We start from the raw sequence: 288,358 nt of genomic DNA on the forward strand, positions 1-288,358 counted from the left end.
ACCATGCATATCATCTACATAATAATACCACAGCAAATAATAAAAGCAAGATAAAATACGTAGTGTTATACATAAAAAAACCTTTAGTACATCTTCAGGTAAAAAACTATGGACGACTCTGTTTGTCAAAATCCACTACATTTAAGACTTAAGTAAACAACTTATAACTCAACCTTGGATGTGACATCTTTGGTATCTTTCCTTTCAAGTTTGCAAACATGAACTCCACTCGGAAGTGACTACTACTAGTCTCCTCTTGTCTAGCCCTCAGCTCCTTGATGCTCCAATCACAATTGGTTAGTTGGTAGGGAATAACCAATGCACTAATGTAGTGTTTGGTTAACTAGAAATAGTACGGAATGAAGGTTGGAATCTGTGAAGTATGAGTATTTCGATAAATATGTAATATCTGTGCTGAGTATTGGTACTTCGTATGATACTTTTACATACATATCAAGTATACAAAACGCATACCCAAAATTTTCTTCTTATTTTTTGCCGCACTATAGACATACATAATATATACCCAAGCTGTACCTCAGTCAAAATAGTATTCTTTTCTAATATATAGGTAAAATTAGTTTCATTGCAGTTTTTATTATTTATTATTATTATACTTAGCATGATTTTAAAATTAAGCATATGGTTTGTAACTATTTAATATAATGACATTTAATTTTGATTTATATCTTTACTTTTAACATTAAAGGTAAATTGCACGTTGTATTATAACAAACTAAATTATTTTGCATTACTCTAAATTTAAAATAAATATTTTTTACAAACGTACTTACCCGTACCCCTTCTTGAAGTTTTTTTTAGATCCTATTATATCGATATACTTGTATTGTATTAGTACCAGTACCTGTACACGTGTTTCATAGGCTGGAATGGAATGATCATTTTGTCAGAATACCTATTCCTATGTTTGGTTAGGTAAAAGGGAAAGAAATATACATTATAAATGGAATCACCATTCACCAATTTAGGAGAATGTTAATTCCATTGGGAGTTTATGGAATAACTATTCCATTATTGCCAAAATCATTCTTGTGAACCAAATGCTACCTAAGAGTGATCCAAGTATTGTGAAGCTTATGTGGTTTTTCAATACATTTAGAGAAGTTTTTCTCATACCAGTTTCAATTTAAGCAAACCATGTCTTCTTCTTTCTAAAAGAATAAGGTTTTTTTAGGTTCTCAAGGATCTAGGGTGGCAAGGGCTTCTTATTGAATTACCCTCTTCTTGTGTTTAGATCTTAGGTTTGTGCAAGAATTTGTAGAGAAAAAGGAAAAAGAGAGGGAAATGTGAATGAAACATAAGATATTTTGTTTTATTTTATTCATTGTTCCACAAATTCAAGATCCAAACACAGTTTCAGTGTCTTAGGTTGAAAAACAAAGTCTCAATTTATAGTTTGTCAAAAACCAAGTTAAGTTCGGATTCAGAATTCCGTCAGCTTGATGAAGCGCACTTTGGGTGGGTTTTTGAGTGCGAGATTTTGGATTTTTTGTTAGCACAAAAAATCCACTACTTGAGCGCACTTTGAGTGCTTGAGTAGATCAAGACCCCACTTTAGTCAGTTCGAGCTGAGCACACTTGACTTGCCCAATTACCCCTATTTTGGATTGTTTTAAATTTCAGTATAATTTATAGTTTTCCATTTGCTAGCCAACTACAAAATTGCTAAATGATTTTTGCTAGTCACAATTGCATTGTTGTTTTCTCTGCACTATTTTGGCATAATTGTTTGTAGAAATTTATGGATCCATATCTTTCATAATTGAACAATTGAATGGTTACAGATATTTATATGACGAGATGGTTCAAACTAAGTCTCTAACTATCTAACAAACTCTCATACTAACCACCACAACTCATACTATTATAACAAACAGGTTTTCTAATTATACATGCTTGTGATTCATATGGAGTCACAGTCAAACACTGAGCCTACGCTTGTGAATTGAACTGTTGTGCCTTATGCTGTTGAGACTTGCACCGTAGCTCAGGTTGCAACTCAGACTGTGGCTTGTATGTTTGAACATGTAGCCTATCCTCCTCTTGCAAGCTGATTGGGCAAGGAAGCACAAACAACTTGTCCTTGAGATAAGAAACCACGATGTGGGGAGGAACAAAGAGGAGGATCAATAGAAGAGGAGCTAGGAGATATGGTAGAAGAGAAAGAACTATGAGAAACAAATGAAGTAAAAAGCATAGTAGGAGGAGACGAAATAGAAGAGGAAGTATGCCAGAAAAATGAATGAAGATGTGACAAAGAAGGTAAAGAGGAAGAAGAAATAAAGGAAGAAGAAGTAGTAAAAGGAAAACAAGTCTCATTGACCAAGACATGCCTAGAGATATAGATTCCACCATTAAGAGGATTGAGACACCTATAACCTTTAATAGTAGAATGATAGCCTAGAAAAACACAAGACAAAGACCTGGGTTGAAGTTTATGAGATGTGTAAGGCTTAAGCCAAGGAAAACACTAACACCCAAAGACTTTGAGAATTGAAAAATCTGGATGGGAGTGAAACAAGACTGCAAATGGAGACTTATGAGAAAAAACACTACTAGGCATTCGATTGATAAGATAAACGGTAGTGGCAACAGCATCAAACCAATATTGTAAGGGAAGAGAGGATTGATGAAGAAGAACAATGGCTGTTTCAATAACATGTCTATGCTTCTTCTCAACTATATCATTTTGAGCTTGAGTGTAAAGACAACTAGTTTGATGAATAATGCCATTGGCAGTTAAAAGTGAAGCAACTTTCTTATTGACAAATTCAGTGCCTCCATCAGTTCAAAGGATTTGAAGATGGGTGTGAAATTGAGTTTCAGCATATGATTTGAATTCAAGTAATTTGTCATAAACTTCACTTTTGTAGTGTAAAGGATATATCCAAGTAAAATGACTACAATCATCAACAAATAATACAAAAAATCGAAAAAGGAGCATTAGAAACAGAAAAAGGCCTCCAGACATCAGCATGCACAAGTGAAAAAGGACACTCAATAGAAGTACTAGATAGTTTGAAAGAAAGTCTATGCCTTTTGGAAACATTACAATCAATACAGGACAAATGTTTATTTATGCTAGGCTGATTAGGCAATTAAGTAGCCAAATGTTGAAATTTGAGAGAGGATGAATGGCCTAGCCTTTGATGCCAAAGGAGATTAGAAGCTGGTATGGTTGTAGTGGACCGAAGAGCTTGATAAGAAAATGAAGAAGATGATGGTGTGAACTGGTAAAGACCATGAACATTAGATCACCTATGCAGGACACTGCTTGTGAGTTTGTCTTGAATGACAAATGAGTCAGGATCAAAGATTACAAGACAATTATGATCTTTGGTTAACTAATGAACATATAAAAGATTGGAGGAAATATAAGGAACATGCAAGAGTTTATGAAGATGAAAAGAAAAACCAGGAGTAGGTAACAGACCTTTACCTATGTGATGAATTGGTAAAGCAGATCCATTCCCTACCTGAATCTGCTTTGGGCCTTGATAAGGTTGATACTGATGAAGATTGAACAGAGCATTGATTAAGTGATTTGTAGTTGCTGAGTCTATGTACCAAGGAGGTACAGAAGAGTCTAAAAATTGAGGCACAGTGGCAGCATAAGCTCGAGAAGAGAACTGAGAAGATTGCTGATGAGATGTAGATGAAGAAGGCTGAAAAGTAGTATCCAATCTATACCAACAGTCCAAAGCATTGTGGCCTGATTTACCATAAATCTGACAAATAGGGCTAGAACTAGAATAGTTTCCTCTGCCTCGATGACTGTGATACCTATTAGTGTATTTACCACGAAAGCTGTTGAATCTTCCTCATCAAGATCCTCTGTATTGGTTTCTACCTCTAGAATTGTTGAAACCTCTATTTGAACCAAAATTAGAAGAATGTTGGGATTCAAAACTAGCATTAGAGAAAGAGTTGGAACTTTTTGTTGCTGAATAAGTGATGTTAAGATCAGGACCAGTGGAGTGCTTCAATTTGTTCTCAACATGAATCTCCTCTGAGCACATTAAAGAACATAGGTTTTCCATGGAAACTGCTCCAAATCTAGTTTGAATGGAAGTCTTTAACAAATTGTACTCATCAGGCAACCTTTTCAAGGTTAGAAAAACTAAGTTCTCATCATCAATTGGTGCACAAGCTAAAGCCAACTGATTTGAGATTTCCTTGATCTGTAAGAGATAAGCTTTCATTGAAGATGATTTCTTGTGAATTGTTTGAAGTTGATTCTTTAATTGATGAATATAAGACCTTGAAACTAATGTAAATCATTTTTCAAGAATTTTCCAAACTTGGTTACTGGTTTGTAGATGAAGAACAGAAGAATATACTGTAGATGATAATGTTGCTATCAAACAGCTGAGAAGATGAGCATCAATCATTTGCCATTTTGTGTATTCTGGGTTTGGAGATGATTTACCAGAGGAATTGATGATCTCTATTGCAGGACATGGAATGGATCCAGTGACATAGCCAAGAAATCCAGTAGCTCGTAACATGTTGTGCATTTGATTTCTCCATATGAGAAAATTGCTTGAATAAAGTTTGACTATGACTAGAGAATTGAAATTAGACAATAGCAAACTCAGATTTGAAGAAGACGGAGATGAAGATTGATTTTCCATTGAAGGACCTTGGATCATGCTCATAGGAGCTAATTGCTTTGATACCATGTAGAAATCTATAGATTCATATCTTTCATAATTGAACAATTGAATAGTTACATATATATATATATATATATGAAGAGATGGTTCGAACTAATTCTCTAACTAACTAACAAACTCTCATAATAACAAACTGTTTTTCTAATTATACATGCTTGCGATGCATATGGAGTCACAGTCAAACATTGAGCCTGCACTTGTGAATTGAACTGTTGTGTCTTGTGCTTTAGAGACTTGCACTGTAGCTCAGACTGTGGCTTGTATGTTTGAACATGTAGCTTATCATTGTTGAAGTTTATTTGTCTCATAAGTATTTTTTCTAATAATTTGGGAAAATGTCATTATGTGCTTTGCAGTTTTCTGGTATACGTACTGATTAATTGTTTTTTTGGGGTTTTTTCAAGAAACATCTTTGCATTCTTTCTGGTTGTCATGACCGAACAATCTTTTCAGTGCATTGGTTAAGGTAAAAACAGTACATGTAGTTGCAAATTTATTTTTGTATCGGATTCATGTGATTACTACATGTGCTTGGATAATTATTATATAACTTTGTTAAGTCATCAGTGTTCCCAAAAGCCTAAGTTGTTAGGAAATGGGTCCAACAATATATATCAAGCTATCTAACACCCCCTCACATGCAACCTTGCCTTGTACGTGGAGAGACAAACAGAGAATCAAACAAAAGGAGAAGTAAACAACAAAATAGAGAGGAAGAAACCAAACGGGGTCATAATACTAAATGCTAATGGAGATATTTGAACCCCAGACCTCTCTCAACAAGTGCTCTGATATCATGTTAAGTCATCAATTTTCCTAAAAGCCTAAGTTGTTAGGAAATGAGCCCAACAATGTATATCAAACTATTTAACAAGCTTGTGTTGTTAATTTCAAAGTTCTCTCTCACTTACACACCCACACAAATTGATGATCCTAATTGACTTTGTAGCCTACTTAATCCAGGATTGGGTGAATTTGGTTCTATCCCTCATTCTTTCAATTTGTTTGAACTTGGTTTGATGTATTAGGGCATAATTTTGATGGGAATATTAGCAACTACCAGTTCCTAATACAAGTTTTACTTCTTTCTACTTGATTAAATCTTTATGATTCTAAATCTTCATGTGACTGATAACTTTGTTATCGTTTCTTGCTCTCTCTCATTTTTAATTTTGTTATGTTTCATGTGTGAATTTGACAAGGAAGGAGTAATTGCTACTGGGTGGCCAATAATTCCATTTGTTTATTCGTTGAGAACAAGGACAATTCAGTATTCAATATCCTTCCTCCATCTCATTTGTATTTGTTCCTGGTTCATAAATCTTCAGCACAATGTTCAATCATTATCTTAATATTTTTCTTGTGTTCTCTCTCTTTTTGTTTGTTTGTTTGTTTGTTTTTTTGTTTTTTTTCTTGGAGTTTGAGAGTTTGGGGTTGCGTTTGAAATAAAATTGGCAAATTAAATATTCAAGTCTATTATTCTGTCAATCATTCTTATGTCACCGTCTAGGCAGTGGAGATTACAACTGTCAAGTGGTTTAAATAAATTTTACTACTCATTTATATTTTTTTTTCTACAAGCATCTACCACGGTGTCTTCTGTAGAGTGTAATTTGATTACATCATCAAGCAAGCTATACATTCGTGAGCTTGTGCACTTGCATGTCCCATTGTGATAAAAAGCTTTCACTATCTTGGCCCCTAATTCATTTTCCAGACACTCTGGTTTTTACCATATGCTTTTTCATTATTTTTTAGGAAAACTTATTTGCTAACTTCTTCACATTTTTGATCTTTGGATCTGTTGTCTTTTAGAATGAAGCCTTTGGCTGTCCTGTGGAGGATATTCTAAGATACTATACGTTCCAAATTAGGCATCCGTCTATATTTTACTTATTAAAAAAAAATAAATAGGCAACATGCATCTTTGTCTCCCTGCGTGTAGATTATTTGGCCTCCTGTTTTTGCTAAGCTGTGATCTCCTATTTATGATGCTTAGGGTATATCCTTCTATTTGCTGCTTTTTGCTTTGTGCTATGGTTAGCTTGGGGCACTGGAGGATGACATGTTAACGTTCATGGTCGGATATTGTAACTCATTGCATATGTTATTTTATTTTCTGACTTTGGAGAATGAATGTGGCACAAATTGCAGTATATTGCTATTGAATAATGTTTTAGAGCACTAAATTGGGAGCTCTAGAGCATCACAAATGATGTGGCACAGTGGTCCCCACCAAAGTGATGTGATGTTTTGGCTTGAGTTTGTTTTTGTTTTTGTTTTTTTTTTTTGTTTTTTAAGCTCATTAGAGCTATTAGTGGTCCAAAAATTAGTGGGATGAATCACCACTCATTGCTATTTTGTGTTCACTTATAAAATGCATTATTATTAGTTTTTTTGGTTTTAGGTAAATAAAATTAGATGAATGAGAACTGACTGAATCATTTAAAAATGGAAATGAGCTCTTTGGTAAAATTTTGTTTTCATAAACTTACAAGCTTTATGGATGGTTTCTCATTCTCTCTCTTTCTTTCTTATATATATATATATATATATAAAGAACATGATAGGTAGGGGTGAGCAGCGGATATACCGATCCGCCAAAACCGACCGAACCGAACCGATCCGCCGCATTTTGGACGGATGCGTGATGACGAGCGGACGGTTGCGGATTGATTTTCTCAAATCCGCCAATTTGGCGGACGGATGGCGGATTTGAGATTTTTTGGCCGCAACCGAACCGCCAAATCGCGAGCACCCCTAGTAATTTATAAGACTTTGTATTTTTAATTTGTTTAAATATTATATTTGTGTTTTCAATTGAAAAAGAGTTTAAATATTCTGTTGAAAAAAAGTTTTCAACTTGAATATATTTTTTGAATTGAAAAAAATAAACGTATTATTCATATATATTTTTTAGTTTTTAAATGTAACTCTAAAAATAATAAATAGAAAATATGATATATGCTGGTTGGTTTTTGTTTTCAAAAACATATGTAGATGTAACAATACAGAGACATTCAATCTCTACTACTGCTCTGTTCATGATTTTGGTGATTTGAATTGTTATTATATTTTAAGAATCACAGATTGTAATACTTTATGGGGATGAATCATACTGTGATTGTAATATGTGGATAAGGCATGCAGTGATCATGATATTCTAAAGTTTCAAACTTTTTTTCTTTGGATAAGGCATACAGTGATTGTAATATTTTTTTAAGTCATTGACTGTAATACTTTCTTTTTCTTTTTTTTCTTTTTTCGTTTGAGGAAGTGCACAAGTTGAATTATGTTGAAAATTTATAAAATTTTAAACCGCTAAACCGATTCGCATCCATCCGCCAAACCGCCAATCCGCTCAATCCACATCCGCCGGATTGGCGGACGGATGCGGATTGATTTTCTTCAATCCGCCAATCTGGCGGACGGATGGCGGATTGGAGGTTCCGTGGCCGCAACCGACCCGCGCCCACCCCTAATGATAGGCATTTAGCGGGTGGTACCAATATTGGGTCACTGTCCATCAGTGTATCTTAGTCATCCTTTAAGGTTTTCAGATTAACACTAGCCTTACTACTTTTGATCAAATGTTCCTTATTTGAACTAGAACCTCTGAACCGTCTGCTATGTAAATCTGAGCTCATGCATGTGGATCACCTTTACTTGATCACTAGATCGCACAATAGCACAATCACGAGTTAATGAAAGATGTTTGGAGTGTGTTTGCAATGCGTTAACTCTGGACAGGGAGACTCTCTACTCCGCACCCATGATGACTTTTATTTATTTATTTTTTTGTATGTCTGTAGATTTTCTTAGGTTTCCTCATATAGAAGCTTGTGGCCTTCTACCTTGTGTAAAGCAAATCAACTTCTTTTGTGTTTTGGTTCATGATGAATGAAATTTGTAGCAGCTACACACTCGTGATCTTGGAGTGAGAAACAATGGAAAACTTACTGAAAGATGCAGAAAGATTAGAAGATGAAGCCTCTGAGACATAAATGAGAGAATGCGAGAAAATAGGGTTTGTGTTTTCTCAAAGAGGAGAAAGTAATAGTAGTAGTGTTTTTGAGGTATGTTTGACGGGCATTGAATAGTTTTACCTTAATTGTGGGCTGGGTCATGGGCCGCAAATTTGACGACTAGTCCATTTAAAAAGTCATTCCTAAAGTCATTTCAATACCTTTCAAAGGTCCAAATTGGCTCAAAGAACACTTGAATAGTTATACTTAATATTGTCTTTATGGTAAAACTTGGAGGATTGAACCATTTTAAGTTTAAGCAAAGTTGTTTTTCAGTTGATATTATTATCTTGAAATGGACATTGAGTTGAGGTTCTCGAGTGTGCTCTGAAGCTTGCAACAAACAAATTTGATATTAGTTAATTGGCTTCATTAAGTTTGAAGACAAAAACATATTAAACCATGATTTGAAGGTTGCCTGGCAAATCAGAAATGTGAAAAGAGCCATAAACATGTATAGTAATGTGATAACCCTATTCCGTATTATGCTAATTGGTCCTTATTATGAATTTGATTATGTGTCTGATATGATTTTGTGTGCCAATTGTGTGAATATATGTGGTTTTGAATTTCTATCTGTTCACCGTAGGAATATTTGTTTGATTATCTACTTTGGAATTTAAATTGAAGGCCTTATCGGCTACAGAAACCAAAATTGATTGCGCCATTGTGATTGGCATAATTTTTAGAGCCTATGGTGAAGTTTAATTGAAAAATTGATTCGAACCAAATTAAATTAATTAAATTGATGAATTAGATTATTATTAAATTGGTTTAGTGGGACTTTTATAAAAAGGGCAATGCACACCCAACACCTCTCTTGTTTTCATCTTTTGGTTGATTTAGCCCTCTAGGGGAAGAGAGAACCGAACTATAGAGAGAGAGAGAGAGAGAGAGAGAGTGTAGGAGAATCAAAATTTGGTCTTGAAGGCTTGGAAGTTTGAAGCTACACTCAAGAATTGATCTTAGTTTGGGAGATTGAAGCTCTTAGGTGAGTAATCAACCCTTAATTTATGGGTTTGAGTTGTAATTTTGTGAATTAAAGATTAAATAGTGATCAAGAACATGGAATGAGTTGGTTTTGATGAATTTGAAGTCCATATGTGCATGCATGTAGAGAATTCCTATGAAATTACATAATCTAGCATGTAATATGTGAATTTTGAAAGATTGTGAGTTGAATCATACATACAAGCATGTTTTGTTGAGTTCCATGAAAATGAACACCATTTGCATCATTTGAAAGAGAAATGAAGTCAAAATTAGCATGCATGTTTGAATATTAAAGATGTGGAGCTTATGTGAGGTTTGAATGCATGAGCCTTGTTTATACAAAGGAATGTTGATTAATTTGAAGAAATGGACCATGATTTTGAGCAATTGACGTCATCTTGCTTGTATACTCACGTTTTATAATGTATTTGCATGTTTTGGAACCAAAAACATGAGTTTTGAACCTTGGAAGGTCGAATTTGAACTCAAGAACAAATTCTTGAAAACCCAGAATTCATGGTATCCGCTCGAGCGGGGAAACCGCCGCTCGAGCGTGAAATGCGAGCTCCCAGAATATTTTGCAGACATGGTGTCCACTCGAGCGGAGAAGTTCACGCTCGAGTGGGGAGCTATGTAGATAGATCCTCCGCTCGAGCGTCAGAGTTCGCGCTCGAGTGTGAAAATGATACAACCAGCACTTTTGCAGACCTAATGGGTCCGCTCGAGCGGGGAACCCCACGCTCGAGCGGGGACCCTATTTTCTGAAATTTTGAAAATGCATTCTGTGTTCTGTTTTCTGTTCTCTTTCACTTCTAAGCACTCTTAGGCATACATTGAGCATTGTAATTGAGTTAAGAGATAAGAATGAAGCCTAAAGAGGAATATGTGAATTAAAGAACGGATTGAATCATTTGTGACCCATATGTGCTATATGATGTGTAGGGTCAAGCTCCAGGGCAAATCCACAAGCCGATCACTGTGAGTAATATCTTAATAAAGATATCTGAAGTATGTTATTTGTCCTCAATTTAAAATATCTGTTATGCTATGTATTGGGCCAAAGTCCGTCTGATATGAACAATAATTTGATACAAATGATCTGACACGAATGCTAGTCTGATAATCTGACACGAATAATAGTTTGATATAAACCATAAGAAACTTATGTGCACTATCGTATAAGGGTATACTTGGGAAACTGAGATTATTCTGTTTCTGTCTATCTGTTCCAATTATGCTATGTTATGACATGATATGGATTGTTCGGTCTTTGAGACCTAATGATTTCTGGTGTGGAACAAAGTGCTGCAATGCGAGTCACCTCTAGAATCCGTGCGAGGCACCTCTTGAGTCCATACATACATGAACTTGGTTTAAAGCCAATCTGGGCCTATGGCCATTCTGTATGATCTGTTAGGCCAGAGGCCAATCTGTATTTTCTGGTATGAAACAAAGTGCTGTACGGGACTAAGTGCTACAATGTGAGTCACCTCTAAAATCCGTGCGAGACACCTCTTGAGTTCATACATTCTGATAAAGGCTGTATGCCATTCTGATAAGGGCTCAATGCCACTCTGTTTAAGGGCTCAATGCCACTCTGTTCAAGAGGTTAAAGTCGTTCGGATTAAAAATCGAGCCTATGGCTATTCTAAAAGCAACTACATGATAAGTTTGAAATGAAAGTTTGAAAGGCTTAAAGGCCAGCTTGACATGAATGAATTCGGCCCAAGGCCGTCTGATGTATAATGTTCCAATGTATTTTCTTTAGTTGATATCATTCACTGGGCTTTTGCTCACGCTCATTCATGTCTTTGTAGGTGAGCCAAAAGAGGTCCAGACCCAGCCCCAGTGAAGTCTATATGGAACAACCGAGTTTTGGAGAGTCCGCCATGCGTCTCACGCACGAGACTCGCCTTTGCCTTTTTGTCATTTCGTTCTATGTTGTCATGTTGGCGAAGTCTTTGTATGTGTCGGTATACAGTTTTCATGGGTTGACTTAGTTTTGGATGATCCTGTCTGTATAGAACCTTATGTTACTATACTTTCTGTTGTGAGTTATTAACATATGTACGTATGGAATGTTATGATGTGCATATAAATACGGCTTTATGGACAAAGTTTTAAATTACTTCCGTTTGGCCCCCGTTAACTCTGTTAAAATTCGTCTGGTTTGGTTTGAGGCCGTAGGTAATCTCATGATTATTGGCCGGTTATGTCCTTAACCCACGGGGGCGGGTTCGGGTCGTGACAAGTAAGCATAAAGATGAAGTTTGGAGATAGTTTACAAGCTTTGCATTAGCCTATTAAGCGAGGAAAGATGAAGATTTTTGTTCATGAAATTTAATCCAAGAATAATTATAAAATTTTGTTCTCTATTCAACATTTCCTCAATCTCATCAAGTTTAAACTTGTTTGTGTTGCACATCAAAGTTTGGCAACCATTTCTTTTGCTTGAGGTTGGAAGTCTTTCTTACTCTATTTGTAGCGTTCCATGCATCTCTTGTATGCACACTCAACATTCTTGGTCCCATGGATGTTCAAGTTTTTCTGCTTTGAAACTATCGATTTCATTCACAAGGCAAATAATCTTGTATATAACATCTTCAAAGTTAGTCATGGTAAAGCCTTGTGCTCTTGAGGGGTGATTTGATGCCAATGTGGGAGAGAGGAAAGTTGCTCCAAGAAAGCTTGAATTTTTGCGTGAATGAGAGGATCAAGCTCTTAGTAGCAACATAAAACGTGATGAGCTGGATAAAATTCTTTTTGGAAACTTTTTGGAGAATTTCAAGAGGGGAGTAGGAGAAGGTGACCAACACTTCTTAAGCCTTCTGCTTTAGTTTTTTGGAGTTCAAGGGAAAATGACTTAAAGAGGGAGTAGGGGTGACCGTAGAGAATTCAAGATGTTCTCCAAAGACCCATGTCCCAAAAGATGAAATGGCATAGTCCATCAACCAACATAATATATTTTGAAATCATGCTAGTGCAAGGGATATGTTGGAGCCCAAAATTAAACCAACAAATGACTAACAAAGAAAGAGATCTTGGGAATAAAATTGGCAACACACACATACAATATGAGCATGAGGGGAAGAGGAAAGGTGCCACTACTGATAAAGGTAGTAAGAAATTATTTAGTACTTTTGGTGCAAGTCCAGATGGTGCTCCAAATCAATAGTTACTGGTTTAACTTGTAGATCATGTTGGTGGTAAGTCCTCATACCACTGTTGGGAAATTATGATAATTTTCTTTATAAACTCTGATATCATTTTGGAAGTGGAAGAGGGGAAAGAGACACAATATTTAACGTGGTTCAGCTTCATTGGCTAGGTCCACAGGAGAGTTACCATTTTCATTATATAATAGAAATTACAAAGAAATTACAATGGAGGAGGACTCTCTCTCTCTCTCACTCTACTCCCACTGAGCTCCCCTTCTCACACCGGAAAAGCTCCCTTCTTTGCCACAGAGAGTTAATCTCTCATTTAGCTCTCTGAACAGAGCAACTCTCTCAAACTCTCAAATTCTATTAGAATCCAATCTCCCACTCCTGAAGATGGTTTTATATTTCCCACTCCTAGAGATTACATTCTCTCATACTCTATCTAAAACAATCTCACAACCTATCTATTTATAGACTCTAAAATAGGATGTGAACATTAGCTGGAGAATTTCAATTTCTTCACTGTTTCATGGTGAAGCTTTGACCATAGAGGCTTCAAGGAAACTACCTCTTCATTCTTCAATATTCTTTAAACTTCTCTCATCTTCTAGCTTCTCTACTATTCTTTCAATTTGGATTCCGTAGCCTCCAAATGAATAGTGATGGAAGTTCTAGCTTATTCTTCTCTAATTCAAATTGAGTTTGAGAATACATCACTTTTATGCTGGAGTACTAGGAGACAATGAGAAAGGTGTCAATTAGTTAATACAATTGAGCATTACTCTAAAAGTAATGAATACTTTCTCAAAGGCAAGTGTCAAGCAAGGATTAAATTTAACTAGAGTAGTGTCCTTTTGGAAAAGCTTCGAAGAAACTAGAGGTGCGTTGTGAACCATGTCAAAGCAGAGGAAGTAGTTAGCACTTGTTAACATTTCAAAATTTAATCTAGAGTACCTAAAGTAGCAGTTATAGAAGTAGCGAAGCTTATTCAAATTCAAATTATGAAATGCCAACATGGAATGATCATGGGGACATGGAAGTTGTAAGCCTTTCAATGGTTACTATGAGAACAATGGAAGTCACCACTACAAATAGAAGATCAAACAAAGAAGAAAGGGACGAGACTCTATCAAATCCAACTCTAGTGTTACTTTCTCTTTTATAGGAGTGGTAATAGCAATGGCATCAAGTAGGAATAGTTTTAGTAATTGTAATCATAGGAGTAATGCAATTCAATGTAATTCATGAGTATGAATAGGGTAAGGTACTTTCTCCCCTTGTAATTTTAGTTATCTAATCAATTGCAATTTGTTCTTCCATGATCACTATTCTTTAATTTTATTTGTTTTTGTTTTTCCTTAATTGGTTCTTTTGCAAGTGACACTTCTTGGTTATTAAGTTATTTTCATTGAGGCAAATAAACCTTTAATACTTTGCTTGGTATAATCTAGGCTTGAAGCATTTTGTAAGAATTATTCAATCTTAGTTGTTACACTCAAATATTCAATTGACCTTTGAAAGAAAATTAAGCCAAAAAAACAAAACAAGAGTGTGTGCATTGGATGGATTCCAATTACCCAAATTATCCACACAAAACAAGATCCAATCACCTAAATTATCCACACAAAATAAGGTAGAGGTAAACATGTCTTTCCATATCGGGCCTGTTTGGTACAATTTTCTTTTTCAAGTTAAAAGTCAATAATTAGAAAACAAAAGTTAAAAGCACTCCACCCCACCACATATCATTTGGATATTGTACGAGGGCAAAATAATCTTCTCGTATAATCCTGTTGATCAAGTCTGCACTCCTCCAAACAACGTTGCTTTGCCACCTGAAAAAACAAACGTGAGCTAACTGGCGGGTGTGTGCCGAAAACCCCTCCGATGTCTAAGTCAGCAACTAGACAATAGACAATAAGCTTTGTATATTCTAGAGTAAGAATTGGTATACCTGTACATAGGTCTGGTCATGAGCTTTTGTAGACTTCACTTGGCACAATCCTAGTAGGATTCCAACTCTCCTTATAAGAGTCCTTCTAGGAATCACACACCTTACCCATTACCAATCAAGTGAGATGGTTTACACAATCCTAGTAGGACTTTACTCTCTTTAGAAAAGTCCTCCTAGGAGTCACACTCTTACTCACTACCAACCAAGTGAGATGGTTTGCACAATCCCAGTAGGACTCTAACTCTCCTTAGTAGAGTCCTACTAGGAGTCTCATGTCCACGGATAATGCTCACCCTTAGAATACCCTCATCACTGCAAGCCAAGTGAGATGGCCACTCCCTTTACCTCGGCTGACACCTTTATCTCGGCTGACATTGCGGTCAACCAAGTTATTTCGGCTCTGTGCTCAACTAAGTAATTGAATAGAAGTATCGACTGAGCTACACCTAGCTCGGCTCTCCATCTTACCAAACACCTCGGCCAGCCCTTGGGCCTAGTATTAGGTAGCTCGGTCAATGCCTTTGCCCAGTTTGGTACTCAAATAAAAAGGAACCGAGCTACTCAACGTCCACACTCCGGCTCTTTAGTTCGGCCCACAACAGAAATCAAAGGATCGTGACTCGGCCCAATTTTTCGTTATAAATTACCCTCTCAGATATGTTACTTTTCTCAAGAAGATATGTATTTCACATGATGGCAAAAGCTCTTTCCATATCACATGATGTACAAAAGCGAGTAAACTTGGGATGTTTTCTTTTTTATCATCAAAATTAAGCCAAAATTTCAAGCATATTGAAAGTTAAAGTTTAATTCGAAGACTAAAAAGGATTTGTCTAAGCCCGACCCTAATTTGACCTTCAGTCTTAACTAACTTGTCCAAACTTGAGCTTGCGTTTATCTCAAATAGTTTAGGCTAGGCTCACGATGTTCAAATTCAACACAAAAAATTCTCCAATTGTGCATTTAGTTATCATAAACCAAATGTGTTGCACTTTTTTAAAAAAGAAAAATATCTCAAAAAATTACCAACATTACCTAATAAGAAAACTAGTTTGAACTATGTGAACCAAGCAGTGTCAAATGGATTACATAGTATGAAATTGTGTATATATGTATATATATATATTTTCTAATTTTATACAATGACTAGAGAATTTGAGTTAGTTGGATTGTGAAAGCATATGCCTACACACTAACCGAATTTGATTTAGATTGACAAATTTTAATTCAGATCTTAATAAAATTTTTAAATTTTACGAACTCAACTTAGACTGCTCAAATTTTACTTTCCATTATTTAGAAAAGTAATAATTTCACAAAATAAAAGCTATACAATATTAAGGATATAGTTTATAGCATGTTCACAACCGCACAATCAATAAAAGTGTTAAGAGTTATGCTCTATGAACAGAATATTCATACAAAATGAGTTATTTGTGGTATTTTATGTCAAAACAAAAATATTAACTAGCTAAAAGACTCAGTAAACACATCATTTTGAAATGGTTTTTAATTTTTTTTTTTTGACATTTTAAATCATTTTTAAAGTTTCCAGTACACGATTAACACATCAAACTAATCAACCATCTTATTACAATTTGTGAATCAAAAGGTCTGCAAATCATTCTAATGAACTTATTTTTAACAGTCTCAATGGCAAGACGGGCCTTATTCTTAACAAAATAAAAAGCAAACTAATTATTAAACAAAACAAAACATAATAATTTTTAACACCTGTTCTCTATCCTTAGTCCCCTAGAATTACCCCTTATTCTTCCTTCTTTAACCAAAGCAGCCCTAGCAGACAATATATTATTACTCTTCACCTTGGAAGCATCAAAGCCAGTGCAGTCTATCCAATCCTTGAGCAGATCCTCCTGACCCCATATATCCGGGATCCAAATCCGACCCGCCACCTCGACCCGGTGCCTCTTCAGCCTCTCACGCCCATTCACCTCCACCATTTCCTCATTATCACTGGCTGCTGGTGTGGTAGTAACTGCTGCTAAAGGCCTTCTTAATGCAGCTTCCTTGCCATCGGCGCCCGACCAGTGAGGTTTTGAAGATGGGTTTTGGGACTCAGTTTGATCATTATGAGTCTCAGACTCACTGGTGATGGCCTTTGAAGATAGAACCATTTTCTCATCATCATGGAATGAGTGAGTTTGCTTTGCCTCCATTGGTGAAGGTGACACTGTGGTGGGTTGTTTGTTCATGAATGAAAGACGTCTATCCGCCTCCTTCTTCTTATCTCTCTCTCTCTCAGCCTTTCTCTGTATTTCTTTGTTTCTTTGATTGTTTGATTGTTGTGTTTTGGAGATAGATTACATGGGGGCTTTATGCGTGGGGAACAATAAAGAACAGCAAATGGGTGGGGTGTTAGTTTACACGTCACCTCTGTCAAAGCTGTTTCTTTTTGTATGGTAAGTGACAAGTGTACGTGTCAAACGTTTTGTTTGGAACTGGTTTTGCATATTGTGTGGTTTAGTTCAAGTTTGATAATCCATGTGCCTTCAAAATCAGGAGAGAGTGAGAGATAGAGGTACGGGGTAGTTAAGAAAAAAACATTTTGTGGTCGAGGATATCATAGTGATAATACAGCTCATCAATTACTAAATTTCACGCTAAATTTTACGGATAATTATTCAGTAATTTTGAAATATAAATACATGATATTTTTTAATATTATGATTGGTAAAAAAAAATAGGTAGGTGAGGTATAATATTGGGTGATTGGAAAATCTGATAGAACATATTGAATGATGATTAGTTAAGGAGTACGGACACGTGGTACTTTGGGAACATTCTATAATTCCTAAACATCATGTCTTTTATTATTTATTTATGATTTAATATAAAATCGTGAACTTTATTCTTTCATTAATTACAAAATTTTTGAAGTATCATATGACCATATTCTAAGATCACCAAATAACTTTTGTAATTAAGGGGTTGAAAGTGAGAGTGTTTGTGGTTCGGTTGAAGCCGGAAAACCTCCAAGTCATCATCTATCTGCCGGATTGGTGGATTGGAAAAAATCAATCCTCATCTGTCTGCCGAATTAACGGATGCGGATTAAGCAGTTTGGCGAATTGGCAGATGGATGCAAATCGGTTTGGCGGTTTAAACTTTTACAAATTTTGAATATAATACAACAATTTATCAGCATTTTTTTTAAGATAACAATCCAACTCAACATAACCAAAAGATTATCAAGTAAATTGTCAAATACCAATAATAAATACGTATGAAAAAATCATATATTATCAAAACTATTTCATTATTTTTTTTATTAAAAAACTATTTAATTTGATTTAAAAAAAAAAACAAAATAAAGCCTTATATTTTCCACACAAAAATACCAACTATCAACATTTGTTATTTGATAAAATGATTTCCAAATTGAAAATACAATAAAATATTTAATTTTTTTTTCAATTGAAAATATAAACAGAATATTTAAATAAATTAAAAACACAAAGTCTTACAAATTTTAGGGATGCTCGCAGTTTGGTAGTTCGGTTGCGGCCAAAAGAACCTCAAATCCGTCATCCATCCAAAACTAGACGAATTAAAAAAAATTAATCCGCTCATCATTATACATCCGTTCAAAATATAACGGATCAATTTGATTCGATTAATTTGGACGAATCGAAATATCCGTCGCTCACCTTTAGTTGAAAGTGATTCCTTGAATGGAGCCTTGGAAGATTGTTAGGTTGATGCTGATTTTGGAGGATTTGTGTGACTTTTAGCTTTTGGCCAAAGAGGGTCAAGATTTTGATTGGGAAAGAGTATTATTAGGAATATTATATGAAATAAAGTGACATATATGAGTAATTATTTTGTACTTTTACTCTTAGGTGATATTATGGATATGTTGGACTAATAATTTAACACAACGCTTAATATCATAAAATTATAACTCATCATAACATCATAGTATCCCTCATATGGTGGGACAATCAAATTTCAAGAGAGGAGTAAAATATAAAATGAAAGACTAAAGAGAGGTTTAGGCTAATTGATTAAGTTATAAAATTTATATAATTTTGTCAATTCATTCTATTAGTCCCAAGTGAATTCAAAAATGATATAAAATAAACAACTTAAAAAGATTGATAGTATGAGAACTAATAATTCTAAGAATACTAATTTCATCTAATCCAATCCATTCGAACAAATATGACTTTAAAGTATCAAATCAGTATGCTAATATGGTAATTCCGAATCAATAGGAGTACTACTACTGGAGTGAGTAAAGCCAACTTCACCCATATTGATCAATTGAATGAAAGATAAAGTCTCATCTATTTTATTGTGTGGTTTCATTGATCTAGAATACCGTGTATACACATACTTACATTGACACTTCAAAATTTTAAAGTAGTTTTCTAAGAGTAATACTATGTGTATCATATGTAAATTATGAATAAATGTTATAATTAAATCTTTTTTAGTGATAATTTAAATAAAATAAAATAAAAAAGACACAGTTATAACCAAACACAACATTGATATAATTAAAGATTTTATGGATTATAATTAAAATAATTTTCTAACCAATATCACAATGAGTCACAACTAATACTACAAGAGTCATAATCAAGTCATAATTAACACTACAATAGATTATAATCAAATACCACAAATATTATAACTAGGGCATATGATACACATATTTTTAGAGTGTGTATTATAGAATTCTTCATTTTCTAATATATATACACACTCTACATTTAGGCAAATCCAGTGGTGTGCACCTCTTTAGAAGTGCATATATACCATATGTACCTTACTACAAAATTGTCTAATTTTATCACAAAATTTTGTAATATTAATTGCAAAATATGTAACTTCACTACAAATTGGTGTAACAAAAAATATTGTAACCAAGTCCCAAACTTTTACAGCATCAATCATAAAATTGCCACAAACTTTTGCAATATCAACTACAAAAATTTGGACATTTTTATTATGCCAATTTGTGACAAAATTATGAATTATATGATTGATATTACGAAAATTTATAATAAAATAACACATTTTTATAGTAGAGTGCATATGATATGCATCCTATAACATTTCCTCTACATGTATATTAGTTTTATGAACATTTATGTGAGATAGAGACTTGTTTGGAGAGAGAGGATATATTTTATTCATACCTTAACTACCACTGTTTTTGTGTTACTGTAATGGTTGTCACTTGAAATTTGAAATCTCAACCCTCCCATTCCAGTTATTCTTTATTTTATTTTATGTTTTATGGCTAAAATCACCTACTCACATGCTTGCAAACCCTCATGTATCGAGTTGTATGCATGATTTTATGGCAATGCATTTTTTGGACTTATTGTGGACATCATATCACTATATGTACCAATCATGTTAAATGTGAATGTGTGCCGTTCATTCTAGGATCCAGACCATTCAAATAGATTTCAAGTACTGGCAGATAAATTCTTCACTAAAATTTAAGTCTTGAGATACATGACAAAAAGCGAAAGAGAGATTATAATTAGAGAAATTTGACTATAAACCTCTCTTATATTTTTTTATTGTTAAAAGAATTAAAAAAAAAATTATACTTTTAAAATCTCCTCATAATTATAAAATTTTGTATAACAGACAAAATTTATTATTTAAATATTTTATCAGACTATTATATCCTCAACTAAATTTTCCTCTCATTCTCTCACTGCTGATCCACCACCACCTCCGCCGCTAGTCTCCCATTCTCCCACTCTTGCCGTTGCTCACCTCCCCTTCCTCTCTCATGGCCGATCCATCACTGCCTCCACCGCTCATTACCGAGATCTTTATCAACTCTCTCTCTCTCTCCCAACTTTCTTCTCTGTGTTCATAGATCATAGATCTAGACTCCAAACTCTTGTCCCTCTTTCTCTTTTCTTAGTCTTATCATCATTATCTTCAACTACTTTCTCCGTCGAGTTCAGCTCCGTCGCCGTGTCCTCCGCTGCTCACGCGTGAGGTTGAGGTTGTTTTTGAGCTGTCTCTGAACAAATCTACTTCTCTCCATCGCCGCCGATCTGCCTCGTAACCACTATCCTCACTGGTCCTCCACAACCTCAATTTCTTCTCCTCTCGCTCTTCTTCAAGACGTTGTGCTACTGCTACTGCTGCTGTTGAGTCGCTGGCTGAAGAACACTGTTCGTAGAGATTTTCCACTTGAATGCTTGGAAGACGAAGCAGCAAAGGTAGTTGTAATACCTTCAAGAACATGAATCTGAGCTGTAGATGTCGCCTTGTTGTTTCCAGTTGGCTTTTTTTTTTTTTTTTTTTTTTTTTTTTTTTTTTTTTTTTTAAGAGTAAAATTTGACTCTGGTTCGTTCATTTAGTATGTATTTTATTTTTTGTAACAATAAAATTTTACTCTGGTTAGAAACATGTTGATTTGCTTAACGATATAAAATTTTACTTTGAATCATAGTAAATTTTACTCTGATTCAGAATAAAATTGTACTTCAAAGTAAAATTTTACTTTGAAATACACTGTGAGGATGGCTTACTAGGAAAGCTGATAAATATGAGGGTAGTATAGTAAAATAAACAAGTTTTAAAATATTAAGAGATTTTGAAAGTACCTATATAATTATTATCCTTTTGAAAGACAAATTAGACAAAGAAGGATCTATCACCAAATCTCCCTTATAATTATGTCTATACACTTATATATATATATATATATATATATATATATATATGAGGCGTTTAGCTACTTGAGATTCGTTTTTTCTTTTCGATTTTGCTCTTTTATTTTGAATAATTTATTAATGGTGACCTTTATGTTGAGTGAAGGTTTTTTCGTAATTACGCAATGCAACAGGTTTTTTCGTCATTACGCAAACATTCTTGGTCAATTATGAAATAAGTCTTTTTCGTAATTATGTAAATATTCTTGGTCAATTATGAAACATAAATATTTTATTTTTTTGACAAATTACAAATGCACTCATAAAGTTTGTTTAAAATATGAATCAGTCTTTTTTTTTTTTTTTGATCGACAAAGAAAACTTTATTAATTATAACAATGTGGAACAAAGAAACAATCAATAAAGATGGGAAAGGGGAGCAGCAAGCTATCAATCTAGCTCCAAAACAGTTGGCGAGTGGCTCGAGCACTCCCCCAGGTTAGTATGGAACCAACCAAAGAAAGAATGAAAGAAACAGAGAGAATAGGGAAAGGAAAGGAAAGGAAAGGAAAAGAAAGAAATCAGTAGCCCAGTAGCAAAGTTAAGAATAGCCTCTGATTTGACTCAGCTTGAACACAAAATCATCAACTGAGAAAAGGAAAGTTCTTTAATATTATAAAGGGTATGACTTTTGTCCAGTCCGGATTGGACTGTGTTGTTGGGCCTGTGGGGCTCATCACGAGTCCCGTTTTGATAATCTGAACCGTTCAATGTGTAGAACTCGTCGAGTACTATATGCTTATAAAAAATCACGTTGATCGGATATCGATAGCTATATGATCAAATCAGTTTCGTATTAAAAAAATTGGACGGTGAACAAATTAACGGTTGAAAAAACTGTTTTGATCACATAGCTATTAATATCCGATCAACGTGATTTTTTATAGACATACAGTACTCGACGAGTTTTACACATTAACGGTTCAGATTATCAAAACGGGACCCGTGGTGGACCCTCACAGGCCTACAGAAGCCATACCCTATTATAAATTACAACTATCGTTTGTTAGAAATTTTAATTTAACACAATACTCAAGGAATTTTTTTTTTCTATGCAATAATAAATTATCAAAATTGTTTATTGAAAAATATTTCTCATATCATTAAAAATTGTTAAATGACTTAATGATTTATTTATTAACAAAAGGGTTAATTGAAAAATATTTTTCTTATCATTAAAAATTGTTAAATTTACTTATTGATTTATTTATTAATAAAATTGATAATTTGTTATGCGATTATAATTTATGTATTAATAAAATTAGTCATTTGCATATATATGTATTTTCTTCTGATTATTTATTAGTTCAGTGACTTATCTTAATAATTTTTTTAGATAGGAGAATTATCTTAATATTTATTTTATATTTATCTACTAAGAAAAACTATACACCATAATTTTTTTTTATTTATAAATTCGGAAGAAATGTTAAAGACTCATAAATTAACATAAAATGATATGGTAATGGAGTCGACATCATTAGGTGTATAACAAATTAAAAAATATACATATCATACCACATAATTTTATCATATATCTAATAATTTATTCTATTCAATGTTATATAATAATATTTTAATTTTAAAAAAATTATCAAAATATAAAATTTAAACATACTATAATAATAATCCGTGCTATGTACAGACCTGTGTAAACTAGTACATATATAAGAGGGAGTCGGACTGTGCTATAGTAGCATGACTCTCGTTTTTGGTTTTTCTTTTTGCCCTTGCCTTTTGTTTTGTATTTGTCTTTTATTTATTTATTTATTTTTTCTTGGACAATTTTGTAATTTTTATATTTTGTTTATAATTTTTGTCTCTTCTGATAACACTTATAAATCAATTATGTAATAAAAAATTCACTAATTATGTTTGATTGCAATTTTAGATTATAATTGATTGCATTTTTTCAACTAATTTGAAAAATAAAAAAAATGAGAAATATTTTTAAGTTGTAAAATATAATTTTTGAAATTTATTTAGGACTTGTAATACATATAGACTGGTGATACCGTTTGTTCCAGTGCATGGATTGGACAAGTCCAAGCTCCTTAGGCCCACGTTCAAATGATCAAGCCCATCGGATAACCTGCAAACAAGTCCAATAAGGAACGGGGTAGTCCCCCAGTGAACCCTCCGACGAGCAAGTTAGAAGGAGAAGTAGGGTGTAGAGAGAGATTAGGGATAGAAAGCTTAACCTTCTTCTTATCTTCAACGTTTGCTTATATCCTTTGGTAATCATTTCGTTGTCCCTTCCGACCTGCCCTCATCGCCGAAAGTCTATGTTGTAGCTTACCTTGTTCAGGATAAGGGGGTCCTGTTCCGACGGAGAGGTGTTGTCGTAATAAATGCTGCGATGGGCTGCGTTAATGGTGATGTGCAGTGGCAATAATTTTGCAGATCTTTGTCTGCTGATGTGGCTCGTCCTTCACCTGCCATGTGTCTGAATATCATTGGCTCTTTATGCCATGTTGGATTCCAGCTGTTCTGGACCTCACCAGCTGGGTTATGTATTGGGCTCCAAGTGATGGGCTTGGGTTGTTCATAGTGATTCATGGCCTTTATGGGCTTATACACGTCAGTAGTCCCCCATTTTCGAGTGCAGCTTTAGTCCAACGAAGGGAATACTAATGAAGAAGATGAGGGTGTTAGGGATTGGCAGGATGGAGGTCAACCGGCAGGGGTGACCGAGACGGTGAACCGACCGGGAGGTGGTTCGACTGTGCAGGGTGACCGAGTGGAAGGGCCGACCACGAGGAGGGCCGACCGTGAAGGTTGGCCGAGTGGGAGGGTTGACCACGAGGAGGGCCGACCGCGAAGGGGGCAGAACGCGAAGGTTGGCCGAGTCGGAGGGTCGACCACGAGGAGGGCTGACCGCGAAGGGTGACTGAGTGGGAGGGCCGACCACGAGGAGGGTCGATCGCAAAGGGTGAGGTGGAGGGACGTGGGGCTCAAGAGGTGGCGTGTCACGTGGTGATTTGAAGTGAAAAAGACAGGGTAAGGGGAGGAGACAGTGGATCATGGTCGTACATGTGGCAACATCCGGCGAGGGGGAGATTAGGTGTTGGATCATAAATGAAACGATAGGTCATTATGGGTGTTAAAAAGACAGTTTTGGCAGATGTTTTGAAAGGTTTTCAAATTGGCGAAAATTAATTGTGACCCTTGGAATACGGGTAAGCCTTGGGCTTTTGGGATTATTCGATTCACCTACTTGTTTGCAAAAAATCAAAACATCCCAAGTGTTAACTCCTTTGTTGCTCACGATACATCTCTGCAAAACTTTTTCGATTTCCTTGTACCCGCATCTGAAGCAATTCGCAGACATACCATAGAAATGGCCCAAGAAGAAGCTGCGAATGCCAGGGTGGATCTGCTTGGTGATGACGATGCAGTGGAGTTAGCGGAGCAGTATAGGACGGAGAGGCAAACGGAGAGGGTGTGTGAGCCGGTGGTACGATCTCATGTCTCCACCATAATGACAGCTCCGAAGCTAATAAGCCAGGTGGAACCAGATCACTGGCACACGAAGGCTGATAAATCAATGGTTACTGCAGCGGATTTGGAGGCTATTCGCAAAAAATACCAGGTGCCTACTGAAATAGAGTTATTGTTGCTGATGTCGACGGAGAGGCCATTCGACGCTAGGCCAGGGGAGTTTTCCCTTTATGAGGAAGCATTGAAGGGAGGACTGAGGCTGCCCCTGCCGCAAGTGGTGGTAGATGTCCTGAATTGTTTGAAGGTAGCGCCGGGCCAACTAATGCCTAATGCGTGGAAGATCGTACTGGCCTGTGTAAGTGCGTGGCCGAAGAAGAACGAAGGGGCGGCCATGACAGTAGACGAATTCTTCGCATGTTACAAGACCTTAGGGCAGCAAGAGACTTGGGTCACCCTGCAGGCAGCAGCAGAGAAAGGGCTGGTGGCGGGGCTGCCGTTGTCGATCAAGGGGTGGAGACCACGGTGGTTCTATGTGTCCGCCAGTGGAGGGGTTGGAGTGCGCACCGTTTGGAAAGTGCCCACCAAGTCTGTGGAGCCAAAGTTGGGAGCAGCAGCAGAGGAGAGAATAAAGAGGGCGAAGGTGTGGCGGGAGAAGGAGGGGGTCAAGTGGGATGAACTCGTTCAACCCTCAGCCTTGTTTGCAGCGGGGTTGAGTCCTCAGCCGAGTGGGGGAGATGTGGGGCGAGTTGAACTGGAGGCAAGGAGGAAAGTGCAGGAGGCTGAGGATAGGGCCATGCTGGCCAAGGCCATGAAATTTAAAGAGGCGCAGGAAGACCGACCGCCTAAGCCGATCGCGCGAGAGAGGATCCGATCGCGCCCCAAGCCGCTGGGGGGGAAGGACTTAGGCAGTTTTGTGCCACGACCGCCCCTAGTAGATCCTGTGAAGGAGCAGGCGAACAAGGAATGGGAGGCTCTGAAGAAGAAGAAGAAGAAGAAGAAGAAGAGGAGTGCCCTTGAGGGGACAGCAGATGAGCCTGGGTCGAAGAAGGCGAAGGTTGGGGGGGAAGACACCCCTATAGTCAAGGAGGCAGAGAAGGGGGTAGTGGAGGAGACCCCATGAAGGGTGGCTGCCCAAGAAGTGGTGGAGGTCACCCCAGCATTGGAGGTTGTGGAGGTCGCCCCAACAGTGGTGGAGATCGCCTCAGGGGTCACGAAGGTCGCCCCCGAAGTGCAAACAGAGGGTGGGGCAACAGGCCCTGAGCTAAGGGGAAGAGAACAGTCCCAAGGCGGTCTTGCGCCCCAAGGAGGGGGGGTCAGTCTGACGACTGCGATCTACCACGCTCGCGCAGTGGCTGGGCGGCTGGAAGGAGAAGAGGGCCCAGCCAGGGAAGGAGCAGATTGCCTTGTGGGGATTGTGGAAGAGGCAGCCTTGCGCTCAATAGCCAGATTCAATGAGGTTGAGCTGCTGAGGGGGTTATGCTCCGCTCAAATGGAGGTAATCACCTTAGCAGAGGCTCTGCTGAGAAAGGCAGGGGCTGCAAAACTCAAGGTAGATGAGGCCAAGGCTCAACTTGCAAGGTTGAAGAAGGAGAGTGTAAACTGGGAGAGTGCCCATGCTGCACTGCGAGCGGTCAAGTTGGAGCTGGAATGAACGCCGCCAGGTTGTGTCGCTCGAGTTCCAGCTGGCTGGCGAGTAGAGGAAGCTGGAGAAGGCCCAAAAAGCCTGCGCGGTCGCGCTCGAACGGCATGAAGAGGCGATGACCAGTAATGAAGAGCTGGTAAAACAGAAAGATGAGGCAGACGTGAAGATTGACGGTCTGCAGAGGGAGCTGGAGCGCAAGCGCGTGAAGGCAATGAAGGAGAGGAACGGCCTGCAAAAGGAGTTGGAGGAGGAGAGGGCCAAGGCATCTTCTGAGAGGGCGAGCGTGCAGAGGGAGTTGGCTGAAGAGAGGGCCAAGGTAGCCTCTGAAAGGGCGACCCTGCAGAAGGATTTAGAGGAAGAGAGGGCTAAGGCGGCCTCTGAAAGGGCGACCCTGCAGAAGGATCTGGACGAAGAGAGGGCCAAGGCAGCCTTTGAAAGGGCGGCATACCCCGATATGTGCGTTGTAGTAGTGGATCAGTTCAAGGGGTCTGCTGAATTTCAGATGGCAGTTGATGCCGCGGTTGCTAGCAGCTTGGTGAGGGAGGAGTCTGGGGGGGCGGGCCCATCGAGGACAACCGCTGGAGGCAGGACTGAGTCGGAAGTGATTGAGAGCTTCCAGCGGTCAGACTTTTATAAACACGAAATGGCTGAGTTCTTTGGAAGATGTTCAAGCGTAAAGCTGAGGAGCTGTTTCCAGACTTGGACCTGAGTAGTGTGAAAATCGACGACGACGATGTGGTCCAGACCCCCCTGGATGACGATGTGGTCCAGACCCCCCTTAGCAGCTTCTAGCTTAGTTTTGACGATCTTCAGAAAAGAACGGTTGGTGACCTCAACTTGGCCATTGGCTTGGGGATGATCGGGGGAAGAGAAACATGGTTGAATCTGGAGGTCTGCACAGAACTTCCTGTACTTGGCGTTGTCGAATTGTTTGCCGTTGTCGGAGACGATGGCCTGGGGGATGCCAAACCTGCAAACGATCGACTGCCAGATGAACTTGGTTGTGTTCCACTCGGTAATGGTGGCAAGGGGTTTTGCCTCTACCCACTTAGTGAAATAATCAATGGCGACAATGGAAAATTTGGTCTGGACTCGGCCGATGGGTAAAGGACCAACTAGGTCGATCCCTCATTTGGCGAACGGGTAGGGGCTGCAAAGTGTGATCAATTCAGTAGGAGGAGCATGGAGGATGTTGGCAAAATACTGACACTTATCACATTTGAGCACGAAGTCAGTCGTATCTTGGTTGAGAGTAGGCTTGAAATATCCAGTGTGAAGTATCTTGTGGGCCAGGGACCTGCCGCCTGAGTGATTGCCGCAGATACCCTCATGAATTTCTTGCATCACATAGGTTGCTTGAGCCGGATTGAGGCACCACAGATAGGGGTGTGAGAAACCATGTTTGTACAAAATGCTGTTGACGAGGATGAAATTGGACGACCGGGCCCTGACTTTGGCGGCTTGCTGTTGGTCGTCTGGAAGTTCCCTCGTTGTCAGAAATAGCAAGATGTCCGACGCCCAAGAGATGGGCTCATCTTGGAGGAATTCTATTTTGTGTTGGTCGGGGGAAATGGCGAGGTGGGATAGGTATTCGAGGCGGACACCACGGCTGAGGTCGGACTGTTCTACGGAAGCCAACTGAGCCATCTCATCTGCCTTAGAGTTTTTCGCCCGAGGAATGTGCTTGATGTGGAAGGTATTGAAGAGGCGAACAAGAGAAAGTGCAATATCCCTGTAAGCCCGCATTGTGTCCTTCTTGGCATCGAATTCTCCCGTGATCTGTCCGACGATGAGTTGGGAGTCGCTGAACACTTGGATGTCGCTGACACCAATATCCCTGGCTAGGCGAAGACCTGCTATCAATGGCTCATATTCGGCCTCATTGTTACTGGTCTCAAACAAAAAACGGAGAGCACATTTAAAATAACCACCCTCAGGGGCGGTGAGGATGAGGCCAGCCCCCCTACTTTCCCTGCGGGATGATCCGTCGACGTTGAGAGTCCAAGAATGAGGGTCTTCTGGCTCGATGGGAGTTGGTGGGGGTGGAGAGGCAGTGGTTGGGGTAGGATTAGTGAATTCCATGATGAAATCGGCGATAGCCTGCCCCTTAATTGCTGTTCGAGGCCGGTAAGAGATGTCAAACTGGCTGAGTTCCACTAACCATTGCATGAGTCTGCCGGAAAGTTCTGGTTGCTGCATGACCTTCTTCAAGGGTTGGTCGGTGAGGATCACTGTGGAGTGGGCTTGGAAGTAAAGACGGAGTCGTCTGGAGGTGGTGACCAAGGCCAAGGACAATTTTTCTAACAGTGGGTAGTTCTGCTCCGCTCCCCTGAGGGCCCGACTGATGTAGTAGACCGGTCATTGGACAGAGCCGTCTTCCCTGATAAGAGCTGCACTGACAGTGGTGCTTGATACGGCTAAATAGAGGGAAAGGGGCTCGCCCGTGATTGCCTGTGAAAGGAGAGGGGGTTGGCCATGCACTGCTTAAACTGTTGAAAAGCCTTTTCGGATTCATCCGTCCATTCAAAAGTTTGCTGAAGAACTTTGAAGAATGGTAGGCACTTGTCCATTGCGCGAGAAATGAAGCGGTTGAGGGCTGCAACTCGGCTAGTGAGTCTTTGAACCTCCTTAACCGTTCTGGGTGACTGCATCTCGATCAAGGCCTTGATCTTTTCAGGGTTAGCTTCAATGCCCCGCTGACTGACCATAAAACCCAAAAACTTCCCAGATCCTACGCCGAAGGCGCACTTCTCTGGGTTGAGCTTCATTTGGTACTTGCGTAGGGTGGCGAAGGTCTCTCGCAGGTCGGTCAGATGATCAGTGGAGGGTTTGCTCTTGATTAGCATGTCGTCGACATATACTTCCATATTCTGACCTATCTGGTGATGGAAAACGGCATTGACCAACCATTGGTAGGTGGCCCCAGCGTTCTTCAATCCGAATGGCATCACACGGTAGTGGTAGGTACCTCGGTCGGTAATGAAGGATGTATGTTCCCGATCGGACGGGTGCATCAGGATTTGGTTGTAACCAGAGAAAGCATCCATGAAGCTGAGCATTTGATGACCGGCCGTGGCGTCAACCAACAAATCTATGCGGGGAAGAGGATAGCTGTCTTTGGGGCAAGCTCGGTTCAGGTCAGAGTAATCGACACAGAGTCGCCATTTTCCATTGTTCTTGCGGACTAGGACCACGTTTGACAACCATTTAGGGTAGTCCACGTTTTTGATGAATTGGGCCTCAAAGGGCTTGTCAACCTCTGCGGCTATAAGAGTATTGCGCTCCGGATGAAAGATGCGCTGCTTCTGGCGGTAAGGTCGAAAATGGGGTTCAATGTTGAGGCGGTGAGTTATGAAAGAGGGGTCAATGCCTGGCATGTCTGAATGAGTCCAGGAAAATACATCATTGTGCTCGGTCAGAAGGGCAGTAAGGTTGGCCTTAGCTTGGGGGGATAGTTGGCTGCCGATCTTGGCAGTTTTCATTGGGTTGGTGGGATCGATGGGAATCTCAACGAGCTCCTCTACTGGTTCTCCTCTGACTAGCTCGTCCTCATCTCAGACATCAAGTCCTTCAATGATCATGGCCTTCTTCAGCTTGACTTCCTTGAGTGAGGCGACATAACATTCCCTGGCTACGGTCTGCCCTCCCTTTACTGTCCCGACGCCCAGGTCGGTAGGGAACTTTATGGCGAGGTGGTAGGTGGAAGTGATAGCTTGGAAAGCATTGAGGGCGGTGCGACCAAGGATGATGTTGTAGGCAAAGGGACAGTCGACCACAAGGAAAGTGAGCAACTTGGTAGTCTGCCGTGGGTATTCGCCGATGGTGATGGGGAGATCGATGAAGCCGATGAATGTCACCCGGTTGCTAGTGAAATCGACCAAAGGGGTTTGGAGGGGGGACAGACTTTCTTCCCTAATCTTGAGCTGGTGGAAGCAGTTGAGGAATATGATGTCTGAAGAACTGCCGTTGTCGATGAGAACCCGTCTGACCTTATAGTTGGAGAGGAGGGCGAAAATGACGAGAGGGTCATCATGAGGATAACGGATGCCTGTACAGTCGGCGTCCGTGAAGGTGATGGGCTCTGTCTACCGTGGCAACTACTTTGTCTGAGCCTTGCCTGATCTTTCTGAGTTCTGCCTTCTGAGCCGAGTGGGATGGTCCCCCACAAGCAAGGCCACCTGAAATGACTTGGATTTCACCAACTGGTGGAGGGGGATTACCTGGTGGCCGAGGCTGTTGTGGAGGGCGATCATGGCCTTGGTTAGGTTGGGCTGGCTGCCGGGGTGGGGTGCGCCGACGGTTGTATCTGAGGGGCTCGGTTCTTTGCCTTTGCTGAGGGCGGGTGTCTGTGAACTGGCTGAGACGCCCTTGACGTATTAGTCATCAGTGTTATGGCCATGGTCCTGGTGGAAATGACAATATTTGGACTGGTCTTTTCGATTAGAAGGGGTCCGTGAAGGTAGGGGCCATTTGAGGGGGTAGTCCCGTTTGATCTGGTTGAGGACTTGTTCCATGGGAGAATTAAGGGGGTGTACCGCTCGAACCGACCGGGAGGTCGGGCTGGTGCCGACCGGTCAACGCGAGGAGGTCGATCTGTATAGTGGGGTGTTTGGTTATTATACTGGGTGTTTCTAGGTTCTGAGTCTTTTCTCTTTTCTCTGGGGGTCGGGTTTTTAGCTATTGGATCCTGCCGAGCGGCTAGTGAATTTTCAGCATTCATGTATTTCTGGGCTTTGGAGAGTAGGGTTGCCATGGAGGTCGGGGGGTTTTTAGAGAGGGAGAACAGGAAATCAGACGACCGTAGACCGGCCATGAAAGCAGTGAGGATGACCTTGTCATCATTTTCCGTTACTTGCAGGGCCTTGGTGTTGAAACGAGCAACAAAACTGCGTAGCGACTCCCCCTCGGTCTGCCGAATGTTGAGGAGTTAGGTTGCCGGGCGTCGCTGGCGCTGGGCTCTAATAAAATGGCTGAGAAAGGAGTCACTGAGATGTTGGAAAGTGGAGACGAAGTCTGCTGGTAATTGGCTAAACCACAGTCAAGCTGACCCTTTCAGTGTCATGGCGAAGGCTCGACACATGATCTCGTCAGGGAATACATGAAGGATCATGAGGGTTCTGTAGGTCTCCAGATGGTCGACTGGGTTCGTCGTACCATCAAAAGAGTCGATGGTGGGCATCTTGAACTTGGGGGTAGAGGTTTGTCGCGGATGAAGGCGACAAATGGTGAGTTTGCTGTGGTAGAGGGTTTATGCTGGATGTTCTGCACGACCCCTTGGAGTTCTAGCTTCAGGGCTCGGAGTTCCGCGTCCTAGAGAGGGATGTGGTCACCTCCGGAGAGCAGCGGGGGCTGGACGCTGCTAGCCTCTCTTTCAAGGATTGGTGGCGGGATCTATGGTTATGGGCCCCGGGGTGGTAGGTTTATACCTGGAGGAAGGGGTTGCAAGCCTTCTCTGTTGGGCGGATTAGGCTGCGGAATAGTATGGCTCGGGGCTTACTCGTAGTTGGGGGGAATATCGGGAGGTGGTGGAGGGGGCATAGGAAGGTTTCTTTAGAGTAAAGCATTTATCAGGGCCTATTTTTGCTCGGCCATGCAGTTAATGCTGCTGGTAAGCTCGATAAAATACTGTGGTGGGTTGTTTGGATTGGGGGGGTCGGCTTGATGGTTGGCAGCATTATTGTGAGAAGCCATGGATCTAGTCGTGACCATACACTTTGATGGGTAGGACGAAAAGGTTGTTGGGATAGGGTCTCCGGCGACAATGAGCACAACTGGAGGCCGGAGCAAAGTCTTTCCCATAGACGGCGCCAACTGATGATACAGTTTGTTCCAGTGAATGGATCGGACAGGTCCAAGCTCTTTAGGCCCACGTCCAAATGATCAAGCCTATCGGATAACCTGCAAACAAGTCTAATGGGGAATGGGATAGTCCCCCAGTGAACCCTCCGACGAGCAAGTGAGAAGGAGAAGTAGGGTGTAGAGAGAGATTAGAGATAGAAAGCTTAACCTTCTTCTTGTCTTCAACGTTTGCTTATATCCTTTGGTAATCATTTCGCTGTCCCTTCTGACCTGCCCTTCTCGCCGAAAGTCTATGCTGTAGGTTACCTTGTTCAGGGTAAGGGGGTCCTGTTCCGACGGAGAGGTGTTGTCGTAATAAATGCTGTGATGGGCTGCATTACTGGTGATGTGCAGTGGCAATAACTTTGCAGATCTTTGTCTGCTGATGTGGCTCGTCCTTCACCTTCCATGTGTCTAAATGTCATTGGCTCTTTATGCCATGTTGGATTCCAGCTGTTCTGGACCTCACCAGCTGGGTTACGTATTGGGCTCCAAGTGATGGGCTTAGGTTGTTCATAGTGATTCATGGCCTTTATGGGCTTATACACGTCAATAATAAAGTATTATACATAAATTGGTCATATTAACATTTATTGTTATTCAATGAAGACAAATACTAATATCCAAATAATTTTTTTTTTGAGCTGGTTTTACAAATATTTTTAGTAAAGTTTTAAATTTTTTTTTTACTTTTTATGATAATGTTATTATTACTAGAAAAAACCTATGTATTTGACAAAAAAGAGAGCCATGCTATTGTAGCACAACCCAACTCCCTCTTACATATAAGTGCATATACATTTGGTAAAGTTTAAGTGAGTGTTGCATAGGATAATAGCAAATGTTACTAAAGGAAATAAGAATTGGGATTTTTATTGATAAATCCCATTTAGAAGTGTTTTAACCCAAGAAGTCCATGAAGGAGTTTTTTAACCCATTTAGTCCCATGTACGTATAGTTTTATTCCATAAAGTCATTTTTCTTGATTTACACTATTTTCTTGGACACTTATGCCTTTATATTTAATTTTGACACCCTTATAAATATTTTTTGAACGGTTAACAATTTTATGATGTGAACATTCATATTTTAAATTCACATTGGTAGGAATGTAAAATTGGCCCGTGGGCGGGCCGAAACCAGCCCGCGAGCCGGGGCGGGCCCGGCCCGTTGACAATGCGAATATTCACATTGACATGTTAACATTTACATTAATAGGAGTGTAAAATTGGCCCGCATCCCATGGCGGCGCGAAACCCGCCGGCGGCCCATGGACGGCTCGGCCCGGGGCGGGCCCGGTCCGGCCTGTTGACAATGTGAATATTCACATTGATATGTTAACATTCACATTGATAGGAGTATAAAATTAGTCCGCTCCCTGTGGCTGCTCGAAACCTGTCCACGGCCCGTGGGCGGCCCACGGCGGGCCCGGCCCAGCTTGTTAACAATGTAAATATTCACATTGACATGTGTTAACATTCACATTGATAATAGTATAAAATTGGCCAGCGGCCCAAGGCGGGCCCGACCCGGCCCGTTGACAATGTGAATATTCATATTGACATGTTAACATTCACATTGATAATAGTGTAAAATTGGCCCGCAACCCGTGGGCGGCTCGAAGCCCGACCGCAGCCCGACCTGTGACATTGTGAATATTCACATTGACATGTTAACATTAACATTGATAGGAGTGTAAAATTTGTCTGCGGCCCGAAGCTTGCCCGCGGCCCGGGGTAGGCCCAGCCCGGCCCGTTGACAATGTGAATATTCACATTGACATGTTAACATGCATATTGATAGGAATGTAGAATTGGCCTGCGGCTCGTGGGTTGCCCGAAGCCTGCCCATGGCCTGAGGCAAGCTCGTTTGGGTCCGGGCCTGAGCCGGTGGGTCGAGCCTCGGGTCGGTCCGATGGGCCTAGGCCTAGCGTCAGGCTTGGGTCGGGCTTGGGTGGGCCTGTCCATTTTTTTTTAATTTTTTTTTAATTTTTTCTACCAAAATTTTATTATTTTCTATAAAAAAAGACACTAGGCCTCAGCGCGGGCCGGGCCTCGAACCGAGCCTTGAATGGGCCTTAATCGAGCCGAGCTTCAAACTGATGGCCCAGGCCCTAGCCTAGGGTCTCGGACTAGGCTCGAGCCTGGGCCCAAACGAGCCTTTCCCGAGCTATGGGCGGGCTTTGGGCAGCCTACGTTCTTTTTGACTATTCCATTAAGTCCTATTTAAGGTAAGAAGACCAAAATACCATTTTCATCTACTTATATTCTATTTAGTCCACATTATTTTCTTATGTTTCAATAAGTTCTATGGGAGACATAATTACCAAAATACCCATAATGTGAATGTTCATATCATCAATGCGTAGAGGCTCGGGCTGGCCCATATCGAGCCTCGTGGGTGTCCGAAAAAATCCGGGCCTGCCCGGCCCAGCCCACGGGCCAAAAAATTAGGCCTAGGCCCTAGCCTTGGCACAAGGGTATTCGGGCTTTGGACGGGCCGATGGATTGAGCCTCGGGTCGGGCCGGTGGGCCTGGGCCTAGCCTCGAGCTTAGGTTGGGCTTGGCTATTTTTTTTAAATTTTTTTAATTTTTTCTACCAAAATTTTATTATTTTTCACAAAAAAAGACATTGCGCCTCGGGCGGGCTGGGACTCAGACCGAGCCTTGAATGGGCCTTAAGCAGGCTGATAGGCCGGGCCAGGCTTCAAAGTGATGGTCTAGGCCCTAGCCTAGGGTCTCGGACATGCTCGGGCCCGGACCCAAACGAGCTTGCTCGGGTCTCGGACATGCTCGGGCAGCCCACGGGCCGCGGGCCAATTCTACATTCCTATCAATGTGCATGTTAACATGTCAATGTGAATATTCACATTGTCAATGGGCTGGGCCGGGCCTACCCCGGGCCGCGGGCAAATTTTACACTCCTATCAATGTTAATGTTAACATGTCAATGTGAATATTCACATTGTCACGGGTCGGGCCAAGCCTGCCTCGGGCTGCGGTCGGGCTTCGGGCCGCCCATAGGCTGCGGGCCAATTTTACACTCTTATCAATGTGAATGTTACACATGTCAATGTGAATATTCACATTGTTAACGGGCCGGGTTGGGCTCGCCCTAGGCCGTTGGCCAATTTTATACTCTTATCAATGTGAATGTTAACATGTCAATGTGAATATTCATATTGTCAACAGGCCGGGTTGGGCCCGCCCCGGGCCGCCCACGGGCCGTGGGCGGGTTTCTGGCAGCCACGGGGCGCGGGCTAATTTTACACTCCTATCAATGTGAATGTTAACATGTCAATGTAAATATTCACATTGTCAACGGGCCGGGCCGGACCCGCCTATGTGCCGCAGGCCAATTTTGTACTCTTATCAATGTGAATGTTAACATGTCAATGTGAATATTCACATTGTCAACGGGCCGGACTAGGCCCGCCCCGGGCCGCAGGTGGGTTTTGTACCGCCACGGGACGCGTGCCAAATTTACACTCCTATTAATGTGAATGTTAACATGTCAATGTGAATATTCATATTGTCAACGGGCCGAGCCCGCCTCGGCCGGGCTCAAATTTTTTCGGGCACCCACGAGGATCGACATGGGCCGGGCCCCTACACATTGACGATATGAACATTCACATTGGCGGTGTGAACATTCACATTAGGGGTATTTTGGTAATTATGTCACCCATAGGACTTATTGAAACATAAGAAAATAATGTGAACTAAATGGAACATAAGTAGATGAAAATGATATTTTGGTATTCTTATATCAAATAAGACCTAATGGAATAGTCAAAAAGAATATGGGTTGGATGGAATAAAGCTCTTAGGGCATGTTTGATTGGAAGGATTAAAGTATGGGATTAGGATTATTAATCCGTGACCCAACCATCCTATATTTGTTTTGACATTTGGTTTAGGACTATTAATCCAATGGATAATTAATCCAACAAATTTGTAGGATAATTAGTAATGGGGTAGGGGTGGGATAGTTAATACCACACTAATTTGATAGGATTATTAATACCTCACTATTAGTATTGTGAATCAAACATGGCCTTAGAAAGTAGATTTATCAAAAAAGCTCCCATAAGAATTTTATGGGAGTGTTTAGAGATTTTTTTTTTTTTTTTTTTGTGGGTGTGTGTGTCCAAGATAGAATGTTAGTATGTTAGTAAAATTAGGTTATAACTTAAAGGAGCTGTCGCCGATCCATCAGCTCAAACCTCAGACCTTTTACTCACTGCACCCTAAGGCTCGACTACATGCCACTCGGCCACAAAGGCCTTGGCGTTTAGAGATTAAAAATATCAAATATTGTTAGGTAGTCACCTACAAAGTAATATATTTGTTGAAGATTGTCACAATCCAAACTCGATATCTGGAGGTTTGGCGTCGCAACAAGACAAAAACTAAAGTCATAACAATTTAATAGTGCAGCGGAATAAAATAAAAAGGTGCCCAAAAAACTTTATTTAATTATAATAAAAATATATACATTGGAGCTTTTTTTTAATTACATTGTCAAAGTTGGACTATGACTATAAAGTGCCTTATATCTACCCCACGGGATGGTCCTGACACGTCACCTGAAAGTGGTTAACAACTATAAGCATATGGTAGAGTGTGAAATATTATACTGAGAGCATAAGGTATAAAAGCTACCATGAATAAATATTTGGCTAAACAGAAAATGGTTTAGTTTGAACATATAATATAAAAATCATATAAGCAAAATAACCATAACTATAGTACAAAATGGAACAGAGTGTCAATGAATATTTAAGTCCCTTAGACATGGGAACTTCAAAGGATCAGATATACAAGTCCTCAGGCATGAGACCGAGGGTTACATAATGTAACAAATCAGATATTGAAGTTCACAAAGACATGGGATCTCGTAGTGATCCTTACAAAATAATTATTCAAAAATATATTTAATAAACAGTTTTATCGATAAATTTCTCCTTTAAAACAAATAAAATTCATTTAACATGTAGTATATTTTAAAAACTAATTAGCTTGCTTGGTTCCTATTTTCTAAAAACAGTTTTCAGAAAATTTTACTTTCTTATATTTCGTGTTTTTTTATTTTTACTGAATTTTTTTAATATTTTATGCAAATTTTTTACTTTTTAGACACAACTAACATAAATACACCTAAAAAGTAAAAAAATTGTAAAAAAAATCTTTTAAAAATTCACTAAATACCAAAAATACAAAAAAATACAAGAATTCAGTACTTTTTTTGTATTTCTTTATTTTTTTAAATATTTTTTTCACAATTTTTTTACTTTTTAGATACATCTACGTAAGGTGCATCTAAAAAAGTAAAAAAAATGTTTAAAATTTTTAAAGTATTCACTAAAAACAAAAAAACACGAAAATAAAAAAACTCAATTTTTAAAAAAATTAATTCAGAAAACTCAAACTAAACACACTGAATATAATTAACAAAAAATAATTTATAATAACTCAAAATATAATAAAACTGGCTTCAAAATTAATCCCCAACTTAATTTTCGTTCCTAGCTCACTCCCCTCGTAAGCCCATCGTTTGTCATATTTCCTTTCTCTTCCATTCTATTCCAATTCACCTATTTATTTATAGGTGATTCAAGGCTTCACTGTTGACACTGCCACATGGCTTACCACGTTCCCCAAACACGTGGCACCACGTTTCCTTTCTTTCCTTCTTCTTTTGTTTGTTTCTTCTTTCTTTATTTTCCTTTCTTTTCTTTTCTACCTATCTTTTTGTTTGCCTTTTCCTCTTTCGTTCTCTCTCTTTCTATCGTTCTTTCTCTATTATTATAATAATATAATACTATATATATATATAAATTGTTTGATTGCTTGGGGGAACGCAAAGTACCCAAACAACTTTATATTATCATTTTTTTTAATAAAACACAATAACTCTTAATTTAAATTCAATTACATTTTATTATACATAATTATAAAATTAAATATTTTTAGGTGTTACAAAAATACTCTTATGCCACTTCAAATTATTTTCTTTTTTTATCCAATTGATAGTAAAAATAATTAAATATTTTCATTACATTCTAATCAAGCATAGTGCAATAATTTCCAATTTTTATTTAAGAGTAATGATATACAAATAGAATTAGAAAAATTCAAAAAAAAAAAAAAATCTAAACTTTTGATTTGTTTTTGATCAAAACGATTTACCTATTTTTGTTAAATAAAGCGGACTAAAAAAATTTATATTTAATCATTAAACTCAATGTAGATGTATAGAAAATATCTAAAATATAATTTCCATTAACTAATATATAGAATAATATAATTTCTTTTAATTGTTTCATTTTCAATCAAAATACAATCTATCATTATCTTCATAATTTAAAAATGTCGTTGAAACTTCATTATAAATATTTATTTTTTCTTATATTGAGTAATGTTTGATTTGTTGGAATGAAAGTGAAATGTAATATAATAATTATTAGGGAAAATTATAAAAAAAAATAAAAAATCCAAGGGTTTGAAACCCTATAATAAAATTAATTTTTAATTTTATCAATTTAACCCTTAATCTTTTTATTTTTTTTAATCTAAACCATTTATCTATTTTCATTAAGTAAAATTAACGTAAATAATAGTTTTTGTAATCACTAAACTAAAAAAAAATAGTATTTTAGATATTTTTTTATACACTTACATTGAGTTTAATGACTAAAATATTATTTTTTTGGGTCCATTTTACTGAATAAAAATAGATATATGGTTCGTATTGAAAAAAAAAAAAGAGTTTAAATTGACAAATTAAAAAATTTAGAATTTATGTTTTATGAAATGATATTATCTATTTTGTAATAAACTAAATACTATCTTCAGTAAAACTAAAAATATTGTAGTTGTGAAATTTAAATTTTCTACAAAAATTATTATGTTTGTAAAACGTAAATTTATTACAATAGTGTCCCGTGTATTTCATGAGCATTTTTTTTTTCTCTGGTATATAGAAATGCACGGGACACTATTGTATTTGTCTAGATTTTTCAACTATAATTACTTTAAATATGTATTATTAATTTAAAGGTAAATTACAAGTACAAGTTTGTTTAAAATACATATTATTTTCTATTATTTTAAAAATTACATTTCACCCATTCAACTTTCTAATTGCATTATTAATAAATTATAAATTCAATTAACAATTTTTAATGATGTCAGAAATATATTTTAATTAACAATTCAAATAATTTTATTGTTACATAAGCGAGTAGTTAGGGATTTTTTTTTTGTTAATTATGTTAAAAAAGGAGATATTCGTAAGTTTTAGAATTACAGGAGACAATCTATACCGTAAACAAATCTCAAGGGGTAATTTGTATATTACCCTTAATTTTAAATAAGTTTTAAAATTAGTTTGTAGATTAAATTTGTAAAAAATATATTTTTGTAATTTCCTAAACATTATTTGTATAACATAACATTATTCTAAAGGATTCTAGGGAAATTCTAATATACACCTCTTTAAAAATAGTGTATCATATGCACTATAGTTATGTAATTTTCTTTTTTAGTTATGATATTATTTTAGTTATGACTCATGAGTTTTTTAGTTATACCTTGTATTCTGTTTAGTTATGACATTTTTTTTTTCTTGTTTTTAGTTATGACTCAGGAATTGAAGTTATGCTATTTTTCTTTTTAGTTATAAGGTACATATGATGCATAGTATTTTTTGAGATTCTAGAATACTCATCCTTGAAAGGGGTGCACCGTATGCACTCTTAATTATGTTATTTTTTTCTTTAGTTATGACTAATTTTCTTCTTTAATTATGACATTATTTTACTTATGACTCCTAAATTCTGTAGTTATGTCTCTCATATTATGTTTGGTTATGATATGTTTTATTTTTATTTTTTTAGTTATGATTAAAAAAAATAGAAATTTATGCCAATTGTTTTTTCTTTAATTACCATGGTGTTTTCCAAGAAAGTTCCTCCAATTATGTTTGGGGGATTTGGTGATAGCCCCTCACTATCTAATTTGTCTTTTAAAAGAATAAGAATTATATAAGTACTTTCAAAACCCCCTAATATTTTAAAACTTGTTTCTTTTACTATATTACCCTCATATCTATCAGCTCTCCTATTAAGCCATCTTTACTGTGTATTTCAGAGTAAAATTTTACTCTGTATAAAAGTAAAATTTTACTCTGAATAAGAGTAAAATGTTACACTTTGAAACTAAAAGTAAAATTTTACTCTGTATAAAAGTAAAATTTTACTCTGAAAAACTAGTAAAATGTTAGACTCTACACAAAAGTAAAATTTTACTCTATATAAAAGTAAAATTTTACTCTGAAAAACGAGTAAACTGTGAGACTCTGAAACTAAAAGTAAAATTTTACTCTGTATAAAAGTAAAATTTTACTCTGAAAAACTAGTAAAATGTTAGACTCTACACAAAAGTAAAATTTTACTTTGTATAAAAGTAAAATTTTACTCTGAAAAATGAGTAAGCTGTGAGACTCTTACGCTAAAAGTAAAATTTTACTCTATATAAAAGTAAAATTTTACTCTGAAAAACTAGTAAAATGTTAGACTCTACACAAAAGTAAAATTTTACTCTGTATAAAAGTAAAATTTTACTCTGAAAAACAAGTAAACTGTAAGACTCTGAAGCTAAAAGTAAAATGTTACTTTGTACCAAAAAAAAAAAGCGAAGGCAGTGTTTGTGGCGGCTGAAGTGTTTGGCAATGACCACCTCTTGACAGTAAAATTTTACTGTCATTCTAACACCAGAGTAAAATTTTACTCTAATTCTCTCAAATAAAAAACAGAGCAATAGAACCAGAGTAAAATTTTACTCTCATTATTTGAAACAAAAAACAAAGCAATACTCTGGTTCTATCAAATGAAATTAGATAAAAAACAACAAAAATAAATCAAAAAAAAAAAAAAAAAAAAAAAACAAACAAACAAAAACAAAACAAATTAATTAACATATCTAATTGAGAAGAAAAACTTCTAAAACTCGATCAACAATCACAAATCTCAATGAAAAGAATACATGTGTTCAATAACACTCATACACACAAATATGTATATAACATTACAACACTCATACACACAAATATTATAGATCGATTCCGTTTGTGTGCTGAGAAAATGGAGTAAAATATTATATAACATTACAACGAAAACTTATGGATCACGTCTCTTACGTTTTTTACGAATTTCATTTGTATCAAGTAGCGAAGCCAAAAGAGATCCAGGAAGTTAGTTCGTCAAATGAAGAAGAAAACACGATACTTCTTGTGATCTGTTGCCTCACAATTGCTTGGAAGATGAGGATTAGGTCCTTCAATGTCGAACTATTTCTGGTAATCGAAACTGCTATATTATTTGTCTGATTGATTCTGATGATCTGTTAGTGTTATTGTTTCAATGAATTTGATCTGCTGAAGCTTGGAAGACGCGACTATGGTGCCGCCGACCTTCTGCTGAAGTTTCGAAGACACGACTATGGTGATTATGATACAGTTGATGACGAATCTGATTATATATGTAGAAACTGAGGGTATAATAGTTATATAAAATATTTAAATAATAAATTTTGTTCTTTATGCAAGCCTTTATAATTATAAGGGGGTTTAGAAAATATAATTGTTTTCTTAATCCTTTTAACAATGAAAGGAAGGTAAAAAGGGTTTATAGCTAAATTACCCATTATGTTTTCCTGTGAGATACTAACCTCACCTTACAAAATCCTTTTATTTCTCTCTCTCTCCGACCTCTTCTTCCACTTTCCAACTCCAGAGAGAGAAAAAAGAACCGATAATATGAGAGAGATCAATCATTCAATCTAACGAGCGAGATGGCTTTGACTCACTGATCTCCCAATCTCCTGAAACCTGTCTCCACCGCCCTCTCTTATACCCCATCTCTGGGCCATCCATTTTCCTCTAGCACCATCACTGCCGAGACCGACGTCCCCTTCACCGCCCATAACTACAATTCGCTATCGCGCACCACTACAACCACTCCCAACGAGCTCTTCACCTTCTACCGCGGCATGGCGACGATGCGTCATATGGAGATCGCCGCTGACTCTCTCTACAAAGCCAAGATCATCTACGACTTCTGCCACCTCTACAACGGCCAAAAGCCAGTCGTCGTCGGAATGGCAGCGGTAATCACCAAAAAGGTAAGCTAGCACTCTCTTTCATTTGTTTCGGAAAAAAATATTTTCTCCAAAACATGTTAAAAAACTTTAATTAATGTACTAATGGTGGTAGTGGAGGCGGTATAGTTATAAAAACCTGCCAATACGCTACGTATTGGTCGGTTCGTATTGAAAAAATGGAGCATCGCGAATGATACAGGCCAGTATAGCATTGAGATCGAAAATTGAAGACGAATTGATTGTGTCTCGGTATGTAGTGGTCTGTAACCATTACACAAGCTATGACAGGCCTATACTCACCAGCAAGGTTCTAAATCGCGGTATCGGGTAACGTAACGGTATCGATTGCGGAGTATCGGTATCGGTAGTATCGATCGGTACGTATCGAGAATTGGGTGTCACGGTGGTGAAATTTTAAAAATCATTTCAAAGGTTTTTCAACTTTTTCTTTCCCGTATCGGTCTGAACCGGTGAGTATCGGCCTCGTCGCGGCGTGTGTAACGGCTTGTGTAACGCTTACAGGCCAATACGTACCGGGACTCGACCAATACTCCTGCGATTTTCAATCTCAGTGGTATATCGGCCTGTATTCGTCGCGGTACCCCATTTTTTCGATACGTATCGGCCGATATTTAGAACTATGCTCACTAGTTCAAACCTGTACGAAAAAAAAAAAATGAAAAACCTATGAAATGATTTTTAAAATTTCACTGTTGCGACACCTGATACATACTGACTGATACTACTGATACTTCGCTATTGATACCGTTACGTTACCCGATAACGTGATTTAGAACCATGGGCGGCAGTGGTGGTAGTAATAAGGTAGAGATGGTAGTGGTGACAATGATAAAATTTTATTACGAAATAAGGTTGCTTTCCATTGACTATAAAAAAAATGTTTTCGTTTTACCAAATGATAGAAAATGCAAAAAGTATGTGTTAGCTGAACCATGTTAAATTTGGTGTATTCTTATGACTGTTTTTTTGGCTCAATGGTTTCTAGGATTGCATCATCACAGCCTACCGTGACCACTATATCTTTCTCGCCCTTGGCGAAACCCTACTGGAGTCCTTCGCAAAGCTTATGAGATGCTGAGACGGTTGTTCTAAGGGTAAAGGTGGATCTATGCATTTTTCCAACAAGGAGAGTGGTTTCTATGGAGGCCATGGGATCGTTGGAGCTCAAGTGCCCTTAGGTTGTGGATTGGCTTTTGCTCAGAAGTACTCCAAGGAAGAGTATGTGACCTTTGCTATGTATGGTGATGGTGTTGCAAATTGAGGACAGTTGTTTGAGGCGCATAATATGGCTGTACTTTGTGATCTTCTTACGATTTTGGTCTGCGAAAACAATCATTGTAAGTTTTTGATGATTTGATGCAGAAATCCATTTCAAATGTGTTTGTGTTTTGTGTGTTGTTTGATTGATTTGGAAATGATGGTGTAGATGGAATGAGGGTAGTGGAATGGAGAGTTGTAAAGAGTTTAGCATATTATAAGCGAGGGGATTACGGTCCTGGTTTGAAGGTGACCATCGAATTTCACAGATTTTTTATTTGGGTTTTTGGAATTTTTTGAAGTTTAATTGATTTTTTGCTGCAACTTACATGAATTTTTATTTTTTTGATTGATTGATAATAATTTGCTTAGAAATGTTGCTTCTTGTAGTTAATGATATTGTGCAATAATATATAGAAATCAGTTTTTTATGTGATAACAATATGATTATACTCTGTTTGGTTTTGGAGTTTTCAAAAATAATTTTTGAGTTTTTAGTTCATATTGTTTAATCATTTCAATTTGTTAAATGGTGGGCTGTTTCACTGAATTTAGCAATCTTTTCAGTTCACAATTAAAGTAATATGTTGGAATATATGATCAAAGTGGAGTTGGTCTAATGCATCTGGTGGTGGGCTTCTATATATTTGTATGAATATTTGTGATGTCTCACACACAAACAATTGAATGAATTTTATTTCAAACAAAATAATAAATACAATCTATGGGTTTTATCTCCCACCTCTTTATCTCTCAAACCTCTTATGGGTTTTGATTGTATAATTGATTGATTTCTATACAACAAACTATCATCATCTATTTATAGGTTTGTTTCTGTATATAAACCGTGTGTTGAATTCAATAGCTTAAGTGCTAAGCTTTCTTACCTGGTTCCAACTCATAGTCGATAGTAAGCTTCACCTTCTTCTTCAACTTTCTTGTAAATTGTCTTCTACAACCTTCAAACTGCTTCTTTATTTCCTTCTTCCATCTTCTGGAGACTTCAGGAGGGGTGGATGATTCAAGGTTATTCTCCAACATCCCCCCTTAAACTTTAATCACCAAATAAGGTAACTCCAAGCATTCTTCGTAGCTTTACAAATGTTGTTGTTTTGAGAGGTTTTGCAAATATGTCTGTAACTTGATCTTCACTCTTTGTGTGCATTAACTGGATCTCTTTTTTTCTTATGCATTCTCGTATGAAATGAAATCTTGTGTTGATATGCTTGCTTCTATCATGGAAGACAGGATTCTTTCCCAACTAAATAGCTGATTTGTTATCCACGTATATCTCTGTGGCTTCTCGTTGTGGTTCTTGAACTTCACTCAACAAATTTCTTAATCAGATAGCATGACATGCTCCTGTAGCAATAGCTATATACTCTGCTTCACATGTGATAGAGTTACCATCGGGTGTTTCTTTGAGGACCACGTAAATATAGTATCTTCGAGACAAAACACAAACCCAGTAGTGCTTTTACGATCATCCACATTGTTTGCCCAATCACTGTTGTTGTATCCTACTAATTTGGATTCATCTGTAGATTAATAAAACAACCCGTACTCTATTGTACCTTTCACATATCGTAAGATTCGTTTGGTTGATTTCAGATGTGGCATCATAGGTTCCTCCATATATCGACTAACTAAGCCTACTGCGAACAATATGTTAGATCACGTGGTTGTGAGATATCTTAGGCTTCCAACTAGACTTTTGAAATATGTTGGATTAACCTTATCTCCTTCATTATACTTGGGCAACTTGTTATTTCCATTTGTCGGTGTATGGGCTTGACAATTTTACATGCCAAACTTTTTTACGATTTCTTTGGCATACTTAGCTTTTGAGACAAAAATGCCTTCTTTACTTTGCTTGACTTTTATACCCAAGAAATATGCCATTAGTCTGATGTCTGTCATCTTGAACTCTTGTATCATGGATGCTTTAAAATCTCGGATCATGTTGAGCTTGTTGCCTGTGAATATTAGATCATCAATGTAAAGACAAACAAATAGTGAATCTCCCCCTTGTTTGTCGTAAGGTATAAGGAATGTTCAAAAGGACATTTAACAAACCCATTTGCAACAAAATACTTGTCGATTCTTGAATTCCATGCCCTTGGTGCTTGCTTCAAGTCATAAAGCGCTCGCTTCAACTTGTATACTTTATCCTGTTGATATGGCTTCACATAGCCTAACAACTGTTCAACATACACTTCTTCTTGAAGATAACCGTTTAAGATTACTGATTTGACATCCATTTGGTATATCTTTCATTTTTTTTCGGGCTGCTAAAGAGATAAAAAGTTGTACCATTTCTAGGTCTGCTACTGGAGCAAAAACTTCATTATAGTCGATGCCATATTGTTGCTTGTAGCTTTTCACGTCCAATCTTGCTTTGTATTTTTCAACATCTCCTTTAGTGTTTCTTTTTGTCTTATAGACCCATTTGACACCAATTGCTTTGTGTCCTTCTAGTAAGGATGTAAGTTCCCCGGTGTTGTTTCTTTCTATGGCTTGGATTTCCTCATTCATGGCTTGTCTCCATATGTCTTTCTTTTGTGCTTCTTCAAATTGAATAGGATCACTTCCAGAAAATAGACAAAACGTTGTGAAATCTTCATCATCTTCAAGTCTTCTTGGAACATCATATAGATATTGAATGGTTTTAGTCTTGCCGACACTACAAAATAATTGACATACAGCAGCGGCCAAAACCGCCACTAAAAGTAATAAAAAGTGTCGTCAAAAACTTGCGCACTTTTACCAATGGTTTGAATAGCGACGGTCAAACCGCAACAATAGCCTCGTCGGCATAGGTTTATCGTGACACTTTTCTCAACCGCCGGTATAAATATTTTTCTTGCGACATTTGATGTAGCGACAATTGTAAACGTTGCTATATCTCAAATTTACCCATTGCTTATATATCTTTATAGCAACGGTTTGACTGTTGCTACAACATTCACTTTTGCGACATTTTGTCAATCGCTAGTATATTTTGACTCTATTCCATCAATTTTACATTATCCCTATAACCATAGAATTTTTTTTTGAATTTTATTTGTAGTGACGGTTATTAACCGCGATTATAGGCTATGTTTTACTATTCAATTACCAATAATATATAGCTTGAAATTTTCAATGGTTTGCTAACCATTAATTATTGTCTCCTATCTATCCTTGCTTACATAATCACCATTATATATCTATAAATGCACTATGCTAGTCTAATGGCTCAATACTCAATAATTCTAAAAGGTAAAAGAGTTCGTATTTTCATAATCTCAAAATATTCAAAACACCTTAATGAAAAGGTTCATTACATAAGTTTGTCATATCAAAATAGATCAAATATTTCTAGCAAAGTAATAGCTACACCATAATCCAAAAGGTACATATGAAGTTGTCACATGACAATAGTACTTAAAAAGTATTACTCATGATGCCATTTTATAAAGACCTCCATGAAAAATGTTCAAATCGAGAAATGACGTCCATTTTGATGCTTTCATATTGTTTTATTTCCTGTAATGAAAAATGACTTCCATTTTGATGCTTTCATATTGTTTTATTTCCTGTAATGAAAAATGACTTCCATTTTGATGCTTTCACATTGGCTTGTTTCTTGCAATAAAAATGATTGAATGAGGATAAGTATAATTTTCAATTTGAAAATCTATAAAGCACATAATACAACATAGATGGGTGATTATTTGTTAGTCTTGGAGCATTACTCCACATCTCTTTTTACTTGACACTCATGAAGTTCTCCAAACTCTCACCAATTACTTACTTAAGTCATGCAGAGCTAACAATTTAGAAATTACTCAGTTAAATCACATCGACAAGCTAGTTACATCCATGGACCATTTTGAAAATCCTAATCCTGATTGCATGGGAAGAATATGGACTTCACCACAACTCTGTACACAATATTGCATGGAAAAAATGCAGAAAACTATAACAGAAGAAACCAATTCTAGACATTAATTCCACTCTAATTTAAGTACTGAACTAAGATTGATCTTATGGGGATTAATTATTTTACAGTAAATTTAGAGTTGTGGTCCTGAAGGCATGACTAAATAGATTCAGAAACCTAAGTAGCCACAATAGATTCACATTTTATGTTCAATCTAAGAACTAGAACATATAGATGATTTTGATTATTCAAACATTTAAAAAAGCAATATCAATAATAGAATTAACCAAAAAGATAACCCTTCATAACTATATAACAATTGATTCAACACTACCAAGAACCAAACTGTATATAGTAACAGATAGAATCAACAAGCTATAATGCATATATATGTAGATAGGTTAGTACCACCTGTGCAAGCTCCATTGATGGTGGCAGCTCTGTTTTATTTCCCTATTTTTTGGTGGCTGTTGTTGGTGTCTTACAAACGTTGAGGGGTGCTAACAAATGATTGGGTAGGCCTCGTGGTGTCAATCTAGTTAGGATAATGTTGACTTACATTGATGCTCTTTACACTCCTCCCTCTTCATAGTTGTGGATTCTACAACATTCATAGTTGAATCAACGACTGAGCATATCATCAAACTCCTTCGAATACTCTACGCTTGAATCTCTGGATTCCACTGAAAAACAACACTCTTGAAGTTGAACAATCAAATAACTCTTTGATGTATGCTTGTCAAACCATGAGTATAATCCTCAATCAAACATCAAAGAAAACTAGCAAAATAGCCCTAGATGAAAACCCTAAAACCCTCAAAGAAGATCTAGAAGCTGTACCCTAAGTTTGGAGCAAACTACAATTTTATAGTAGTAGAAAAGAAACCGCGATGTCCGCTCGAGCACAAGAATGGACGCTCAAGCAGGGATAATAAAATGCGTGTTCCAAACTAGGATTCATACTCGAGCGTAAAATCACACCTCACAGTATTTGTGCAGACAAGCTAAAGTACTGGAAAAGTGGAAACTCCACTCGAGCGCAACTTTCCTTGCTCGAGCGGGAAGACCAAAAGCAGAGAAAAAATTACAACTTAATTAAGCTAAGCTTGTTCGTGGAATTGGCAACAAGTAAGGACCTAACAATCTTTCCCTTTGTCAATTCCCGAACAAAACTTTCTAACAATTTTTCCTAACAAAACAAACGGACTAGACACACTAACATAAACAAAAGCCCCGACCAATCACAAAACACCAACTGCAAAAACCACATAAGTCAATTTGATTGAAGTACACTTTGAACCCTTTGAACAAACCACTTGTGGAAAATATCAAAACACCACACTAACCAAAACTGTGGAACGAAATAAGATAGCGAAGATCAATAGAGAGGAATAAACACCATATCCACATATGTATAAGCAAATCTATCTATGCCAAAAATTCCAACATATCCCAATATGCATGCACATTCCCATCCCACAAAGCTCAATCATATAATCCCAGATAATCTCCAAATAATGTTCGAGAAAAAACAACAAAACAAAAAATAAAACACAGAAGAAAAACAATTGAAAAATAGTAGAAAAGAAGCTTTGCAGAGGAAAATATACTGTTCAAAACATTGTCCAAGGAGAAAGAGAAAAAAGTATCACTGAGCTGGTGACAGCGGAGACTACTATAGTTGATGCATAGTCAGGATGTGAGCAATATGGTGGGAAGATTGAGCAACAGACTCCTCAATGTGGCTGGAAGAGGCCTCCAAAGCAGAGAGTCGGGCATCGGTGGTGGTCTCAAGATCAATAAGCCGAGCATCAAAGATATCCATCCGGCCCTTCAAGTAATCAAAATGGGAAACCATGGCCTGCTCAAATTGATGCAGCTCGCCTCTGAGAGAATGAGCCAGAGGAAGCTGCTCCCCCTCACCAGCAGTCTCACTTGCAGTAGCAGCGTCATACTCTGCCTCCTCAGCCAGAGGGTGACCACATGTACCAGAAATACCCACCCTAGGAGAACCCCCCTTGACATGAGATTGATTGTGGAAGACGGTCTTTTTGGTGAATGGGCGGGTAGGAAAGGCAAATTCATCCTCGTCAAAAGAAGGAACCTCAAATTTGGTGAGAAGACATTTAATAAGGCAACCGTAAGGAAGACCTAAGTTGTTTTGCTCAAAAGCGGTGACCATTTTTTGAATAATGAGGGTGCCAAGATTGATAGAACTGTGGTGAACAATGCAAAAGAGAACAAAGCCTTTCTCTTGATTAATTTCGGAGCGATGAGTGGTGACAATGATGTTGGCACAGACAATGAGATTTAGCAAATGGAACTGGGGAAGAAGCTCATTTTGTTTGATCAAGGCGCCCTGGATCCAAGAACGAGGCATACCACATAATGCAGTGGCCACCTCGTTGAAATCACAGGTGGGTCAGACAAGGAAAGGATAATGGCACAGAAAGACTTGGCCAATGCCTAATAGCTTACAAATAAGTTCAGGGGTAATGGTGATGGGCTTAGAGCTGACCCGATTCTTGAAAGTAGGACCAATATCTTCAATCCCCTCAATATTACAATAAAATTCCTGGACCTAGTCAAGGTTTTGACAACCGAAGAAAGAAAGGACCAAATCTCCCCCCAAAGGATCAAACAAAGGTCGAATGGGTATGGGCTCAAAGGTGTTTGGCTAGACATTGCGCTCAAGATGGACAATCCTAGTTGTGTAAGACTCTCTAAAAGACTTGGCTTTTTCGGCGGATGAAAACCGGTCTGTGTTATAAGCGGGGCGAGTGGCGGTTGACTTCTTACGTTTAGAGGAGGACATGACTGAGCCAAGGACACCCAATGGAGACACACACAAACCCCCCAACCCAAAACAAGAACCAAAATAAACACAAACAAACCATTAGTAGCAAAGTCCAAATAGACAAGATTCAAAGAGCCAAGAGCAGTAAACAAACCAGTAGGATCAAACCCCAAATAACCAAAGTGGAAAACCACAATATAACATGATCTAGAAAAAAATAAAACAGCCATTGAGATCATAGTTTACATGAAGAGCATAATAAAATCCAAACCCAAAATCTATGAGTTACCAAAATCCCAATATAGCATGAGGCATAATACCAGATACAAACCACAATAAATCTAGAATCTCAAAACTATAGATGGCATATTCCAAGCAGAAATGGAAATCAGGGACACCACAAAATAGGTACCAAAACAAATGTCACTAAAAACAAGAGTAAGCAATTCAAGGCATGAGTTACTAAGCAATAAGGATCACAAGGCGAGGCCAATAATTACCAAGGCAGCAGAAAATAAATTCCAATGCACAATCCAAACTGAACTCAATCAGAACCAAGAGGAACATAGAAACTATTCACACCTACGGTGGAGGTGTGTGATCAATGGAAACCCTAGATAGGAGACATACACACTTCCACATTCAAGACATACACCAGACCAGAGAAATAAAAAAAACAAAAAAGATAGTGTGGCTTTTACTAGTGCTCATGAGACTGCTAAGACCCCTGATATTGAGTTTGATCTAGAGTCCGAAATGACAACTATGTTTACTAAACAGTTTAATTTTTTTTTTTAAAAGAAGCCTAATATCAAGGACTCTGGTTCAAAAGATAAGAGTAATGAAAAATCCAAAACTTTTCCACCAAAAATTGAATAATCAAACAATTCTTTGATGTATTCTTGTTAAACCATGAGTACAATCCTCAATTAAACATTAAAGAAAACTGGCAAAATAGCCCTAGATGAAAACCCTAAAACCCTCAAAGAAGATCTGGAAGCTGTACCCTAAGTCTGGAGCAAACTGCAGTTTTATAGCAGTAGAAACCGCGATGTCCGCTCAAGTGCAGGAATGGATGCTCAAGCAAGGATGATAAAACGTGTTCCAAGCCAAGATTCACGCTCGAGTGTAGGAACTTAGGCTCGAGTGTAAAATCACACCTCACAATATTTGTGCAGACGAGCCAAAGTACTGGAAAGGTGGAAACTCTGCTCGAGCGCAACTTTCCCCACTCGAGCGGGAAGACCAAAAACAGAGGAAATATTACAACTAAATTAGGCTAAGCTTGTTCGTGGACCTAACAATATGTAATGATTTTCTCATCAATAAAGTTTTTTTTTTTACCTGATAAAAAAATATATATAAAGAATTGTTGTAGAGGGGTTTCTTCAATGGTGGGCAGGCACCAAATTCAAAAAGTTGGTTCTCAAAATTTGGAAACTAGTTCCCTTAACAGTAATGTGGTCAATTTGGAGGGCTAGAAATGACTACCTATTCAATGATAAGCAAGTAGATTCAGATGAATTAAAAGAATTGGTCAAAGTGAGGGTAGCTATTTGGAGCAAATACAATCTGAAAGGGGTGCAATATTCTGTATAGGAGAGAGCATATATGAATAATAGGTGTGTGGGCATCATTTGATACTTAGCAGCTGTAGGGAAGGGGTTGAAGATGTAGCTTGAAGATTGCTTTAGATGTTGTAGCAGCACTAATCAACCAACCAACAAAAACATCCAAGGTTTATTTTTTGATTTCATATTAGAGTTTGATGTTTATATTAAAATTTGTAATGATGACTTACTTGAAACATGAAAATGACATTAAAAAAGAGGCAAATATTGATTTTTCTATTCCATAAACTATTTTGATAAGTGAAATACTTACCCCGATTAAAAGGTTATGATGAGCCATTTGATTGCTTGAGCTGTGACTCGTTCTCAATATTGCAAGTTCAAAATTGTTTCTTTGCCATATCTTTTAGACAAACAATATATGTAATTAATCAAAAACTAACATATTAATCAAATTAAATGAGATTTTTTTAAAAAAAAAAAATTAGCAAAAGAAAAGAATCTTTATTGATGAATCATAAGCTTATAATTACAGCAACAATACATCAATGAAAGGTGGGGGCTAGCTCAATCATGTCCAGCCAAATATAGAAGTGTACAAAATAAAAGCAAGCTCTATTTCTCCTCTGTTCCAGCAATAAATTTAGTCACAAAAAATTCCATTGCAGCACTAAAACATAACAGCAACAGTGTATTTGTGCATGCACATAGATAGATGGTAAAATTTAGTCCCCAGTATGTTTGTGCTCTGAAGTAACTTTTTTTGGCTTCAACATGGACTTTTGATCTTTATGTAAAATTTTGAAAATAATTTGAGATTGGGAAATTTCTAAACTTCTTATATGTAAAAAGGAAACATATCCTAAAAGGCTAAAAAATCTTAAATATTTCTTAGGATGGCCTAGATGTATTTCTTAGCATGTATCAGGTTGGCAACTAATATAATATATTTTTTTCTCTATTCCCTTTTTTTTTTCTTTTTTTTTTTGGAGATCTTAAATATTAGGGGTGACCATTGGATCAATGGTTAAGACTTGGCCTAATAACCTTGAGGTTATGGGTTTAAGTTTTGGGGCCACCACTTTGTGCATTATGCCAAATGTTAGGTGAGTACTCAATTTTTCCCTTCCAAACACACATTGAAGTGTACTAATTGGGCGTTGTTTTTTAAAATCTTAAATATTAGAGGTGTCCTGTGAGCAGCTTGCATAGGGTGGCACTACTGTAGGGACTGAATTGAACACAAAAAAAAAGGTATGTGTTACAATATATGGTGGTTTCAACATGGACTTTTGATTTTTATGTAAATTTTTGAAAATAATCTGAGATTGGTTCTAAAGAAATTTCTAAACTTCTTATATGTAAAAAGGAAACATACCTTAAAAGGTTAAAAAATCTTAAATATTTCTTAGGATGGCCAATATATATTTCTTGGCATGTATCATGTTGGCAACTAATATATATATACATATTTTCTCTATTTCCTTTAATTTATTTATTTATTTTTTTCCTTTTGCTGAAAGGGAAGCACATGGACTTTATGTCTACAATTGAAACTACTGCCACAATGCTCCTTACGTCAAATGCTTTGAGGAGAATGGGCTTGGATACTTGTAATTCAATAAAAATGTTTTGATTTGTAATGTTTGTATGGAGGTCCTAGACAGTAGAAAAGTGATGCCATAATTTGATTTTTGAATGCTATATTATGAAAATGTCTCTTCCTTTCTGTAGTGCAGTTTGGCTATTAAAGTTTAAGAAGGTAGATGTATGCATGTTCATGATAGTTTCAAGTAAATATTGATACATTTTTTATGTAATGCAGAGAATCCATACATTGGAAGCACTAGAGGCCTTTAGTGATATGGGAATGGTTGGGAACTTCCTTCAAGCATTGTCTTTAGATTCAACAAAAAAAGGGCGTACATAAATGTTGAATTTCTTCTAATCACATTATTAAGCCCATAAAACATTACAAACTGTGCATTAAATTTATGGACAACAATTTTCGCAACAAAAATTTAGTAGAAGATAGCAATGTAGCACTCAAAGCAAGAAAACAGTAGTTTAGGAAATGCAAAATAAACTAAGCTAAACCCACACAAAACAAGCATGAAAGCAGTAGACACAAAGAAGAGCATTATAAGTTAATGGAACCCTAACTAACATGAATATAATTAAATAAGAACAAAAAGGGGGAAAAAAAAAAACAAGAAAGACCATAAACACACCCAAGCAAGCACACATGGAAAGGAAAAAAAAATGAGAAAAAACATTACAAAAAAAAAAAAAAAAAAACACGGACAAACAAGTGCAAATTAAAAAAAAAAACAAACAAAACTTTACGGTTGGAATAAAGAACTCAACATTCAGCATGTGAGTGAGAGAGAGAGAACAGGGGAAGGTAAACAAGGAAGAAGAAGAATCTTACCATAACATGGAGAAGGAGAAGTGGATTGAAGAGGGAAAAAAAAAAAAAAAACCAAAACCAAATCCGAGACAGTCAAAGTACGAGCAACAAGGAAGGAAATCGCCCTAGGAGAGAGATTAGACGAAGAAAAAAAATGGGGAAAATGGGACTAAAGCGGCAGAAGAACCTATTTAAACGTGAACAGGTCACTCGATCGAGACATTTGTCACTCGAGCTAAAACACTTACGTGCACGGGGTTGCTCGAGCCCAAAAAACAAGCTCTCAGAATTTGTGCCAACTGCAAAATTACTAGAATGAAGTAATTCTCGCTCAAGTGCAAACTCCCTAGCTCGGGCAAATAAGTAAAACCAAAACACCTGAAAAACACCCTTCTGAGCAAAAAAAAAAAAAAACACTCACACTATCAAGGGGGTCCTGAAACAAAAGGAAGTGAGCTCAATAGTAAGAATGTGACACTAAGATAAGATAATCCACAAGCCATGAAGCCCGCAAACTTGCAATATTGACAATATGAAGCACAATATCATGAGCAAATTAGATAAATATTGATCAATGAGCATAAGCTACATGATAATGCACAACTCAAATACAAACATGAGAGCTCACATAATGAATGTGTGTGTGTGCAATCCTTGAAAGGCCACAGAGCTGGAGTTAATCCTCGTAGTGATCGGATGGATGGACCTCCGACAAGAGTTACTAAACATCATTGAGAAAAGTCAAACCACTAGAAATCAAGGGGTATTTGTTGAGTAAAAGCAGAGGCTCTCCCTCAATCAATAAGTCTGTAATGATCCAGAGTTTTTCCCTCCACTCGAGCAGGGGAGTTGATGCTCGAACGGACTTGTGAGGCTCCCAGTACTTTTGCAGTCTGTCCGAGATTCTGAGAGTTGTGAATTTCCGCTCGAGCGTAGAAGTGGTTGCTCGAGCGGACGACTTTGTTGGTCTGAGCGCTCGAGCGCAAGATTGGGCGCTCGAGCGGTCTGCCTAGTTGAGTTTGAATTTTTGGGACTAGTGGGATTGTTTTTGACCTTTTATTATTGTCTTTGGAGCCTCTTAGTTTTATTTTGGGACATTGATCGAAGTGGTAACATGATGGTAAAGTATGATTGGACCAAAAACTTTAATTCGGATAATTTTCCTACGAATAGCCGTCACTCTTTTGTCTTTTTATTTTTCTACATTTTGAATTTGGGTGTGAGGATAAAACCATTGGAACGCTTGTTTCTGGGGCTTCTATTTGGATACAAGAACGACCTAAAACAGAGTCCGGATGAGAGAGTTATACTCGTTTGAAGTTTTAGTATCTGTGCTGGAAGCAGGTACGCTCGAGCGGACTGAGTGAATTCAGCAACTTAAAAAGTGATTTTCTAGATCATTCTTTACACTTTCTTTTTCCCACTTCCTTCCTCTCACCCTAGGTTCGAAAAACCCTAGATTTTTGACCCAAATACCTTCCATTCCCTAAAGATTTGGCCAAGATTTCGTACCAAAAAGTGAAGGATGCTTGAAAATCTCACTTTTCAACTGATTGAAGTTTGGATTTGTGAAGGAATCTCATCACAGCTTTGATCTTTTGCTTCATTCTTGAGGTAGGGGTCCTAGTTATTCTTCAATACTTGCATTAATAGATAGATTTGTGGTATTTTGATTATATAAATACAAAATCTACATTTTTGAGCATATAGTGCTATATCATGGTATTTGGGGGTTTAGGGTTTGAAGTGCTGGGGTTCAATTGTTGGGTTAAGATTGTGGATTATGAATCTTAGGTGTATAATCAATGGGAAATTTGGAATAAAAGGTGGTGGTGTGAGAAGTTTTAAATTTTTCTTGAAAAGCTTAATTTTTCTTGAAAACCCTAAGTTGATTCATGATGATAATTAATGATTTTGCCTAAATTGAAAGTAGAATCATGAAATTGAGAGGTTGAATTATACATACAAGTTTAATTGAATTTTGAAAGTGTTTGAGAATTATGTTAAAAATTAGCGAATGAACCTTTATTATGGATATTGTAAATCATGCTATATTATGAAATGAAATTTGAGGAAGAAGATTTGTTATTGATATGAATGACATGAGCCTTGGGATGAAATGATGAAGTGAAGATTTAAGAGTTCACCTTGAATTATGTTGAATTGTGTTGATTATGTTGAATTTTGTTGATTATGTTGAAGTATGTTGACTATGTTGAATTGTGTTGAATCATGGTGAGTTGTGTTGAGTTGAGTTGTGTTGGGTGTGTTGAGTTTGGGTTGAGTTGTGTTGGGTGGTGTTGTGTTGGTACTTGCGAGGGGAGTTGAAAAATGGTTTTTCAGTGCCCACGACTGTGCGTATAATAGCCGGTAAATGTGAGGGATAATTTAAAAAAAAAATTGAAGAAAAAGGTTTTAGGGTCCCACGTCCCGCCATATAGTAGCCGGCAAATTTTGGATTAAAGGTACCCAATTGCCTTGTCTAGGGTTATTGTTGGACGAATGTGAAAAAATGTTTTTGGGTGTCCACATAGTCTTGTCGTATAGTAGCTGGCGAAAGTGGAAAAATGATTTTTGGGTGTCCACACAGTCTTGCCGTATTGTAGCCGGCAAAAGTGGAAAAACGGATGGTTTTCGAAAATATTTTGGGTGCCCACATCTCGCCGTATAGTAGCTGGCAAATGTGGGGAATGGTTTTAAAAAGTTGAAAAATAGTTTTTGAAGAAATATGGTTTTTGGAAGAAAATGGCTTTTGCGAAAATGGTTTGAAAAATCTAGAAATCCCCTAGATGTTGATTTGTGATTATGTATCAATTTTAAGCAGTATATAACAATCCCAATCAAACAATCAAGACAAATCGACACAACGATTTTACGGGAAAAAAACACAATTGGACACCTCCAATTGTGATAAAAAAATCACGGGCAATAGCCACAAAACAATCCACTAAGAAGATATAAAGGAATTACACAGGTATACTCTCAATTACCTAGCGAATCCACGCCCAAATTGAACCAACCTCTATGTGTCTCTTCCAACCCCGTCTTCACCTCGGAATTGTCTTAATGATGAGCCACTCCGAAATCCACCAAAGCTTCAGGCTCGAATTCTTCAGAATCCACCGAAGAACAACTCTCTCTTTTGTGTAGAACAAACAAATAATCCATTGATGTATACTCTTTAAACCATGAGTTGAATACTTAATCATAACATCAAAGAAAACTAGCAAAATATCCCCAGATATAAACCTTAGAACCCAAAAAGAAGATCTGGAGAAGTTATCCTAGATTTGGACTGAAACACGTATTTATAGAAAACTGTCCCGCAATCTTCGCTCGAGCGGACCTACGCTCGAGCACGGAAAGTTCCGCTCAAGCGGGAAAAAATAACATCCAGTATTTTTGCAAGCGATCAAACTTCTGGAACCAAGGATTCTTCGCTCGAGCAGGGGAATGTCCGCTCGAGCGAACAGGAAACTTGGAATGCATTTTTGCATTTTGCTTCGGGGGCGCTGCCCCTCGACCCCGCTGTGGCACTGCCCCGGATCCGCCAAGGGGCGTTGCCCCCTGGACCCCCGCGAGCTGATCGGGCAGCTCGATCCCCGTCATAATTAGCGAAGTGGCAATCTTGAAAGTATTAACATCACAAACTTCTTTGCAAGGCACAATTCGGGTTGGATTCGCATCTAACAACTCATATCCTCACTGAAATAAAAATGCAAATAAAATTACAACACAAAGGAGTTTTGCCAAATGGGATTGCCAAGAATAAAAGCTAACATGGTTTTTGGGAGTTCACTTCCCGCTGCATAATAGCCGGCGAAAGGTGAAAAGTGTTGTGGATTGGGTGCTCGCTATCCTGCCGTAGTAAGTCGGCAAAAGGTGGATTGTGTTGAGAAGTGTGTTGAGTTGATGATGTTATTTGTGACTTGTGATGAATCTGTGAAATTGCAAATTGATGTGTAATTTGGGTTAAAGAGGAAATGTACATAGGCATTATTTGTAAAGAATGGAACCCAAAAATGGGTAAGGGGATTATGGATTGGTGATGGTAAACTTAATACATTAGTTGTGGCAATAAAGGTAAATTATGAGTGTTGTTCTGTAAATAAATTAGGGAACTTGAACTTGAAGTTATGGATTTCTAAATAAATATAATGAGTAGAAAGGAAGAATGAAAAAAATAGAGGAATACAAAAAATGAAAATTAAATGAGAAATATTTTCGGAATTGGTTAACAATTTTTAAATGATATTGTTTCTCAAATATGTTTGTTTCACAAGGATCTATGGTTTTCTAAGGTTAAGGGATAAATTTTAATGGCTGAAAGTTTTTTTTTAAAAAGTGTTTAAAAAGTTTTGGAGAAAAAGGTATCTTACTTATGATATTTTGAAATTATAAAATTTCACCCTACTATATGGTATCACCCTGCATGCATGATCATTTCTATCTATGTGTTAGTTATTGATTCAGAAATATGAGATTCCTACTGGACATTAGTGCTCACCCCTTGTTGTTTTATCTTTTTATAGGAAGAAAATTTGGATTCATAGTTGAAGAGTTACGAAGCCCATAAGTCTGTTTGTGTAATTTCGTTGTGGATGTGAAGGAAGTAATTGTTGTATATTGATATTTGTATTTATTTATTTGTAACTTCTCAGTAGGAGATTGGCATGCATTGTTGTCAATACAATGTTCATTGAGAGAGAGAGAGAGAGAGAGAGAGAGAGAGAGAGAGAGAGAGAACATGTATTATTATATTTCTATTACTCAAGGGTAATAGATATAGATATTTGTCAAAAAAAAAAGAAAAAGAAAAAAGACCTAAATTAATGGCTTTGGTAATGTTTTCGTATAATTAAAAATTTGGGGCGTGACAAAGTCCTTTTTTTTTTCATTTAATTTTTGACTTTTTTTGCTTGTGGGCACTCACTGGTGGCATGCACGCTCAAGAGTATGGAGACCATACTAGAGAAGCATGAAATCAATAAGGATGGCCTAGTTGGCGCCTCTGAGGTAGCCTTTTCCTAATGCCCAGACTTCAATGAACTGAGGGAGGAACTGTGAAAGTGAAAAATGACGGTAGATGGTTAAGAGACTCAACATCACCCATGATATGCCAGTATAGGTCAATTCCTTTGAAAATGTATAGGAGACATTGTTAGTGGTCCATAAAGAATTTTGATCACTTGTGCGGAAACCCCTACAACAGTTTAACTCAAGGATGTGTACAAAATGAGATCATGAAGTCAATGAGTATGGGCATTCAGAATGAGCTATGAAGAAAGAAGAATGAAATCTTGCAAGTAGCGTGAAAGGTGTTTATATGAGTCTAAATGCTGAGATGACAGGAATCAGTGACACTGAGATTATAACATCTAAGTACACATAAAGCCAATCACGCTCACTTACTCAAGTGACAAGTCACACCCTAGTGATTGAGCACTACACCCAAGGTCTTTCTAAGGAACTCAAACCTCAAAAGATCAAGGGATTTTGTAAAAATATCAGCCTTTTGTTGCTCAGTGGATACATGTTCAAGAATAACAAGGCCCTCTTCCACTAACTCTCAAATGAAATGATGACGAATGTCAATGTGTTTGGTGTGAGAGTGTTGGACAGGATTTTTAGAAATATTAATGGCACTTGTATTATCATAGAAAAGGATGAGAGTGTTTTGTTCTATACCATAATCATGATGCATTTGCTTCATCCATAACATTTGAGTACAATAACTCTCTGCAGCAATGTACTCAGCCTCGGTAGTCGAGAGAGAGATGACATTTTGCTTTTTGCTATGCTAGGCAACCAAAACCGTCCAGATGTGCTCTTACGATCATCAGCACACTCTGCCCAATTGGCATCAGAAAACCATTGATTTTAGCTGTAGTGTCGGTCGAGAACCAAATCCCATAACCTAATGTCCCATTTACATACTTATTGATGCGTTTGACCGCAAGGAGATGAGACTCTTTAGGACAGGCTTGGTAACGGGCACAAACACCTACACTAAATGAAATGTAAGGATGACTAGATGTGAGGTACAAGAGACTCCCTATCATACTCCTATAAAGGGTAGGATCAACATCAGTACCAGAGGAATCTTCGGAAAGGTGAAGACTGGTGCTCGTGGGTGTAGACGTCCCCGAACGCCCCGGGAGGATGAGTCCCGTTCTGTTCGTCTGGGGCTCACTACAGTTCGGACTCTCAAATTGTCATGGTTCTTAATCTGAACCAAAGAGTCCAAATCCGGCAAATCGTTTTGAGAAAAACAGATTTTTAAAAAAGAAGTGCCAAACATGGACTGCTTTGCCAGATACAAAGTCGCCACCTGAATATTTATTTTGGGGGAATTTAGAAAACCCTGACTTGTTGCCTAAGGCCACGTGTCCGTCATCATCAGAGTTGCCTCGGCTCGGGAACTTGGGTACGATTGGGGAAGGTCAGCTATGAGCACCCCCGCTCGCCCGATCAAAGATCGGCCTCTACTAACCATGATATCAAGTTTTGAAGACATTATGTGTTCTTATTCCGGTTATTAGCCTAGATTTACTATGTGATGCGCACAGCATACAAGTATAGACCAAATTGCCTAAATTGGAACAAAACATTGCATGTTTGTTTTGAAAATGGTTTGATGGTGCTACCCGCAAGTAGGCTAAGACATGAATTTTGCCACCCTCAAGTGGGCTTAGAAAACATAGTCTAGCCACTCTCAAGTGGGCTTAAAACTCGCATTCAATGCATTGTTCCAATTTAAGTAACTCAACCTTCACCCACAGGCATTCAGACAGTTATATCACATAAGCACATAGTCTCATGGTAAGCATGCTATTATGTTAACATTCACACACATGCGAGATGCTAAAGCATAAATGCTCACCTAGTACTCCGAGCCAAAACAGAAATTAGTTAGTAATCATATGCATGATCCTAGTTCATGTTAAGATGGCTAATGCAACACATGCAAGATGCAACTACAATAGGCTCGGCTATTCTAAGATGACATATGATGATGCTACAACTAACACGTATTCAACTTAGAATTGAAATACAATGCAGTTAGTATGATGCGCCGAGCCCGGTGCATGCAAGACAAATGTATGGATGCACGCATGCATAGCATAAGGTATGCTAATTTAAATATGCCCTAATACTAACCATTGAAAGCAGGTAAGTAAAAGGGAGAAAGAAGTGGGGGTTGGAAGACATGCACACACGCACCCACACTTATTACAAATTCGCCCTTGCTCGGAGGGACCAAAAGAATAATACAAATTAATTAACCTACAAGCTAATTAATTATTACAGACCACCTAATTAATTAAGAAAATTAACTATGCTAAGAAAGCAGTAAAGGCCTCGGGAAGAAGATCTAACGCGCGCGTGCTCGGGTTTGCTCGGAAATCCAACTCCATGCACAAGTTTGCCTCTGTTTTCCCTGCTCTGCTCCTCTGGAAATTGCACAAGTCCCAGGGAGCACTCTATGGACACTGTGGAACACCACCGGCTAAAACAGAACAACACCGGCCATGTCCGGATGGTCATCGACCATCTGTAAAGCCATCGGCCAATAATGGATGGCCGGTCGGCAGTATAGATGGCCGGCCGGCCAAAGCTTCCTGCAAAACCTGTTTTGACAGCAACAGAGGGAAAAACATGGCATGGCAATGCATTTCAAGCAAATGTGTGCACCACCACATCCCTTATCATGTTTGTGACTCAAAGGGGTATGGTGCTCGATTCTCGGACCACCAATCGCGCATTTCAATGCGTGATGGCCCAAAAGCCAGGTGTGCAACTTCAATATCAAATGAAATGCACACACAAAACACATCAAAGGCTCCAACCTCTATCATGCTTAATCAAGAGGCAAGGGATGCATGCACAATGCAATGTAACCTAAGCATGCAAGCAAGGCTAATGCAACATGATTTTGTAATGCATTTAATATGCAATAGGCACACAACCCAAACATGTAAACAAATATGGCATGCAACAACATGCGATTATGGACTTAAACTAACATGGATAGCTTGCAAGCATGCCAAAATCAGTGGCCATAATGATGCAAGTGAGGCAACAAAATACATGGAATGCATGCACAATGCATTAACCAAGCTTAAGGCACAAAAATGCAACTCTACCAAAGCATGGCAATGAGGGAATATGGCATACAATGGTGCATGTTCCAGATCTAAAATGGCATGCCAAATGACTCCAAAATGACTCAAAAGCATGCAAACACTCATGTAATGCATTGTTAAGGACTCAAGCACAAAAGCTAGTGAAATGCAATACACTATAAACATGCAAAGCGATGCTCGAATGATGAAATCAGCCCCAAATAGTCCCTATGCAGCCCAAAATAATGCTAAAACATGCATGAAATGTAGCCAAAATAAGCTAGCATGCTTGGCCAAAACAACATGTAACATAGGCTAGTAAGCATGGTTTACACCTATATGAAGCATGTGAGAGCTCATCAAACCAGCTAAAAACAGTAACATGGTATGTCAAATAAGCCCCAAAAATCCATGGAAACAAGGTCCATGCATGCAAGAAAGATGTGTTCCTTTGAAAGACCAAAAATGCAAGTAATCAAGACAATAAGGAGAGGGGATACCCTCTCCTTATTAGGACCACAAACCACCATCCTCACCACTGAAATCCCTCAAGATTTTAGTGGTGAGGAGGCCCAAACAAAGTGGTCCCGAAGCTCACCAAAAACACACAAAAATGAGGCCAAACAAGGCCTAAGAGGGGGTAAACGACCCCAAACACAAAAGTGACCTTAATGAAGTATCTTAAACACAAAAAAATAGAACTTTTTTATGTTATACACAAAGCTCAAAATTGCAAGAAAGATACGCTAAAAGTGTGTGCAAAAATGGGGAATAAAGAGGGAAAAGGAGTTACCTTTGTAGCCAAAAGGGGACAGCAGCCTCTTGGTCCAAAAAACAATCCCTTAGCCTCTGAAAATGGCCTCCAAGCTCCTTAGGTTGATGATGGAGGTGTTAGGCCAACTGTTATAGTGTAAATGTGCAAGAACTAGACCCTTTTGAACCCTCTAACCCACACAAATGTAGAGAGAGAGGGAGATATAGAGAGGGAGTGATATATATATCCTATTTATTAGATTTTTCTAACCCCTCTAATGGGAGGAGAGGCCCTCTTTTTATAGAGAAACCAAGGGGGCAAAGCTTCTCTTAGAAGCTTTGAGCAAAGAGGCCAAGCTTCCCTTAGAAGCTTGGAGCAAAAGGGCCAAGCTTCTTGGAGAAGCTAGGCAAAGGGGTCAAGAGGTTCAAGCTTCTTCAAGAAGCTAAAAAAGGATCAAGCTTCTTGGAGAAGCTAAAGAAGGGTCAAGCTTCTTGGAGAAGCTAAAGAGGGTCAAAAGGTTCAAGCTTCTTGGAGAAGCTAAAAAAGGATCAAGCTTCTTGGAGAAGCTAAAAAAAAGGGTCAAGCTTCTTAGAGAAGCTAAAAAGGGTCAAAAGGTTCAAACTTCTTCAAGAAGCTAAAAAAAGGGTTCAAAAGGTCAAGCTTCCTCAAGAAGCTAAAACCAAGAGTTCAAAAGGTTCAAGCTTCCTCAAGAAGCTAAAACAGGGGGTTCAAAAGGTTCAAACCCCTCTCAAGAAAAGGTTTCGGCTAGCAAAAGTGGCTAATCGGTCAACAAAGTTGGCCGACCGACCACAAAATGTGCCGACCGATCATCAATAGTGCCGACTGGCCATCACCAGTGGCCGGTGGCAAGGAAACAAGGCTGGTGGCCTCAAGCCATGGCCGGTGAGGTGTGGGGATGGCCTACAAGCTATTTTCCACCCTCGAAAGCAAAACGATAAGTGTTTGATGTAAAACCAAACACAAAACAAACAAGTCAAGAGGTCTTGAGGTAAGACGCGTAGCCGAAACCTCCGAGAACTCAAGACGAACATGAACAGGGATGATCATCGAGTGTTCAAACGATGACGTCCAAGTCTTGAGGACGGTAAAAAATGGGGTGTCTATAGTGGGAGTGCGTGCATGTTTGGCCGACTCAAGACCGAACTTAGACACAAGATTTTTGGCATACTTGGTCTGAGAAACAAACAAACTTGAAGGAGACTGTTTAATTTGAAGACCTAAGAAGTAAGACAGTTCCCCCATCATGTTCATTTCAAACTCATATGTTATGTAATCCGATGAGAATATTTCACAAGAAAATTAGTAGTGGATTCAAACACTTATCATCAACATAAATTAGAGCAACAAGTATATGAGACTTAGTATGTTTCACAAATAAGGTTCTGTCCACACTACCCCTTTGGAAATCATTATCAAGAAGAAAGGTAGTAAGTCTATCATACCAAGCACGAGGGGCTTGTTTCAACCCATACAATGCCTTGTCTAACTTGTAGACATGGTTTGGACATTTTGGGTCTTCAAACTCTTTTGGTTGCTCAACATAAGCCTCTTCTTTCAAGTACCCATTTAGAAAGACACTTTTTACATCCGTTTGAAACAGTTTGAACCCTAAAAAGCATACAACACCAATTAAAATACGAATAGATTCGAGACGAGCAACAAGGGGCAAGCGCCTCATCATAGTCAACACCCTCTACTTGTGTATAGCCTTGAGCATCCAACCTAGCTTTATTTCTGACCACAGTACCATTCTTATCAGATTGTTTTTCTAAAATCCACTTGGTACCTATCACATTCATGTCTCTAGGTCTGGGGACGAGTCCAACCTTTGTTACGTTCAAATTGCCCTAATTCATCATGCATAACATTCACTCAACTATCATCTAGTAAGGCCTCTTTTATATTTTTAGGTTCAATTAACGAAACATAGCACATGTGAGTTACCTCTTCCCGAACTTGTTTTTGGGTTTTCATTCGGTCTGAAATATTGCCAATTACCTGTTGAACCAAATGGCTCAGTTTTACCCTTGCTAAAGGTCTGAACTCTGGACTAGTAGTGATAGGAACATCAGAAGTGGTGTCTCTTTGTGCACTCTTTGGACTCGGACTTACCATTGAAGATGGTGCTAGCTCTCACTCTTGAACATGACCCTCAGTTTCTCCTTGACTTTGTGGTTCAGTATCTAAGCTTGAAGACTCACCATTATCTTCCTTATGTATTACTGGAGTAGGTGAACCTGTGTCATCTATAACTACATTGATCGATTCCATCAAAAATAAAGTACGCAACTTATAGACACGAAAAGCTCTACTAGTGGTTGAATATCCTAGAAAAATACCTTCATCACTTCGGGAGTCAAATTTGCCCAAGGGCACTCTATATTTGAAAATGTAATATTTACTCCCAAAAGTTTTGAAGTATTTTACATTAAGTTTCAATCCCTTCCACAATTCGTATAGAGTTTGTAAAGTGTCGGGTCTTAAATACACACGATTCACAACATAAACAACGGTATTTAAGGCTTCAGCCCAAAACTTTGGAGGAACTTTCTTACTAAGGAGCATGACCCTAGCCATCTCTTGAACAACCCTATTCTTCCTCTCAACAAATCCATTTTGTTGTAGAGTAATTGGTGCATAAAACTCATGCTTAATTCCATGCACATCATAGAAATCCGAAAACGAACTATTTTCAAACTCACAACCATGATCCGTTCGAATTCTTATGATATGCCCAATAGAAACACCTTGTTCATTTTGGATTTTAAGGACTAAGGCCTAGAAAGCATCAAAAGTATCAGATTTTTCTCTTAAAAAATTTACCCATGAAAAACGAGTATAATCATCAACGGTTAAAAAAATGTATCTTTTACCTCCAATGTTTTCAGTGCGAGTGGGTCTCATAAGATTCATATGAACCAGTTCAAGAGGACGTTTGGTTGTGAAACTGTTCACCTTCTTATGAGGGGCACGGGTTTGCTTCCTAAGTTGACAAGGTCCACATACATGGTTCACATTCTTATCCATTTTGGGTACACCTCTCACAAGATCTTTGTTGGCTATCTTGGTTAGGTCTTTGAAATTCATGTGACCTAATCTTTGATGCCATAAGTCAAGGTTACTTATGATGGCCGAGTGATAAGTGAGATCATTAGTGGTAACAATCCGATAGCAGTTACCAGATATGTGAACCCCATGCATGACAATATTTCCCTTTTTATCTCAAATTTAACACTTATTTTTTGAAAATAATACTTCATGATGGGAATCATACATTTGACTAATGCTAAAAAAATTAGCCTTAATGCCATCCACAACTAAGGCATTTTTGAGCTTGGGAAGACTGGCCATACTTATAGAGCCCTTACCAATGACTCTAAAAGTGCCACCATCTCCAAAGGTAACAATTTCTCCTTCATATTTTTCAAGAGAAGTGAAGTAGGATTTGTCACCAGACATGTGACGAGAGCACCCACTATCGAGATACCACATGTGCGAGTCATATGCTTTCAGTGCAGTGTGAACAACAAAACAAGTTATGTCGCTCTTTCTAACCCATATCTTTTTGGTCTTAACAGAAGTAGGACTGGCAATCTTGGTAAACGTCTTACCGTTGTGAACACTCTGAAGAATCTTGGTGTTCCGCCTAGACATGTAAGGTTGTCTCCTAACCCAAAAAGTATTAGAATTTCTACCCCTTTTGAGACATCTTACCAAACAACTCATAACAATAAGGACGAATCTGACCATACCTACCATAATGATGATAAACAAAATTAGGTTTTACCTCCCTTTGGTTGCTTTTACCCCCTTTATGGATCATCCTGATGAACCTTCAGCTTTCCCTTTGTTTGAGTCTTGATGTTACGTGATGTAGAGGCCTATCCCTTGTGAACTGTTGCATTACCATAGCCTAGCCCATTTTTGTCACAACTCATTTGTTGAGACCGGAGGATGTCTTCCAATGTCTTTGATCCTTTGTTCCACATGGCAATTGTGGCTCTTGCATCTTTGAGTTCTTCCTCTTTCTGATCAATCAGCTCTTCTAACGTGGCTTGTGACATCTCAGGGATTCCAATATTTTCTTCATATGTGGCATAGATGCTCAGAAGTTCATTCCTTTCGGTTTCACAAGCTAGAAGCTTTCCGCCGAGGTCTTGACTGTCATTTGAGATCTTGATGACATCTCTTTTTGCAGTTCCAATCTCTCCCTTTAGCTTGAAATTCTCGCTTTCACATGCTTTGAGCTTGAGAGTGAGTTTGTTATTGATCTTGGACAAATTTAGAGATTAATTGTAAATCTTTTCATAAGCTTGTTGTAGGTCATCACCCTCAATCTCATCATTGTCTTCCAAGGTTTCATCATTTTCTTTTTGCTCCTTTTTCTCATGGACCTCATCCAGTCGAGCAACTAAGGCATGAAAATTGATAGATGGTGGTGAAGATGACTCTCTTCTTTTATGAAATTGACTCAGAATGTCCCATGCATCTTTGGCTTTTGTGCAGTGAGCAATTCAGTGCTGGTCTTCGTCAGAAATTGCTTTACGGATGGTATTTAGAGCTCTTTGATTGCTCAGATTGTCAGCACTTTCAACATCCTCTTCAATGGCTTGCTAGCCCTCGGGGTCGTGAGCTCTCAGAAACATCCTTATTTTGATCTTCCAAGACAAGTACTTACTCCTATCAAAGGTAGGAGCACAGTGCAAATTCTGACCACGAGCAAACTCAAGTTGCTTTGGAGATGGTTGAGTGATAGTAGACCAGAATGCCATGTAGGTACTATCTCTGCCTTTACCAGATTCAGGTTCTTTAGGCTCTTGCTCTGACCCGCTTTCATCATCCCAAGTCATTGTGTAGACTTTCTTCCAGTTCTTTTCAATGGACATTCAAGAGCAATATAACCAAACCCTTGACATTCGTAACAATTGACACCTTGCCCCTTCATAGTATTCTTTTCAGTTTTTGGAGCAACTTTTGGTGGAAAAGTTTTGGGTTTTTCATTACCCTTATCTTTTGAACTAGGGTCCTTGAAATTGGGCTTCTTTTTCTTTAAATTTTTTTTGAATTGTTTGGTAAACATAGCCGTCATTTCGGACTCTAGATCAAACTCAATCTTAGGGGTCTTAGCAGTCTCATGAGCACTAGAAAAAGCCTCATTATCTTTTAGTTTTTTCTTAGAAATCTGGTGGGCTTCACAAGTTTGCAAGTTTCCAACCAACTTATTAAGCTTGAGGGTATCAACATCCTGAGCCTCCTTAATAGCTATAACTTTTAATTGGAACCTCTCGGGTGAAGACCTTAAAATTTTTCCAACAACTTTAGCATCAAGAATTTTTTCACCGAATGTGAAAGAGGAATTCACGATGTCACTAAGTTTAGCATAAAAATCGTCAAACGTCTCATCATTACACATAAAAAGAGTTTCAAAAGAGGAAGTGAGGCGTTGAAATCTTGACCTTTTAACAGAAGTAGTACCCTCATGAATAGTTTCAAGAATGTCCCAAGCCTCTTTTGCTACCTCACACGTGCAAATACGACGAAACTCTTCAGGTGTGACAGAGCAAAAGAGGGAATTGGGAGCCTTATTGTTCCAACTTGAGTTTTGATAGTCGAATGCATCCCATTTATCAAGAGGTTCGGGGATATCAACACCATCAATGATGACAACAGGTTCACTCCACCCATAGATCACACAGTGCCAAACTTTCTCACCAATAGATTTTAAAAACGCTCTCATACGAGCTTTCCAATAAGAATAGTTTGTACCATTAAGTAACAGAGGTCTCTGGGTCGAGTTACCTTCGCGAATTGAATCCATATCACCAATCACACAAAATCACACTCCTATAGTTTTGAAAAAAAAATAAAGAGTGACATGCTTTGATACGAATTGAAAAACCTAAGTGATTCGTGATTAGATCAAGATTAATTGTACCAATTCCCAAACGATTTAAAACTAACAATTTAAATCATCTAGCACATACGAAAGTGATTTAGATTGTCGTTTCTAAAATAATAAATTGACACACACAATTTTTACGTGGAAAAAAAAAAACACAATTAGAACACCTCCAATTGTGATTAAAAACCACGAGCGAAATGCCACTAATCAATCCACTATGAAAGAAAGAAAGAATATAAATTTACCAAACAAATTACCCAAAACTCTATCAATTTGTCTTCAACAATCTGTATAACTTTCACCGCAACCTTCGTCTCAGAATTGATCAGATTGATGTTGAATCCACAACATCCATTGTCGAATTAATGACTGCACACAACATCAAACTCCTTCGAATACTTCACGCTTGAATCTCTGGATTCCATCGAAGAAGAACACTCTTGTAGTTAAATAATCAAACAACTCTTTGATGTATGCTTGTGTAACCATGAGTATAATCCTCAATCAAACATCAAAGAAACTAGCAAAATAGCCCCAGATGAAAATCCTAAAACCCTCAAAGAAGATCTGGAAGCCGTAATCCTAAAACGGACTGAAACATGTATTTATAGAAAACAGAGGCCGCGAAGGTCGCTTGAGCGATGAACCAATTATGCGTGTATTTCTTAAGTGTCTTCGCTCGAGCCAAGCTTCCTTCGCTCGAGCGCACAATCTTCCTTCCCAGTATATTTGCAGACATAGAAAACTTTTGGGAGCACAACTTCTTTGCTTGAGCCAAGACTCCTTCACTCGAGCAAGCAACTCAAAAACAATGGAACTTTACAACTCGATAAACTATGTTTGTTCGTGGAATTGACAAAACAATAGTATACTACAATATTATAAAATTGGATTCTAGCACTAATACAATATTATAATAATTGTGAAAAACAAATTATAATTGATTCTAATATTTTAAAATTGGATTTGTCATCTAATATTTCAAGTGATTTCCATATATATAAGAGTAAAAAACTAACAATTTTAATGTTTATATATGCAAGAAATTTTTGTGTAGGTACAAGCCAAAAATAAAATGAGATATTTACTATTTTACCAACAATTCTTATATAAAAAATAAATTTTAAAAATAGATAAAAAAAACACTATGTATGAATGAAGGCCTAAAACTCTCTTTTTATTCTCCTCCTTTCACTCTTGTATATTTTTTTGCACCTTAACAGCCCCAAAACTCTGTTCACAGCACCCAGACAAAACTGCCCCAAAATTCGTTCTTTTTCCTTACTTAGGCCATAATCATATTCCCTTCCATACATATCTAAACATCCTAAATATCCATGATAAATCAACTCTAAAGCGCAACATAACCCTACAAATTTCAGCTTTAAAGCCCCTTAAGGCGCTTTCCCTTTTGATTGTACCGTCTTCTAAGCAGGACTTCAACAATTAAGCACTTTGAATTTCAACAACGTGAACAACGCAAATAATTTTGAATAGTTGAACGATCCTACAATTTAAAGAGAAATATATTCTTTCCAACTTGGCATCAACACTTTTAATTGGCAGGTTACACTTGCTGTGAGTGAGATTTTGGTGGAAGTATAGTGCAACAACATGCCACAGTTTGGTTTTTAAAATAGATGGCAGTTTTTTATGGGACAACTAACATTTGAATGGATTATTCATAGTATCTGTGGGGATGTATTTTCTGAATACCAACACGTGGCATGGTGACGCCGACGTGTCAGCTGAGGTGCCATGTGTCGTGGTAGTTATGCCGAGGTTATCTTTGGCGAGGCCGAGGTGATCTCCGAAGATATCGGAATCCGAGATAAGCAGATAAATGGATAAGGGGCAAGAGTCCTAGAGTAAAGAGAAGACTTAGCCAAGATAAGGATAAAACTCTTAGGGAGTTTATCTTTATCTCTTGAAGAGTCCAAAGTCAGTATTGAATTGGAGTACATAGAAGTCAGGCTTCTAGTGGGACTTGGATTAAGTAAACTATAAAAGAGAGGCACCCCCGTGGGTCTAAGGTACGCAGTTTTATACTCAAGCTTGTGAGTTTAGCACTTGATTATCTTTGAGAGATATACTGACTTGATCGTCGGAGTGCCCCCGGGTGGAAGAGCCACCGCCGGAGCCTTTTTCTTTCTGTTACAGGTTTGCTGAAGCCATCTATTCTGCCGATGCTCTCCAGCTGATTACTAGGCGGGCAGTGTGGTCAGAAAATTACCCACACAATTTGGCGCCGTCTGTGGGAACTTAGAAGAATAGATGGCCAGTGACGGACAGAGGGAAAACATTGGAGGCGACACTCCTGCTAGGAGTGGCAGACCAATTGATCTTGACGTTGAAGGAGACAACCACAACACTACGGAGAGAAAGACGTCGGCCAGGAGAACGACGCTTCGAAGAGGACAGACCAAAGCAAGTATTATAACGAAGATAACCTTCAGGTATGGAGGGATAGGTGCCTACGAAAGGATGAGGAAGTAAAAGACTTAGCAAACAAGCTGGCAGACCTTCAGTCGGTCGTCAACTTCATGATGCAGAACAATGTTATGTAGCCACCATACCCGCTGCAAGATACGCCGATGCTAGCAATTAATACCTAGGAGGGAGGAAGGAAAGCAATCCCCGAAGCCCCTCAGCACACCGGGAGTGGAAGACACTCTCACCGACCTTCTAGGGAAGTCGAACGAGAGGAGCCGAGGCAAGAAGAGTCCCGAAGGACACATCACATGAAGGATCCAGGGCCCAAAGAGCATCGGCATGTCCAAGGGCAAGCATTCTGCTTTGATACAACCCATGGAGAAAGATCGAAATGGGCCCACCACGAAGCCGAAAGTAGTGTGCCAAAAAGATTGAAGTCCAGAGATAGCCGAGCTCCAAGTAGGAGTAAAGAAGACTTGAGGGATTACCTTAAAAGGAGGTAGCAGCATGTTGAAGCCGAGGTGACTTCCCCAGTTAAGCCGAGAACACCATTCTCGGTGGAACTGGACAAATTTGAAGCACCAAAGAGATTCAGTATGTCGAGGTTCCAAATTTATGATGGTAAGTCAGATCCCAACTTTCATGTTGGACTATACCTGAATTCAATGGCATTATATAGTGGGAACGAGCCATTGCTCTGCAAAGTATTCCCCTCATCCTTTGGGGAAATTGCATCCAATTGGTTCCATAAACTACCGAAGGGAAGCGTAAAGACGTGGGAAGGCCTGGCCGAGATGTTTGTGGCCAGGTTTGTAACGAACAAACTACAGCCCTTGAGGGTCGACGCCCTGATGGCTTTGAGAATCACCAAGGAAGAAGGCCTTAGGGCCTATGCGAAGAGGTACTACGAGGTGTTCAATCGAATACCCGAATGTAACCAAGAAGTGGCGGTCGTGTCTTTCAAGAACGGCCTGAAAGATGACTGCCCACTACGGAAGTCTTTGGCAAAAACATTGCCAAAAAGCATGGAGGAACTCATGGCGAGAATCGAGAAGTACGCCAGAGCCGAGGAAGATACGTCGGGAAACAAAGAGATGAAGCAGGAGAAGGGAAACGGCTCGCCGAAGAGAGGCCGAGGTAACAACGGGCCGACCAAACAAGAAACAAAATTGAAGGGTAAACAGGCAATGACGACGGTGTTCCGAATCCCTATCCATAAAGTCCTGGATCAAATACGAAATCAACCCTATTTCAGGGCACCGGCAAGAGCACCAGGGGAATTTATGGGAAGAAACGTTGGTAGGCGCTGTGCTTACCACAATGAAGAAGGACACCCAACTCAGGGTTGCACAGCCTTAAGAGCACACTTAGAAGACCTAGTAAGGCAAGGCCATCTGAGGGACCTTGTTGATGAGGCCAGGACAAGAGAAGAACATGCAAGATTGCCTCAAGCACCTGCAGCTCCGCCTCCCCTAGCACAACAACCACAGGTAGGAGGACCACGGGTGGTTAATGTCATTCACTCAAAAGTGAACAAAAATGACATTCGGGGAGAAACCCAAAGAGTAAAACACCTACAGCACGTGAACCAGGTCGGACACAAAAGACCTCGGCCTGAAGAATGCCAAGGACCGATGATAACCTTCACTGAAGCCGACCTAGAGATGGTCCAGCATCCGCATAATGATGCCTTAGTAGTATCCCTCCAGGTTGGGGAGTGCCAAGTAAAACGCATCCTAATAGATCAAGGCAGCTCTTGTGACATCATGTACGTCAGATGTTACAAGGAGCTGGGCCTTCATCCTGACGACCTAGAACAATCCAGCAACCCTATGGTCGGCTTCAATGGAACGCCGACATGGCCACTGGGCGCGGCAAGTGTGGAAGTACAAGCTGGTACTAAGAAGATCAAGACAAACTTTATGGTGATTGATACACCCTCGCCATATAACATCATCTTGGGAAGGCCATGGTTGCATGCAATGGGGGCAGTTCCCTCAACGTTGCATCAACTACTGCGGTTCCCAACAGAGCATGGGATTGAAGAAATCAGAGGAGATCAACTGCAGGCAAAAAATTGCTCCATGACAGCAATGAAGTCTACCTGTTACAAACGAGAGCCAAAAGAGGCAGGAATTGAAAATGAGGACGTAGAAGTCCTAGAAGACGTCGGCAAAGAACCAGCCGAGAAGAGCGAAGAGGCGTTAAAAAAAATCCCCTTCCAGGATGGGGATGAAGAACGCTTCTTTCTTCTCGGTTCAGGCTTAGCCAAAGAAGAGGAGAAAGAGTTGGAAACTTTTCTAAGAGCCAACATTGAGGTGTTTGCCTGGACACCTTACGAAATGCCTGGCATTGACCCCGAGGTCACTTGCCACAGACTGAATGTCAACAGGTCGGCAAAACCTGTGATTCAACGAGCCAGAAGACCAACGATGATGCACGTCGAAGCAGTAGAAAAAGAAGTAGACAGACTTCTAGAGGCCAGAGCCATCCGAGAAGTTTACTACCCGACATGGCTGTCCAACACAGTAGTGGTGAAGAAGAAGAACGGCAAATGGAGGGTCTGTGTAGACTTTACCAGCCTTAACAAAGCCTGCCCCAAAGACAGTTTTCCTCTGCCCAAGATTGACCAGCTAGTAGATGCAACTTCAGGGCATGAAATGATGAGTTTTTTGGATGCATACAGGGGGTACCACCAGATTGCCATGTACCCTCCAGACGAGGAGAAGACTGCGTTCATCACCCCTAAAGGCCTGTACTGTTACAAGGTAATGCCTTTCGGGTTGAAAAACGCAGGAGCAACTTACCAAAGGTTAGTAACAAAGATGTTCAAGCACCTGATTAGCAAAATGGTAGAAGTCTACATCGATGACATGGTCATGAAGACCAATGAATCAAAGGGTCATCTTGCCGACCTAAAAAAGGTCTTTGATATACTCAAAACATACCGACTCCGACTCAACACATCAAAGTGCGCGTTTGGAGTTGGATTAGGTAAGTTTTTAGGGTATCTGGTCACAAGAAAGGGCATTGAGGCCAGCCCAGACCAAATCAAGGCCATCCTAGAGCTAAAGAGCCCGGCGTCGGCAAAACAGGTTCAGATGCTTACTGGAAGGACCGCAGCCCTAAACAGATTCATCAGCAGAAGCTCAGATAAGTGCAGACCCTTCTTCAACTTGGTGAAAAAAACCACAGACTTTCTGTGGACACAAGAATGCGAAGCCGCTTTGACCGACCTGAAGAAGTACTTGACCACAACTCCGGTTCTTTCCAATCCAGAACCAGGGGAGGAATTGTTTTTGTACTTGGCAGTTTCAGAACACGCAGTCAGTGCAGTACTAATCCGAGAAGAAAAAGGGGAGCAAAAGGCTGTTTATTATGTAAGCAAAACCTTGGCCAGCGCAGAAACAAGGTATCTACCACTGGAGAAATTAATGCTAGCCTTAGTAACGGCTTCAAAGAAGTTGAACCATTACTTTCAGGCGCACAAGATTGTGGTCCTAACAGAGCATCCACTGAAGTCCTTGTTGCAACAAGGAGACTTAACATGAAGGATAACAAGATGGGCAGTAGCCCTGGGTCAGTATGACCTGGAGTTCAGGCCGAGAACAGCAATTAAAGGCCAAGTTTTGGCCGACTTCGTGGCAGAATTCACGCCCGAAACCATCGAACATCGGGCTCCGTTGAGCCAGGATGAGCATTGTCCCAGCAAGCAAGGAGAATCCCAGCCAAAGGCAAAAGAGCAAAGAAAGGAAAAACTCAGACCCTGCAGCATCTACATCGGCGACTCATTCAGACTGTTTGTTGATGGAAGTTCGAACCGGCAAGGAGCAGGGGCAGGAGTACTACTGATATCTCCAGATGGAGAAATAATAGAACAATCCATCCGTTTAGGGTTCAAGGTCTCAAACAATGAAGCGGAATACGAAGCATTAATTGCAGGGCTAAAACTGGCAGCAGCAGCAGAAGCAGATGAGGTAATAGTTTTTTGTGATTCACAACTTATTGTTAACCAGTCAACAGGAGAATTTGCAACCAGGGACGAAAGGATGTCGGCATATGCAAAAGAGGTCATCAGATTGGCAGCCCTATTTCAGAACTGCCGACTACTCCAAGTTAGCCTAGATGACAACACGTACGCCGATGCGTTGGCTAACCTGGCAAGTTCAATGCAGACTGGAAAACAAGGACACTTATGATCGACTATATGTCGGGCTCGAGCATAGAACCACAGAGCACAGAGCAAGAAGCAATGTGCGTGGACTTGGGACCAAGCTGGATGGATGCAATCTTTGCATTCCTAAAAGAGGAAAAGCTGCTAGAAGACCATAAGAAAGCACATAAAATCAGATTGAAGTCGGCCAGATTCAGTCTGACAGCAGAGGGCCATCTCTACAGAAGGTCCTTCACTGGACCCCTTTTAAGGTGCGTACACCCTTTGCAGGTTGAAGATTTTCTATACGAGATTCATGAAGGGATTTGTGGAAGTCACGCTGGGGGTAGATCATTAGCCCATAGGGCCATTACCCAGGGGTATTGGTGGCCCTACATGCAAAAGGATACTAAAGCCTACGTGAAGAAGTGTGAACAATGCCAAAGGTTTGCACCTTTGATACATCAGCCAGCTGCTGACCTGAACCCAATATCCAGCCCTTGGCCGTTTGCCCAATGGGGCATGGATCTTGTTGGGCAACTTCCCCAGGCAACTGGGCAGAGAAAATACCTGCTGGTAGCAACAGATTACTTTATGAAGTGGATAGAGGCAGAACCTCTTGCCAAAATTCGAGATGTGGACGTCAAGAACTTTATATGGAGAAACATCATCACCAGATTTGGGATTCCAAGAGCAATAGTTGTCGACAACGGAACACAGTTTGACAGCAAACTCATCAAGAACTTTTGTGCGAAATTCAAGATCAAGAATTACTTTTCAACACCAAGTTTTCCCCAAAGCAATGGGCAAGCAGAAGCATCTAACAAAGTAATTTTGGATGGAATAAAGAAGAGGCTGCAGGCAGCAAAAGGAAAGTGGGTAGACGAGTTGCCCAACGTACTCTGGGCATATCGAACTACGCCGAGAAGATCAACAGGGGAATCCCCCTTTGCCATGGCTTATGGCACAGAAGTAGTCATCCCATTGGAGATCGGCATCCCAGGGATCAGAACCCAGGGAGTAGAGAATGGCACCAATGACATACTCTTAGCCCGAGATCTGGATCTTTTGGAAGAACGAAGAAAGAAAGCTGCAATTCAGCTCGCAGTATACCAACAACAGCTTGCTAGAGCTTACAACAAGAAGGTCAATCCAAGAGATTTTCAAGTCGGCGACCTAGTCCTGAGAAAAGTCGTCAGCAGCAAGAAGGATCCCAGAGAGGGCAAGCTTGGCCCAAACTGGGAAGGATCTTACAGGATTATTTCGGTATTAGGCAATGGAGCTTATCGGCTCGAAGATAACGAGGGCAAAACACTGCCAAGACCTTGGAACACTTGTAATTTGAAATTCTTCTATCATTAGATGTGCACTATTTTTGGCCGATGTCATCAATAAAATCTTTTCCCTTTTCTTTAAAACACATATGATTGATAAAGTTACATATTGGTGTTTTTGACATGAATAATGAGAACCCAAGTGGAACTCAGGTTCACATTGGGGGCAGACAGAAGACAGAGACACTTAATTCACTTGTTGAAATTTGTATCAATTTACAAGTTGGAGTTAAGCTGATTCCTTATCTTCACTTGTTGAAATTTATAGCAATTTACAAGTCGAAGTTAAGCCGAGATTATTCCTTAATTAACTTGTTGAAATTTGTAGCAATTTACAAGTTGGAGTTAAGCTGATTCCTTATCTTCACTTGTTGAAATTTGTAGCAATTTACAAGTCAAAGTTAAACCGAGATGGTTCCTTAATTCACTTGTTAAAATTTGTAGCAATTTACAAGTTGGAGTTAAGCTGATTCCTTATCTTCACTTGTTAAAATTTGTAGCAATTTACAAGTCGAAGTTAAGCCGAGATTATTCCTTAATTCACTTGTTGAAATTTGTAGCAATTTACAAGTTGGAGTTAAGCTGATTCCTTATCTTCACTTGTTGAAATTTGTAGCAATTTATAAGTTGAAGTTAAGCCGAGATGGTTCCTTAATTCACTTGTTGAAATTTGTAGCAATTTACAAGTTGGAGTTAAGCTGATTCCTTATCTTCACTTGTTGAAATTTGTAGCAATTTACAAGTTGAAGTTAAGCCGAGATGGTTCCTTAATTCACTTGTTGAAATTTGTAGCAATTTACAAGTTGGAGTTAAGCTGATTCCTTATCTTCACTTGTTGAAATTTGTAGCAATTTACAAGTTGGAGTTAAGCAGATTCCTTATCTTCACTTGTTGAAATTTGTAGCAATTTACAAGTTGAAGTTAAGCTGAGATGGTTCCATATCTTCACTTGTTGAAATTTGTAGCAATTTACAAGTCGAAGTGAAGCCGAGGTTATAGTTTGCACACTTATTGCAATCTACAGGTTGGTCCAACCAAAGAAGATGCTTAACACTTGTTGAAATTTGTAGCAATTTACAAGATAATGTTAAGCCGACATGTGATCATCTATTGAAATTTGCAGCAATTTGCAGGTTGCGGTAAAAGCTAAGTATATTGTTTAAACACTTGTTGAAATTTGTAGCAATTTACAAGTAGATCATTGCTTAAACACTTGTTATAACTTGAGAAAAGTTTACAGTATATAATGACACTTGTTGAAATTGGTAGCAATTTACAAGTAGGTTAGACTAAGATCACTGTCTAAACACTTGATTGAAACATTGAGAAACGTTCGCAAAGTTGACATTGAATAGTATATGTCTTACACTTGTTGAAATTTATGAAAAGTTTGTAGGTCAGTATCTTGCCGAAGTAAAACTTATAGTTATTATACCCGAGATATGTAACCCCGAGAAGATTACACAAGGGTGGCAAAATATGAAAGGCGTACAAAATATTCTAAGTATAGAACCATGCAGAAGCAAATCAAGAAAAATTAGAAGATTAAAGCATCCATAGAAAAACAGTTGCAGTTGTGTACAAAAGAAGGCATTACAAAAGTAAATTGTTTCGAAATAACAAAGATAGGCATATCGGCCATGAAAGGAAGCTTACATTGTCCAGAAAACAAAACAAAGTACAAGGGTGCAAAAGAAAAGACATGAAAGTTAAGACTTTTCAGCATCAGCAACTGGCTGGATCTGAACCTCAGAAATCTCCTGAAGAGATACCTCGGCTTCCTCATCTGCAGCAATCTCGGCGTCGATCTCGGCAAGGGTTTCATCAACACTCTTGCCAATTTGAGGAATGTCGGATGAACCCTGCTCCGGGGTAGCCTCCTTGATAACTTCATAATCATTATCTTGAGTCAGGTCCAGGACCTGCTCATTCAGAGAAGGAGACTTAGCCCCAACAGCCTCCTTGGATTTTCTTATTAAACCCTCCTCCTCACCCCCCTCCACATCTTCAGACTCAGATTCGGATTCTTCTTCAGGATGACTTGGAGGAGGAGGGGGAGGGAATGACAGAGGGATATCATTAGCCTTGCGCAATGGCGAGTCATCTGGGATGACTCGGTCATCCAACCAAGGGAGAAGCCCCTGTTGCATGCCTGCCTAACTTGCAGTTTGTACTCCTCAGTGACGTCGGCCATTCCTTGAGCATAAGCCTTCTCGTCAGCCTCCTTAATCTCAGCATCTTTAGTAGATAAAGCGTCTTGAAGCTCTTTTTTGGCTTAGGCCTTTTTTACCTGGGCCTCTCTCTTCTCGGCCTCAACAACCTTCTTAATGGCCTCGGCAGATTCGGCTTTTTCCTCGGCTAGACTTTGGGCTTTGGTGGCGGCCTCAGCTTGGTCCTCAAGTTTTTTCATCTTTGATTCGAGAGTTTTGTTCTCCTTTTTCAGGGCAGAAACCTCCCTCTTCATGTCGGCCAATCTTTGCCGATTTTCAAAAGCTTACATTGAAAACGAATGGGCATGCTGGATGGCCTGAAAGAAAACAGAAGTGTTAGAAAATATTTTAAGTATGAAACAGAAAGAAAGTAGAAAGTTCCAAGCAGGAACACTTACTTGAACGGAGTGCTGGAGCATTAGAGCGTAATTCTCGTACTCACTATACTCAGTATTTCGCTCGAGGTCACCCGGAAAAAGCAACGCCGTGCTGAGGGCAACGTCGACATTTATGTCGTCAGCGCTTTCATTGGACATAATTGGCCTATCTTCCAAAGTAATTTTGGGAGCCCAAGGGACATTTGGTTTCTTGGACCCCGAGGTAGTAGCTGAGGCCGACCTTGGCTTCTTTGACTGTGTGGACTCAGAAGGTGGGGTTTCAGCAGACCTTTTTGCAGGAGCAGAATAAGTCTTCTTACTCTCAGCCAGTTTGGAAATAGGCAAAGTATCCTCAGATTCAACCTGAGTCACTTTGGCCTTTGGCTGAGCCCTTTTTGTTCTTTTTGGCTTTGGTCGGGGCATGGATTGAGTCGGAACAGCATCAATGTCGGTAGGAAGGTTGGCTAAGAGATCTACAGCAACAGGCTTCGGGTGACCCATCTCAGCAGTTTTGACAAGTCTTCGTCGACGTTTTCTTTGCGGTATTGGGATTAAGTATTGGGCTAAGGTAGATGGTTGATTGGTTGGATCAGATGTTGATTCTTGATCTGTTCGTGATGAAGAGGCAGTTTGAGTTGTGGCAGTAGGAGGAGAAAGGCTTTTCTTCTTTCTTTTTGGGATGTCGGGCATTGTAGACTTGTACGTCGGAATGAAATTCAGTACCAGTGAAGCCTTGCGCTTTTGGATTGGCAGATCTAGGAGCCTCTTTAAGTCTTTGCTGGGGACGTAGGATTGGCGAAAGTATTTTGGTGGCTTACGAACGTCTGCAAAAGGAAACAGGCATTAGAAACAGATAAAATATTGAAGACTTAAACAGAAACAACTAAAATATTGACGTTGGACTCTTACCCTTGCTCTCTTTAACTGATCGGGGAAGAGGGTAGAGATGGCCATCCTCGTCTACGCCAAACTCCCAATTGCCCGAAGCAATAACATAGTCATCTCCAGCCCCCTTGTTGGAGTCTGGGAGGTCGGCTACGATTTTGTATTCTGTCGACCTCGGCTTAAGATAATAAACGAAGCTTTTTTCCTTCAGGTTAAGGGGGCACATGGTATAACAGTACTGAATGTCGGCCAGGACGATCCTAGCGTTCTCCTGCCTAGCTAAAGCTATGATGCCATTGATCACTCGATAAGAGTTTATGGCAAGTTGCATAGGGTTCAACTTGTAAAAGTGAAGAATTTTGCGAAAGAGAATGTTAAATAGGAGCCGGAGTTCGCACTCAGTAAAAGCTACTATGGAAAAGGGCATTGAATCATCTGTGGGCATGATGGAGTCGTTATCTACAGCCAGCCTCAGATGGACATCGACAGGAATAGAGAACTCTTGCCTAAAGTACTCAAGTTTGGTCAGGATATCTACCTTATGTCTCCACATACCCATAACGTCGGCCTAAAATCATAAGGCTAGGTTTCAGAAAGAAGATGCTCTTAAGGGGTTATCAGGACCTCGGCGAAACCCTAAGTATATACTGGTAAGGATTGTTTCAGTTTTTTCCTAAGAATTGATAGGTTCTATAGACAAATCCCAAACCTAAATCTATGAAGGTAAAGATTGAAAGCAAAAAATCGAAGGCAACGATCTGGCAAAGACACGAAAAACAGAAAACAAAGGCGAAATTTCAGAAACAAGAACAGGGATGCGCTATCAAGAACATGAAGTATACGAGAAATAAAGGACCAAGATCAGTGGCAAAAATACAGTGGAGTAGTGCAACGGTGCGTGTGTTCAAGATATAGGCAAGGGCCAAATCAAGGAGTAAACACATTCAAGTGTATGATTCACAGAATAAATATTTGAGCAAGGCAGTAATAATAGGAGATTCCAGAAATGGTCAAAAATTGAAATCAGAAGGAATAGTTGCTTACCGAAAAGAATGAAGCCGATGTGAGAACTGCCGAAGTCAGTCGGTAGTTACAGATATGGTAGAATGACGAAAGTTCCACCAGGAAGACAGATACAGAGCTTGGAGCTTCAGCAATGGCGGATTCGAGAGAAAAAGTTTTAGAGAGAGAAAAAAAGAAAAAGAACTTAGATGTAAAAGTGAACAGACGAAAGCAAAAGATAGTATCATTGTTGAAAACGTAAAACGGCGGCAAAATAAGGCAATTATTGCTCCTGGAAAACCGCATGCGTCAGACGGCGCAGACAAATTAAGACGGCTAATAAGTGCATCGCAGGCACGGACCAATAAGGTAAAGACACGTAAGAGAAACGGCTGAGAAGTGATGCATGACAGCTCATGTGTGTGGGAAAGTTCATTCGAGTTCTTGTTCTTGAAAACAAGACATATCGGCTTGACAATCTCGGCCGAAGAGTTCTTATGCCGAGGTAATAGAAGAAAATACAGATAATAGGTTCCATCACCTCAGAATGCCGAGGTAATAGAACCTAGAGGGCAGTTGTGGGGATGTGTTTTCTGAATACCAACACGTGGCATGGTGACGCCGACGTGTCAGCCGAGGTGCCACGTGTCGTGGTAGTTATGCCAAGGTTATCTTTGGCAAGGCCGAGGTGATCTCCGAAGATATCGGAATCCGAGATAAGCGGATAAATGGATAAGGGGCAAGAGTCCTAGAGTAAAGAGAAGACTTAGCCAAGATAAGGATAAAACTCTTAGGGAGTTTATCTTTATCTCTTGAAGAGTCCAAAGTCAGTATTGAATTGGAGTCCATAGAAGTCAGGCTTCTAGTGGGACTTGGATTAAGTAAACTATAAAAGAGAGACACCCCCGTGGGTCTAAGGTATGCAGTTTTATACTCAAGCTTGTGAGTTTAGCACTTGATTATCTTTGAGAGATATACTGACTTGATCGTTGGAGTGCCCCCGGGTGGAAGAGCCACCGCCGGAGCCTTTTTCTTTCTGTTACAGGTTTGCTGAAGCCATCTATTCTGCCGGTGCTCTCCAGCTGATTACTAGGCGGGCAGTGTGGTCAGAAAATTACCCACACAGTATCATATTTGTTTTTGGGACAATAACTGAGCATGTGTAACTGAATTTATAACAGAGCATGTGCAAACCAGAGTGAGATACTTCAAATCACTCTAAAACATTGAATTGAGACATTAGCCAGCTACAACAATTTGGGAAGATAATGACAACAAGAACACAATGGAGATATATTACCTCGTCAAATCACTGCATTCCAGCCATAACCTGCAACACCATTAACTATTTGTTAGTAAAAATTGAAACAGGACATGGTGTGGTGTTACTATGCACTAAAAGTTACCTGGTCTCTTTTTAATTTTTAATTTTTTTTATCCATTCTAAAAATTATCAGGCCTAACCAAGTCAAAATCACAAAATACCCTGTGAAAATAACAAGTAAATCACGTACACTACAAGAAAAGTGGGTTTATGAGACGGAACTATTTGGAGTTGCTCATCACCATTTCAATGTTTTCTGTGTTGAGTAATCCAGAAAGGCAAAGCTTCTAGTATCCAATTGAGTTACATAAAAAGTCAATTCCAAGCAGTTTCAACATAGAAAGAACCTAATTTTTTCAAATTAAATAACAATTTATTTGTTGGGTTAAAGAAGGCATCCATGCACACAAGCCTTTTGCTGGAAAGTGAGATTTTATTACCAAAAGATACCCTGTTAACGGGTTAGAGAATATGAAGGTTACCGATCTTATTGACTAGGATTCTAGTTCATGGATGCAGAGACTATTAGTGAGATCTTTTAAAAGTTTGAGGCTGACGGTGTATGTAATATGCCCTTAGGTTCACCTAGCCAACAAGGTAAATTAATTTGGCACCTCACAAAGATTGGACAATTCACTGTTTGTTCTACTTATTATGTAGGCTTGAATACTGAAAATTCAGACCCATCAACTTCACACTCAGAATGCATGAAAACATTTTGGAAGGCAATATGGAGTCTTCATTGTCCCTAACAAAGTCAGTATTTTTGCTTAAAATGCCTGTGCTGGTATTCTACCAGTTCAGGAACTCACTGCTGGAAAAATGACTTTTAGCGGCGTTTTAAAAACGCCGCTATATGTATGAAAAACGCCGCTAATTACTTTAGTGACGCTTATCACCAAACGTCGAGGACGCGGCCGTCGCTATAAGTTTATGACGCTTTAAAAACGTCGTAAAATTAGTATAGGCGGCGTTTTTAAAAACGCCGCTAAATGCGATAAATAATGATAAAATGACGTCATCCAATATTTAGCGACGTTTTTAAAACGCCGTGATAGATTTTTTTATTTTAAAAAAATGTCCGTTGGCACTGTAGTGGCGTTTTGAAAAAACGCCGTTATAGCTCTTTTTTTAAAAAAAAAAATTGTTCTGAATCTGTTATATTTAACTAAAAAACATACCTGTAATAAAACTGAAAAATAACAATAATATGAATAAAATTTTACAGCTACTTCAATATATTGACTAAATAAACATTACATGATTGTGTCTGAACCAAAATCAAACAACAAACACAATCAAAAAATAAAAAGAAAAAATAGGTTAAGTCATTTGCTTGCACATGCAGATGCAATGGAATAGTCAAGCATATTACACATCATTACATTGCAGAATAGGGATTCGTATTCAATTAATCATAATAGGTTCATGTACAACAAAAGACAATTTTGAGCAGGATACATTCCCAAATCCCAGTCAACACAAAGGAATGCTGAGAGCCCGGTGAACAGTGGCGCTGACACCTTCTCCAACTTCTTCATATAATTTGTAATTTTCTGCATATACAATTAGTATGGCTTTTTAAACATTAATTCAATGTTGTCTTTTAGATCTAGATTTCCGAAATGGATTTGTGAGTTTTAGTTGTGACCAACTAAAAATTAATGTAAAATTTTATCATACACCAACCTTCTACACTGAAGTTGAGCTGACTTCCAAGGCGGAGGACTGGATTCTGAGGGTATAAATGAGAACCAACTGCATTCTGAAGAAATTCACAATTTAACAGTGATTTTAAATTGCAAAGAGGACTACATAAAAAATACCAGAAAAGGCTTGCACTGAAAGCAGAATAAAAAAAATAATAAATTGAGGACTTATTTAAACATAATCTAGAATTATTATAAACTCATTGGAACAGAGAGAAAATCATAAATAAGCTCACATGCAGTCCAAACTAAAATTATCCATGTAAAAGTAAAACAATCTCAGACACAGAGAACTGAGTGATTCAAAAATAAATTTCTTATAAGGTTTTAATTTATAATTGCAACAAATAACTATCAACCATTAGATCTGGCTTCAGCATTCACTTAAAGAATTCCAAACCTCTATCGTTTGCTGCTTGTGTCATCTAGCACAAACAGAAGCCTCTCCTTACACATTCAACTGTATTGTCCTCAACAATATCCTAGTTCTAGACATCTAGTGTTTGGTGCTAATCTTGCACCACTATGCAGGTGTCTGCAAACAATCAAAAAAGTCAAACGCATGTATGGGTGCATACATGTGTGCACATGTGTATGGTGAGCGAAGAAAAATGCTACAAAGAGAATAGGGTTTTTAAGCAAAAATGACTGGACTAGTGTTTTGAATAATTTCTAGAATTACTGCAGTTTATAGAGGCAAGCTATTTTCAGGACATAATCATGCAAAAGTAAACAGTTTCCTGCAGTTTTCTTGTACAATTTCAACACTCTAATATCCTATGAAAGAAAGGAATATCTGCTTTTAAAGGCACATATTTCCAAGATTTGAAGAGGATCAGTCGTTACCATAATGTAGTCCGACTTCTGCAGATTACTGTTGAATGATACTCACACAAGAGCTCTACCATGTCGCACTGCCTTCAATCAGGAATAAGAATGCAGGAGTAAGAGTTACGGTATGGCCAGGCAAAAGATGGTTAGAAACATAGCTAAGACCATGTAGGTGCAATATATTTGTGCAGAAGATGGGAGTTTCCACATGAAAATGCTCTGACCAAACAGAAACATAAAAACAATAGACATCAACAAACCTTAAGGACCCTTGTAAATGCATGCTGCCTAGATACCAAGCCTTAAAATCATGAATACCTCTTCAACCAATTTACAAACATCAGGAGAGAGAGAGAGAGAGAGAGAGCTATTGGATTCTCATAACATTTAATTACGTAGTCTCCATAAGTCTTAGAACACATTTTGCACTGAAAGAACAAGATAAATTAATAAATTACACATTTAAAAGCAACTTACAAAATCTTATAACAATGGAAATGAACCATAGATTTGATATAAATCCTGACAGTAAAACAACAGAACACAGGGATGGCACAATACGAAAGCTTCTTTGTTCTAACAAAAGTTTAACATGCAAGTGAGCAAACCTTCATTCCTAAAATCCACAAGAAGGTTGTGTGCATTGTGACTTTGCTTTAGCAGTAGCAAAGGCTGTCCAGGATGCATTAGTGTAATCCCATACCTGATCAAAGTTAATGTCGAGTTTCAGTAAGTGACAAATGGTGGGCCAAAATAGACTATGCAACTTGCAAACAAACTGAATGGTGTAACAACTTGCAAAGGCATCAACCATTACTAATGCTATCTACTCTAGGGTATGGAGGATGTAGCATCAACGCTTTATCATGTCTGTACATATACTAGCAAGTACAAGCAGATGGAAGTGTAGTTGAACTTTATTGTTTTGAATTGAAATGCTAGCTAACAGTTTGCTAACCAGCACTAACATCTCACTAGATTTTTTCTATTACTGCTCAACTATCTACTAGAGTCATATTTTGACATACTAGTGAAGGAACAAGAAGGAAAACTACTAGACATTTCAGTTATACAAATATAACCTAAACTGAAATGGCAATCAATGAATGATACAAAAGTAATCGATGTGGTGGTACAAAAACTAAGCACAATGTCACCCCACTTGAGAAAAGAAAAAAAAATTACATGTTTTTTAAAGGATAAACACTATTATCATGTAATGCTATAGATGAACCAGACAATTATGATGTCTGGAAAACAAGCTATGAGACGTACTTGTGTTTATCTTGTCCTGTTCTTGAAGGCTCTCCTCCATACCCTTGACTCTCAGCACCTTCACTCAATTTCTTGATGACAGTTCCAAGTGTCATTAGGCTTTTATTAATGTGAGAACCTTCTTTCAAACGAACACCTTCAGCACCCATCTTCGCAGCACGCTCTGAACCAGCAAGGTCCACCAAGTTCTAAAAATAGACCCCCCAAAAAAAATGAGATGGATGGAGAAAATAAGCAAAATATTGTATATCACAGCAACAAATATCTAACAATTATTAGCAATCCAAAAATAAATATTATAGGAAGTATAGAAAATTTTGATGAAGCATACCAAAACAGATACACGAATAGCATCACAAGAACTGCCACTATCTTCATCTTCACTTCTCTCCTTACTCTCAATAATCTATGCAAATGGAAAATAAGCGTACAAGATTGCACAATTATAAAAATTAGGATATCAGAAAGATTAGTAACTTTACCATACGAAAAATTGTATGTGATCTGCTACTGTACAAATTCATATTCGTCTCCCCAATATGTCGATGAGCTGTAAATCAAAATCCAAAAGATAGAAAAAGAAAGTGTTAAATTGTATAATTTGCTTATGAATTTAAGAATTAAATGTCAAATTGCAAGTGACTTTCAAGGTTGAAGGTGACCTTATTTAAAAGACTGAAACAACCTTATATAAGAACAAGGGATAGAAGTGTGCCATAGGCACTCTTTGCGTGTGTGTGTGTGTGTGTGTGTGGGGGGGGGGGGGGGTGGGGGGGGTGTTTGTGTCAGGACAGGTGGAAATGCCCTTGAAGACTACTTTAAAAAGAAGAAATTTAAGGGATAGAAATGTTCAAAAAAACCCACATTTACCGAACTCCATAAGTTCAAGGATTTGCTCAGGAGAGGCAACGATTTCTTCTTTTAACCTAGCAACAAATATTCCCCGCTTCATGCATGAAGGAAATCAGAATAAATGGACAGTCAGTCATTATTTATCAGAACGATATCAATATCAGTTATGTAGGTCCTAGAGGGAAGTAATAAGTACCTCAAGACTTTCATGAATCTGCAGTTTTCAGTGCTCAGGAGCTAGCAAATCATTTATTTCCTCATTATATATCTCCATATAGGACATTCTTAAAAGAAACTCTCGATCCATATCCTAAAGCATTAAGATTATAGAAGAGAAACCAAATCAACAACTTTAAGAGAAAAGTGGTGCTTTGAAAGAAGACACGATATCAGAACCAGAACAGAACATGGTAAAAGTTAACAGTGGTTACAGTACAAATGATTACAATATGCTGATCAAACAAAGAGTACCAAGTTCACTGGTGTCCTCAATCAATACCAAATTAACTAAGAAAGTCCAGTTCAAGAAGAATAACCCGTCATCCCTGAAGCAGTGTACGGTAAAGCAACACCGTGCTGAACAGGCCAACAGCTACCCATTTTAGGTTTAAAATAATAAGTGGTAATGTGGTATCCAAAGAGTTACTAGAGACACATTAGGATGAAAAAGAGACATGTAGATGCCTAGCCAAGTGAAAGCCCAAGAAACAATTGACTTCTCTGGAGACAAACTAAATTTTTTAACTGATGCACCACATAATGCCATGGGCTGTACTGAAGACTTCTTATCTATTTCACTCTATTAGATATTTGAGATCTATTCTCATTTGAAAGATTTCCCCAATTGACCAAACAATAGTATCTCGTGTAACACCTAGTAATGCACAAAGACAAAGGACATGTAGAAATGACATGATGAGAAAAATGAAAAGAAAAGTTATTAAATATGAAAAGCTTGAACAATAACAGCTACCTCTTGTATACTATCGAACAAATCACGTACGGCATGAGGTATGACTCCAGGTTCAGAAGTTGAGCCTCGCATTGTATGTGTTTTTCCACTGTTAGTTTGTCCATAAGCAAAAACAGTTTAACTAATTCATCTTACATAAGCTATTTAAACAAAACATGACATGTTTTCATGAAAATAACATTAAAATATGTAACTAATTCATCTTTAAATGGGTTATTCGTGTCAACTTTGTGTTATGTGAGTTCGACACTGACTTGACTAGTTTATTTTCCATGTTATTGTGTCATGTCATAATCGGATTCATGTCAACAAATGATCAATCCTAATAACATGCTAACTTTGTGTACAATTACTGTTGTATTAATGTGTCGTGTTGGAAATTGCCACTAATTACTTCCCTCGTTGTTAATAATTTAGTGTATATAAATCTTACAAATACAATATAGATGTCCCTTTGAAGAAACCACTATACTTCTGGTTTTCTAAACATTGGCTGGGGGCTGTTGCTTTACTATTTACAGTCTCAGTATCAAAACAGGAGCATTACATGGAGGAAACAAAAAGCTTATCAGGGGCCACCGCCCCCCGTATCCCCCCTTTTGTCTGCCACTGAAGATAGAATACAGATGCATACGCATGGACAAATACATATACAGGGATTCCCCCATGAACCTATCCTCAACGATATAATTGAACTAAAAGCAAGTATAATTGAACTAAACTTCAACAGACTAATAATTGTCTCAGCACCATTTGTAAGTGGATCGCAATTCAATACATTATATCAACGAATTGAAGTGTTAACTGGACATGACAGCTTTTGACTCAGACTTTGAAATTTGACAAGCATGGCAAGCATAGCAGGAACTTGAAATCCAATAGTTGGTTTCAAGAAATGTGGAATGTTGTAAGAATAAGAAGTATTAAATCAGGTGTGTTGGTTGATTTTAGATCACATATAGTTCACTAAGGTAGAATACAGATATATAAGCATGGACATATGCATCTACAGGGATTCCCCCAAAAAACACATCCTCAACACTATAATTGAACTCAAAGCAAAGATACACAGTGAATAAATTTCTCTGGAGATGCATACGAACACTTAACAGGGGATATGAAGAGGAGGACGAGGAGGTGGAAGTGGTGAGTATTTTTCATGAACAAATGAAGCAAGAACATGTTAATTTGGAAGTGACTCAATAAGAATTATGGCCATAGCTTAAACAAAATGGTGACATGGTTCAAGCAACCCAGCAGGCCCAAAAAGTCAGGGTAAAGCTTTGTGGAGTTGTGTGCTTGTCATTAAAAACCAATCAGACACCACCAGCCAGAAATCTTAGCCACAGTTCAGATATCATCCCAGGTAAGATAGTGGTGGTAAAGTCACCAAGTTAAACTGGAATAACAACCTAAACAGAGAAATGAGAACAGCGTGACAGATATTCAATTGCTCTGCACTCCTAGCTTCTTCTTTTTCCTGTTGTGCAACTTAAATATGTTATCAAGCAATTATATGATGAAACATGAAGGAAGATAAGTGTGAAATAAAAAAATTTCAAATAAAGGAAGATATCATAAAAAGGGAAGGAGAATAGTGAAAAGGAAAAATGAAATAAAGAGCAGAATGAAAAGGAAGTTGAAATAAAAAGTAGAAATATATTGAAGGATGCCGAAATTCAATGAAGAGAATAGAAGGACAAGCAAGGGTGCAAAATGACTCAAGGATGGTATTATTCTTTTTGGCTAAGACATGTTCCTCTCAATTACTCATTCTATGAGAGCCTTAGTGGCATAGAGGCTGAGCAGGAGCGGGGTCAAGGAAGGACAACATCTAGAGCTAGAAGAGTTTATGTTTGGGAGTATCAAGGAAAATTTTATGTATTATTTCATATAGTAAATATTATTATTTTTTGCTTAGTTGGAATTTAAAAGAGAAATTGTCTATTGTACATAACCACAGTACCACATAAAACAATTAAACAAAATTATAGTAAATTTTTATTACAAAAGTAACAATTCATCACCACATCGCACAACTTCGGCATATAGCTTAGCTCATTCATCTTTAGCACTCAAGTGCTCGATTAGTGAGCTATTACACACTCTTTCAAGGGTGGTTGCTTCTAGGCAAAACTCCTTGCTATCTCAGCACCCCTACCTCCTTTATCACTAAACAGTCATTTAAGGGCCTTAGCTAGTGATTTGGGTTATTTCCCTCACAACGATGAAGCTTATCTCCCATCGTCTTACTGGTTGACCTTGACCCTTGTTATTTTGAGATCATGTCTAATATTCAGAGTTTGCCTTGAAACAATACTTCACCCTCCAGATGTTCAGTCAACTACTGCACCTCAATGCATTTTGGGGAGATCTAGCTAACTCTGGTTTGAGTGGCATTTCATCCTTAACCACAACTCATCTATTGATTCTTCAACATCAGTTGGTTTGGACCTCCACTTAGTTTCACCCAAACTTCATCATCGTCATGGATAGATCACCCAGGCTCGGGTCCATAAGCAGTTACAACATAGTTGTTCTCACTACGACTCCTATCGGTTTGCTTAACCAAGTCACTTAACATATATCTGATTTTTTATTCATCAATCTTCACAGAACCCAAATTGAAACAATAAAAATATCCATATTTTAATTCCTGAGAGAAAAGTCAGAAACTAAGATAAACATTTATTCTCTGCATATTATATTTTTACTTTGTAACTTTTCGTTTGTTTCTTTGGGATACAAATGTTTGAGAGCAGTTTCATCAAAGTTGGAATTGTGATCCTATCTTAATAGAAACATGGGTATAACTCAATTCTTGCTTTGAACTGCAGAATTGCGATTCTAGGGCTGAAAGGTCGCCATCAATGGGTGGTCCCAGCAACTAACATGAGGCCATAAAACTCTGTAGTGCATGCAGTAACATCTTTCATCAACCTCTCCAATCTCTGTCCTTCCCTCTAATATGTAAAACAATAAATCATAAGAACTCAGATCACAACTAATGCCTATCCTGTTAATGGATCAGTTTCTTAGCAGTAAATCAATTCTACAACTAAAACAATGAGATTTCATATATATTCAAAAATTACCACAACAAAGGTATTAAAATTGGAGTACATTCCAGGCATCATTACTGTAATTTGTGCATTTTATTTCTCTTAAACATCTTCTTGAGCATTAATTGACCTTGAAGAGAAAAATAAATTTTATGACTTTGAAAACCCGTTCTCTCTTAGGTAGCAACTGAAATGGTGATGCTGTAAAATATGCTCCAAGATTTAGGGAAGGCAGTGCGTACCATCGAATGAAGTTCTCAGCGGAAAACGGACGTTGTCGGAGGATCCTCTTTTTAGGAGGTCGTTCGTTTGAACACGAGGAGGAGGAGGAGGACCAGATTGGGCATATTTTAATGTTTGAACCAATAAATTAAAGTTTCACCTACATTTTTTCCTTCACCATAACAAAAGTTATTCATCAATGGAAGAAGAATCGAAGAAGAATCACTGAACTGAAGAAGAATCGAGAGAGATTTGAGTGAGAGAAAGAGAGAGCAACTAACCTCTGATCGAAGAAGACCAAGAGTTCCAAATCCACGGAGATGAATCACGGATCTATGCTCAAAATCGAACTTCGAAATCGCAATCCCGAGATGAATCACCAGAATTGAAGAAGAAGAATCACTGAACTGAACTGAAGAATCGAGAGATATTTGTGTGTGTGTGTGTGAGAGAGAGAGAGAGAAAGAGAGAGAGAGAGAGAGAGAGAGAGAGAGAGAGCGAGGAGTGAGTGAGAGATTTGAATGAGTGAGAAGGAGACGGCAGTGTAGGGTTTTCAAAATAAAAGTTTAGAGAGATAGAAGAGGGTGTGAAGAGAGACAGGGAAGAGTGTGTAAAGAGAGACAGGGTTTTGGAGGCGTTTTTTTAAAGGTCTTCTATTTTTAAAACAGTACCGTTTTGCCTAACAACAAAGGCGACGTTTAAAAAACGCCGTTAATTATAAAAAAAGGTGACGTTTAATTAAACGTCGTTAATTAAACGCCGTTAAATCCTTACTTTCCTGTAGTGACTTCCGGAACACAAGAAAGTGGTGGATGATGCTATATGTTCTTCTTGTGGTTTCTGGTGTGAGACAGTGGTACAGTGTCTTAGGGACTGTCCACTTGCTATAAGTACATTTGATTTGGAAATGGTGTGGCTTACATTACTGGACCAAATTTGATAATAAAGGTGATTTATGTTCAAGCAATGGAAGTATAGGAAGCTGAATGCAATCAGAGCTTTGATTGCTCAGAGTAATGCAGGTTTTGGCGGGAGCCAGAAATTGCTAATGATAGTGTTGAATTTGCTTCTAATTTTTTTTAGAGAAAACTAGATCAGCACAGAGAGAACTGCAATCACAACGGCCCCACCAGTGAATGATAGGTAGAAAACTCCTACTACGGGTGTTTATAAGGTACATTTTGGTGGTGCTCTTTTCAAAGATGGTATGTAAGGGCTATTGTGAGAGACTCCATGGGTAGTGTGATGGCTTCGTGCTGAGAATATAGAACATGTCAGATGTGGATCATATATACGCTCTTAGTGCACTGAAGTCCATGCTCATGTTCTTATGAATCTATTCATTTAGGTAGGGTTTCGTAGGGTAATTATTCAGCAATCTTGGAGTATAGACACGTGGTACTCTATAGTATTGTGATTGGTGGAGAAGATGGGTAGGTGGGGTATTGTGTTAGGTGATTGAGGGACATTATAGGGCATAATGAATAATGATTGGGTGATAATACGGACACGTGATATTCCGAGAATACTGAATAATTTTTCCGTTTGGTAACGTTTATGTTTTTGGTTTATGTTTACAAAAATTTTATAAATTAGTTTTTGTATATTTTTAGAAGAACATAAACAATAAATGCGTTTGGTTTGAACAGAATATTTGAAAATTTTTATAAACATAAACTAAAAAATATGTTTGTTCAAGCTTAAAATATTTATATTTATTTTTTATTATTTATGACAATGAGAACATACACATTATAATTGGAAAAAAAAAATTAATTGAAAAAAATAAATTAAAAAAAAATTGTTAGTCAAATTTTTAAATTTCTGTTTGAAAACTAATGTAAACTCATTTTTTGGGTTTAGGTTTTTTCCTCAAATTTATAAACTGAGACAACTATTTATAAACGAAAAAAAATTATCAAACATGTTTTTATGATAATTTTTTAATTTTTTGTAAATATAAACTGAAAACTGAAAACGAAATGGTTACCAAACAGGCCCTTAATGTATCATCTCCTTTCTCCCAATCTAAATAAATAAACGAATAAAATGATCTTTTTTTAGCAAGTGAGATTTTATTACCAAAAAGGAAATATATACAAAACTCAATACGTACGCTAAAAGGCGTAGGAATGTCATAAGGTAAGACCCAAAAAGCCTGGACACTAAAACAAAAACTTAATAAGAAAATATATACTATTATCTACTACAATTACAAAGTGTAAAGAATTGCCATGTTTTTTACTTTTTGTGTATTCCAAAAATACCCTTTGTAACTTATTAAATTAAATGTCAACAAAACCACAAGCAACGTAGACATTTTTCCAAAGTTAAACACCTTCAAACATCAAATACTTTAAAATAACCAAACACCTTAAAACATCACAATCTACTATCAAATTCATTGAATGTTTTGTACTCATGACTCATATCCAATTATACTATCACTTTGTCAATATATTTTTTTCCCCCTTAAAACAACACAATCTACTATCAAATTCTTTGAATGTTTTGGACTCATGACTCATATCCAATTATATTATCACTTGGTCAATATTTTTTCCCCCCCTTAAAACATCACAATCTATTATCAAATTCCTTGAATGTTTTGAACTCATAACTCCTATCCAATTATACTATCACTTTGACATTATATATATGTTTTTTTCTTTTAGTCTATCTAGAGGCTCATGGGCTTTGGTTGTTAAGCCGTACTATATTTTTTATTTTATAAGGTATATATGCATCACTTTTGTTTCATGTTTGTCTGATGATGTTGATCCTAGGTTTTAAATCTACTAGCAACTCTGCAAAATATTTGGTGTTTCAAATTTTGTGTGTTCTTATACATTTAAATATACTATTTTGTGTGAATTTTTAGATAATTTCTTTTAAATATCTAGCATGGTTGAAGTACCTCACATCACTAATTTAGATGGAGTCTCACAAAAACAATCCAAGAAAAGTTGATAATATTGATGTAATGGCATTGCCAGGGATCATCTTAGCCAATATCTGCAAACTTTTTTGCATTCAATCGTTGTTGCCACTAATAACTTAGTTTTGTGCAAACTTTCGTGCATTCTGTTAGCTGTATATTATTATAGATGTATCTTATCTATTTGTATTGTATCTCTCTCTATCTCTATCTCCTTCTATACTTATCTCTATCTTTTCTGTACCTATCTAGGTTTCCTTTCTGCCTATATATACAGGCTTCTCCTATTGTATTATTCATTCAATTCAATATAGAGTTTCTCTTTTCTCTTCTTTCTCTATTTTCATAACATGGTATCAGAGCCTAGGTTCTCTCCTAGCCTTATTTTTTTTCTGGTTCTGCCATTGATTGGTTTCTACTGGCTTCTGCGTATCTAGTTCATCTCTGTTTCAACATTTGAACTACACCAAACTCTTCGTCTCTTCAAGACGAAGCAAACGCCACCAGAATCACCACCATCGGACATCACACGCGCTGTCACACGCCATCCAAAGACCAGCGCGTCGGCTTCCTTCGGTTCCACTCTCGACACGCTCCCATACATGTAATTTCAGCCGACTTCCCTCGGCTTCTGCCCTTTGGCTTCCGCATCAGCCTCGGCTCGCCCATTAGCTTCTGCCTTAGCCGCTCTGTCCTCGACTTCCGTCTCAGCTGCTTCGTCCTCGGCTTCCGCCTCAGCCGATTTCCCTTTGGCTTCCACCTCAGCCGATTTCTCCCCGACTTCCGCCCGGCTTCTTTCAGCCGCGTGCCTTGTTTGGTTTAGCCGTTGACGTCAGCTTCTCTCAGCCCCTAGTTGGTTGTTGACATCATCACAGCACAGTGCTGACGTCAGCCCTACTTGTTCATAAGGTTTTTTGGGCTTCTGAATCTGTTGGAGACCTCCGTTTTGACAATTATGGATCATACTGACACATCCAATCTGTTTCTGTTATACTTGATGGATCTAATTATGTTAGTTAGGCCCAAGCTCTCTCTAGCTTCATTAAAGGGAAACGCCTTTGGCAGATTATTACTGGTACTCTTTCCAAACCCAACCAGAAGAAGGATGAGACGGACTCTGCACTCGATGACCATCTTGACGAATGGGAAAGTAAGAATTATCAAATTATCACATGGTTCTGGGCTACCTCAGTTCCTTCCGTCAACCTTCAATTTGGACGCTTTCAGGACGATGACTCCCTTGCCTCTCCTGCCAAAGCAATTTGGAATTTTTTGAAGGAACATTATCAGACCACTGGCCATGCTCATTAATATCAACTATTGCAGACTTTTCATCACATGTGCTAGGCACTCGGTCAGTCTCTCAATGACTTCCTATCCCAAATGTCGTTCGTTTGGGACCAGCTCGCTCTTTCTGAACCTCCATGGACTCATTCTGATGATGCACAGCTATTTATTAATTATCGGAATCATCAGCGACTATTATAGTTTCTTACGGCTCTTCATAGCACTTTTGAGCCTGTGCGTGCTTCTTTGCTTCATCGTTTGCCCTTACCCACTTTAGAGCAAGCCATTACTGAGCTCCTATCAGAGGAGACTCGTTTTGGGAGTCTTAGATCTCACGACATGGATTCTGTTCTTGCTACGCCATCTTTTCAGAGTTCCTCATCTTCACAGCCACTCATATGCAGTTATTGTCACAACCGAGGCCTGCCAGCCAATCATTCTCTTGTTCAATGCCAGGTTCACGAATGCTTGTCTTGTCACAAGACTGCTCCGGGCCATCTCCAAAGCAATTGTCCTCGAGCTCCCTCCACTACTTCATCTAAGAAAAGGGCTTCTCGTTCTAGGTCTCAGTCTAAATTTGACCACGGTTCTCACTCTGCTGCTGTTGCCTCTGAGGGTTCTTCTGCTCCTTCCTTCTCTATGGATGATGTTGAGTCTATCATCCACCAGGTGCTCAACAAATCGGGTACTTCTCCTTCTACTGCTCTTTCAGTAACCTCAGGTAACTCTTCATGGTATTTTGATTCCGCATGCTGTAATCATATGACTTCTGACTCCACTATATTTTCTTCTTTGTCATCATCCTCTTCTGCTTCCACTATATACACTGCTGATGGTTCTCATATGCCTGTTAGTCATATTGGCCAAATCTATACTTCCACTGTGTCTCTTTTTGATGCTTACCATATTCCTTCTCTTAAAATGAACCTTATCTCTATTGGTCAGCTATGTGAACTTGGTCTAACTATTACCTTTTATGCTAATGGTTGTTTGGTGCAAAACCCTTAGACGACACAGATCCTTGAGATAGGCCGTAAGCATGGACGTCTGTTCGAGTTTATCCATCTTTGCAGTCCGCACAAATCATCTACTGTTGCTGCTGTATCTACTATGTCTTCTTTTCATCTTTTGCATTGTCGCTTAGGACATGTCTCTTTTAGTCGTTTGAAAAATTTAGTTTCTAGTGGTCAGTTAGGTCGTGTTCGTCTTGATGATGTCGATTGTTTATCTTGTCAAATTGCTAAACAACACGCATTACCTTTTAATAAAAGTAATTCTATTTCTACTGCTCCTTTTGATCTTGTGCATTCAAATATTTGGGGACCTTCCCCCACACCTACCATGGGGGGTCTAGATATTTTGTGATTTTTGTTGATGATTTTTCTCGCTATACTTGGCTTTTTCTTCTCAAAAATCACTCTGAACTTAAACAGATTTACTATGATTTCTCTACCATGGTTTGCACTTAGTTTTCTCGTACTATTAAACTTTTTCGTTCTGATAATGCTAAGGAATACTTGGATTCTAATTTTCTTTCTTTTCTTCGGGCTCATGGTACTCTTTCTCATCGATCTTGTGCATGCACTTCCTAACAAAATGGACGAGTCGAAAGAAAGCACCGTCATATTCTAGACACTACTCGGGCTCTTCTCCTTTCTTCTTCTTGCCCTGAAAATTTTTGAGGGGAAGCTGCCCTCACTGCCATCCACACCATCAATTGTGTCCCTACCCCTGTAATAGCTAACACAACTCCTTACGAGCGCTTGTATGGTTCTCCTCCTGATTATACCACTCTTAAAGTTTTTGGTTCTGCTTGTTTTGTTCTACTTTAGCCTCATGAACACACTAAATTAGAACCTCGTTCTCGTCTTTGTTGTTTTCTGGGGTATGGTATAGAACATAAAGGGTATCATTGTTGGGATCCTATCTCCAAGCGTCTTCGTATTTCTCGTCATGTGGTCTTCTGGGAACATAGAATATTCTCCACTCTTTCCAAGTTTCACCTACCATAGTCCATCCACTCACCGGTCTTTCCTGATATTTCTATAGATCTGTTTTCTGATGACTTTGATGCAGATTCTGGCCCCATGCTTCCACAGCCGCCTACGCTTATCGTCCATCCTGAGGATCCTGTGTCAACTGATCGCCCTACGCCTTCTCCAGCTCCAGTGGAGGTTCTTCCGGAACCTATTTCCATTGAGGTTCCTCCTCTACCTGAGCATCATTCTACACGGGTAACGCAACCTTCTATTTTTCTCCGTGATTATATTGTTGGTTCCACTACCTTTTGCTCTCATGAACCTACTTCTTATCAAGAAGCTTCTTCTAACCCTCTTTGGCAACAAGCTATGACTGATGAACTGCAGGCTTTCGATCAAACTCATACCTGGAATGTGATTGATCTTCCTCCTATTAAGCGTACTGTTAGTTGCAAATGGGTTTACAAGATTAAAACTCATTCTGATGGTTTCATTGAGCGTTACAAAGCTCGCCTTGTTGCTCGACGATTTAGTCAAGAATATGGGATTGACTATGAGGAAACATTTTCTCTTGTTGCCCGTCTTACTTCAGTTGGCACCTTACTTGCCGTTGCTACTGCTTGCCACTGGCACCTTTCTCAGATAGATGTCAAGAATGTATTTCTCAATGGTGATCTCACTGAGGAAGTTTATATGCAACCCCTTCCTGGTTCTTCTGTTCACTCAAACAAGGTTTGTAAACTCCGCCGTGCTTTATATGGTTTGAAACAAGCTCCACATGCTTGGTTTGCCTAGTTCAGCTCTACCATTTGTGACTTTGGGTTTTCTTCTAGTGCCCATGATTCTGCCTTGTTTATTTGTAAGACGGAGCGCGGTACTATTCTCCTTCTCCTTTATGTGGATGATATGATTATCACTGGAGATGACATAGTGGGTATTTCTAGTCTCAAACAGTTTCTCCATCTCCAGTTTGAGATGAAAGATTTGGGTGCACTTAGCTACTTCCTTGGCTTGGAAATTTCTCAAGATTCCTCTCGGTATTTTCTTACCCAGGCCAAGTGTACTTCTGATCTTTTGGCTCATGCTAGCCTTACCGATTGCAAGACTGTCACTACTCCAGTTGATCCTCAGACTCGTCTTACACCTCTTCACGGCCCCCTATTGTTAGATGCAACTTTATATCGTCAACTAGTTGGTAGTCTTGTCTATCTCACAGTTACTCGTCCAGATATTGCTTATGCTGTTCACATTGTCAGTCAATTTATGACTACTCCTCGCTCTTCACACTATGCTGCTCTAGTTCGCATTTTGCGCTATTTCAAAGGAACTTTGTTTCATGGTCTTCACTATTCCCCTCACTCTTTTCTACAGCTGCATGCCTTTTTTGATGCCGATTGGGCAGGGGATCCTACCGATCGTCGTTCCACTACTGGGTTCTGCTTCTTCTTGGGCAACTCTCTCATTTCCTAGCGTAGCAAGAAGCAAACCCTTGTTGCTCGTTCTAGTACCGAGGCTGAGTATCGTGCTCTTGCAGACACTACTCAGGAGCTTGTGTGGCTTCGTTGGCTTCTTTCTGACATGGGTGTTTCTCATTCAGCTGCCACTAACCTTTATTGTGACAGTCAAAGTACTATTCAGATTGCCCATAACGATGTCTTCCATGATCACACCAAGCATATTGAGATCGATTGCTACTTCATACGACAGCATGTTATTAGTGGCCATGTTTGTCTTCTCTTTGTTACCTCTGCTGATCAGACCACCGACCTCTTCACCAAAGCTCATCTTTCAGGCTGCTTCTCTGATCTCCTCTCCAAGCTCAAATTGATATTTGACTTACCACCTTGAGCTTGAGGGGGGGTGTTAGCTGTATCTTATTATAGATGTATCTTATCTATTTGTATTGTATCTCTCTCTATCTCCTTCTATACTAATCTCTATCTTTTCTGTACCTATCTAGGTTTCCTTTCTGCCTATATATACAGGCTTCTTCTATTATATTATTCATTCAATTCAGTATAGAGTCTCTCTTTTCTCTTCTTTCTCTATTTTCATAACACAATTGTTGTTGCTACTAATAATAGAGCTTTGTGCAAAAATAAAAAAAAAAACTCTCACATCACTTTTGTGTGCATAGTTTTGGATTATCAAAAAAAAATGTACTTAGGAGAACATCTCTAACATTGAATAAATTTTTTTTACTAACTTTGAGTAAAAAGTTAATGAAAAGTTTGATTTGATACCTTTCACTCCAATACTGAAATTATAATTTTCATTAGATTTTTTCATATCTCTGGTTGTTCAGGACAACGTCCGGACGGATGTTCTGGAGGTCGTCCGGACATGAAAAAAAAACCTATTATATTTACTATATTTATTTATAAGAATTTCAGCTGTTAATGTTAAAAAAAAATTAAAGTTCTCATTATTACTACACTTCGTTAAATTTTGTAATTTAAGTAAACAAACCCCCAAAAAAAAAAAAAAAAATCTAACTACTCTCCTATGCAACAATAAAATTATCAAAATTGATCATTGAAAAATATTTTTTATATCATCAAAAATCGTTAATTGACTAAATAATTTATTTACAAAAAAATTAATTATTAATATTGCATACAAACAATCACAGACATCTTTCGAAATTTAAACACCTTAAAACATCAAACACCTTAAAATAACCAAACACCTTGAAACATCAGAATCTACCATCAGACACCTTGAATGTTTTGGACTCATGACTCATATCCAATTATACTATCACTTTGTCAATATTTTTTTTTTCTTTTGTCTTTTTGATTTTGAATTTTGAACTTTTGGTGGGTGGGTTTCGTAGCAAAATCAAATCAACTTCGCAGAATCTAGAATGCCGTTGGACTTATCACTCATAAACAATTGTACTATTTGTCAAAAAAAAAAAAAAAATCTAACTGCTCTCCTATGGAACAATAAAATTATCAAAATTGTTCATTGAAAAATATTTCTCATATCATTAAAAATCGTTAATTGACTTAATAATTTATTCACAAAAAAATTAATTATTAATATTAAATTAAAATATTAAGATGTATCATAGAATCAAATAGAATATTATGGAAAAAAAAAACCCAAATTTTATTCGCATTATTTTTACATTTTTCCTTTTGTTTTTTAAATTCTTATTTTTTTCCAGATTATCGATTACAAGAGGGAAAGAAAATACTCCTCCACCAACAAAAGGAGATGGACAATATCAATGGCATGAACTTGTGTGTCAATTTCGATGAACAAATAAAAAAAATGTTCATGGTTTGTTACAGCTACTAATCAAAGGATTTATCACAGATACAACTTATGAACATTGTGCTCGATAAAACAATGAATATGCCAGATTTACACTTGAACAGCGAAAACAATATATTGAAAATATTTCAAATGATAGGAAAATAAAACACAAAGGTTCAAACACATTTGACAATACAACTTACTCTTTGGAAGGTCATGATGAGACAACTCCAATGAATGATAAACACACAAAATTATTAATTATTTTTGACATCTTTTACTATATAGACTTGATTCTAATGCTTGTAATATATATGAAAAATAGGTGATGCATTATCGCAAATTGTTTGCTCTCTGACACATGAATTGCATGAATTCGTAAAATGATACCTTGCACCTTTTGTAAAGCTAAAAGGTTTGAATATGAACCTCTGAGCTTTTGTTGCTATAAAGGAGAAGTAGTGCTTGCAAGCCTTGAAGTTCTAGAATGCCTAAGAACCTTGTTTACTTCTCAAACTATAGAGGCTGTTGAATTTCGTAGACATATTCGAGCATATAATAGCATTTTTGCATTCGCATCATTTGGCGTGAAGTTAGACAAGGAATTGGAAAATTCTAGACGAGGTGTTTATACATTTCGTGCAAAAGGTCAAATATACCATGATTTTCCATCTTTGATTCCATTTGGTAAGGATCCTTGTTATTTCCAGTCGTACTTCAATGATACAGACAGTGAACTTCAGAATAGATTGAGTAAACTAAACGATGCACCACTTTTTAAAGTTGTTGTTGGTAAACTAATTGAGATACTTTTAGAAAATCCTTATGCTCATTTTTTGCATACACTAGAACATGTTCCATTAGATACTTTTGAAATCCATATAAGTACAGATGTGAAGTTGGATCGAAGGGTTTACAACTCACCATCAGCTGATCAAGTAGCTGCAATTTGGATTGAAGGAAATAACCCAAATGTACCTCATGCACGTGATATTATAGTTCACTCAAATTCGGGGCATAAGCATAGAGTGCGACACTATCATGGTTGTTACGATCCATTGCAATACCCATTATTATTTCCTAGAGGAGAGGTTGGATGGCATCAAAATATCCTTAAAAGAAATAGAGCTGGAGTAGATAATGGTGTCATTAACATGCAACAAAATTTAAATATGCATTCATTTACCCTTATTATTTTAGCTAAATTATATTGGTTGTCCTTGTAATTTTAATTGATTCGATTTTGACCTTTAATTTACGATTTTATCTCAATTTAGTCTAATTAATTATAATTATTAGTATTTTTTTTATGAAAAATACGCACATAAACACTATCATAAAATTATAAATTTTCTTAAGTCAGTGAGTTAATTTCAATTAGCTCAATTATAATTTTTTGTCAAACGTCCTAATGATGTTAGTAATTGGACCAAATTGATACAAAATTTAAAATTAAGAGTCAAAATTGAGCTAGTTAAAAGTGTAAGGATCAAAATGACACAAATGAAAAACATATAGGACTATCTGCGTAATTTGTCATATTATTTTTTTTGGATAAATTATAAATATATCCCTTGAGGTTTGTTTAAAATATGGATTGTTCCCGTAGTTTGAAAAATTGCAAATATCCCATTGTTGGAATTTTTTATTTAACAGAATTGACTGGAAAAAAATAAAATTTCTAATTGCTCTCCTATACAATAATAAAATTATTTGAATTGTTAATTGAAATATATTTCTGACATCATTAAAAACTATTAATTGATTTGATAATTTATTAATAAAAGGGATCATTTGTAATTTATTATATTTTTTTCTTTAATTTGTCAAGTCTTGTTTGGATGAACATAAAATTCTTTAACTTGCATAAATGACTCCATTTGTAACAATGAGCTAATGAAAGTGACGTGTTCTCATGCAGTTATGTTCATAATGGTAAGGTATGGGATTAGAAAATTCAGAATTGGTCATAATGCACATATATTTTGAGTTTTTTATTTTTATTTTTATAGCGAGGAGTTTACACATGAGAATATTGATTCAAATTTGAGGCAGAAATAAAGACAAGATGAAGGACTGATAAGAAAATTAATAGAAAGGATAAGTTATGGAATAACAAGGTATGGCAAAGCTTGTGTTTCATTGAACAATTATATATTTTTCATAGTTCTTTCACGAAACCTACCATTATTGTTTTGAACAGTCCAAGAACTAAAATAAAAATGAGATATTTGATGAGATTGTCAAAAAATATTTGAACATTCCAATTCACTGTACATCTATGATGAAATTGTCATGAAAAGCAACTGTTTTTACACCCTAAATTTTGCTAATATGTAAATAATTTTCTCATTAAAAATACTAAAATGTTCAAGTATCCATTTAATATTAGTTACTTTTTTATACACTAAATGGTTATTTGATTTTTATATTTCTTACATTTGTAAAAACAGTTTGCAATAAATAGACAAGAAAACGTGCATGTTCTGGATTGTTTGAATTCTTTGTGCCTATTTAGTTGTGATTTCATTATATATTTTTCATGTATACTATTATAATGTCTCATTTTTTCTTATTGTAAATTTAATGTATGGTTCAGATGTTGATGGTAGTGGCAGAAAGAATGCATCATGTCGGCAATGCTACTGTTATAAACTACATGTACGAGATGACGACCACTCAATCATCGTACTATCTGGGCGACTATTGTAGCAATTTGTTGTTGACATGTATATAAAACTTGAGAATACAAGGTTGGGCTTTTATCGGAAGAAACAAACAAAAATAAGGGCTGAATTTTACCAAGGGATTGTAGATAGTGTATTATCTGGTGAGAACAGGGGAAGCAAAGTGGGAAAAAGAATAGTATTACCTACATCCTTTGTAGGAGGCCCAAGAGATATGCGTAGGAGGTATTTAGATGCTATCTCATTAGTACAATGATTTGGAAAGCTAGTTCTTTTTATCACAATGACTTGTAATCCTGATTGGAAAGAGATTAGGGATTCATTAAAGGAAGAACAGGTAGCACAAGATAGACCTGATTTAACTGCAGGAGCTTTTTTAGCAAAGTTACAAGACCTACAACAGCAACTATTTAAGAAGCATATTTTTGGAAAAGTAGCGACACATGTTCACATTATTGAGTTCCAAAAAAGCGGCCTACCCCATACACACATGTTAATCATCTTCATGGCAAATTGCAAGATTACAAATCAAATGATTATGACAAAATTGTTTGTGTTGAATTTCCAGATCCAGACAGTTTCCTGATTTATATGAAAAGGTTGCTAAACATATGATGCATGGGCCTTGTGGAGTTTTAAATAAAAAAAATCCTTGTATGCGCAAAGGTAAATGCAAAAATTGTTATCCCCGCTCTTTTTCACCGAAAACAATGCAAGGCAAATACAGTTATCCAATTTATAAGAGGAGTGAAGAAAGTTTTACTGTTAATGTGCAGAATGCTGTTTTGGATAATAGATGGGTGGTACCTTATAATCCTTATCTTTTAAGTTGATATAACTGCTATATTAATGTTGAGATATGCTTAGGGGTGAAAGTAGTTAAGTATCTTTATAAATAAATTTATGAGGGCCACGACAAGATTGCAGTCAACATTAGTCAAAATGATGGAGATATCATTATTGATGAAATATAACAATTCCAAGATGCTTGGTGGGTATCAGCACAAGAATCCATATGGAGGATATTTGAATTTGATCTAAATGAAATATACCTAGCAGTTATAAATTTGCAACTACATTTGCCAAACAATCAATTTGTCTCCTATTGGGAAAACCAAGACTTGGAGAACATTATTTATTCTGAAACAACTTCAAAAACAATGCTTACAGAATTTTTTACGTTTTGTTTGAATGATAAACAAAAAAGGCAATATCTTTATAGAAAATTCCCAGAGCATTTTGTCTGGAACAAACAAGGGAAGTATTGGAAAGAAAGGAAAACAAGACAGGTTATTGGTCATATAAATGGAGCAAATCCATCTAAAGGTGAGAGATATTACTTGAGGCTTTTGTTAAACCATGTTAGGAGTCCAACATTTTTTGTTGATTTATTAAGCTGTAATGGTATTCAATTCTCTTCATTTAAAGAAGTTGCTGAAAAGAGAGGATTGTTTCAAGGAGATGATTGGATATCAGATTGTTTAGTTGAGGCTTCTTCCTTCCAAATGCCATTAGCTTTGTGTAGACTTTTTGCAATAGCATATTGTTATGTATTTCAAAATCCATTTTTCCTCAATAATGTGATTTTTTCTGTGAGGGAAAAAAGTACAATTATTGTTGTGATGGAGGTGTTTTGCAATGTCTTGGTTTGTTATTGAAAGTGTTAATAATTGTAATAATTCCAAATATTATGATTCCTCTTTTACTTCACCAATTTAATATTAATATTAATACACCATGACTATAAATATCCAAATAGAGTACATATTATCCCTTCAAAGCAACAATCATTCGTATAGACAATCTAGACCAACCTTGGTATATTGCTTGCAAAGTATGCAATAAGAAAGTTTATCAAACTGAACAAGGAGTAGAATGCAGTAAATGCAAGAACTCGAATTCAGAGTATCATCCAAGGTATGCGATAGTTCTACATGGTAACACAATTAATGCTTTGCATTTATTAAATAACAAAATTACAACCTCGTAATTTATTTACATTTTTCACATCAAATATTAGATATTTGATGATGCCTACAGTGGGAGATGGAGAAAGACAACTACATGTCACATTATTTGAAGTGGCTGAGAAAATTATTAGATGTCCACCAACTAAATTCATAGCATCCAAAGACAAGGCAAGTTTACCATATGCATAAACAATGTCACATTAGTAACATACATACATAGCCAAGAAAATAATTTAATTTAAAACTATACTATTGTTATTGTTGTTGCAGGATGGTAAGAATAACAAATTCTATAACGCGCTAAAACTTGCTTCTGGACATACATACATTTTTATCACAAGGCTACACAAGATGAATGATAAGGATCGCATATCCAGGAAGACTGTAGTAGAAGAAGTACAAAATGAGGGAGATCAATATGAAATGGAAAATACAAATACAACAAATTTTCAAAATTCCTCAAAGAGGATCAAACTAGAGAAGAAATGAATTTTGTAAAATATTTTTATCTTTCAATTTCTTTTACTTAATTTATTCCAAAAAATAATAAAAATATTACAATATTAGTTGAATGTTTTATTTCTTCACCTTAAATAATAAAATATTACAATGTTAGTTGGGTGTTTTATTTGTTCATCTTTTAATTACAAAATGGTTTCTACATACATACAAATAATAAAAGTGAAACAACCTGGTGAATTATATATTTAATAGTAATAAGTCCAGCCATATGATATAGACTACAATTGTCTTATGTTATTGTTTCAACCTACTTTCTAAATTTTAATACTAAAACAAAAATATAAATGCCCCCCATACATATGAAGGACATGGAGTTCGATTACACTCCTAATCTGACTTATCAAATTTCAACCAAATAATATCCACACTTTCAAACATAAACATTAAACACTTACAAAAAATAACAAAATGGTTCAAAAAGTAAAACTAATATAAAACCTACAAACCCAAACCCAAAAAAAAATAAAAAAAATAATATAAGAAAAATTACCATGTGCAAAACACGTGCACCACCACTAGTAATAAATATGTATATGAAGAAAATAACTTTTAAAATGATTGATGATGAAAACCAAAATGCCACATAGTCTCAATACTGATTCAATATGCTTAATAATGAATTTAAAAAATGCAATCATCCGTTGTATTTCAAAATAGAATTGTGAATGTTTTGTCTCATTGAAAGCCCTTACACAAAGTATGAATGGTCTAAAATAATTAAGAAAAAATAAAAAAAGCCCCAGGTTTAGTATTGAAACAGGCAAACCAAATAAAATCATAACAGATTTACACGGAATATACTATTTATCAAAACCCAAGAAATGTAAATTATGTTCTCATAATACTAAATTTTTTTAGCTGTAAGACGACATCCAATTCTTTATTTAGTTGATCTTGTTAACTACTCTTGAGATAACTTTAAAACTTTGAGTTAAAGTATAACTAGAGAAGTGATAAATAAACATACCTCGTCAGTTGCACAACCGACCCAAAACTTGAGTCCCTTGTAGCCAAAAGGACCATGCCTTATTAGCTTAACAATGTTTTTAGCAGACAAATACTTTTGGCAATCGTTATCGTCATCGAACTTAGTACACATGAGGAAATGTATCTTAGGCAAGACATCAAGGAAGACTTGATAGAGCTCATTGAGAATTTTTCCAAACCAAGCATTTTGAATGACATCCCTGGCATGTTCACAAACGGTCCTCAAATATTTTATCACCCCATATGTCTGAAGAAAAATAGTCTGAAATTTATATGATGGGTTTTCCCCATGACAAGGATAATATAAATGTAACGCCCTCAAAATAATACAATAAACATATCTATCATGCGGAAGAATATAACAACAATACAATACTTTCATTCATCAGAGTTTACTGTTTAACAACCAGTTAAATGCCATGTAGGTTGACATCTTCCCAAGTCATTGCTTGGTTGTACAAAGTGAGTCTCGCTCATTACATCTTAAGCCCTTGGCTTTACAAATAACAAACATACACACAACAAGACATAATTACGAAGCTCTTGCTTCCCAAAAATCCATCCCCGCTATTGCCTTAGAGGAAACATCTCACCTGCACCTGAAAATGGTATTCCTGTATAGGGTGAGCCAACAGCCCAGTAGAAATAATCTAACACAATATATGAGGTTTAGCAAAGGTATAAATACCACATGCATAAACAATACCGAAACTAAAACATCTACAAGGCCTGCATATTCATATGCCACTAAGACCAAACCTCATTTCCATTTTCCTTCAATTCATTTCAAGTTCATATATGCTACTCAATTCATGAGTTAAATTCATTATTTTTCAACAACCAAAATGAGACTACAACTCAATGGTTTCCAATTATGCAAAACACACATAAACACTTCAAATCTGCCATGTTACGGATATTTCATCCGAAGGAATCGACACCCATTTATATATAAAATTTCGGGTCTTTCACCCAGGACACTCCGGCCAACTTGCTTTAAATGGAGTCCATCCCCTTTCTCCTCCCAAACAAATATACATATGCAATGTATTTATAAACATAATCACATATGGAGTACATGCCCTTTCTCCTCTCAATAAATATACATATACAATGTATTTATAATATGGTCATATTCAATGACACCAACAATGGATTAGCATTAAATTGCCTAATCCTCATGTAATTTCTATAACAATCATAGCTATCCTCCACCGATAGCCCAATACATTTATCTCTAAACAGATATTCAATCTCAAGATAAATAGTTTATTCACAACTTCCAAAAGTATAAGATAATGCATATCTAATTTCGCCATCTATACCCATAACCTTCTAATTTCACATTTTCAATGCTAATCCCAATTATTTATACAAAATAATAATTTAATCAAAATTAAGGCAAAATCTCCCTCTTTCCAAATGTCAACTCAAACACCAAAATCAACTATTTTGGTACAACATGATCTTATATTCAAGCCTCATACTCGTTTACCTCATATTCATCAAAACCCCTCTTTTCATTTCACACCCAAATCCTAGATTTGTCCAAACCACAACCAAATCTCATCATCTATACACAATAGCAAATAACTAAGCTAAAAACCATATTAGAGTGTAGAAAATCCCTACGTCAAGCTTAGATGAGAGAGAGGAGAGAAAGCTCAAAAATCGATGGTGACGAAACCACGTTTTGCTTAGATTAAAACGAAGCCCTTGACAAGCTCTACACTTTATCTCAAAGGAGCAAGGTGAAAAGATCACTCTAGGTGAGTAGATCTAGAGATTTAAGTGAAAAAGTTGAGTTTTAGAGAGAGAAGACAGGAATCACGGTTTAAGAGGAAAAAAGGAAGGAAAATCATAACAAAAAATGGTTTGGGCCTATTTATAGTAGTGAGGAAAAGACCTATGGTCAAATAAAATAATAGGCCCCAAAACCCCCTTAGATAGGGCCCATTCAGACCTAAAAAATCTGAAAAAATCACGCAGGGGTCGACCCTTAGACAGGAGGGGGTTGACCCTATCTTCCAGCAACCAACACACAGACATAAGAGGGTCGACCCTCTCCCAGTCTGGTGTCTACCCTATCTTCCAGCAACTAACACACAAACATAAGAGGGTCGACCCTCTCCAGTTTGGTGTCTACCCTATTTTCCAGCAACATTCCCAGATACTTCACCAACAGGTAAGGGTCAACCCTTAGGAAGACTGGTGTCGACCCTAGAATAGAATTTCTAAGTCTCCAAGGAACTTTTGACAAGAATAAGTGCGAACAACCAAACCCAATAAGTTTAAATCGGATTGTACTCCTCCAAAACCAACCCATAACAACACCAAAGATTTCCAAAATAAAAAATAAAGGATTTGAATACACTTTCCCATAAGCGTTGAAGGATACATGTTCTACAGTAAAACTTGTTGCAGTGGCGGCTGACAGCCATCCCAATACTGAAAATAAGGAACAAACGGAATTCTAGCCACCAAAAAACCCATGTCTGCGAGAGGCATGGTATTATTTAAAAAAATGTATTTGTTGAAAATAAATGGATTCCTCTTCTATGTTTCAAAAACTTTATAAATAAAGTGTGTCATCCTCACTTTATTGAAAAAGAGTGGATGACAATAGTTATAAAATGCAATTCTCTTAACATAAGACAAAGTATGACTGTACCCACATTGTAAGTTGAAATCATAGGCGGATTGAAAAAAGAGCAGTATAGCGATCCCTGTTTTCCCTTCATTGTTTAATTGTATTCCGGACTCGGTTCCGTGGATGTGTTGTTGTCTTATTCCCGTTTCTGTCCTTTACTCTTTGTATATGAGTCTTGGGTCATGTTGGGCAGGTTTGAAATAGGTTGGTTGTGTTTGGAAACCAAAGGTTGATGTCCAGATTTTGGGCTTCATGCTCAAGAGGGCTTTTGATGCTCGAGCAGACCTGTTTGTATATCAGTCCGAAAAACAGCTTTTGGATCACTTTTTCGGGCCAATCTCTCTCTCTAACTTTTCAAAGCTTATGCATGATTATACTAGATTCATCTGATTAAGTAAGATACATGTACATCAATTAGAAGGTGACTAATTATTGATGAATGCACCTATATATACAATGTATAGAAGACTAATGTAATACATTGAATGTGATGGATTCATTATGAATGAATCTTAGAGATGCATTATGTATCTATTATGAATATGTAAGATACATTAATCTATCTAATGAATTCATTAATATAGAAGATGCATTATGTATCATGAATGTATGAGATACACTAATCTATTTAATGGAGTTCATTGAATGAATAACTTGAGAGCTTCTTACTCTAGACTACAACTTCTCTCTAAAATCCATCTAGCTCTAGTGTGTTTCTAGCCTAGTTCCTTTGTAAGAAAGGTGGAGTTTGGGGTGGCCTTCGTTTTGATCCGAGAAAGGTTGGGTTTGGAGCACTTTCGAGTTTCTCTCTTCTTCTCCTTGGATTCTCCATTTGAGGTAGAGATTTCCTTGCTCTTTTTCAATGCCTCGTTTATAGATTAGACATGTGGTAGTTTTGTATTGCATGAAAATCATATCCATGTTGGATTTGTTTGTAAATCATGAAGAGGAAACCTAGGGTTGGTTGTTTGAGAATGAATTTGTTATCATTGATTGTTATTTGGGCTATTTGGGCTATTTGGGAGGTAATCTAGGATGATATTGTTGAAAAAAGAGAAAGCCCTAAATTATATTTTGATTTGGTAAATTAAAGAGGGAGGATGATTGAACAATATTTGTAAATCACTATTGTTAATATGAGTTGTGTAAAAGTATTGATGACTAAGGGATTAACTATGGCATCGGGGTTATTTTGAAATGAACGTATTGAACTAAGATGGGTTATGGCTTTATCATCCATGAAATTGGTTTAATGAAATGAAAAGAATGGATTTGGTTTTGTGAAATGAGAAAAGTGCTTTGGGAATAAGTGGTGGAACATGTCTACTTGGGAAGTTATGAAAGTTGATCTTGACCATGGAAGATGAAATGTTAACTCTATGTGAGTCTTGGAAAATAAATATGAGTATTGAACTATTGTATCATGAGTGTTGAATACACACATTTGGGGGTTTTATCTCTAACTATCGTACCAGTGTCGTTGTTGGGTTTAAGATCGCTTGAGAGTTGAGTCTCTTTTAATAGGTGTACTGAATACATGTATCTAGAGGTTTTGTCCTTGGTCATCGGTAGAGGATGACATTGTTGTGTATGTATAACACTTATTGGTTGTGCTTTGTTATATTGAGATGGTTGGTGTTACATACCGCGCTTAGAATGATGGGTACCAGTGCCTTCCAGCTAGCGCCTGAAGAACTTGGACTAGGTATCATTACCTTCCAGCTTGTGTCTGGAGACTGTGGACGAGGTACCATTACCTTCCAGCTTGTGTCTAGAGAATATGGCTAGTCATTTGATCGTAAGGTGTATCCTTAACTTACCGTGCTTATGGTAGGTAGAGTAGAGCTTTTATCATCACTGTCTCAGTGTATCTGAGTATGTTATGGGTTACGATGGTTACAGTTTTGAAAAGGCCGAGTTGCCTCAATTGTTAATTATATACATGTTGATGATTTATTATTCCCCTTTTTACTAAAGGTATGCATGGATATATATGAATATGTTGGAAACAAACCTAAATGCTATTTTGAGATTTTGAAAAGTGTGAAGGAAATTGGGTTTTTGTGAACATGTTTAGGAAGGGCAAACCTGTTGTAAATGCAAAAAATGGGAGGAAAGTAATGGGCTTGGAGAAATTGTGTTCTAGAATTGTTATTGTCATGAAAATTTGTGGAAAAAGGTGTCACGCCCCCAAACCGCCCCTAGTAGTTTGGGGCCGTGATGGCCAGTAATCCGAGATTACCGAAGGCCGACTTACAAAATTCACACACAATCAGAGTACAATATACGGGGCTCACAAGTGCGGAAGCAATAATCTAAAATACAAGTGGTCCATAAGAGCAGTGCATAGTCAAATGGAATGGCATACATCTTTACATAACTTATAACTTGATTACAAAAGTACATGTTACATCTTGGCAAAGGGCTTCTCAAGCCGACATAAATATAACACATGAAATACAAAACATGGAACATGATCTTCAGGATTGCCGACATCCTTACAGCCGACCAAACAAGCATACAAAACACACATCTTGGCGAAGCCGACCTCTTGCTTATTACCTACATATATACATAGGGAGGGTGAGCTTGGATACTCAGTGAATGGTATAAGTAATAAAGGGGTTAAATGAATGATTTCCAAGGTCCTTGTCAAAACAATAAATATATCATAGCTTGTTCAAAACATGGGATGAATCAAGTTCATCGATCAAATCTTGGTCTTTGAAATCTTGCTTGGGATGTTAAATAACATCTACATAATACATGGGGTGATGACATATCAAGACAAGAGTGCAGTTGCATTATAGTCCCCTGCAACTAAGGACTTTCAAGACAAGAGTGCAGTTGCATTATAGTCCCCTGCAACTAAGGACTTTCAAGACATGTCATCAAAACAAGATAGTATTTGATATACAAATAGGGATAATCATTCATGCTTGATCAAATACTTTTCTAAAACGAAGCAAGGCTTTGTCAAAACTTTATAACATAACTTTATTAAAAATACCACTCACATAGTTCTTGGGGCGTCGGGATCAAGGCAAAGGTCCAAGTCCTACAAACACGTGGCAAAGTCTATTGAACGCACTCTTAAAACAAGCTTCACATGAATGCAAATGATCTAGGGAAAACATGCTGAAAACATCTAGGGAAAACATGCTGGAAATCATCTAGGGAAAACATGCTGGAAATACCTAGGGAAAACATGCTGGAAAACATCTAGGGAAAACATGCTGGAAATACCTAGGGAAAACATGCTGGGTACCAACCAGGTCCTGGAATGGATGCACAGAGATGATCTAGGCTAAAACGACCTAGCTGGGTGAACTCAGGAGGTCTTGGCCGAGGTCCCACACCTCTTGGCCGAGGTGTGGTTACCTAGGCTTCAGTATGCAGCTGTCTGCCGAGGTGTTACAAGGTGCTGGCATGGGTGTACCATGGTCGGCCTAGGTGTGCAGTGGTTAGCCTAGGTGTGCATGCAAGATAAACTAACGTGCAAGTGATCATGCAAGGTAGGCCAAGGTGAGATACGATGCTTGGCCTAGGTGTGTGATCTAGGCAAGAGTGGTGTCAGTGATCACACCTAGGGAAATGAAGTCTGGAAATATGGGTTTCCTCCTTGAAGAACATGAAGAACATGAGCATGAAGAACATGAAGAATATGAATGCTAAAATCATAACTTGTTATTACAAGATCTGGGATTTCATGACATGAGTTCGAAAACATGGACCTGGGTACCCATACTTTGAAAATCATGCAAGAACAAACACAAAAACATGGATCTAGGCATGAGCCTTCGGATCAAAACATGACTTTTCTTGAAGAACACATGAATGCCATTTTCTCTTTCTAAAACCGAACTTCAAAGCAATGCATGGCTTACAAATCATTTTCAATCATGCAATGCAATAACATAAACATAAAGAACATCATGAGCAGATCAAGAATCTAACCTTAGAACGCGGATCTAACGGTTGGATCTCTAGGAATCAAGCTTGGAAATCTACTCTCTCTCAAGAACTCTTCTCCCTCTTCTAGAGCTTCTCTCTCTACTCTTCAAAACAATATACAACAAATGAGGGGTTTCTCTCTCTGCCGGCTGACTTAACTCTCAGCTCGGACACGTGGCAACGGTTGGTTGGTTCTCTTCAAAAAGGTGATGGATTGACAAGACAAGGTTCTGACAAGGCGTATGTAACAAGCTACTCGGGATGGCACTCCGGCAAGTGGTGACATCGGCTAACCACAAGACTTCGGCAACTAGGGGTGACAATGACCTCGGCTAGGAAGGACAACACTTGACTAAGCTGTGCCACACCTCGGCCTAGATGTGCCACACCTCGGTCTAGGTCATTCCAGTCCCAGAACAAGATCACTAGGTGCAAGGATTAAGGATCTCGGATGCCTAGGTGATAACACCTTGGCCAATATGCCTAGGTGATGGTGGAGGTCACAAAAGCGGTTCCAAGATGGTCCAAGGTGTAAGAGGTTCAAAGGTGTGACCTAGGCTTAAGATGACCTCGGCTTGGCATGACCTAGGCTTGGCATGACCTAGGCTTAACATGACCTAGGCTTGGCATGACCTAGGCTTGGCATGACCTAGGCTTGACATGACCTAGGCTTGACATAGCAAGGAAGGAACAAAACATGCATACAACACTTAGGGAAAACATGATAGCATCAAGACAAGACAAGAACCTTTACCTAGGCAAAACAAGTCCAAGTCTACAAATGCAAGCTTAACATGACAAAATCATGCAATGTACATGAACATGACTAAGACATGAATGTGGGTTATTACAAAAGGGGTAATGAAAAGGAAAGAAAGATGAACCGCTTATAGCATTGAACGAAATGGCTGTTTTCGAGAAAAGTTCATACTTAATGTATATTTTATATAAACTGCCACATTATTGTTCTAGTATGAGATTGAGTATTCATGATCATAGCTATCTGTAAGTTGTTATTGTTGAGGACCATAATGAGATCCCTACTGGACTATATGTTCATCCCACGTTGTTGAATCTTTTTCAGGTGATAATCAGGATGTGATACAAGATTTTGGATCTTCATATTTGTTGGCCACGGGGCCTCTTTTGTGTTGGCGGAATGCCATTTATGAAAAAGGGTTATACCCTTCTTCTTGACTCTTTAATGATGTAAGCCCAAGGGCAATTTATTTCGTATGCTCATGTAGTATTCAATTTGCATACGAATGAGAGAATTGATATTCATTTTTACTAGTAGAACATTTGAGTTTATTTCCGCATGTGATCTCTAAACTTGAATTAGAGTAATGAATTTGGTAATGATTTCGAGTAATAAAAAGTGGGGCGTGACAAGCAGACAAGCCGGGGGATAAACTTCTAAATGAAATCGTTTCGTCGCTTCATATACTATCTTTCTGAAGTGTTGAACATCGGCTACTATACTATCTGTGGGATCATGTATCAGATTTAGAGGAGGGTTGTTAACAAACTCTACCTACCAAGTTAACCTTGACCCAAAGTATGTACAACAAATCCTTAAATTGTTCAACAGATTACCATTGAAACTGTTTCTTTGGTGAATATCATTCAGATACTCAATTATTTGATTAAGCAGTTCAACAAGTGATCTACTTAGTCCGAGAACTTTGTCCTCATAAAACTCCCATATTTCTTCAGGTGTCTGAATGTGATTAGTAAGCCATTCGTCAAACATCTGTACAGATGAAAAAATTAAAAGAAAAAAGAAAATAAAATCTCAAAAAGCGAACTTTAAAATTAATAGTGTGAAACAAAAATAAGTCGAATTCTTACCAGAGGGTTCTGTTCTTCGATAATGACTTGTTGATTGACACCACTGTTGTTGAACAAATGTTTTGCTACTAGGGTTTTGAGTGAGATGGTGACGGCACGGTTTGGCAATGACCGTGGCGAATCAACATATAGCGGATGCTACGATTTAATGCCTCGGCAGGAAAATTCGACCATATATACATCAAGGTGTTTTCCTATATGGTACATAAATAGAAACATGAATTATTATCTAAAAAAGAAGGATATTACCTAAAAAAATAAATAGAAACATGAATCATTAGGTTTAAATAAGATAAATATTAGCCATTAATTGAATAGATTGTAACATTAAGTAGACAAAATAATGGTTTCATTTGGTTTAATTTTAAATTTATGATTTAAGTGGGAAATTGTATTTCGGATTTTGAAAAGATAAATGAGTTTTGAAAAAAATAAATAAAAATTATTTGGTTATGAATTTTGAAAAAAGTTTTGTGTTTTGTGTTTTGAGTTGTATTATGAAATCTTTTGGGTTTATTTTTTAAACTAGTTAAATTTTTTCTAAATTTTAATTTTTTAGGGTAAATATTTTTTTATTTTGTTTTATGTGCGATATATTTATTACATTTGTGCACTGTATTTTTTAAATATTTTAAATATTTATAATTGGTCTTGACATAGAAGGAATGTGGCTTTCATTACCCCTCATTAATTCTGTGGACCACATTTGCTCAAATTTCTCCAGTCATTGTGATAATCGATCCTAAATAACGAAAATGCTCACTCTTAGGTAGTTGTTGATTCTCAATCTTCACTTCTCCTCTACTTCCATTATGACTGTTACTAAAATTACACTCCATATACTCTATCTTAGTTCTGCTTATCGTAAATTCTTTAGATTCAAGTGTTTTTCTCCAAATCTCCAACTTTGTGTTAACTCATTCTCTAGTCTCATCTACTAACACAATATCATTTGCAAAAAGCAAACACCATGGCACATCATTCTGAATATTGCACGTCAACTTATCCATAACTAAAGCGAAAAACTAATGATTTAAGGTTGATCCTTGGTGTAACCCCACAGTAATTAAAAATTCACTCGTTTCTCCAGCAGACGATCTAATAGTGGTCACCACACATTCATACATATCTCTAATCACATCAATGTAACCTTTTGTCACCCATTTCTTCTCTAACATCCACCAGATTATATCCCGAGACACTCTATCATATATTTTCTCAAGATTAAAAAAAATTATATGAATGTCAATTTTTATTTCTCTATATTTTTCTATTCTTTTTTTTTATTTAATTTCATAATCCTCAAAAATAGGATTATGAAATTAAAAAAAAAAAAAGAGTCTGTTTGGTTTAGTTTTGAGTTATATTTTGAAAGATAAGTTTTTGAAAAAAGTTTAAAAAATTTAAAACTTGTTTGGTTATGAGTTTTGAAACTAATTTTTGAGTTGTATATTTTGAAAGTAGTTTTTAGAAATTTACAAATTAAAAACTTGTTTGGTTAGGAGTTTTCAAAACTAGTTTTCGAAAAGAGTTTTTTTGAGTCTTGTGTTTTTTTTGGTCTTGTAGTCGAAACTTTTTACAATATTATAGTCAATTTTGTTTACTGCTTTTACATACGTAATCTAAATTTTTCTTTCTAAATACATCTAATATAATTTATATGGTTTATATGGTAGAATTATATATATATATGTATATATATTAGTTCGTAAAAATATTTTTAAAATATTAAAACTTCATTTCTAATTTATATCCACTCAATCTACATACATTTAAAACTATTACATTTATTTTTCATTTATTCACATTTGTTTACTTTTTATGTATATTTTTTGGATCGCCCATATATATCTAAAACTAGGAGTGTAAAATTGGCCTGCGGCCTGTGGGTGGCCCAAGCTCGCTGCGGGCCCGACCTGTTTAGGCCCATTTAGGCTCGAGCCCAAGCCCAGCCCGAGACCTTGAGCCAGGACCTAGGCCATCATTTTGAAGCCTGGCCCGACCCATGGCTCAGTCCATCGGCCTGCTTAAGGCCCACTCAAGGCCCAGCCCACCAGAGGCCCAATGTCTTCATTAGTAGAAAATAATAAGATTTTGGTAGAAAAAAATTAAAAAAAACAAAAAAAATGGTCAGGCTCGCCCAAGCCCGAGGCTAGACCAACGCCCACTAGGACGGCCCACCTAAGGCCCGAATACCCTTGGGCCTGGGCTAGGGCTTGGGCCTAATTTTTTGGCCCACGAGCTGGCCCGGATCGGCCCAAATTTTGGAGGGAGCCCGCAAGGCCCAACATGGGTCGGGTCAGGCCGAGCCAGATTTACACCCTTATCTAAAACACAACAAATTATTTGGCCAATACTTAAAACCAACTTAAAATTCCATATCAGTCTATCGAATTTAAATTTAGCTACTTTTTCCTACTAAATAGAAAATTAATTTTTAATTTATTCAAAATAACAAATCAAGTTGTTTCAATTTTTTCTATGATACCTATTATTTTCACTACAAAGTTTCATCAAACATAAATAAAAAATATCTTCATAAAAATTTTCAACATAACATCAAATCGTACAAAAGAGTTTTTAAATTAATTTTAAAAAATAAGCTTTTGAAAAGAGTTTTAAATTTTTAAAACTTGTTTGATTATGAATTATAAAAAGAGTTTTGAAAATTTAAATCTTATTTGGTTATGAGTTTTTATAGTGATTCTGGTTTTGATCCCGTTACCTATTGCATTTTGGACTCGGGTTGGTATGGTTTAAATAGTTATTCTTATTCCCTTGTCTTCTCTTTAATTTTGGTTATCGAGTTGTAGTTGTATGTTTGGGGCAGGTTGGTTGCTTGTTTTTCCAAGCCTTTTTTGCCCAGATTTTAGCGCCTCCGCTCGAGCAGGCATTCTTGCACTCGAGTGGGTTTGACAAGTTTTCTCCTCCGCTCGAGCGGCCATTCTCGCGCTCTAGCGGGATTCGTCAACTCTCCGTATATTTTTGCAGTTCTAAAAATATTGGGAAAGTGCATCGGACGCTCGAGCATCCAGTTCCATGCTCGAGCGGGGACCTTCGTCTGCAAAACTTTTGGAAATGTGCATTCCACGCTTGAGCACCAACTTTCACACTCGAGCGGAGCTTTAAGTCTAACACTCGAGCGAGGATTTCCACACTCGAGCGGGCTGCGTGTATTTCAGCCCGAGAAGAAGACATTTTGAATCACCTTTGTCTCTCTCTATCTAAAACTTTCCAAAAAGTTTGCTCTTGAGCATCTTTCTCTACAATTCACCTTCTCTCTTAGATTTCATCTAGATCCATTAAGATTTCCACTTTAGTGCTTTTGAGAAAAAGGTAAAGCTCGTCAAGATCTACATTTTGGTCTAAATAGAAGTGGATTTCAGCATTCTTGGAGTTTCTCTCTTGCGTGGCTCATCTTCTTTCTTTGAGGTAGGGAGCTTTCTACACCTTCATATGATATTTAGCTTAGTTATTTGTCACTTGTGTAACAATGGTGTGATTTGGGGATATTTTAAACAAACCTAGGGTTTGGGCATAAAATGAAAAGAGGGGTTTTGGGTGTAGGTGAAATAGATGCATGTGGGATTTGAAAATGATGTGGTGTTATCTCTAATTTGATGATTTTGGCACTTGGCTTATATTTGGAAAAAGGGGGACGTTGCCCTAATTAGATCAACTATTATTTTGTACAAATAATTGGAATTGGCATTAAAAATGTGAAATTGAGAGGATATTGATATGAATGATGGGATTGGTCATGCATTAACTCGGTCATTTAGAAGTTTTGAATGAACTATCTGTTTGAGATTCAATATCTGTTTAAAGATAACTGTATTAGGCTATCGGTGGAGGATATCTATGATAGTTGTAGAAATTGCATGAGGATTAGGTGAATTGAAACTAATCTCTAGCTGTTTGACATTGAATATGACTCTGCTTATATACATTGTGCATGTATAATTATGTGGGAGTTGAAATGGGATGTGTTCCATTGTTTGATGTTGTATTTAAATACATTGCATATGTATGAATTATTGTTGGGAGGAGAAAGGGTTGGACTCCATTATAATTAAGTTGGCTGGAGTGTCCTGGGTGATAGTCCCGAAATTATACATAGGTGCCTAGCCCGCGGGTGAAATATCCGTAAAATGGCAAATGTAATGCTTGTATAGCTTACGTTTACATGGGTCTAGTTTGATGGCTACCCACGGACGAAATTTCTGTGAAAGAAAGATTTGAAGTGTTCGTGTATGGTTGATATGATTGTAGAGCTAATGAGTTGAAGTCTCATTTGGATTGGTTAAGAGGTAATGAAATTGGTTCATGTAATGAAATAAATGGAAAATGGTACTTTATAATCATATAAATTGTGGATGTTTCTATCACTGACATTGTGTATGCATAGTGTACTTATACCTTTGCTAAGTTTCATATATTGTGCTAGATGATTTCTACTGGACTGTGGCTCACCCTATTTGGGAATAACATTTTCAGGTGTTGGTGACTTACCTCTACCAAGGAAATAGCTTGAGGGGATATTTTGGGGGTAGGAGCTTCTTTAATTTGATTTGTATATTTTTGTAAAGCCTACGGCTAAATGTGTAAGACCTAGTCTCCTTTTGTGTAACCAAGTCAAGGCTTGGAAAGATGTAAGCCAATAGGGCATTTAATTATGTTAAACCCTTTTGTATTACTAACTTCATGAAATGAAAGGACTATTTACTCTGTTTCAGGCTGTTTTTAATATATGTTTGGGTAATATTTATTACATTATTTTGGGGGGCGTTACAGTTTTGAAAAGAGTTTTCTAATGGATATTTTGGAAAGAGTTTTGAAAATCCATAACCAAATAGGTTTTTGCGTTTTGGATTGTCAAATTGTGATTTAAAAAGTAAACCAAATGGAGTTTAAATTTTTTATTCTAACTCTTTAGAAAACATTTTGTATTACTTTGAAAACAACTAAAATAAATATGTTAATTTAAGGACACTAATTTTTTTGTGGACAAAACAATACTTTTCATTATTCTATCACTTTTAACTTCCTCTGGTTCAGGTGACTAGTATGGGTTAAATTTTCTCTAAACTAAATTTCACTGTGTTAAATCAACAAAATTCACTCTTTTGAAAACAAAATTTTTTAAATAATGGCTAAAAATTACCAAATTGAAAATCAATTTTACTATTATAGTCAATGAAATTTCAATTACTTCTTTTATTTTTGTTGGTGAAATTTCATTGTATTCTTTTTAATCAATCACAACGAAATTTCACTTTGTTTGAATAGTAAAATTTCTAAATAAAATGAAAAATTGTAAAACTGAGAACTTAAACAATAATCAGTATGTTTGGTTTCTGAATTTAGTTTTTTGAAAATTGAGTTTTTTATTTTTCGTGTTTTTTTTAATTATTTTTAGTGAATATTTTTAAAATTTTAAGCAATTTTTTACTTTTTTAGATACACCTTACTTAGATGTATCTAAATAGTAAAATATTTTTGAAAAAGTATTTTTAAAAATTAATAAATACACAAAAATACAAAAAAAATACTGAATTTTTTGTTTTTTTTTTTAGGGGTGTATTTTTTGGTATTTAGTGTATTTTTTTAAGAAAATTTTACAAATATAATAATTTTTAAGTATATTTATCTTAGGTGTGTCTAAAAATTAAAAAAAAATTGCTTAAAATATTTTAAAAAATCTTTGAAAACAGTAAAATAAAAAAGAACAATTTTTTGAATATAGCTTTCTGAAAATCAGAACCAAACGAGCTGAATAGTTTCTATAAGAAACTACCTTGGTTTTAAGAATTTTTTTTTATTAAAGTAATGAAATTTAGCATCTATTAATAGAGAAGTTTCATTGTATTCACACATAAAAATTTATCCATATTTGAGCAGTGAAATGTCTAATCAACACAATTATTTATAAAAAAATTCTTAGTTGAAGGAAAGTTTCAATTCAAGCTACAATGGTGGAAGTAAAAATTATTGTCGCAAGTAGGAAGAGAAGTCTTGATTAAAGCAATGATGCAAGCTATTCCATCCTATGCTAAAAAAATTTTGTGCTAAATTGAATTCCTACATAAGTAATTTCTGGTGGGGTGGAGATCCATAAAGCAAGGGCATTCATTGGTTTTCTTGGGGTCAATTGGTACTTTCCAAATTCCAAGGGGGCTTGGATTTTGAGATTTCAAGGCGTTTAATATGGCACTCCTAGCTCGTCAAGGATGGAGATTGGTGAAATACTTTTAACTTATGGCACTCCTAGCTCGTCAAGGATGGAGATTGGTGAAATACCTTAATTCTTTTTGTGCCTGAATTTTCAAGTGAATTTACTTTCCCTACATATATTTCATGCAAGCAACTAAAGGCCGAAGGAGATCTTGTTTGGGAAAGTCAAAAAGTTACTAAAAAAAGCTAAAAGTCTATACTATTCAATGGTAGCTTGTGGGGGAAGCCACTAGGGAAAAATTATTATTTTACCCTTTGAATTCAACTACCCAAAAAGTCAAAAAGTTAAAAGTCAAAAAGTCAAAAGGGTAAAATTGTCATTTTGATTTTACTACAATATTTTATTACACATCTTTTCGTGAAAAGTCAAAAAGTGCACTTATATAACATATCCCAAACAACTACTTACATGAAGGTTTGAGGTGGCAAGTTAACAGCTGATCCTGAATCTTATTTTGGGAGTATTGATGGGTTCGAGGACTTCCAAACTTCAAAATTTTCTCTCCAAAATCCATAGGGACTGAAGTGGAGAAGGTAAAGGATGTTATTGATGAAACTAGTAAAAGCTGGAAGTTGAATTCTTTGATTATTCTTGTCTCTGAACCTGAGATTCAAGCGGTCAGTTTTATCCCTATCTCTTTTGCTCCTCAAGATGACTCACTAGTCTGGTACTTTGAACCAAAAGGGCATTACTTGGTTAAATCTGGGTATTATGTGGCCATTCGTTAGACACTTCATTGTTTTTCTTCTCGTCCTGCTTGTGACAATAGTTTTTGTCTGCACTTTGAATGGAAGAGAGAACCTCCTGTAGGCTTCCATTCACTTGATATCATAGATAATTGCTCCACATTCCCAAGGGGGAACAGTTTTAGAGACAATTGAATCACGGACTTGCTATCGCCTTCAATCACCACATCTGACAGATTGCAAGCTTGAGCTAGAAGACAAGCCCCTCGATAAGCTAAGGCCTCACCTTGGAAGGAGGATAAGATGCAATTTTTTTTTTTTTTTTTTTTTTGTGAGGCCATCCAACATCTTTCCATTCGATTGAAGTGTCTAAAAAAGCAAATGTCCATTTCGTTGAGATCACATAGATCATTGATTACTCGATTAAAACAAAACATTGAAAGTCATGTATTTGCAATTGAACTGTCTAACAAATGTTCCATGGAGTTGAAACTATACAATTCATTTATATGGTTTACATGTCCATTTTGTTGAGTTTGCATTTATTTTTTTTAAAGATCATTGATTAGCATTGGTCAAAGTAACAATTTATTTTCCTTGCTATTTTTTCAATAAATTATGATTAGTATAGAATGCTTTATGAATATATATATCTTGTAATTTTTCATCATAATCATAATAATATAATAGTTGAGTTTTTGTAATTAAAATAGGTCTGACTTGATTTGTTATTTTAAAGCAATAGACTCACAGCTCAATCACATATATAAATTTATTGAATTATAATTTGAAATTTTCACATCTTAAAACTTTCATTATTGCAATATTTTAAAATTAATATAAAAAACTTCAACCATACCTATAGTCAGTCAACAAAATGAGAATCTTCACCCATACCTATGCCTAGTTAATAAAATGACGAAAGAATAAATAAAATAACTTGTAATTTTTAGGTTATATTTGGCATGATTTTTTTTTTTGTTTTTGCTATTTTTGTCACATAAAGACAAAATAGGTTTAAAAAGTATAAAATGTCACATCTAAATCATAATCATTTTTTTTCCCTCTCACAAAAGTAAAAAAAGCCATGAAACTCATTCCAAACGATACTTTTTAACCCCATGCTAAAATCGTTAAAAAGCCAAAAAACTAAAAAGTCAACTCACATCCCAAACGAAATCTTACTTAGGTGAACTTTTGACTGGATTAGAAAATGAAAGCTTTCAATGTTTTGTTGTTTACTTGAATCATCTCTAATATGTAATGCCCATCAAACCTTAGTCCCAGTGTGCTGCAATCTATTTCTTCTTGTCCCCTCTTCATTAGAGTTTCTTTTCATCACGTTATTCTTGAATCATCTCTAATATGTGATCAACCCAAACAACCCCATAATGCAAATCTAACTTGAAGTCGACCCAACCCAACTCCATGGTTATCCCACCCAACTCACACTCCTTCCTTGTCAATTTCATTCATCGGACGTCATACGGTGTTTATTGTGAAAGATGCATATCCTTCTCCTTCACGTGTATTATCATAGCGATCCCAGTTTCTAACTCGACCTTTATGGTGTTTCGGACTCAGGTCTTGTGGTTTAATGTTGTTGTGTATGTCTTTCCCTCTTATTGTCTTTGAGTTTGAGTTTTTGGAATGTCTTGGGCGAGTTTAGAATAGGTTGGTTAGTGGTTGGTATAGAACCTTGTTGTCCAGAATTTCGATCTTCCGCTCCAGCGGGTTTTCTTGCGCTCGAGTAGGGTTTGCAATCCTTTAGTACTTTGTGTGTTTGAAAGAAATACTGCAGAAGTGTTTTTCACGCTCGAGCGGGTCTGAGCTCGAGCGGCCCTTCTTGCGCTAGAGCGGCTGTCTGAACTCTGTAAAATATTGGAAGTGTGTATTCTATGCTCGAGCGGACCTTATTGTGCTCGAGCGGGTATTGCTTTGTTATTTTGTTTTTCCGCTCGAGCGGACTGTACGTATATCAGATCGCGAAAGTGACATTTTAAATCACTTTTTCGGTCCTTTCTCTCTCTAAAACTTTTCAAAACCCTAAGTTGAGAGCTTCTCTCTCTTAAATACCCTCTCTATCTACATTTTGACCTAGATCTAGTGATCTTCTCACCCTCCTTCCTTTGATAAAAAGTTGGAGCTTCTCAAGATCTCCATTTTCATCCAAGTAGAAGTTGATTTCGTCATCTTTGGAGTTCATCACTTGCGTGGCTCATCTTCTCTTCTTGAGGTAGGGATATTCTACTCTTCTATATGGGTTTTAACCTAAGTATTAGTCATTTTGTATAAATGGTGGGTTTGTGGATGATTTGGGTAAAGTTGAGGTTAGGGTTTTGATTTTTTAAAAGAGGGGTTTCCTATTATTAGGTTCTATATGTATGTGAGACCTTGAAAGTGGGTTGTTTGAGTATAATGGGGGAGAATTTGGCCTTGGGTGCAATATCTGAGAAAATTGGATAAATGCCCTAAATTGGATTATATAGATTATTTGTGTAAATGATGGAAACAATGTGAAAACATGAAGTTAGTTTGAGAATCATGAAATTGTAATTAAATGGTGTAGTTGGATTGATGAATCACTTACCTATGGAAAATGTGATAAATTATCTGTTGAGAAATTTATTTATCTGTTTAGATATATCTGTTTTAGGTTATCGGTGGAGGATAACCATGATTGCTATAGAGACTACATGATGATTAGATAAATTAAAATTAATCAATTAGAATATGTCATTGAATATGACGGTTGGATATGAACATTGAAATGTGGTTGAATTGGCCATTGTATATGACAACGTGCTTAAATACATTGTATATGTTTATTGTTTGGGAGGACATAGGGGATGGACTCCATGGATAATTAAGTTGGCCGGAGTGTCCAGGATGAAAGTCCCGAAACCTTATATATATGTATTTGGGTGCCGGTTCCCTCGGACGTAGTTCCGTAAAATGGCAAGGATATGAAGTGTTGAACGATGTTTGATATTGAAATGTTGATACATGAGTTGCAGTCTCATCTTTAAATTGTCTGGATAATGTTTTGCTATGCCAATGAATTTGGTTCGGACTGATTATGATATAAGTGTTGATGGGTTATGGAAATGGTATGACTGGGTTTCAATTGTTAAACATTTATCGGATGCTAATGTTTTAGTCAATTCTCATATGTTATTTAGCATATCTTTACTAGGCATTGGCTCACCCTACTTGGGACACCATTTTCAGGTACAGGCGATATGCCATCTCCAAGGGTTTAGTTTGAGAGGTGCAGGAGTTAAAGGCTCCGTTTTGATTACTTTTTGTTTTATGATTAATTGTAAATCCAAGCCGAGGGCTTTCTATGTATAGAGTTAGAACTCTTCTTTTGTTGTAACCAAGTGATAACTTGGAAAGCTGTAAGCCCATAGGGCATATACATTTTGTTGGTAACATGTAATATTTTGTAAAGAAGACTCTGATGAATGAAAATGTATTCTTTTCCTTATGTTCATGGAACTTGTGAATGAATGATTTATGTCTTAAATTGAGGGAGATACAACTTGGTATCAGAGCGTACCGGGTTTGAATACTTTGGGTACATGGGAAGTGGTTAGTACCACAATGGGTTTGTCTCGCTTGTTAGAGACTTAAGTGTAATGTTATGTGCCTATGTGATAACATGTTTATATGACTCTATGAGTATGAGATTTAGTTTCTAGGATGTTGATCCATGGGTTTCTAGGAGTCTTGTTGGAAAGGCACTTGATCATTGTCGTTTCTAACTGGAACTCTGGCAACGCCACGGGACGGTTATTATCCGAAAATGAAATTTGTAAGTGCTTATGTGATTATGTTCTTATGTAGAGTGAATTACTGTTGTCCATTGCATTAGGACGCGAGTGGAATAGCTTCGGCACATTTGTAAATGTGCTAATCCTTTTGTTACCTTTATTAGGATGTCAGGACGAGGTCGTGGTAGTAGGCGTGGTAGGCCTAGAAGGCAGGAGATGCCTATACCGGATGAAATTATGGCACAGGAGGAGGGAGTTGGTCAGGCCAACGTGTCTGAGCCAGTAGGTCAGCAGGCCATGGGCGCCTTAGCCCGCGAGATAACAGGAGCATTGAGGGAATCTATGGACATTCTCAGGGCTGAGAATCAAGTCCAGGCCCATGTAGCTGAGGCAAGGCCATCTTTTCTGAAGAGGGGGTTTTTCCGATCCAATCCGAACGAGTTTTTGGGTGACCCTAAGGAGCCACTAAAGGCTAACGAGTGGTTGGAGCAGATGACGAAGACGTTTGAGATGCTTGGCATCGAAGATGGGGGCTTGCGAGTGACCTTGGCGTCCTTCCAGCTGAAGGGAGACGCAGGTCAGTGGCGGAAGTATGTGCGGGGCCGCATTAGAGGGACTTGGGAGGCCATTGTTGAGGCTTTCCAGGACAAGTACTTGCCTGCAACGGTGAGGGAGAAGTTGAGGGATCAGTTTTCTCAGCTCAAACAGTTGAATACACTAGTGGCGGAGTTCGAGGCCACCTTTTCTAGCTTGTCTAGGTTTGCTCCGGAGTTAGTGGCGACTGAAGAACACCGTTGTCTGGAGTTCGAGAAGAAATTAAGGACCGGGCTCATGTTTCGATTTGCTGGGTCCATGATTAGAGGCTATGGGCGCCTTGTGGAGGCTGTTGCCCATCTCGAGACTATCATGTATACGGAGGAAGAGAGGATAAGGGGCTCCATGAGGAATCAGGATGGCCAGGGGGACGGTAAGAGGCAGAGGGGTTCTAACCCTTAGCAGTCCCAGGAAGTGCATTTGAGATCTACCTTTCCAGTGCCGAGTTCGGGTTCTGGGAGAAGCGGTCAGGGAGACATCACCTATTTCAAATGTGGTCAGTTGGGCCACAAGTCTCCAGCTTGCCCGCTAAGGGGAGGAGGGCAGCGTGCAACATCATCTTCGGTCCGTTCTTAGGGCCAGAGTCAGGGTAGAGGCCAGCCACTCACTTATTATCAGGGTGGGCAGGCGGGGCACCTGAAGAGGTTTTGCCCACAGTTAGGTGGCACACCTGGTACGTCTGGTTCGAAGCAGACACAGAGTTACCAGCCAGCGCAGTCAGTTCAGGCCTCAAGGGCCAATCAGGGAGCCTCTTTGGCTCAGTCTGTGCAGTAGTCTTATGCTCCAAGAGGTGAGCAGGTAGATCAGAGACCTATAGGGCGCGTGTATGCTATTACAGCGCCAGACCTTATACCGGCTCCATCTGTTGTGAGAGGTACCTTTTTGTTTTGCAACTCGGTTACTAATGTGTTAATTGATACGGATGCATCCCATTTGTTTATATCTTCTGCATTTACATCTGTTTTGGGATTGGAGTTGGCACAATTAGCATCTCCTATTTGTGTTGTGTCGCCTATTAGGGGTGAGTTAGTTTTGAAGCAGGGTTGTCGGGGCTGTGATATAGAGGTCGCCGACCGTCGGCTTCCTTTTTCTTTTGTATTGATGGATATGTCTGGGTTTGATGTGATTTTGGATATGGACTGGTTATCATTATACCGGGCTGTTATAGATTGTTATCGTCAGAGGGTTATTGTATGTACCTTGAGCGGGGATTGTTTTCATTTCTTGGGAGATCAGATTGGTAGAGTCTTACCACCGGTGTATGATTCGCGAGGGCAGAGTGTGCTTAGTTGTTTTCTCGCTAGCTTTATGAGCAGTGAGTGTGATGAGACTCGGACTGAGTTGCCAAGAGTGGTTTGTGAGTACTCGGATGTCTTTCTCGAGGACCTTACTAGTTTACCACCCCATCGAGAGATCGAGTTCTCTATTGACTTAGTGCTTGGCACGACACCGATTTTTATGGCGCCGTATTGTTTTGCCCCAGTCGAGTTGAGTGAGTTGAAGATTTAACTCCAGGAGTTGTTAGATAAGGGTTTTATTCACCCTAGTATGTCGCCTTGGGGAGCACCGACCCTCTTTGCCAAAAAGAAAGATGGGGCCTTGAGACTTTGCATTAATTACAAAAAACTGAATCGGGCTACGGTTAAGAACAAGTACCCTATGCCTCGTATAGACGATCTGTTTGATCAGTTGAAAGGATCCCGTTGTTTCTCTAAGATAGAATTAAGATCGGGTTACCATCAGTTGAGGGTTAGGGAAGAGGATATCCCGAAGACGACATTCTGTATGCGGTATAGCCATTACGAGTTTCTGCGGATGCCTTTGGGCTTACCAATGCACCAGCTGTGTTCATGGACTTGATGAACCGGATCTTCCAAGAGTTCTTAGACGGCTTCATAGTCGTCTTTGTAGACGACATTCTGATTTATTCATCTTCTGAGGGGGAGCACGAGGAACACTTGTGGGTGGTGCTCGAGTTGCTTAGAGCCCATAAGATGTTGTAGACCGCCCGAACTTCGCTCCGTACGCGAGGGCGCGAATTGGGTTCTAGCTATTACAGTTCGGACTCCTATCACGGTTTTGAATCTAATCTCACAAAGTGCAATGTCAGACTGATAAATCACCAAAGAGTCCAAATCTGGCAAATCGTTTTGGAAAATTGATTTTAATCAAAAAACGCCAAACATGGACTGCTTTGCCAGATTTCAGAGTTGCCACCTAAATGTTTTGTTTTGGGAAATTTAGGAAACCCTGACTCGTGCCTAAGGCCATGTGTTCGTCATCACCAAAGTTGCCTCGGCTCAAGAACTTGGGTACGAGAGGGGAAGGTCCTGAAATGAGCACCCCCGCTCGCCCGATCAAAGATCGACCTCTACTAACATGATATGTTGTTTTTGAAAACACATGCGTTCTTATTCCGGTTATTAATCTAACTTACTATGTATGCGCACAGCATACAAGTATAGACTCAATCGCTCAATTTGGAACAAAACATCTTATGTTTGTTTTTCGAAAATGGTTTGAAGGTGCTACTCGTAAGTAGGCTAAGACGCGGATTTGCCACTCTCAAGTGGGCTTAAAACAAGGTTTTGCCACTTCAAGTGGGCTTAAAACGTACATTTTGATGAATTGTTCCAATTCAATCAATGAAGCCTTCATCTACAGGCATTCGTGCAGTTAAACACTTAAGCACATAGCCTCGTGGCAAGCATGCTATCATGGCAGTCACTAACACACATGCAAGGATGCTAAAGTGTAAAAGCGTACCTAGTACTCCGAGCCAAAACAAAAGCTATGTTAGAAATCAATACATGACCCTAGCTATGTCAAGAATGCCTAATGCAACACATGCAAAATGCAACTAAGATAGGCTTGGTTATTCTAAGATGTCATGTGAATGCAATTAGATAACATGTATTCAAATTGGTATTGAAATACAATGCAGTTTGTATGATGCGCCGAGCCCGGTGTATGCAAGACAGATGAATGGATGCACGCATGCAAGCATAAGTATGTTAATTGAAACATGGCCTAAAACTAACCATCGAAAGATGATAAGTAAAAGTGAGAAAGAAATGGGGTTGGAAGACATGCATCACACACACGCACACTTATTACAACTTTTGCCCTCTCGATGGAGGGTCCAAATGAATAATACAAACTAGCTACGCTAAGCTAACGACTAATCTAATTATGCTAATTAGATTAATTATTACACAACATAAATTGAATAACTAGCTACAACTAATTACTAATTATTACAAAACTTTAATTAATTAACAAATTAACTAAACATGACAACTAACTAAGCATGTAAACTATGTGAAGTAGGCTGCCACAGCTCTACCTCAGAATAATGAATGATGCATGCTCGGTTGGCTTCGCTCGGAAATCCATTACCATGCCCCCAATTGCCTCTGTTTGTATTTGGTTTGATTTCAGAACACTACACAAACTTCCAGATTGCTTCTGCTCTAACATGGGGACCTCCTGGTGGGCTGCCGACTAGAAAAGGAAGGTGTAGACCACCTGTAGACCAGAAAACTAGCTGTAGACCAGAAAATTTGCCAAACTCCAGTTTTGCTGTAGCAGAGAACAACAAGGGGCATAGTAGTGTATTTGCAAGATATGTGTGCACAACCACCCTCCCTATCATTTCTCAAGCTCAAGGGAGTGCGGTACTTGACTCTCGGGCCACCAACCGAGCATCGCAATGTACGATGGCAGAGAAGCCAAGTTTGCACAATTCAATGTTAATGAATGCACAAATAACACATAAGGGCCTCCACCTCTATCATGCTTGATCAAGAGGGTCGGCGACCGAGAAATGAGTCGCGTTTCATCACTTCAAGGATGAAACGCCTCTCGTTTCTTGTGTTTGGATCAACATCCGATCCAAACACAATGCAATGCAACACACATGCAAACAACATGCTTATCTAACAATGATAATGTGGCATGCACAAGATTCTAACATATGAACAAAGCATGCATGGCATGTTTGGAGGCTAAAGCATCGAAGTAAGTAAAGAGCATCATACAAGAGGCATGCAATACAATGCTCAAAGGACTTAAACCAATCATGGACAAACCTCATGCATGCCCAAACAATGGCCAAAACATGCTGAAAAGGGAGTCCAAAAGCTTATACAAGCATGTATGCACATTGGCTCACAAACAAGGCATGAAGACACAACTCTCAAACGCATTGAAGGAGTGGAAAATGTGAGAGTGTGGCAAAGATATAAGCTCTAAAATCGTGAAAGAAATGATGGCAAATCATGCACACATCACAAATGAGGCATGCTAGGAGGCTCAAAGCTTAAGGCTAGCAAAGGCACTTGTACCATAGCCATATCAAGCAAGCCCCAAAGGGCCAAGGTGACTCAAAATAGTCCCAAGGCAGGTCAAAACAATGCCAAAACATGCATGGAGTAAAGTTAACACATGCTAAAATGGGAGGCATAAAGCATGACGCATGCAAGGCCAAAGAGTGGGATTATACTACACATACCAACACCAAGCATGAGGTGACTTCACCAACAAAAATCAGAGTTGTAATATGGAAAAATAACACCAAAAACATGCTGAGATGGTAGCCCAAAAGCTTAGGCAAACATGCATACCAATTGGCTCATAAACGAGGCATGAGGCTCAACTTCTCAAAACTGATGAAAGAGCGATACATATGAGAGTATGACAGTGAAATATACTTTGAAATCACATACAAAATGGTGCCAAGGCATGCAAACGACTCGAGCAAAGCATGCTAGAAGCCTTAGACAATAAGCCAGTGAAGGCATTTGCACTATAGTTGTACAAAACATGAGCCATATGACCAAGACAGCCCAAAACAGTCCTAAAACATCCTAAATGAAGTTCTAAAACATGCTTGAAATAAGCTAAGAATGGCTAGACTTAGAGGCCAAAACAATAGCACATGTTAGGCAATTTAGCACAATTGCACTACAAGCATACAAAGCAAAGCTTGAATGATCAAACTGGCTCAAAATAGAGTTCAAGCATTCTAAAATATGAGCAAAACATGCTGGAGTGGAGCATACATATTCTAGATTAATAGGCTAAACCATCAAGTAAGCTAGGCTAGCATACAAGTTTACACTACAAGTGCAAGATGCATGCAAGAGGTGACCAAACCGGCCCAAAACAGAGTTATGGCAGGTTCTAAAAGTCACAAAAAAGTGCTTGAACTAAGCTTAAAAGAAGGAGAAATACATGCTCATTTGATGGGCCATCAACACAAGTAAACAAGAGAAGAGGAGGAGAGACAACCCCTTTCTATTTGGGGCCTCTAAACTACCTTTTCACCACTGAAATTCCTCTGGAATTTAGTGGTTTAAACGCCAAAAAAAGTTGGTTTGAAAGGTGGTGAAAGATGGCTCAAAAGGCTTTACAAGCCAAGGAGCAAAAGGGAGGAAAACCCCTTAGCCAAACAAGGCACAAACCAACACTTTTAGGACTGAAAAATAGAGGAAAAACTAGAGGTTTTTTTAGTTCAACACCACCCCAAAAAATAACCCCAAAGTAGTGTGAAAAGATGGCCAAGCAAGCATGCAAAATAAGCTAAAAGGGAGAGAGTTCTTACCCTTGATGCACAGCTGCAAAACAGGTCCAAATTCTGAGCTAAAACCACCTTAGGAGCTCCAAATGATCCTCAAAGAACCTCAGCCCAATGGTGGTTAAGTTTGATCAAGGATGCCTAGGCAAAGGAGAGGTATATCTCCAAGTATATCTCTTGCATGCACACAAGGTCAAGAGGGAGAGCCAACTAGAGAGAAAAGATGAGATTTAGCTCTGAAATTTCTAGAGAGAGAGAAATTTTTTAGAGAAAGATGCTCCCAAAATTGCTTCAATCTTCTTTTTTTTGCAAAATGAGTGATATGGCTCATATATAGCAATACACAAGAGTTGGGTTGAAATATATAGGATAGCTGGAGGTTGTGGAAGACTGTTGGAGGGAAAATATCTAAGTTTGGGACCTTTCAGCCAATTTTCTGGTCGACCGACCACCTTTTGTGGTCGACTAGCTACTTTTCTGGTCGGCAGCCCATTTTTCTGGTCGACAAGCAAAATTCTGTTTTCCAGGTCTAACTTCAAATGGCTATAAATTCTTTTTCTGGACTCCTTTTCAGGTCATGCTTGTCTCCAAATTGAAGCCTCGGAAGTAAGTTTCCCAATGGTGGCCGCCTTGCATCAAAATTCCAACTGTGCAAAAAGTTATGCTTGTTTTGGTGAAGCCGCTCAGTTTTGGTCCTACCCGGATTCATGTCGAACTTCTCCCAAACTAGTTTTCTTCTCTCCTTTCCTCTTTTATTCAACTCCAAACCCCTAAACAAGGTGTTTTGAAAGATTTTTCAAAGATTTCATCTCTCTTTCATTCATTTCCACTTTGTCCTTGCTCGGTTTACCGAAAAGCACAACATTTAACGAAATGCGAGCCTCGGAACATCGTAGGAACTTTATTTCAAAAATATTTTGAAAGAGAGGGTTTTAAGGTCTAAAAACCATTCAAAATAGTCTCAGTCCAAAATGGGGTGTGAGGTTGGGATTTGACTCTCCTCTTGCCGAAGAAATCGACCCTTTGCATAGCATAGCCTACATCACTAAGTAAGCCATCAGTGGTGCCCAAGTCTTAAGGGTGGTCAAAAATGGGGTGTCTACAGCTATATGCTAAGTTTGGGAAGTGTGAGTTCTGGCTAAAAGAGGTTAAGTTCTTAGGCCATGTGGTATCCGGGAAAGGGGTGACAGTGGATTCATCCAAGATAGAGGCAGTGCAAGATTGGGCACAACATAAGAACGTCTTCGAGATCCGTAGTTTCCTGGGGTTGGCCAGGTATTATCGTCGGTTTGTGAAGGATTTCTCCAGGCTAGCTTCGCCTTTGACTAGATTGACGCGGAAAGGGGTCAAATTTGTATGGAGTGACACTTGTGACAAGTCGTTCCAAGAGCTTAAAGTTAGACTTACCACCGCTCCAGTCTTGATTATTCTGGAGAAGGGTTTGGGTTATGTAATGTATTGTGACGCCTGAAGAGAGAGTTTGGATTGTGTATTGATGCAAGAAGGGAAAGTAGTAGCCTATGGCTCACGTCAGTTGAAAACACACGAAAAAAATTACCCTACTCATAACCTAGAATTAGCAGCTGTGATATTTGCCTTGAAGATTTGGAGGCACTATCTTTATGGTGAGAGGTTCGAGGTGTTCTCGGATCATAAGAGTCTGAAGTATTTGTTTGCACAAAAGGACTTGAATTTGAGGCAGAGGAGGTGGATAGAGTTCATAGAAGATTACAACTTCGAGTTGCATTATCATCCGCGAAAGGCCAATGTTGTGGTCGATGCCCTAAGTAGGAAGTCCATTAGTGATATAACTTGTATTGCTATCCGGGAATGGGAGATGTTGGGTGCTCTTGGTGAGTTTGACTTGCGTTTGGGGCGAGTCTGTGGAGTCTGCAGTGTTGTTTTTTGTAGTTGCACAACCTACGCTTGTGAATCGAGTGTTAGAGGCACAGAAAGGTGACTTAGAGGTAGAATCCCTTCAGGAAAAGATCTCTAGTGGGACGATAGAGAAGGGTTTGACTGTGTATCCCGACCTGAGTGTAAGGTACCGAGACCGCTTGTTTGTGTCGGAGTCTTGCCGAGAGGAAGTACTCCGAGAGTTTCACCATTCACGCTTTGCGGTGCATTCGGGAGGCACAAAGATGTATCACGATCTGGGTCGCCAATTTTGGTGGAGAGGTATGAATAAGGATGTGGCGGTGTTTGTGTTGAGGTGCCTTACTTGTCAACAAGTGAAGACCAAACATCAGAGGCCAGAGGGTTTGTTGCAACCCTTGCCTATAGCCGAGTGGAAATGGGAGTACGTCATGATAGATTTTGTCGTGGGTCTTTCGAGGACTCAATGGGATAGTGATGCTATTTGGGTGGTAGTTGACCGGTTGACTAAGTCAGCACACTTTATTTCTATGCGTGTAAGAGATTTGGTAGATTATCTTGCCGACTTGTATATTTGGGACATAGTGAGGTTACACGGGTCCCAGTGTCGATTGTCTCAGATAGAGATCTGTGTTTTACTGCTAGGTTGTGGCAGAGTTTGCAGATTGCCTTGGGCACTAGATTGACTTTTAACACCGCTTACCATCCTTAGACGGACGGGCAGTCCAAGCGTACTATTCAGATCCTCTAGGATATGCTTCGAGCCTGTGTCCTTGACTTTAAAGGGTCATGAAAGAGACACTTACCCTTAGTGGAGTTTGCCTACAATAATAGTTTCCAATCAAGTATTGGTATGGCACTATTTGAGGCCTTGTATGGCCGACCATGTAGATCTCCAGTGTGTTGGGCCGAGGTGGCGATACACCTTTGTTGGGCCAGGAGTTGGTGCGAGAAACGATGGAGAAAATGGCACTTATTTGTAAGAGGCTAGTTACAGCCCAGAGTCGCCAAAAGAGTTATGCCGACTGTAGGAGGAGACCTTTGTCGTTTGAGGTTGGTGATCACGTCTTTCTGAAAATATCACCTAGACGGGGTTTGATGAGGTTTGGGAAGAGTGGAAAGTTGTCCCCTCGGTTTATTGGCCCTTTTGAGATCCTTGAGCGGATTTGGGAGGTTGCATACCGTTTGGCGTTGCCGCCGCAACTTTCCGGAGTGCATGACGTGTTTCATGTTAGTATGCTTCGGAAATATGAGCCAGATCCGTCACATGTATTAGATTGGACCGACTTAGAGGTAGACGAGGATGTCTCGTATGAGGAGAGACCGGTGCGAGTCTTGGAAAGACGGGACCGAGTCTTGCGAGACAAGATGATTCCCTTGGTCAAGGTATTGTGGAAACATCACGGAGTTGAGGAAGCGACTTGGGAACGTGAAGTGGAGGTTTGAGAGAAATATCCGGATCTATTTATTAGTATTTGAGAATATGTTGGGAATCTTGTTTGGTTAATGAACTCTAAGAACATTGAATATGTTTGGGTTGTAAAACATTGTATATGTTTGAATTATGAGAACATTGTATATGTTATGAACATCTTGGAAATGCGAATTATTTGTAAACATTGCATATGTTTGGGAATATGGGATATCACATGTATTGTATTACCTTGGGAGCATTGTATATGCCATGTACACTTCATGAAAATTTGAATTTTGATTAAACATTGTTAATGTTTTGGAAATTGTGAATTTTGTTTCATATGGGGCTTGTGTATCGAGTCGGTAAGAATGAATGACTGGAGGATGGGTCATGGTGTTGGAATTGTAAGAATAACATGGTTGGGAATGACAAAATGTTGGTTTTGAACTAAATTTATAATTTCAGGGACAAAATTCTTTAAGGGGGGAGGTTATAGCTATCTCGGTTTCTAACTCGACCTTTATGGTGTTTTGGACTCGGGTCTTGTGGTTTAATGTTGTTGTGTATGTCTTTCCCTCTTATTGTCTTTGAATTTGAGTTTTTGGAATGTCTTGGGCGAGTTTAGAACAGGTTGGTTAATGGTTGGTATAGAACCTTGTTGTCCAGAATTTCGATCTTCCACTTGAGCGGGTCTTCTTGCGCTTGAGCGGGGTTTGCAATCCTTCAGTACTTTGTGCGTCTGAAAGAAATACTGCAAAAGTGTCTTTCACGCTTGAGTGGAGCTTATTACGCTCGAGTGGGTCTGAGCTCGAGCGGCCCTTCTTGCGCTCGAGCAACTGTCTGAACTTTGTAAAATACTGGAAGTGTGTATTCTATGCTCGAGCGGACCTCATTGCGCTCGAGCGGGTATTGCTTTGTTATTGTGTCTTGGAGCTCGAGCGGACTTTATTGCACTCGAGCGGGGTTTGCATTTTTGTGTCTGACGCTCGAGCCTCATACTTTTCGCTCGAGCGGACTGTACGTATATCAGATCGTGAAAGTGACATTTTAAATCACTTTTTTTTGTCCTTTCTCTCTCTAAAACTTTTCAAAACCCTAAGTTGAGAGCTTCTCTCTCTGAAATACCCTCTCTCTCTCTACATTTTGACCTAGATCTAGTGATATTCTCACCCTCCTTCCTTTGATAAAAAGTTGGAGCTTCTCAAGATCTCTATTTTCATCCGAGTAAAAGTTGATTTCGTCATCTTTGGAGTTCATCACTTGCGTGGCTCATATCTACTCTTCTATATGGGTTTTAACCTAAGTATTAGTCATTTTGTATAAATGGTGGGTTTGTGGATGATTTGGGTAAAGTTAAGGTTAGGGTTTTGATTTTTTAAAAGAGAGGTTTCCTATTATTGGGTTCTATATGTAAGTGAGACCTTGAAAGTGGGTTGTTTGTGTATAATGGGGGAGAATTTGGCCTTGGGTGCAATATCTGAGAAAATGGGGAAAATGCCCTAAATTAGATTATATAGATTATTTGTGTAAATGATGGAAACAATGTGAAAAGATGAAATTGGTTTGAGAATCATGAAATTCTAATTAAATGGTGTAGTTGGATTGATGAATCATTTACCTATGGAAAATGTGATAAATTATCCTTTGAGAAATTTATTTATCTGTTTAGATATATCTGTTTTGGGCTATCGGTGGAGGATAGCCATGATTGTTGTAGAGACTGCATGATGATTAGGTAAATTAAAACTAATCAATTGGAATATGTCGTTGAATATGACAGTTGGATATGAACATTGAATATGTGGTTGAATTGGTCATTTTATATGACAACGTACTTAAATACATGATATATGTATATTATTTAGGAGGAGATAGGGGATGTTCCATTGTTTGGGAGGAGATAGGGGATGGACTCCATGGATAATTAAGTTGGCCGGAGTGTCCAGGGTGAAAGTCCCGAAACCTTATACATATATATTTGGGTGCCGGTTCCCTTGGATGTAGTTCCGTAAAATGGCAAGGATATGAAGTGTTGAACGATGTTTGATATTGAAATGTTCATACATGAGTTGTAGTCTCATCTTTAAATTGTTTGGATAATATTTTGCTATGCTAATGAATTTGGTTCGGACTGATTATGATATAAGTGTTGATGGGTTATGGAAATGGTATGACTGGGTTTCAATTGTTAAACATTTATCGGATGCTAATGTTTTAGTCAATTCTCATGTGTTGTTTAGCATCTCTCTACTGGGCATTAGGTCACCCTACTTGGGACACTATTTTCAGGTACAGGTGATACGTCACCTCCAAGGGCTTAGCTTGAGAGGTGCAGGAGTTGAAGGCTCCGTTTTGATTACTTTTGTTTTATGATTAATTGTAAATCCAAGCCAAGGGTTTTCTATGTATAGAGTTAGAACTCTTCTTTTGTTATAATCAAGTGATAACTTGGAAAGCTGTAAGCCCATAGGGCATATACATTTTGTTGGTAACATGTAATATTTTGTAAAGAAGACTCTGATGAATTAAAATGTATTCTTTTCCTTATGTTCATGGAACTTGTGAATGAATGATTTATGTCTTAAATTAAGGGCGTTACAATTATTAAATTTGTTCATTCAATTTTGAATCATACTTTGCACGTATTCAATTTATTCATTTATTGAGGGCTATTTGATGTGAAATGACAAAAGGTTTAGTTTATAAATTAAGCAAAAATGATAAAAATTTATCTTATTTTGTCTATTTTATTTCTCATCAAAAAGTGTTGAGATTTGCTGATAAACAAATTAATTGATTATAAAATTTTCATAATATTAAGATTGTCTATTAAAATCAAAATTAAAAAAAAAAAATCATTCAAGTTTTTTTATTTTTTATTTTTTTCATATGCTTTACTTTCTTAATCATTCTAGTAGTAAGAATACATAATTATTCTCACTCATAATTATTCTTTTTTTTTAATCTGTTATGCTAAACCAACTAATAATTACTTCTTTATTTCTAAACAAAATCTCATTATGATTAATAACAATGAGCCTTACGTTTACAAGTAATAAAATCACATTAAACACATTGTATATACTAAATTTGTTGAATGATACATACCAATTTTATGATGAAAAGTATATCACTTAAAATATATGTGAATAAACTTTATCCAACAAAGTTGTGAATTTACTTGAGTTTAACTGCGTGATAGGATCTCGATGGATATTTGGTTTTTCCTTTGGCTGTCAGTATATTTTTTTTTCCTTTAAAAGTTTGTTGTATTTTATTTTTGAGTGATCAATCATATTTAATTTGACTTGGTAGGTGATACCATCTTTTTGGTTCCTGATATTAGGGGAGGACAAAGTTAGAATCTCTTGATGGTATAGTGCCTCCTAGCCATGGTAAGTTTTTTATTTTTTATTTCATATGCTTTACTTTCTTAATCATTCTAGTAGTAAGAATACATAATTATTCTCACTCATAATTATTCTTTTTTTTTACCTGTTATGCTAAACCAACTAATAATTACTTCTTTATTTCTATACAAAATCACATTATGATTAATAACAATGAGCCTTATGTTTATAAGTAATAAAATCACATTAAATACATTGTATATACTAAATTTGTTGAATGATACTAGGGGTGTAATTTTGACCAGGCCCGGCCCATCCGAGCTCGGCCCATGTCGGGCCTTGCAGGCTCCCTCCAAAAATCAAGCCCGGCCGGGCCAGCCCAAGGGCCAAAAAACTAGACCCAGGCCCGGGGGTATTTGGGCTTTGAACGACCTAGTGGGTTGGACCTCGGGCCGGGCCGCTATGCCTGGGCTCAAGCAAGCCTAAACAATCTTTTTTTATTTTTTTTTATTTTTTCCACAAAAAATTTATTATTTTCCATTAAAAATAACACTGGGCCTCGAGCGGGCCGGGCTTTTGAATGGGCCTTGAGCTGGCCGATGGGCGAGCCAAGCGAGCCGGGCCCACAGACCGGGCCAGGCTTTAAAACAATAGCTCAGGCCCAGGCCTAGGCCTAAGGCCTTGGGCTGGGCTTGGGCTCAGGTTTAAACGGGCCAGGCCTGCCCCAGGCTTTGGGCCGCCCATAGGCCACGGGCCAATTTTACACTCCTAAATGATACATATCAATTTTATGATGAAAAGTACATCACTTAAAATATATGTGAATAAACTTTATCCAGCAAAGCTGTGAATTTACCTGAGTTTAGCTGTATGATTGGATCTTGATGGATATTTGATTTTTCCTTTGGCTGATATATTTTTTTTTCCTTTAAAAGTTTGTTGTATTTTATTTTTGAGTGATCTATCATATTTAATTTGACTTGGTGGGTGATACCATCTTTTTTTCTTCCTGATATTAGGTGAGGACAAAGTTAGAATCTCTTGATAGTATAGTGCCTCCTAGCCATTGTTTTTTGATTAGTAGCACAGCCACAAAAAATGTGTGGTTGTCAATGGAACACCAGGTTATTTTGTGGTGTAATCAACTTGTAGTGCAGTTGAGTATAATTTCTTTAGAACCCATTTTAAATTCTATCAGAGACAATTCTGAGTTTTATGTTCTTACCTCAGGTGTCCCACACTTTACTTAGTCTGATAGACCCTGAAGCAGGTCAACCATTTTCTGATACACAAAAAAGACTTGCAGCATGCACAAAGATGCTTCATAGTGGGATGACACTGAGTTCTAATTGGTTGAGACAATCACTATTACCTCAACAGGCAACCCATGATCTCGTTCAAGATGGAAAAAAAATTACTGGTACCATCAATTTCCACTGTCTTTCTATGCAGAACAAAGCTAATGTCTTGTTCTAGGTTGTATGCTTAATTATCTTTTATATGATAACAGCAAGCTTGCTGAAGACATTTTTTTGATGGTGTCTTGGATTTCATAGTTTAGCAAGTTTGGAATTTTGGAGCCTAGGGGAATTTTGGCTTTTTTTTAAAACTATGCATCCTAGTCTATATTATGTTTTTCATTTTAAGGTTTTTAGTAAGTTGTATCAATTTGCAATCTACTTTACCATAAATATTGAATTTGATGTTGGGTTTTAAGTTCTTTCTTAGCAGAAAAAACTCTGTTATGCGATTTTGACTATGGCATAACTACCAAGCTATGTTTGTTTAGGTGGACATGTGTTTGGGATTGGACTAATAGTCCAATAAAATTATTAATCCGATGTTTGGTTAAAAAATTGAAGTACGGGCTAACAATCCATCCAGATATAATATCACACATATAATGGACTATTCAATCCCATATAGGGGGTGAGATATAAATTGGGGGACTAAGTCAAAGTTTGGACTAACTTATCAAATGACCATATTAGAGGTATTATGGTTAATATATTGAATGTCCCATATCCTATCCATTCCAATCCCCTTAAACAAATATCGGATTGGATAATATTTTATTAATCTCTCCTTATAATCCTAACTCAATCCTATTACGCCCCAAATTTTAATTACTCGAAAACATTACCAAGAGCTGAAATTTAGGTCCATTTTTTTTTTTAAATTAAAAATATCTATTACCCTTGAGTAATAGAAACATAATAGTACATGTTCTCTCCCTCATAATGAGTACAACAATAATAATACATTCTCACTTCCACTGTGGAGCTACAAATAAATAAATACAAACATCAATGTACAATGAGATTACACATAAGAGATACATGAACTTCCTAATCCTTCAACCAAACAATCTGAAATCTCTTCCTGTAAAAAAAATGAAACAACAAGGCGTGAGCACAATTGCTCAGTAGGAATCTCACAGTTCTAAAACAATAACCATCCTATAGATAGAAATGATCATGCATGCAGGATGATACCATATAGTAAAGTAATGTTTTCTAGTTTCAAAATATCATATGTAGAGTACCTTTTTCTCAAAGTTTATTTGAAACATTATAAAGAAAACCTTTAACCATCAAAACTATCCCTTTTTATCAAAAAAACATAAAATCCTTTTTGAAAACAAATATATTTAAGGAACAACATCATTTTAATTTTATTAACCCATTCCATAATATTCCTCATTTAATTTGCATCTTAACATTCCTCTTTTTATTCCCATTCTCCCATTTTTCTAGTTACATTTATTATAACGCCATAACCTCAAGTTCAAGTTCCCTTAACACTCCGAACATCCCACATACATGCTATTGTCATCCATCTATTCATATTTGCTGTAACTCCTCAATGTAAAAATCCAAATCTCTTTTATAGTCAATAATTGTTATCCTACACCCAACTCCTACTTATCTAACAACTACATCATATCCACATGTGTGTTATCAATCATAATTCAACATATCACAAGGACAATAACCCTTTTTTAATTCAATTTCTCAATTAATCACAAAACAAAACTCTTAACTTTTCCTTATAGATGCAAACAATCCGGTGAGTTCTTTATCACTAACCCCTCATCCAATTACCATTTCATTATCCATTCTTTTCAAATAATTCCCATAAGCATTTCCATTCCATACCAGTTTACATATCAAATGGTTAATTTCACAAGTTCATCACAAGTCACATATATCATCACCGACCTCAACACACGTCACAACACATTCCACCTTTTGCCGACTTGATACGACAGGATAACGGGCACCTAATTCATAGCACATTCCACCTTTTGCGGGCTATTATATGGCGGGAAGTGAACTCCCAAAAATCATTTTCTCAAAAACCATGTCTTTTCCGAAAACCGTTTTCAACCTTTTAAAAACCATCCCCCACATTTGCTGACTATTATATGGTAAGACGTGGGCACCCAAAACATTTTCGAAAACCATTCATTTTTCCACTTTTGCCGGCTACAATACGTCAGGACTGTGTGGACACCCAAAAATTATTTTTTCACTTTCGCCGGCTATAATACGGTAGGACAATGTGGACACCCAAAAACACTTTTCCCACATTCGTCTAGCGATAAGTCTAGATAGGGCAATTGGGCACCTTGAATTCAAACCACCCCCACATTTACCGGCTATTATATGGACGGTTGTGGGCACCGAAAAACCATCTTTTAACTCCCTGCGAGAGTACCAACCCCAACACAACTCAACTCAACCCAACATAACTCAATTCCACACAACACAACTCAACCAACTCAACACAACATAACCCAATACCATTCACATAACACACAACAAGATTCAACACAACCATTTCAACACAAAGTTCATATCATCCATACCGTTAGTAATTTCTTTTCCCCCAAGTTTGGTTCACATTATAAGAGAAGTTAAAGCTTTTCACAAAAACACATTTTATTCCAACCCTTCTATTACTTTTACACCCAAACTCATGACCCAAGATCATAACCCAACAAATAAACCCAACTCTCTTCAAGCCCTAACCCCCAATCTCGTGATTCATCACAATATGCATAAAAATATAAACTTTTGTGTTTATATAAAGAAAATACCACAAATATATCCATACACGAGGGTATTGAAAGAGAACTAGACACCCTTACCTCTTGAAGCCAAGAGATGACGACCTAAACATCAATGGCGACGAAACCACAAACTCTTCAGACCAAAATGATGCCCTTGATGAGATCTACACTTTTTCTCAAAGGACCATGGTGAAAAGATCACTCTAGGTGAGTAGATCTAGGGATCTTAGTGCTAAAATCTTGAGTTTAGAGAGAGAGAAGAGAACTCACGGTTTGAAAGAGAGGAAAGGGAAGAAAAAGTGAAATAAAATATGTTTGAAGCCTATTTATAGGAGCAAGGTAATAATAGAATAATAGCCCCAAAGTCAAATGAAAGGAACAAGTCAAAACTCCCAAAAAGAGGGCCCAAACCAGCCCAAAAATCTGGAAAAAAAAACACGCATGGTCAAACCTTTGGGCAGGGGGGTCGACCCTTTACGTAGAAAAGGCAATCTGGTACAAGGAAGGGGGTCGACCCTTAGACAGGAAGGGATCGACCCTATTTTCTAGCAACTAACAAAGAAATTCTGCAACATAATAGGGTCGACCCTCCCCAGACTGGTGTCTACCCTATTTTCCAGCGACACCTCCAGAAACTTCACCAACAGGTAAGGGTCGACCCTTAGAAAGGCTGGTGTCTACGCTATTTTCCAGCAACACTTCCAGAAACATGACACCATGCAAGGGTCGACCCTTAGGAAGGCTAGTGTCGACCCCAAGGCAAAATTTCTAAGTTTCCAAGGAACTTTTGACAAGAACAAACGCGAATGAACAAACCCAACGAGTTTAAATCGGATTGTACTCATTCAAAACCAATAGACAACAACTCCAAAGACTCCTAAGATAAAAATAAGGATATTAAACACACTCTCCAACGGATTAAAGGATGCGGGCGTTACAAATCCAAACATAGGATAGGACACACAATCCAAGGGATTCGTAGTCCTAGGACTATTAGTCATGGAAATGCTAATCCAACCTAATACAGTCCTCCCAAACAAGCATAGCCCTATTGTATATACAAGAAATAACAATCTTCTATTTTTACTTGCTTGAATTTGTCCCAAATCTGTTGATTTTTCAGGCTCTTTAATTATTGGAATATTCATTTCTAATTTATCTCATATTATGATTCCAGTAATTGACGACCAAATAAATAGTCACCTTTGATATGTTAGTACAAATATTTGGAAATTGTTTTACCATACTTAAAACAAAATAAGAAATTAAGATAATGAGTAAGATTTCATGGAAAAAACTCTTGATGATGATGATGATTGGTTTCGTGGGGCTTGGCGAGAGTGCACTACACCAAATTCTTCGGAGAGGTTCATTCTTTGTGGTGACTCCAATGGAGGAAAATGCTTGATCTCTGCACAGAATGCAAATGACGTGAGTCGATTGTGGGATAAAAGTTAATAGGAGTTCAGAGGTGTCCCTTTTAATGTTAAATCAAATAGATTGGTTGGAATATTCTTCCTTTTATCTATCTTGAAGGAAAAAATCCTTGGGCTTCTTGGAAAATCCTTTGAACAATCTTGTATTTTAATTTATTTTTTATAAAATGATAAACATATCCCAACGGAAAGTGAAATATGTTGTGTCGTGACATATAACCATCGTTTGGAGGTCAAGAGTTATAGCAGAACTCTTGGTTCTAGCTTAATATTAACGTGTCAACTACATTGTAATTTTATTGAATTTTTTATACTCCTCATTTCTATTTTTGTGGACATGAAGATGTTTGTTTTCTACTCCTCCTCCTTCCTTTTAAATATTGGGAACTACAAATTTAGAGAAGATAACAATTTAAGTTGTGATACTTGCAGGATCTCAAGGGCATACACTATCTGCTTGTCCCAGTAATGTTCGTTGGACTAATGATGGCCTTGAAAGGGATCTATATATTCAGACATCTACTGTCACTATTTTAGCGATGTAAGGTAGAAGACGATGGTTAGACATTGAGAAACTGGTGAGCTTGGTCAAAGTTCTTATTTTGTGGTTTAAAATTACAGAAACTCAATTCACTCATTTTTAATCTTTTTCTTAGGTTAGATGTTCAACTTGTTTTAAGAGCTTCTTTAATCATGTTCCCTGTTCTTTTCATGGCTCAAGCTTTCGGGCAAAGTTTGAGACAACGGTGTGGGTTGAACTTGCTCACTGAATTTAAATCTACAAGATTTTGAACTTAGCTTCAGGATAAATTTCATCTTTTTGGAAATGGAATATGTTCATGACAATTCATAATAGTTCAAGGTTTTTGAAACTGTAACTGTCCAAGTTCCTTTTTGCATCCTTTTAGGTGTGGGTTTGTTGTGCATTATTTCTTTGCTACTTTGCTTTTATTTATGATTTTCCAAGCTAGGATTATACAGCTCACAGTTTGATTTGAATGATTAGGGGTCCAATGGAAAAGGCCACTTTGTACTTGTTACAAATCTTGTCCCATGTTTTGGGATTAGATTACATCTTTGGCCTGAGAAAGGAAAATCAACATCAGACTTGCCTGTTCGTAAAAGGGTTCTAGAAGTGACACAAAAAATGGTGCACATTCCATCAGGGCCATCACCAAGGCAAGTACAAAATGTTGTAATAATGATATCCAATCCACTCTATAGGAGTGCTTAATTCTTGTGTATGTTAGTTTCTTGTTGTTTGTGTCAACTCCAGTGGAAGTGATTATCAATGTAAATAACATGAATTTACACTGATTAAAAAAGACAAATAAGAGAAATTTACACTGATTTGTGAAGTTGCGAATCTGAATTGCTATCTAAGTGTGGTTAGAATAGAAAATTTTAGTAAGTTGGTCTGTTTGACATGCTATTGTAGCTGATTTTTTTTGTTTTTTGTTTTCTAGATTGAACCAGGTAGTCAAACTGAGCAAGCTCCTCCATCAGCTGTATTTTTTTTTTTTGTCTCCTGGGGATATACATGGTTTCAAATTCTTGACCATCTCAGTTGTACCTAGTTCGATATTGTTTCTTTAATTTCGTCTGTTGTCTCACGTGTGTTCTCTATTTCATAGTACCACAAGTATATATGCATCAGAAGGTTTTGTTAAACCTTTTGGTTGCTTGTTTTTGTTTATATCAGAAACATTCTGGCATAAATTCACCGTAGTTAATTTTCCAAAGCAATATCAGAAATCAAGGCAATGCATATTATTTGAAAAACATTGTTTGTAGCATGACTTTCTCTTTAATATTGCTAATGCAATTGCCATTCAAAAAACTAATAATGTCAGAGCCAGTTTCCTAAAGACTGGATATGCACTAATGTTTTTATTTCGAATTTTCCGTTTCCCCCTTCTGCCTTATGTTTGAATATCTTGTTTAGTGTGCCCTTCCTTGTGTTTGAATATCTTTTTGAAGTGTTGCCTAAAAATCAAAGCATTGATGTGGTTTGCATTAGCCTCGCCTAGAGCCAAGCCTCAATAAAGCCTTTTAAATACACAAGTTTTGCTTTGAGTGGCTGTGTTGTTGTTGTTGTTTCTTTTCTCTTTCTTTTCTTTTTTTCCCTGTTGCTAAATGAATTTCTATTTTCTAGTGTGATAATATTCTTATTATGCGGTAATCTTTGGTTGTTTTGAGGAGTCTCATTTTCTCATCCTGTATGCATGTTATATTGTGATACTCTGTTGATCATGCAGATTTTATATCCTATGTATCTATTGTATCTTTTAAGTGTTACTTCTGCTCTTGTTGAATGTAATAAGCATCTCTTAGTTACTTTTGAAAGAGGTTTAAGTTGAGAATGTATGCATAATGACTTTCGGGCTCTCAAACTATTTCAGGAAGGCCTTGCTGCTTCCATGGCAGTTGGACAATTCTTTAGTCCAAACGACGGGGAATTAGAGTTGTCTCCTCAGTTGTTGCTTCTCTCAACTTATTCTCCAAAAGTTAGTACTTCCATAAAACAGCTTCTAGGCGTGTGATTTCATCTGGATTATGTAGTTTTATTCATCTACTGACGGCTTCATTACTTAAATTTTGCACAAGACATAATATTGAAGAAGGACCATCCTGTTGCTTTCAATATGTCATTTGCTATTAGCTTAGGGCTTTTTCCTATTAAACTATCTCTGAAACTACAGGATGTGGAATATAAAAAAAAAAAATCTGTACCCCCGTTGAAGAGGTTGGAGCTCTGGAGAATGGCGGTAAGGCTTTCTTTATGTATTTATTTTCCATAAAGTCAACGTGATTTTATACATGGATTATATATATATATATATATATATATATATATATATATATATATATTAATTTGTGGAATATAATGAACATGAGCAACCTCATTAAGGTTTTCTTGTAGTTGATGATCTTGTATAATTTGCGCATAGTTGGATTATAGCCCCTTCTTTTGTGTCTCTTAATTGAAATTTTACTTCTCAAAAAAAGAAAAGAAAAGAAAAAAAAAAAGAAGGCTTTTCTAATTGTCAGGTTTTCATACCCTGACAACCTCGTCCTCTTGTGGAGAGTTGAAAACATTGAAAAGATGGTTTTCTGAACTTACAATTTACATATGAATTTTTCATTTGTTGAGTGGTCAGAGTTTTACGAAGGTGTTTTAACCTTGACATTGACACAATAATAAACCTGTCAATTGATGGCAGTTTCTTAAATGATAGGATTTGGACTTACTAGTATGAATCTAAAAACCTTAATTGAAGGTTCGGGTTCTTTTGGTATTTTGAATATTGTATATCTTCTTCGGTTTGATTTAAATTTGGACAATTGCGGCATCATTATTCTTCTTTTCAACGTTTAGCTTAAAAAATTACGATCTTTGGATTTCCTTACAATCAGTTTTTTTTTTTTTTTCATTTCTTTTGAACAGGTTTTTGTTTTTTATTTTTGCGAAGGGTAGCTCTTTCCTGGTAGTAGGACTTTACAAATTGCGTTGTTTCCTACCTGTAGCACTTGCTTGGGTTGCTATATCAGGTCTTCACCTATTTCCAAATTTGTATTCTAAGACAGTTATGGTGGATTCTTCACTAGTACTCTGGAGTTCAACTCAAGGGTCTGAGAAGACTATCATTTTGTTACCAGTATTCTCATCTACTGTTTAATAAGTTTCCTGTCTTGTAATAACCATACAATATTGGATTAATACAATTCACGGTTCTATTTCTCCAATCATAAAAATTAAAGGTTTTGATTTCTAGATTATGTACAGGTGGATCCACATTGTTCATATAACGCGAGTGTGACTGTCTCTATCACTACTGCAACCAAAAGATTTTTGCTTTTGTACGGTTCAGGGGTGAAGATTTCAACAACCCTAATAAGTTAAAATATCTACATTTTTAGCATTAAATTCACTTATTGGAATCTGTTATGCATTTGGCACTATGGATTGAATCACACTTTTTCATGTATTGCATCAAAAGTTGTGTTAAAAAACAAGCCAAAAACTGACTAATAAATAAGAAGAGAAAACATCACTAAGAAGACGGGAAAGGCAACGGTTGCATCTGTAATAGAGAAATGATCTGTGTAAGTATGGAGGACTGCTAGGTGAGGCGGTCATGAAAGGCATCCATCCGGGCATCCATCTGATCCAGGCGATGTGTGACAGACTGCACGAACTGCTATAACTGGCCACGGAATGAGCGAGGGCGTAGCTTGGGGGCACTAGCATCAGCCGATCAAATGCCGCCTCCTCGGCGAGTGGATCATCACCTGCAACAGAAACCCCAGTCTCGGCCCCCCCTTGACATGGGCTTGACTCTGGGAGACAATTTGTTTGGTGATAGGTTTAATGCAAGAGGCAAACTCATCATCGTCAAGAAAATGGACACCCAGAGAAGTAAGAAAACGATTTAACAGACAACTAAAGACTTGCGACCTTCAAACACACCAATCATCTTAGCCACAATCATGGAAGAGAGGTCGATGGGGAGACTATGGGCAATGCAGTACAAAACATAACCCTAATCTTCGGTAATGTTTAAGGAATGAGTGGTGACATAAAGGTTGGCACAGACAATGATATTGAGAAAGCAAAATTGGGGAAGAAGCTCATTTTGTCGAATGGGCGCCCTAGTGACCTAAGTCCGGGAAGTACCATATAATTCAGTGGCAACCATGTCAAAATTTGCAGTCTTGCAGGTCATAAAGGGATAGTGACAGTTCCAAACTTCAAGAAGGTCTAGGAAACGCCGAAAGGTATCGGCATCAATAAAAAGCTCTTTATTGCGAACCCAGGTGTGAAAAGACAAGACTAGCTCATTACAAATAGAGTGCAAATTGCAGTAAAACTCCCGAACCCAAGTGAGGTTTTGTGGACTGGTGAAATGAAGAACTTGGTCACCCCTTAAAGTATCAATAAAGACCGGATGGGAATAGACTCGAAAGCACTGGGGTGGCCATTTCGTTCTAAATGAACAGTTCGAGTCACATAAAAATCTCGATACATGATAGGCTTTTCACGGGATTAGAATTTAGCAGTATTGAAGTTTGGACGGGACACAGCCGTTTTGCGGCGTTTGGAAGGTTTGGCCATGGCTGACAAACACATGGAAAGACCATCACAAAAGGGGAAAAAAAAACCAACCCACCAAATACCGAAACACACCCTAAGTGAACCCCAAAACCAACCCAAAATACACCACCAGGCACCACCCATAGCCCAATTACACCCCCTAAACATCAAATATAAGATAAAGCCAATAAACCAAATCAGGAGAACAAAAAGTGTTAGTGTCCAAGCGACAGATAACAAGTAAATGCAAGAGGATAACAGCATGGTAAGAATGAAAATCCAGAACTAGAAATTTAGTAGAAGATAGCAATGCAGCATTCAAAGCAAAAAAACAGTAGTTTAGGAAATGCAAAATAAACTAAGCTAAACCCACACAGAACCAGCATGAAAGCAGCAGACACAAGGAAGAGCATTATAAGTTAATGGAACCCTAACTAGCATGAATATGATTAAATAAGAACAAAAAGGGGGGAAAAAATACAAAAGACCATAAACACACCCAAGCAAGAACACATGGAAAGGAAAAAAAATGAGAAAAAACATTACAAAAACAAACAAACAAACATGGACAAACAAGCACAAATTAAAAAAAAAAAAGAAACAAACAAACAAAACTCTACAGTTGGAATAAAGAATCCAACACGCAACAAGCGCGGGAAAGAGAGAGAACAGGGGAAAATAAACAAGGAAGAAGAAAAATCTTACCAGAAAAAGGAAAAGGAGAAGCAGATTGAAGAGAGAATAAAAAACCAAATCCAAGGAAGTCAAAGCATGACCAGCAAGGGAAGGGAATTGCCCTAGGACAGAGATTAGACGGGAAAAAAAAGAGGAAAAAATGGGACTGAAGAGGTAGAAGAACCTATTTAAATCAGAACAGGTCGCTCGATCGAGACATTTGTCGCTCGAGCTAAGACAATTACAGGTATAGGGTCGCTCGAGCCAAGACATTGTTGCTCAAGCCCAAAAAACAAGCTCTCAGAATCTGTGCCAACTGCAAAAGTACTGGGATGAAGTAATTCTCGTTTGAGCACAAACTCCCTAGCTTGAGCAAAGAAGTAAAACCAAAACACCTAAAAAACACCCTTCTGAGCAAAAAAAAAAAAAAAAACACTCAGCTATTCAAAGGGGGACCTGAAACAAAAGGAAGTGAGCTCAATAGCAAGAACGCAACACTAAGATGAGATAATCCACAAACCATGAAGCCCACAAACTTGCAATATTGACAATATGAAGCACAATATCATGAACAAATCAGATAAGTATTGATTAATGAGCATAAGCTACATGAGAATGCACAACTCAAATACAAACATGAGAGCTCACATAATGAATGTGTGTGTGTGTGTGTGCAATCCTTGAAAGGCCACAGAGCTAAAGTTAATCTTCGTACTGATTGGATGGCTGGACCTCCGACAAGATTTACTAAACATCACTGAGAAAAGTCAAACCACTAGAAGTCAAGGGGTATTTGTTGAGTAAAAGTAGAGACTCCCCCTCAATCAATAAGTCCTTTTTTCATTTAATTTTTGACTTTTCTTGCTTGTGGGCACTCACTGGTGGCATGCATGATCAAGAGTATGGAGACCAAACCAAAGAAGCATGAAATCAATAAGGATGACCTAGTTGGTGCCTCTAAGGTAGCCTTTTCCTAATGCTTGGACTTCAATGAACTGAGGGAGGAACCGTGAAAGTGAAAAACAATAGTAGATGGTTAAGAGACTCAACATCACCCATGATACACCAGTATAGGTCAATTCCTCTGAAAATGTATAAGAGACATTGTTAGTGGTCCATAGAGAACTTTGATCACTTATGTGAAAACCACTATAACAGTTTATCTCAAGAATGTATACAAAATCTGATCATGAAGTCAATGAGCATGGGCATTCAGAATGAGGTATGAACAAAGAAGAACGAAATCTTGCAAGCAGCATGAGAGGTGTTTATATGAGTCTAAATGCTGAGATGACAGGAATCAATGACACTGAGATTATAATATCTAAGTACACATAAAGCTAATCATGCTCACTCACTCAAGTAACAAGTCACACCCTAGTGACTGGGCAATACACCCAAGGTCTCTCTAAGGAACTCAAACCTCAGAAGATCAAGGGGTTTTGTAAAAATATCAGCCTTTTGATGCTCAATGCGTACATGTTCAAGAACAACAAGGCCCTTTTCCACTAACTCTCGAATGAAATGATGACGAATGTCAATGTGTTTGGTGTGAGAGTGTTGGATAGGATTTTTAGAAATATTAATGGCACTTGTATTATCACATAAAAGGGTGAGAGTGTTCTGGTCTATACCATAATCATGAAGCATTTACTTTATCCACAACATTTGAGCACAACAACTCCCTGCAGCAATGTACTTAGCCTCGGCGGTCGAGAGAGAGATGGTATTTTACTTTTTGCTATGCCAGGCAACCAAATTATTCCCAAGGTAAAGACACCCTCCAGATGTGCTCTTACGATTATCAGCACACCCTGCCCAGTCGACATCAGAAAAACTAGTGATTTCAGCTGTAATGTCAACCGAGAACCAAATCCCATAACACAATGTCCCATTAACATACTTAATGATGCGTTTGACCGCAAGGAGATGAGACTCTTTAAGACAGGCTTGGTAACGGGCACAAACACCTACACTAAATGCAATGTCAGGACGACTGGCTGGGAGGTACAAGAGACTCCCTATCATACTCCTATAAAGGGTAGGATCAACATCAGTACCAGAGGAATCTTTGGAAAGGTGAAGATTGGTGCTCATGGGAGTGCGTAAATGTTTGGCCGACTCGAGACCAAACTTAAACACAAGATTTTTGGCATACTTGGTCTGAGAAACAAACATACCTGAAAGAGACTGCTTAATTTGAAGACCTAAGAAGTAAGACAACTCACCCATCATGCTCATTTCAAACTCATGTGTCATGGAGTCCGAGAAATATTCCACAAGAAAATCAACAGTGGATCCAAACACAATATCATCAACATAAATTTGAGCAACAAGTATATGAGACTTGGTATGTTTCACAAATAAGGTCTTGTCCACACTGCCCCTTTGGAAATCATTATCAAGAAGAAAGGTAATAAGTCTATCATACCAAGCCCGAAGGGCTTATTTCAACCCATACAATGCCTTGTCTAACTTGTAAACAAGGTTTGGACATTTTGGGTCTTCAAATCCTTTTGGTTGCTCAACATAAGCCTCTTCTTTCAAGTACCCATTCAGAAAGGCACTTTTCACATCTATTTAAAATAGTTTGAACCCTAGAAAGCATGGAACACCAAGTAAAATATGAATAGATTCGAGATGAGCTATAGGGGAAAACCTCTCATCATAGTCAACACCCTCTGCTTGTGTATAGCCTTGAGCAACCAGCCTAGCTTTATTTCTGACCACAGTACCATTCTCATCAGATTTATTTTTAAAGATCCACTTGGTACCTATCACATTCATGTCTCTAGGTCTGGGGACAAGAAACCAAACTTTGTTACGTTCAAATTGACCTAATTCATCATGCATAGCATTCACCCAACTATCATCTAGTAAGGCCTCTTTTATATTTTAGGTTCAATTAACGAAACATAGCACATGTGAGTTACATCTTCCCGAACTTGGTTTCGAGTTTTCATTCGGTCTGAAACATTGCCAATTACCTGTTGAACCAGATGGTTTAGTTTTACCCATGCTAAAGGTCTGAACTCTGGGCTAGTAGTGACAGGAACATCAGAGGTGGTGTCTCTTTGTGCACTCTTTGGACTTGGACTTACCATTGAAGATGATGCTGGCCCTCCTTCTTGAACATGACCCTCAGTTTCTCCTTGACTTTGTGGTTCAATATCCAAGCTTGGAGACTCACCATTATCTTCCTCATGTATCACTGAAGTAGGCGAACCTATGTCATCTATAACCACATTGACCGATTCCATTAAAGATAAAGTATGCAAGTTATAGACACGAAAAGCTCTACTAGTGGTTGAATACCCTAGAAAAATACCTTCATCACTTCGCGAGTCAAATTTGCCCAAGGGCTCTCTATCTTTGAAAATGTAACATTTACTCCCAAAAGTTTTGAAGTATTGTACATTAGGTTTCAATCCCTTCCACAATTCATATGGAGTTTGTAAAGTGTCGGGCCTTAAATACACTCAATTCACAACATAAACAGTGGTATTTAAGGCTTTAGCCAAAAACTTTAGAGGAACTTTCTTACTAAGGAGCATGACCCTAGCATCTCTTGAACAACCCTGTTCTTCCTCTCAACAACTCCATTTTGTTGTGGAATAATTGGTGCAGAAAACTCATGCTTAATTCCATGCATATTACAGAAATCCGAAAATAAACTATTTTAAAACTCACGACCATGATTAGTTCGAATTCTTATGATACGCCCAATAGAAACACTCTGTTCATTTTGGATTTTAAGGACTAAGGCCTGGAAAGCATCAATTGTATCAAATTTTTCTCTTAAAAAAATTACCCATGAAAAACGAGTATAATCATCAACGGTTAAAAAAATGCATCTTTTACTTCCAATGCTTGCAGTGCGAGTGGGTGCCATAAGATCCATATGAACCAGTTCAAGAGGACGTTTGGTTATGAAACTATTCACCTTTTCATGAGGGGCATGGGTTTGCTTCCCAAGTTGACAAGGTCCACACACATAGTTCACTTTCTTACCTATTTTGGGTACACCTCTCACAAGCTCTTTGTTGGCTATCTTGGTTAGGTCTTTGAAATTCATGTGACCTAATCTTTGATGCCACAAGTCAAGGTTACTTATGATGGCCGAGTGACAAGTGAGATCATTAGTGATAACAATCCCATAGCAGTTATCAGGTGTACAAACCCCATGCATGACAGTATTTCCCTTTTTATCTAAAATTTCACACTTATTTTTTGAAAATAATACTTCATGATGGGAATCACACATTTGACTAATGCTCAAAAGATTAGCTTTAAGGCCATTCACAAGTAAGGCATTTTCGAGCTTGGGAAGACCAGCCACACTTATAGAGCCCTTACCAATGACTCTAAAAGTGCCACCATCTCCAAAGGTAACAATTCCTCTATATTTTTCAAGAGAAATGAAATAGGATTTGTCACTAGACATGTGACGAGAGCACCCACTATCGAGATACCACATGTGTGAGTCACGTGCTTTCAGTGCAGTGTGAATAACAAAACAAGTTAAGTCGTTGTTTCCAACCCATATCTTTTTGTTCTTGACAAAAGCAGGACTGGCAATCCTGGTAAACATCTTAGCGTCGTGAACACTCTCAAGAATCTTGGTGTTAAGCCTAGACATGTAAGGTTGTCTCCTAACCCAAAAAGTATTAGAATCTCTACCCTTTTGAGACACCTTACCAAACAACTCATAACAATAAGGACGAATGTGGCCATACCTACCACAATGATGACAAACAAAACTAGGTTTTACCTCCCTTTGGTTGCTCTTACCCCCTTTAGGTTGATGAAGAGATGGATCATCCTGATGAACCTTCAGCTTTCCCTTTGTTTGAGTCTTGATGTTATGTGATGTATAGGCATGTCCCTTGTGAACTGTTGCATTACCATAGCCTAGCCCACTTTTGTCACAACTCATTTGTTGAGACCCAAGGATGTCTTCCAATGTCTTTGATCCTTTGTTCCACATAGCAATTGTGGCTCTTGCATCTTTGAGTTCTTCTTCTTTCTGACCAATCATCTCTTCCAACGTGGCTTGTGACATCTCAAGGATTCCAATCTTTTATTCATATGTGGCATAGATGCTTAGAAGTTCATTCCTTTCGGTTTCACAAGCTAGAGGCTTTCTGCAGAGGTCTTGCTTGTCATTTGAGATCTTGATGACATCCCTTTTTGTAGCTCCAATCTCTCCATTTAGCTTGACATTCTCGCTTTTACATGCTTTGAGCTTGAGAGTGAGTTTGTCATTGATCTTAGACAAATTCAGAGATTCATTGTAAAGCTTTTCATAAGCTTGTTGTAGGTCATCACTATCAATCTTATCATTGTCTTCCGAGGTTTCATCATCTTCTTTTTGCTCCTCTTTCTCTTGGACCTCATCCAGTCGAGCAACTAAGGCATGAAAGTTGATAGATGGTGGTGAAGATGACTCTCCTCTTTCTTGAAATTGACTCAGAATGTCCCATGCATCTTTGGCCTTTGTGCAGTGAGCAATCCGGTGCTGTTCTTTGTCAAAAATTGCTTCACGTATGGCAGTTAGAGCTTTTTGATTACTCAAATTGTCAGCGCTTTCAACATCCTCTTCAATGGCTTGCCAGCCCTCAGGGTCGTGAGCTCTCAGAAACATCCTCATCTAATCTTCTAGAACAAGTAATTCCTCCCATCAAAGATAGAAACACGGTGCAAATTATGACCACGAGCAAACTCAATTGGCTTTGGAGATGGTTTTATGACAGTAAACCAGAATGCCATGTAGGTACTATCTTCGTCTTCACCGGATTCGGTTTCTTCAGCTTCTTACTCTGACCCGCTTTCATCATCCCAAGTCACTATATAGACTTTCTTCCAGTTCTTTTTCGATGGACATTCAAGAGCAATATGACCAAACTCTTGACATTTGTAACACTTGACACGTTGCCCCTTCACAGTCTTCTTTTCAGTTTTTGGAGCAACTTTTGGTGGAAAAGTTTTGGGTTTTTCATTACCCTCATCTTTTGAACTAAGGTCCTTGAAATTAGGCTTCTTATTCTTTAAATTTTTTTGAACTATTTGGTAAACATAGCCGTCATTTTATACTCCAGATCAAACTCAATCTCAGGGATCTTAGCAGTCTCATGAGCACTAGAAAAAGCCACATTATCTTTTAGTTTTTTCTTAGAAATCTAGTGGGCTTCATACGTCTGCAAGTTTCTAACCAACTGATCAAGCTTGAGGGTATCAACATCCTGAGCCTCCTTAATAACTGTAACTTTTGATTGGAACCTCTTGAGTAAAAACCTCAAAATTTTTCCAATAACCTTAGCACCAGGGATTTTTTCGCCGAGTATAAAATAAGAATTCACGATGTCACTAAGTTTTGCATAAAAATCGTCAAACATCTCATCATCATGCATAAAAAGAGTTTCAAAATAGGAGGTGAGGTGTTGAAGTTTTGACCTTTTAACAGAAGTAGTACCCCCGTGATTAGTTTCAAGAATGTCCCAAGCCTCTTTTGCTACCTCACACGTGCAATACGACGAAACTCTTCAGGTGTGACAAAGCAAAAGACGGAATTGAGAGCCTTACTATTCCAACTCGAGTTTTGGTAGTCAAATGCGTCCCATTTATCAAGAGGTTTGGGGATATCAACACTGTCAATGGTGACAACAGGTTCACTTCACTCATAGATCACACAGTGCCAAACTTTCTCATTCATAGATTTTAAAAATGCTCTCACATGAACTTTCCAATAAGAATAGTTTGTACCATCAAGTAACGGAGGTCTATGGGTTGAGTTACCTTCGCAAATTGAATCCATATCACCAATCACACAAAATCACACTTTTATAGTTTTGAAAAAAAAACAAAGAGTGACCTGCTCTGATACCAATTGAAAAACCTAATTGATTCGTGATTAGATCAAGATTAATTGTACCAATTCCCAAATGATTTAAAACTAACAATCTAAATCATCTAGCATATACAAAAGTGATTTAGATTGTTGTTTCTAAAATAACAAATTGACACACGATTTTTATGTGGAAAAAAAAAAAACACAACTGGAACACCTCCAATTGTGATTAAAAAATCACGAGCGAAGCGCCACTAATCAATCCACTATGAAAGAAAGAAAGAATACAAATTTACTAAACAAATTACCCAAAACTCTGTCAATTTGTCTTCAACAATTTGCATAGCTTTCACCGCAACCTTCGTCTCAAAATTGATCAGATTGATGTTGAATCCACAACATCCATTGTCGAATTAATGACTGCGCACAACATCAAACTCCTTCGAATACTCCACGCTTGAATCTTTAGATTCCACCAAAGAAGAACACTCTTGTAGTTGAATAATCAAACAACTCTTTGTTGTATGCTTGTCAAACCATGAATATAATCCTCAATCAAACATCAAAGAAAACTTGCAAAATAACCCCAGATGAAAATCCTAAAACCCTCAAAGAAGATCTAGAAGCCATAACCCTAAAATGGAATAAAACATATATTTATAGAAAATAGGGGCCACAAAGGTTGCTCGAGCGAAGACTCTTTCGCTCGAGCGATGAACCAATTACGCGTGTATTTCTTAAGTGGCTTCGCTCGAGCCAAGCTTCCTTCGCTTGAGTGCACAATCTTCCTTCCCATTATATTTGCAGACATAGAAAACTTCTGGAAGCACAACTTCTTCTCTCAAGCCAGGACTCCTTCGCTTGAGCAAGCAACTCAAAAACAATAAAACTTTACAACTCGATAAACTATGTTTGTTCGTGGGATTGACAAAACAAACAGACCTAACAATCATTATGTATTGGGGGATATAGCGAGACATTGGGGGATATATATCAGGACATTGTTTTGCATATATTTGGGAAACTGAGTGTTCATACTATATATTGTTTTGGATAGTTGTTATTGTAAAACCTAAGTGATTCGTGATTCGGTGCAAGATTAATTGTACTAGTTCCCAAACAATTAAAAATAACAATCTAAATCATCAAGGACATATGAAAATGATTTAGATTGTTGTTTCAAAAAAAATAAAATAAATCGACACAAACGATTATTACATGGAAAAACCCTAATTGGAACACCTCCAATTGTGATTAAAAAAACCACGGGCGAAACAACACAAATCAATCCACTATAAAGGAAAGAAAGAATACAAAATAACCAAACAAATTACCCAAACTCTGTCAATTTGTCTTCAACTCGTCTCAGAATTAATTAGATTGATGTTGATTCCACAAGATCCACATCAACTTAACGACTACGCACAACTTCGAACACCTTCGAACACTCCATGTTTGAATCTCCGAATTCCACCGAAAAATAATACTCTTAAAGATGATCACTCAAACAACCCTTTGATGTGAATTGTTAAACCATATGAGTTTAATACTCAAGCAAACATCAAAGGAAAACTAGTAAAATAGCCCCAGAAGAAAACCCTAAAGCCCTCAAAACAAATCTGGAAGCATTAACCCTAAAAACAGACTAATCACAGCTTTTAAAGCAAACAGGGCTGCAATCCCCACTCGACTGCAGGACTTGCCGCTCAAGCGGAGTCACTAAAATGCGTGCGATTAAACAAGTCTACGCTCAAGCGGAGGACTTGCCACTCAAGCGCAAAAACACGTCTCCCAGTATTTTTACAAACAAGCCAAACTACTGTGAAGGTGCAAACTCTGCTTGAGCGCATCTTTTCTCACTCGAGCGGGAAGACCAAAAAACAAGGAAAAATAATAACTCAATTAAACTAAGCTTGTTTGCAGAATTGGCAACAAGTATTAGGGACCTAACAATCTCTCCCTTTGTCAATTCCCGGACAAAACTTTTCTAACAATTTTTCCTAACAAAGACACGCACTAGACACACTAACTAACACAAACAAGAGATCTGGCCTATTAGACACAAAATAAAAACTGCAAAACCACAAATGTCGAGTTGAGTGAGAAACACCGAGCACCATTTAGAACCATCCACCTGTGGAAATGATCAAAATACCAAAAGCCAACCAAAACTGTGGAACTAAATTAAAAAGCAAAAGATATGAAACATCAAAATATCCAATTGTAGCAGTTCTAAACCAAAGGAAACATAAACCAAAGGAAATAATCAACCAACAATGTGTAGGTGACCCCACAAATTCTCCTATTTTTTGGCCAAGAACAATAACAAAAAATATGAGAGAAGAAAAAAACAAAACTGTCCAAAAAACAACATAGTCAAGTATTGGCCGATAGTGGATGAGACTGTTGTAACTGAAGCAAGGAGATAATCTGAGCATGCTGAAGAGTAGTTTCGGCGGTTGACAACTCAAGATGATCAAGCCGACCATCGAATGTATCCAACCAAGCATCTATGTGAACCAGCCACTAAGTCATGGACAGCTCAAAACAGCGAAGCTGGTCACGCATAGTCCAGGGAGGAACATTGGGCTCCTCTGTGCCTGTTGTGGCAGCATCAATCTCAGCCACCTTGACCATAAGATCAGTATCACCTATAGAAGAAGGACTTGTCCTAGATGACTCCCCCTTAACATGAGCCCTGCTTTAAGACACAGTTTTCTCAGTAAAGAGTTTAATGGGAGTAACATACTCATCTTCCTCGAAGACCGGGACCTCAAGTCTAGACAAGAGACGATTGATAAGACAACCATAGGGCAACCCTAACTGTTTGTTCCCTATGACGACAATCATTTTGCAGAGAATAAGGGTGGCAATATTGATGGGCAACTAGTGATCAATGAAGTACAAAGTATAACCTTGGTCTTGGTTTGTTTCAGAGCTATGGGTTGCGACAATGAGGTTGGTGCACACTATGAGATTAAGCTACCTAAACTGAGGAAGGAGCTCATTCTGCTTGATGAGAGCCCCTTAAATCCAGGTGTGGGGTGTACCACACAGTGCAGTGGCCACCTCATTGAAGACACAATCAGGGCGAACAAAGAATAAGAACTAAGAGTGAAGAACTGGCCTAATGCCGAGGAGAGAGCGGATAAAGTCCTGGACGACAAAAATCTCTTTAGACCAAACCCAGGTTTTGAAAGATGGTCCTATATCATCAACACCTTCGATGTTGCAGTAAAATTCCCTGACCCAATCTAAGTTTTGACGCCCGAAAAGGAAAGGCACTATTACTCCATTGTGGCATTCTGTCAAATACCTAGCATACATAATGATTCCTCATTGTTATTCATAATTAGAAGCATGAGATTTCACTTCACTAATTATATTGGTTAAAATATGAATATCATAAATGATCAAATATGTGTGTGTGTGTGTGTGTGTGTGTGTGTGTGAATATCATAATCAAAATACATAACATGTTAATCAATCTATTTTCTAAATTATTTTCCCAAATCAAAATCATTCAAGATGTTCATGAAATCCTTCAAAATAGAGAAATTTTGGAGATATTAGAAGCAATATGAATGGAATGGTAAGTACCCAAACTTGTCTAAAGGTAGTGAAAGCAGAAAAAGAGAAACTGAGAGACTAGAAGAAAGAGAAAGGGGTAAAGAGAGAAACCAAGAGACCAGAAGAACGAGAGGGGTAGAGAAAAAGAAACAGAGAGAGCAAACTGACCTTAAAATCACAGTGGTGATGTAGCTTAACGTCGTCGATACACCGGTGGAGGATAAACGAAGGCTCAATGATAATTCGTGAAAGAAGTGTTGATAGACTAGGGCACAAAATTCAAATCAAGGAGTTGAACAGTTTTTTTAGGACTGATTTTGATATGTTATTCAACAAAAAAAAAATTCTAATAAGCGCGAAATCAGAATTTGTTTGGCGCCTTTATTTTGCTTGGCTTATTGTAGCGATTGTGTTCAAACCGTCACTAAAAAAAAATATATGGCAACGCTTTAAGAAAAAAATGTGGCTAAAAGTTTTATTTGTAATGGCGGTCAACAATCGTCACAATAGCCCATTCATAGCAACATTTTTCGAGCTGTTGCAATAAAAATGCTGCTAAAACTTGATTTTCTTGTAGTGACTATATTCTCCGTTGTTTGTGAAGAGCTGGCATTTTCTTGCTGCGTACTAAGTTGTGGAATACTCATTCTTGTTACTGTTCCTCCTTGAGGTGAATGCGGGTGACTATAGACTTCAATTCCAGTGGCTTGATTATCTTCATTATTGATTATTGGAACTATTTCTTGACTTGGGTTCTGCGAATTCCAGCTTGATGTTTCGTCAAATTCAACATCTCTTGAATAAAATACTTTCTTTGTGATGGGATCATAAAGTATGTATCCACTTTCTCCATAGCTGATGAAAACACATTTCTGGCCTTTATCTTTTAGCGTCGTTCTTTTCTCGTCTGGAATTTTTGTATAGGTTGTGCATCCAAAAATCCTCAAATGATCAGCTTTTGGCTTTCTTAAGCTCCATGTTTCTTCAGGGGTCATGTTTAATAATCTCTTGATTGGAAAGCAGTTGAGCAAATATACTGCACAAACAACAGCTTCTCCCCAGAGCTCTTTGGGCATAGCTCTTTGATCATGCAACAAACCATATTTAGGATCATTTTATTCTTTCTTTTTTAGACACCGTTTTGTTGAGGTGTATATGGGATAGTATGTTGATGAATAATCCCATTTTGTTTGCAAAATCTGTTGAATTCCTTTAAGGTATATTCTCCTCCACAATTCGATCTCATCGTCTTGATGAAATATCCACTATGTTTTTCAACTAAGGATTTGAATTTCTTAAATTTTTGAAAAACTTCACTTTTCTCTTTCATGATATACACACATGTCTTGCCAGTAAAATCATCAGTGAAAGTAAGAAAATACATGTTTTCATCAAGTGTCATGGATTGTATAGGACCATATACATCTATGTGGACCAACTGGAGAGGTTGGGTCGCTCTATTTATTCTTCTATCTTCGAAGCTCTTTCGATGTTGTTTATCGATGAGATATCCTTCACATTTCTTTAGCAAAAGCTTAATCCATGGTAACTCTATCACCATGTTTTTCTTTGACATAATGTTCAATCCTTAAAAGTTTAAGTGTCCAAATCTAAGATGCCACAATGTAGTGTCATCTACGATTTTGGCCTTGTAACAATTGGATTGAATAGCATTGCTGGTTTGCAAATAGAGAGGAAACATGCGATTCTTCGTCATGTCTACATGCGTGATCAATCTGTTGTGTTGATTGCAGATGGATAATCCCAACTCTCTTGTGTGGATATTAGGCCTGTTTGGTAGAGCTTATAAGCTGTTTATTTCAGCTCTTAGATTAATTTAAGCTAAAATATTGTATTTGGTGCAGCTTAAGTTAACCAGCTTATAGCTTAAATCAAGCTATTTCTCAACTTATCTCAAAAGCTAGTCAGGAGGTGCTTAAATTTTTCACTTAAGCGCGCAGCTGGTGTTGGGGGACTAAAATTACTTAAATGCCCTCATCAATACCCAAATATTAATATTATTAATTAAAAAATAAAAAATTGTATATTTCTGGAGAAAAAGAAAAAAATCAATATTAATTGAAAAATAAATATTAATTGTTATTAATTATTAATAAATTCATATTGTATATTTTTATATTAATTAAAAAATAAAAAATTGTATATTTTGGAAGAAAAAGAAAAAAAATCAATATTAATTAAAAAAATCAATATTAATTGGTATTAATTATTAATAAATTAATATTGTATACTTTTGTAATGAATTAATTATTAATTGATACTAATTAATAACAATTGTTGATTATTAATATTAATTGATACTAATAAAAATTAAATATTAATATTAATTTATACTAATTAATAATTTTAATATTAATTGAGACTAATTAAGCCATTAATTGATACTAATTAATTTATAATGAAAAATAATTGTGAGAATAATACTTCCATTACATTTTTAGCAAATGTATCAATTTTTATATTAATTGATACTAATTAATACTACTTATATTAACTTTTATTAATGAAATATTTTTTTTAAAATTAAAACTGAAAAAAATGACAAAATAATTATTTTTATATCATATAAGGGTAGAAAGGACAATTATACAGTAAAGAGTTATTTTATAGCTTATTAACCAAACACTACTCTGCTGCTTAAATCTATAATCCCACAACTGCACCAAACAGGTTAACAGCTTATGTTCACAGCTATAAGTCATAATCTACTAAGCTATAATTTATAATCACTTTTCCACAGCTCTACCAAACGGGGCCATTGTAGCCTTTCTCGAGTAACTAACCCAAACTTAGAATGTTACTCTTTAAATCTAGCACATAATAAACATTGCCAATATATTGTTGTTCTCCATTCTTCAACTTGATGCCGATAGTTCCTTTAACTTTCATGGGTCTCTTTGGTGAATCTCCAAATGTGACTTTTGCTTGCTAACTTTTGTCGAGTGTTGTGAACAATTCTCTTTTGCCGCACATATGATTGCTGGCACTGAAATCAAGGTACCATAAGCTATTTTGATTTGCTTCACCACTATCATTATATGTCAATAGCATAGTGGAATCTTTTTTAACTTCACCATAATTGACTTCTTTTTCTTCATTGTTGGTATTTCGATACCAACATTCTGTAGCATAATGTCCAAATTTTTGACAAACATGACATTGAATCTGAGATTTGTCATACCTTTGTGGTCTTGTGTTTTGACCTCTTCCTCGACCTTTTTGATTGTTTGTTGTTGATGGTTGGCCATCTCTATAATCCTATTGCTGTCGTGGACGTTGTTGTTATGGACGTCTTGTATTATTGTACTGTGAATATCTTCCTCTTCCTCGTTGATTTGAGGTTTTCCTTCTTTCTTTTATCGAAAGCTTTGTTTGGAGAGCTTGCTCAAGGGAACTTGTTGCAGTCTTCTTATTGATTCATTGCTTGTGAATTTCTAATGATGCTTGCAATTCATCAATTGTCAAGTCATTAAAATCCTTTGATTCTTCAATGGAAACAACCACATGTTCGAATTTCGAACTAAGTGATCTAAGTATTTTTTCAATAACTCGAATTTCTTCAATCTTGTCCTTGAGTCTTTTAATTTGGTTAACAATAGTCAAAATTCTAGTAAAATATTCCGAAATTGAATCATCATCCTTCATTTGCAATGATTCGAATTCTTTTCAAAAGACTTAGAGTCGAATCCTTGTGATTTTCTCAATTCCTTGGTTTGCCTTTTGAAGAGTTTCTCATTTGAAGAGTTTCCTATGCTTCTTTTGATGTGCTTACAGTGGAGATCTTTTCAAATGTAGTTGGATCTATGCCTTGATATATAAAATATATGGCTTTCTTCTTTTGTCCTTATATCTTTAAGTGCAGTCTTCTGAGCTTCTATCAGATTGTCTTCATTTTCTTTTGACGCTAATTCATCATATCCGTGCTTCATCGAATCCCATAAATCTTGGGATGATAGGAGTACCTTCATTTCTATATTGCAATACTCATAATTGCCTTTGTCTAATTTTTAGAAACCGAGGTTGGAAGAAATTTTCTGTGAATGCCATCGGATTGCTTGTTTTAAACTTCAAATATTTTTAGAAATTTAATTTCCAAAATCTAACCATATGGATGAGTTCGTGATGGTCCAGATAATTGGAAAACACTATTGGATTGTTGCGTTTGAACTCTAGATAGTTTAGATATAGCCAAAATAGATTTAACGGTTTAGATCTGCTGGACAAAATGCAGCGCACGAAGCACCGGATAATTTTGGATTTCGTGCGTCAGGCTGATGTTAGATGACGTCAGCATATCAAGTGGTGCTCGGCTCGACTTGCAGTGTGCGGTCGGCTTGTTGCTTCTGTTAGGCACGCATGTGGGCTTGATAACGTCAAGCGTGTGACGTTAGCGTCACGCGTCGTCTTCCTCTGGAATCATGTGGTCGCGTCCCATGCGCGTAGGGAAGGCATCGTCGAAGCGTGGGGGTGCGTGCAACTTCCTAGCTCCTCAGTTTTTGACGTGGTTTCCACCTACCAGATCGTATCGATGAGGTCTTCAAAGTGGTATGATGAAAAAAATGATTTCGACAACTTTTATTTTAGGGCAATTCTGAAATTTGCTCTGTTCTGTTATGTTTTTGCAGAATTTCGGCCTTTTCAACTCTAATACCACTGATGGTGGGCTTCTATATATTTGTATGAATATTTGTGATGTCTCACACACAAACAATTGAATGAATTTTATTTCAAACAAAATGATAAATACAATAATTTGTGGGTTTTATCTCCTATCTTTGTATCTCTCAAACCTTTTATGGGTTTCGATTGTATAATTGATTGATTTCTATACAACAAACTATCATCATGTGGGTCTAAATTCTTTGTAACAAATTCAATAAATGACTGAACACCTTGTTGATACTCTTTACTATTCAACCTATCTTTTATCATCATCCAACTTTTGTCCATCTTTCGAAGCCTACAAACCAAGCAAAGATGAACATGGGAATGGACAACACATAGCAAAATACAGAATAATCTCCAATCCACAGTATGCAAGATTTGTGGATAGTAGAACGTTGTATTTGTCATATTCTCTATTTTGTAAGCATTTTCTGAAGTGTAGGACAAATCGTATTAGTAAACTTAGAATCAACTTCATACTAAAATAAATATATGAGCACTAAATAGATCTTCTATCATAGAGGTGCCAATGTGAATTAGTATTATCACTTACTTTTTTATCTCAAAACATAATGACAAGAAAATGACAAAGTGCTAAATTAGAGACAAAATAAATCTTTTTGCTTATAAGAAATGGTCGCCTACTTTTTTAACATAATAAAATATTGAAATTATAAAACCAAACTCATAATAGGCCGGTCATACAAAGGTCAAACATTTTCTTAAATTCATATTTGAATTCCAAAGATATAAGTGTAGAATTTAAGACTAAAACAACTGTATTTCCTCATGTCTGAGTATGACTACTACCTCTCTTGTAGTTCAAAAGGGAAATAAATGGAAATATTGCTTCCAACAATGATTAAGCAGGTAAAAAGGAGATGTTAACTTCCCGGGAACTATATATAGAAAGAAATTTGGCTCTATGTTGAAAAGGAGCATACATGGTTATTGGACCAAAAGTAACTGACCCAAAAGACATTCATTTCTAGTAATAAATGACAACAAACTTTACACCATTTTAATCCCAGAAACGCCTTCAATCTCTCAACCCTCTATTTTTGTCTCTCATTGCATTCTGTTACCTCTCTCTTCCATGTACACATTAAGATTCATATAAGTTCTATTTATTTTATTGTATTTTAAGTTTAAGGCCTTAATTTGTTTTTCGTATGATTGTTGTTGATGTTAAGTGCACATGCATTTATTTGGAAGTAGAGTTATGATCCAATTAACTACAAAAAGCAAATATAAATTGGTAGACCTCTATAAATGAATGTTTTTTCATGGTTTGTGTTCTTTTTTTTTTGGGGGGGGGGGGGTTTAATTTTTTTTATTTGAACATTTAAGTTTTATCTAACCCGCTTCAAAATGTGAGTCAACGTTCCTTCTTTTTTTTTACTTTTGCAATTATAGCATCATAGCATCAAATTCCAATTCCCATATTCAACCATGGTCAATAAATATACAACCGCATTTTACCAGCCATACATGCAAATAAATACACAATCAGGATTAGGGCTTTCACACTAATGAGAGAGAAAGGAAAAATTGGGGGAAAGGTATCGAACCACTTAAATCAAACCCATTTTGGCCATCAAACCACTTGAACCAAACCAATTTAATAAATCAACACAAAATTAAAGTAAAACAATCATATAAAACCCTAGAATTTTGTGTGAGAAATGGGGAAATAGAGGAAGGAAGAGAGAGAGAGAGAGAGAGAGAGAGAGAGAGAGAGAAATAAAACCTTTGATTCGTGGCTATGGCAGTGGTGATGTGCGATGGTGGCGAGCGACAATGTTGCTTAACGGTGCCCAGCGATGGTGGTGCCCGTCGGTGGTGAGCGGGGGTGAGATTTGGTGGTGACTTTGTTCTCCGTGTGTGTGACACAGAACAGAGAGCAAAAAGTGTGCAGCCAAGAGGGGAGGGCTCCAATAGTAATTCATTTCCCTCTAAAAAAATTTCTACCTTTATCGACTAAAGAACATTTTGTCATAAAGGGTAATGTAAATAACGAATCAGCCTTTCTACCCAAACATATTTTAATAGTGACTAATACTTTTGTAGCCAAAATATCATTTTGCTACTAATTATTTTTTTGGTCGGCAAACAGTTATTATTTTGTGACTACAGTTTTTTAGTCACCAAAAGCTCACATTTGGCAATGAAATTATTTGATCGACAAAGAGTAACCCAAAAAATTGCATAATATTTGGCGACTATACTTCCTTTTGTCGGCAAAATATTATATACGCCAACCAAATCAAATTTTTCGTAGCCTTAAATATAGACTATTTCCGACTAATAGTTTTTTTTGTCGCCAATTACTTCATATTTACTGACTAAATTTTTTTTTTAGTCACCAATACATAACATATCTCGACTAAAATAATATAGTAACTAATTTAAACCAACACTGACTACTAAATTTTTTAGTTGCCGAAAATGTCACTTTTGACGACTAATTTTATCTTGGTCGCCAATGTGTAATTTCTTGTAGAGATACCTGGTTCTAACTCATGGTCAGTGGTAGCTTCCATGAAGCTTCACCTTCTTCTTCAACCTTCTAGTAAGTTGTCTTCTACAACCTTCAAGCTGCTTCTTTATTTCCTTCTTCCACCTTCTGGAGACTTCAGAAGAGGGATGGATGATTCAAGGTTATTCTCCAATACAATCATGTTGTCCGGATCCAAGATAAGTTTTAAAATTTGTTTTTCTTTTCAAATTTAAAACTGCCTAAATAGACTATTCATGAGCGAGAGGACCCTGTATGTAAATTTATTTTGTGGTGGATACTCCCAAGTTTAAACCAATCTTGGTGTCTTGTGGTTGTGAACTTATTCCCTTCATTTTCTGCATAAGTTAATAGTAAGGCTACACATTGATGATATTTAGAAATTATTGTTGTTACTAATGCCAAATATTGCTGTTTTCTATGGTTTTGTTGTTTGTCATATATTTCATATTCTGAAACAGGTAGATGGTATGGATGTTTTAGCTGTGAAACAAGCATGCAAATTTGCCAAGGAGCACGCTTTAAAGAATGGACCCATTGTGAGTACATTTATCACGCATTTCTGCAATTCTATGTTTTTCTTTCAGATGTAAATTTTTTAGATAATATTGAGAAAATATGATTTTGTTATAAAATATACAGACATGTCTTGTTGTATTAGTTAGAACCCAGAAGCATGAAACATTTTCCTTATCAATTGGTTGTAGTACACTATGAAGCCATTACCAAACCATACCAATACAGTTTACCGAGCACTACTCCAAAAGGACCGCTGGAACCTATCTCAAGCACCACACTTTATCGGTCACAAGCCAGAAAGAATACGCAACCTCTATATATCTCATTAAATCACACGCTATTGTAATATGATGTGTTATATATATCATGGGGTTAACCTAGTCCATTTATAATAGTCCATTACAATAGAGTAATGGAAGAATAACAAATTGTATTAAAAAAAAAAATCTACAAATGGATCTAGCGATGTGAATTATTCAAATTGAATCTCATACTTTCTTCACCTATTCCTTCCTTGCATCCGTGAATTTGATCCATTTCCTACAAACAGACCCGGCTTTGAGATTTCTGGGGCCCAAAGCCGATAATCAACTAATAAATATCACTAGATCATTTGAGGTCTTTCACATCATTTTTTTTTTCATTTAACGAAAAATTTAGCACAGGTAGCAAAAGATTAATCCTTCTTGATGATACAAATTTGTATAAATACCAATATTATAAAGCAATTGAGTAAACGACAAGACAAATATTTAATTAATTGAGTAGAAAAAAAGGCCTACCTGTGCTATTCTACTACTCTGAATTCTTGAGAAATTCGTTAATGCTCTGTTGTGCCACTTCTTTCAAATTTTTGGGAAAATTGAATTAAGAGTTAGGGTTAGGAATTAGATAGGGAGAGAAAATGGGCCCTTTTAAATTTGAATGGGCCTTTTAATTTTTTAATGGATCAATTTATTTTAAGTTAGTTTGGGCCTTCTTTAATTTTTTTTTTTTTTTTGGACTTAAAACATACCTAATATATTATACTAAACTATAATAGGAGGGAACTCTTTTTTTGGGTCCATTTTGAGGGGTCCTAAGCCATGGCCCGGTGGGCCTATGCCCAGGGCTGGCCCTACCTAGAAATTATATATGAATCCAATAATATATAATATTATTCAACAATGCAAATTACTTATTCTGTGTCAACTTAATTGGGATGGATTGATTTAGCCACTGAGGTATTTTGCACTTCCTACTATACTTTTGTTTACTGTAATCATGTAATTTATTGGTAATCATCAATAAATGTTCATTATTTTTGCTAATCAAAAGACAATGCAAATTATTCTCACTAACTCTTCATTCATGCACCTTATGAAATATCTCAAACAAATGAATAAATTAATCATAAATTTGTCAATGTACGCTCATAGGACACATGTTAAAAAAATTTTAAATATTATATATTTATATTATTATACTAAGTGAAGGCTGGATTTGGTCTTCAAGTATTTACTTGTTTCTCCTTATATCACGTGTCTCTTATTTTTCTATTTAAAAATAAAAAATAATAAAAATAGGCCGATTGGAGTAGTAGGAATTGAAACTTGGACCTTTAATGTATTGAAGAAAATTCTTACTACTTGAGTGGCATATAACGTATAATAAATATTTTGTTTTATTTTTTTATTTATTTTAATTTACACACGTATCACATGTGCCAATCACTAACTATGTATAAAAATAAGTGTAATAAAAATATATACTATGTTATAACTTTCTTAACACATACTTTTAGTGCACACATGTTAGTCAATTATTATATATTAAAAAGGGTATCAACAATATATATTCATGTGGTTGCAAGCGGAGAATCTTCTCTCGAAATCTCTCTTATTTTTCTTGTTACAAAACCCTTCTTCAAAACACAATTAAGTTAGAAATCAATCACACAATAAAGAGATATGATTTGAGACAAATGAATAAGAAGTATTTCATGGATGATCCGGCTCCAATACAAGAAATTTCATTTTTAGCGATTACTTTTGGCGACACTATCAAAATAGCATAGCTAAAACATCCTTTCCGCGACGCAAAAATAATTTCCATCGCTAAAAAGGTTAACATTAGCGACATGATCAACAACTTGTTGCTAAAAAGTCAAATACAAATTAGGCACCTAAAAAAAATAGCGCTCCAACATGAAGAAAGTTTTAGCGATGATCAATGAGTTTCAGCAATGAAACAGTCCCTTGCTATTAGTATAAGGGTTAGGGTGACGTAGATGGCACGTCGGCAAAGGTTTAACTCTTTAGCGACAAACATGCGTTAGTCCTATATATATAAAGCTTGAAATTTTCAGCCTTGATGAAATTATGAAATTAACCCTCTTTTTTGGCCTTTTTATACGTGTACCTAAGGATTTAATGGTATTTTTCTATCTCCTCTGCTCTCTTCCCCTCTTTTCCAGACGTCTGCCACACCGCACACCACTCCTTCCTTCTATCTGTGATTTGCTCTCCTCTTTCCTCAAGCTTCTTCATCCTATTAAAAAAAAATGAAAACAAGGCTATGAAGACGCTGCAGAAAAATCAAGAGAGAGAAAGCTCCCTCTGAACTGGAGAGAAAAAACGACGAACTCGGCAAAGAAGAAACATCTCTCTCTTTAACCAGGTTTGGAGATTCAAACTAGGGTTAATATTTGGGGATTTTGAAAAAAAAAAAGTTTTTGATCTGAGGTTTCAATTGAAAAATTAGAGTTTTGATTAAGGAGTTGTGATTGTATAAAAGAAATTACATTGTTGAATCTAAACTTTTGGTTTGTTTCTTGAATCTAAAACATGTGGTTGTATCAAAATTAATTTAATGAGATGTATAAAATAAATAAACTAATTTTAGTAACATACACTGTTAATAGTAGACAGTAATTTCTGATGGATTTTTCGTTTGGATGGAGGATGGACCCCCATGTGCTGCTCTTGCAATTTGTAAAAACATTAATTTCTGATTTTTTTTTTTTTGGTTTTTTTTTTGGTGTCTATTTTTTCATGTTACCCAGAATAATAATAATAATAATAATAATAATAATAATAATAATAATAATAATAATTAGACTGTAGATTCATCCTCAAAATCTTAGAGACACATTGCGCTTCATTTTGATTTTGAATAATGTTTGAGGGCCCGAAATTAGGGGCTCGAATTTGGCTCGGAACCCAAAACGACGTCGTTTTGGGTTTCAATTTTTTTTTCCCCTTCATTTTCTTTCTCTTCCTTTTCTTTCTTTCTTTTCTTCTTCTTCGTTGAACACAGGAGAAGAGCAGAGACAAGAGAGAGAAACAGAGTCGTCGTCGTCGTCGCAGCTCGTTGGCGTCACAGCTCGTCGCTCGTCGGCATCGTAGCCCCGCCTCCACCTCTGCCTCTGCCCGCCTCCGCCTCCACCTCCGCCCTATTTTGTTGGCCCCTCCAGTCCAGTTCTTCTCCTCCTCCTTCTTCTTCTTCTTCCCCCTAATTTCGAGCCAAATTCGAGCCCCTATATTCGGGCTCTGTACTGGGGTTGTTTGATTTTTATCTGCTGTATTCTTTCTCATTCATTAATTATAGTTTATTTTTATCTTTTGTTCTTCAATTTCATAGATGTTATCATTTGGGTTATATTATCTCATCTCAATTGAGTTTTTCTTTTAATTTTTTTTTTTGATTTTTTTTTTGTGTGTATGTGTGTAAAGACTATCATGCATATGTGCTTTGTTTCATAAGAATAATTATTATATTTTTTATACTCTTTGAAATACCAAAACATAGCATATTCGACTGTAGTTTCTGAATGCCACATTTTGAATTGTTGTAAAGAAATTATGCAAACTTTGTTTTTCTTTTGTGCATATAAAAAATTCAAATTTCCCTTTTTGACCCAAAGGATATCGAAACCCAATGATTTGGGACATGAGATAGCGGTTGTGATAGATGGGTAGGACTCTTGGTGATGAAAGAGAAGAAATGGGAGAAAAAGAAAGTCAAAATGATGATAATAGGAATGCTAAAAAAAATGGATGTGGGTTTTGGTATTTTTTTTTTTTTCCGGGGTCTTATTTTCTTTGTTTTGTAGGCTTTGAATCCTTTTGAAAGGAATGGCATCTAAAATTGATTCTTTTTTCTGTAGCATTTTCAAGCACTTTGAATTTGAGGATTTCATTATGCTTGTATTGGTTAATATTCCTTCTCTCTCCATTGAGTTGTCACTCATGTTCAATGCTTATTTATTTTGTGCATTTTTTATGTTGCATGGTGTTTGTGCAGTAGATCAGTAGATATGAGGATTCCTTATGGGAGATTTATTTTAAATGTGAATATGAGATTTTCATTGTTTTAAATACTTGCATTTGATACTGAGGTTGCTCTTCTAACTTCATTTATTCTTGTGACATTATGCTTTGTTTGGTTCTAGGATTTATGGAGGGAAACAAAAAGGTAAGACAAAAGAAAAGAAAAATGAAGGAGAGAAGTTTTGTGTTTTTGTTGGACTAAAAAAAATGAGAAGAAAATGAATGGGAATTTCTAAAAAATTTCATTTTTTTTATGTAGTTAACAAATGAAAAATATTCAAGTAATTTTATTTCCTTTCCTTTTTCTTACCCTCAGCAAAGAAACATAGCTTGAGGGAAAATGACAAGAATCATCATATCTACATTTTCACTTATGTGAAATCTTTCTTAATTATTATTGAATTTTTGTGTTTGCTTAGTCCATTTGACTTCTTAATTCTCCATTCTAATTCAACAAGTGCTTTACACAGTTGTTTATACAAAGATACAAACTATCAATCCTATCTAACTCTTAACAAACACAGCTGGATACACTCTAGCAAACTTGTATTCTAATCATCACAACTAATCCCATTGTAACAATCCATCTTGATATTATTACAGTCTTGTGGTGCACAAGATTTAACAGGCAAATGCTAAGACTGCACTTGTGTCATGTGATGTACTTGTTCTTTGAGTTGTGCAATAGGCTACAGCTCAAGCTCTGACTTAGGCTTTGATTTTGCTTTTGTGTTCAAGATCTCTTCAGATTTCCTATGTGATTTTGCAATAGGTTACACCCGAGATAAATTCTTTAAGCATGTATCTTCCTTTTTTAATGTTTGGAACTGTTATTCATGTATATGGCACGATTAGTGCTGAAACTGATTGCTGAGCCACTAGTATATGATTATAATTTGGTTGATTTTCATTGGTAGTTATGCTAGAATTTCCCAAAGAGGATCTTGATTGATGACATGACGAGAAGAAAATAGTTGGGAAATCTCTCAGCAGAGTACTTTAATAGTCATTTTAGTTACATGGTTGGTTTTGGAATGTGCTCCAATGCTACTATTATACTGATTTGAAATTTAATACTATCATGAACAAGTAATTTAGGAATGGTGTTTACTTCTAACCCTACTATCACGATGGTTATACATCATGAACAATTAATGAAAACAACAGACTACAACATGTTAGAGGTATTTGCAAAACCACTTAGAATTGAAACTCATAACTTCTTTATGTTTTGTGTTTCAAATTGTTGTAAAGTAACACATTATGTAGTGATCCCAGTTTTGCCACTTCGCTGAGTATGTCGGGGATCGAGCTGCCCAGTTAGCTCGCGGGGGTCCAGGGGGCAGCAGCCCTTGGTGGGTCCAAGGGCAACGCCCTGGCAGGGATCGAGCTGCTCGATCAACTCGCGGAGGTCCAGGGAGCAGCGCCCCTTGGCGGGTCCAAGGGCAGCGCCCTGGCGGGGTTGAGGGGCAGTGCCCCCAAAGCAAAAATGCAAAATGCATTAGAAGTTGCTTGTCCGCTCGAGCTGCCGTTTATGCGCTCAAGCGCAGAATGTTTGGTTCTAGAAGTTTAACCTGTCTGCAAAAGTACTGGGAAAGTGTATTTGACACTCGAGCGGGTTCCACGCTTAAACGAACCGTGTTATATCAGTTCGTGAATCTGATATTTCAGATCACTTTTGTATATCTCTCTCTAAAAACCCTTTCATCTCCCTTCTCTCTACATTTCCCTACGCCAAATTAGATCAAAACCTTGATTTCTCAAGATCCATTAGAGTTCTGCAATAAGTTCTTCATCAAAGTTGGTTAACTTCTCGAGGGCTTCGTTGTGTGCGGTGAAGATTGAGTTTCGACACCGTTGATTTTGGGGGTTTCATCTCATTTCTTCTTCAAAACTTGAGGTAGGGATTTTCTTAGAGTTATATATATATTTTTGCAAGATCTATATGATTTGCGAAATCATCTTTCAATGGTTTTGAAAATTGATTGTTGATTCAAGAAGTTGAGCGATTTTGAAAGTAGGTTTGTCTCTTGTTCTTTTAAAATGATCTTATGGGTTTTGATCTTCGTTGATTGAAGAAAATATGATTTTGGAAAGTTTTCTTTCAAAAGATTTGAGTTGTATAGTCTTTGTGAGAAAACCTAGAATTTGGGGATTTTTTTAAAAGAGACTGAAAATCCATAAATGATATTTTTATATTTATTTTGTGTCAAAATAAATGGATGTTTGGGAAATTTATTATTTATATTTATATAAATGATGAATTTCAGGGAATATGAGAGTTGCTGTTCATTTTGAAAATTATTGTTCAAAACGTTGAAATAGTCTTGAAATGACTAATTGTTGAGGATACTCATCACAACCCAAACCCGCCCCTATGGGTTCAGCATCGTAACTGGCCAGTAATCATGAGATTACCAAAGGCCTCTGAGACAGATTAATATAATAGTAGGGGCTACCGGAAGCAAATAACAAATATACAACATCCATTGAGCTGTGCAGACTTATATGAGACAGAAAAATTTAAAACTTTTATATACATATCTACACATCATCCTTACGACGTCATATACATACAGACTAGACAAAAAGGGACTTAGCCCTATTTACAAAATAAACGAAAACTTGTTTAGCCAAGCAAGAAGACAAAGCTTAAACTTTATGCACTTAGCCATAAACGCTAGACACGTCCGGAACCTCCACGGGAGGCACATAGGTTGGCTGACAGAAAGAAGAATCTAGGCAGCAGCTCTAGGACTAGTCACACGCCTGATCGCCTACATACATAAAATAATACAGTGAGCTGGAGCCCAGTGAATAATAACAAAGTAAAGGGTTTTTAATGAATGATGTCCATCACAGGGTCAAAAACCAGAGCTTATATTAGGAACATATTCTTATTGGAAATAGAGTCTATGCATATACAGGTTTTAAATCAGAAATAGATTCAAATACATGTTCATATTCATATTCAGATTTAGATTTTCGATAAGATCATACGTGGTACACCCATTAGCTATCAAATCAACTTGGTCCTGCGACCCACATGTATAGTCAGTACCGACGACCATAAAGGTCCATATCTTGTGCGCAAGTAGCCATGGTATTGTTACCCCCAGGCGAGGGCCACGTGAATATAGGCCTCGGTATTGTTACCCCCGGGCAAGGGCCACGTGAATATAAGCCACAGTATTGTTACCCCTGGGCGAGGGCCACGTGCAGATTGGCCACGGTATTGTTACCCTTGGGCGAGGGTCACGTGCAGATAGGCCACGATATTGTTACCCCCGGGCGAGGGCCACGTACAGATTGGCCAGGGTATTGTTACCCCCGGGCGAGGGCCACGTGAACTAAGGGTGCCACAAATACATTTCAAAAATATGGACATTCATTCATAATTCATAAGATAGCATTTCAAAAAATGGATTATATCATATCAGTCAGAAAATACTTATAATTAAACATAGCTTTATAGAGTTATTACTCACAGTATTCAGATGCTTGGTCCGCCCTTGTAGCTGACCCTACACAATTCATAATTATAGCGATCCCGGTTGTCCCTTTACTGTTCTGTTGTATTCCGGACTCGATTCCGTGAAGTTGGTAGTTGTATTTATCTTGTTGTCATCCTTTAATTCCGTTTGTTTGGGTTATAGGATGTGTTGGGCTTGTTTCGAACAGGTGGATTGAACCTTGGTCTGAAATATTGTTGCCGGGTTTTTGGTCGTTCTACTCAAGTGGGTCCTTTTGCGCTCGAGCGGATATTGCACACTCTCAGATTTTTGTGTCCCTGCAAAACTTCTGCAGGTGTGATTTTTATGCTCGAGCGGGTTTCCTTACGCTCGAGCGGTGGTGCTCGAGCGGGTACTCTGGCGCTCGAGCGGGTAGTACCTTTGGGTGTAAGTTCTGGGAGGGGGAAATCTACGCTCGAGCGGACTGGTTTTCGCGCTCGAGCGGATTTACTTTATTCTTGTGTCTTGGCGCTCAAGCGGGCCTTTTTGCGCTCGAGCGGACCTAGTTTTTATTCTTGACGCTCGAGCGTTGTGTTTTCCGCTCGAGCAGGAATGTCGTATATCAGTTGGTTGTGGGGCAGTTTTAAATCACTTTTTCTCATTCTTTCTCTCTCTTACTTTTCCGAAAAGGCCATTTGAGAGTTTCTCTCTAGAACCTTGCCTTCTCTCTAGGTATTGATCTAGTAGGAGTTGTTTCCTCACCTTTGGCCTTTACAAAATAGTTGTTGATCGTCGAGGGCTATCTTTTTATCCGAGAAACTCGTGGTTTGGAGCAATTTCGTTTTCACCATCTTCTTCGTTGGGTGTCATCTTTTGAGGTAGGGGTTCCTACTCACTCTTATGGTCTTTGACCTAGATTTTTAGTTGTTTTGATAGAGTGTTGAATTTGGGAAATTTTGGGACTTAGGGTTTCAAAATGTGTTAAAAAGGGTTTTGTGATTTTGGGCTCATAATATGTATTTTGGGTTTCAAAATGATGATATAGTTGTTGGTTGGTGATATTGGGACCTTTGAGTTGATATTGAGAGTTGGGGGTAAAAGTCCTAATTTGTTATTTAAAATTAATTGGTATAATTAATTTGGGAAGATTGTAGCTATATGGAATTGAGTTGGAAATAATGAAATTGACTCATTATATGGTTGAATAGTGGAGTTAGATTTATTAATCGCTCACTTTTGAAAAACATTGATATTTTATCTGTTGGAGCTTTTATTATTTGTTTAGAAATAATTGCTTGGACTACCGGTGGAGGGTAGTTTTGATTGTTGTAGATAATGCATGATGATTAGGCAAACTAAAACTAATCAATTGGATATGTCATAGAGTATGACGGTTGATAGAATACATTGACGTTATGTATTGATTGATTGCGTATATGACCTTTGTGTATATATGTGATGTGTGTGGGAGGAGATAGGGGATGTACTCCACGGTTTAGGGGAAGATAGGGGATGGACCTCTAAACCAGATGTTGTTTGGGAGGAGATAGGGGATGGACTCCACTGATACAGCTCATATGCTTGTCAGATAAAGTGTTGATACAGCTCATATGCTTATCTTTGGAAGTGTTGATACAGCTTATATGCTTGTCATTGGAAGTGTTGATATAGCTAATATGCATATCTGTTGAAATGTGGATACAGCTTGTATGCTTATCTGTTGAGATGTTGATACAACTAATATGTTTATCTATTGAAAAATGGGAAATGTTTTATATGAGTCATTGTCTCATATAAGTGGTTGGCCAGGTTCTGCGCCATTGATGTAAATTGTGAAATTGATAAGAAATGAAAACTGAAATGAAACATGAACATAGTGGTCATGAAATGGAAATGGATTATGAATTGGTTTATGAAAATTGAACATTTATCAATTGCTAATGTCTTAGTTATTGCTCATACTGTGTTTAGCATATCTCTACTGGGCGTTGGCTCACCCTTTATGGGACATTATTTTTAGGTACAGGTAGTATGCCACCTCCAAGGACATAGCTTGGATGATGATGAGGGTTGAAGACTCTTTCTTTTGTTTATTTTGATGTATTACATGTAAAGTCAAGCCAAGGGCTTAATATGTATTGAGTTAGTACTCTTCTTTTTGTAACCAAGTGTTAACTTGGAAAGCTGTAAGCCCATAGGGCATTTGCTTTTGTTGTTAACATGTAATACAGTTGTAAGAATTACTCTGATGAATAGAAATGGTTGATTTCTTTTGTATCAATGCATGTCTAAAATGTTGGTTTAATGTTATTATTTTGAGGGCGTTAGAATAATACACATAGAAATCGGGTCACAATATAATTTATTCCGTTCTTAACTTGTTTAATTCTCCTTATACCAAATTACACATCAATTTGCAACTTCGCAAATTCATCACAAGTCGCAAATAACATCCTCAACTCAACACACTTCTCAACACATATCTTAACACAATTCAATTCAATATTAGTCAACCCAACTTAATTCAACAACACTATTCAACATAATTAACACTGTTCAACATAATTCAAGGTGAACTCTTAAACCTTTATTTCATCATTTCACCTCAAGGCCCATGTCATCCATATCATTAATAAATCATTTCCTCTATCTTCCTTTCACATTATAGCATGATTTACAATGTCCATAATAAAAGTTAAATCGCTAATTTTTAACATAATTTTTAAACACTTCCAAAATCCAATTAAACTTGCACATATATAACTCAACCTACCAATTTCATGATTCTACTTTCAATTTGGGCAAAATCATTATTTATCATCATGAATCAACTTATGGTTTTCAAGAAAATCAAGGATTTCAAGAAAAATTCAAACTTCTTAAACCATTATCTTTTATTTCGATTTTCCCATTGATTATACACCTAAGGTTCATAATCCACCATATTAACCCAATAATTGAACCCCAACACTTCAAACCCTAAACCCTCAAATTCCATGATATAACACTATATGCTCAAAAATGTAAATTTTGCATTTATATAATCAAAATACCATAAATCTATCTATTAATGCAAGTATTGAGGAAGAACTAGGACCCCTACCTCAAGAATCGAGCAAAAGAGCAAGCTTTGGTCAGATTCCTTCACAAATCCGAAATTTCAATCGGTAGAAAATGTTGATCTACAAGCCTCTTCACTTTCTTGTAAGAGATCTTGCCCAAAACTTAGACGAATGGAGAGTATTTGGGATAAAAAAAACCTAGGGTTTTCGAGCCTAGGGTGAGAGGAATGAAGAGGGGAGATGAAAGTATGAAGAATGATCTAGAAAAGTGATTTTAAACTTGCTGAATTCGCACGGTCTGCTCGAGTGTTTCTTTTCCCGCTTGAGCGTACCTGCCTCTAGCACATATTCCAAAACTTCAAACAAGTATAACTCTCTCATCCGGACTCCGTTCTAGGTCGTTCTTGTGTCCAAATCGAAGCCCCAAAAATAATCTTTCCAATGGTTCTAGCTTCACATCCAAATTCAAAGTGTGGAAAAATAAAAGGGCAAAAGAGAGACAGTTGCTTGTAAGAAAATTATCCGAATTAAATTCTTGGTTCACTCTTACTTTACCATTATGCTACCACTTCGATCAATACCCCAAAATAAAATAAGGAGGTTTCAAATACACTAATAAAAATGTCAAGGGCAATCTCACTTTCCACACTCGAGCGTCGCTTTCTACGCTCGAGCGTGCAGACCAACAAAGCTATCCGCTCGAGCAGGAATTCACAACTCTCAGAATTTCAAACCATCGGCAAAAATGCTGGGAACCTTTCAAGTCCGCTCGAGCGTCAACTCCCCTACTCGAGCGGAGGGAAAAATTTCGGATCGTTACAATACTTGAGAAGAGGGAATTGTGTTATTCCTTGGATGATGAATTGGAATAAAAGTATTTATATTCATCTTGTGTTATTGGCATATCAATTCATTTGATTACATTAAACTTTGAAAGTTGATTTGAAAACTTGCATTGAGAAAAGAATGTTGAGAAACAAGTTTTCATGGAATGGTTTTAGGGTAAATACGTTGGTAAGTCTTGATAGATGACGTAGATGATATTGAATAAGTTGACCTGAGAGTTCGGGGTGAAAGACCGAAAACCCGCATGGATAGGTGTCGAGCCTTCCGGTTAATACGAGTAAAAATGACAAATTGGTAGTACTTGTATAGTCTATTTGCAGACACCGACCTAGGAATTACCAGAGTTGTATTTACCGCCCTTGAAATAAATTGTTAAGTTTTGAACAATTGAAATTGTATGATATCATTAAGCATGATAGCTTTCAAAAGATGAAAATGTTATTTATCTTCAAAAAGGGCACAGCATGGCATGTGCATTTCATCTCTTGAGACTTGTATAAAACATATATACTTTGTTAAGAATTTCCTACTGGGCTTTATGCTCACCCTACGGGATTTTTGTGCAGGAAAAGATGTGGTGATCCCACCCAACTAGGGGTGTGGAAGTATGTGTGTTGGGAGTACAATGTTCTCATTTTGCTATGACTCTGTGTGTAAGCCAAGGGCTGTGATTGTGTGGATTTGAATAACCGTTTTGTGTAACCAGGCTCAAGCCATGAAAACTTGTAAACCCTTGGGGGTATTTATTTGTTTATTTAATTATTGTTGGATTAATGTATTGTTGCATGAAGAACTATTGTATCATGTAATGTAAGTTTGGAGATTTATATTCGGTTTTTCTTGAAAGAGCCATGATTGTTGTCTTATCATTTAGGCTAGAAATTTGGGGCATTACACATTATATTGAACTGGTTTGGTTGTTCAAAGAAGGAAAAGAAGTTACTAGAAGAAGCACCTCGTGCCTCATTAACCTTAGAAGTGCTAATTGGCATGGTGATTTGACAATTGCAGCAACATCTATTGGTTACACTAAGGCCATTGTAATAAACACATCGTTTTAATTGGTATTGACTTGATTTTATTTTTATTACTTGGTTTCTCTTGTAAGTATTATTGTGTATAGACTTAAATTTTGAATTGTAAGAACACATGTGATCTATTGTTGTTACTTATTATATAATTAGAGTTTTTTTAATGTCAATGCATTGATGTGTGTGGATGTAATTTATTACTACTGAACAATAAATATTTCTTATTGAAAAGTAATTTGTTATTTGTGATGGTAATTTTTGCTATCCCAAGTAACAAATTATTTGTTTAAACAAATAAATGTTTTCCCGATGAAGCCTATTTGTCGTCAAAAGTATTATTTTCGCCAATGCAAATTCGGGTGAGCAAAAGTGTCACACATTCATCTTATTTGAGCCATTTTTGCCAACGCAATGGTAAATTGGTGACAATAAATGAAGGCTTACTGACTAAATGTTTGTCGCTAAAGATGTTACTTTTGCCGACACAATGATATATTTGTTGGTAAAAGTCTTTCCTAACACACTTTTGCCAACGGCTTGCTGACGCAACGTTGTGTGATGATTTTCAGCTTTTGTCGACACATTTCCTTGCACAGGCAAGACTACTTTTTGTTGGGCTATCATTTGAGCAATGCCAAAAATAACTAAAAATCTTACACAATACTACTATATGGGTGTAAACCCACATGCATGCATGATCATATATCAAGAAAGATCCATGATATTCACAATTAATGAATATTGATACCACAAATGCTAGAGACTTAAAAAAAATTACTACGGTTAAACTTTTAGTAATTTGTTTGAAATTTCTAACATTTGTGCTACCATTATTCATTAATTGTGGATATCATGGATTTTTCATAATATATGCATGCATGCATTTATATGGGTTTGGCTTTTATCAAATTATCATCTCAACTTGAAAAAGCATTTGGACTTGATAAACTTATTTTGAGATCAGTTTTGGTGATCTGAACTATTCACTTTTCAAGACTCGTTAAATAAAAGATTCATGTAAAAAATTAAGATAATTGGACATCGATAGCTATATGTTTGAATCATATTTTTTTTTTTAAAAAAAATGGATGACAAATATAATTTCAAGAATAGTCATCCAATTTTGTAATACATATTTGATTCGAATATATAGCTTTTGATGTCCGATCATTTTAATTTTTTTTATCAATATTCTACTCAATGAGTCCAAAAAGTGAATAGTTCAATTACTAAAATTGGTCCCAAAACGGACCTATCAAATGTAAACTCTTAAGTTGAGATTACCAACTTAAGACAAGTCAAACCCCTTTATATATGCAGCAATGTTACATTCCCCTAATTTATCACCCCAAAATGACCCCTAATTATGGAATGTTTGACAAAATAAAATTTTACACTTGTTAAACACATTATTAGGGGTGGTTTTGACGGTGTGATAAATTAGGTGTCTTTAAGGCATTTTCTTATACATGGCTCTGGATTGTGTAGACACCCCATTTTTTACCACCCTTAAGACTTGGGCACCTCAGGTTAGATGCTCAATGATGAAAATGACGTTGTACAATCGTTCAAGCTCTTCAGCAAAAGGCTTCAGTTTTTTAGCTTCTGACCCCAACCTTACACCCCATTTTGACCAAAACTAATTTAGACCTTAAAACCCTCTTTTTCAAAATATTTTTCCAAATGTTTCTACGATGTTTTGAGGCTCTTATTTCATTTAAAATATTGCATTTTTTAGTAAACTGATTTAGGACAAAGTGGAAATAAGTGGAAGGGATGTGAACTCTTTGAAAAATATTTAAAAAAATCTTTGGAGTTGAAGGAAATAGAAGGGGATGAAAGAAAACTAGTTAGGGGAAAGATTGGGCATCAATCCATTAAGAATGAAACGAACAGCCTTCACTAAATTAGGCATATCTCTTTGTATACTTAGAATTTAGATGTGAAGCCACACCATTGGAAAGTAGACTTCCGGGGCTTCAATTTAAACTCAAGAATCACCTAAAACCGAGTCCGGACGAGGGAGATATGCCCATTTAAAGTCGAGGTTGAGAGTAATTTTTTGTGGCCAGCCAACCAACTTTTAGTGGCCAGCCATCCCCCGCTTGGCTGGCCAGCCAGGTGTCCCGATAGGCAGATATTTACTGCTAGCTGTCCCCTCCATGTTCATGCCTTGCACCAACTGTCTCTATACAGATTTTTCCGTCTGGAGAAGCTGTTTTTCTATAAATACTAGCCCACCCCTCTTGATTTTAGGTTGAAAAAAAAATTGTGAAGTCTCCAAAACTTGCTAAGCACCCTTCCTCTCTATCTTACAATATGCATATGCTATACATACACTTCCTAAACCAAAAATTTGAGTCTCCTTGCTGAGGTTCTTGAGCTAAAATCTCCTTGCTGTGGTTTGTAAACAAAGGAGTTACTCCTCTTCAAGAGGTATAACTTTGATTATCTTTACACTACTTCTTCCTTCTATTTTCTTACTGTTTTTACACTCTTTTTGGATTTTTTTTATAGGCTGAAACTTGTGGCTTAAAGCTATCAAAGGTGGAGGGGTTAACCACCCTTCTTTGAACCTTGTTCTCTAAGCTTTCGCCCTTGTGTTTCCCACTTCTTTCTCAACTTTTTTTCAAATTTTTACCATTGTTTTTCAGAGTTTTACAAAGGTTAAAAATGTGGTTTTGAGGTCAAGAAAAAGCGAGAAAAATTTATTTCCTTATTTGCAAGCCTCCCTCAAGCAAGTGCTTCTACTTAGGAGGTTTTAGTTGTTGTTTAGGTGGTAATTTTCAAAGTTAGAAAGGAAGGGGAGGGTGTCTAATGCTCTAAAGTTCTCTCAAGTTCTCTAATGCTCTAAAAAAGTTCACAATTTTGTAACCCCTTGAAAGAAGGGGGAAATGGTGCTTTTATAGACACTCCTAGCTTGGAGAGGAAGCCAGAGGAGGTTGCTAGGGTCAGCCATTACTTTCTCCCTAGCGCCTCTCTCTAATGCTATATTGCCATCTTTGAAAAGTTTCCATTTCTTTCTGTTGGGGGAACATATGAAGTGCGGCCGCCAGAAAATGGCAAATAATTGTAGTTTTTCATTTATGTCTCCAAAGACTTTCTTGTCTTTATAGTTAATAGTTTGTAAACTTTTGTGCAAGTTTTGGCCGTATTGGTGTGGTACTTTTCAACAAAGTAGATATGTAATAATGTCAGGATAGACTTTTTGGAGTAGAATGACTTTTTGGTTTTTATTTGCATCTACAAGATGTATTCTATAAAGTGGCATTCAAGCCAACAAATAAATCAATGTAAATTCTCACCATCTCTTCCTTGCCTAACTTCTTTAACTTTTCTTAACTCCATAACTCCATACTCTATAACTCCATAAAATAGTAGAAAGCTCCTTTTATTTTGTTATTTTGTAATTGGTATCAGAGCTTGGTGAAGAGCTTTTGAAAGCAAGATCAAACTTTGTAAGTATTTCTATCTATATATTAATTTTGATATATATATATATATAAGTGTGTATGGTGTGCTTAATGATATATATAAATAAATAAAATCAAAATCAAAAAAATATTACTAGTCAAGTTTAGTCTTTAATTGTGTATCATTTGTATTTTATATCTTCATAATTATTTGTTTCATTTATAGTTGTTATAAAACATATATGCTTAGTGTATGTCAAAGCCTATATACTCATTAGATCTTTTGACTATTGGCCATAATTAGGCATTGTTAAGTCCTTAAGATTAAAAAGAGAGGTTTTAGGCACCAAATAAATACATTAGAAGGGTCTTAGGTACCAACAACAATCTATAATGACAATTAACCCTGGAGATATAATATGCTTTGGAAATACAAGAAATAATTTTAATAATAAATATGATCATAGTTTGCATATTACTAAAGAGTCTGCAAATATAAATAGTGTGTGCTCTAGTTTAAATAATATTATTGATATTATGAGTTCTTGGTTTTCTAAATTAGATAAAAATCAAAAAATAAATCAAAATTATCTAGAATCCAAAGTTGAGTCTACAAAAATAGACAATTTAGGTTCTATAATAAATATTGACTTAAACAAAGAAGCAAAAATCCAAATAAACAATTTTGTGACAAAATTAAAAACTATATCCTTCATAAACATTGATGGAATGAATAATTCAGGAGATAACTCCATTCCTAGGGTATTTTACGGTACATAAGATATTCTGGTACTTCAAACCAATACCTATAATAGGACTGAATATGAAAATATTGTTGAAATATCGGATTATTGGAGAAAATTATATAAAGACCCAGATTTAGGTATTGATGAAAGAAATAGGCTACTAGATCAGATAAGAGAAACTTATCTAGAACGTGAAGCCCTTCTACAACACTTTAATTATGATATTAATATGTCAACTAATGATGATAATAGTCAATCATCCTCATCTGAAGAAACAATAGATCAATGTGTTTCACCAGAAATAAATAAGGGAAAAAGAAAGGCAGAAGAGTCGATTGATCCCGAATTGTTTGGCACATGGGGAGATGGAGAAAATTTTGACTTTATTCAAACAAATGAAGTTAAAAATAATACTAACACTGGAAATACCTCCAATCCTACACCTGAGCCAATAGTATCTAGAAAAGATAATAATCATAAGTATCCAATAGCTCAGAATCGTACTTATTTAAACTTGTCTCATGCTCCATTTTAGGACCAGCTACAGGCGATTGATGATTGGGCATAATTATTGTCCATCATTATTACCAATTATAAAAATAGTTGGTCAAAAGAAAAATTCCTTGATTATATTGCAGAAACTCTCCAGGGAGATGTGTTGCAATGTTTAAGAAAGTGGGAAAAATCTAAAATTGGAAAAATTCAAAAAATAGCTTTGTTGGCAAATTTTCTCGCACTTGATACAATATTAGCTGAGGTTGCAAAAATCATAAAACAAAATTGATGTGGTTTTGCAAGAGATACTAATTTGCAAGCAGATGCAAATTATATTTTAACTAAATTAGAATTATGTAGCATTTGTCTTTTTGAAGACCATGTTCAAACTTTAAAAAAATATTATTATCTTATTGATCCACTAGCAAATCAACCCTGGTTAGATCAATTTTTCCATAAACTCCCTAATCTATGGGATAAGTTATGCATTAAAACATATCCCAACTTTCTCAAAAAAATAGGGAAAGAAGAATATGATAATCCTAGTTTTCGCATTAATTATGTTTTACGACTGATCGCAGATCGGTGTCTAGAAGCAAAGGTGAAAAAAAAAAATAAAAAATCAAATTTCTAACTCACAATATGGTCAAAAATATTGTGATAAAATTTTAAAAGAAAATTGGCAAATTGGTTGTAATACATATCCCTAGCGAAAAGGATTTCCAAAAAACACAGAAAATATAAATGGAAACCTTAGAAAAAGAAAAAAAAAAACTTTTTCAAAAAAGAAAAAGTATATTTTAAAAAATAAACCAACAAGTATTTAAAAAAAAAATTGTAGATGTTACATTTGTAACGAAGAGGGTCACTATGCACCCGAATGCCCAAAAAGTGCAAAGAAAATGATCAAAGTTCTTGAAGAATAAGATTTTGAAATAATATATAGCAAAGAAATTTCTAATGAAGAAGAAATCTTGTACGAAATTTCTAGTGATGAAGAAAGTTTAGATAGTATCTCAGAAGCAGATAGTATATCTTAAGAAGAATTACAAGCAAATTCGACTTGGAGATGTAATCGGAGAAGAAAAAGCTTTTGTTGAGGAAGAATTAGCAAAATTCAAAAAAATGCAAGAAGTTCTTGTGCCAGAAATTTACAAACTTTCAAAATTCAACTTCTTTTCAGCAAGGGTGTTTGAACAATACAATGACAACACTCAAGCAAAATGGTCAAAAGAAGGAAACATTGATATTCCTTTTTTTGATAAGAAAAAGGTTACAAGATGGAAAAAGAAATATCCTGAGATTCAATAGATTCATATTGGATCAATACAGGTAACCACAACAGCCTTATTCTTCCAAGGGATGGATTCTCCTATTTTGGCAGTAATTTTTGATAAAAGATTTTCCGACCTAAGGAAAGCAATCATTGGAGGAATTCAATCTAATTTGACTAATGGAATAGTTTGGTTTAATGTTAGACCAAATTTCTTTATTTCCATAAATGATCCTAATCTTAAGAACACAGTCAGAATAAGAATTAAAACACAAGGATTAGGAATGAAATCGAATTCCCATGGTTTGGCTATTTGTTGGAAAACAATTCATGAATTGACCTAATTTCCTAAAACGAAAACAAGATCAAACGATAATAAAATTGTTGAAATTTTTGAACCAAGACCATTTGACACGAAAATCCAACCACGTCTAATGAATTGGAGCGATTTAGAAGTTCTTCGACAATGGTTAATCCATGACCTAGTGGGGCAAGGAGAATCCTCTAAAACAAAAAACAAAAAAATCCTGCACAAATACATATGCAAGCATCAGAAAAAAAAAATTATATATTCAAAATACAGTTCCAAAAATTAAAAGATCAACTTCTGTATTTGAAAAATATTTTCCTAACAAAGTATTTTCAAAATTAAGCATTAATGAATCGAGTAATAATTCTAATCAAGAATCTATTGCTTCAACAAATGTTCATATTCGTATTTTTTCAGGAACAAGAAGACAATCTGAACATATTAAGTCTACATATATGTATCATTTTCAAACAAAAAATGATGACATTATTTTTTTCTTCTAGCCAAGGAAAAAGAAGATATACATATGTATTGGGAACATTTAATTTTGTAGGTTATAAACCCTATAGCCTCAATGTTCTCATAGATATAGGAGCTACAATTAACTCATGTAAATGGAATGTCATACCAAAAGAAAAATGGACATTAATGAAACATCCAATTTTGATTATTAGAATTGATGGAAACCATACTTCCATACAATTCAAGGCTAAAAATATAGTTATTTCATTATACCAAAAATTCTATGTTTTCCTTATATGCATGGAGATTTCCTTCTTGGAAATAATTTTATATATAAATACATTCCAATGCAAATACAAGAAAAAGCCATTTCATTAAACATAAACAATGTCTTAATTCATATTCCATTATTAAAACAACATAAATATATTTGTGATAAAGAGTTTGCGCCTGTTCCACGTGGTGATTTAACTCCCATCATCAAAACTATTGATGAATCACATCGGATTTATAAAATTCTAGAAGAAAATTTTAGTGAAAATCCATTAAACAATGGCAACGTAGTCCGCGTTATTGCAATTTGAAATTGAAAGACCCTAATGTTATCATTAGAGTAAGACCAATAATCTATACTGGACAAGATATAGATGAATTTGATATTCAACTTCAAGACCTTTTAGTTAAGAAGTTAATTGAAGAGACTAGAAGCCCTCACTCCAGTCCAGCTTTTATGGTAAGAAACCATGCTGAAATTAAAAGAGGAAAAGCCCAAATGGTAGTCAACTATAAATAGCTAAATGAAAATTTAGAATTTGGTGGATATTTTATTCCAAGAAAAAATGTTTTGATTAACTTAACCAAGGATCAAAAATCTTTGGCAAATTCGAAAATAAGAGTGGATTTTGGCAAATTCAATTGACTAAAGAGTCAAAAAAATTGACAGCTTTCAATACACCTAGAGGACATTACCACTGGAATGTTATGCTTTTTGGTTTAAATATAGCACCACGGATATTTCAACGATGGATGGATATAATCTTTAAAGATCTTAAGGATTGTTGTATAGTTTATATTGATGATATACTTATCTTCTCTAAAACTTGGGAGGAGCATAAGAAACATTTAAAATTACTTTATGAATTCCAAAAACATGGAATTGTGTTATCACCAAAAAAGATTGAACTAGAAAAAGAATCAATTGAATTTTTTGGGAATAATTTTAGACCATAATGGTTTAAAACTATATGAACATATTTTGTCCAAAGTACGAGATTTTCTTGACACTCTTGAAAATATAACACAATTACAGAGTTCGTTAGGTATTTTAAATTATGGACGAAATTTCATCAAAAATCTTTCAAAAATAAAAATTCATTGGTTAACCAAATTAAGGAAAAATTTTGTTTTCAAATGGATAGTAGAGGATGCTGCTTTAATTAAAGAAATTAAAGAAAATGTTAAAACTTTACCATAAGTTTATTTTCCTAAAATAGATGATAAATTAATTTTAGAAATAGATGCCTCAGAAACATGCTGAGGATGTGTTCTTAAAGCAATACCAAGTAAATTATTACACGATAAAGAGATACATTTATCAAAAAAATGGGATTAGACCAAGAAAAAATCCAATACCCATAAAATTACAAAAAGAAGAACTAATTTATGGATATAACTCTGGAACATTTAAACCAAATGAATAGAAATATATTATTTTTGAAAAAGAATTACTTGCAATAAAATTGACAATTAAAAGTTTTCATATTTATTTAGCCCCAGAAAATTTTATTGTACGCACTGATAATAAGGCAGCAAGAGATTTCTTGATCAATAAAAAACCTATTGAACAAGAAAGAAGATTAGTCTGCTATAATAAAATATCTGAATATACTTTTGAGGTAGAACATTTTAAAGGTACTAACAATTTTCTTGCAGATTTTCTTAGTAGGAATTGTTTTCAGAAAATTAAATTCCTAAACAAGTAATTTTAATTTTTGTAGAAAATCTCTAGACCAAGAGGGAAAAATGAACAAGGGTACACAACCCGCTCAAGGAGATTGGATGACAATTGTTAAAAAAGCAATCCCCAGACAAAAAAAAAAAGTTTATGTTGTGTTTATAGAAAGACAACCTTGAATTTACACAGAATAGAATAAATGCAATAAGCAAGTTTGCGAATTTCTAGGAGCTAGTTATAAAGCATATGATAGCATGACCAAAGATAAAAAAAAAAAAGCTTTTTACAGTGCACCAGCTATGCTTGTTTATCAAAATATTTTTTGTCAAATAAGAACTAACCTAGTTCCAACTAATATTCAGACACCTAAACCAAATGAATCTGAAATAAAAGATTTTTTCAACCCTGGTATATCGAGAGAAATTTATACAGAACTCAATGAAGTTTGGAAAACTCATATTGTAGACAACAAAGTGAAATTTCAAAAACACATGAGAGTTCTAGCCAACAAATTAGCTGAGCAAACATCTTCGTCAAAAGATTTACAAAACCTTTGTTTCAATATCCTTAAACAAATGAATTGGAATGAAGATTTTAATTTTGTAAAAATAACAATTTTCTGTAGCTATCAGATCTCATATCAGATGAGTTTTTTGATCCAATTTTTGAACAAATAAAAAGAATTTGTCTTTTTGAAAAAAACAAAAACTTTGCTTCCAAAAGAAAATTTTCATTTAATAAAAAAATCAAGTTGAGGATCATCGGGATAAAATTAGACAAATCTTAGAACGATCCTATGATAAATTAAATATTAAAGATAGAATTTCCAAAATAACCATCATGGCAAATCATGACATGTGGTTTTTTGAAGATATAGATTAGGGAATAACTAATCAAGTTATTTTTCAAATTGTAGATCCAATCCAGTGGATAAAATAGCCAATGATCATAAAAGCAATGCTCTCATGGGTAGTAAAAGGCTTCCAATGGAGTAAACATTTTACTTTTTAGATCTCTAGTCCAATTAATTGGCGAGAATAAGAACATTTTTTTCAACCATATTAAATTTGGTATCTCAAAAAAAATTGAAGCTTTCGAATTTGAAGGTGATTATTTGGATGAAGATCGCAAGAGGGAGCGACTGGAAAATATTCAAAAACTTCATTTGATAGAATATTGGATAGACAGTCCAATAACTATTTCACAAACAGCTTCTAATAGTCATGGCTCAACAGAATTGCCATTCATGGTCATAGATGGTAAACTACTATTTGTAACTCATTTTCCCATAACATATTAAAAGTCTTCTACACAAATTAATAAGGCTCTTGACATGTTATTAAATCTCAAAAAGAGAAATAATTTGGATCTTTCGTTGGAACTATCCATGACCGTGGGTGATGTAGAACAATTTCGGAATGAGCGATACAGTAGGATCCTGATTGCCCTCCATCAAAGACTGATGATGTAACAACCCCGACTTATGATTAACCTTTAATCCATGCTTAATTATGCCTAATAAGTAATTAAAGTGAAATTTTGCATCATAATTTGCCTTATTTGTGTTTTTCTCTGTGTAACGTAGAAAGATCTGTTCATGTTTCCGTTTCGGTTTGTGAATTGAAGGCCTTATCGGCATTCGATTTAGAAATTGACTTGGAATATGTGTTTTTTGGAATTTTTAGGAATTTATAGTAGGTTCAATTTAAATTCGATTCGGAACCAAATAAATAGAATAAATAACGTCAATTAATTAGTCGTCAAGTGAATTCCTAATTAAGCCTATATAAGGCAATTTTTGACTTAAGGGCCATTATTTACACCCTCATTTCCCATTTTAAGAGTGATCAAACGTGATGGAGAGAGAGAGAGAGAGAGAGAGAGAGAGAGAGGAGTGAGAGGGAAGTCAATTTGGAGAAGAATTAAGCTCAAACTAAGGGGACTGCTAGCAATCTAAAGGAAATTGACTTGGGAGCTCAAGACTTGGTAATTTAGAACTCACTTGAAAAGCTTAAGTGAGTAATTGATTCTTAATCTTTGTATTTAAGTTGGTAAAGAAGAGAATTCAAGGAGTTCTTGTGACTAAGTATAAGAATTGAGATAGAATTAAGAGAATTTAGAACATTTCATGCATGCATGGTCATTTCATCAAATTTTGAGCTTGATTTCAAAGATTTCTCACATGCATGTGCTCCTCTTGTCTTTATTTTAAGAATTCAACATGTTTTTGTGCTTAACATCTCAATTGAACAAGTTTTGGAAAACTTTGAAGCCAAGATACTTCATTTATGTTATGTTTATGATATACCAAGTTTGATTTTACACAATTCTCAAGCTTTTGGGCCTTGATTCGGTGAAATGGTTTTGAATTCATGATGTTTGACAAGTTTAGACATGTTTTCTTAAGCTTTTAGTCCAAAAGAACATGCTTTGTGGCTTTAAATTCAAGTTATGAGCTTGGGAGTGCAATCTGGAAATTCTAGAATTTGCACCCTCCGCTTGAGTGACAGAATCTGCACTCGAGCGACCACTCTGTGATCTAGCGCTTTTTCTCGAGTGACCAGAAGTTCACTTGAGCGTAAAATGCATGCTCCCAGAAGTGCACATGTTTTGCAATCTACTCAAGCGACAAGAATTGTGCTCAAGCGAGGACCTGAGTCTTACGCTCGAGCAAGTATCGAGCAGAAAAATCAAGCAATTGGCACTTTTTCATAGTTTGTAGACTGCTTGAGCGAGGGAAGCTACGCTCGAGCGACCACTCACATTTTTCATGTCCGCTCGAGCGAAAAAAGCTACGCTTGAGCGGGGACCCTGTTTCTAGAAATTTGACTATGTGTTTTCCAATGCATTTTGGCATCCTCATTGCATACTAGGCTTTCCTAGGCCAAGATTAGGACACCATAATGGGAATAAGGGGTAGAAACACACAAAGAGTAAAGTGAAATAAATGACATATTATCCGAGCGTGTGTTTCAACTGTATATTGTTATGTGTCTTTGTAGATCGCGCCACAAGATAGTTGAATCGCATAGTCAATCTATTTGCTTTGGAACCAACTGTGAGTAACAATGTTCTAAAGCTATGTTCAAGTATAATTATTTTCTGAATAATTAATTGTACTACTTTCTGAAATGATATTGTTTACTAAAAGAATGTTTGTCTTATTTTTTGAACTGTACTCGTGGCATCCATAACAATTGACTACTACTGCTACTGTAATAACCCTCACGCTATCCTAACCATACTTATATGCATGCATGTGATTCTGTCTTGTAAACTTGTACTTCGAGTCTTGTCCTTGTTTGTTTCTGTGTTATAGCATGTTTTGTACCTTGCTTGGTGAGAGTTTAGCCGAGGTCGTCTTTAGTCTAGAACTTCCTTGAAACCACCTTGTTTGACCTCTACCTTTGCTTTGACATACTGGCCGAGATGTCATTATCTAGGCCGAGGTGTTCATCACCAAGGCCGAGGTGTGAATCATCTAGGCCGAGATGTTACCTTTACACCCAAGTGATCCTGTCTCGGAGTGGTATGACCTAGACCGAGGTGTGGCGCATCTAGGCCAAGGTGTGGCACAGCTTAGTCAAGTGTTGTCCTTCCTAGCCGAGGTCATTGTTCCCCTACTTGCCGATGTCTTGCTATTAGCCGAGATCATTACTTGCCAGAGTGCCCATGCCATCTTGCTTGTTGAACACACTTTGTCATAGTTTTGTCTTGTCACTCAGCCACCTTTCTGTGTAGCACCAACCAGCCGCTGCCACGTGCCTCTGTAGAGGGTTAAGTCAGCCAGCAGACTTAGAAATGTATCATTTTGCTATATGTCTTTGTTTGTGAGGAGAGAGAAGCTCTAGAAGAAGTTTAGAGTGAGAGAGTGAGTTTCGAGCTTGATTCCTAGAGATCAAACCATTAGATTCGCGTGTTGAGGTTAGATTCTTGATCTACTCCTGTCATCCTTATTGATCATCTAGCTGCATTGCATGATCGAACCCGTTTTGCATGTCATGCATCGATTTAAAGTTGGTTTTAGAAAGAGAAAATGGTGTTCACGTGTTCTTGAAAGAAAGGTCTTGTTTGATCTGAAAGTTTGCATTAAGTTTCATGTTTTTGTGTTTGTTCTCACTAGATCCTTGAACATGGGTACCCAGGTCCATGTTTTTGAACTCATAGCATGAAATCTCAGATTTTATAATAGCAAATCACGATCTTTGCATTCATCTTCCTCAAGTACATGTTCTTCATGTTCATCATGTTCTTCAAGAAAGGGGAAACCCAGATTTTTCCCGACTTCATTCCTTTGAATGTGGCCATTGAGGCCACACCTCGGCAAGGGGGTGTGGAACCTCGACCTAGACCTGGTAGTTGCCCAGCATGTTTCCCCAAGATAAAGAACTGTATTTGTTTTGATTCGACTTAGTCTTGAGGAATGCCGAGATCATCTGCATGCATGTGAAACTTGTTTGAAAGTGCATTCAACAGATTTTGCCGTGTGTTTGTAGGCTTTGGACTTGCCTTGACCCCGACGTTTGAAGTACTAAGTGAGTGGTATTTTTAATAAAGCTATGTTATAGCGCTTTGATAAAGTCTTGTTTTGCTTCATTTTTTGTAAGCATGAATGGTTATTCCTAATTGGAAAATATATATATCTTGTTTGATGACATTCTTGGAAGTCCGTACGTGCTAAGGGACTATAAGCACTTGTAGCACAAAGTTTGGAAGTCCGTACGTGCTAAGGGACTATAAGCACTTGTAGCACAAAAGTTTGGAAGTCCGTACGTGCTAGGGGACTCTAAGCATTAGTAGCACAAGTCCTTAGTGTCCGAGGACTATAATGCAACGACACCATTGAATTGAGATATCTCCCTTGTCTTGCCTTGTCTTGTCTTGTTTTCCACTGATGGTTTACCGCATGGGTTTTGTTGCCGAGATGTCATCACTTGTATTATAATGATGTTAGTAAGCATCCTTTGAAACTTGACAGATTTGCTAGATGGACTTGGTTCATCCTTTGACTTGCACTAATTATGTTATGTATTGTTTGATAAAGATCTTGAATACCAGTCATGCAAACCCCTTTATTTCTTATACCATTCACTGAGTATCCAAGCTCACCCTCTATATATATATATATGTAGGTGATGAGCAGGAAGGCGGTGATGCCTAAGTATGACTCGCAAGCTTGTTTTGGGTTTTTGGTTTTGTCGGCCTAACTTGTATTCATGCCGGCAGTCTTGAAAACTATGCTTCTCGGCTTAAAATGTTTATAAATTACACATGTCGGCTGGAGAAGCCTTTTGATCAAGATGTAATATGTATTTTGTACTTCATTATATTTGTATTCAAGTTGTATTATTATGTAAAGTTATATGCCATTCCATGTAACTTACGCACTGCTCTTATGGACCACTTGTATTTTTAAATTATTGCTTCCGCACTCGTGAGCCCCATATATATATTTATACTCTGATTGTGTGTGGATTTTGGAGGTTGGCCTTCGGTAATCCCGGATTACTGGCCATCATGGCACCAAACTTGTAGGGGCAGTTTAGGGTCATGATAGCTACTGTTACTATTACTGTCACTGTTACTGTTACTGTTACAGAGATCTCTGTCAGTTCCAATTTTTGGAACTACTGTTTACTGTTTGCTGTTTGATGGTCATCAATTGCCTATTCGGTCTTTTAAGGCCTACTGTACTGCTCTGCTATGGGATGTACCACGTATGATTGCTATAATTACTATATGATAGATATGATATGAAATATAAGATATTGATCAATCAAATGATCTACTGGTGCAATTGATTGTTTAAAATATTGAAAGGACATTCATTCTTAGCCTCTTTACGCATTTGTTATTCACTGGGCTTTATCTCACAGTTTATTATATATATATATATATATATATGCGGCCAGGCACCAGATCAAAGCTAGAGGAGTCAACCCGAACTCATGTTTTGTCAAGCCAGTTTTTGTGCCTCATAACAAGGTTCCGAACCTGCACGAGTCAAGGATTTTTGGATGATGCAAATCCATCCTTTTGTCTTTGCTAAGTGTAAAGAATTTTTAAGACCTTTTTTTTTTCTTTTTAATTGCATATGGTCTTATATATGTATTGTTTAGCATAAGTGGCTATGTATATGAAAGTTTATTTCCATTCAAGTGCTCACAGCTCATTGGACATTATCTTATTATTGATGGGCTTTCACCAGCCCCTTTATATTGTATTATTGTCATTATTGTTTAGCAGGCCTTTGGTAATCACAGATTACTAGCCGATTACGGCACTAAACCTACAGAGGCGAGTTTGGGGTCGTGACAGATGAAGAATATCATAATCTCGTAAACAGGATAGAAGCATAGTAGACCCCACTATCACATGTAGTTGTCTCATGATCGACTCTAACCTTATCCGGAACACGTGGAGCAACTTGCATTATTAGGCTGAAAGTGGTCAGACAAATCCTTTAACCCGACGCTACACGACAAATAAGATCAACCCAATCTTATCAATAATAGTCTATCTCTTTGACCCACGGGGAAGGTAGACCGTGTTTATAATTGTAGTTTGTCAGAAAATAGCAAATAATTGTGGTTTTTCATTTATGTCTCCAAAGACTTTCTTGTCTTTATATTTAGTAGTTTGTCAACTTTTGCGCAAGTTTTGGCCGTATTGGTGTGGTACTTTTCAACAAAGTAGATATGTAATAATGTTAGGATAGACTTTTTGGATTAGGATGACTTTTTGGTTTTTGTTTGTATCTATAAGATGTATTCTATAAATTAGAATTCAAGCTAGCAAATAAATCAATGTAAATTCTCACAATCTCTTCCTTGCCTACTTTGCCTAACTCCTCTAACTTTTCTTAACTCCATAACTCCATAAAATAGTAGAAAGCTCCTTTCCTTTTGTTATTCGAGCACACGTGTGACTAGGCATCTAGGTGTCAACTTTACAGGTTAGCTTTGCATGGCTAGGTATGGCTTTTGCATGGCTTTTGTCTACTTATGGCCCAAGCAAGCTCAAATTGTTCTTAGATCAATGTTTTTGATAAAACCGGTAAGTAATTTTGGAAAATACCACAATCCAAGTGCAATCAAGCTTTTTTTATCTCCCAGGGTAAGAAATTTGGTGTTTGGCTGGAAAATGGGTTCAGAGTATTTTGGTTAATTTTGCAAAAAGTCAATTTTTAGGCCAAAGCAGGGCATAACAATAATTTTAAGCAATTTCCAATATTCCAAGGGTGGAGGTATTACTATTTCATCATCGGGAGGCCTATAAGCACCCAAAGTTTTAGGATCAATCAAAATAGGGTGTCTACACATATCATATCACTAATGATCTTAGCAATCAGCTGCTATCAACCATATATCATCGCTCATACCAAATTACCATAGGCAATTGCAATACAATTTCTATTCAGAACACTGGTAATGGTCTCTTACCTATTCATCATCATTCTTTTAGGCTTAAAAATGTTCTTCATGCTAATTCTATTACTTCAACTATTGTCTCTATTTAGAAGTTGGCAAAAGATAATAATTATGTTATCATTCTTAATGGTACTGGGTTTGTGATTCAAGATAAAACTACGTAGAGTGTGCTTCACAAGGGCATTAACATTCATGGATTATACCTTTTTTCTGCCAACTGTTGCTTCTCATTCTGACTCTGCACCAGTTCAAGTGCATCCACTTCATCTATTACATCTATTGCATCTACTGTATCTAGTACTATATGGCATCATAGATTAGTGCATCCCTCTCTATTAAAACTTAATCATCTCACACATCACTTGAATTTTAAGCATAAGAAACATGTTTCCATAGATTATGTTGATTTTTGTGTTGCCAAAAGCCATAGGCTTCATTTTCATTTGTCTAATTCTACCATTAATAAGTCTCTCCCGTTAACTCATAGTAATGTTTGGGGGGCATTTGATTCTTCTTCTTCCTACAAGTATTATGTTCTCTTTGTGGATGATTTTAGCAAGTTTACATGGTTGTATCCCTTAACCTATAAAAGTTAAGTTTATGCTAAATTTCTTGAGTTTAAAGCATATGTTGAAAAGCAATTTTCTACTTGTCTCAAGATTCTTAGAATAGATGGTGGAAGTGAGTCTGTTAACAATAAAATGAAGGATTTTCTATCCACATAGGGTATTGTTCATCAACACTCTTGTTCTTACACACCACCAAAAATTGGTGTGGCTAAAAGAAAGCATAAACATCTTATTGAAATTGCTATTGCCTTATTGCATCATTCTTCGGTACCTACACAATACTGGTTTGATGTTATTGCTTGTGCTACTCACTTTGTTAATAGATTTCCTTCTTCTCAATTAGCACATAGAATTCCCTTTGAAGTTCTGTTTCAAGCTATTCCAAATTTTTCCATGCTTAGAGTGTTTGGTTGTCAATGTTTCCCTTGGGTCAAACCTTATACTTCTTACAAATTACATCCCAAATGTATTGCTTGTGTCTTCATCGGTTATCATTCCTTTGCTGAAGGCTATAGATGTTTGGATCCAATATCTACGAAGGTCATTTTGTCAAGGCATGTAGTGTTTAATGAGCATATTTTTCCATTTGCTCTCAAATCCTCTAAGTCTTCATCTCCTTCTTATTTTGATAATTTGTCTCATCTTCAATCCTTTTTCTAGTCTATTATTCCTCCTCATTAGTCTTCTCTTGTGACTTCTTCTTCTAATGTTTCATAGTCATATCACTCATCTCCTTTGTCTACAGCTCCATTACATATATCAAACCATTCTTGTAACAACTGCCTCCTTGATTAATTGTTAAATTATGTGATTTGCCTTAATTATGTGTTTATATGCAAAATTGTGTGCCATGTGTTATATATGTCATGTGTTCTTTGTGTCGTGTGTTAATTGTATTGAATTAATGGCTTTCGCTAGCCCATATTATTGTTTACTATTAAGTAGGCCTTTGGTAATCTGGGATTACAGACCGGTTACGTCTCTAATCCCGTGGGATGAAGATTGGGTTGTGACAATTCTTCTCCTACCTCTTTACCAATCCCTTCTCTGAGACCTTCAATTTTTTAGTCTGCACCTACTACTTTTGTAGACCATTCTCTTCCACTCATTTCTTCCACTAATGCTTCTACAATTCCAATCCAATCTATTTCAATTCATTTACCTCTTCTTGCCCCAATTGTTTATTCTAATGTCCATTCTATGACCAGGTCTAAACCTGTTGCTTCACCTCTGTGTTTGGCTACCTCCAAGTCTTTGTTTGTTCCTGATTTTGCAGATACTAAGCCACCATCACATAAAAAGGCCCTACTATCTCCCATATGGCATTAAGCTATTTTAAAAGAGTTTAATGCTCTTCACAAACAGCACACATGGACTCTTGTTCCACTGCCACCTGAAAAAAAATACAATGAGATGCAAATGGGTGTTTTAAGTGAAAAGGAACTCTTATGCCACTATAGCCAGACATAAAGCTAGGTTGGTTGCTAAGGGTTATCTTTAACAAGAAGGTGTTGATTTCCAAGAAACATTTAGTCCAATTACCAAGTTGCCTGCCATTCAAATTCTTCTATGTCTTGCCTTACATCATAATTGGTCCTTAAAATAGTTAGACATCTCTAATGCCTTCCTTCATAGAGTTCTTGGGGAGGAAGTCTACATCTCTAATGCCTTCCTTTATGGAGTTCTTGAAAAGGAAGTCTTTGTATTGCAGCCTCCAGGTTTTGTTAATTCATCTCAGTCCATTCATGTATGCAAACTCTATAAGGCCTTGTATGGACTCAAGTAAGCTCCCCCTATTTGGTATTCCATATTCTCTGCATTTCTCTTGTCTCAAGGATTTCAGAACAACAAGTGTGACTCTTCTCTTTTCATCTAAAAGATAGATGCTACTATTACAGTTTTTTTAGTCTATGTTGATGATATTTTGCTCACAGGCAACAATGATGCTTATATTCAATCTCTCATGACTCATATGCATGCAGCCTCCTCCATAAAGGAATTGGGAAATGTCACATATTTTATGGGAATTGTAGTTCAACCTACTTTAACAGGTTATGTTATCCCTCACAACAAAAATATACACAAGTGATTCTTGTTAAAGTTGGACTAGCTGATTGTAAACCTTGCTCTTCTTCCACATCTGTTAAGCCTAGTTTGCCTCCTAACTCAGATAAGTTGTTTGACAACCCCTCTCTTTATAGAAGTGCAGTTAGAGCATTGCAATACTTAACTATCACTAGGCTAGACATTTCTTTGGCTGTAAATCAATCATGCCAGCATATATATGCCCCTACTGTATCTCATTTTTCTGCTGTAAAAAGGTTGCTTTGATATGTCAAGGGCACAATCTCTCACAGTCTTACTTAGGGCCATTTTGGAAAATTTTGGAAAGATGGTTAAAAGCTATCTTCTAGCTTTTAACCCATTTTGGGTCACATCATCTCTCACATTTTTACACGTTTTTTTTTCTTCAGAAAAAGCCAAAAAGCCAGCTTTTAACTATCTTTCCAAAATAGATCTTAATGTCCAAGTACATTTGATCTTTATGTCTTCTTTGATTCTAATTAGGTAGGGGATACCAATGGCATAATCTATCTCAGGCTATTATGTGCTCTTAGGTTCAAATCTCATTTCTTAGTCTGTTAAGAAACAACCTACAATCTCTAAATCTTCAACTGAGGCAGAGTATAGATCATTAGCTCATACTGCAATAGAGCTTTCTTAGCTTGGCATGTTACTCACAGATCTATCTATGTTATCTCCTACTACTTCCATTTTATGATGTGTACTCTGCTATTGCCTTAGCCTCAAATCCTGTTTTTCACTCAAGATCAAAACATATTGAGGTGGATTGTCATTTTGTTCATCACCAGGTTCTTGCTAAAAAGCTTACTTTGCAATATATTCTTAATATTGACCAAATTGTTGATATATTCACAAACCCTTGTTTGTGTCTCGGTTTTTGTAAGCTTATAAAGTTCCAACCCTCCATCAGCTACAGGGGAATGTTGAGAATACTCAATATAATTGCAGCTCAATATATAACAGTTTAAGTCAACACAAGGAGAAACCCAGGCCGCACAGCCTAAGCCACACCTCAATAACTCAAGCCAATGTAGCATAGGTCGCAGCCTAAGCCATAGCTCAACAATCATGTCTATACCTGTTTGTAGATATTTGTTAGTGAGTTAGTTAAACGTTTGTTAGGTGTATGTATATATATAAGATAATGTAATTAAGATATTATTTCATTGAAGAAAAAAAATATAGAATTGTTGTTTTCCACATTTACAATGATGTTGCTTGGCACAAAAAACTATCTAATACTTCTGGAGCGTCATGTGTTTATACTTCAGAACTAATTATCATATATCATACCCTCTCATGTTTCTCAATCACCTGACACAAAATCACGGGTCTGACCTTCTCTACTAATCATAACACCTTGGAGCATCGCATGACCGTACTCTAGGAATACCTAATAATCACTCTGCTTGGTACGCTCAATGGGAGAGTTTGGCAATTAATGTTGCCTGCCTTTTTTTTTTGTTTGCTAAATCAACTTCACTATGGTTTATGTTAGTGCATAGAAGAATGTGAAATTGAATTTTACTGGGATTAATTTTAAACTCTTTTGACAATGTGGTCGAGTTTAGGATTCAACAACATTAACTAAATGGATGATAATAAATAACTCAATGTTGAACTAGCTATTGGCAATGTAAGCAGTTGCATTGCAGCTCAATAGAGCATGGAACTACTTCTGCCCTAGGACGTAAATGAAATTAAGTGCAAGAAGGGAAAAATAAATAAATAAATAAAAATTTATTTTGTTTTTGTTAAGTTTTCAAAATATGTTTTTGAATTTAAAAGAATATGAGAAGGGGATTTATGCCGAACAACGGGCCGAGCAATAGCCTTGGGCCAAACTGAATCAACACTGGACATGGTGTTGGGTCGAACTGGATCAACGTGAGGCATTGTGTTAGGTTGAGCTAACCCAATATGGGATATGATGAGGGACCGAGCTAAACCTTTGCGGTCTCTAGCTTAGTGTCGAAATAAGCCATGCTTGAATTGCATGAGCAGTCCGAGCAAGGCTTGGTTTGAACCGCAAGCAAGGACCGACTTGAATAATGACAGACTGCGGTCTTTGGTCAAGCAGGCGATTGACAGGTTGACCGGTCTAAGAGTATTGTGACCTAGCGGCATTGGTCGAGAATGTAGCCAGCCTAAGAGCCGACCTGACTTAGCTTAGCGCAAAGTGGATCTAAGCTAGCATTCTGGAGATGCCACAAGCGACTGCTTGGTTGAGATTCTCCATGTGGTCTAATGGCATGAGGAGAGAAATCCACTCTAAGAATGCGTCAATACCGTTTGGCGTTTTAGCCAAACTATTTGGTAGTATTGACACGTATACGTGTAGGGAAATCAGAAGGCACACGTCCAAGAAAGGACGATAGAGGCAGTGCGCGCATAATCTAGGACTGCATGGCCAGCCTAGATAAGAAGGGCGCATAGATTCATGGAAAGGTATGCAGACTCCTACGATTATCTCCCTTGTGCCAGACTTTCTCTCTTCTTATCCAAGAAAGCCAACTTGACTATCAGAGGGGTTTTTTAGCAAACAACCTGTCGGGTAACTCACCTTTGTTCTGTTCGCAGTGAATCGGAGTTCTGTTAAAGGAGATGAGCTTGGTAGTAAAGTGCATGTAAGGCGACATATATTTCCTCCACGTACACAATAAAAGCTTGTTTTGTGGAAAAAAAATAATAAAAAAACACATTATTTTCATATGATTCTCTCTCTCTCTCTCTCTCTCTCTCTCTCTATTTTTTTGCAATAGAAATAAATTTTTGAAAATTCAAATATATATTTTTTATTCTTTATTTTTATCAAATTAGTTTATTTTTAAATAAAGAAATTCAAAAAATAAGTAAACTCAATCAAAAATCTTTTTAATGTTTTTTTTTTCAAAAAAATTATTTCAGAAAAATTATTAATTAAAAAAACAATTCAAATAAACAAAGTTAATAATTCTTTGTCGAGAATTTTATATAAATAGAAATTTCCATTTTTGAAAATGTCACGACCCCAAACCGCCCCTACTAGATTGGTGCCGTGATGGCCAGTAATCTGGGATTACCGAAGGCCAACCTCCAAAATCCACACACAATCAGAGTATAAATATATATATGGGGCTCACAAGTGCGGAAGCAATAATTTAAAAATACAAGTGGTCCATAAGAGCAGTGCGTAAGTTATATGGAATGGCATACAACTTTACATAATATTACAATTTGAATACAAATATAATGAAGTACAAAATACATATTACATCTTGATCAAAAGGCTTCTCCAGCCGACATGTGTAAATTACAAACATTATAAACCGAGAAGCATAATTTTCAAGACTGCCGACATGAATACAAGTTAGGCCGACATAAACAAAAAACCCAAAACGAGCTCGCGAGTCACACCTAGGCGTCACCGCCTCCCTGCTCATCACCTACATATATATAGAGAGGGTGAGCTTGGATACTCAGTGAATGGTATAAGAAATAAAGGGGTTTGCATGACTGGTATTCAAGATCTTTATGAAACAATACATAACATAATTAGTGCAAGTCAAAGGATGAACCAAGTCCATCTAGCAAATCTGTCAAGTTTCAAAGGATGCTTACTAACATCATTATAAAACAAGTGATGACATTTCGGCAAACAAAACCCACGCGGTAAACCGTCAGTGGCAAACAAGACAAGACAAGACAAGGCAAGACAAGGGAGATATCTCAATTTGATGGTGTCGTTGCATTATAGTCTCCGGACACTAAGGACTTGCGCTACTAATGCTTAGAGTCCCCTAGCACGTACGGACTTCCAAACTTTGTGCTACCAATGCTTATAGTCCCTTAGCACGTACGGACTTCCAAACTTTGTGCTACAAATGCTTATAGTCCCTTAGCACGTACGGACTTCCAAACTTTGTGCTACAAATGCTTATAGTCCCTTAGCACGTACGGACTTTCCAAGAATGTCATCAAAACAAGATATATATATATATATATATATATATATATTTTCCGATTAGGGATAACCATTCATGCTTACAAATACTTTCCAAAACAAAGCAAAACAAGACTTTTATCAAAGCATTATAATATAGCTTTATTAAAAATATCACTCACTTAGTTCTTCAAACGTCCGGGTCAAAGCAAGTCCAAACCCTACAAACACATGGCAAAGTCTGTTGAATGCACTTTCAAACAAGTTTCACATGCATGTAGATGATCTCGGCATTGCTTAAGACTAGGTCAAATCGAAACAAACACAGTTCTTTATCTCGGGAAAACGTGCTGGGCAACTACCAGGTCCAGGCCGAGGTCCCACACCTCCTTGCCGAGGTGTTGCCTCGATGGCCATACTTAACGGAATGAAGTCGGGAAAAATCTGGGTTTCCCTTTCTTGAAGAACATGATGAACATGAAGAACATGAACATGAGGGAGATGAATGCAAAGATCGTGATTTGCTATTACAAAATCTGAGGTTTCATGCTATGAGTTCAAAAACATGGACCTGGGCACCCATATTCAAGGATTTAGTGAGAACAAACACGAAAACATGAATCTTAATGCAGACTTTCAGATCAAACAAGACCTTTTTTCTTCAAGAACACATGAACACTATTTTCTCTTTCTAAACCAACTTTAAATCGATGCATGACATGCAGAATAGGTTCGATCGTGCAATGCAGCTAGGTGACCAATAAGAACGACAAGAGTAATTCAAGAATCTAACTTCAATACGCGAATCTAACGGTTCGATTTCTAGGAATCAAGCTCGAAAACCCACTCTCTCACTCTAAAACTTCTTCTTCTTCTTCTAGAGCTTCTCTCTCCTCACAAACGAAGACATATAGCAAAATGATACATTCAAGGTCTGCTGGCTGACTTAACCCTCTACAGGGGCACATGGCAGCGGCTGGTTGGTGATACACAAAAAGGTGGCTGAGTGACAAGACAAAACTATGACAAAGTGTGTTCAACAAGCAAGGTGGCATGGGCACTCTGGCGGGTAATGATCTCAGCTAATAACAAGACATCGGCAAGTAGGGGAACAATGATCTCGGCTAGGAAGGACAACACTTGACTAAGCTGTGCCACACCTTGGCCTAGATGTGCCACACCTCGGTCTAGGTCATACCTCTCCGGGACAAGATCACTTAGGTGCAAAGGCAACATCTCGGCCTAGATGATTCACACCTCGGCCTTGGTGATGAACACCTCGACCTAGATAATGACATATCGGCCAATATGCCAGGGCGAAGGTGGAGGTCAAACAAAGTGGTTCCAAGATAATCCTAGACTGAAAATGACTTCGGATAAACCCAAACCAAGCAAGGTACAAAACATACTGTAACACTTAACGAACAAGGACAAGACTCGAAATGCAAGTTTACAAGACAGAATCACACGAATGCATATGAGTATGGTTAGGATAGCGTGAGGGTTATTACATCCTACCCCCCTTAAAGAAGTTTGGTCCCCAAACTTGAGTTACCTTGGTTCGAGAATAACTCCGGGTATCGGACTTTCATTTCCTCTTCCATTTCCCACGTAGCATCCTTGTCGTAATGCTCTTTCCATTCAATCTTCACCATCGGTATTGCCATATTTCTCAATCGTCTCACTTGTCTATCGATGATGCGTATCGGCTCTTCTTCATAGCTTAGGCCTTCATCAACCACAATCCCCAAATGATCGATCACGTGTAGTGGATCCCGTATATACTTTCTCAACATCGAGATGTGAAACACATTATGAACTTGACTTAACCTCGGTGGTAGAGCAAGTCTGTAGGCAACCGGGTTAACTTTCTCAAGAATTTCAAACGGTCCAATGTAACGGGGTGCCAATTTACCCTTCTTCCCAAATCTTGAAACTCCTTTCATCGGCGAGGTTTTTAGGAACACATGATCCCCTACTTCGAATTCTAACTCCTTCCTTCTCTGGTCGGCGTAACTCTTTTGTCGGCTCTGAGCGGTTTTGATTCTCTGTTGGATGAGCTTAATCTTTTTGGTTGTCCTTTGGACTAAATCGGGGCCGATCAAAGCTTTATCTCCCACTTCGGTCCAACATATCGGCGATCTGCACTTTCTTCCATACAAGGCTTCATACGGCACCATGCCAATGCTAGCTTGGTAGCTGTTGTTGTAAGCGAACTCTACTAATGGCAAATGTACTTCCCAGCTTCCCTTGAAGTCCAATACGCACAGTCTAAGCATATCTTAAAGCGTTTGAATTGTTCTCTCGGTTTGGCCATCGGTCTGGGGATGAAAAGCTGTACTAAACCTCAACTTGGTTCCCAAAGCCCTATGTAAGCTCTGCCAAAATCTAGAAACAAATTTTGGATCTCGGTCTGACACGATGGACATTGGCACACCATGAAGTCTAACGATCTCATTCACATACAACACAGCTAGTCGTTCAGCACTGAACAAGGTCCTAACCGGCAAGAAATGCACTGACTTAGTTAACCTGTCGATTATAACCCAAATTGAATCCATTCATTTCTGTGTCTTCGGCAAACCAACTACAAAGTCCATGGAGATGTCTTCCCATTTCCACTCAGGAATCGGCAAAAGTTGGAGAAGTCCTGCCGGTCTCTGATGTTCCGCTTTCACTTGTTGACAATACAAACACTGAGACACGAACTTGGCTGTCTCTCTTTTCATATTCGGCCACCAAAAGGTCTGTTTTACATCTTGATACATCTTGGTGTTCCCTGGATGAACTGCAAATCTAGATCCATGAGAGTCTTGCAAAATCCTTCTTTTCAATTCTGGGACGTCGGCCACGCACAATCTTCCTTCAAACTTAAGCACTCCATTCTCAAGGGTGTAACCCGACCTCGGCCTGGTGGTAATCTTGTTGGCTACCTTCTTCAGGAATCCATCCTCCATTTGCCTTGCCTTTACTTCCCCAATAGTAGTCGACTCCACTGAAATCATGGCTAGGCATGCCAAACTTCCCACTGACTTCCTACTCAATGCGTCGGCTACCGAGTTCGCTTTACCTGGGTGATACTGAATCTGCATGTCGTAATCCTTCAATAATTCAAGCCATCTTCTCTGTCTCAAATTTAGTTCCTTTTGGGTGAACAAGTACTTCAAACTCTTGTGATCCGTAAAAACTTGGCAAGAGGCTCCATACAAGTAGTGGCGCCAAATCTTCAAAGCAAACACCATGGCTGCTAGCTCTAGATCATGGGTTGGATAGTTCTTCTCATGAAGTTTCAACTGACGAGATGCATATGCTATGACTCTGCCCCCTTGCATTAACACACAACCCAAACCCTTATGTGAAGCATCGTTGAAAATCTGAAATTCCTCGTTACCTGACGGGAGTATAAGAACTGGTGCCGTAACTAACCTCGTCTTCAACTCTTGGAAGGCTGATTCTCTATCATCGGTCCATTCATATGTTATTCCTTTCTTAGTTAGTTGTGTCAATGGTACTGCTATCCTTGAGAAGTCCTTCACAAACTTTCTGTAATAACCTGCCAAGCCCAGAAAACTGCGAACCTCGGACACGTTGGTCGGCGTTGGCCAATTCACAATGGCTTCAATCTTACTCGGATAAACTGATATACCATCTTCATTAATCACATGCCCTAAAAATGAGATGCTGGAAAGCCAAAATTCACACTTACTCAACTTGGCGTACAGTTTCTTGTCTCTCAAGATTTGCAGGGCAAGCCTCAGATGATTCTCGTGCTCAATTGTACTCTTGGAATAGATTAATATGTCGTCGATGAAAACAACTATGAACTCATCTAGATACGGCTTAAAGACTCTGTTCATCAAGTCCATGAACGCTGCAGGAGCATTGGTCACTCCGAAAGGCATTACCAAAAATTCGTAGTGGCCATACCTTGTCCTAAAAGCAGTCTTCTCAATGTCCTCGACTTTAACTTTCAACTGGTGGTAGCCCGACCTAAGGTCAATTTTGGAAAAGACTCGTGCCTCTTGTAATTGATCAAGCAAATCGTCAATCCTAGGTAATGGGTACTTGTTCTTGATGGTTACCTTATTAAGCTCCCTGTAATCAATGTAAAGGCGAAGTGTGCCATCCTTCTTCTTAACAAATAAAATGGGTGCTCCCCATGGTAAAGTGCTCTGCCTAATGAATCCCTTATCTAACAATTCTTGTAACTGTAGCTTCAGTTCCCTAAGTTCAGTAGGGGCCATCCTATAGGGTGTTTTGGAGATAGGTTGCGTTCCTGACATGAGGTCCACAGTAAACTCTATTTCTCTATCGACTAAGTGGCCAGGCAGCTCATTTGGAAAGACGTCGGGAAATTCCTTAACAATTGGTATGCCGGCTAACTCAACACTTTTATTCAAATCACTTAGTATACTGCACAAATAACCTTGACACCCCTTTTGGATTAACTTATAGGCTTTCATGGATGAGATTAGGTAGGGTGGAGGTATTACTCCTTTACCCTGGAAAAAGACCTCGGCTTTGTTTGGGGTCTTCAACGTAACGCTCTTAGTAACACAATTAATGGATGCATGATGCGCTACTAACCAATCCATTCCCAATATGACATCGAAGTGAGTCATGCTTAATGGCATCAAATCAGCTAATAATTCTACATCCTCAACCACCACAACACACGCCCTATATATGGATGCAATAATTATAGTTCCCCCAGATGGAGTAGATACAGATAGCACATAATCAAGGGGTTCTAACAGTCTGTTCAACTTCTCAGCAAATTTAACAGATACAAAAGAATGTGTAAAGCCCGAATCAATCAAGACGTATGCAACTTGAGAGCAAATTGAGAGTGTACCTGACACTACCGTTTCAGCATTCTGGGTGTCTCCTGACACTAGAGCAAAAACTCTACCCTGTCTTATCTGTGTCCTTCCGACGTTGCTTCCCTGTGCAGAGCCCGAGGTGTTCCCATTTTTCTTACCATCATTAGCTCTTGCCTTTGAACAATCCTTCACGCGGTGGCCTATCTCGCCACATTCAAAGCAGGCTCTTGTCGCCCAACGACAAACCCCTAGATGCGGCTTCCCACAACTCGAACACATCGGCTTAGCATTACCATCCCGATCTGAGTTGCTGGAACTGCCCACATTCGCCTTCTTCTTGGCATTAAACGGCATTCGACGACCTTCATAGTTCTATCTCTTCCTCTGACTCTCTTCTGAACTTTGATATCGGTTTAAGTTAGCTTCCGCCAAGATGGCCTTGTCTAACACCTCGGCGTAAGTCGGCATATTGAGCATGTTGACCCGATCCTGGATTGGTCCACGTAATCCACTTTCAAACTTCCTGGCTTTCCTATACTCATCACTGACCATATGAGGCGCGTATCTTGCCAATTTAGTGAAGGCACGGTCGTACTCTGCCACTGTTCTGCTGCCTTGTGTCAGAGTCTGGAACTCTGCGGTCTTGTGATCTCGAACGCTAAGCGAAAAATGCTTGTTGTAGAACAGTTCTAAAAATCTGGCCCAAGTTAAACCAGGATTAGCCTCCCAGATCATCATCCACCACCTCCGAGCGTCGTCGTCTAATGTGAATGCTGCTAATGTCACCTTCTGAGTGTCGGTGCTGGGAAAGATATCGAACAGCTTTTCCATTTCCAAAACCCACGCCTCAGCCTTCATCGGCTCTATGCCCCCTGCGAATCTTGGTGGGTTCATCTTCTTAAACTCTTTAATCAAAGTCATTGTCCCTTCTCCATACAAGGCTGGCTGTGTAGGCACTTGGGGCACTGGAAGAGGTGGAGCTGCATGTCGACCATCCGTCTGTTCGGCCGGGGTACATGTAACGCTTGCATTCTATTGCCACATCTGCCTCAATTCATGGGTTAAACCTTCAACCAGTCTTTCCAGTCTGTCCAATCTATCCTCTGATTGATCTCGGCCAACTGATGGTCTACCTCTCCTCATGATGCTATGAGTAGGCAAAATGCAACCTTAAAACAAACTGAGCCAAGAACCATGTATGCAATTAACAAATGGTTATGCTGAGATGATCCACACCTTGTCAAGTAACAAGCAACATGATGCAATCCTAAAATCATTCTAAGGGACATCCTATGCTCTTTAGGACTCAAAGTGTGTGAATAACGTACTATAAGGAATGCGTGCTCTGATACCATTCTGTCATGACCCCAAACCGCCCCTACTAGATTTGTGCCGTGATGGCCAGTAATCCGGGATTACCGAAGGCCAACCTCCAAAATCCACACACAATCAGAGTATAAATATATATATGGGGCTCACAAGTGCGGAAGCAATAATTTAAAAATACAAGTGGTCCATAAGAGCAGTGCGTAAGTGACATGGAATGGCATACAACTTTACATAATATTACAACTTGAATACAAATATAATGAAGTACAAAATACATATTACATCTTGATCAAAAGGCTTCTCCAGCCGACATGTGTAAATTACAAACATTATAAACCGAGAAGCATAATTTTCAAGACTGCCGACATGAATACAAGTTAGGCCGACATAAACAAAAAATCCAAAACGAGCTCGCGAGTCACACCTAGGCGTCACCGCCTCCCTGCTCATCACCTACATATATATAGAGAGGGTGAGCTTGGATACTCAGTGAATGGTATAAGAAATAAAGGGGTTTGCATGACTGGTATTCAAGATCTTTATGAAACAATACATAACATAATTAGTGCAAGTCAAAGGATGAACCAAGTCCATCTAGCAAATCTGTCAAGTTTCAAAGGATGCTTACTAACATCATTATAAAACAAGTGATGACATTTTGGCAAACAAAACCCACGCGGTAAACCGTCAATGGCAAACAAGACAAGACAAGGCAAGACAAGGGAGATATCTCAATTCGATGGTGTCGTTGCATTATAGTCCCCGGACACTAAGGACTTGTGCTACTAATGCTTAGAGTCCCCTAGCACGTACGGACTTCCAAACTTTGTGCTACCAATGCTTATAGTCCCTTAGCACATACGGACTTCCAAACTTTGTGCTACAAATGCTTATAGTCCCTTAGCACGTACGGACTTCCAAACTTTGTGCTACAAATGCTTATAGTCCCTTAGCATGTACGGACTTTCCAAGAATGTCATCAAAACAAGATATATATATATATATATATATATTTTTCGATTAGGGGTAACCATTCATGCTTACAAATACTTTCCAAAACAAAGCAAAACAAGACTTTTATCAAAGCATTATAATATAGCTTTATTAAAAATATCACTCACTTAGTTCTTCAAACGTCGGGGTCAAAGCAAGTCCAAACCCTACAAACACATGGCAAAGTCTGTTGAATGCACTTTCAAACAAGTTTCACATGCATGCAGATGATCTCGGCATTGCTCAAGACTAGGTCAAATCGAAACAAACACAATTCTTTATCTCGAGAAAACGTGCTGGGCAACTACCAGGTCCAGGCCGAGGTCCCACACCTCCTTGCCGAGGTGTTGCCTCGATGGCCACACTCAACGGAATGAAGTCGGAAAAAATCTGGGTTTCCCTTTCTTGAAGAACATGATGAACATGAAGAACATGAACATGAGGGAGATGAATGCAAAGATCGTGATTTGCTATTACAAAATCTGAGGTTTCATGCTATGAGTTCAAAAACATGGACCTGGGCAGCCATATTCAAGGATCTAGTGAGAACAAACACGAAAACATGAATCTTAATGCAGACTTTCAGATCAAACAAGACCTTTTTTCTTCAAGAATACATGAAAACTATTTTCTCTTTCTAAACCAACTTTAAATCGATGCATGACATGCAGAACAGGTTCTATCGTGCAATGCAGCTAGGTGACCAATAAGAACGACAAGAGTAATTCAAGAATCTAACCTCAATACGCGAATCTATCGGTTCGATTTCTAGGAATCAAGCTCGAAAACCCACTCTCTCACTCTAAAACTTCTTCTTCTTCTTCTAGAGCTTCTCTCTCCTCACAAACGAAGACATATAGCAAAATGATACATTCAAGGTCTGCTGGCTGACTTAACCCTTTACAGGGGCACGTGACAGCGGCTGGTTGGTGATACGCAAAAAGGTGGTTGAGTGACAAGACAAAATTATGACAAAGTGTGTTCAACAAGCAAGGTGGCATGGACACTCTGGCGGGTAATGATTTCGGCTAATAACAAGACATCGGCAAGTAGGGGAACAATGATCTCGGCTAGGAAGGACAACACTTGACTAAGCTGTGCCACACCTTGGCCTAGATGTGCCACACCTCGGTCTAGGTCATACCTCTCCGGGACAAGATCACTTAGGTGCAAAGGCAACATCTCGGCCTAGATGATTCACACCTCGGCCTTGGTGATGAACACCTCGGCCTAGATAATGACATCTCGGCCAATATGTCAGGGTGAAGGTGGAGGTCAAACAAAGTGGTTCCAAGATAATCCTAGACTGAAAATGACTTCGGCTAAACCCAAACCAAGCAAAGTACAAAACATACTGTAACACTTAACGAACAAGGACAAGACTCGAAATGCAAGTTTACAAGACAGAATCACACGAATGCATTTGAGTATGGTTAGGATAGCGTGAGGGTTATTACAGAAAATGACCTATCACTTGTTAACGCTTCTCATCTATCCATCTATCTATCTATATGGCTTGCATAAAACTCTCTCTCCTTTTATCAAGTGACTTTCTTTCTTTGCGTCAAGTGCCAATTTTTCTATTTAAAAAGAAAAAAATATAGTAGTCACAAGTAGAGTATAAGACTTGAACCTATAACTATTGTATTTCCAATTCAAATTTTTATTTTTTAAGCATACCCATTTGGTGGGCTTACACCTCTAGTAGTATTATAAATGGGGTGTTTGGGAACTCAAAGTTGAGGCTAAAATAGCCTCAAATACAAAAAAAAAAGCCAAATAGCCTCAAATAGTATCCTAATTTATATTTATATAAAAAATAAAAAAAACCAAAGCAGCCGGCAGTGGGCAGAGGGTAGGCAGAGGATAGGGCCAGCCTAGTCCCACAGGCTGAAATGTCACTTTTGTCGCTATAGGCCAATTTTGGAAAAAATGAAGGGACAAATTTGTTATTTCACCCTCAAATATTATTTTAAACACATTTTTCAATACAATAACTCAAATAAAAATTCATCATATTTTTCCAAATACAAAAAATTAAAATAGTCTACTAAAATAGTCAAAAAACCTCTAAAATAGTCACTTCTGAACACCTACAAAGCAAACACCTTTGGTGGTTTTCTGAAACTTCTATCTCCTTACATCAAGTGTTTATTTATTTTTATTCAAAATAAAGAAAAGAAAAGAAAAGAAGCACCTCTCTTTATGCTAAGTGTCCATTTCTTCATTTAAAAAAAAAAAAAAATTTAAAAAAATAGATAAAGGAGAGGCATGAGACTTAAATATTAAACATTTTATTTAAAGAAAATTTTATTATTTGAATGACACATAATATATAATAAATATTTTATTTATTTTTATTCATTAAAATTACAAACGCATCGATTGTGAGAACAGCTAATTTGAATTTACGAGAGAACAAAAGCATATCTATTGTGGTAGAATAGAATCCTTCTGGAAGTAGAGTTGGAATCCGAAATGTTCTTGACCACAAATTCGAAATATCAGAGTACATGAAATATATAATCAGAAACACAATTTCCATCACTAACCGATTACTTTCACAAACTATGAATGAACCCCATTTAATTAGAGTTTTGCACTATGTAACTAATAAATTATTTACAAAAATGAGTCTAAAAGTAAGGTATGAATTGAAACATTAAGAAAATTTAATATATTATTCTAAAATTATAGAATTTGTTTTTTTTTTTTTTTCAAATCTCCGAGGAAGTCAATGTAATTTATTCAAAAAGTTATTAAGAGTGTGGAAGGTAATAGTTTGTGAAATGTACATGAGATCAGATTACAGTAAATTTGAGATTTTAAAATATGATAGAATAGTAAAACATTGAGCTAATACAAACTAATTCAAGTCATGTTAGCTCTATTAAAAAGAAGGTAAGTTGTATTTCCTTTAAATCTCACGAGATGTCAATATAATTTGTTGTAATTTTTTTCCATCTTACACACTCGCATCAATTTTTTTCTAGCATCCTCAACATCACAATGAATAGCCTTCCTTGCATTTTTCCAAGAAAAAACAAAAGAAAAGAAAGAAAAATAAAAAATATTATGAATCCCACTTTAAGTATCTCAAATTTACCTTGAATGAGTGTCGTGTGATTGAAATTGAATTTGTGTAGTGTGTGATTTATGTATAGAATAAATTTAAATCACAAAATGACAATTCTAAATAATTTATGAATACTTAAGTCTAAATTTGTAATATTACCAAAGAAAAATGGGTAAACTGAATATAAATATAAAGTGAGGGAATAAATATAAATATTGGGGCCAACAGTGCACAAAGCTATTTAATAAAAGGGTAAATTATAAATATATCCTTTGAGGTTTACTTAATGTACAGATTGCCTCCTATGGTTTAGAAAATTATAAATATCTTATTGTTAGTATTTTTTATTTAATAAAATTAATTAAAAAAATTCATAATTACTCTCTTATACAATAATAAAATTATCTAAACTATTAATTGAAATATATTTCTAACATCATTAAAAATTATTAATTAACTTAATAATTTATTAATAAAATGAACAATTTATTATGAAATTAAAAATCTTAGCCTGAAATATAATTTTTAAAATTATAAAAAGTGAATTCGTATTTTAATCAAATATTGGGTGTATTTGTAATTCACCTTAATAAAAAGTTGCTCAGGAAATATATGCCCGGTGTTCATCACTGAGAATTTCAGAACGAAAGTAGAACAGTGGACAGAAGAGAAACCCAAAAATGCTTCTCAGCAGCAAACCTTCGATGATCACTCAATCTTTGGCTTTAACAAACCCTAAAATCAACCCTATGTCGATCTCGACCACCACGACCACCATCAAGTCCATGATCAATGATAGAAGCTCACAGAGAAGGCCAAGGTTGTCCGCTCTTGAAGCACGAGTCTCTCTCGTCTTCGCTCTCGCTGCCCAAACCTCTGCTCTCTCTCAGCGCCGTAAATGTTCACACTCGTCGATTTTTTTCTTTCCATTTTATTTGTGTTTTCAATTTATTATGAGTCTCTATATTCGGATTGATATGATTTTTGAATTGGGATTTCTTGTAGTTTTGATGGATTTGGCGACTGAAACTGCTAAGTACGTGAATCCAAAGAGGTTCGAGAGTCGTAATTTAGAGGAAGCTTTGATGGCAGGTGCTAATCTATTTATTTATTTTTTTAAATTTTATTCTTTTTGGTGGGTTTTGATAGATGATTGAGATTTTGGGTTTTTCTTCTTGTGATTTTAGGGGTTTTTGTATATTTTTATTTTTTATTTTTGCAGTTCCAGATCTTGAAACGGTGGAGTTTAAGGTTTTGAGCAGGAGAGATCAGTATGAGATAAGAGAAGTTGAGGTATGAATTGGTTTCCTCTTTCTATTTCACCTTTTATGTATGAAACCCTCAAAACTCTGATTAATGATATGAACAAACTGAAACATTTTATGAATGTTGTGTGTGTACTTTGAGCCCCTCTTGCTTCCTTTTAATGATGTAGAATACTTCTAACTTTTCAATATTGTTCTATGAAAAAAACATCAAATGAAACCATATTTGTAAATAAAGTTGGAGACTCTAGTGATCATGTTTGATAGCTTCCCTTTCACAATTTTGAATGAGGCATCATGGACTAGATATTCATCATTCAACACAATTGTTCTTTGTATTAACAAACTCCCAAGAAAATGTAACAAGATCAATTATGATTAAACTACAATTTCCAAAACTATGTTATGTAGCCAACCCCAATCCACTTTGTTGAACGGTCAACTAATAACCCACGAACTCTTAAAAAAAATAAATAATAACTGTGGGTAAGTGAGGTTAGAGACGGTCGTTCGTTGACCTCTGGGAAGATGATGGGCACTTCAGTGGCCTAGGATTACCTGAGGTAGAGTAGGAGAAGATCAAGGCAAGCTTGGAGATAGAGAGAGTGGCAGTGAGAAACCTTGAACACTTTTGGGTTTACGTTGTGATGTATATTTGTTGTTGTTCTTCTTGTTGTCATTCCGTTTGTGGCTGCATTTATGATACCATTATATAGACTCCAGGTGTATTAGAGACCAAGTAACCTATAAACAGGTGACAAGTTCTCCTTAACTCGACAGGAGGGTGATATCAGCCCTACAAGCTGTGTTCTATGATTCAGGTCCTTGGAAATGTTGTATAATAGGAGCTGTAGGTGTTGCTATGATATCTAAGGGAAGTGTATCATATATGCAACATAATGTGAATGTAAGGTCAACGTCCTCTCTCTCCAAGCATGGTCAAGGTGGAGCTGTCATTGCATAGAGATGGTATACCTATGAACTTCGATCCATCCCATGGACCAGATCTCCAGTGAGGCTTCAAACCGTTCCAAACAATAGCTTGTGGCAGTGTATCTTGTGTAATTACTTCCACAAAATTCCCAGGCGATAGGTTGTCATGTGTTGTTGTGTTGTATATGTATTGTTGTTCTTCTTGTTGTCATTCTGTTTGTGGCTGCATTTGTGATACCCTTATATAGACTCCAGGTGTATTGGAGACCAAGCAACCTATAAACAGGTGACAAGTTCTTCTTAACTTGACAGGAGGGTGATATCAACCTTACAAACTGTGTTCTATGATTCAGGTCCTTGGGAATTTTGTATAATAGGAGCTGTAGGTGTTGCTATGATATCTAAGGGAAGTGTATCACATATGTAACATAATGTGAATGTAAGGTCAACATCCTCTCTCTCTAAGCATGGCCAAGGTGGAGCTGTCACTGCATAGGGATGATATACCCATGAACTTCGATCCATCCCATGGACCAAATCTCCAGTGAGGCTTCAAACCGTTCCAAACAATAGCTTGTGGCGGTGTATCTTGTGTAATTACTTCCACAAAATTCCTAGGTGATGGGTTTTCATTTGTCTGCCACGAAGTCAGGAAGCGTTTCTTGCCTGTTTGTAGTTCATCCCTATCATCATACCAGACAAGAAAGTGTTACCAGGGTATTTAAAACTTTCCCACAGGATCGATCCTGAGACATTGTCTTGAAGAACAAAGTCCCCCTTATCAGAAAGCACTGCAATTGTGTTATTTGACTGGACAGAGACATTTGTAGACCAGAGATTGTTCATCTTCCCATATAATAATCTCAGATTTCCATTGCTGCCAATTGTGAGACTCGAGGCATTGTCTGTGGCTCAAAGAGGGTTTTCTCTGTTTAATACCCGCAAAACTTTCTGGCCAGGTGCATTCTTGTACCAGACTCCTATGTATTGTTTACTAGAATTGGCAGGAATGAAGAAGCCTAGCTCAAAGATTTGGCCTTGAGAAATAAGAGTTTGTCCTACAGATATTGGTTGGAACTGAGTTAAAGTATCAGTTGTTGCACATTGTGATGGAATAATCAAGAAACAAAAGAGCAATGGGAATGAAACAAAAGAATAAGCAGGACTATTTCTGGTACCCATTTGGCTTTGTCACCTACAATGTTGAGGGCTAAGGCTTTTTTCATTCCCTAGCTGCCATGATTGATGTATTGAGATGCCTAAGTCAGTAGTAAACTACAAAAATTGGATCTGATTGAATAGTTTTGAGAGTTGAATGCTATACAAATCAAAGGGCAATGACTTTTACAATAACATGAATTAAATAAGATGTTTGTAAAAAACCTCTCGTCAAAGGAAATTTTTGTAAGTCATGGAAATGAAATCATGGCGGCTGAGGCATTCTTCTGATCAAATGAAAGAGCAAATAAACAAAAATAAAGTGCTCTTCATGACACTGAAAGGCTAGCCAATGAAGTTTTATAAATAATATTAGGGTAAATTACACTTTGCATCCTTGCAGTTTATACCAAATCTCACTTTGGCTCCCACACATGAAAACATGACAGTCGACTCTCTACATTTCTAGTCAAATCCCACTTTGGTCCTTACACAAGTGTCAATATTCCTCTTCTGTTACTTTATTTTTAAATCTTTAACAAAATTCAGTTATGTGACAAAAATGTAACTACGAAAATGAGGGTAAGAGAGAACATTCATCCATGTTTTCCACTAATACACTTTTTCCTACATGATAAACACATGAAAGCTATATAATACAATATATATATATGTTCGTATGGTAAAAATTGGGACGAAAAGGAAAGAAAGTAGAGTTCTTGAAAAAAAAAAAAGAATGTGACAAAGAAATCAAAGAGTTAGGTGCTTGACACGGGATCAGGGTAAACACGTCTGTCAACAATTTACTGGGAACTGGGCCTTAAAAGCAATCACTGCAATAGCGGCCTTAAAACCCCATATGTGACTTGGATGACGTCCCACTTACCCATAATCGGATCAGCCCCTAATTAACACAAACCCAGGAATCCTACGACCCATTTTATGATCATACTAAACTCAAATTATGCCATATATGGTCTCATATATTGTTCTGCTGTTGAGGAGGAGGCCTATGCCGCCAAGCATCAGATTTCTTCCTCGATCTGTTGTTCTATTAGAGCTATCTGATGATCAAGCTCTTCAAGCATTGGTATAATAGATGGTTGCAAATAATTATCTGAAAGTAAATTTAAATATAAAGAACGTCTATGCTTATGTAATTCTAATATATCACATAAATAGGCAAGTAATACAACAGGCATTAATAAAAGAAATACTTACAAAAAATTAGTTCCTTTAGTTCTAGGCCAGAAAAGGATATTCAACCAGTTAATATCAAACCACCTTTAGAGGTTTTAAACTTTCTAAACTTTAAACTTAAACCTCTTTAAAAGCATGATGAGCTTATTGATGTTATTGTCGGTAAAATGAACATTCGAATAAGATCTTCTAGTCAACAGATTAATATGCTTTCTCGGCATCAGTCTAACCCTCCAACAAACAGTGAAGAAGTTGATGACATCATGTCATAACAAATCTTTGAAATCGAGAATAGTTTCCAGGAAATGCAATCTGTCAACAAGACTTATTTCCCTCAACAAGCCACTCGTATGGCTTTAATAGGATTAAGTAGATATTACTATTCCAGACCTACTCCTTAGGATATACTTTATGAAGAAGATTTTTTTCACACCCAGAAGTCCTATAATGGGAAGACCATTTATGAAAGGAACATAGATGGTAAATCAGAATACTAGATTTTTGAGACTATCCACCAGATACTTATGTATGGTATTATTTGTAAATAAAATGATATTATAGACAGCCAGATAGCACGGTACATTGTGAATGGATTTATTGGCATTCTTAAAGGATGGTGGGACAATGTTCTCACACCTACTCAACAGAGTGAAATTCTTAACTCTGTTAAGATTGAAATTGATCCAGCTACTGGTACTACCGGAAATAGGGAAGATGCTGTCTATACCTTAACCCAGACAATTCTCCGTCACTTTGTTGGACCAGAAGTTTGCTAATAGCGATCGCGGTTGTGAACTTCTCCAGAATTTAAGATGTCCATCCTTGACTCACTTTAGATGGTATAAGATGTTTTCCTGCTCAAAGTTATGCAGCGAGCATATGTTAACAGCAAATACTGGAAGGCTAAATTTATTGATGGCCTCCCTAATCTCTTCGCTGAGAAAATCAAAAAGAAACTTAGGGATCGTCATAATGGAATGATTATTCCCTACAACCAGCATACATATGGCCAACTCATTGGCCTTATTATTGAAGAAAGTCTTTCTTTATATAACGACCTTAAGCTCTAGTATCTTATGAAGAAGCAAAACCTTACAGGCAAAAAAGAGCTTGGTGAGTCTTGCGATCAATTCGCTTATGACACCAAGATTCAGTATCGTAAGTGAACATAGATGAGCCAAGGATCCAACTATGTTGCCATTGAACTGGAGCGAGTGGGCAAAGAATACATTTTCATATGAGGCATGAAGGACCATGGAGTGCTCTAGGTGAGCCATGGTGCTACTTCATACTTTGACTGATTTGCCTTTGAGCTAGTTTCATGTTTGTTGTGTGCATGCCCCCACTAAGGCTAGGTAGACAACCCCAACTCATTGTGGTGCCTCGGAGGTCTGACACGTTGATGTGTGATGGCGATGACATCACACCCGTAGGGCTTGTTACGTGCCAAGCACGATACAAATACCCACAATAATATTAACTACTTTATTACTATTCAATAAAAAAATTACCTAACTGACTAGGAGATTAATGGATGAATGATTGTTTGATTACGTACGATGAAAATGATGTATTTGGTAGTATTAATAACAAAGTTGCGATGCAATAATTTCAAAATGTGAAATACAATTGAGGGCAATTGCAAAAGTTCATGTATCTACATGAATTTTTGTTTGAACAATGGTATTAATATACTGTGATTTGAGAAGTTTATAGTGGATTTGTAAGATGTAAGTTTTTGAGGCTATATTTGGCAATTGCTTTTTTGGTAGTTTTTTTTTTTGTTTGTTTTTTTTTTAGGATAAAATTGTTGCTAAAAAAGTTCTTGCTTTTGGAAAGTATTAAAAAAAACTTTCTTTTTTGTTATTGGAATTTGGAAAGTTTAAGTAACTTGATGTGTGTGTGTGTGTGTGTGTTTGTTTTTTTTTTAAATAAAAATTTGCTTGTTATATTCTTCAAGATTAAAAGGACCTGAAGAGTTAAAAAAAATAAAAAGCAATACAAATTAAAAAAAAAGTCACTAAAGACAAAAAATTTTGAATGTCTATCCTAATTAAAATTTTTGTAGCTGCCACTGAGAGAGAATGGTTCATTTGGTATTATGGGAGGAATGGATGAATTTCATTCTTCTGAATTGTAATTCGGGTTTCTAACCTGGAAATTGCTTTTTCGCTTAAAAGTCAAGTTGGAATGTGATTGCAGTTACAAAGGTGGCCTCAAACATGAAAAATGGAGTTAATTAAATGAATTCAGAACCTATCCCAAATTATAGCCCCAATTCTACAAAATCAATTAAAGACAAAATCTTTTGACTGATGTTAGATCATGATCACTTGATATAAGATGAATTTTAATGTTTTTTTCTGATAAATTTAGATTTTCGGAGGTGCCACTCAAGGAGAACGGTTCATTTGGTATTATGGGAGGAATGGTTGAATTTCAATCTTCTGAATTGTAATTCGGGTTTCTAACCTGGAAATTGGTCTTTCACTTAAAAATCAAGTTGGAACTGTGATTGCAGTTACAAAGATGGCCTCAAACATGAAAAATGGAATTAATTAAATGAATTCAGAACCTATCCCAAATTATAGCCCCAATTCTACAAAATCAATTAAAGAAAGAATCTTTTGACTGATGTTAGTTCATGATCACTTGATATAAGATGAATTATAATTTTTTTTTTTTCTGATAATTAAGATCGTTGATAATCTTCACGGAAGAATAAAATATGGATGCAATAACTATGATATATTTATTGAGCATTTGCATGAAAACTTTTGCTTAAGTTAAACATAGTTAGATAAACTATCATTGTTTAATAGACCTACTGAAATTGGATCCCCTTCTCCTATACTAGTACCGGGTATACTACTGCATTATCTGGCAATTAGTAGTGGCCTTTTTCATGTGTGTGCATGTGCCCATGGATAACCAAACCAAGCCTTAAGTCCCATCAAATGGGGTCGGCTACATGAATCCTTCTTCTCTACGCAGCTCTATCAAAGGCCATTTCATTAGTCAAATTAAGAAAATAAATTAAAAAACAGAGGGGAGGAATAAGAGGAAGCAAAATCCTCCAAATAACAAAAGAAAGCACAACTACTTGAGCTAAGTATCACGTATTGGAGGCTTGGACAAAGGACAGCCAAACTGCGGAGGCCGTGAATCGACAGAGAGTATCACCAGTCATAAAACTCTTTTAGTGAAGCATACATGATGCAAAGTTATGATACTAAACACCCCTTTGAAAGAGGAATTTTATGGTTGAGCAATATCTGTGACCCTCGTAATGAACAATGGAGTCACAGTCACTTTTCGATGGCTTCTCTAATTGTGTATCCTTTTGTCCCTTCCCTCTTTTAGTTGTCCACTTGGACGCCCTAGATACTTCAAATGCCAACTCTTGCTTCCCATGTATTTTATATCCATTTTTGCTATATTGACATTGGTTAATAATCAAGAAAAGAAGCTTTAGTGGGTCTTTTTATTTCTCTCTCTCTCTCTCTCTCTCTCTCTCTCTCTTTGTTTTTTGGGTGGTGTATAAGGGATGAATTCAATATCAATTGGTGGGATGGTAAAAGGTGTGTTCATTGTTGAAGTAAGGGGGTTTGGGCATTAGAAACCTGAGGTTGTTCAACAAGGCTCTCTTAGGCTAATAGCTGAGGAGGCATACCAAGGAATGTCTTATGGCGGAGGGTGGTGCAGAGCAAGTATGGCTGATTGAGGGATGGATCATGAGGGAAATGCATTATTTCCATGGAGTAGGGCTTTAGGAAAGCATATAAATTTTTTTTGTCTTATACACAAGCAGAGGGAGGATAATGGTATACAAACCTGCCTCGTGGCCATGCTTAATTGTGTCAATTAGGGAAGCGACACTGTGCAACACAAGAACAAACCAAAAGAAACATAGAATACAACTGAAGAGTTGGATTTAAGAGTGAGTTCACATTTACGTGAGGACAGATTCAAATAAAAAGGAGGAACCAATGGAAAATCAAAGTTTGTAAGTCCATAATACAAACAGGCAGTAATGAACACAAAACAGAAATTAACACAATTAAAGTTTTTCTAATAATCAGACATACCTGAGAACAGAGAAGAAGAATAACATAGAGCCAGAAAAAAGATGCCCAGAAGAATATCAAACAAGACAATCATAAAGCCAAATAAATAGATAAAAAAAAGGAAAGAAAAGCCAAAGATAACAAAAAAAAAAAAAACAACACAATTGAACTCAAGATCTCCCAACAAAAACAATAGAACTAAACAAGACAGTTCTACCAAGATTATCCATAAATACATTCCTTGGGACAGTGGCCACCTTTTGATCATTAAACTGAAATACTTTTGAGAACAAAGGAGCATACACAACATACCAAAAAAAAAAAAAGAAAAAAAAAGGGATCTGGAGCAGCATATTTGGCCATTGTATCTGTAGCAAAATTAGCCTCCCTATATCAGAATCATCAAAGAAAGAATCTTTCAAGAAGGCATGCCATCCTTATCAGAGTCGTAGAAAGCTTCATGATGAAGAAGATACTCACAGTTGTCTACCCAAAGAAGATGTTGAAAAGCCAAGTAGTCTACCTGTCAACAAGCCTCCTGAATAAGATGCTCACAGTTGTCTACCTGAAGACGATATTGAAAATTTGAGTTGTCTACCTGTTGAAAAGCCTCTTGAAGAAGATGCTTTGTCAACATCCTTTTTATTCAAAATTTCAAATCTAAAGAATACAAGTCACTTTATAAAATTTCATAACTACTCCAGCAGTAGTACTTAAAACTAACCAATAATTGGTTTGACTAATTTAGATTAGATGTCATCCACTAAGTAAGTGACTTTTAACCCCCACATGGGTCTTCCTGGTACTTCATTCTAAATCAATACAAGTGTAACCACAAAAGTAATAGATTTTTTATTTTTTTATCTGGAACTCTATAACATGATTCATACGGTCAAAGAAAACATAAGTTTAAACTACGAAAGTTCATATTATACTTATGGGAACAAAAATTTACAAGATTCATGAAGTTAAAGGAAACAAAAAGTTCAAACTATGGAAGTTTCTTTACTACGCTTTGGAAACAAAAAATATCTAATTTAATTCTATGTCTCTATATCACAAAGAAAGAAGTAAAGGTATGGAAATCTGCTAAAGCAAAATAGGAATCAGCACAGGTGCATGGCATAAGAGTACACAAAAAGAATGTAGATATATGGAATAGTGTTTAATGTATGAAAGGATTTCTTCGTCAGATGGTTAGATCAAATTGTTTGGTTGGTTTGATTGCTTTTTTCATTAAACTTCACTCCACAAGAGAAAAACATAGATGATCTAACTCTTATTATAGCAGAATTTCAAATCAAAGGTATCTTTTTTCTGGCTCTGTTTTATTCTTCTTCTCTGTTCTTAGGTATGTCTGTCTGATTATAGAAAAACTTTAATTGTGTTAATTTCTGTTTTGTATTCATAACTTCCTGTTTGTATTATGGACTTAAAACTTTGATTTTCCATTGGTTCCTCCTTTTTATTTGAATTTGCGCTCACATTAATGTGACCTCACTCTTAAATCCAACTCTTCAGTTGTATTCTGTGTCTTTTGGTTTGTTCTTGGGTTGCACAGTGCTGCTTCCCTAATTGACACAGCAGCCCGCCCCCCCCCCCCCCCCCCCCCCCCCAAAAAAAAAAAAAAAAAAAAAAAAGGCAGCAGAAACCTTCATGATGTATTTAGGGATAATGGTATATAGCAAGTTGTACACTTTTGTTGATGGTGGGCCCCCAAAACATCTCAATACCTACATACGTAACTAAGACACACACAAAGTGAGAAATTGAGAAATCTATAACCATAATCTATTGATACTTCCAAACAGTGTAAGGAGGCGTACCAATGACCTATCAAAAGCCTTACTACCTTCTGGGAGTTCGAGATTACTTATTGATTGGTTTTCCTATATTTTCTTGTTGACAATCTTAATAACTTATTGCACTTTAATGAAGGGAAAAAGTAAACCCATTTGAATGCAATATTTAAACTTAAGGCTGGTATCCTCCTATTACTTAAAGTGATTATAGGTCTAACAACAATTTAAAGTTCAATCATCATCACAAAGCTAGTCATCTCTCTCTCTCTCTCTCTATATATATATATATGTCTATCTCTTGAAAAACAAGATACTTAACAACTATAGAAGGAAAAGAATATAATGCTAGACTTGGAAACCATATGACAACGACTTGTGGCAATGTGATTTATATTTGCTAGAAAGGTGCATTAATCAATTTCAATTAGATGTATATTTTATAGGTCAATGTTCAATCACTTGTTATAGATATTGAACATTTTAATATTTTGAAATTAACATGACAAATAATTTGAGGGAAAAAAATATCACATTTATTGGGAAAATAGTTGAAAGTTAAAGATGGTAGAACTAAATCTAAAGTTAGCATTTAAAAAACTTGGTGCAGAACAAATAAACTAGCTGAAAGTTAAGGATGGTATGGTAATAGTAAATTCTAGCTCCAGGCCTGGTTATATGTGTGGAAGTATAGGTTATTCATTTCTTTATATTTGGCTTATTTCTTTTGTTTTGTTTGATTGTTTTTCTTTTGTATAGGGTTGTTTTGCTTTGGGCGTCGTGTTTTTTTTTTTTTTTTTTTCTCTTTTTCTTTTATATGGGGTGGTTTTGTTTTGTGCAGATGTGGCATGCAAATGGCTTACACTACTTTTGGTGCTTTCTAGTGCATTACTCTTGTTAAAGAAATTGTCTTGTAGATACACTCGTTACTATCTGTTTTTGGATGCATTGATGTGTTGCTTATTCATTTTGGCCCTTTCTAGTTATCTTAATGAACAATAATTCGCTCTCTTCTCCTTCCCCATCCTCCTTTTCAAGCCTCAACTTTCCTTTATAATTGTGATTCTCTATATTCGCTTTGAATCATTTTTCTCTTGGGAATATGTATCTAAACTACTACTGTAACCTTGAAGCAGCCTTACTTTATAGCTGAGACAACAATGCCTGGGAAATATGGATTTGATTTCAATGGTGCTTCACAATCATTCAATGTCTTAGCTGAATACCTGTTTGGTAAGGTAGCTAAGGTGTTTATGAGAGGTTTTCAGACAATTGATTGTAGATCATAAGGATGTATGCTTACATCTATTGTTTGCTTATTCTTTTACACATTCTCAGAATACAACGAAGGACAGAATGGAGATGACCACCCCTGTTTTTACTCGCAAGACTCAATCTGATGGGGAGAAAATGGAAATGACAACCCCTGTGATAACAAGGAAGGTTAGTATTTCACGCTGATTGTTTCTCAATATTTGCTTTTTCTTCTTTATCAAAAAGAATTTTCTTTTCTTTTCTTTTTCTTTTTCTTTTTCTTTTTTTTTTTCAATCTTATGAAAAGAAAATCCTACGCACTCGTAAAATTTGGTAGCTGCGCTTTTTGCTTTCTTCTCAAAAATGGTGTATAGAGAAATCAACCCCATTAAAATGACCTTTGATGGATTCAAGATTTTGACTTGTTTCAAATTAATGTTTTCTGTTTTTGTTTTGTTTTGTTTTTTTTTGTTTTTTTTTTGGCCATTCGTTAGGACCTACTCTAGCCTAGTTCTAAGGGGAAAGGGAAATGGGATTACTCCCAACAACTCAAACTTGCTTAAAATTGAAATTTCAATCCTGAAGTTTTGTAGATTTATTTATTTATTTTTTTTAAAAAAAATATCTATTTAATTATTTACTTGATATGCAAGCAAGAGTCTTGAAAATTGAGTTTATTCTTTTTTATTTTTTTATTGTAAAACTCAATATTTTCCTTGCAATCTAGTTTTTTTCATTTGGTTGATGAAGTAGAAGAGGTAATTACTCTTTAGATTAGATTGACTTTTCAGCTTGAATGTGTTTTTTTTTTTTTTTTTTTTTGCCACGGAGCCATAAAGCATGGACATGGATGCAAGCCACAACTATTTTCAAAAAATTAAGATACCGACATGGCAGGAATATGAAAAATATTTTTTTGATGTATTTTTATTTTCTACGTTTTATCCATAAACAACAAAAACTAATGAAAACTGTCACTATTTCAGCATAAAAAACCACCCAATCTATAGTTTAAATATCATTCGCCGTACAATATTATTTCATCAATTATAAACGTCACATCATAAATGTTAAAACTATTTAAGTTCAATAATGGATAGATCATTCGTAAAAAATACATAAATTTCCATTATTTGGTTTAAGAAGTAACAATATGGTGCTAACCTATGAAGCACGGGTACGGGTATGATTACGATTACGATATGGGTACGTCGATACGGTAAAATCCAAAAAACGTAGGGTATGGGTACGGCTGGGTGAGCTTGTAAAAAAAAAATTTATTTTTAATTTAGAATAATGCAAAAATTAATTAAATGGTTTAATTTGTTAACATCCAACCAATAATTAACATTTAATGCCAAAAATAAAGGTATAAATCAAAATTAATGTCAATATATTAAATAACTTACAAACTATAGTTTAATTTTAAAATCATTTTAAGTATAAAATTAAAAATAAAAAAGAAGTCTAATGAAAGGAGTTTTATCTCTGTAGTAGAAGAAAATATTGTTTTAACGTATGTTACATGGACTCGGGTACAAGTGTCGAGTGCGGGTATATATTTAGAGGTCGGACTCATCAAATCATAAATTTAAGAGTACACGGACTTGGCAAAAAAATGTCATATTTTTATATTTTTAGGGGTGGTTTGAGATGATCTAAATAAGTGCATTTTTTGACTTTTTATGAAATATGGGTTGTGTATGGATTGGGTTTGAAGTGATGTGGTAGAGAAGTGATGTGACTTAAATAAGATGATGTGACTTAAATAGGATAGTGATTTTTTGACTTTTTGACTTTTTTAAGTTATGGCAAACAAAGCCTTAATCTAGTATGTGAGATAAAATGGTACTATATGTAACTTACAATGTCAAAATGACATTTATAACAATTATACAATAATATGTACATATAATAATAGCGTTGACGTGATTAGGGAAATGTATGAAGGGGTGGTGACCACTATTAGATCACCAGCTGGAGAGACAAATGAATTTCCTATCACTGTAGAGTTACACCAAGGATCTACCTTAAGTCCTTATCTTTTTGCTTTAGTTATAGACGAGTTGACGATAAATATTCAGGATGACGTGCCATAGTGTATGCTTTTTGCAGACGATATTGTGTTAGTGGATGAGACTAGAGAAGGAGTTAACACAAAGTTGGAGATTTGGAGAAAAGCTCTTGAATCTAAAGAATTCCGGATAAGCAGAACTAAGACAGAGTACATGGAGTGTAAATTTAGTAACAGTAACAATGAAAGCAGAGGAGAAGTGAAGATTGAGAACCAAGAACTGCCTAAGAGTGAACATTTTCGTTATTTAGGGTCAATTATCACAACAGCGGGAGAGATTGATGCAGATGTGGCCCATAGGATTAAGGCGGGATGGTGTAAGTGGAGAAGTGCGTCTGGGGTGTTGTGCGATAAACAAATACCCACTAGACTAAAAGGTAAGTTTTATAGAACGGCTATTAGACTAGCTATGTTGTATGGGACGGAGTGTTGGGCAACCAAGAAACAACATGTAGATAATATGAGTGTGGCTGAGATGAGGATGCTAAGGTAGATGTGTGGTAAGACTAGACAAGACAGGATTAGGAATGAGTGTACGGGACGGAGTGTTGGGCAACCAAGAAACAACATGTAGATAATATGAGTGTGGCTGAGATGAGGATGCTAAGGTGGATGTATGGTAAGACTAGACAAGACAGGATTAGGAATGAGTGTATTCGGGAATGGGTAGGAGTAGCACCGATAGAAAATAAGTTGAGAGAGAATCGTTTGAGATGGTTTGGTCATATTCAACGGAGACCAACAGAGGCAGTAGTGAAGAGATGCGATGCTGTAACGGTAGATGGAAGTGTTAGGGGACGGGGTAGGCCTAGATTAACGTTGACTAGCGTTATAAATAGAGATATGAATCTACTTAATTTGACTAATGAAATGGCCTTTGATAGGGTCGTGTGGAGAAGAAGGATTCATGTAGCCGACCCCATTTGATGGGACTTAAGGCTTGGCTTGTTTGGTTTGGTATAATAATAGCGTTATATACAATTATATAAGAAGTATCCGTCGAAAAGTATCCGACACATATCCCATACTCTTTTTTTTTATTTGATAATTAACCAAACTTTATTAAAAAAGCATCAAGAAGATGTAAAAAGATACAAAACTGGAAGCCACCACAGCTCAAAGAATTAACAAATCAAATCCTCTGCAAAATCTAAAAAAGCCAAAACATCAGGATTGATGAAGTGTGTCACCCAACTATACAAAATCGTAAGAAGACGACTCTCTAACCAAGGGACCGAATGAGACGCTCCTTGAAAAACACGCCTATTACGCTCCAACCACACCAACCATAGAAGACAATGAGAAGCGAGCATCCACGCTTTCCGCCGCCTCCTCCCAATCCGACCCCCAGCCCAGCTTTGCATAACTGCCTTAACTGAATGCGGCTGCACCCAAGCTAAACCAAAGGTTGCAACAACAAGCATCCAAAGACGGGAAGCAACCGGGCAATGAACCAACAAATAATCCGCCGACTCCGTAGCACCACAACACAAACAACACTAATTGACCAAAATGTGGCCACGACGAATCAAATTATCCAAGGTCAAGATACGTCCTAACATGGCCGTCCACACAAAAAAGGCCACCGTGGACGGCGTACTTGACACCCAAACACATCTCTAAGGGAATACAACAGCCTCTACATGAACAAGCGCACCATAAAACGAGGATACAGAAAACTTCCCCTTAGCCCTAGGGCAATCCCACACCAAAGAATCCTGCCCAACCTCCTCAATATGCAATGCATATAAAAAACCCAACAGCTCCAAAAGCTGATCTTGCTTCCAATCCTATACAGCACGGTGCAAATGCACATTCTAAACAGTTGAATCCCCGTGCCCAAATCGGACAGCACCTACCCGCACCTCCGTATCAACGGCAATACCAAAAATCAAAGGAAACCGCATTTCTAAGGAAACATCACCACACCACTTATCTCGCCAAAACCGAACTCTATCCCTCACTCCTACCTTCAGCTTAACCACCCTCCAAAATTCCTCCCACCTTAGCCAAATCCCTTTCCATAGACTAAGACCATGGGACTGCCCCACCCGCCCTGAACACCACCCTCCCCTCCCTTCACCAAACTTGGCTACCACCACCCTCCTCAAAGACGGGTGCTCTCCTCCACAAAACGCCACAACCACTTGCCCAACAAAGCCACGTTAAACACAGCCAACCTCCGAATCTCCAAACCCTCATTCACCTTGGGGCTACAAATCCGGTCCCAGGCTACCAAATGATAGGAGCTGTCCAAGTGTCGGGTGTCTGACACGGGTATTTGATTTATTTTGAAGAGTTCGTATAACATTGAGGTATGGTACGGTTTGAGTATATACTAGGTTTGTCTGGGTACGCTAAAAATTAAGAAGAAAAAATTTGAGTACGTGTTTTGTGTATCCTGTACGTATACAGAAGTACCATACGAGGTACCATACGCCGGTAAGTACCTGGTACGAGTACGGCATGTTTTTCAAAGTACCCATGCTTCATAGGTGTTACATTTACCAAAAGATTGTACAAAAAATTCTACAGAGCCAACATAAATGGAAGCAAATAATAAGAACAATAGGGCATAGATTAGGGATATTGATTTTTCCAAATAATAAGAACACTAGAGCGTAGATTAAATGGAAGCAAATAATGAGATGGGTAACTGATTTTTCCAAGATCTGCCTCAAATGAATTTTAGGGAATAGATTAGAGATATCAAAGATTGAATACATTAGAAGGAAATTTTTTGTTTTTGTTTTTGTTCTTTTAATTTCCACCCTCTTGTTTCCGAACAGTAAATACAATACTTCGACAAGAAAACCAACTTTATAAAATTATAATAAAATCCCGAATGTGTTTTGTGGCTTGTCCCAACTTGGGATACGCATGTCCTTGACTTCTCACCAAATGTATCCAAGAAAACATATTGAATGTCCATGTGGCTTGTCCAACATGTGTCCTGGTGTGTCTGATGTGTGTCGATGTTTGACGCATGTCAAACACGGCTACCACCATAATGAAAATGGAGTGTCCATGCTTCATAGCCATGGAGTCATCACGAATTCCAATGATTTGCATTTATTTCTTTTGTGGGAAGCTGATTTTGATGATTTGATTGTGTCAAATCGACTATTCAATTGCTACAAGTAAATATATAATTATATGGCCAATGAATCATTATTAAATCAGCATGTATATATGTGTGTGTGTGCGTGTGTGTGTGTGTGTGTCAATGTGGGCTATTTTGGTGTGATAAATCGAATGGAACATTACCTACTGCTGGTCCCATCTATATTGTATTCTGGGAAGGGTTGACAGTGTTGGCTAGAGAAGAGGACAAGTCACATAATCCATATGGGAAATTTTTAGAGACATAAATTTAGGGACGACATCACTTTCTAGGGACAAAATATCTTAGTTGCCAAAAGTGTCATTGAATTTTTGATTGGACTTTCAGTGATGAATTACTATACTTTTGGACCAAAATTTTTGTTTGAAAAGTAAATATTTTTGGCACAAAATTGTTTAGTCCCTAAAAATACATTTATTAGCGACATTTTCAAAATTATCACTAAAGATCCTTTTTTGATTTTTCGGATGACCTTTTAATGCAGACTACCCTGATGATAGGAACCGGTCTCCTAACTTTTTTGCAACAAAATTTTCACTTTTGCGGACCAAGAAGTTTGGTCCATAAAACCCTCATACGCTGTAGTGAAATGATCTGCTATAAGTAGAAGACTGTTAATGATGTGGTTGATCACGTAATAACTTTTACTAGTTAGTGAGCAATAACGATGCATATGCTCATTAACATATTTTGTATTCGCTTAATTCAACCAAATGGCTTAATCCAATGTGATATTTATTTATAACTGTTTGATAATTTATCTGATGATCAAGCTGACTGAAAACAGCTGCCAATGCATGCGACAACATTAATAATTTAATTTGCTGGTTGAATGCATGGATTCATTGGTTCACATTTGTTTTTTTTTAAATTTAGTACTTCTGTTTAATATTTCATTGTTATCTAATCTACTTACAATTTTCTTTAGCTGGAAGATGAAGAAAAGTGGCAGATGTCTTTCGTCATGCCCTCTAAGTACGGTTCCAACTTGCCTCTGCCCAAAGATCCATCTGTTAAGATCAAAGAGGTGCCAAAGAAAATCGTTGCTGTTGCTGCCTTTTCAGGTTTGTCATACCTTAAACTGGAGAAGGCTTACAGATTGAAAATCTAGGAAGCAGTATGATAATTCTAGATCTGTTAATTTTCTGTTGATTATCAAAATCAGAGAGGTTAAGTACCGCAAAATGGAAGTGGTGGGGAGGTTATCCTAAAATTGGAAAAGTCAATCCCAAATGGACATTTTGGTAGTCATATTGCATTAGCAATTGACATATGTGGAGGCATTCAAGAAGTATATACTGTTGACGAGCTTGGTATGCATGGTTGGAATTCTTTCCTGACAACTTAAGCTTTTAGCATAATTGGTGATCTAACATGGTATCAAAACTCAAATTATGACAGGTCTTGAGTTCAAGTCTCTCTGTAAGTGGCGGTTTTAGAATTTTTATCTGATGGGGTGATCTAAGAAAAACAACTCAATGCAATTTCTTTCTCCCTAATTTTACAGAAGCTCAATCCTCATTAGTGAAATTAGAACCCTAATTATGTGATATCCATAAAAGGGGTAATTGTAAAAACTGGGGCTGATGTGATGTGTTTTAACTTATTGAAAAGATTATGGTAAACATTAATGCTAGAGACCAAGAACTCAACACAGAAAAATACAGCCAAAAAAAAAAAAAAAAGGAAGAGAAGATTTAGATTCATTTTAAGTGCAGATTCTATGCAAGAATTGAATCTAGACCACATAATGTCTTCCTTGGTAAATTTTTTGTGCGAGTTCTTGGGCCCTAGCATGGTTGTATTGCAAAATTCAAAATTTGTATGTGAGACATTAGGAGAGCGAGTGTAACAAACAAAAACACGAGTACAACAAACAAACCAATGGCTGCAAATAAACAAGACTAATATTAAAAGGCAAATGTTAGACAAATGCCCCTCGAGCACTTGTTAATATTGGGAATGTGATAACAAGTGTCTTGAAAAATTGTAAAAAGGTTAAAAAAGCTTTTTTGAAATCCATATAAAGTGTTTTGAATTTAGTGATCAATGTCTCGTGATCTATCCATTATTTTTATCTTTTTCTTGTGCTTTAAGGACACTTGTTAGCAAGACTCATATTAGTATTATTATTAATTTTTTTTTAAGTGGTTGATGGGGTCAACTGATCCCATTTTGTCTAAGGTGGTGCCACCTATGCCCATTAGCATTTGTTTCCCCATTTACATTCTGTTTCTCTGCATGTTCGGATGTTTGCATCTCCATATGTAAGACGAGTTCCATGTGAGGGGAAGATGTTGAAGAGCTTGATATGCATTGTTAGACCTCTTTCCTAACAATTTTAAGCTTTTGGAAAAATTGGTGATCTAACACACGTAACTAGACCTTTTTTTGTATCAATTTTTATGCAAGCTGTTAATTGTTTTCTTTCGAGACAATCTAGAATGCCAAGTTATCATGCATAAATAACGCTCACATTCTTTTATATTGTGGTAAAAGAACCAATTGGTACAGCACAAAATCTGGTGAAAAACTCTTGGCTGCGGTATATGCCTATTGTTCATTACAGTTAAAGGTACAAAGTACAAACAATATTGTAGATCATAAATAAATTGAGTTCCAGTGATGAGTTGATTCTTTTATTTTGTTATTTTGAATCAGGTTTTGTCACTGATGAAGAAGTTACATGTAGGGAATCAATATTAAGAGATGCTTTAAAGAATGACCCACAGTTTCAAGTAAAAGAGGATGCATTGGTGGAAGTTGCACAGGTAGATTTTTTGATAACATGTCAATAGAAATTGATGATGGAGTTTCTAATAACTTGATCCTCAGAGAATCAAGTATATTTTCATACTTTTCTAAATGTGTTTGCAGTACAATCCGCCATTTACTCTTCCATTTACTCGTCGTAATGAGATTGTTTTGGAAGTTGAAAGGAAATCAGAATGACTCTCCAACATACACAATATCTAACAATTTCAGAATACCAAACTTTCCGTTCTTCCCATTGCAACACGTGTAAAATCTATTCATTGATACCCACCCAGTCTGGTGTACTATAATATAATTATACATGTAAATGACTTGCAACTGATGATATACATTGTACTATAATGTAATTATACATTTTATATGTTTGAAATTGTATACCTTCTATTAAAATTGAGTATCACCTGTGCATTTCAACATTAGGAATTAGCAGTTCTCAGATGATGGATTGTTGTCAAGCTGGCTCTTGACATTAAAAGTGCTTGGCTTCTATGTTATTGTTAAATTTTAGATCTTATTTATCTATAATGAATTTTTTTTTTTTTCTTTCTTTTTTTCGACATCCGTATATCTAACCTATGGGAGCCAGATTGAACACAGCTCTTATGAGGCAGATCAGAGCCTTATCCACTGGGAACAAGCACACTTGTTTCGGATTAGGATTCGTTGTGATGGTCTTGTAGTGGTAATCCTATGGCCTATGTTTAAAGTTAAAGTAAAATTATGTCATTTTAGGGAATGGTTTTAATGTCATTTTACTCAAGTTTTAATTTGAACCATAGAATTATGTATTTTGCTGACATGTCTTCTTATGATAAAAATTGTAATAAGATCATTACAGGAAAATTATGGCAGAGAAATCAGATTCACTTTTCCAACTAGGACTTGATTGGGTATAATCAGATTCACTTGTTTCCAACCACGACTTGATTGGGTATAATCAGATTCCCTTGTTTCCAACTACGACTTGATTGGATAGTAGAATATGCGTTGAAGCATTAATTTGCATCATATCAATGTGATGTTATTGTTTGTACCCATTTTGGGTCTGTGTCACTATGCATGCACACGTTGCATGCTGTGTGTAAAGCAGGAATGATGAGACAGAGAAAATAAGGAGGCATATTCTAGCTGTCATCATAAAAGAGATTCCAAAGCCAACGGAGAAGGGGTCCAACACCAAACAATTGAGATAAACTCTTGTCAACTCTACTTTCAACTTTAGTGTACAATTTCTAGCTAATTGTCTCTTTAATTGATAAATTCCGACACTCTTTCAAGTTTTTAGTCATTTTCATGGTTCAATTGTGTTTCATTATTCATTAATGCAAGTCCAATTTTCCTTACTTTCCACAATCATCATTTGAGTTCAATTATTTTCACCCTTAGCAATTTGTAGAAGTTTCATTGAGTTAAAATCTGATCCAGAAGTCTGTCCGTTTGGCCGCGCACAATCAATTCCTACTTGGCAGCAAAAAATTTATATCTGGGACTACGGCACAAGTCCTGGCACGCTCGTGCATCAATACATTCAATGCTTGGGTGTTTCATTGTTCCTTGTGTGGTGCAAACAATTTTGGCATGCTTGGTGGGATTGTTAGGCATGCACCAGTGACAAAATAACTGGTAGATGAAGAGGAAAAAACTTCATTCAAGGCTAAACCATTAGAGATGTTTCTCCAAATAGTTCAAGATTAGACCTGTCTCGAGGCCCAGAGACACAGTTGAATCCAAAAGGTCTGCCAAATGTGTCAGAGAATTTGAAAAGTTATCATTACAACCAATCCCTAAGGAAAGCCACCTAAAGGTAACCACTTCCAAAGCACTTTTTGGGGAGTGCAATGAAGTGCTTCAATCCAAAGAAGCTCGAATGACACGTCTTTCCTCGGGTTCAATCCTTTCTCCATTCCTTCCTTCGGTTGGGAATGGCGGGATGGTTCACATAGTTCTTTAAGTGAATATTTTCTCAGAAAATTTTTCATTCATTGGATGTCCACTATAAGAAATCAGACAGTCCTAGTCTAAATTTGGCTCACATAGTTCTTGTGAATATTTTCTCAGAAAATTTTCCATTCATTGGATGCCCACTTTAAGAAATCAGACAGTCCTAATCTAAATTTGGCGAAGGAGCTTAAAGGGGAGGCCATTAAAACCCTCACCTAAGGCCCCAAAACAATGGAGGCCCCATTTTCATGATATATATGTTTGTATATATATATAAGTTATTATTTAATTGATATACACAAGGCCCCTCAAAAAAAATACTGCCAAAGAAGAAAGGAAGTTGAAAATGGAGCATTAATTGATATCTCAACTTTTCTATAAAGAGGGCAAGAATCAAAGCATTAAATACACTTTTTTTAGGATGGCAAATGATTCGAACTTTTCAGAACAAGTTCAGTTTGACTTATTAAGGGTTCGGCTTGGCTCATTTAGTAAACGAGTCAAACTTAAACTCGAATATTACGTTCGTTTAGTAAATGAACCGAGTTCGAACTCAAATAAATTCAGCTCGTTTATCTTTATTTAAATTATATAATAAATATATTATTTAAAATAAATATTTATATAAATAATATTTTTTATTTAAATAATGTTATATAAATAATATTTAAAAAAATCTTATCAAATAAAAAAAAACCGAACTTGAACCCATTTAATTATTGAGTTGAGCTTGAGCTCAATAAATAAATTCGATAAGCAAACGAGTTGACCTCAGATTTCCATATGCAAAACAAAAGTCAATAAAATAATCCCTTTATTCTCTATTAAAAGCTGTTTCAAACCCGTTCTTTTCATGGTTCTCTTCTCTCTCTTCATGGCATCTCTGTCTCTCTCTCTCTCTCTTCATAGCAATTCATTGTTCAGTCTTCAAAAAATCCATTGCTATCCCTCAAATTTTTTTTTTCTAAAATAGTGACAAGACAAAAATTAAAGCGAAAAAATAAAATTGCTTCCTTCATATACATTTGACAAGGGGTGAAATATTTAATGGTGTCACACGTAAAGTTTATTTAAATTTTTATTTATTTATATTATATATGGTTTTATTTATTTTTATAGTAAAAGTTTTTATTTTTATAGCAACCACTCCAAGGCATTTTTCAGGCTTCATTGTCGAAACACCCTGATGGCCGGGCCCCTAAGCCTGGCACAAGGCCCGTCCTGAATTTTTAGGGGCATAAGGCGAAATAAAAAAAAAAGGTTCATATCCATAAATAAATAAATGAATAAAAACACCATGTTTGATATCACTACTGGCAATTAATACTAAAATAGATATCAAAATGTATTCATTCTAGAGTACCAAAAAAAAAAAAAAACTACCGGCGATTGATACCAAAATAGATGTCAAAATGTATTCATTTTAGAGTACAAAAAAATAAAAATAAATTTACCATAAGGTATAGTTCAAATCAACAAAACAAATTAATTAATTAACAAATTTAATTAATAGAATGTTCTAGCAGTGTGAAACAAACAAATCTACTTGTTTCTTACTACCAAAATATTTATCAAGTGCTCCCGATTGAGATTAAATTAATTGTTCTACTTTCAGCTTCTTCTTTCTCTTTTCATTTCTAGAATTATACTTACTAGAAAACATGATTATAATCACAATTCAATTCACAAATCACAATCCGCTGATTATTTCATATCTGATAGTATAGAAAATATAAAAAATAATTTCATATTTGTATGTATTATTCTTCTCCCTTGGCCATCAACACTTTCTGTAAATATTTTAATTTTAATTGGGCCAAATCACACTTATAAATAAATATGATTCAACAGAATATTTTTGGGCCCTTTGAATTGGTCCTAAAATAACAAAAATAATTTGGGTTAATTTAAATTTATAATATACTATAACACTTTACTAAATTTGAGACCCCTATTTTGGGGTCTCATTGGCCTTAGCCCAGGGCCGGTACTGCCCCAGCTAGTGAGGAATGGGGGCAACCTTGTTGGAGATAAGATATGACTAGAACAACCAGGGATTTGGGCCACAACCTACACCAAATAGCTAATCTTAAGGAGGATGGGGAGGCTCAACCCTCTTCTCGTTGCTACATTTCTAGAGCAAAGAGGGAAATCAGGCTCCTTGAGGAGCGTACCAACCCAACTTAGTCATGAACATAGAATAGGTAATGGACCTTATTCAGGAACAGTCTCATCATGCATTTACGCGAATTGGTAGGCACAACCTATCCCCAAGTTATCGATAGGGGTTATGAGTAACCTAAGAGGTACAAGGTGCTTGAGTTCGTCTTGTTCTTCGTCGAAAATAATCAATCCACCGTGGAGAACATTGCAGGGTTCACAATGCAATGCGTGAATGATTATCCTGCCTTCTCTCGTGGATCACCCCGTGCTTCTGAGGTGCATCTTTCTCAAATATGTCATCATGCCTTGTCCCATTTTCTTCACCACTGGGGTGTCCCTTCCCCTGTGGATAGTATGATGAAGGGCACCACAGGTTTTCTCAAGTTAAGGCTAGTAGCAAATTCCTTGATAGGAACAATCTTTACTTGGTGTATCAGCTCGCAACTTGATTCTGTTCATTCCTATCAGTAGATGAAGAGATGTTCTATCAACAATTTTACAAAATCAAGCCAGAGATGACTATGACTGACTTATCTAGGATGTTCCAATTTATTGGAGAATCCATGGAGACAGACATCTCTAGATTCAAGATGGCAAGGTTAAAGTGCTAGGTGATTCTTCCTAAGAGAAAATATGTCAAGTTAGCCCAAAACGACTTATACTTCAAACTTCACAAGAAATTCAAGGGAATGGAATTCAGAGACTTGTTTGAACTATAGTAGCCAGGTCAATCGGATATAAACAAATCTTGAAACAAGAATATGGATCAAAAGAATGCGTCCAAAGGAACTTACTATAAGGATCCTAATTACAAGGTTGTTAATGTAGATGCTAGCCTCAATCTTGAGGTGACTAGCAAAAATCCATAATAAGAAGTCGTTCGTCTGTAAGGCTTTTGTCAGGGGTTGAACCTATGAAATTACAAGAAAATTTTACAATGGCTAAGACGATTCTGTCATACACATTTGACATTACTAAAAGCAAATGAGATTTTTGACCATCTGATGTTTAGATTTTTGACTTGGTCATACATAAGATGTTTAGATTCTTAGTAGGCCACAAGATTCTTTCCGTTGAGGAGATTAGAATTCTCAATAGGTCACCAGATTCTTTTCGTTGAAGAGATTAGAAACAATGGTCATGTTTGATTCACAATACTAATAGTGAGGTATTAATAATCCTATCAAATTAGTGTGGTATTAACTATCCCACCCCTACCCCATTACTAATAATCCTACAAATTTGTTGGATTAATTATCCATTGGATTAATAGTCCTAAACTAAAATGTCAAAACAAACATAGGATGATTGGGCCCACGGATTAATAATCCTAATCCCATACTTTAATCCTTCCAATCAAACATGCCAAATGAGTATTGTAAGTTTTATGATTCTTGGAGTCAAACTATCAATAACTATATTGTTTTTAGGAATGCTATCCAGGACTGAACCGTCAAAGAGGAATTTAACTTTCCGGAAGAGAGGAAACCTCTGGTGGGGGTAGCTTGTGATTCATTTTGTACGGAGTTTGGAGTAAACATTACGTGTATCAACATCATCAAGACGCCATGTAACACTCCGCCTCACTCGGAAGTTGGCATGGGTGATTTGGGCATATAAAAGTACTACTATCTTCCTACTAAATAACTTAGATTTAAGATTTTGAGTCATATTGGTAGACCCAGGTTACTTGCGCTAGCACGTAATGGGATGTTACAAATGGTATTAGAGCTGACTCATACACACAATTATGTGGGCCACTTATTCTAAATTGTCCACAAGCTTGTCATGGTGTTTTGATTGATTATGGATCCTTATGAGGACGCGATGATTTATAAGTGGGGGAGCTTGTAATATCTCATCCTACATCGAAAGTTTGTATGAGTGATTTCGGACACATAAAAGCACCACTATCTTCCTGCTAAGTAACTTGAACTTAAATTTTTGAGTCATGTTAATCGACCCACAGGGCCACAGGTTACATGCCACGAGCAAGAAACCTGTTATGGGGTTTGATAAATATTACTTTAAAATATGCCACTTCTATGCTGAAAAGAAAGAACTTCAATCAATTGATTGAACTCGAATAAAATAAAATTCACCTGAAAATTCAAAAACTAGGTAAAATTTAGAATAATTATATCAATTATTTAATATTTGTATTAATTAATTGAATATTCAACTAAAATTTTAAATATATCACTAAAATACTAAAATTCAGACAAAAGATAATAGTTAACATTTTTCAAACTAAAAATGTTTGGGACCCCCTTGGGGAATGACCCCCTACACCCCCAAAGTGATTCTGGCCCTCTATGTATGTGTAGGGCCTACTCATATATATGTAGAATTTATATCATGAGTGGTTCAGATTTGTAAGGATCTGATGGGATGGGGGCTTGAATTATTGCTAGTTCAACTATTGTGACTCACTTTACATGTAAAATAGAAAAAATAGTAGAATAAATTTATTTTAAATAAATATATATTTTTAATTGTGCATAGCAGGAGTGTACAGTTAAATTTAAATTATTTTATAACTCTAATTTTTTTAAAAAAAATACAAAAAAAACTCTTTAGTGTTTGACCATTACAATAAAATAAATCTTGAATTTTTAAGTTTATTAATTTAAATCTTAATTTTTTGGTTTATTTTTAATCTAAGCCATCTGTCTATTTTTGTTAAGTAAAACTGATAAAAAAATAATATTTTTAGTCATTAAATTTAAGAAAAAAGAATATTTTAGACATTGTATGTATGAGTGTTGCTAATAGCATCCTACTATTTACTTTGGACCCTCATTGCTTTGAACCCCGACCACCATAGTTTCTCCCTACATTATTTTTCTCTGAACCCCTACCATAATCACAAAAGCACCCCCTCTTTGAATCCCCATCATTTCCACAAGCTTTTCATCAGTAACTCCACACTCTCACTGTCGTTACCACCTCTAGCAGCTCACTCCAACCCTCTACCACGCTTTCCACTCTAGCCCATCGTCCACCTGCTCTTTCACACCTCATCGCCATCCAAGTCACATCTCTGGTGGCTCTCTCAAACCCTCTCTTCGAGACCACTCCCCTCCTTTTCAATCTACCTAGATCTAATTTGACAGTCTATGATCGAATTATTACCATTTCTTCAGGGATATATGTTGAATTATTGTTATTTGTTCAATGGTCTACATTGCCCAAATCTAGTTCTACAGTGTATGATTGAACCATCACCATTAGTTTTGTGACATATGTCCGAACTAAAATCATTTGTTTGATACTGGTTTTCCAAACCAAATACTACAATTTCAATCTCTTCATTCCTCACACAATCTCTCTCTCTCTCTCTCTCTCTCTCTCTCTCTCTCATTTTTCTCGCACAAACTCTCTTTCTTGTTCTTTGTCTTTCGTTCAACCAATGCTACCATTTGCGATTTGTAGATGACAGCGGGGTAGTGGCAGAGAGAGGTTGAGGGTTATCGGAAGAGGGAGATGAGTAATAATGGAATAGAGAGTGTCAAGCGCCATCGCGTTATGGAGTTGAGAGATGGTGTTGGAGCTACGTCTAGCCTGCTCATACAGTTGAGAGGTCACCAAAGTTGGTGGTGGTTGATGAGAAGGGTTAAGATTAGGGTTTTGAAAGGTAAGAGATGACGGCAATATTGGAATTGTATGAAGGGATAAAATTGTAATAAAACAAATATTAAAATGTAGGGAAAATTCTATTTCCACACACATACTTACCTCAGTGCACATTATTTCTCAGTGTACACACTTTTGATAATTGATTATTCTTTTTATCCCACACACTTGATGTTCATATCATTGTACACACACTACCTAAACCTTCCTTCCGCACACTTTTACCTATTTCGGTTGAAAGCTCTCTTTCCACACACCTGATGTATCAAAACGACCCATTGACAACTCCATGAAGAAACAATGAAGACCCATTGACAACTCCAATGTGCTCAACACCGGAATCCAAAAGAAGTTAACTGGCAGATGAAATAGGCCTAGCAAAACCTATCTTGTTGCAACACCAAGAAAAGAACAAACAAGGAATATGTAGGTGGCTCAACCAACCGCTTCAAGTTAGATTATAACAAATCTAATATGAAACTAAAGCAAGAAAATGACTATAAGATATAAAGTGCGCTTTCGGTTAGATTATAACAAAACAATATAAAACAAAAGCAAGAAAATGAGTTTGAGATAGAAAATGCAAGAAAATGAAAGAATTGAAAATTCACATTCCAAAGAAAGATTGAACTTCTTGATTTCCAAACTTTCTCTTAATCACCCTCAAGGTTGTGAATTATGTTCTCAAGCCTCAATTCAAAAGCTTGGAATTTGAGATAGAATGATAGTTTTGAACGAGTGTATGATCACTATTTAATCTTTTTTTTCAACTTAGCAAGAATACTCTCTCTCTTTGATCAAGGCTTTAGGACTTGGTTCTTGAGTGGTTTTTGTAAGGAAAGATGAGATGTATAGATGCTAGGTAACTTCACTATTTTGGCAAGACAACACTCTTTTGTTTTCAAAGCTTTCTTTTCTTTCTCAAATTCTAATTCAAACTTAACATTTTCTCTACACTTTTTCTCTCAAATTTATCTCCCCAAATTCAATACTTGAGCTCTCCTTATATAGGCAATGCAAGTGGAGCAATGGTGGAAGACAAAGTGGAGCACCAAAATGGAACATTATCTTCAATGGTGGAAGACAAAGTGGAACTAATAAAGCATTTAGGGAAGATAATGGTGCACCAAAATGGAACATTATCTTCAATGGATCAACCATTAGGCAATGGAGGCTGAGTATACATGCATTTGGTTCAAAAATGGGTCAGAAAATGGGGTTGTGAAGTGCCCACCCGAGCAAACAAAAATCCATTCTTCACTGTCTCTGGGTGGTCGACCAACTAGGGAAAAAAATGTCTGTTTTGCTCCAGTTCAGTCCAGCTTTGCTCCGGTGCTCGATGGGTCTTAGACACTTAGCCAAAACAGGTTTAGGGTTAGGAAGAAAACTCAAATTTCATCTTTTTTATTGAGAATTATGTGACAAACACATTCTTATTTCATCATCGGGTAATCAAAGGAAAGCGTCCAAGTCTTAAGACCGGTCAAAATGGGGTGTCTACAAATACATTCAAACCCCACTACATTATTGAGCAAGTCAAATAGGAATTCCCAGTCAGCATTCCTGTTCCTACAATCTTCACAATAGAACCCAACTACTCCAGTCACTCAAGGAAACCCACTTCCTCTTATAACAGTTAGACTTGGAAGCGCAACATTCAGCTTTAGGACTTCCAAACGTAAATCATCCAAGCCCAAACCCAAGTCAACCACCAGTGATGAACTTATTCAAATGGCAAAGTCATTGATGGCCCAAGCAAAGTCACAAATTGAAAATAAAGCCTCAGACGAAACAGCCTCTTCTAAAGCCTCAACTAGTTATGATCGCCAACTTTTCCACTGAAAGTAATCAATTTTACTATTTACTATTCACAAATCAGACATAGTCAAAAGTAGCAAATAGCTCCCATGTGCATCAGTCACTCAGTCAATCATTGAAAATGACATACAACACCCATTTGCCTTCACATGTTGCTTTCTCGACAAATTCTCTTATCAGATCACATGCATCATAGTCATTGACTCTCTCTATAAAGACCTCCTCAGTCATTAATCAGGGGAAATGGAAAAATGAGGGAACTCTCATCGAATTCTCAAATACCTTTTCAACCTGTAGAAAACATAAAATATTTTGTAATATGTATTCTGAAGTTATTTCTAGTTTTCAGTAAAGCATTGTAAGTCACTTACTTTAGTTATTGCTATTTATCTATTTTAGTTATTGCTATTTATTTAGTCTTACTTTTACTAATAATTTGATTTTTGAGTGAATCATTAATTTATTATATGATTTTGTACCAAAAAAAAAAAAATTAAATTGAAAAATCTCCAAAATCAGCCCCACATGGCCAGCCACCTTAATATGTATATATAGTATACTTTTTGAAACATCAAGCTTGAATCTGGGAAACTTTTTGACCGAAGTACCTAGAATCAAGAAATGTGTCTTGCACTAGGTTTTTCATCTAGTTCTATATGGACTAATCTATAACTAAATCATATTCTAACACTTAATTAGACCTCCTAATCATCCTACATTCCTTTACACTTCAACTAAATCTAAAACTTTTCCATTCCATTGGAACCAAGGACATTTTGGACAATTCACCAGAATTTTCTTATAAATACCCCACCTTCCTCAACACTTTTTGCACATCAAACACATACACACATATTTTCAGCAAGAGGGAGAGATAGAAGAGAAAAAGTGTAAGCTTTGGGAGAAGAATGAAGAAAAAGATGGAAAACTTGTATACACCATTCCTAGGCAAACAAATAAGCCACAACACAACATTCTCTTTTATTTTCTCATTCAAATACATGATCTTAGAGGTTTTAAGTATCATTTTCAGATATGTATTCATGGTGTTTTTTAATAAAATAAGTTGAGCCTTGTTTTCGTCCATGTATGTTCTCTTAAAATGAAACAAAACTATCATTTTCTATCAACTTCTTACATTATTTCCAAAGGCATACCTTCAATCTAACAATATGAGTTAATTATATATTATTTAGCATGTTTTCCTCATAAGAGAAGTAGAAAATTACTCATGGTTACCCTATTTTTCTATTACTTTTCTTAATTAAAGTTTTGTGCAAGAAAGATCGGTATTTTCAACCCACTTTAAAAATTCTAAAAAATTTCAAAAAAAATCCTCTTGATCTCATTTGTATATCAAAACTTTTCTTAAAGTATTAACTTTCAAGTAAAAATGGTTTAGAGTGAGCGGTTTAAGAGAAAATCTGATTTTCGTAATAGTCGACGAATCTGAATAGTGCTAGAGTATTTCTTTAATAACTAAAAAATCTAGGAAAGCTATCCTATTTTTGAAATATCATCTAGAAACTAGATAAAATTCTCTACAAACAATGGAAAGGATGAGTTCGAAATTTTTTTGAAAATGTCTCTTAGATTGTGATCTTTAGAGTGTATCTAATTTGAAAATTTGTTTTGTTAATGATTTCATGATTTTCAATTCCATGAATATGCTTATTATCACATGTTTGGACCTTAGTATGATACTTACATTATTTTGTCTATAGTCCTTTACCATGATGCTTTGATGATGCTTATTATGAAAATTATTGTCTTAATAGTTTGTTCTAACCTTAACTTAAAATATCTAACTCAAGAGAATACTAAATGTTGGGGAATTTTTTAAAATGTATAGTTTAATTTTTGGATGTTTTCAAAACTTTCTTTGTTTTTCTTTGGAAAGCTTGAAATAACCTTGGGGATTTTGTCCCACATCGGAAAGAGAGGAAAACATGGAGCACTTAATAAAGTGCTACATGGAATATTTCTTTGAATATGGAATTGTGAGGTGAAAGCTAATGTGCATGTACCCATACCGCAAGGATGATGCTTCGCACCATCCACACACGTGCATGGGCTGTGTGGCGTTTGATGGTGCACTTTACACTTTGCACGGACAAATCGACACATTGTGCCATGAGAGCGCTTTCCTATTTGCATCGAACAGGTTGGAGCAATGACGTGGATCTAACGTGATCTGGAGTGATTTGATCATAACCGTTGATTAGAGATGCATGCGATCGTACAAATAAGATGGCACCCGATCTGTGTGAGAATGATCTGCACTGTAGATCATCAATCCAACGATCAGATCTGATCGGATGCGATCAATGGATATGACCATTCGATCAGGTGGATCAAGGCCTATAAATAGGCTGCGAAATTAGCCTTTTTATTCTATCCACAAAATTCAGAACCATTCTTGCAATTATCTCTCTCTCTCTCTCTTTCTCTCTCTTTCCTTCTTGATTTTGAGTTTTTTGATCAAGAGTTTCTTTAAGCATTTTTTCTGCTTTTCTTACTGGTAATCAAGTTTTGCAGATTTGGTTATTAGCCTTGGTTTTCTTGATTATATCAAAAGCATTTTGATCAACTGTTGTCAGTGCAGAGGTCGGTAGACTTGTTCTTTAGATCAGGCTTCATTGTATCTAGGAGGCAAATTTGCTGTAACCTCCTGCACACTTTTTTGTGGGTGCAAATATTGTCTTTAGGAAAGCGACTTAGTAATGCGACTTGAAGCATCAAATTTTTGTTCTATATAGACAAGTTCATCGCCAAGTTTTGAAGACCCGAAGACCACCAACTGAAGAATTCAAGACGAATTGTATCAACAATCTAAAAACAATAATTAGATATGGTGATGTCTATTCAGAAAATGACTCAAGATTTCATGAAGCTTGACCATTTTGATGGAGGAAATTTCCGACGTTGGCAAAAGAAGATACACTTTTTGCTCACCACTCTCAAAGTGGTCTATGTGCTAAATAACCCCTATCCGGTGAAGCAAGAAGACGAGACTATAGAGCAAACCCGTACCAGAACCAAATGGGATAATGACAACTACATTTGCCGAGGACACATTCTGAATGCGTTGTCAGACTCTTTGTTTGATGTGTATCAACATATAGAAACGACAAAGCAACTATGGGACATATTACAGTGAAAGTACCTCACCAAGAATGCCACTAGTAAGAAATTTCTTGTTAATAATTTTATATGTTTTACTATGATTGATATAAAGCCCATTATGGAGCAATTCCATAAGATTCAACATTTTCTGAGTCAGTTTCAACAAAAGAATATGAACATGGATGAATCTATTGTAGTTTCATCTATAATAGAGAAACTACTATCTTTTTGGAAATATTTTAAGAAAACTTTGAAACACAAAAAGGAAGATCTTACTTTAGAAGAATTGGCTCAACACTTTCGAGTTGAGGAAGAGTCAAGGCTTCTTGAAGATAAAGATAACCAATTGGCTCAGACTTCCAAGATCCACATGGTGGATGATGGCAAGAGGTTTAACAAAAAGAAGCATAAGCGTGGACCCCAACCCGAGAAAGATGCTAAGAAGCCAAAAGGCGCTTGCCGGCACTATGGAAAGCCAGGGCACTTCAGAAATGAATGTCGATCATACAAGAAGAAGCAAGAAGCATCAAATGCCAAGAACAAGTTCGTGGCTGTTATATTCGAGGTGAACATGCTCGAAGATGCTGCTGACTGGTGGATTGACTCAAGAGCAGCAAGGCATGTTTGTAATGACAAAAGCCATTTCACTACTTATGAACAAGTAAGTAATGGAACAATTCTTTACATGGGCAACTCTTCAACTACTGCTACCAAAGGCAAAGGGACGGTGACTTTAGAGTTCACATCTGGAAAAGTCTTAAGTCTTAATGATGTTTATCATGTACCTGATATCAGGAAAAATCTTGTATCTGGAAGCCTGTTTAATAAACATGGTTTTAGTATTTGAGTCGGACAAATTTGTCCTGTCTAAGGGTGGGATTTTTGTTGGGAAGGGTTATATTTATGAAGGAATGTTCAAACTTAACGTTATCAATAATACATCTATTTCTGTTTATATTGTTGATTCTCTTTCTTTATGGCATGCTCATTTAGGTCATGTTAATACTAGGAAAATGCATGATATGTTTACTTTAGATTTAATTCCTAAGTATGATATTGATATGTTTGAAAAATAAAAATTTTGTGTGCAATCTAAAATTACTCGCATTCCATTTCCTAAAGTAGATAAAAAATCACATCTCTTCTTGAACTTGTGCATAGTGATGTATGTGACATGCATAGTATCCCCACTAGAGGTAGTAAGAGATATTTTGTAACATTCATTGATGATTTTTCTAAGTACTGTCATATCTATCTTTTGCATTTAAAAGATGAGGTGTTTGATAAATTCAAGATTTTTAAGACAGAAGTGGAAAATCAGTGTAATGTTAAAATAAAAAGACTTAGGTCTGATAGAGGCAGTAAATAATATTTTCCCGAATATTGTGAAAATGTTGGTATTATTCATGAGAAGTCTGTACCCTACACACCACAACAAAATAGAGTAGCTGAAAGAAAGAATAGACATTAACAAAAATGATTAATGCTATGCTTTCTTACTCCAGTTTAAGTTCTGGTTTTCGGGGTGAAGCCTTGCTCATTGCCTGCCACATACTCAATAGAATTCATCTCAAGGAAGAATTGTTACTCCATATGAACTTTAGAAAACAAGAAACCTAATCTAGGTTATTTGAAGACATGGGGTTGTAGAGCAATAGTCATATTGCTTGAACCTAAAAGGAATAAATTAGGTGAAAAAGGAATTGAATGCATATTGCTTGGCTATGCTATACATAGTAAAGCATATAGGTTTCTAGTAGTAGAGCTCAATGGTTCAGTGGAAACAAATACCATCATTGAATCACGTGATGCGGTATTTTATGAGAATCATTTCACAATGATTTCAAGGTTGGATTCTAATCAAGAAAATGAATAAACTCCTTTGATGTCTACAAAGGAAAGTGAACGGCATGAACACATTGAGCCTAATGAACCAAATAAGCCTGTTGAGCTAAGAAGGAGTAAGAGGGCTAGGACTGAGAAGTCATTTGGTCCTGATTTCAATGTTTACCTTGTAGAAGGAACTAAGAAAGCTTATTATAAGCAAACAATGATTTCTTTGAATATGGATTCAGATCCATTAACTTTTGAGGAGGCTATGAAGTCTCAAGATGCTGCTTTCTGAAAAGAAGTAATAAACGATGAAATATATTTTATCATGGGTAACAATACCTGGATACTTGCTGATTTGTTACCTGGATCCAAACCAATTGGTTGTAAATCCATCAAATGGATATTAAGATTGCTTTCCTAAATGGAGAGTTAGATGAGGAAATCTACATGCAACAACCAGAAGGATTTGTTGTACAAGGTCAAGAGCACAAAGTGTGTAAACTCGTGAAGTCACTATATGGACTGAACAAGCCCCAAAACAGTGGCATGAGAAATTTGACAAAGTAATAGTGTCAAATAGTTTTAGGATACATGAATCTGATAAGTGTGTGTACAGTAAGTTTACTGGTAATAGAGGTGTAATTATATGTCTATGTGTAGATGCCATGCTTTTTTTTTGGTACTGACAATGATGTCATTGAAAGTACTAAAAGTTTCTTATCGTCTAGCTTTAGTATGAAAGACATGAGCTTGGTTGATGTAATTCTGGGTATTAAGATCAAACGAGAGGACAATAATTTGATTCTAACCCAGTTGCACTATATTGAGAAAATTCTTAAGAAATTTAATCAATATAATTGTACACCCATGTCTACACCTTTTGATTCAAATTTGAAATTGTACCCTAATATTGGAAGAGCAGTTGATCAAGTAGAATACTCAAGAGTAATAGGTCGCCTAATGTATGCCATGACTTGCACTAGACCTGATATTGCTTTTGCAGTGGAAAAACTTAGTAGATACACTAGTAATCCCAGTAGTGTGCATTGGCATGCTGTTAACCGAGTACTTAGGTACTTGAGGAAAATAATAGACTATAGAATAGTCTATAATGGCTATCCAGCAGTGCTGGAAGGATTCATGGATACTAGTTGGATAATTGACCGTGAAGATCACTCGTCCACGAGTGGTTGGATTTTTACTCTTGGAGGAGAAGCTATCTCTTAGGGTTCTAAGAAGCAAACATGCATAACAGACTCAACTATGGTGTCAGAGTTTGTAGCATTGGCTTCTTGTACTAAAGAGGCAAAGTAGCTAAGGAATCTCTTGCTAGAAATTAAGATATGGCCAAAACCTATGCCACCGATATCTTTGCATTGTGATAGTGAAGCAACTCTATCACAAGCCTATAGCCATGTCTATAATGGAAAGTCCAGGCATATCGGAAGGACTGAGACATAGTTGTGTTAGGCAGTTAATCGCATAAGGTGTGATTACCATTAGTTATGTAAAGTCAAGTGAAAACTTGGCTAACCCCTTAACGAAGGGACTTGCAAGGGATTTGGTGTGGAAAACATCAAAAAGGATAGGTCTTAAGCCCATTTAACATAATCACTCCTAGTGGAAACTCGACTCAACGCTTGAAAAAGCATCAAGTCTTGAGTTCAATGAACCCAAGTATACCATATGTCGTGATTGCAAGTACTTAGTTTTATTTCATTTTCATCCCAAGGTTGAAGTGCTTGATACTTGTAATGTGAAAACAAGAGGATGAGTTAGCAAACTCTTAATAAGCTTATAACTGAGTTGTTAGGGTATTGTAAATTACAGGGGTACTCTCAGTAAGCTTACCTATGTGAGTGTAGGATATGGTGCCGCTTCCTATGAGTCCAAGGGCTTGACTCTAGAGTGCTCATGAAACAGGATATAGACACAAGGCCAATCCACGTATCGGTTTGTTTGAATACTTGAGGTAACATGTACTGTACGTGAGACATGTCTAGTTAGTCGTATATGATCGCTAATTCAAAGACAAGTCTACTATGCCATCTTGACAAACTTTGAGATGTCTTCACTAAGTGAATGATTCAAATCGTAAGATATCTTCACCTATGCATAAGGCTGCTAAGTGACCCAAGAGTCATCATCTGGTATTTTGAAAATGGTAGGGGAATGTTGGGAAATTTTTCAAAATGGTTTTTAAAATGTATAATTTAATTTTTGGGTGTTTTCAAAACCTTCTTTGTTTTTTTTTAGAAAGCTTGAAATAAGCTTGGGGACTTTATCCTAGATCAGAAAGAGAGGAAAACATGGAACACATAATAAAGTACTAAATTGAATATTCCTTTCAATATGGAATTGTGAGGTAAAAGCTAGTCTGCATGCACTCACACCACAAGGATGATGCTTCGCACCACATGCACATGTGCGCAATGCACTTAACCTGGACGCATCGGCGCAAAGTGCCATGAGGGCGCTTTCCTATTTGCATCGTACAAGTTGGAGTAATGACATGGATCCAACATGGCATGGGTGACGTGGAATATAGTCAGCTCTACGTGGCAGTGATATGGCGTCCGTTGGCGGTCGAACGGTTGTATGTCCAATCTGGAGCAATTTGATCATAGCCGTTGATTGGAGATGTGCGCAATCGTATGGATGAGATGGCACCCGATCGTGATCAGGTGTGATTAGTCAAGGCATCTATTCGGTGTGAGAATGATCTGTACCGTAGATTGTCGATCCAACGATCAGATCTGATCAGATGCGATCAAGGGACATGATCATTCAATCAGGTGCATCAAGGCCTATAATTAGACTGTGAAATTAGCCATTTCATTCAATCCACAAAATTCATAAGCATTTCTGCAATTATCTCTCTCTCTCTCTCCCTCTTTCTTGATTTTGAGTTTTCGATCAAGAGTTTCCTTAAGCAATTTTCTGCTTTTCTTACTGGTAATCAAGTTTTGCAAATTTGATTATTAGTCTTGGTTTTCTTGATTATATCAAGAGTATTCTGATCTACTATCGTCAATGCAGACGTCGGTAAACTTGATCTTTAGATCAGGCTTCATTGTATCCAGGAGGCAAATTTGCTGTAACCCCTTGCACACCTTTTTGTGGGTGCAAATATTGTCTTTAGGAAAGTGACATAGTAACGCGACTTGAAGTATCAAATTTGTATTCTATATAGACAAGTTCGTCACCAAGTTTTGAAGACTCGAAGACCACCAACTGAAGAATTCAAGGTGAATTGTACCAACACTAAATGGGGTGGTATTGGGTTTTTGATCACTTGAGTAATGATGAGATAATCATGGATTGATAGGGCGTGTTCCCTAATAGAAGATTAAGTCTTGCGCAAGTGATTGTTTCGGAACCTTTGAACGGATCAGTTGTATTCGGACCTTAGGTACTTATGACAGATAAAGTTTGAGGTGATTATATATTTTTATCGTCTCTTTTGAGGTCCTCAGTTGGTGTTATGCGGTATGTAACCTTTGTAGGCATCCGGGGTAAAATTTGCAAAGCACTAAAAGAAGGGGGCATACTGAGTGATCCAAACCCAATTCTTGTGATTGGGAGGATAAAATCTCTTTAGAGAATTTCTAGATTACTAACACCTAACTTGTAATCATTTTCATGTTTACCTGATTATTATACTTCTTGCTTATTGTAAATGTGGTTCTATTGGATTGAGCAAAAGGGACGGGGTGTGAATGTGTTTACTTGGCATTCCAAACTCATAGTATTTCATGCCAGGTATTGATGAAATTTACGCAGACGATGGTGAAACATAAATATTTGAAGACATATGACTATCCTAGAAAAATTAGGAATTAGTAATCATGTTTTGGGATTATAAATGTTAAAGCTCTTGTCATAATTAAGATATGATCTTGTAACTATTATTTTACTTATATATACATTTATTTTTTGTGAACTTATCATTATCCTTCTGTTAACTTATGTAGACCTTGTATTAATACCTTGTTAAGATATGTCAAAAAGGTAGCTTTGCTATTTAAGGAGACTGGACTTTGAAGGGAGGCTATATTGACTCATCCGATCTTTCCTGGGATCTTACTTGGTTATTGATCAAATGACTCATTAGTGACGTTTCCTACACTTATAACTTTAGAAAAACTTTGTATTTACTTGTTAATATATATTCTTTGATGTTCTCGATTTTTGGGGCGTCACAACCAAGCTTGAATTATCTTTTGTCATCAAACACATTCTTAGATATATCAAGGGCTCTTTGTCTCATGGCTTAACCTTTTCTTCTAGTTCCTTTCACTTACAAGGCTTTACTGACTCTAATCCTTTTAATAGAAGATCTACTTCTAGGTATTGTATGCTTTTGGGCTCAAACCATATTTCTTGGCCTTCTAAGAAATAACCAACTGTTTTTAGGTCTTCAATTGAGGCTGGATATCGATCCTTGGCTTACACAACTATTGAATTAACTTGGGTTCAGATGTTGCTTGTAGATTTTTCTGCTCCTTTACCTTCGTCCCTTGTTCTTTGGTGTGATAATCTTTCTGCTTTTTCTCTGGCTCCTAATCCTGTTTTCCATAGCCATTCTAAACACATAGAGGTGGATTGCCACTTTGTTCAAGAGAAAGTTGTAGCTAAGAAACTCATCCTCAAGTACATTCCTACTAATGATCAAATTGCTGAAGTTTTTACTGAGGCCTTGTCCACTTCCAAGTTTCAACTCCTTAAGAATAAGCTCATGATTCACTCTCCTCTTATTCGCCTAAAGGGGATGATAAGGATAGTAAAGCATCAGTAGCAACAGCAGTAGAGCTAACCCACCTTACTATGGTGATCCCTCAACCACAACAGAACATTTCTCTATGACCTATAACAGAATTCTGTTAGAGTTAGTTAGATAAAGAGTCATTAGTAATCATGTATGAGGTGTATATATACTACACTGATGTAAAGATATCAACTTATTGAATCAAATATATTGTTTTCACATTTTCTTCAGTTAATACATAATGAACCGATTAATGTGAATAAAGAAGTTTAACAACTAAAGGAGTAAAAGAGGCAAAACCCTAGAAATCTCTCTTGTTTTTCTCTATGAAATTTCTTGTTAGGGGAGATGGAGACGGCGGTAGTTTCCACACCTTTTCGATCTCTCTTTTCTCTCATTTCTTCTTTCTTCGATCCTCCTTTGATGTTTGCCTTACTAGTTCAACCATCACAACTTTACCTTCTCCACCCTTGAATCCAAACTTTTAAAGTCTGACTTCAAAGTCTTTCATAGTCCGAAAGTCAACACTAGATAATGCATTTGTTTCACGCTAGGTGACTACTTCAGCTTCAATGTTATATTTTGACCAGCAGATATGAGGTCTTCAGATTTCAAGTTGAAGGTTGCAAAGCAGTAGAGTTTTGGATGAGTTCAGTAGCGACTTGGATTTGTATTTTTTCTGTTTGATTTTCTTAATTTTTCGTTTGTTGATGTAATAATCCAGCCTATGTAGAAGTTTACTTCCCTCAGCCTTTTCTCCTTCTTTATGGAGGCTTGGATGGGTGACTCTATTTACACACCACATTTGGTCTTAAGGCACACCATTACTTAGTTTACACATTTAATAATTTAAAAAAACATACAGCTTGTTTGGTTCTGATTTTCATAAAACAGTTTTTCAGAAAATTTTACCCTTTTATCTTCCGTATTTTAATATTTTCAATGAATTTTTTTTAATGTTTTAAACAATTTTTTTTTTAATTTTTAGACACACCTAATATAAATATACTTAAAAAGTATAATATTTATGAAAAAAATATTTAAAAAATACACTAAATACCAAAAAATAGAAAAAAAAAATGAAAATTCAATACAATTTTCGTATTTTTGTATATTTTTTAATTTTTAAAAATATTTTTCACAAATATTATACTTTTTAAGTGTATTTATGTTAGGTGTGTCTAAATTTTTTTTTTTAAAAAAATTGCTAAAATATTAAAAAAAATCATTGAAAACATTAAAATACGAAAAATAAAAAAATAGAATTTTCTGAAAATCAGAACCAAACAAGCTATATGTTTTTTCAAATTATTAAAGATGTGAACTGAGTAGTGGTGTGCCTTGAGACCACATGTGGTGTGTAAATAGAGGCACCCGGCTTGGATCCTTCATTTTATGGTAGTTGTTTATCTCTTTTTGAGATTTTGTGATACCGCCGTACTTGATTGACTTGATTTTTTATTGGTTTTGCAATAAAGATTTTCTTTTATTGAAAAAAAATTAAAACAACTAAAGGAAAAATGATTAAGAAAAAGAATAGACTAATCTAAAATCAGTAAAATGGTTGAATCTAGGTTTTAATCTTCCATAGCAATTCTCCGGATCATGTTATATAGTCTTAAAAAGAGGAATGCTTAGCTGTGAAACCATAAAAAGGAAAATAAATAAATAAAATTACAAGTTTTGACTCAAGTGTGGGCACAAATGACTATTCACATCTCCAGATAGTTATTATTATTGTCTAGTAAAAAATGACAATTTTTAGCTCTTAAACCAAAAAATAAAAATAAATAGTAAAAAAAAAATCAAGGGCTCTACCAAAATGCGAGCACAAATGAATTTTTCCATTTTTAGATGCTTGCTTGTAATTTTGATTATGAGTAAATCCCGCTTTGGCCCTAATAATCCCAAAAATAAACTGGTGGACGCAATTAGTTTATACAGATAGACAACATATACAAAATTTAAGGTGCTCCAAAAGTTTTGGAGGAAAAACTGCTAAGTTTGGCATACACATCCTATAACTAGGCTGAAAAGGTAAGGTTAAAAGGAATCACATACTCAATCATATCCTAAAAACAGTTGTAAACATTAAGTCTATATATATTGTAGGTTTGAGAACAAACTCAGAACTTGCACCTGCAATGGCTGCCCGAGTTGCCTTCTTTGTTGTAGCGACTGCATTATTGCTTATCCACACCAATGCAGTAGAAGTCTCAGAACTAACCTCAGGGGGTATTATCTCTTTCTCTCAGAAACACACCCCACAGAAACGTGAAATTTTGTTTGCTTGTACCCTTTGTACCTATTTCTCATTCCATAGAAATTTGGTTTGCTTGTCTCTTATATATACGTGTGTGTGCGCGCGTTTTAAAAGAACCGTCTTAGCATTTTTTCAACATAAAATAGTTTTAGAAATATTGTACAACATGTTTTATGACTTGCTTAAATCCAAATATGTTCCATAGCAAAGTCAAAAGCTTTGTCATATTCAATTTTATGACTTGTTTAAAGATTCTTGCAATTCCCATACAGTATAGTCTTGTGAAAATGGATTATTATTATTTTTTTTTATAAATAAAATGTATGGAAAGTTATTGAGATTAATTTGTCTCTTTATTACTCAATTTTTTTTTTTCATGTCTGGTTCTTAAATATTGAAAGAATTTTGGTGTTGCTTTGATTGTACTCGTTGCGCTTTGATTTTTTGAAAATTTATATACGCAGGTTTGTGTGCAACATATTTATTATTTCAATGATTTTTTCAAATTTTAGTGCTCATTTATTTTTTCGTTTTCCACATCATGTTTTGATAATCAAATTGAGCTTTAAAATAAAATGAAGTAATTCTCTTTATGTCCTCCCAAGGCCCATGCATTTCAGTGATGACTTAGTTTGAAAGAATATATATAAGTAATAACTTTGTAACTTATAACTAATGTAATGTTACTTTTTTATTGTTAAATTTTAGATAGAGAGAACAATGGAAGAGAGAAATAACGGACAAGAATGAACACACAAAAAAATAGTGTCTTGTTCATTTTGACATAAGGGCTATCTCATTCATTTGACAGATTACACTATGTATTCAATACATGAAATACACCCATTTATATAGTGCAAAGATTCTAAATCGTAGAGATTGAATGCCATTTATAATGTCACTAATTGCATGCTTATTTTGTGTTTCAAATGCCAGCATCAATTACTTTACTTTTGTTAAAAAAATGATGTAAATATTTAAGAATCAATTAACCCTAAATTATTTTGTTAAAATTTCCACTAGAGCGTCAAGAAACTCCTGGGTTTAGCTACACTGGCGACATCGGCCCCAGCAAGTGGGGAAGTTTGAATCCTCATTATGCGACTTGCTCAACTGGAAAATTGCAGTCTCCTATAAACATTGTAACAAACAATGCTGTTCTTAATGCAAAGTTGAAGCCTCTAAAAAGGGAGTATCATATTGTAAATGCTACATTGGTTAACAGTGGCTACAGTATTGAGGTATGTCTTTGGTCTTCCATCTACTTTAGTGACAATCATCCTAGTCTAAAATATTAGACCTCCTCAATTTGAGGCAAGGGGTGCAATTGTCAAAAATTATCTTGAAATTTTATTTAATTATGGGCTTCAATCACAATGGCACAAGGTGCGTGCTATTAGAAAGACATTTTTAGTTATTGTTAGGATGAATCGAAATCATAGTGACATTAGATTTCCTTGGCAATTGGTAAGATTGTCCAAAGCTCACCTCCTTAATGTCATGGTTAGATCTTAGATTTGTAAAGAAAAAGAAAATTATAAAAAAGAAAATGAAGTGAAAGAGCCTAATGATATTTTTTCTTGGTTCTAGGTCGGTCAAGAAAAGGACAAGAACAATTATGGAAAGTTTGCTTTTAGGAAGAAAAGAAAGGGCAATATATATTTTTCCCTATACTAAAATGTCATACACTTACGTTAAATTCAATGCTCTAATTCTGTGAAAAATTAGTGGAAAGTTTGTTTTTTGTGAAAAATATCAGTTAAAAGAGTTGTATATAAGCATTTTAACCCACCTTTTTTTTTTTTTTTTTTCTCAATAGACCATATGTCATTGCATTTTTTAATGTTAAACATAAAACTGTTGCACAATTTCTTATGAAAACTGAGCTTGCTAATCATTTTGTTTTTGGATGGAAAATTTGTTTTTTTTGAACCACAAATTTAAGATCTTATATTCACCCTACAATCATACTCACATTCAAGCACAACTTCATGAGCTCTTACAAATCCTAAGCTATTTAAGATGGCATTATTGTACATTCAATTTTTGTAAAATAATTATTGAAACGAACATTCCATCATTTAATGGTAGACCCACACCAATAAATAGTGAGATGTGCGTGTTTCATAATATCACACTACACACTACAGCGAATAATTTGACTTTTTTTTTTTTTTTGTGATTTTGATTATGGAACATGTTCTTTAACAAAGGGTTTTTGTGCTAAATGAAGAATTCTTCTTTGTAGATGAAATTTGGAAATGCAGGACAGTTGACTGCTAATGGTAAAATCTACACCTTTCAGCAACTGCACTGGCATACACCCTCTGAGCACACAATTGATGGTGTCTCGTATGCTCTCTCTCTCTCTCTCTCTCTCTCTCTCTCTCTCTCACTTAGAAAATGTTTTGTGAATAGCAAAAACTAACCACTAATTTTGATAATTACAGAGCTGATGCAGAGATTCATCTAGTCCACATGGCCAACGATGGAAGCCTCACAGTCATAGCCATGCTTTATAAAATTGGTGATGCTGATCCGATTATTGCCAGGGTAAAGCTCTCATACATGGTTCTTGATATATACTAATCCAACTGTTTTGATTTTTACAGTTTAGTTTGTATTGTAAAATTTAGAGGTGACCGTTAGTTCAATTGATGTTATGGGTTCAAGTCATCTTTCGCTCCCAAACACACATTAATTAAGCGTTGTTTTTTAGTTTGTATTGTAAAATTTGTGTTAACATGTTTTTGACAATTGTAGTTTGAAAATCAATTGCATGAGCTAGCTGAGGAGAATTGCAAAGACAATGAAGTAGCTCAAGTTGCTGTTGAGAACTTCGATGCTTGGAAGTTGAGGAGAAACACCCGCAAGTATTACAGATATGTTGGTTCTCTCACCACTCCTCCTTGCTCCGAGAATGTCATCTGGAATGTCTTTCCCAAGGTACTACATTTTTTTTCACACATGTACAATACATTAGGGGTGGTCACCGGTCTATTTGATTCATATCTATATCTATCTGTCTTCTATATCGATATCTATCTATATTCTATACTATTAATATCTTCTATACTATTAATATGTGAAGGTTGTTGGTTGTGTTGATACAAATGTGTCTTATATTTTGAGTTTTCTCAAAATACACCTATAATAATTATTTAAAACAAAAAATTAAATAATGAAGTGAATGGGACTTAAACCTATGATGTTTTGGGTTTGGGTAACAACATCTTTACCACTTCAACAATCCACAACATATATATTTCTAAATCAAAATCAAAATTTATATTTTATAGATTTAATAACACATCCATAGGTAAGCACACACCCACTAGTTATTATAATGCAAATTGAAAAGGACTTATCATATTGTGATTATATGTGAAGTGTTTCAACTAAAATTTTGATTTGATTTGATAATAGAAATGGTTCAATTTTTAGGTTTAAACATGGAAAATAATTATAACTGACCAAATTGATTCGGTTTTCAGTTTGGTGACAAAATTTTATAAATTTATCAACCAATCCATGAAAATCGAATTGGTTCGGCTCACAAGTTATTCTGATCTTTGTTCTACACTCAGAATACATTCTATATTCATACATAAGTACATAAAGGTACATTTACAAATTTTGATTATGGGTTACAAAAATGCAGATTAGATCAATATCTAAAGCACAAATAGAGGCTTTGAAGGCTCCATTGCAACCAACATGTAAGAGCAACTCGAGGCTTGTGCAACCCTTGAACGGGAGAATTGTTGAATTGTACGATGAGCTTAACTAAAATTGTAGTATTTTGTCAATGTCGTCTAAGAGATCTTAACCGCGATCTACTACCAATTAAGAACTCGTAATATTTTTGCATTCCCCCAAAAAAAGGAGGGCCAGATTTCAATGTAATTCACCCAAAGGCTACATACATACAATACAGTACATCAAGCTGTTAATTATACTTCTGCAAATTATCTGACATTGTATCATCTATGCAATTTATATTAATAATACTAAAGATTTAATTTTGGCTTTGTCCATAAATCACGAATGACCAATACAATAATAATTAGCCTCATTTTCTCTGTAGTCTTGAAATGCTTAAGAGCTTCTTGATCATATATAGCATGATGGAACTTATTCTTAAGCCAAGCTATTAACCCTAATTTTCAAGCCAAGTAAGCAATGACCAACAATTACGATTTTAAGTGGAAAATAAAAATCTAACGGACATTTGCATCATGTGCTTATAGTGATTAGGATGGTAAAATGAACCAAGATATTTGAGCTTGACTTTTGAGATTGACTCGTTATATATACAACCAAAACTTAGAGCACATTTAGCTCAATCAATAAATTTATATGCATTATAAAATTATATAAAAAATAATCTACTCGAACTTGGTTGAATTAAAATTCGTCTAAGATCGATTTAAAAGATATAAAACCAAAAAAACACTTTATTAAAGTTCATTAAACTTTTAAATCAAAACTTAAAAACTTACCACTTAATAGTCAATGGTGGACAAGTACAAACAAGGGTTTCCTTGCCCACCAAAAAGATTATATACTACATATTCAAAATATATATATATATATATACAAGAAAAATGGGCACAAGTTAATTATTTCAATTCCACCATATCCAAATTGATTTAAATGATTTGTGCACTCTTCTTCCTTTATTAATGTTCCTCTCATATTTATTATTTTCATCAATAAATTTTTTTTTATTGATAATAATAATAATATGGGGATGCAAACATCAAACAATATTAATATATATATATATATATATATATATTCATGGCGCCATGATCCATCAACCAGACTGGAAAGTTCATGATTAAAAGACTTTTTTGACACTCCAGCAAGAAGAAAAGATAAATATATATATTTATATATATGGTTAACACTAAAAAAATTGATTAGGTTATCTGAACAAAACACCACTAATACAAACAAAATAATGAAAAAAAAAACAAAAAGGTGAAATTGTTTGCTTGCAAATATGGCATGGTTTGGCAGGAAAAAAGCTGTTTTTTTTTTTTTTTTTTTTGACTAAAATAGTCACAAAATACAAAATAGATTTTTTAACTCAATAAATTCATAATTATTATATTATTTCTCTCACAAAAAAGTCAAAAAAATCAAAAGTCCTTTCCAAACCAAGCTTTTTAACCCCAAGCTAAAATAATAAAAAAAAACTAAAAAGCCAACCCATTTTCCAAACCATTCCTGCATCAGTCTATAATTGAATATTTAGAGAGTAATACTAGAGATCTTAAAAGTTATACTAAAAGTTCTATTAAATATCTTAGACCCACACCATATAAGTCTCATACCCATGTGAGATATTTGGTAGAAATCTACATAAAATTTTTAAAATTTCTAATATTTTTTATATTCAAAACGTGTATAAATGAAGTAGTTGTTATAAAAACAAGTTACCAACTCCTATCTACTCTCTTTTCTTTTTCTTTTTCTTTTTCTTTTTCCTTTTTTTTTTTCTCAACCGTATCCACCCTCTTTTCGTTGATTATGTTTGTGCACACCTACTTATTAACTACCTGCTTCTACTCTAATTTTGAAGCTACCCATCCTTCATTCCTTGCATTTATGAAACCATTTTCTATCACATCATCACACTCTCCATTTTATAAGTGAATCCAAAAACATAAAATTATGGTTTGTTTGGGATGATCTAAATAATTGTACTTTTTGATTTTTTATGAAATATGGGTTGGGTTTGGGTGGGATTTGAAGTGATGTGTTAGAGAGGTGATGTGACTTAAATAAGATGATATGACTTAAATAGGATAGTGACTTTTTGACTTTTTATCTTTTTCAAGACATGTCAAACTTGACCTTAGTATTTACCATGTATATTTCGGTACAGTTGGGCATTCACTAATACTTTAGTTATTGGGGGATAAAAATTTATCTCAAATCAGTTCCTTAAAAAATCTTGACCCATCTTATAAAGTGGATTATGTTCACAAACCTCCAAAAGTACTTTGGCAGTCAAGAAAGACCAAAACCTTGCGTGTCTCGTGGTACAAAGTGAATAATTTCCGTCCTGTGTGTTTGTGTATTCTTTCTTTTTGTTCAATTTATTATATATTTTTTAAAAGATCAAGAACATGAAGAATAGTAAGGTAATAGTATTAGATTTTTAGATGTGTTTGGTTTGTATTTGTAGAGTAATTTTTAAGATAAAAGTACGAAAACTTATTTGATTTATCTTTTTTCAGAAATGATTTTGGAAAATTATTTTGAAAGAGAGTTTTAAAAAAAGTGATTGATTTGATGTGTACGAGAAAGAGAGTAATTTTGGAAAGTATGTAACTAAACAAAATTTTGACATTTTTTTTAAAAAAATTTATTTGGTTTGATTACTTTTAAAAATTTATTTGTAGAAAATTTTTTCTAAAAATTTTTCTGAAAAACAAACCAAACAAAGTTTTATATTTTTAAAATTATTTTGAAAAGAAGCCGACGAATAGTAAAGGTAATAATATTAGTGTTGAATGATAACTGCTGTTGATCCATTAATCAATATAATAGTAATATATGAATGATGTTCAAAATATAATAATTAAATGTGATTATTATTAACAAAATCAATGACAAAAAATAGCATAAAGTAAAAAAGAAAAAATTTACATCCACTCATTTGTAAATCACTGTGTATTTACAACAAACTTATCAGTTAAAAAGGCTCGATAAAAAAAAATAAAAGAGAGGGTGTGAATCCGTTATTTTTGACCTTTTGTGAGAAAACTGTGATTCAACGTGACCATGTTTTTCCAACAACTCCACTTGACAAAAAGCAGGCAGGCCGCCCCCCGTCACCACACGACTTTTACCATACTTCTTCTTCCAGTGGGCCCATCTCCACCAGCCACCCAATCAAATTTCGCCACGCAAGCATCGGTTCACTTGTCCATGTCATCCGTATCCCAAGACACCGCTCTTCGACCGGATACGAACCGCTTCATTCCTCCCAAACCGGGCGGCTCTTCCACCGACGCACCCGACTCCGGTTCATCTCTCGCTGAAATCTCACCAACTTTGACCGTCACGCTCCTTCTCGGCGGTGGCGGCGATTCCACCAGTGGCGGTTCAACGGTTTCAATGACCGCTTTCGACTTCCGGTCGGACCGAAATATAGCAGTGAAACACCCGCAGAACCAGGTTCTCTTCCGTCCACCACCACTTCTCGATTTCTCGACCGAATTCGACGATTTACGGCGGTTTCTCTTGGACCGTACTCTCCCCATACACGAGACTTTCGGCGATGAAGGCTCCGATTTTCCAATCGACTGGGACCGCTTCGGGAACAGCCGGATGTTGGCCGGTTTATATTTCCTCCGGTTCGGGGTATCGGCATAAGTGGTCTTGGGCAATCCGATAACCGATGCTTTAGACTTCAAGTTTATGGAAAACCTGTGCGATGAGGAGTTGGAATTGGGATGCAAACTCGGATTCAAGTTAGTCGAATTGGAGTTGGGCCTTGTGGACTCGTTGCGCTCATAAATGGCGTTGCGATCAAACCAATCGAATTCGGAGTCTCTGGACAACCAGAACGATTCCGGCGGCATATCTGGCTGCTGCTCTTCCTTCTCCGCCGCTTGTTCCGCCATTTCAAGATCAACCTCTTTCGCCATTCTGCGGCAATTTTAGAGAGACTCAAAGAGGAATAATGGGAAGGTGGCAATTCTTCAACCAATATACCGACCCGGTTTTCCAAAAATAAATAAATAAATAAATAAATTCCTTCCTTCCCATTTTATTTGTCAAGTACCAAAAGTAAAATTTTTTAAATATTTTATTTTAATGAAAATTTTTTATTTGTAAATTTTTTTTTTAAAATTCAATACAATAATATATTATTTTTAACTTTTTGTTTTTTCATGTCAGACAAATAATTTGAAAAAGAGTAATATTAGAAACTCTAAATAATCTAATAAATATTTTATTAAATCTTTTACATGGGTATGGGATCCACACATTTGTGTGAGTCCCACACGCATGAGATTTGGTAGATTATTTCGAGTTCATAATATTTTCTTTTTTTTAAAAAAATGATGTAATGTTAAATTCCCCTATTACTAGCAAGTGTGTACATTTAGATAAGTGTGCTTGAATTTTGAAATTGAAAAATGACTCGTAACTTGAATTTCATGCGGCTCGAATGGCCTGAACTGCCCAAAACGACGTCGTTTTGAACAGTGTTTTTTTTTTTTCTTTCATTTTCATTCTTTCGAACAGACAGAGAGGGAAGAGAAGAGGAAAGAGAGAGAGGGAGAGCAGAAAAGAGGTGATCGACGATGATGGTCGGTGATGGTGGCGGCGATCGCAGATTTGGATCTGGAAAAAAAAAAATTCTGCATTTTTTCTAAGTAGATCTGGATCTGCAAAAAAAAAAAAAAATTATTGATAATGAGATCCGAATCTGCAGAGGAATTTTTTTTTTTTTTTTTGTTGATGAAGATGATGATGATGTTGAAGATGATGATGATGATGGCCCAAACTGCATTTTTTTTCTCTGTTTTCTTTGCATTTTTCTTCTTCTTCTTCTTCTTCTTCTTCTTTTTCTTTGCATTTTTCTGCCCGACATCAAGAAAAATTGGGTTACATCATCAATTTTCTTCAACATCATCACCAATTTTTTTTTTTTTTATGTCGAAACCCAGATTAAACATCATCTCCTTTTGTTGATGCCGAAACTCAGCTCATTCTTCTTCTTCTTCTTCAACTTTTTTCTTCTTCTTCAGTTCAGAAAAACGTGAAAAAGAAAAAGAAAAAAAAAAAGACACCAAAACGACGTCGTTTTGGTGTCGAGCCATTCGAGCTATCAGACTTTCGAGCTACCAATCGGAATTGTTTGAAATTACATGTATGCAATTATAAAGGATTTATAAATGTATTTAAATTTGGTAATTACAAAAAAATGAACAAAGGTAGTCAAGGATTTTTATTTTTTTTTATATATTTTTTTTCTCCTTTTAAAAAAGTATGATGTTCATACCAACTCAAGATTTGCATAACATATAGATATATTATCAAAAAAGATTATATATATTACATGGGTAATGGTTAAATTAAGTCCAATCTCACTACTACAATAAAATAACACGAATCTCCTATGAAAGATTAATTACTTTATGCTTGCGTTGTCAATCAACCTATAGGTGAATGAATGAAATTTGATGATGTCATCCAATTTCAAATAAAAATAGCATTGTATTCTTTTATTTTGTTAACAATTTTTTTAAAAATAATTTAATTAATCTCATCTTTTGTCAGATCCTCTTCAAAACCTATTCAGTGTGTTTAATTTCAGTTTTATGAATTCAGTTTTTTGAAAACTAAGTTTTTCATTTTTCGTGTTTTTTTTGTTTTTAGTGAATTTTTTTTAAATTTTAAGTAATTTTTTTACTTTTTTAGATGCACTTTACTTAGATGTATCTAAATAGTAAAATATTTGTGAACAAATATTTTTAAAAATTAATAAATACACAAAAATACGAAAATGTACTATATTTTCTTTTCTTTTCTTTTTTTGTATTTTTTGGTATTTAATGTATTTTTTAAAGTTTTTTTCACAAATATTATACTTTTTAGGTGTGTTTTTGTTAGAAGCGTCTAAAAATTAAAAAAAAAAATTGCTTAAAATATTAAAAAATTCATTGAAAACATTAAAATAAAAAAGTAAAATTTTCTAAAAATTATTTTCTGAAAACTGGAACCAAACAAGCTGATTATTTCTCTCTTTCTACTTTTCCTTTTCCTTTCCCTCTTCTATTTCTCGTTATTAGTCCCCAGACATTCCTTTCAACCCCTATTATTTTGCTTTAATTGTGAACATATCCAACATTGTTGCCTTAGCCACAACCCCATCAACGTCATTGGCTCCGATTACGACCCTCCCCTCGTGAAAACTTCTAAACCCACAATCGGATCAACACTGACTTCTCCTCCTACTAGAGACGATGGGGAGGTTAGGATTTTGAAGCAAATGACTAAGAGATATAGCAATAGAGAGAGGTTAGCATTTTGTGATTTTGAGAGTATCAATTGTGCTCATCGAAGCATCACCAACCCTCCAAATTACTTTGTTGGCCAGCTTATGCTAGTGTTTTTTAAAGGGTTTGGCATCTCTCAAGGCATCTCTCAAGTTGGACCACAACACCACCAATACAAGCAAAATAATTTTGTAGTGTTAACCAAACACTCTCACTCAACTTTTTAAGAGTAAAGTACACTTTGCATTCCTGCACTTTATACAAAATCGCACTTTAATCCCTACACATCAAATTATGACACTTAACCCCTGCACTTTTAGTCAGTGTTACATTGGTCCTTCTGTTAATAGTAAAGCTAACAGAAGTTATCCTTTAGGGAGCAAAGTGTCACAATTTTGATGTGTATGGACTAAAGTGGGATTTTTTGTAAAGTGCAGAGGTGCAAAGTGTAATTTATCCTCACAAGTTTTTCATATGACTAACCTCTGTTAACAATGAGGCTAATAGAAGGGCAAAAGTGACACTTGACCAAAAGTGCAGGGGGTTAAGTGTCACAATTTGATGTATAAGGGCCAAAGTGGGATTTGATGTAAAGTGCAGGGGTGCAAAGTGTAATTTACCCACTTTTAATGTGTAAAAGTGCATGAATTTTCTTTTTTTTTTTTCTTTTCTTCTTCTTTTCTTTCTTTTCTCTACTCTTATTTTCTTACACTTTTAGCTAAACACTTCTCATTGCTCCACCCTTGCACCACTACCACCACCACTGACCACCTTACTCTCACAAAAAAAAAAAAAAATCAGGTGTAAATTATAGATTCTTAATCTCTTCAATATTCAAGGCTTGAGGTTTTGTTTCATGATGAATTAGAAGCTTTTAATCAATAAAAATCTTCCTAAAAAGTTTTGGTTTAGTGTTTTACATATTTAGAGTTAAAGAGCATACTTTTTAGATTTATAATGATTTAGTTTTATTTGTTGAGTTAAATACTTTTTATTAGTTTTCATGGATGTTTTTACATACAGAAAAATCATTAATTTGATGGTTGATTAGGAGATTGAAGTTTGGGTAAATTTAGGATTTGAATGTGATGCAAAAATTAGAGATTTTGGTGCTAGAAAGTTTATATATTGGAATTAATTTGATAAATTGTAAATTGGATATCTCTATGTTTTATAAATGATTTTTGGAGAATTTTTAAAATTATCAAGGTGGTATTGTCTAAGTTGGTGGCCATATTAAGTTCTTGACTTTTGTGGCATAATAGGTGATATTGATATGCATATATGTGACATTTTATTCCAGACGACTGCTCGAGCGGTGAAAGAACCGCTCGAGCGAAGATTGAGGACATCTAGTAGTTTTGCAAGTCAAGGTGGACCGCTCGAGCAAACTAATGGTTGCTCAAGCGAAAATGAAGGACACCCAATATCTCGTTTTACAGACAAAAATACTAAGAGGTGTTGTTCACCGCTTGAGTGATAAAAAGACTGCTCAAGTGGTCTGCGCGAATTCAACGAATAAAAAGAACATTTCTAGATAATTTTTTCCACTTTTCTTTTCTATCTTCCTCTTTCTTAAGTCTGAAAAACCCTACGTTTCTCACTCTATATACCCCTCATTCCTCTAAGATCTAATCTAAATCTCTTGCAAGGAGTAAAGTATACGTGAAGATCATCCTCTCTATCGATTGGATTTTGTTTTGGTGAAGAACTCTCCTAGAAGCTTGGTTTATTTGCTCATAGCTTGAGGCAGGGTGACTTTTAACCTAGTATCTCTTTGTTTTGAAGATGTTCCTATGGTATTATTGTGACTTAAGATTTAATTTGATGATTGAGTGGGTTAAACTTTTATTTAATAAAAAATGAGGCATATTACTCAGCTTTTGGTAAAATTTCTTTAAATCTTTCCATGAAATATGTATATTAATGTTAAGAAAATACACATTTATGAAGAATGGGAGAAAGCCCCAAATTGATAAAACCTTAATTCCTAATTTGGGTAGAAAATGGTATTTGGAATGAAATTTCCTTGAACTTATTGGAATATTGTGAATGCTCAAGAAATGGAATATATGGGTATTGTTGTGGTGTTGAAATTGTGACTTGAGGATTGATGCCTCTTGAATTTTACACTTTTCTTTATCTTGTATAATGTTAAGCGCTTATTTACTTGGAACAAAGTTTAGTAAAGTGGTAAAGCGAACATGAGTTCGGGTTAAGAGTTAGCTTTGACTTTGAGAATGTGATGTTGTGTTAGTACCCGCACGGGGAGTCAAGGTGCCTAATTTCCCTGTTTGTGCTTATCGCTAGATCAATGTGGGAAAATGTTTTTGAGTGTCCACTGGTCATGCCATATTGTAGTCGGCAAAAGTGAAAAAACGGATGATTTTGGGTGCCCACGTCCTGCCGTGTGATAGTTGATAAATATAAGGATAGTATCAAATGAAAGTGACTTGTGTATGTGGTTTGGACTCTTGTTAAGGACTCATGGTGCATTTCTCTTTCTAATGTTGAGAATGGTTTTGTGAGGGACATAATTGTACATTAATTTATTTATCTATTTATTTACCTAATTAGTTATTTTTCAATATTGATATTTCACGTTGTTTCAATTATAATGGTGCCATGTGCTTGTTCAAATGATTAGATACTTGATTAAATGTATTCCTACTGAGCATATAGGTCAACCCTATTTGATTTTTCAGGAACAAGTGACACACCACAGCAATGACTAGAAGTTTGCACTATTCTGGGTCCAAGTGATTTACTTCTAGAAGTGTAGAGTGTTGTGTCATGCATTGTGAATCTACTTTGTTGTATGGGCCAAAAGCTTAAAAACTTTTGCATGCCTTAATGGCTAATTTGTTTTGTATAGTCTTCTAGCTTATTGAACTTACCCAAGGACATGGACTGAGATTACTGTGTAAACATGGAATTGTAAATTGTGAACCTTAGTTCGATAAGAAATAGGGCTTTATTGCATTATGCTCTACATGGTTGTCGTATATTTTTGTAAGAAATTTAGGGGTGTCACAATATATATTAGTTGGGTGTAACTTGAAATTTATTAAGGTTAGACCAGGCACCAAAAACTTTACAACGATAGCACTTAGATAAGGCTTAGATAGAGCTTAGATAGGGCCTTTCATTATTATTAGTAAGATAGGTTGCTTGAGCACATTAATAAAATCTTGATATCATATCTGCGAAACTTGAGTTTGATTTCAAGGGCGCATGTTAGCGCTTTACTAATAAGATAAAAAAAGTGCTTTTCTTGCTTGTTTAGTAAAGTCTCGCTTTTCATTTTGATAGGAGTAGGTGCTTCCTAGGGCAGGGCACTCTTCATACAAAACTAACGAATGTCGGGTCGGGGATTTCTGCCTTGTTATCAAAAAGGGAGTTGGGTAAAGCAAACTCCCTTCTTGGACGAGCACGGGGCTTAGTCAAGTAAAACTATGTTGCACTACTTGATGCTCCAATCAAAAACAAATTAGTGGGGCCATGCCTGTATGACTGAATATGCGTTAGAAAGGTCAATCCCTCCCCTATGATACCAAAAAAATCGGGTCGAACTTCTAACAGCCTGCCCGTATCCATAGAACAATGTCGCGGCAACGTAAGGATGTGTGAAGAAATCTTTAAATTAGTTTTAACTTTCATTCCATTATATATCATGTTTAGATTCAACCATGTAGATGTTGCATCCTTTCTCGAAAATAGTTTCCTAATTTTAAGTTTCTTCTATTAATTGTTAGGATTGGAAAAAAATGTTTGTACTCCTCAGTGGGAATTAATTTGTCAACACTTTTTGATGTTTTGCAGGTGAGTATATTTTACCTTGGAGTTTCACCATACCTATAAATACAACCCCTTGTCTCCTATTTTGATGGGTCCCAAGTGTTAGAGTTAAATTGAGTGTTTTTAGTAAGTTAGAAGAGTGAACCTCAAACCCTAGTTTGCAAATTTGAAATTCCAACCCTAATACAACAATTTGTTTGTGACACCCTAAAAATCGAGAACATTAAAGAATATATTAACAAATAAATACAGGATTTTTCTAAGGTTACAAGTATAATGTCCCAAAATCTACTCTAAGATTAAAGTCTAGGAAAAGTCACTAATGGGGCATTTGGTCAATAACCAAGTAAGATCTCAGGAAAAATTGGAGGAGTCAAAATAGCCTCCCTTCGAAGTTCAATCTTCGTAGATAACAAAGTTACTTTTTTGACGAAAAATAAGGATAAGTTATAGAAGACATATAAGAAAAATGATAATTACAAAGGTATATCTTAATTACATCAAGAGTTTAAACATTACAATTCCAATGCAAGATTACAAAATGGGATTTAACTAAGCTAGTTCCTAATTCTTCTAGAGTAGCCATGCATCTTCAACCATTTCAGCTTCACCTTCGATAGGGTAACAGTCTTCAATACTTGGCATAAAACGCCATGAGCTTGGAATGCCCAGTAAACGTACACACACTCTGTCCCTTTTTTCCAATCCGATACACAATTACAATTATAACAAGTGATGGAAGTATGATATTCAAGTAAACAAGCAAAGAATTATAAAGTTAGATGTTAATAATCTAGAAATCCCCCAAAGAGATTTAATCCTTGCAGCCGCAAAAATTGGACTTGGATTATTCGGTATGTCCCCTCCCCTTTGTTGCTTTGCAAATCTTATCCCGAATACCTACAATGGTTACGTACCATGTAGCGCCAACTGAGGACCTCAAAAGAGACAACAAAAAAAAAGGCCTTGCCCATAACCTCCTCCAACCTTATCACATTGAAACAACCTAGGGCCCGAATATAACCAATCCATACAAAGGTTCCGAAATAACCACTTGCGCAAGACTTCTCTTTCAATAGAGAACACGTCCCGCTTATTAGTATTTGTGCCCTCAAAAACCAATTTGTTGACTTTATTAACTGATTAAATAAATTGCTTGGCATTTTATTTTGCACTTTTGTATGTTATTATTTTAGGTAATGTTATATTTAATGTTACATATGATGTGAATATAAGGTCCCTTGGGTAACATTGTAGAAAAACATGCTGATGGTTAACGAATCAAAAGCTGGAAGTTATGATTTTTCGGTGCCTTGTATACCCAATTAATGTTCTAGGCTATGGGTGTTGATTGGGCGTCGCACTACTATGGCCTACACCTGTTTTGCTGCTATATGATAGAATGATTTACTCCATCATTGAGGTAGTAACCTTAGGCAAATAGGTGGGTGCTATACGATAAGTATATGCACTGAACAAAATTGATTTTGAGAACACCTATGGAATGATCATTGTCAGTTTAAAAAGTAGTTCTATTACAATGCACTTATTTTCCTTTGACCCAAGAGGCATGTGTAAATTAATTAACTATTCATTTAACTTTGATATTATCAATTAGTGATGTCAAACCAATGGCTATACGCGGACAGTTTGGGTTATGTGAGTGTAATTGATTTATATAGGTGCTTAACATTGAATCCACCATTCTCAAAGTGAGAAAGTATATTCAAGTAATTTTTCCTATTAACATTGGACCAAAAGAAAACCGGCCAGTAACTTTTGCATAAAAATATTTTATTTGTACATGTATAATTATAAAAGCATGCTTTGGAGCAGAATTTGAAGTCGGACCTACAAAGCAGAATTTGCAGTCGGCCAACATTAGTAACTGGTCGGCCAAAAAGATGGCCAGTCGGCCAGAAATGCCCAGAAAACTCAAAATTTGCAGATCTTTTCCCTCTAGTTGTTCCACACAAGCTCCAGCTGTCCCAATTCAGATATTTTCGATCAAATGCTCTCTTTTTTGCTATATATGAAGCTATATCTCATATATTCAAGGAGAGAACATTGAAGAAATTTTGGAAGCCTCTCTCTCTAAAAACTCCTATCTCTCTAGAAAATTTTCAGAGCTAAATCTCTGCCCCTCTCTCTAGAAGTTCACTTCCTCTTGCCCTTTTGTGCATGAAAGCTTAGATACACCTCTCCTTTGCCTAAGCAACCTTAACCAAACTTGACCACCATTGAGCTGAGATTCTTTGGGACTTTGTTTGAGCTCCAAAAGTTGATTGGTGTGCAAATAGAGACATCTTGAGGCAAGGCGGTGGATTTCCGGGAGGACGCGACTGGGCATGCATGCCTCCCTCGCCCACGAGGCCATTTTACCGCTTTACTAGCTAGTTGTAGTTAATTACATGTTTTGTAATTAATTAGTTTAATTTGTGTTGTAATATTTAATTAGCTTAGATTAGCTAGTTATTCAATTCATTTTGGTTTGTAATAATTAATTAGCTGAATTGGTTAATTAGTTAGCTTAATTAGCGTAGCCAGCTTAGCTTATTCATTCGGACCCTCTATCGAGAGTGCGTGTGTGCATGTCTTCCAACCTCACTTCTTTCTCCCTTTTACTTATCAGCTTTTGATGGTTAGTTTAGGAAATGTTTCGATTAGCATACCTTATGCTTTGCATGCGTGCATCATTCATTTGTCTTGCACGCGCCGAGCTCGGCGCATCATTCAAACTGAATTGTATTTCAATTATTATTTGAATACATGTATCAAATTGTTGCATTCATATGCCATTCTAGATAGCCGAACCTATTTTAGCTACATTTTTGCATGTGTTGCATTAGGCATCTTAACATAGCTGGGATCATGCATGATTTCTAACTAGCTTTTGTTTTGGCTCAGAGTACACTATAAGTGTTTATGCTTTAGCATCCTTCCATGCGTGTAAGTGATTGTCATGACAACATGCTTGCCATGAGGCTACCTGCTTAAGTGTTTAACTGCTTGAATGCCTGTGGATGAAGGCTTCATTGCTTGAATTGGAACAATTCATCAAAATGAGCATTTTAAGCCCACTTGTTTGTGGCAAATCATGTTTTAAGCCCACTTGAGGGTAGCAAATCCGCATTTTAGCCTACTTGAAGGTAGCAACTTCAAACCATTTTCGAAAAACAAACATGAGATATTTTGTTCCAAATTGAGTGATTTAGTCTTGTAGACGTCCCCGAACGCCCCGAGGAGGAACGAGTCCCCCCGTTCCGTTCGATATTGGGCTCACTACAGTTCAGGACTCTAAATTTGTCACGGTTCTAAATCTAAACCAAAGAGTCCAAATCCGGCAAATCGTTTTGAGAAAACAGATTTTGAAAGAAGTGCCAAACATGGACTGCTTTGCCAAATACAGAGTCGCCACCTAAATGTTTTATTTTGGGGAAATTTATGAAACCCTGACTCGTTTGCCTAAGGCCACGTGTCCATCATCACCAAAGTTGCCTCGGCTCGGGAACTTGGGTACGATTGGGGAAGGTCACTTCGTGAGCACCCCCGCTCGCCCGATCAAAGATCGGCCCCTACTAACCATGATATCAAGTTTTGAAAACATTGTGTGTTCTTATTCTGGTTATTAGCCTAGATTACTATGTGATGCGCACAGCATACAAGTATAGACTGGATCGCCTGAATTGGAACAAAACATTTCATGTTTGTTTGTTTGAAAATGGTTTGATGGTGCTACTCGCAAGTAGGCTAAGACGTGGATTTGCCACCCTCGGGTGGGCTTAGAAAACATGATTTTGCCACTATCTAGTGGGCTTAAAACACACAGTGAATGAATTGTTCCAATCCAAATAATCCAACCTTCACCCACAGGCATTCAGACAGTTATATCACATAAGCAATTAGCCTCATGGTAAGCATGCTATTCATGGCAGTCACTCACACGCATGCAAGGATGCTAAAGCACAAAACTTACCGAGTACTCCAAGCCAAAACAGAAACTAAGTTAGAAATTCATGAATGATCCTAACTATACAGAAATGCCTAATGCAACACATGCAAAAATGCAACTATAGCAGGCTCGGCTATTCTAAACATGGCATATGAAATGCTACAGCTAACATGTATTCAATTTGGAATTGAAAATACAATGCAATTAGTATGATGCGCCGAGCCCGGTGCATGCAATACAGATGAATGAATGCAAACATGCTATCATACTGTATGCTAATTGAAACATGCCCTAATCTAACCATCATAAGCGGATAAATAAAAGGGAGAAAGACGTGGGGTTGGAAGACATACATCACACACACGCACACTTATTACAATTATGCCCTCGCACAGAGGGTCCGAATAAATAATATACAGTCCCGAATAAATATTACAATCCAAATAATTACAAAAATCCTAATTAATTTACAAATTAATCTAGGAAAGCTATGAACTGGCATGCAAGCCAGGGACTGCCTTGACTCTGATAAATGATGTATGTTTGGGCTGCCTTGCGCGGAAATCCACTGGGATGCCCCAATTAGCCTCTGTTTTGAAATGATTTCTTGGAAAGCGCGCCAAGCTCTGGAAGACTGCTGATTCTTGATTTGCTGCAATAGAGAGCAGGAGAAGGGCATAGCAATGTATTTTCACAGATGTATGCATGTCTCGATCCTCGTGCCACCAATCACGCATCTCGATGCATGATGGCCGAGGAGTCGAATTGTGCAACTCAATATAGAATGAATGCACATAAAAACTCAACTAAAACCTAACTCCATCATGGATAATCCGGAGTGTCGGTGACTGGGGAATTGAGACACGTTCCGTCACTCGGAGTACGAAATGTACCTCGTTTCCCGTGCTCGGGCTAACTCCTATCCCAAGCACGATGCAATATGCATGATATGCATGAAATACAACTAAGATACAACCTAACATACACAATGCTATGAAATGGCATACACGATGCACGAGATAACATGGCATACACAATGCGCTAACATACATCCTAGCATACACAATGCTATAAAATAAAATGGCATACACAATGCGCAATGGACTTACACCAACATGAGTGGACCACAGCCACACTCACATAAGAGGCCATTAGATGAAAATGAGACAACTCGAGATGCGTGCACACGTGCACGCAAACCGTGGACCGAACCTAAGGCACGAATGCCACTCTACCAAGGCATGGCAAGGCATGGAATATGGCATACGAGACTGCAAATTTCAGTGCTTAAATATGACCCGAAACAGCCCCGAATCATGACAATATAGCACCCGATGCATGAAATGGTCCCGAAATGCAAGATTAAGCACATGAAATGACTTGTAGCTACATCAAGCATGCATTATTTGATCATGACATGTGAATACAGATTCAAGGCAGCCCAAAAACAAGCATGTTTACAGTTTATAGAAAAGCCAAACAATGAACATAAATGAGGCTAAACTAGCATGCAAAAATGGCCCTAAATGTGAGATAAAGAAGCAAGTCACAGCTGATGGCCCCAAACAGCTGAGGGCCCTTCAACAATGTTGAAGAGGGGCCCAAAATATGACCTTTTACAGTTTATGTCCGAGCCAAAAACAGTGTTCATACAAGCTCAAAATGCTATGCAAAATAAGGCCAAAAAGAGAGATATAACACAAAGTATATAAAGGATGCCTCAAACAGTAAAATATCCTTAATGAAACATGAAGAGGGGGTCAAAATAAGACCATTTTCAGTTCGGACCAGAGTCCAAAAATAGAAGCACAAGGGGCTAATAAATCATGCAAAAATGGAGCCAAAAAAGAGGATATAAAGGAAAGTGGAAGACAGAAGCCTCAAACAGCAATGAGCCCTTCAACAATGTTGAATAAGGGCTCAAAATAATCCACTTTTCAGTTCATGACAGAGCTCAAAACAGTTTATACGTAGGCCAAAAATACTACACAAGAAGATGGCATACAAGGGAGATAATGAAGCAAGTGCAACAAGGAGACCTCAAACAGGTAAATACCCTTAAACAAACATGAAAAATAGCTCAAAATAAGCCTAGTTCCAGTTAGGGTCGGAGCCCAAAACAGTAAGAAAGTATGGCTAAGAAAGCATGCAAAATATGGACCAAAAAGGGGGAAATGGAGCTTACCCTTGTAGACCAATCTTTTGGCAACTCTTGGACCAAAATGCAGCACTCTTAGGCTCTGGAGAACACCCTCAAACTTCTGGAATGGAGGATGGAAGGGAGGGGCTATGGGTTGATGAAGAAATGGTGTAGGGTTTGAGAGGTTTGAAGCTTGGAAGTGTAAAGGGAGAGAGATACAATGGAAGGGGCCTAAGGCAAATGTTGTAACCCTTCAAACCAGAGCTGGAGGCTGGTTTATATAGAAAAAAAGAGGGGAAAAATGGGGGGAAAAAATGGAGGGAAATGAATCAAGTTTCCCCCCAAAAGGGCCAAACCCTCGGACATGGGTGAAGTGTAAAACAAAATACATGGCTAGAATGTACTTGGGACAAGGATCATGGCCGGCTAGTTTAAATGGGAAAAAAAGATCATCCACCAGAAAATATGGCCGGCCGGCTACCTTTTCTGACTTTTCTGGCCGGCCTGCTACATTTTCTGGCATTTCTAGCCGGCCTGCTACTTTTCAGAACAAAAAAATGGACTACCGGAAAGAAAAGTGGCCGGTGGGTGATTGGGAAGTCCAATGGTGGCCATTAAAGTTTCCAAATTGAAGTCCCGGAAGTTATCTTTCCAATGGCGCAAACCTTGCATTAAAATTCCTCCTATGGAAAAAGTTATGCCCTTTTTGGTGAAGCCGCGCAGATTTCGGTCCAACCGGAGTGATGCCCTACTTTAATCAACTATATCTCCCCCGTCCGGAATTGGATTTAGGAGATTCTTGAGTGCAAAATGAAGCCCCGGAAGTATCATTTCCAACGGTGGTGGCCTCATAGCTTGATTCCAAGTATGAAAATGAATAGGCCCGATTCGGCGAGGGCTGTTCGACTCTTTCTTAACGGTTCATGCCCATTTTCTCCCCCAACTGGATTTCTTCCCTCTTCTCCTCTTTTCTTCGACTCCAAACCCCTAAGTAAGGTGTTTTGAAATATTTTTCAAAGATTTCATCTCTCTTTCATTTATTTCCACTTTGTCCTTGCTCGGTTTACCGAAAAGCGCGACTTTTGACAAAATGTGAGCCTTGGAACATCGTAAAAACTTTATTTCAAAAACGTTTTGAAAGAGAGGGTTTTAAGATCTAAAATCTTTTGATCAAGATTGTTTTGGTCCAAAAAGGGGTATGAAGTTGAGCTTTGACTCTCTTCTTGCCGAAGAAACTGAACCTTTCCCCTGCACACCTTTTTCCATTATGTAAACCATCAGTCGCGTCCAAGTCTTAAAGGTAGTCAAAAATGGGGTGTCTACAAGTCTATACTTGTATGTTGTGCACATCACCTAGTAATTCTAGATTAATAACCGAAATAAGAACACATGTGTTTATAAAAATAGCATATCATGTTAGTAGAGGCCGGTCTTTGATCGGGCGAGCGAGAGTGCTCATTTCAGGACCTTCCCCTCTCGTACCCAAGTTCTCAATCTGAGGCAACTTTGGTGATGACAGACACGTGGCCTTAGGCATGAGTCAGGGTTTTCTAAATTTTTCAAAATAAAATATTTAGGTGGCGACTCTGAAATCTGGCAAAGTAGTCCATGTTTGGTGCTTTTTGATTAAAATCGATTTTCCAAAACGATTTGCTGGATTTGAACTCTTTGGTGATTTATCAGTCTTACATTGCACTTTATGAGATTAGATTCAAAACCGTGATTGGAGTCCGAACTGTAGTAGCTAGAACATAATTCGCGCCTTCGCACGTAGAGCGAGTTCGGGCAGTCTACAAGCTATACTGACCGTAGGAGGAGACCATTATCCTTTGCAGTGAGAGATCATGTTTTCTTGAAGATATCACCTAGACGGGTTTCATGAGCTTTGGGAAGAGCAGAAAGTTGTCTCCTAGATTTATTGGGCCTTTTGAAATCCTAGAGTGGATTGGGAAGGTAACTTATCGTTTGGCCTTGCCGCCATAGCTTTCCAAGGTTCATGACGTGTTTCATATCTGTATGCTCCGGAAGTATGAGTTGGATCCATCACACGTATTGGATTAGACGAAGTTAGAGATAGACAAGGATACCTCATATGAGGAGAAACCGATGAGAGTTTTAGATACTCAAGACCAAGTATTGTGGTAAAAGTATTGTGGCGACACCACGAGGTTGAGGAGGCCAGTTGGGGGCATGAGACGGAAATCCGTGAGAAGTATCCGGACCTATTTGTTGATGTTTGAACATGTATTGAAAACTTTGTTATGTTAATGTAATATAAACATTGCATATGTTTTGGAAATGTGAATTGTATATTCAGTATTGAAAATTCGTTTATCATGTTGGCGAGAGTGGATGACCGGTGAATGGGTCATAGTGTTGAATTTTAATTACTATCATCGTGGTAATCAGTTTAAGTTTGGTTTTAATGTTTGGTTTAAAATTTCGGGGACAAAATTCCTTAAGAGGGGAGGCTATAGCGATTCTGGTTTAGACTTGACCCATTAGATGTTTTGGATCTGGGTTTCATTGTCTTATACAGTTGTTTATGTATTATTTCCCTTTACTTCTCTTTGAGTTTGGCTATTGGGATGTGTTGGTTGCGTTTGGAACAGGTTATTAGTTTATCTTTCAAATTGTTATTGCCCAAAATTTTGCTCCTTCGCTCAAGCGACACTTCTTGTGCTCGAGCCGTCTTTGTGAACTCTCAGTACTTTTGCAGGTCTGCAAAACTACTGGGAGGTAGTATTTCCGCTCGAGCAAAGCTTCTTGCGCTCGAGCAGTGTTTGCTCGAGCAGCCCTTCTTGAGCTCGAGTGGTAGTCTTCTGTCTGTAAAACTTTTAGGAGTTGGTATTCTTCGCTCGAGCGAAGCTTCTTGCGTTCGAGCGGTACAACTTTTGAATCACTTCTTACGCTCAAGCGATCTGTGTGTATATCAATTCGTAAGAAGCCACTTTTGAATCATTTTTTCATTTTTCTCTTTCTCTAAACATTACAAAAACCCTAGATCTACACTCTCTCTCCTAGATCCGTCGAGTTCCTCACTCGTGTCCCTTTGTTAAAAAAGTAGAGCACGCCGTGGGCTTCCTTTTGATCTGAACAAAGTTGGGTTTCGGCGTTTTTGAAGTGTCTTCATTCTCTCTCTCATCTTCTAAGTTTGAGGTAGCCACACTTTCTTATGATTATTAACTTAGATATTTGTTTTTATAAAACAACATTGTGATTCGGCGAAGTTTTGGACAAACGTAGGGTTTGGCTTGATTTCAAAAGAGGGGTTTTCAAATGCGTGGTTGGAAATTATTAAGAGAATGTATTTATTGTTGAGTTATGACGAATTAATGGGTTTGTGCCTTTGAAATTGATTTATAAAGGAATGAGGGTTTTACTCTAAATGTACCAAATGTTGATTTTTTTTTCAAGGATAAATTAAATTGATATTGGAAATATGGAATAGGGTTGATATTGATGAGGATGGTGGAGTTGGATATGTATTATCACTCATATCTTGAAATTTGGAAAGTTTATCTTTATTAAAAATTGTTTATTTGTTTAGAAATATCTATTTGGGCAATCGGTGGAGGATAACTATTATTGTTGTAAAAATTGCATGAAAATTAGGAGAATTGAAACTAATGTCTCATCCATATGCATCGAGCATTATTTCATATTTATACATTGGAAATGTCTATCGTTTTGAGAAAAATGGGTGAATCTGGGAAGTATGTGTTGTCTCTTTGAAATAAGTTGGCCTAAGTGTCCATGGTGAAAGTCCGAAAAACTGTGCGTATACATAGGTGTCGATCTTGCAGACGAAATTTCCGCGAAATAGCAATAGCAGTGCTTGTATAGCCTACGTTTACATGGGTGCCGGCTTACGATTTCCTGCAGACGAAATTTCTGTGAAAGGTTACATTTGTTTTGAGATTCCCAAAATGTGATTCACCGCCCTGTTTTTCTATTGTAAAGAAATGATTTATGAATTATGATATTAACCAGACATTGCATATGTTTTGGAGATATAAAATGTTTTGGCACGAGTTTTGCATGTACATTCACCTTATATCTTTGTTAAGATTCATATGCTGTGTTGGATTATTTCTACTAGGCTTTAGCTCATCCTATGTGGGAAAAATATTTTTAGGTGCTAATGACATACCTCCGCTAAGGCAATAGCTTTTGGGAGGACTTTGAGCAAGAGCTTCATTTTTGTTATTACCAAGTATTGACTTGGAAAGTGGTAAGCCTCTAGGGCATTTCTTATCTGTTTAACATCTATTCTATTTCTTTATTTTGCAACATATGCTATAGATTCAGTGACAGGCTTGTGAATATATACCCGCATATGTTACTCTTTTATGAACTCAATTGTACTTAATGGAAGATAATTACTTCATCATTTTTGTTATTTATTAATGTTGTGAATGGGCTATTGTATTTATTTTCGGGGCGTTACAAATGTAGAAGCAATGTTATCAGTCAAAATTTGGTTATCTAATCACTTTGCAACGAAAGACCTTGGTGAAGCTAGTTATATACTTGAGATCAAATTGTTTAGAGACTGAAAGAAAAGATTACTTGGTCTTTCACAAGTCAATTATATTGACAAAGTCTTGGCAAGATTTAGCATGCAAGTTTCCAAGAAAGGGTTCCTATCCTTTAGGCATGGAATTCATCTCTCTAAGGGAATGGCACCAAAAACACAAGACGAGAGAGAGAAAATGAGAAATATTCCTTATGCTTCGGCATTAGGAAATCTAATGCATGCAATGTTTTGTACTAGGCCTGACATTTGTTATGCAGTGAGCATTGTGAGTAGATACCAATCCAATCCAGGTCCAGAACATTGCACAATAATGAAACACATTTTAAAATATTTGAAAATGACTAAACACTATTTTCTACTGTTTGGTAATGAAAACTTGGTTGTTGAAGGTTACATCGATTCAGATTTTCAATCTAATATCGATGATAGAAAATCAACTTCTGAATTTGTGTTCACTCTTGGAAAGGGAGCAATAAGTTGGAGAAGTTGCATACAAAATACTACTACAGATTCTACAACTGAAGTAGAGTATGTGGTTGCAGGTGAAGCTACAAAGGAAACTGTTTGGATTTGCAAGTTTATTCAAGAACTAGGTATTGTCCCAACAATTGAATCTCATGTAATTGTTTATTGTGACAACACTGGCACTATTGCACATGCTATTTAGGGCCCATTGAAGGACAAAGCACATTGAGCGTAGATTTCACTTGATACGTGATATCATCCATAGAGGAGATATGTCAATAGCAAAGATTACATTAGCTGAAAATGTTGTAGATCCTTTCACAAAAGCCTTAACATATAAGGTTTTTGAGAAGCACTTGGAGATGATGGGTATTAAATACATGTGCAATTGGTTTTGAGTGCAAGTGGAAGAATGTTAGTATTTGTGCCCTCGAAAATCAATTTGTTGACTTTATTAACTGATTAAACAAATTGCTTGGCATTTTCTTTTGCACTTTTGTATATTATTATTCTGGGTAATATTATATTTTTATGTTACATATGATGTGAACATTAGGTCCCTTGGGTAACATTGTAGAAAAAACATGCTAATGGTTAATGAACCAAAAACTGAGAGTTATGATTTTTCGGTGCCTTGTATACCTAATTAATGTTCTAGGCTATAGGTGTTGATTGGATGTCTACACCTGTTTTGCTGCTATATGATATAATGATTAACTCCATCATTGAGGTAGTGACCTTAGGCAAATAGGTGGGTGCTATGCAATAAGTGCATGCACTGAATAGGATTGGTTTTGAGAACACCTATAGAATGATCACTGTCAGTTTAAAAGGTAATTCTATTACAATGCACTTATTTTCCTTTGACCTAGGAGGCTTATATAAATTAATTAACTATTCATTTAACTTTGATATTGTCAATTGATGACACCGAACCAAAGGCTATACATGGACACATTGGGTTATGTGAGTGATAATTGATTTATATGGGTACTTAACATGTAATCCACCATTCTCAAAGTGGAAAAGTATATTCAAGTAATTTTTCATATTAATGTTCGACCAAAAGAAAACCGGCAATTAACTTTTTCATAAAAATATTTTATTTGTACATGTATAATTATAAAAGTATGTTTTAGAAAAACGTTTTTGGGGTCCAATTAGAAGAAGGAAAAATTTAGAATTCACCTACATGAGCTAGGGTTTTTGATAGTGATAAATTTGTCCATACCTAGTAGCTCAATGTGGAATATAATTTGGTGGAATGAAATTTTTGACCAATTGTAAGAAAGGGCCTCACTTGTAATTCTCTACTTTTGGGGGTTTAATTATAATGTGTTGATGGACATTATTACAATTAGTGGAAGTTCTATATTATTTATTTAAAAGATAAGTAAATGAAAAATTGGATAAGTTGTATCCTTCAAATTCAAGATAAAAGATACATCTTTTATTTTATCCCCACAACTAAAAGAGATCCCTAAGGATCTTACCTAGATGCAAACTCTATCATGTGTTGTGTATATATATCAGACATATTTGATACAAAAAAATTGGCCATTAGAATTTTTAAAATCCGTAGAAAAATACATACAAAAATAAAGGCAAGAGGATATAAGATGAATCACTTTGGAAGCAAGACACTTGGATCGCTTGGTGAGATACTAACAATAACACGCTTGGATTAAGGTATTTTAGATTGTGTTATCAGGTGGCATTTCTTTCAAAAACTATTTTTCAAATAAAAATTTTTTCCGCGAACTTTCACCGCCAACTAATTCAGATGTAACACAAGCATTATCTTACGAAGTTATGCAAGTGATTGAAAACCAATTAGCACCCCAATAAAGTCTTCCGTTGAGTTAGATATTTTAAGTTAAGGTTAGAACAAGCTATTGAGACAATAATTTCTACACAAATATGAGCATCATCAAAGCACCATTGTAAAGAAATAGGTTCACAAGCATATGTAAATATCATACTAAGGCTCAAACAAATGATAAAAAGCACATTCAAGAAATAAAGGACATGAATCATTAACAAAAGAATAAATAAATTTCCAGATTCAGAATACTTTAAAGATCAAAATCTAAGACACATTTTCAGATCTTTTTCGAACTCGTCCTTCCTAGGGTTTGTAGATAATTTTATCTAGATTCTAGATCATTTTTCGAAAGTGAAATAGCTTTCCTAAATTTTTAATTATTGAAGAAATATTCCTGCACTATCTAGATTCTTCCACTGTTATGCAAATTAGACTTTCTCTCAAACCACTCACTCTTTTTCAATGAAACCTTTGTTGCTTCAAAGCTAACACTTTAAGGAAGGTTTTGATACAAAAATGAGGTCAAGGAAGGTTTTGCTTCAAAGCTAACACTCTATTTGTTTGGGGTCATGCTCTCACAAGATAAATGTGTTTGCTATAACTTTATTTTTTATTTTATTTTTTTATCTATTTTTAAAGACATTAAGTTGTCATATGATACACGATACAATATGATGTATAAATATCCATTTTTACACTACTTATCTTTTAGCATGCACACATACATACAGTTTGTCTTCGAATGATAAATTTGGATAATAATTTATAAGGGAAAAGGAAAAAGATGAGGTAATGTGAATAAAATATAAACTAATTTTATCTCCATTTCTCTTTCTCTCAATCCTTATTCAAATTTATAATCCAAATACAACTAAAAGGTAGACAAAAATGGAACTACAGTGTAAAATTTGATTATAAATCTTAGTTTTATCTCATTTTTTGATCATATAAGGGTTGTAGCACAGCCAATAATCAACTTGGTTTAATTGAAAATGATAAAAACAAAAAAATTTGATGGAACAACTTGGGTCATCTTAATTTTCCCTTAAATATGTTGGTTATCTATTCTGAGGTTTCAATTTATTCCCTCTCTATTCATATGCTTTATATTGTGTTTGGTTAAAGGATTTGGAAAGGAAAAAAGAAAAAGTGTATGAAATTAGGTGAAATATAAGTATATTTTATACACATTTTACTTACATTTTCTTTTTTTCTTTTTAAATCTTCTAACCAACACAACATTAAGGAAAAGGTGTAAAACAATCCAAACGTTGAAGATCTTTTTGATGAAACCAAGAATTGTTACGCTGTGTTTGGTTGAAGGATTTGAGAAGGGATTTGAAAAGGGAAAGAGAAAAGTTATGTGAAAGTAGGTGAAATTTAGGTATATTTTATTCATATTTCATCTATCTTTTTCATTTCTGTTTCTAAATCCCTCTTCAAATCTCTCAACCAAACACAACATTAATGTCTTAAGTTATGTCAGAATCAACATGTGATTCTACCTTGCAATCATCTACAAACCAACTACTGTTATTTTTCCCATTTCCCTGCTTTTTTTCAACATTCTAGCTGTTCACTTGGCCCCTTTGCAATCATCTAGTAACCAACTGCTGTTATTTTTCCCATTTCCCTGCTTTTTTTCAACATTCTAGTTGTCCACTCGGGCCCTTTTTGTTGTGTATGCAGCATCCGCACGACTTATTTCTATATCCGTGTTGCACACATGTTAGACAGTGACATTTTTTGTGTTAATGTTAATGTAAATTGTATAAATTTACCATCACCTACCACACACTTACCATCACCTACCACCACCATCCACTACACCTACATCTATATAAGGAACCATTTGTAATAGACAGAATATCTTGTTGATGTTCTGTCTATTACAAATGGTTCCTTATATAGATGTAGGTGTAGTGGATGGTGGTGGTAGGTGATGGTAAGTGTGTGGTAGGTGATGGTAAATTTATACAATTTACATTAACATTAACATTTTGGATACGCCATATGATGTGTTTTTTTTTTTTTTCTTTTTCTTTTTGGTAAATTATAGTTAATATTTTTATATTTAATTCATTTACGTTCAATTATAATAATTAATCTCTGATACTTTAAATCAATATCCGATCTCATCTTCTTATCTATTTACAGGTTAATAAAACTAAAAGAAATTGAAAGTGAATGGACTAAAGTGAAATTTTGATAAAAATATGAGGATTAAAGTGAGATTTTGGTAAAAATGTAAAACTAAAATGAGATTTTAATAAAAGTGTGTGGATTCTTATGAGACCACAAAAATATCATTTATGCTTCAAATTACAAATCTCGTCAACTTTGTAATGGTAGACGGATGAAAAAAAAAAATATTGCAATTTGGCTTAAAATATAATAGGCTGACTATTACAACTGAAAATGAAACAATTAAAGTGATATTATGGTGAAATTGCTATGATATTAAGTGTAATTTACCTATTATTTTATATTTGTTCAGAGACGCTCTTTGGATACACCCCAAGATAGGTTTATTTCGGGATAAATTATAAATACATTTCAAGAGGTTTGATTAAAATATAAATTGTGTCATGTAATTTTGGAAATTTCATCTCGCTCCGTTAAGTTTTTAATTCCATAACAAATTACCCATTTTATTAATATATCATAAAGGCAATTAATAGTTTTTAATGATATCAAAAATATATTTCAATTAATAATTCAAGTAATTTTATTGTTGTATAGGAGAATAGTCAGTAGTTTCAATTTTTTCTGTTAATTCTGTTAAATAAAAAATTCTGACAAAAAATTTGTAATTTTCAAAACTGCAGAAAACAATCTGTATTTTAAGTAAACTTTACAAGGTGTATTGGTAATTTATCCTTTATTTTGTAATGAGCTATAAAAAGATTCATCATAAATTTATAATCACCATAACGTAAACTTGTAGTCCGTATTAATCATCATTACGAAGGCAAACACCTCTACCGTTTATAATTGACAAAATAACATTTTCTATATTTGAATAGGGTGTATTAATCATCATTATGAAGGTAAGCACCTCTAACTTTATAATTGACAAAATAACATTTTCTATATTTGAATAGAGTTTAAATTATAAATTGAAAGATTTTTTCATGTTGAATTATATTAATTTTTCACCATTTTTAGTTGTGTGTGGGTGTAGTATTTATTTACTTATGGTGCATAATTTTATTTTATTTTTTTTGTCATATTTCTGTTGTGTTCGCATTCTGTTTTTTAAGAAATTACCACGTAAAATGTTTACATATTTATTTAAATCATGTCCATATCCGAATTCATGCTTCTTAATTTGCAGTCAACTTGACAATTAGACCGCTTGGGTTGTAATTGATATTGTGAGGGCAAAACGTCAAACATTCTTTGCCACTAGGTTAGAAAGATGAGCTTATTGTTTTTTCTTGGGACGGAGCTAAGGGTTAATTAGTGATTTCAATTCAACTCACTCAATTTTGAATTTTTAAGAATTATATAGTATTAAAAATAATTTGAAAAGTTTTGATAAATTGACACTACCAAAATAATTTTAAAAAAATAAATATGATTTTGTCAAAATAATTTACAAACAAAACATTTATACAAAAAACATATCTAAAATAATGTGTCCATGATGTTTTTGAAATTATAAGGATAATGGTGGGTATCTCGGAAGGAAAATTATTCTATACTCCTGGAGCATTGCTAAGTGGTGCTCCGGGTGGTCTTGATTTTTTTGAGGTCCAAAACAAATCATGGGGCCTTTTATATATGTAAAAATAAATTCAAGACTAGGCTTGTAATGTGGATCCATTTTGAATTATTTTTTGACATAATCAGATTAATTGGTAGCTTAAATTTTATTCAATGAAATTTCATATTGTCGAGTATAAAATTCATATTATTAGCCACGCGGATAAGTAAACTATTTTGATTAAGCTTCTCACAGGTGTGAGGTTTTTTTTATAAGAAATGTCGCAATTATAAGAAATGGAACTCCTCAAACCCTAAAATCATAGAGATCTAAAATCACATTAATAATCTCATTCTTCCTCAAGATTATTATCAATCAAATATAGTCTAAGATTAAGGTTCCATATAATCTAAGCTGAAATGCCTAATAAAAAATGAAAAACTATAAAAATGTCAATTAAGCATCGCCATTTTCACATTTTTAGCTGCAAAGCTTGTTTTATCTAACTTGTCAACCAAACCCATTTAATATTTCTTGTGATATAATTGATAGAACGTAAAATTTAATCAATTTCATTGTTAAAAAGTTTTTTCCCCAAAAGCAATTGTAATAACTATAATCAATACACAATCTATACATTTAGAAAACAAAAACATCTAGTTGTTTCAAATAATTCAAACATCAATCATTTTTTTTTTTTTTTTTTGGTTTCCTTTTGAGGGGCCCCTTTTTATTTTTATTTTTTATGAACTAAGTAAAATAACAAACATTTTTTGGCGCCCTTTTTACGACCAATTTCAGAGGCTCAAAGCGGCTGCTCGTTCAGCTTATAGCCAAGCCAGCTCTAGTGGTGCCCTAAAATAGTATTTATTGGTTTAAACAATGAGATTCATCATTTTTGTATTAGAGTTATAAAAAATAATTGATAATATATCTAACCTATAAATGAAAAGGAGTATTGAATCATTTTCCATTTTGAAATGACCAACCAAAAATCATATCAATCTATATGAAAATTTTATTTATTTGTATATCATTCTTTTAAGTAAAACATAATTAAGAGCAATCTTTCCATTCTATTAAGTATATAATTCTTATGGGTTTATAAATTTGGACAGAAATTTTAAAAATAATATAATAAGTAAAATATGAATGAAATATAATTATATTTCACAAATTTAAATTAAAAAAATACAAAAAAAATTAATTTATATATATTTAACTTATATTTTATTAACATTCCAACACACCAATTCACAAGTTTTAAACCCCGCAACTCACGTATAGGAATTCCACGCCTCTCCACTAAAGCACCACAGCAGGTGAAGGTGCTTGTTTCCATTTTTCAAAAAATATTTTTAGAAAATTCTATTTTCTTATTTTTCGTATTTTTTTGTTTTTATTGAATTTTTTTAATATTTTAGACAATTTTTTTATTTTTTAGACACACTTAACATAAATACACCTAAAAAGTAAAAAAATTATTAAAAAAATCTTTTAAAAATTCACTAAATATCAAAAATACAAAAAAAAAATACAAGAATTTAGTGCATTTTTTGTATTTTTATGTATTTATTAATTTTTTAAAATATTTTTTCACATTTTTTTTACTTTTTAGATACATCTAAGTAAGGTGCATCTAAAAAAGTAAAAAAAAATGTCTAAAATTTTTAAAATATTTACTAAAAACAAAAAAACACAAAAATCAAAAAACTTAATTTTCAAAAAACTTAATCTAGAAAATTTTCAGGTATGAACACAAAATTTTCATATAGGAGGCGAATATATATATACTAACAAAATTTTTAAAAAGAAAGTATGAATTATAATATCAATTTTTACTAGTTTGAAAAGTGAAAATAAGATGAATATATATATAGCATATTTTTGTATCCATATTTAGTTACAAAAAATAACTATAAAACAATGTAAATATTAAAATGAGACATCTTGAATTGTTATGCTCGACATTAATTGATGTCATTAATGTCTATAATATATCGATATTAAAATATTGTACAATGTCTTTTTCAATGAACTTGATTA

General features: G+C 36.5%; 4 protein-coding genes, 3 long non-coding RNA genes and 1 pseudogene across 25 annotated transcripts; 5 read left to right on the forward strand and 3 right to left on the reverse strand.

Moving 5' to 3' along the window:
* Nucleotides 1-14,510: 14,510 nt before the first annotated feature.
* On the reverse strand, nt 14,511-17,330 carry LOC114312901 (uncharacterized). Its single transcript, XR_003646987.2, has 2 exons — nt 14,831-17,330; nt 14,511-14,711 (listed from the first exon to the last, which is right to left on the reverse strand). It is a non-coding gene; the product is annotated as an uncharacterized LOC114312901 (long non-coding RNA).
* Nucleotides 17,331-42,321: 24,991 nt separating this feature from the next.
* Nucleotides 42,322-169,151, forward strand: LOC114312911 (pyruvate dehydrogenase E1 component subunit alpha, mitochondrial-like; annotated as a pseudogene).
* Nucleotides 84,344-92,597, reverse strand: LOC145801208 (kinesin-like protein KIN-7O). Of its 16 annotated transcripts, XM_082891822.1 has the most exons (14): nt 92,338-92,594; nt 92,077-92,228; nt 90,185-90,252; nt 88,773-88,860; nt 87,996-88,109; nt 87,812-87,893; nt 87,430-87,497; nt 87,279-87,353; nt 86,948-87,135; nt 86,281-86,375; nt 85,933-86,100; nt 85,688-85,759; nt 84,822-84,897; nt 84,344-84,688 (listed from the first exon to the last, which is right to left on the reverse strand). In XM_082891822.1, exons 6-11 carry the CDS (start codon nt 87,825-87,827, stop codon nt 86,084-86,086), a joined length of 459 nt encoding a protein of 152 aa, XP_082747948.1. In that variant the 5' UTR covers nt 87,828-87,893; nt 87,996-88,109; nt 88,773-88,860; nt 90,185-90,252; nt 92,077-92,228; nt 92,338-92,594; the 3' UTR covers nt 84,344-84,688; nt 84,822-84,897; nt 85,688-85,759; nt 85,933-86,083. The 16 variants fall into 16 exon arrangements, with proteins under 16 accessions (XP_082747948.1, XP_082747947.1, XP_082747941.1 ...); XM_082891821.1 differs by lacking the exon at nt 90,185-90,252 and having other exon boundaries at nt 92,338-92,595; XM_082891815.1 differs by lacking the exon at nt 90,185-90,252 and having other exon boundaries at nt 87,812-87,900; nt 87,995-88,109.
* A 2,336-nt stretch (nt 169,152-171,487) lies between the features above and the next one.
* On the forward strand, nt 171,488-181,595 carry LOC145801210 (uncharacterized). Its single transcript, XR_014342317.1, has 2 exons — nt 171,488-171,735; nt 181,314-181,595. It is a non-coding gene; the product is annotated as an uncharacterized LOC145801210 (long non-coding RNA).
* A 33,651-nt stretch (nt 181,596-215,246) lies between these two features.
* LOC114312903 (SOUL heme-binding family protein) lies at nt 215,247-234,723 on the forward strand. Of its 4 annotated transcripts, none has more exons than XR_014342319.1 (9): nt 215,247-215,552; nt 215,664-215,750; nt 215,881-215,951; nt 226,217-226,318; nt 226,419-226,523; nt 232,461-232,596; nt 234,032-234,107; nt 234,194-234,303; nt 234,410-234,723. XR_014342319.1 is itself a non-coding variant. In XM_028259197.2 (8 exons), exons 1-8 carry the CDS (start codon nt 215,339-215,341, stop codon nt 234,482-234,484), a joined length of 900 nt encoding a protein of 299 aa, XP_028114998.2. In that variant the 5' UTR covers nt 215,247-215,338; the 3' UTR covers nt 234,485-234,723. The 4 variants fall into 4 exon arrangements, 2 of the variants coding, with proteins under 2 accessions (XP_028114998.2, XP_028114997.2); XR_014342318.1 differs by having other exon boundaries at nt 215,276-215,558; XM_028259197.2 differs by lacking the exon at nt 234,032-234,107.
* Nucleotides 234,724-235,118: 395 nt separating this feature from the next.
* LOC145801211 (uncharacterized) lies at nt 235,119-235,650 on the forward strand. Its single transcript, XR_014342320.1, has 2 exons — nt 235,119-235,238; nt 235,398-235,650. It is a non-coding gene; the product is annotated as an uncharacterized LOC145801211 (long non-coding RNA).
* Nucleotides 235,651-255,729: 20,079 nt separating this feature from the next.
* On the forward strand, nt 255,730-259,896 carry LOC114312904 (alpha carbonic anhydrase 1, chloroplastic). The gene is made up of 6 exons (XM_028259201.2): nt 255,730-255,827; nt 256,879-257,096; nt 258,104-258,207; nt 258,306-258,408; nt 258,619-258,801; nt 259,517-259,896. Exons 1-6 carry the CDS (start codon nt 255,737-255,739, stop codon nt 259,643-259,645), a joined length of 828 nt encoding a protein of 275 aa, XP_028115002.1. The 5' UTR covers nt 255,730-255,736; the 3' UTR covers nt 259,646-259,896.
* A 2,546-nt stretch (nt 259,897-262,442) lies between these two features.
* On the reverse strand, nt 262,443-263,619 carry LOC114312905 (uncharacterized). Its single transcript, XM_082891833.1, has one exon. It carries the CDS (start codon nt 263,520-263,522, stop codon nt 262,791-262,793), a length of 732 nt encoding a protein of 243 aa, XP_082747959.1. The 5' UTR covers nt 263,523-263,619; the 3' UTR covers nt 262,443-262,790.
* Between the last annotated feature and the right edge of the window lie 24,739 nt (nt 263,620-288,358).

The sequence above is a fragment of the Camellia sinensis genome, chromosome 10, assembly GCF_055761805.1.
Source record: "Camellia sinensis isolate YWXY chromosome 10, ASM5576180v1, whole genome shotgun sequence".
NCBI lineage: Eukaryota > Viridiplantae > Streptophyta > Magnoliopsida > Ericales > Theaceae > Camellia > Camellia sinensis.

Coding starts and splice junctions, on each gene's coding strand:
- LOC114312905 (XM_082891833.1), bottom strand. CDS start 263,522: ATGGCGAAAGAGGTTGATCTTGAAATGGCGGAACAAGCGGCGGAGAAG.
- LOC114312903 (XM_028259196.2), top strand. CDS start 215,339: ATGCTTCTCAGCAGCAAACCTTCGATGATCACTCAATCTTTGGCTTTA. Junction 226,319..226,418: donor CTGAATACCTGTTTGGTAAG/GTAGCTAAGGTG, acceptor ACACATTCTCAG/AATACAACGAAGGACAGAAT. Junction 226,524..232,460: donor CCCCTGTGATAACAAGGAAG/GTTAGTATTTCA, acceptor AATTTTCTTTAG/CTGGAAGATGAAGAAAAGTG.
- LOC145801208 (XM_082891812.1), bottom strand. CDS start 87,899: ATGAAGCGGGGAATATTTGTTGCTAGGTTAAAAGAAGAAATCGTTGCC. Junction 87,498..87,811: donor ACTTATGGAGTTCGGTAAAT/GTGGGTTTTTTT, acceptor TTTGATTTACAG/CTCATCGACATATTGGGGAG. Junction 86,376..86,947: donor ACAGGACAAGATAAACACAA/GTACGTCTCATA, acceptor AACTTTGATCAG/GTATGGGATTACACTAATGC.
- LOC114312904 (XM_028259201.2), top strand. CDS start 255,737: ATGGCTGCCCGAGTTGCCTTCTTTGTTGTAGCGACTGCATTATTGCTT. Junction 258,208..258,305: donor CACACAATTGATGGTGTCTC/GTATGCTCTCTC, acceptor TGATAATTACAG/AGCTGATGCAGAGATTCATC. Junction 258,802..259,516: donor TCTGGAATGTCTTTCCCAAG/GTACTACATTTT, acceptor ACAAAAATGCAG/ATTAGATCAATATCTAAAGC.